Source organism: Lonchura striata, chromosome 1, assembly GCF_046129695.1.
Source record: "Lonchura striata isolate bLonStr1 chromosome 1, bLonStr1.mat, whole genome shotgun sequence".
Classification (NCBI taxonomy): domain Eukaryota; kingdom Metazoa; phylum Chordata; class Aves; order Passeriformes; family Estrildidae; genus Lonchura; species Lonchura striata.
The window spans coordinates 152478581-152761818 of NC_134603.1; the positions used below are offsets into that span (position 1 = coordinate 152478581).

The window sequence follows — 283238 nt, forward strand, 5'->3', positions numbered from 1 at the left end:
GCTGGGAGCACCGTCCCCGCCCTCAGGCACAGGGCGGGAGCGGGTGTCTGTTTAAGAGGAGTGAGGGCAGCGATTGGCTGCCCGCTGCGGATCCGCTGCTCCTATTGGTCGAGCGGCTGTCAATCATGTGCTGGCGTTTCCCGGGTCCCTGTGCCCGAGGGGCCGGGCCCCGCTCCTGCCGTGAGGGGATCCAGAGCGGGGCCCGGCCCGGGCGCTGCAGGGATGCACATTCCGTGTTTAAAAATAGCGTGTGGGTGTGGGGGATCTGGAGGCCTGGTATGCTCGCAGCCCCCGAGGATGGGCAATTCTCTGCTCCACACCGCAGTTCCAGCGTTCGTGGATATGTCCGACACTCTGATGGAGATGTCCTGCACGCTCATCCTATGGTTTAAGGCTCCACACCCGGAGCTTTTTTATCTGGATGCACTCAGGAGTACATCTGGTCATCGAGGAAAAGAAATTAAAATTTAAGAGTGAGGAATACAAGGCTGAGTGGCACCATGCACTCAGGAAGGCTGATGTCGCTCTCTAATATATATACATTTAAATGGTTCATAGTTTGAGGATTATTTGCATTCCCCAACATGAAAAGAAATAAAAGAGCATCTCACTATTGCAATGCAGGACTGTAACCATCAGGAGAACTGACTTGGAATCTGAGTATCAGGTTTCATCCTTTGCTGGTCACTGTTCTTCTTGTGGCTTGATGTCAGGCCCTTCTGTGGGTCAAAGAACATCAGTTACATGTATTTTTAGTTTATTAGGACAAATTCCTGAGATGCCTCTGGTGAACCAGGCTTTGTGGAGGGCCACTGCCAAAGGCAGGGTCTGACCACAGTGCTTTCACTCGTGCTCTAATGGAGGACACCAGCTCCTTCCTTCACTCTTTTTTGTCTTTACAAAAGCCCCCAGCCCCATCTCGCTCACTGCTGTATGGGCACTCCACAGCTCTGTCATAAGGCAGAAGCTCCAAGTGAAAAGCTGTTTGTTTTCCTGCTTGTCTGTGTTAAACATTCCCCTGCTGAGCCGTTTTTAATATTTGCTAAATATGCCTTAATTACTGCTCGGAACTGTCTCTGTGATCTTTTAACCATGTTATAGAAGGAGTTTATATAGCAATTAAAAACAGGTTTTACCCCAGAGCAGGCACCCGGGTAGCCAGTGTCATATTTCTGATAGCTAACAGCATGTTAAAAATGGATCTGAGCCAGGCACCAACTACAAAAAGAGGCTTTTACACTTAATTTTACCACATGCATTTAAATTCAGAACCATCTTTTGGATTCTCTTATTCTGGGCTGAAAATCCTCTCCCTGAAGGCAATGCTAAAACTCTTACTGCTTTAGACCACTGGGGTAGGATTAGGTCCACAATGTGCCTTGTTCTTTAAGAATAACCACAGGCTCTGATCAGAATTAAAATTTAACATGTTCACTGGCAAGACCACTAGTGGCCACGTGAGCATAGAGAGAGGAGTACTACATTTTAATTTTCCAGTTCTGCCATGAAAAATGCATTTCCATATTTTTAAACCCAGATCTCTCATTCACTAATAGTCTCCAGGTCTCATAAATTTGGCATTATTTTTTTCTTTTAATGAACTCAGCATTTTGAGTCTCTCAAACGACAGAGATTACTGTTGCACTCATTCATTTGGTGGGTTGTTCCAACCTGAATCTGCTGAGGGATGAAAACATGGAGCTGGATTCCACAAAGCTTTCATTCCTTAGCCAGCTACAGACCTCCAAGCAACTTCTCTTCTTTCATCACTTCTGCTCATCCTCTTTTTCCTGATTTGCTGAATTTTGCCTGTCTCGTGTAGGCTGTGAGCTCCTCAGGGCAGAGGCAATGCATCTATTTATAAAAGAGCTGTGAAGTGGTGCTGCTGAATCAAGTGCTCTTTTGTAATAACAAGAAATTTTAGTGGAAATATGAAGTGGAAAAGCAGCTTCCTGGTGTATCCACCTCTGCTCTGGACCGGGCTTTAGCAGAGATTGAGAAGTGGAAAAACTTCAGACGTCTTTCAGATGGGAAGGCTGCAGCCTGAGAAAAAAAAAATTCCCTGTTGGAAAAAAAAAAATCCAGAGCTGGGTTTCCTGCATTTTTTGACTTCCAGTAAAACACCATGGATCAGGGCAGGCGGGGCCCTCCTCCTCCATCAATTCTGCAGCAGAATGGAGGCTTTCTCCTGGCTCCTGCATTTCACTGATATCCTGGGGCTGGTGTTCCACTGCCAAAGCCTTGGCACACCAGGCACACAACGCATGCTCACACAAAATGCTCCCCTTCTCGTAAGGCACATGGTTTCCTGCCTTTCTGGGCCAATTGCTTATTGTTTCAGTGAAACTTACTGGCACTGTCCAGCTCTTAGCTTGGTTTTTCCATCCATGTAATATTGCAAAAATGATGTTTAATACCCAGGTTGGTTTTTGATGCTCAGCACACAGGCATTGCTACCTTTAGTACCTGGAAGGAGTTCTTGACGGTTTTTCTCAACAGGTCAAGGGAGGTGATTCTGCCCCTCTGCTGCAGTCTGGTGAGACCCCACCTGCAGATCTGCATCCAGCTCCAGGGTCCCAGCACGGGAAGGACATGGAGCTGTTGGAATAAATCCAGAGGAGACCACAAAGATGCTGGAGCACCCCTGCTGTAAGAAAAATGGAACAAACTTTTTAGCAGGGCCTGTTGCATTAGCACAAGGGGCAATGACTTTAAACTGAAGGACTGTCAGTTTGGATGAGATATCAGAAAGAAGTTTTTTACCATAAGGGTGGTGAGGCACTGGCACAGGTTGCCCAGAGAGGTGGTGACACCCTATTCCTGCAAATATTAAAGGTCAGGTTGGATGGGGCTCTGAGCAACCTGGCCTGGTTGAAGGTGTCATTGCAGAGGGGTTGGGCTGGATTGCCTTTAAAAGTCCCTTCCAACCCAAACTATTTTATGATTCTATGGTCATCATCACAACTGTGAACATAAACTAACTTCATTTATGCGTGGGTCGCAGAAAACCAATTTAAACTCCAGTTTGTGTATTGAAATCTGTCCTGCAGATTTAATCTTTCTAGCCATGTAGCCTCTCAGATATATAATTTCCTTCTTGTTAGAGTTTAAGCCGAAGTAGCTCTTTCAGCATGGCCATGCAGAGACATTTGCTGTCACAGTTCAGCGGTGTTTGGGCCGTGGCATTTGTTGCTGTGTTTATGGTTTAAGGCTCTTTAAGGCACCATAAACCTCTGTGTGTGAGTGCAGTGGCCCCCAGGGCTGGTGCAAACAATGGCAGTTCATGTGCCTGTGGAGCTGCCTGGTACAGGCCTGGGCTGAGGGAAGCCCATCAATGCCTGTTTTATTGCCTTCGGAGCTGGACAAACCCATGTCCTCGAGCAGAATGCCTGACCTTGTTCCCTGCAGAATTTGCCTGCTGTTCTCTCTTCATGGAAACACTTCCAGGTTTATTGAAGGGACCTTACTCTATCAAACTGCAGCTGATTACTTAACTAAGTGCAAGGCAGTTTCCTCTCCAACAAACAAAGGCAGGCACTGCACTTGATCTCCAGGGGTTTCTCCTGGCAGCTTTGCTTTGGAGAAATGATATGAAGACCCTGCAGCGGAGGAAGGAGCAGTGATTTCAAGCCCTCCAACTGGAGCAAGCTTTTAATAATAGTTGTTTTTAAACCACAAGCTAAATTCCAGTCTAAACCACACCAGCAGGTTTTCCTAAGTGATCTTGTGTGCTACCCTGTATCTCCACCCCGTCACAGAGCCATTTTAAATTCAGCTCTGAGGTCACTTTGAAGTCAAGTAGCTGAAGGCCCAGTTTTAACAGGTGAATTCTGGTTCTCACAGGGTGTTTACTGAAAACAGCTTTTGCTCTGCAAACACACTTCTCATCCCAGCACCCTGCCTCTCAACAGAAACTCTGTACTGCTCTCTAACTTTCTTCACGGATAATATCCCCAGATTGTAAGCTCCAGAAAACAAGAGTTTATCTCCAAGACAAGTTTTTTTCTTCTTACTCGTTTCTTCTAAGTTTATGATTTTTTTTTTTAATATATAAATTGAAAGCCATTTAACCCTCTCTGTAACAAATTAAAGCTTTGCTGCCTCCTTCCAATCTAATCTAAAATCAATGCTGGGCTTGAGAAATAATTATAACAAGATCTTGATGAGCACATACCTGAACCACTATTTAATCATCAGCCCTTGCTCTGCTCTGGTTTACAATAATGCTGTCTTAATACTTCTTTGTCTTTAGAGAAGCCAGTGAAAGACACTTCACATGCCTGTACCTCTTTTCACCCTGGGAATGTCACAGCTTCTGAGGACAGAAAGGTTTTCCCACCAGCCTCTTCTGTGGAGGGTAAATCTCCATCATAAAGAATTTTTTAAGCAGCTGACCAGGACAGGGATGAGAATGTGTTTCAGAGCTTTTTCCCTGGTTCCTAAAAGTGAAAAATAAGCCTGGTGGAAGCAGCCAGACCCTGATGGACAAGTGGATACATCTGGCCTGACCCTTCTGCAGCTGATGAAGGGTGGCCAAGGACTTAAATACACTGTGTGTATTTAAGACCATTCTGACATATTCAGCAAAACTCTACTGGAAAAAAGTCAGTCTGGACATAACCTCTGACAGACCCTCAGAAGGAGATTGAAATACCCAGGGACACCTGGGCCTTGTATGCTGCAACAGCAAGTGGCAGGGAGGGTTGGCCATGGCAGGACTGAGCACAGAAAGCAGCTTTTGGAAGTGCTCCCAGGTGGTACAGCATGGATATTCTCTCAGCTGGGAGTGCTTGGACCCAATTTACAGTTGGCAGACTTGGAAGAAATCAAATAAAACTTCTTTTGTAATGTTACAGTGAAGTTAAGAGAAGTTCTCTTAAAAGGCAATGAGAAAAGAAACCCTAGGAAAGAAAGATAGGATTGAATAAGATTTCATTCATTTCTTGCCATCTGGGAATAAAATTTGTGAGGGAATACTGTTCTTATCATTATAAATGGCTAATATCTTCTCAAACCCAGCAACGTGGAGGGTAGGCAAGGTTTATGGTTCACATTAGCAGATTCTAGTGACATGAGTTTACCATAATGGTCTAATAGTTCAGTGTAACAGTGACTCATGGCTTATTACTGTGGTGATAGGAATGTAAAGAGATCTCATTTAAAAAAAATATATATTTGGATAGTTCACATCCTTTCCTCCCTACTCATGAATTCCTGTGCCATTGACTGCTAGCTGCTAAAAATAGGATCCTTTTTGTGTATCTAAAGGAAAACCTAGAATCAGAGAGACAGTGGGAGGGGACCAAGGTCCTTCCACACAAGGCCTTCAGAAAACATTTGCAATGAAATCCCTCTGAGAGTACAGGAATGTTTTTAAAAGATGGGAACAATCTCAGAAGGTATCTGGAAAGAAGAAGGAGAGGAATTAATTAATCACAGCAGTTCCCAGCTTTGGTATTTTGCACCATAGGAGTGGGACGTACAGGACCAAGCTGCAGCTTTGTCTTGGAGAAGCTGTTCCACTTCAGCAGCAGGAAACTCCAGGGAACAGCCCAGGAACAGCCCTGTGGGCTGATGAGGAGCCACAAGAGGAGACTCACTAGTAGTCATTTGAAGTTGTACAGGAAAGAGGATCTGGGAAGACATGAGTAAGGTATCTGCAAACAAAATGGATTATCACCACCACCCCTTCAAAAAAGAAAAAAACCCACGTGGCACCTCAGAAACAAACTGCTGAAGTGTGAAATCATACAGCAGAGAAAGCTGCCACAGAGAATCAGAAATTTATTTAATAGGCACAAATTGAGTGCTGCATGATTTGTACAGATTGCTGCTTGCTGAGAGGGAGAGAGATCCACAGCTCTGGAGAGCTGAGTGCAGGCAATGCCTGGCAAAAGGTGTGGAAAGCAAAAATTTTGTCATTGGTAATTGTACGTGTACTGAATGCTTTCTCTTCAGTAGGGAACAATTAAAATCGATGGCAGGATGCAAGGTAACAAAAGGAAATGACTGATCAATATGCATGTCTTGGAGCTGAAGACAAGCCCGTCTGCCAAGAGCAGCATGCTGATGAGGCGAGATTCTGAGAGGGAAAAGCTTCCACTCCTGATGCTCAAAAACACAACACAGCTGAGCAGATGCCAGGAGAGAGGTGAGGGCACCAAGGAGGCTAGAGAATAACTGTTAGGAAAAGCAGGCAATATTAATTTTAAGACTAAATAGATTTAAAGTAAAAAATGTGATGCTTCTCTTCTTTGCCTTTCTAAAAATCTCAAAAGCCCTTTACTGATATTGAAAAATTATAGTCTTTACATACCTGTGCAAGGTTTTAGAGCTACTGAGACAGTGATATTTTAAGGCCAATGTCCAGTTTATTCCTTGGCTCAAAGCACTTGAAATCTCATTTCCCTGTATATTCACTGGGTAGGTCTCTATCAAGTGCTACCAAAAATCAAACACTAAATCTTCTATGAATTGGTAGTTTTAAATCTGTCACCCAGATTTCTGAATACTTTAGAAAATTTTGCTGTAAAGCTGACTGGAGGCTCTACCATGGCCCCAGTGGGACAGGGAAGAGCACATGGAACTCCAAGTTTGCTTTCCCAGTTCTTCCCCTCCTGACTGTTATTTGTTTCTGAGTCAACAGCCTCAGAAATGACACATGAGCAGTTAAACACCTCAGGTCTTGCAGCTCACAGATCTCATTCTGCTGACACAGACAGAAGGTGGACAGAGCTGAAGATCAGAGCCAGAAAAATGCTGCAAAAACTTTGTGAAATTTCACTTCAAGGTAACCCCACATTTGCCTGAACATATTCCCCATTAATTCCTCACTAACATCCTAAACAGTGGATAAAGACCTATTTTATCACCTCATGACTTTGATTTCATTGGGAAACCACAGAAGATTGGTAGCATTGAGCCTTCATGTTCTCGCTGGGCTTGAAGCAAAGGTTCTCCTCGTGGTCCTACATCATGTCACCCACTGCCTCCTCTGCAAAACCCTCCTGTTCACCCTCAGGTGAATAAGCAGCAACTCCCCTGAGGAGCCAGCAGGACCCAGTGCATCTTTCCCTGGAGGCTGGCACCCAGCCAGACACTCCTTTACTCTTTCCTTGTGGGAATGCATGGAAGGACTGAGAGCTGTGCAAAATCTGTCTGGTCAGGCACAGTTTGGACTGTTGAGAAAATGCTGGCATTTTCCTCCCAGTGCCTCTGTGCTCCAAGCCATCTGCCACCTGCCTCCTCACTGGGGGTTCTCTGTGTTTGCTGGGAAGGGGATGCTTGGAAGCACAGGATGGAACAGCTGTGCTGTCCTTGGGCTCAGCTGCACACGCTGCACATTGTCCTGCTCTCCAAGGCAGTGGGAAAATGTGTGGAAGCAGGAGGAAAAAGTTCCAAGTAACCTTTTATAGAGAGCCACAGTTAAGTTTAAGATACGTTCATTTTGCCTTCCAGTCCAGCCCTGCCAAAACCTACCCTAAGCAAGACTAGGAACTGGGGAAATGGGAATCAAAACCCCTCCACTGGCTGTGAGGCAGGAGAAACTCCATGAGCAACTGATACAAACTTCATGATCTGAACTGCAGGGATGCATCCCCTGCCTTTGTGGAAACAATCTACCCAGCTGAGATAGAAGGATCAGGGTGGGCAAGGACAGCCCCAAGCTCTGCCATGGCATGAGCAGCTTTATAATGGCAACAGGATGAGGAAAAGGCACTGCTAAGCTGGATTCCGATGCAGAACAGAAAATGCATTGTTAGTAAATCAGACTTTGGAACTGCTTAAAACTTAAACACAGCTTCAATTAATTAACCTTTCACAGTGCAACGCAGCCCCAGAGTGAATACAACACTATTCAGTCCCCTGACTGCAGATTTTGTTGCAAAATAAACAAGTTTTTCCAGGGCTGGGCTTGATAGTGCTGATCAAGAGGTTGGGCTGGGTTCAAAGTCATCTCAAAGTCCTAGTGGGGATACGAAAATGGTTGTAACACCTAGAGAAAATTACCTTTAGCGAAATATTTGTACACAGCACATGTTGTAAAGCCCCAAATGGTGTGACAGAGGTGCTCTTGAATAAATTCTATGAGCATGTTTCCCAGCAGTGTGAACCTTGTGGGATTTGGTTTTTATTGCCTTATTAAAATCTGTTTCCAGGATGCTCAAGTAACATTTTTCCAGCTATTTTTTATGCATAATTACTCTTTCTTCCCTATGCTAATTTTATTCCTGTAAATGTGCCCTCTGGACCAAGCAGTGCCTCCCCCATGGTAACACAACTCTTGACACATTGGTGAAAATGAAGGATGGAATTTGATCCAGCGAGGTCAATACTTGACCTCTCACCCTTTCTTTCTGAAGCTGAGAACATTCTGCAGCAGTTTCACCAGGTAAATGCTGTCCCCTCCAGTAAATGAGGAAATGGCAGCAACATTTTTGCACCAAAGTAAATCAGAGGATTGGGAATAGTTATTCAGCACAAGGGGAGTGACAGCTGGAAAAGAGCCACTGCTGCTGGACTCCTCAACCTGCCCTAAATCAGAGCTCAGGCTGAAATACAGACAAAAATCATTAACTGCTCCACACCACAGAACAGGGCAGTGCATGAAGCTGCACTGGGAATGATGGGATACCAGCACTTCCAGGGAATGGGACCCTCCTGGCAGGCTGCTCTTGCCAGCAGTGTCCATCTAGAATAATCCATGCAGGGATGGTTTCCATACTGCTGTCCATATGTTCATAGTAGCCATAGCAGAGACACAACCTCATATGCTTTATATGGCCCTGCAAGTGGCTTAGGGTATGGCCCCTCCCAAGGGGAAAAGGAGCTCAGCCTCGACCTCCAGGAATTCCTTCACTTCTGTGATGCAGTGATCCTTCATCTTCCCCTGTGGCAGGGCCTTGGCCTGACAGCTGCTGGGTTTCTGAATTACTTCTCTGGCTTGGACTGACTGCAAGCCAAAGGAAATAAAACTGGCAGAATCCCCCGGATCACTGCCCTGTCATAATCCCTGTTGAAAGGGTGTGGACCAGGAGCAGCATCCCAACAGAGCCCTGGCTCCATCCCTTCCAGCCTGATGGACACCAGGGCTGAAGAAATCCAGCATGGCAACACAGATAGCTAAACAAAAAAATGAGACCTGGAGAGAAACCACATGTCTGAAGTATAATTCCTTGACGCATTTTCCTCCTAACAGGGCATAACTCTATTTCTCTCTCTCCCAGGCACAGCCAATTATCCCCTCTGATGAAGTTACTTAGCCAAAATATGAAAAGAAAATAACTATCCCATATCATTCCTCACTTAAAACTTTATTTTGAGACACAGTTTTGTTCTTGGATGCCCACAAAGCAGATTCAGCCTGCTGGGTTTTCATCCTTTATTTTAAAAGGTTTTCACAAGTAGCAAAAGTTTGGATTTTTGAGGAGAAAAACAGAAACATTTTCTATTTTCAGAATGCCTATAAAAACAGATGCTTCCCCCCTTTGTATCAGGACACAAAATTATTATAAATATAAATGTCTGTATATAAAAATAAATGATTTGGCACTAACAGACTCAACTAAGACAATTTCAATGAGGGACAGAGACAAAATAAACCCTGTAACAACACAGTTTTATAAATCCCTTTTTTAAACATGCTCAAAAATTTTCCCCTTCCACTGAACATGAGGGGAGGAACACCCAAAATGCCACTGAAATGGGCAAATGGTTCACAACAACTACATTTTGTATCATTCAAAATGTCACACTTCAAGTTATTGTGACAAGGCAGATATATATGGAAGTGTCAGAAGTGCATAATCTCTGGGGTTTACATAGAAAAGGATAGATATTTAAGGCATATTTTATGTTTCTTTACCCCAAAATAATTGTTTTATGTTTCTTTACCCCAAAATCATTATTTTAGCCTATGACATAAGTAGTAACTTGTAATAAAGCAACAGCCCCGTAACAGTAAGACCTTCCCAGCATCCAAGCCAAGCAGAGAAGAGCCAGGGCACCACAAGCAGGGTGGTAACAAGATCCCAACATCTTTCACCACTAACTGGAATATGGTATTTATCTATTTGAACTCAAAAAATTTAGAAAGTCAGCTCCACTGTTTGCTTTCCCTTCCAGAACCAGTACTTTCCCTGTTGGGTGATCACCAAATGATCTATTACAAAACTCCTAATTTTTCCTGCTCATATGCAACACCAAGTCCCAAACCATCAGGACTCTGAAGACACCGCACAAGGTTCAAACTGCCGAAATTCTCGCTGGTTTTGGTATCCCTTGCTCAGAAGAGGGAGGAAGGGGAAGAGGAGGAGAACCCACTTGTGGTTCTTCATGTCGGTGGTGCTGGCCCATCCCGGCCGTGTCTCCCCATCCCTCCCGCATTCCCTCGCAGGGTGCAGCGTGGGCCATGGCCTCCCTCTAGCGTCCACAGCACGGGCTCCCCTCTGATGGAGCCACCGCAGCCCTTCCAGCTCTGCAGGCAGGAGGAATCTGCGAGTAATGACCCATAATTGATGTTTATAGGCTCTCCAGGGTATGAGAATTCACTGAGTCCCCGGAGCGCCTGGGGATCAAGCAGCCTCCTGAACCTCTTCTGTAATTAACATTTCACGATTATGCAGAAAGCCCGAGGCAAGCAGCTGTCTCCACTTCTGCAGGAGAGGCCCCCAAGGCAATAAAACAAACTATTCAGAAACCCCTCATCTGCTTAACTTTCCTCCTCCCGTGCCCACAGACTTCTCACTTGTTCTAGCAAGACAGGAAGGTGCAAAAGTCACCTTGGCACGATGGCAGCAGTTACTTTTGCAGAAGAAACACCCAGCTCTTGGGTCTATCCAAAAATGGCTCCTGATGCCAACATGATGTGTGTGAATGAACTTCACCATGCTCAGGCCAAGGGCTGCTGCTGTCAGCCGGGAGGAACCAGCAGCAGCACCTGGACAGGATTTGGCAGCATCCCTGCTAAGGGTTCGTTCACTGACAGCGAGTGTGCAGGAGCCCATTTCTGCCTCAGCCCTGGTAATGCTTTAAAACAAAGCTGAAATTGAAAAAATAAAATCACATCCAGATGCAACCTTAAAAATGTAAACTAGTCAAACATTAAGCTGTAAAATCAACATTAGTCAGTGGCTGAAGTAATGAACAAGGGGGCAGAGTTCAAGCAACTGTAGACACATAAGCAAGATTCCTCTCTTCCCCAATTTAAAAAGTCAATATTTACTGTAAATCTGTTTAATACACCAATGGATTGCTTTAAACACTCCTTTGGGTAGAACTCCTGACCTCCACCCTGGAGCACTGATGAGATCCAGTAGTCACAGGCAGGATTCAAGGCCAAGTCTAACAAGCAGAGCAGTTTTGACATTGCTCCGAGCCTTAGTCACAGAAATACAGTAATTATTGTGGCAGTTAATTAAATTAGACTCTTTCCTATTGTAACATTCGCTTCCATGTTTTAAACAGCCCAAATGTCAATTTAGTACACTCATTCAGTGTTTAGCCCTGTGCCTTTGAGACATCCCAAAAGCTGCTGTGTTTTAGAAGGTTTTTAAAGGTGAAAGAATTTGAGATCTGGACCCACTGATATGCAGACCTTGGTCAAGTCAATGAGCAACAGCAGCCCCTGATTTGTGCAGTAAAGTCTGTCACTGAAAAGATGTATTTTAAGACTCTGAATTTCTCCTGAAGGAGAAGTAAAAATGTAGTAGTATCTGGGAATATTAAATGCTGGTATAAGGTCACTGAATGAAATGTGACCTGAATAGAGAGAGACCTGTCCAATATGGTAAAACTCTCACAAGCCTCGATGTTACTGTAGCTTTAAAACATTGACAAAACCTGTAGTTTGAGGCTCTGAGGTCTTGCTAATTCTTACAACAGAGTCTTCCTGTATCAGACACTCTTTAGATGTGTATTTTCAGTAGTTTTAGTGAAAGTGCTTACTCAACAAATGCTGGATGCTGCTGCTCGCTGACTTAACCCAGAACACCCACACAGTTGCTTTATTTCCTCTCATAGTTGTGAAGAAGTGCTGGACAGAGTTCTTTGTTCCCAATCTCAGGCTCCAAGCAAGGATCCAGGTTCTGAAGTGGTGGAAGAGCCTGTGTCAAGGACACCCCTGGTCCGAAGGCACAGCCAGGACAGGTTACAAGGGCACCCAGCTCTCAGGACTTTGCATCAGGGCAGCATGAGGGATTTTGCCAGTCTCGTCCAGAACCATTTTTTGGTGCAAGGATTGGTGTAGTCACAAATGGTAATGAACCGTAAGATACTCGGAAACTCGTTCTTCATGGATTTGTACTTGACTGGAATCAGCCGTTTGTGACGAGCACCTAAAGAGAGGTCACACAGAGAGGGTTACAGAGCCCACATCCATCCCTCCCCACCACAGCACAAACATCACAAGATCCAGGTGTGCTCCTGATTGAGCATCATCTGAATATACTGCAACCTGCTCTCACTCTGGAGAGCAAGTCTCTGAGTCCTGATTTACTCAGGCTGCAGATGTTCCCCAGTGAATCCCTCTGCTAACATGGACTGCTGGTTTTGAGACACCATGAGGTGAAAGCACCCTCCCTGTGACTGCTGCTGCTTGAAGGAGCAGCTCTTCCACAGAGGAGCTTGTCCCCTTGTAACTCTCCACAGGGACACCTGCCACCACCTGCACTGTGCACCACAGCACAAGTGATGACACTGAGACCAGGATGAGGCAAATAACCAAGATTTCATAACTGCAGCAGATGCTGGAGTAATCCCAGAGCCTGCCACCAAACCCTTTTGTGCATTACTAACACTCCAAACAAACAGGTAAACACTGTGACTTTTCTAAGCCTGTTACTTTCACCTGTGTTCTCACTGGCAGAGCTCAGGGCATTCCATACAGATGGAACTTCTTTTCTTCTTCTAATGTAAGGTGTGATGCCCACAAAAAACTGGTGAAGAACTAAAAGGACTTTTCTACAAATCTTGATGACTGAGGGCTGATACAAAGTGCTGGGAGTGTTCAATGGATTAACTGATACCATATGAAATTAATGTGTCAAGGAAGATGAAGTGAATTCCTGACTCTGCCACCAGCTTCCAGTTGAACCTCTGGCATGTCCTTTATACTAGCATGTCAGATGCCTCATCTAGAAAAAAAACTTTATATGCAGATACTCTTACCAGTTCTACATATCCTCAATACTATTAGGCTGGGCTGCACTTATTCCCCAGCAACACACACAACTGTAGAATGACTACTGGCTAGAAAAGAGCAATCACAATAGACTTGGCAGAAGTAAATTGGTGGCTTTTCAATTCGGAACAAAATATGTAAAAAATTTCCCGACCTAAATTTTTGAACATTCATTCCATATTTTGTTTACCTATCCACAATACTCAAGGATCCCTGCAAGAATCATAAAATGGAAGGGGTTGGATTGGAGATCCAATGATGATTGAAGATCATCCAGTTCCAACCTCCCTGCTATGGGCAGGGACACCTTCTAGACCAGGTTACTCAGAGCCCCACCTAGCCTGGCCCTGAAATCTGCATGTTCATTACCTGTCACCTAGTTCCCAGCTTTACTCACATCCTGGATTTATTATACTACTTGTCTCTTTAGCAGCAATTTTTCCTGTGGATCTGGAAGCCCTTCACAAGCCTGACATGCAGCTCTGACATTTCTGGAGCAGGCAGCATTATCCCACTGACAGCTGGAGCAGTGCAGCACAGGCAGCTTCTTGCTCGTGGGGAAGGTAAAGAGCAGGGCAAGGGACCCAGCCCAAGCCTCTGCCTGCACAACCAAATTATTGAAGCCCTTGTTAGTTCCAGTGGTACAGTGCCCACTGACCTCAGCTGAGGGTTTGGATGTCACTGTAATAAAAGGATAATGTGCAGTTGTAAATGGGATATTTGTGTGATCTTACCCGGGGAAAGACTAAGAGCAAATTTGGTCTGGAAATCACATTCATCACTTTCCAGGTAGTCATCTGAAACAACAACCACCATCCTTCGACACCTGGAGATTAAACAGGGGAGATAACAAATAAAATGTCAAATGAGATGGTTTTCATTCCCACAAGCAGAAGCATGTACTGCTCTGAATTGCTCCGGTGGAGAAGGACCTGTCTGTGTTCCAGCAGGAATTAACTGCAGAGCAGGAACGACTGACAGACACATACAGAAAAACTTGATTAGCGATACACACATACCAAAAAATGAGTCCAGAGTGTCTGTGCAACCTTTATGTGATCTTGTATCTATATATGACACACAAGGCAAAGAAAAGAGATTGAACATAAGCAGCATCACCACGGTGGCACCTTCCTCATGAACACAATGAAATGACACACTGGGGAAAGCCCGAATCATCCTTCTTGAGCCAAGAGCATAAAGCAAACCCCATTAAGACATTCTTGTGGATTTGTGCTGTTTCACTGGCACCACACTGCAGACATCACTGTAAAATGAATGTGATGTTCCACTCCTCACAGCTGGCCCCAACAGCCATGGTTCACTTACCTCCTCTCTATAAGTTCTCCGCTGATGGACCACACACAGGCTCCTGGCAAGACATCCCGATCAAATACACAGAGCTTCAGTTTGAACTCTGTCTGCTCCAGCTCCCTGATCATCTCCTGGACAAACTGGAGGTCTTTCTGACAGTAGCAGATGAAGGCATCAAATATCTCTGTTCCACTCCCTGAAACCATTAAAAATGTAGCTGTCATCTTCTACTATAAATGAAGTTCACTCCTGTAGTGAACTTTCAAGAGCTCCCACAGACTTTAACTCAGAGAATCATGAGTCTGACAAAAAAGCTTTGGCCAAACTTGCGAAGGTAATTTAGCCTTTTATTAGATGAGCTGCCCTTCAGCCCAGACTCCTGTCCTTAACAGGGCTGGCAGGAGGTAACACTCATCAGTGCCCTGACTGCTTTCACTGGCCAGGCTGTTCATACACAACCATATTGCCTGGCAGGGGTCAGGGAAAGGAGCTGCAGACAGGCAAAAACTGCAGAGGCGGTAACATCCAGCTACAGGGAGTCTAAGTGGAGCTGGAGGGAGCAGAGTACCCCAAGGGATGCAACTCAGAGCCCTGACACTCTGGGATTTCCCTGAGAGTTTCACATCTATAACATCCTTGTGGCTCTGAGTTCTTTTTTCCTAGATCAGGTCACAGAGATTCAAACTTCCCAAGCAAAACAGCATTCAGCAATGTCCTGCCATCTGCTGTCGATGGAGCTGTGGGGTGAGCCTTGAAATTTGGAACCTGTCATTTTTATGGCTAAGATGTCAAACCTGGGTACCTGAAGTCATATCTAATGGGCCTGTTTTGCAATTACATTAATGGCTGGCAACTCTTGTTTGTTCAGCAGTTATCCAAATATTAAAGTGCTGCATTTTAAGGACAATGTTTCTCATAATTAAGTGCCTTAATACTGCTGGATAGTTTCCAACTGTGTTAGTTTTTTTTTCATATCAATGTCACTACAGATATATTCAATTTTTTAATGCCAGTTAAAGCCTACCACAGCGAAAAAAATAGGTCAGGCTCTAAAAGATGCTGAGGAAAGTATCAACCCAGCAGGCAGATTCAGCCCAAGAAGCATGCAGTGAAGCAGAAGGGGAATGTCTGCCAGGTCAGTCAAACTGAGGGTACTGCTGCAGGGGCACAGTGCTAACCTGGGGGTCACGTCAGGCAAAGCTGCCGTGTACAAACGCCAGAATATTGCTCTGTGGACATTTGGGGATGGTTAGTGATGCCCACACATGCAGCAAAGGTGGCCACTCAAACTCTGGCCAGCACACACATGTGCACACACCTGGCTGCACATGCAGGGCTGCACACACAGCAGTGCACACACACAGAACCCATTTCCTCTCTCCACCCACTGCACACCCAGTCCTACTTCAAACCCACTTCCTTTTCATTCAAGGTGGTTCCACCCGCCAAAGACAGGCAGGGAAATCACCTCTGTCACCATTCCCCCTGGGCTCCAACCCCTTGAGCTTTCAGCAGCTGCTGCTCTGGGCCAGGCTGGGCTAAGGGACATATTTCTGTGAAGTCTCCTGCCATGTGTGTCCACTGGCTCTGTGCCAGCCTGCTCCTGGGCGAAGTGTTTCCCAGGGCTGCTTTCCCTCTCTGCTCTAAGAAACAGGAAAAATGAAGGAAGCATTCTGGCCTGGGGTATGCAGAGTTGTGGGAATGATGAAAGCAAACAGTTTTTCTGCACTTCCCATGGGGAAAGTGATTCCAACAGGAGGTACCAGGCAGCAGTGGAAGCAGGGGCTCTTACCATATGGGTCATCCCTGATGGTGATGCCCATCAGTTCCGACGTCTTCGGCACACTGCTGTCCACTGCTGGCACTTGGAGAGGCTGGTTGGCCTCTTCCTGCTTCCTCTGCAAATACTTCTTACAGTCCTCCTCTGCAAAAACACACAACCAGGGCAAGAGGCTCCTGTGACATGGGTTTACACTGCTGGAGTTCATTAGAACAGGAATAGTTATTTCATGGATCAGGGATGCTGGAGGGAAACCCCCTGTGTGGTTTTTTCAGTATGTAGAATTTCTCTCACCTCTTTCTGAACATCTTGATGCTGCCTTCACCACCTCCTCTAGCAATTAATTCCTGAAAATCACTCTTGATGTTTTAAGTACTTTCTTTTACTTGCTTTATTCTTCCTCCTCCCCTTAGCTCTACTATGTCCCAGTACACCTTCAATACCAGGAATAAGGTACAGAGCAAGCCCCAAGTCTGCTATCTGCTCTCACTGTTCTGCACTTTGGAGTATTTGAAATCACAAAATAGCTGGGGAGGTTTTCATGGTGTCAGTCTTTCTGCCCATGTAAAAAGCCACAAGACAAGACAAAATGGCCTCCAGTTGTACCGGGGGGGGCTTATATTGGATATTAGGGAACATATTAGGATTAATTTTTGTCTGAAAGGTGGTCAGGCATAGGAACAGGCTGCCCAGGGCAGTGGTGGAGTCAGCATCCCTGGAGGGATCTAAAAGATGTGGAGATGTGGCCCTTATGGACAGGGTTTAGAGGTGGCCTTGGCAGTGCTGAGTTAATGATCCTGTAGGTCTTTTCTAACCTTAGAAATTCTCTGCAGACACACAAGAGCTGATTCACACCCCAGCCTTGGCCAGCCAGGACAACTGCAGGTGACAATGAGTATCCACACTCACCACATACAGCAGGACCATGTAAAATTTTTAGGAGCCCCTGAAGCAGCTTTTATGTTTTGCAACAGGAACAGGGATCCTCTTATCCCAATCAGAGTAGACATGAACCCCACTCTGAAATAACTGAGGGGCAAAGACCTGTCATAGTCACTGCTGTGAACTTCCCAATCAGGTCAGTGATGGGCACAGATCTATTATAAACAGATTTTGTTTAAAACTAAATCATAAATCTAAATGGAAGGCCTTTGGAGAACCAGCAAGAAACTCTGCAGCCTCTGCTACTCTGTAATTGCAGAAGAAATGAAAGTAAAAGGAGATTTGAAAACAGGAATTATGGAAAATATGAAACTCGCTAGAGACTCTGCCTTTACTTAAAATTTAAAAAAAAAATCCAGCAAGTGTTAATCAATACTGATCAGCTGGCACAGCTGACTTATCCAAGAGCAGAGTAAAAGATCCCTTGGAAGTGCAGGATGCTGTTGGGAGCCCAATGAGTCCTCCTGTACCACAACCTAGCACAAGCAGGTCTGCAGGAGCCCCAGCTTGAGCCCCCATCCCCTGCTTCTATCTCAGTTTTGCATCTTGTTACTGGATTATCTCTAATCTAATGAGGCTCAGGTCTGATCAAAGCTTTTCCTGAGGCTGAGGCATTCCCAATCTGCCTTTCTCTTCCCCTCAGCCTCCCTAGTCCTGCAGAGGGGAGAATCAGCCACATTCTTTACCAGCCAGAAGGTTCAGATTTCACGTCTCTCCTCACTAAAGCCCTAACTCAGGTCCCACCTCTCTGCCAGCTGCCTGTTGGGCGAGGTGTGTCAGCTAAGTCAGTATCTTTGAAATCATGATTAAAGTCACTTTGAAGTTGCCAGCGGGTTCAGCAGTCTCAGAGGAAGGACTGGCACACAGCCACCACCTCAAGTGTGCCTTGCTTCCCTTGGGAGCTGGTTTCACAATCCAAAATACTGCTGAATAGGCAAGAAGAGGCAATTATTTAACAGCATTGCATAGTGCTCAATACAGAAATGTTCATTTTTGGTGTATTTGCTCTAAGTCTTCACTCCTTTCCTCTGATTTGGGATGGATCAGTCCCCATCTGGAAACAGCACCTGATTGTGCAGGTTAATGAGAGTGAAAAAAGATCATAGATGACTTTGGGACCATAAAGTGAAACTCCTCCAAGCTGTCTTCTTCCACCAAGCACCTAACGAGGCTTTACGTTCCTCTGGCAGTCAAACAGGAATTGGAAAAAAAAAAAGAATAGAAACATGAAATCTAAAGCACAAAATCAGTAGCATGATGAGAACACAGAGAAGACAGATCCAGGAACTTTCAGGCAGGAAAGGTAGCACTTTTGTAACAGGTCATGGAAGAAACAAAAATCTGTGTGTTTCAGCAGGAAAGAGCACAAATGTATCAAAGCAAAAAGCTTCACCTCCCTGAAGATGATTCTACAGAGAAATAAACTGCTGAGGAAGTTCACAGTTAGAGCAAAGCTGCTGGGACATCAATACTGGTATTTTCTGATTCTGATATGGATCCATCTGAAGAAATTCCAGTGGTATATAAAGACACCCCTGGCATCAGGAAATACCATGCACAGGAGTACATGAAACCTCTTCCTTTTTCTCCTCTCCTTTCTTTTCCTTTGAAATATCCACCTCTGTAAATATCTCTGATCTGCAAGAGCTCCCAGCAACAGGTCACAGCCTCTCAGTGCAGTTCTCAGCCAAAAATCATAAAAGAGGAACAGTTACACTGCTCAGGCCCCAAGCTTCATCCTGTTTCAAGCACTGCACAAAGCCAGGTGTCCATGGGGGAACCTAAGAATAAAATAAGCTTACAGATATATTTCCTTAATATATATGTATGCATTTCCCTACAATCTATCTTTTAATCTACAATCTATTTTTATAATCTATCTTTTGGACTATTCAGAGTTAAGGAATTTCCTGAGCCATGGAGAGAATTTTTGTTGAACAGCCCTTAGTGGGCCCCTCTTCCAAGAATTTACCTGTCTCCTCTTATCAGCACAACCCAACTCTGGGTAAAACTTGTGATTTTCCTGCAGCCCAGGCTCTTCCCACTCTTTCTGCTGGAGTCTATTCCAGTTCTGACAAAGCCCATCCACAGCATTCCCTTCCAGTGGGACAGACAGATCCTGAGCTCAGGGCTAGAACCAGCCTGGGTGATCCCAACATTTTTGTGAAGCCCCCCAGATTTGTTAGGAACCTCTGATAAGCAGATCACAAAGCACAGTGATGCTTTTGTCTTTCCCAAAACCTGGCCTCCTTCAGACTGTGATCTTAAGTAGGAAGAACCACAGGATCCTCCACTGCTTTTTGGTCCGGTTCTCAAGAGAGATGGATTTCTACATCTTCCTTTATCTCCATGAGTAACAGGAAGTGACATTTATTACTTCCTCATTGCTAACTCGGTAAGCTCTATTATACAACACAGACCTTCTGGGAATTCTCTGGCTTTGGAAATACTTCGGCAAAATATTTCACCTTCTGATGACAGTTGGGTTCCCTGAACTTCTCTGATCACAAAGAAAACAAAGAGCCCAGAAAGAAGATATCAGAACAGTACAAGTACCTTCATTCTTCTCAATGACCTCCCTTGATTTTTTTCAGTATACATGGAATTTTTTTCCATGACATTATCCAGTCCCACACATCCCTCATCTCCCCCAGCAAACATCTTCCTATCACACTATACCCACAAATCACAGTTTTCACACTGTCTCCTGGCTGACCTGGCTAAGAGCATCTTCTGACACACAAACTTTTTAATTGTGATGAGACAGGGCTCCAGGTTACTAAGCTCATGCTTAGCAGAAACACATCACACATCTCTCCTGGAAGCCAGGTCAGCCTTCTGTGAATCACTGAATGGTTTGGGTTGGAAGGGACCTTACAGGTCCCCTCATTCCACCCCCTGCCATGGGCAGGGACACCTTCCACTGCCCCAGGTTGCTCAAAGCTGCATCCAACCTGGCCTTGGGCACTTCCAGGGATGGAGGAGCCACAGCTTCTCTGGAAACCTGTGCCAGGGCCTCACCACACTTACAGGGAATAATTTCTTCCTAATAGCTAATGTAATATTATATATTCTAATATCTAATCTAAATCTCTGTTCTTTTAGTTCAAAACCATTCTCTCTCATCCTCTCACCCTTCACCCACGAAGCAAGTCCCTCTGTCTCCTTTATGAGCCCCTTTAGGCGCTGGAAGGGGCTCTGAGCTCTCCCCGGAGCCTCCTCTTGTCCAGCTCTCCCAGCACAGGTGCTCCGACAACAGAGAGGATGTCACTCCATCATCTGTAAAATACTTTTCCTCTCGAGCGGGAATTTTCTTTTTTTTAACCTCACCTCCGCGGACAGAGCAGCGAAGAGCGACACGAACATCAAAGATCAAGGACCGACAGGAGCAGAAAGCCCAACGCGAAGAGCATCCCCTCCCTCCCAGGCATCAAGCAGAGGATTCCCTTCCGTTCCCCGGCATTCCCCAGCGCCTCACCCACGCTGCCGGCCAGGTCGCTCAGCACATCGTCGCGGCCCAGGCGGCGCAGCACAGCGAGCAGCCGCCCCACGGTGGCCCCGCCGGGGCAGCGCCCCGGCCACTCCTCCAGCAGCGCGGCCGTGGGGTCGGGCAGCCTCTCCAGCCGCCGGATCTCCAGGAAGCTGCAGCCCAGCGCCTCGGCCAGCGCCGTCCAGTCCGCGGCCGCGGCCGCCCGCGGGTTGAGGTAGAGGCCGAGGCGGCGGCGGACGCCGTAGTTGAGCGCTACCATGGGCACGGCCTGCAGGTCGGGCGGCGGGCCGGGGCTGGCAGCGGGCTGCGACGGGGCCGCGGCCATCGTGCGCGCTGCGGCTTCCCCTTCCCGGCGCTTTCGCTGCCGCCCGCCTCGGCTCCGCCCCGCAGGGCCGCTCCGCCCTCACCGCCGGCGGGGCGCGGGAGGATGTCCCCAACAGCCCTCGGTGGGACCCTGCTCCAGGGACTCACCTGCCTCCTCTCATCAGCGTGGCACAGCTCTGCGTAAAACCTGTGATTTCCCGCAGCCCAGGCTCCCTCTGGGTAAAACCTGTGATCTCCGGCAGCCCAGGCTCCCTCTGGGTAAAACCTGCGATTTCCCACAGTTCAGGCTCTTTCTGGGTAAAACCTGTGATTTCCCGCAGCCCAGGCTCTCTCTGCGTAAAACCTGTGATTTCCCGCAGCCCAGGCTCTCTCTGGGTAAAACCTGCGATTTCCCACAGTTCAGGCTCTTTCTGGGTAAAACCTGCGATTTCCCGCAGCCCAGGCTCCCTCTGGGTAAAATTTGTGATCTCCTGCAGCCCAGGCTCTCTCTGGGTAAAACCTGTGATCTCCTGCAGCCCAGGCTCTCTCTGGGTAAAACCTGCGATTTCCCACAGTTCAGGCTCTCTCTGGGTAAAACTTGTGATCTCCCGCAGCCCAGGCTCTCTCTGGGTAAAACCTGCGATCTCCCGCAGCCCAGGCTCTCTCTGGGTAAAATTTGTGATTTCCCACAGTTCAGGCTCTCTCTGGGTAAAATTTGTGATTTCCCGCAGCCCAGGCTCTCTCTGGGTAAAACCTGCGATTTCCCGCAGCCCAGGCTCTCTCTGGGTAAAATTTGTGATTTCCCGCAGCCCAGGCTATCTCTGGGTAAAACCTGTGATCTCCCACAGCCCAGGCTCTCTCTGGGTAAAACCTGTGATCTCCTGCAGCCCAGGCTCTCTCTGGGTAAAATTTGTGATCTCCTGCAGCCCAGGCTCCCTCTGGGTAAAATTTGTGATCTCCCACAGCTCAGGCTCTTTCTGGTTAAAACCTGCGATCTCCCACAGCCCAAGCTCTCTCTGGTTAAAATTTGTGATCTCCCGCAGCCCAGGCTCTCTCTGGGTAAAACTTGTGATCTCCTGCAGCCCAGGCCCTCTCTGGGTAAAATTTGTGATTTCCCGCAGCCCAGGCTCTCTCTGGGTAAAACCTGTGATTTCCCACAGTTCAGGCTCTCTCTGGGTAGAATTTGTGATTTCCCGCAGCCCAGGCTCTCTCTGGGTAGAATTTGTGATCTCCTGCAGCCCAGGTTCATCCCACTCTCCCTGCTGGAGCTCTGACCAAGCCCATCCCCAACACTCACTGCCAGTGGGACACACAGGTCCCACCTCCAGTGCTGGGCCCGGCTCCGGGCTCCAGTCAGGAAGGGCATTCAGGGACTGGAGAGGGTCCAGAGCAGGGAATGGAGCTGGAGAATCCCAGCTGAAGCACACACCCTACACGGAGCGGCCGAGGGAGCTGAGGGTGTTTGATCTGGAGAAAAAGAAGCCAGGGGATACATTATCTCTCTCTAAAACTCCCTCCTGACAGGAGGTTGTAGGCAGGTGTGGTCTGGTCTCTTGTCCAAGGCAATAAATGATAGGGCAAGATGACAAACTCATAAACTGTGCTGGGAACATCTAGGTTGGACATCAGGAAGAATTTTTTTTCACAGAAAGGATGATTACATTGGAATGGGCTTCCCCAGAGAGGTGGTGGAATCACCATTCCTGGAGCTGTTTAAAGAAAGACTGGATGTGGCACTCAGTTGAGATGGTGATGTTGGGTGACAGGTTGGACTCGATGATCTCAGAGGACTTTTCCAACCTAACTGATTCTGTGATTCTCCTGCTGGGCTTTGTCCAAATGTAGTGCCCTGCCCTCTGGAGTGGCCTGGACAGGGATCTGCTGTGTGACAGGAGACACTTATGCCAGAGAGAACAGTGCTGTCACTAAATCTGTTTCATTCTGTTCCTCACAAATCACCCCCTGATGGCTACATTCCTGCCCAGGTCCCTAATACAACAAATGGTAGAATTGTTCATGTGGCCCTGACAGGGCTTATCTTCAAAATCACTTGTTTTTTCTACTTTTGGCAGAACAACTTGCTCTTGTGTTCAGTGTCTGTTTATTTCTCATCCAGACTTGAACCCATCAACCCAATCACAGAGTGTTCAAATACTTTACAGTATTGCAGTTATTCTTTACAGAGCAGGCTCAGTGGGTCTCTAGTAGCAATAAATCCAGAACTACATCCCATCTTTGGTGGTCAAAGTGTTCAGATCTGGGCTCCCCTCAGATGACAATACTCCATGACAGCACAAATATGGCCATCTCCAAATTCCCAAACTTGTCCAGCAAGTACAAAATTCTGAATAAAAATAAAATCCTAAAACTTAAGGGATCCATTTTGAACTGCTTTTGATGCTGAGTACAAAACACAATTCTTGGCTATGAACTGAACATTTTTCAGCTTCCAGGACGGTACCCAAAACAACAGGGTACTGCAAGGAAATTTTCAGGAGGAACACACTGCTTCTCCAAAATACTGCAAGATACACAGTAAAAGAACATCCTCTGCAGTCTCTATCTGTGGAGCTCTGTAAAAGCGAGGAAGATAAAATATTCCAGTAGCAAAACTTTTAATTGCACAACGATTGGTGGGTTTGAAACTTTAAAAAATAAGCATAAGAAGTTTCAGTTCTGACTGAAAACACCTGCCACATAAACCACTGGCTCCAGATAGTAAGGAGAGGTGCTAATACACAACCTCCAAACACCCACATCCAGCGACTGTCCCTGGGAACACCAGCCAGGCAGATCCCCTGTTATTTTACCATGCCCAAAGTGTATCTTTGGCTTGTTCAAGGTGGTTAACCGTTATCCAGGCACCATCAGCAGCAAAACCTCCTGCTGAGCACTCCTTCAGCCTTCAGCAAGCATCCTTCTTGTGAGAGAAGTAAAAATCTATCCCTCTGTCCTTGCGCTGCGCTGGTCCCCTCCTGCCCCTGGGATGGGGACTTCCTCCCTGTGGCAAATGACAAGGAACAGTGAGATATTTACTGATGCTGCAGAGTGGGTTTGGTCACAAAGCAGTGCTGACATCCAGGAGAATGTGCACATGAAACTTCTGACTCCCAAGTTCACTCAAAAAGGCAGGAAGGCCTGACAGGCACTGATGTAGGCTGGGATTTAGGAAATCAGGGTTTCTGGTAAGGTGAGCTGGGAAAGTTGATCAAAATTGATCTTTTGCCTGATTGAGAAGCTTTTTGGCTTCAAGACTCATCACTGCCTCAAACTAGTGTCTCACTAATGTGCTCCTGTGCAGTCCTTTCTCTCATCTCAGGTACTAATCCAGGCCCTCCAACAACACAGGTGAAGCAGAAGGCTTTGCTTCCACAAAACTTTCCACTCATGGCAAAGGAATCTGGCCTAAAAACTTGGCACTCTACCTTGGGATTAAAACCTGAAATGGGGACATGCTTCATTCTCCACTGTCTTGGTGCAATACCTAAATTTGAGCCTCCACAAAGTATCTTCACTCAGGAGAAGGCAGGGTAGATGAATGGGGGAAAGGCAAAATGCTGAACACTCTTATAATACACAACCCTTGGTTACATCCATTTCCTTCCATACCCATCTCCTCCAAGAACAGCATCCCAGGCAGCAGATAAAAGCCTTGACATGTTGCATGATCAAGAACTCATTCTGCCCTTATTTTAAAGGGAAGATACACTCAAAAAGCAAAGTGCAAGGAGCAGTCTCATATTTTCAGGTCTTGCTGACTCCAGTTTGGATGCACTCAAGCAGGAAGTTGGTTGCTTTTACTTCCACCTCTTGAACAGAAAGGACACTGGGTTGTTTCTTTTCTGTCCACCTGTATTGGGAGGTGGTCCTGGAGAAACCCCATCCCTCTGGTGGGGCTGCCAGGGCATGGAAGGATGCTCAGAAGGATATGCTGTGGCTAAGCCTTCCTGACTATACAAGGGACAGAGAAGCAGCAAAAATTTACATCCTTCACCACTATGGGTAGGACAGACAGCTAAATAATCCTGGCTGCACAGTCCCTGTTGTGATGTAATGTGAGCTTGCATTAAAACAACTTTTTTTTTTCCCTTTACACCTGGGAAAGAAGAGCAGAACTCACAGAGACTGAGGTAGAGCAGCCCCTGGAGCCCTCCCACCCCCATCCCAGCCCTCCCAGTACTCACAGGCCTCTGGTGGATGTGGCGGCTCCACTCTGGGGCTGTCACCACTGGCTGTGGGTAGGTCTCACCTAGAGTTACTCCTGCCTGGGAGAGAGCAGCACTGCTCAGTGCCCAGGGGGTGTGGATGTCTGCTCCCTTTATGCCCTGCAGTTCTGGCACCCACAGCCGGACATAATCCCCCTGCAAACAGAACCAATGGACAGGATCCATTCAGTGACAATCTCTAAGTGCTTCCAAGCAAGGCTTTTTCTCAATGGGAAAGAGAAGAGCCAGATTTCCAGGTAGAAAAGCTGGTGCTGTACAGCATCAGTTTCCTCTAACAAGCCTTAGCCCCTCTTGCTAAATCCTCCACCCAGAATTAGTGCCTAAAGAGAGAGCTGGATGCTGGAGCTCTTCTCCCATGCTCACACTGCAGGCACAGGAGGGAGGCAGAGGTGCATTTTCAGCACTGCTCACCTGTCCTGTTTAGGACATCCTGAAATGAAGTCACCCCCAAGAAGTTTCCCATGACTGAAGGAAAAAAGGATGGCTAACTCATCTGCACACTTGTGTTCCTGAATCTCTCCTATTAACTCTACTGCTGCATCCTCTACTAGGATTAATTTCTGATTTCTTGTTAAATCCTGCCAGCTACAGTGCCAAAAGGCAACAGCACAGCCTGACGTGAAGCTAAGGAATAGTATGGAAACAGGTATGTCAGTACTGGCTAAGCACAGGGAAAGGGCAATTTATCTGCTCCTACCATTTCACAGAGAGTCAGAGGAGTCACAGGTTTAACCTACTCTTCAGCACCTCTCAAGGAATGGTTCTCTCTCTCAGGTAACTCCTGAGTTCTCCAAGAAGCTGCTCTGTGCTCAGGGAAGCATCTGACGTTCTGATGGGATGTGGCTGTGACTTGGAAGAAATGGTGACAAAACACTGACCAGGGAGTGTGTGGGGACATCCCTGGGGACAGCAGCAGGTTGTTAAATTACATTGTTCTGTACACACCAAGGAACCTGCCCGACTGCTGGCCAGGAAACACAAGAACTGGTTTTGATCTCCTCTGCTCCCTGAAAACACATGTCCTTCATGCACTCATCCCTGTAAAACAGCCACACAAGACTTACATTCCCATCATAATCCAGGCCTTGTTTGATCATGTTAAACTTCCTGTTCTCCCGTGGGTCGTTGCCAATGCCAGCACTGTACAACCAGTTGCCATAATTGCTACAAACATCATAATCCACCTTGAGAACAGAGGGAGAAAACTGTCAGAAGAGCTGGGCTGGCCCTTGGTCAATCTTCTCATCCATTCTTTAGCTCAGAGGGAAATTTCCTTGAATGGGATTCACTCCAGCCAGACTGGGGTGGTCAGAGCTCCCCCATGTTGGTACAGGCATCTAGCTCAGAAAAGGACCTGCATGGCTGCTTTTTAGTCTGGCATCAGCTTCCCAGACTACTTCAGTTCATGATCTTTATGTCAGAAAACAGGTAAAAGTCCAACCAAAGCCCTTCTCAGTTTCCTTCCTTTTAAAGGAAAATCCTTCTCTTTCTGCCATCATTTAGCAGACTTCACAAGTCTGCTAAATGAGCATTTGAATGATCATATCCCAAAATAAAGTATTCAAATATGAGAGAAAATTCTTTCTGACCAGTTACCCAGACACCACACACTGGCAAAATCATCTCTGCAGATCCTACTAGGCAGTTTGGAGAGAAGTCTAACTCAGACTGTGCAGAAAAACCACACCGTGTATATGAGGATGCAAACAATACAAACACTGCAGTTTTTTCCCATTGTCAAGTTATTCCTTCTCTAAACAAACAAAAAGCTCTCAAGGATGCTTATATACAATGGAGCAGGGCTTTTGGAACAAGCACAACTGAGAGCAGAACATGATCCCATCTGAGTGCTCTTCAGCTGGGCAAGGTGGCCTAAATCCAACACCAGAAGTTTTCCAGTTGTAGGACAATTCAAACCCTGCTCAGGAGGGAAGTGGAAGTGATAGCAAGGAGGGTTTGTGATCAGGGAGCATTCCTAGGGATGTCTGTGCTGCAAAAGCAGCAGCTGTGGCAGAAAGAGCTGGTTCAGTGCTGTTCTCTTCTTTTACTGCAGCCACAGCAGCAACCAGTCCACAAAGGGATGTTTCCAAGATCTCAGCCACTCCTGGCAGTGAGGAGCTCAATGCTCCAGGATGGCAGAAGACTCAAGGAATGGGCTCTGTCAGGCTGCCCTTTCTCTGCAGAGCCAGTGAGTGCTGGGGTCGGGTGAGCAGCAGCCAGCTCTGCTCCCTGTGCACCAGGCTTCCCCTTCCCAGCTCACTTCCTCCAGCTGGTGAGATAAGGAGGGAAGAAAGATGCCACTGGAGGCCTGACTGTGTGATTAACATGCAGGAAAGCACGTGTGGGAGGTGAGGGCAAATCCAAGGGGGCCTGGAGGAGGCAGGCTCATTTCCCCCCCAGCCTTGCCCCTTCCTGGCATTCTCTTCTGTTTGTTTCTCTGCCTTTCCCTGGGGCCTGACCCTGGGAATGAAATCAGTGAAGTCACAGCTGAGATATTCTCAGTTCAGGACACCAGTGGTCGCTGGACTTTCCCCTGGCTCCAGCGGGTTGCAGAGAGCTTGTGCCTCAGTTTCCCTGCCTGTCTGGTGTGGATGGCACACACAAACACTTGGTGGGCCTTTGCTGGCAGTACTGGAGATGAAATGGGCATTGCTTTCCTTTTTTTAGAGGCAAGTGAGATCAGTTTCAGTTCTGTACTGGCCTCTACACTTCTACAGCCACGTCTTCCCCACCAAGCTGATGTCTCCTGTGTTCTGCAGAGCTGTGTGACACAAGATGGGACCACAGGGCACAAGGATCAGCCTGTGCCACACCAACCTACAGTGGCCATCAGCATCTGGGTCTTCCCGAGGTGAAAGGGACAGTGCTAAGTTCTGCTTCCAGCAAGGCTGGTATTCATATTCCTTAGGAATAAATGTAGATAACACAGGCAGCATCTTTCTAGTGTGAGACTTTCCAGGTCTTCCTCACTTGTGGAACAGGACACACTTGTGGCAGGCTCTTGCTCTTATTTGTAAAAGCATCACTTTATGGAGCTCCCCAAACCCCTTTCTGAGGTATCCTGATGTCCTGCACTGTGTTGTTGTCCAAGCCCACTGCTGCTCCCAGCACTGGCATGGGAGAGCACCCAGATTTTCTTCCTGCAGCCAAAGCCATATCAGAGCCCAGCTCCAAAGAAGTTAAAAAAAATTACATTAAAAAAAAAGTCTCTTTTAATTGCAGATATTGGCAAGGCAACTGACCTTCTCTGCCCATCCAGCATTCCAAGTGAGTGGAAAGTTTTCTGATTGTCAGTAGACTCCTGTATCCCACAGATAAGACCTTTAATGTGAGGTTGATGTGAGTATTTGGCTTTTTTTAGTCAGTACCATGAGAATCCATGGGGACTGAGGTCAGAAATGTGACGCACCTATTTAACAGAGCTCACACAGCTGCTGATTGATATATGAGAGAGGAATTGGTGCTCCAGTTGGCAGGGAGGCCTGTAGCAGCCCCGAATGAAGAAGGATGCCTCCAGCCAGGGTGGAGCTCTGTGGAAGCTGATCCAGCCATTGTCCCTACTTGCCTGTGCTTGACTAGCTGGCTTCCCAGTCCACAGCCATCAATGCACAGACACTGTGCCAGCACACACTTCTTTTTATATTCTGTTTCTGGGCTGCCCTCCTCCCCAACCTCTGGGGTAAGCAAATCAGAGCATTGGCAGCATAATTCATGTTTCAAAGTTTTGTCAAGTGCAACAGATCTCTGGCTAAAACCCTGCACAGAGGATCTAAGTTTCCTGCAAACTTCCTAGCTGCATCTTTGTTGGTGGCAGCTCCACTGTGGCAAAATTCCTTTTACTTGTGTGAACTTTGAGAAGCTCACACACTGCAAAAAGTATCTACACAGTCTTGCAGCAACCTGAAAATTACTGATCATCACCTGTACCCTTTCTTATAAAGGGCTGTCCTCCTGCCTGTCATCAAACTTCAGGCACACAAAGGGCCCAGTCTTACCAGCAGGTATTCAAACCATTCTGCCCCCATCCTCCAGTCCAGCCCCAGGTCCTTGGTGAGGAAGCTGGCGACGTTCTGCCGCCCTCTGTTCGACATGAAGCCCGTGGCACTCAGCTCCCTCATGTTGGCATCCACAAAAGGAACCCCAGTTTTGCCCTCTGCAGAGACAAAACACAACACTGGAGTATCAGGATGCTTTTGGGCACTCATAAAACCAGCCTGTGGTCATGTATTCACAGCCATTTCCCAGGCAGTGCCAGTGCACAGCAGCAGGGAGAGATTTTGGTGTGGTTTAGCTGGAGTGCAGCCACTAAGATCCACTGGAAATTAAGCTGGGGAGAAGTTTTGGCAAGAAGTAAATATATTAAAAAAAAAAAAGTACAGAAAAATCTCAGACTGGAAAAACAATCAGGTGGGTTGCAGGGAATTTTGCAGAGTAAAATAAATATGCAGACTACAGTGAGATGGGCCAGGAACAGAAAGATTCTTGACAGGTGACTAACAGAGGGATGTACTGGACAAATCCCCCCATGGTTAGTACCTGAAAAGTAGCGTTTGTCTATTGTTAAGGAAAAGATTTACTGTGCCTGGATGATTTGTTTTATCCTGTGTGCAAATGGGTACACGTGGCATTAACACACACACACACACAAAAAAAAAAAACATACAGGGGTGTGTATTACACTGATTATAATACTTTAATCTGTTAGTCCCTCCAAGTTTTGAGATATTATGCTTGCTATTCATGTTACAACAAAGTTAAAACAGCTTAAGAAAAGGCTGTGGGATTACAAAAGATGTGATTTAGTCTAAATCTGTTGTAACCTTGTAACCAAAAGCAAACAGAACCAAATACAGCAGGCATGGAAATCTAATATTGATAAGAAGGGCTGGTCAGCCTCTGTGTGACTAAACACAAGGGACCAGCAGGTCACAAACCCTCCCTCCTGGGCAGGAAAATCTGCCTGCAGTGCACCTCAGAAAGCAGGTAACCCTGTGGGCTGCTCCTGGATGGCCTCAGGCTGGGAAGGGCAGCCACACACACTCTTACCCTGCTGATGCCAGTTTAAATGCCAGCCCTCACCATGCTGGCAGCTCCCCTCCAGAGACTGAGTCAGTGTTGGGCACATGTGAGCCCCAGCGGGCACGTGGGGAACAAAACACAGCCAGCCAAACCTGCAGCTCCTACTGACCTTTCCAACAGCTGAAGAGCTGAAGGTCCTTTTTCCAGGGGATGTCTTTACTTTGAAGCCCTGTGGAGGAAAATAATGACCTGCTGATGAAGAAATACTGACAGAGGCATTTACTCAAACCACAACACAGCCAGGGGAGCTTGGTTGACACAAGGAGTAAGGGTGAAACTTGGCCTCTCAGGGCCATTACAAACAAACCTTATGCACAGGTTTAGAGATGATCCATTCCTCCCCTCAACTGTTGCAAAAGGGTGTCTTTTGCACACAGAGGGTGCTCAAGCCCTAATGGATTTTGTCTATTTGTTTTGCTGATGTTTTCTCTTATTTTTTTTCCTTTTTTAATTAAAAATGACTCAGACCTCACAAGTAGACAGAGGCCCACGCTGGTATTTTCTTTTTCAGTTTACTCCAGTACAAAGTTTATGTGAAATGTGTTTCTGTAGCAGGTACTACACCCAGAATTACCTGGCAGAAGCCCTGGGCAACACTTTGCCCCTGCAAATGGGATAGAAACAGATGAGGGGGATGATTTAATGTTTGCAGGATCCATTGGCAATTACAGCCTTCTGTGCAATGGAGCAGAGGCAGCAGGGACAACTCAGCTCTAGCTGCAAACATTCAAGATCAGGCCCACCACTGGCATCCAGTGCCATCAGAGCAGCCACACAGGCCTGGCAGATGTGACACAGGGCCTGAAGGAGACGTGTCCCTCTGCAGCCACAGCTGGATGCCAGGTAGGCTGTCCTGGAGCATCTAAGCCAGTGCTGCTTCGCCTGCAGAGCAGCTCACCCAGCACAGGCATCACCTGCAGGGCCTCCTGACACATGGACTGGGTATTTGTTGTTGCACTGAGTGCTCAGACCCCCATTTCACAGGCACATTCCTGTCACTGGGGCTGGAGCCAAATTTTTCTCTATTCCTACATAGTGCAGTATCTGGTTTCTTGGGATTCACCCTGCTGGGTCAGTTCCTGCTCTGTCCCAGGTTCTCTGGAGAACTCAGGCAAGCTTGAAGCCTGGATTCTGCTGAAAGGTGGAATGTCTCTGGGAACACGACCTCCACTCTTCTTGTGCTGCTGTTTCCCACAGAAATGTGTCAATATATACTATATATATTATATATTATATATTGACACATATATATATGTGTGTCAATAATACTCCCTGTATCTAATCAGACTTGGGGATCACTGTCCAGCACCGTGGTGCTGAGGCACTTCTGTTCTATCAGAGTTCCCAGCAGCATCCCAGGGTGGTGACACAAGCACCATTTGTATAACTTAATACAACTTAATGCCAACAGCCTCTTCTCTTACTTTCCCTGTTGTAAGAGAGTCCCTTTCCCCTCTAAATGTGGTGATCCATACACACCTCTTAATGAGAAAATCCTTCTGCCATACTTCAGGGCCACAAACCGAAAATAATCCCTCCACAGCAGTTCAAACAGGACCCTGAAACACAAAGGCATCTCAGCATTCCACTGTGGCTCACTTATGATTACTGAACAAGGATTTTGCTTCCCTACAACCCACCATTACCACTGTGAAGTTTATTCACAACCAGCCATTTCAGGCACCTTCCCCATGACAGCAGTTCTTTCCCCAGGCCTGCTTACCTGTCTTACAGGAAAAGCAAACTCTGCATCAATCACCTGGGAAGCTTTCCTTAGCTCACATGCAGGAGCAGAGTTTCAGGAAACATGTTCCTCCTCCATCCCTGCTGGGATGTAATTCTCCACAGAGCAGGGCAAGGCCCTGACTGAGCTTCACACTTTGGCAGGAGCGAGCACATCAGCACATTCCTGAGAGCTTTCTGTTGATTTATTTGTGTTGATTTAAGCAATAACCTTTGCAAGGGACTCTAAGACACCTTTCAAAACTGATTTACAGTGCTCCAACCCATTAGATCAGGTGCTAGGCCCACCAAAAAAAAAAAAAAAGGACAGTTTTATATTAAAAACATATATAAAAAGAGTTTCTTCTAAAATTATGGCACATCAGCCTCAGAGACCTGCTTCAACTCTATGCCATATGTGAAGCACTCTACTCAGCTGATTTTTAGGCTGACAAGATCCTTCTAGATAATCTGGTTATGGAACAAAATCACAGAATTAGGGAATCAGATTGGTTAGAAAAGACTTCTGAGACCATCCAGGCCCATCTATGACCAAACACCACGGTGTCAACCAGACCATGGCACCTTTCTTTAAATACCTTCAAGGACAGTGACTCCACCATGTCCCTGGGAAATCCACTCCCATGTCTAATCACCCCTCCAGTGAAGAAATTCCTCCTAATGTCCAACCTGAACAGGACACTGTCCACATCCTAAAAAGTAGTGTCATAACACTGAGGTTCAATGAGTCTCTCATGTGCAGCCACCATGACCTGTACTTCATTGTACAAGAGCTTGACAGCTTATCTTTTATAATTACTGAACACTTTAAAATGCTAAAATCACCATGGCATGCCAGCTGCCAGCAGGCTGTCTGACTGTTAGATGGAAAACAGGATATGTTCATTTCTTGAAATCTTTCCTCTCTTAACTGTCTTTGAAGTAAAAAAAACTCCAAACATACACTTCATGGGTGTTGATATTTTATCTGTCTTTTGAATTTTAATGAAACTGAGCATTTTGGCCAGAATGGTTGGCAATGTTCTGCCTGTTCCTCACCAACCACTGTGCTGTTTGACATGTTGCAAATGTAACAAACCAAAATGAATATTTAGTTCTAGCATTTGGACAGACGTTACGGTTTGGGATTTTTCCCATCCAGGTCTAGTGTTAGGCCAGGCTCTAACATGAACCTGTTTCTCTATCAGAACTCCAGGTTCTGATTGACAGTGTCTGGGCAGAGCTGAACAAGTTCAAGGCCAGCCCAGGGATGGATAAACTGATGGATGCATTAAACCCAATTCCCAGTGCCCTCTTCCCCTCTGCTCTGACATAGTGGGCATGGCCAGGCAGCTGAGCAAACACAGAGCCACTTGCTGGACTTGTGGCCATGGGACCCTCAAACACAATGAGATTTGCACGAGTCACACAGTCACTGAGACTTCTGGGCTCATATCCTCAGTCTGAGAAACCCTTTGGCTTTTATTTGTAAACTATTCCTCCTTCTCATTAAGCCCATAAGAACACAGAGATGGATGGTGCTGATTTGCTGAGATTGTTTTCAAAAATCATGAGCCACACTTTCCCAGCAATTATAATGACAACTGGCATTGATAATCTTTACTTACAAAGTGCCTAAAGCCCCTGGGTGTCAAAGACAGACTAATAAATCTGTGCTGAAAGAGAACTACAGTGCAAGCCAGAGGAACAGCAGGCAGGCACAGGAAAAACAAACATTAATTACAAAGAGAGTTAACAAATCACTCTCCTGTGCATGAAATGCCAGGTTCCTTTTCAGAGGAAATAAGCCATGCTGATGGTGCAAAGACATACCAGTATGTGCTCTCATTTGCTGTTCTCTCCCTCTCATACTTCTGGATCTGCTCATAGATGTATCGAGGTGAGATGCAGCCCAGTGCCAGCCTGAAAGCAGAGCAATAATGTCCTGAATGCCACGCAGGACTGACAGCTTCATGTCAGCTCAGGGGGAGGAGAAGGGCAGTTTTGTGGCTAGAGTTGTTGTATAAAAATTTTAGTTGGCTTCCAGTTCTCACCCTGACTTCCTAAATGGCTTTAGTCGGGTTGTAACTTCTCTGCAACTCTTCAAGAGTGAAAATTCTCTTCCAAGAATCAAGATCCCCTCCCTCCTGGGGTATGATTGTTACAGGAGTCTCCAAGCTATAGAGACAAATCATTTTACTCAAGTTGAACAAGTTTTGTCTAAATGATTTAACAAAGCAAATGACACACCCAGAAAAGAATCTCAAATGTCAACCTCTGCATCACATGTCCTACCTGTCCTTTTACCACAAACCTCCTTATCCTATGCCCAGGGCTCCTTTTCCTGCAGAGCCTCAGTGGCTCCTTTGAGCAACCACAGAGGCAAGTGACTGCTGAAAATCTGAGCCCTGGCAGGAAAACTAGGGAATCAAACCATGCTCTGGCATTTCAACCCACTGGGCTCCTTCCATTTTTTCCAAATCAGTGCTGTTGCAAGACAGGAAAGAACTTGCAGACTCCAACCCTATCATACAGAGTAATAAAGAACAACTTTTACTTTGCTTTCCCTAGAAATGCATTTTACAATTCCACTACAGCTTGTGGAAACACTGGATGTTTTAATGAATTGTGGAAAACAGAAAGAACTACTTTGAAGAGTTTTTCCTTAATTCCTGATGAGCTCTAAAGGCCAGTATGAGATGGGAATGACTGGCTGCAACATGAACTGCTCTGATTTTGATTATGTGACAGGGGAACATTTTGGGGCAGATAGATCAGGACTGCTTGCTCTGAGCAAATGGTCAGCTTGGAAAAACTCAAGTGGAGGCCACAAATAACAAACTTCCACAGAGCCAGCAGTCCTGGGATCCCAAAGTGCCACCAGATGGAGCCAACCCACTGCAACCATCACAGCACAAAGCTCGCTGGAAACAAATCCTGACCTGCAACAGCCTCAGAAATTTGGTTCTCATTGCAATTCTGTTGGGAGAATCCAGATGCTCTCAGCTTAGGCTGAACTGGGTTCTGCTGCTGCTTCAGTTCCAGTCTGGAATTAACTCTGCCTCTTCCAGCACCAGGAACTAAAGCCCCTAATTAAAAACCAAAATATTTAGCTGGACAAAAGATCTTTCCCAACAGGAATAATCAGAAGTGTCTCTTCACCCCGCAGAATGGCAGTGAGGTGGGGTGACCTGCCCCAGACTATGCAGGAAACCAGGATTAGGCTGAGTTCTGCTACAGCCCTACCAACACACTGAAGCTGTGTTGCTTCCCTGCCTTTCCCTTCCCACACAAAGCAGCACGAAGCCAAAGGCAAATGGTGAGTCCCTCCTGCTCCCTGTCAACACTTGGCACAGTTCTGCCTCACTGCAGCAGTTCCAGGGAAGTTCAGCCTCAGAGCTGCTCTACCACAATAAAAAGGGCCAAAGGAAGCACACCTAGACCCCTACCCATGCCCACCAGCACTCAGCAGACAGGTAACACCTCTTTGGGATGGAAGCAGAAAAGGATTTTCAAGTCTCAACAAAAATCTTTACCATGGTGCGAATTTCGTTGAGTAATCCATTCCCACCAGCCCATTCCGAGTCTCCTTGTAAGAAGCAACCAGATTCTGTGAGAGCAAAAGAAAAAGTTTCAATACTTTACAAGCAACCTGCTAAATGTTCTTTCCTTCTGGAGCCAGAGCAACCTGGCAGGGCTGGGTTCCCTCTCATGGCTGCCTGCAAGGATTGCACAGCTGCCCAATTCCTGCCTCCAGCACACAGGCATGAATCAGGCCAGCAGTTTCATTATAGCTCTGGGGTGTGTCACAAGCTGTGCTCCCTGCTTCAGCCTACAGCTCCTTTCTCTCTACAAGCACTGTGCACCTGGCCGTGCTGCTCCCTGCCCGTTCCCATCTGATCCTGGATCAAAAACCCACTGAAAAGCACCAGTGGAACTGGTTGCATGGGGGTTATAGAATCAGTGTGACAGCCCCCAATGCTCAGCTGCAGGAACTCTGACCACCGTTGCTTCTGTGCCCCACACATTTACAGCAGCAGGCAGATCTTCCATATTCTGAGCATTCCATGGACAATGCAAATGTCATAGGGAAGACAAGTCTCTCCTTGATCACCTTCACTGCACAGGTTACAATTGCTAAAGGGTTGTTGTAGGTCACTGGGAAAGACAGTATTTGCATGACAATAAAAGAAGGAACAGGTTTTCCAGCTCTGGTTATATTAATGCTTCACCAAGATCAAAAGCTACACACACTTGTACTCATTTTGGTTGGGATGGAGTTAATTTTCTTCACTGCAGCTAATCTGGGGTTGTTTTGGATTTGTGCTGAAAACAGTGCAGAGAGCACACCAGTGTTTTCCTTACTGCTGAGCAGAGCTCAAACAGCCTCAAGGCCTTTTCTGCTTCTCTCACCACCCCACCCTGAGTAGGCTGGGGGTACACGAGGATTTGGAAGAGGACACAGCTGGGACAGCTGACCCCAACGGTATTCTAGACCACATGATGTCATGCTCAGCATATAAAGCTGGAAGTCAGGATGTTTGGAGTGATGCCATTTGTATTCCCAAGTAACTGTGATGGAGCCCTGCTTTCCTGGGGATGGCTGAACACCTACCCACTGGTGGGAAGAATTAAGTGAATCCTTACCTTGCTTTGCCTGGGCAAACAGCTTTTGCTTTCCCCATTAAATGGTCTTTAACTCAACACGTGACTTTTCTCACTTTAATCCTTCTGAATCTCTCCTCCATCTCACTGGCAGGAACTGAGGGAGCAGCTGCTGTAGGGCTGAGCTGCCTTATGGGGTTAAACCAGGACAACGCTACCCAAAAGCAAAGCAATGCAGGAAGTTGGGAAATACAGCTGAAAGGATGCCCTGGGGGCTGCCCCAGTGAGGCACTGGGAACATCACACTTTTAACCCATCTCAGCTGGAGAGGTGCTCCTTCCTTACCCAGAAAACTGCTTGGGGTCTGATGCTGCTGGAAATCAGCACATGTACCCTTGAATTCAGACATGGCAAATTGAAGACAGTTCCTCAAACTAGACCATAAAAAAGTTCAAAAACTGTGTGACAAAATGCAGTCAGCGGGAGCTTCACTCCACCAAAGCAAGGAAACAAATAGTTGCTGTCATTATTGGCTGCAAGATTCTAAACCAGACTACAGAAACCTCCTACTATTTATAACTGCAGGCAGAACTTGGGTTGGTTGCTCCTCACCCCAGTAGCAATTCCAGCCCTTTAGGCCACTTTTCACTCCTCCAAAACAGAGGAGCTACATTGCTGATGATGTGGGACATGAGCATAGAAGGAGCAAATCAAGGTAAAGCAGCTAAAAAGTTTTGTCCCAAGTCCCAGAAGTTAATGGAAAAAAATACTTCAGAGAGATGGCCAGTAAACTAGGTTCCTAAGTATTTGGCTTACATTTCCCAGACCCAGAGGACTTCTTTTTGGTCTAGTTTGTCTCTCTGAAAAACTGAAATAATGCTAATTCCCTCATTTGTGAAATTTTATATGGGAGCTAAGGAAATATTATTAGGAAGTGAAATTCCAGCCTCACCCACTTGCACGGCCATGTGTACAAGGGAGAGGATGTAGGCGAGGAAATGTACGAGTTACCGTGTCCCAAAAATAATATTGCAGCCTCATTAAAGCCTGGGTCTCTCCTCCACTGCACGGGAAGGCAGTTCTGGGGTCAGCCACGGGATCTGCCACAGAAAACACCAACACCTTGTTACCCCTGGGAAAGCACCTCAAAGGCAGGGAGCTTAAAATCTAGGCATGCTCAGCAGTGGGGATGTCTGCTCTGGGGGCATAAAAGATTATGTGGTCTTCCTTTAAAATAAGGGTCATTTGAAACATATTAAAAATCACTAAGGATGTTTCCTACCTGGGTGCAGGGTAGGAAATTCCCATACAAGGATTTTACCTGCATTTGCAGGGTGAGTGAACTGAGGCTTAATGACAGCTTGAAGGATAACCACTGCTTCTGTGTTTTGACTCTCAGCAAGAGATGTATCATAGAATCACAGAATGGTTTGGGTTGGAAGGGACATTAAAGATCATCCAGATCCAACCTCCTGCCATGGGCAGGGACACCTTCCTCTATCCCAAGTTGCTCCAAGCCCTGTTCAGCCTGGACTTGAACACTTCCAGGGATACCACATCCACAATTTTTCTGGGCAGCTTGTGCCAGGGCCTCACCAGCCTCACAGGGAAGAATTTCTTTCTCACATCTAATCTAAATCTACTCTCTTTAATTTGAAGGCAAATATCTGCCTATTCCTGCAACTAAAGACAGATGCTTCTACAGCACCTCCCAGACTGAAAGAGCCATGATAATCCAGTCATCCTTAGGGACATTTTATGTATCTCTCAAGCACTAGTTGCCTCTGCATTTTTACAGAACAATATTTTTTTCTGTGACAATATAATAAGCCCTGCAAGATGTTTGGTTTGTATTAACCATCAGAGCTCAAGTGCAACCAGTACAGGTGCCTGAATCAGCCTGGCTGAACATCTGTGAATCTGGAGCAGCGGGAAATTATTTACTTTGTAAACCACATTTTTTCCAAACAGACCTAAGTAGGATATTTTGAAGAACAGAATCTAAGCAGGATTTCAGTAGAGCAACTTCCAAATTAAGTTTCCTTACCCTTCTGCCCAAAATCCTCCATTGTAGGGATGCTCCCTTCTTCCAGCCCTGGAGCCAGGGGCTTTAGCTGAGCTGCCATCCGCAGGGTGGGCCGGACCTTGGCCCCGGATTCGAGCCCTTTTCTGAAGTGGGTGTAGACATCAGGTAACCTGCACAGAGGGGAGCAGCCAGGTCACTGCCCCAGCCCTCCACACACCACTCACCCCTTCCTCAGGAGCAGGATTAGCATTCCAGGCTGTCCTCTCACCCTGTTTGAACACTGCCAGGCACAACAGGGGCAGATGCCCCCGGGGATAACAGCCACCAGAAGCTCAGCCCTTTGCCCAATTTCTTTTTACTTCTGATGCAAATTGTGCCTTTTCAATTTGAGGTGTGCCCTGGTGGGGAAATCCATGAGAGCCAGGTTTATCTCACCTAATTTCTGATTAGCACAGCTGATGTCAGTGTAAAAATCTACATCCTCCAGGTGCCTTTTCAGTCAAAGGAGAAAAACAGGCATTTTCATGGCCTGACTTGTCTGCCCTTATTATACACATTTTCTACAGAACACCATGAATCACTCAACTCCATCAACCACACTTCAGGTGACTGCTGAGGGAGCAGTGCAGAGTACACACACCAAAGAGGGGCTGGAAATAAATAATCTCAAATCCCCTCCAACCCAAACCATTTAGTGGTTCTATAAAGTTGCTTCAGGTGAAGTTTAGATTGGATATGATATCAAGAATATCTTCTTCAGAGAAAGGATGGTCAGGCTGGAACAAGCTGTCCAGCTGTCCAGGGAAGGGGCGGAGTCACTGTCCCTGGTGGATGTAATAGATGTGCAGATGTGGCATTAAAGGATGTGGTTTACTAGTGGGGTTGGATTAGTTAATGGCTTGATTTTATGATCTTAGAGGTCTTTTCCAGTTCTTTAATGAATGGTCAAATACACACCTTGGCTTTATACACAGAGAAGCATAAATCCTACTAATGCAGAGGGCTGAATGTGCCGCTTCCCCTTCGTGTGCCTGAGCATGATGGCACTGCTCCATAAAAGCACAAACAGATTAAATAATAGCTCCTTTCCCTGTGGGACCAGGGCACTGGGAGCCCTCCTGAGTGAGAAACACATGGCACAGTGGAGGGGTGACACCACGGAGCAGCCCACCTGTCAATAGGCCTGAAGGGAAGATCATCCCGATGATAGAGCGTGGAGCCCCAAAATGTCTGAATCTTCACCCCGTGCTGCCTGCACACCTGGCACAGCCCCTTCTCCACATCCAGCTCCTCCTGCGTGGCCTAAGGAGAACACAAAAGTGAGGCCAGGGCTGCACAAATGCAGCTCCCACATGCACAAAAACCCTGGTCCCTGGTTTTGCCCTCCTCATGATTCTCCACATTGCCTTCCTCCCACTCAGGGAGTCCCCATCCCAGGAACTACCCAGTTCCCCCAAGGTTAACAACACCACAGCCAAGAAAGGCTCTGAACACACAGGATCTGCATCACCACTTGGTCGTGGAAGAAACCTTCACAGCATGATTTTACTTTTTAACTGTGTCACTCGAGTATTTCCCTTACCTCTTCATGGAAAACCACAGCAGTGACAGAGCCCAGCTGAGTAATCAGATCACAGACCACATCTTCTGGCTTCCCCTTCCTCACAACCAGAGTACTAAAATACAAAATATTAGCCTGAAACAGGTTTTTTTATTGTTATTTATGTGCACAAGAGGCCATCATCCCAGCCCAGGCAGGCACTCGTGTCCTAGTTTTCTATGGAGCACAAACAGTGTGTGGAGGCAGGCAGACAGGATTTGACCAGCCTGCATTTTTTAGGAGCCCCTGAACAGAGTTTGTAAGCCTCTGGGGCTTAGTTTGTGTCAAACACATTTCTGCCACTCTGGATGCCTTAGAAAGGATGCCTGGGCACAACGCCAGGCTGTTACCTAAAAGTGAATCTGTTCATCCTCACACACTAAAGAGATTCAAGAGCTGGCTGATCCACCTTGTCCACGTTTCTCAGAGAGGTCGTCCCATCCCTGGAAATATTCAAAGTCAGACTGAACAGGCCTCTGAACCTGATCTGGTTGAAGATGTCCCCTACTCATTGCAGGGGGACTGGACTAGATGGCCCTTAAAGTTCCCTTCCAAGCCAATCTATTCTATGACTCCATGCTCTTTTGCTCTGCAAAGTCAGATATTATCTGGTAGTAGATTCTTCAGGCCATGGTCTACCCCAATGATGTTTCTAAAAGCATCGTAAACAAGGATATCTGAGTTCAGAGCCTGGTTTAGTGGGACAGGGCATAAGGAAATGTTACTCTCCAGTCTCAGAAGCCAGGCTCCTTGTTGGTCTGTCTCCAGCCAGTTCCCAGGGAAAGCTCTCCAGGAAGGCTCCTGGCCACAGTGGCTACTGTAATTGCCCACATCTCAAAATTCTGCCGTTCACGTTTCCCACTGTCAGCACTCTGGGCAAAGCACTCAAGGCTGACACTCATCTGAGTTACCTGAGACAGCAAAATCCACGGCACAGAGCCTGGATGGCTCTTTGTCCCCCTGCAGGTGACCACAGCAGGGGCTACCCACGGGACCCCGCTGTGGCTCTCTGAAATCAGCCACCACCGGAGCCCAGAGCACCCGACACGGGTATGTGCTGAAAGGGATTAGGAAAATAGGAATGTATGTGGTGTTTACATGGTGCTTCCTCAACTACCTTCCTTTTTTCTTGAGCGTTTCCCTCAGATCCTTCACACTTTCCAGCAAAAACCTGAGCCTGTGGGGCCCCGTCTTCGGCAGGCGGTAGCAGTGGGTGCCCAGGTAGTGCCGCGGGTCGAAGCAGTAGAGGGGAATCACGAAATCTGCGTTGTGCTGAGCCCAGTGGAGCACCTGGAAACACGGAGCGGGCCGTGAGAGCTGCCGGGGCGGGATGCAGGAGAATCCCTCCCCATCCTGCCCACCAGCAGGGCTGTCCCTGCACAACCCGCGGCGGTCCCTACCTGGTTGTCGTGGGCGCGCAGGTCGCAGCGCAGCAGGCAGATGGCCGTGCCCGCTGTCCCCGACATTCTCACTCGCTGTGGCCTCTCCCAGCTCGCCCGGGCCGGCTCCGTGCCCCTCTGCCCGGCCTCTCATCCCGCCCCGCCGGGGAGGAGCCGTCCTGCCCCGGATCCCCGCGTCCGCCCCCAGCGCATCCCGTGGTTCGGGCGCGCCCGTCCCGCATCCCGGGAGGGACCGCGGGGAGTTCGCTTCCCTCGCTCCGCGGTCCCCCTGGTCCCCCTGCCTCTTACTGCTGCGTGGTTTTTTAACCTCTTTCTCTTTTAAGATCTCTTTATCTTTCACAGCGCCAGCGAATCGCCTCGCTCCGCGCTGCTGAGGTGACAGCGACCCTGTGCTGAGGTCGGTGACATGCTTGGACAGTGCTGATGCTTTAAATGCCACCGCTGCGATGTGATGGCCACTAGCGCAGGAACCAGCTTTGCAGAGAGCTTGTCACCTGCCGGCCGACAGAAGGCAAACTGTGGATGAGCAATATTTAATGTACTTGGTTCTCAGCGCTGACAAAAGTGGCTGAAATGAAAAGGCTTGGCCTCATCCTATTGCTTCCATCAGCTGACATTGGGCACCAGTGGTCACACATCCCTTACTCACTGAATTGTCCCTCAGGATTCTTTTAGTTTTTCATTCAGCTACTCTTGTAAGAGGAAACCAAGCACAGGAACTGCCTGCTCAAGGAAGCAGTGGAGTCACCATCCTTAGGAACACAGCTTAGTGGCGGATGTGGCAGCGCTGGGTTAATGGTTTTACTCTAAGTCTTTTCCAACTTGAACGATTCTGTGATTCTATGAAATGCTTGGTTTATGAGTTCTCCAGCCACCTGTTTCCCTTGTGTAACTCCACTGATTGTCCTGGGATGGGAGAGAAATGGAGAAGGGGTTAACATGTTGCAGCAAGGAGCTGGTGATGATTCAGGATCCAGGTTTGCAGCAATGAGTTGCTGCAGCTCATTTAAGTACCTGAATTGCTGAAGTGGAGTTTTTGGTGAAGCCACATGGACTCTGACCAGCTGACTAGAGATTAAATGTGGGTCCTGGGGAGTCCTGGCTTCGTGTCCATCTCCTCCAAGCCTGGTGCATGCAGCCTGGCTGTGGGAAGTGATGTGGTTCCCTGTGTAACCCCCATGACACATCATCTCCAGATCCCTTTCTCTGTGCACCAAGGGCTCCTCTTCCTGGCTCAGCAGCTGCAGCCCATTGAGAACCAGTGACTCATCCCAGAGGGCTCATGTTTGGTAAAAGAAAAGAGGAGCCAAAACTTTGGCTCATGCCCAAGGAAAACACTGCTGTGGGATTGCAGTGCTTAGAAGACAACATGTCTCTTTATCATATTAGAAATAATGGAAAAAACACAGTTTATAAATCTTCCCTGTTTGCCTTTGCCTTCATTTGGATGAGGACAAACAGTGCAGTTGGCTTTGCTTTTGTTTGCAGTCAGGCTTCCCCCACAGTGTCTTGGTTGACATGAAGCTGGGCCAAGTCTGGCAGTGCTGACATCCTCTTGCAGCTTACTCAGAGCTGCGGGAGAGCCACCCACGTGCACTGCAACACCAAGAGCCTCATCAAAAGGGTGTGCAAGAAAGGGGTGCCCTGCTGCCTGCAAAGGGGGTACTTCCCACTGGCAAGGCAGGCTGGTTTCCACTAAACACACACCTCTGCAACATAACACTAAGAGAAGATTTGAAACTCTTGGTGTGACAGCGAGGAAAAAAAAGTGAGTTTAACAGCGAGTCTCTGCCAGCTTTGGATTTGTGTTGGTAGAAAAGGTGTGAGGTGTCCAACACTGGCAGCAAGAGCAGCACAACAGACTCTGCAACCACACAGATCTTGGATGTGGTGATCACAGCAAGAGTGGGCAGGAAAAACAGATGCCTGTGACAGTCACATTCTCTGGACAGAGAGACATAATTCTGTCTCTCAGGATTTCTTCGAGAAGCACAGAGAGAAGAGAAAGCAATCTTTATCTCTGCTCCTTTGTTCTCCCCATGTGGAATGTGGTGTGGAGATTGTTTACCTGCAGTGATTTCTGGGTTGGGTTCTGGTGAAGGTTCTGGGTTCAGTGACCAATGGATCCAGCTGTGGCTTGGGGTCTCAGCAGAGAGTCACAAGTTTGTTTGTTAGATTGGTAAGTAAGAAGTAATTATGTAGAATAGTATAGTATCTCTTTAAATAGTATATTAATATAATATAGTATAGTTTTAATAAAGCTATCCTTCAGCCTGCTGATCTGGAGCCAGACATCATCATTTCTTCCTGGACCAGGGTTCACTGCATTTTACTATAGATGCCCATAAGGGATAGGCAGTTTGCTCAGGCTCAGAACCCAGATTTGTACCCAAAACCATACTCTTTCTGTCACATGGCTGGAGGTTTGTTTCATGTCTTTTGCACTCTTATAGAAGAGTACAAATCCTGTTGCACACTTAAGCCTATGCTTCCTAAAACAGTGCTGATCACACCCACTCTGGATTCTACCCTGAGAAAAAGGATAGGTTTTTTTTACTTACACAGTTTCTTCTCTTCACATTCTGCAAGTACATCTGCCTAATCCCTGCTTCTGTGAGACCTTATGAAATCATCCTCTGAAAATAAGTGTAACAGGGGTGTTTGGGAAAGGCAGTGTGGGCAGGAGTACTTTGCTCTAAAATTAGAAACCAGGAGACCTGGCATTGTGAACTGCAGGCCTGCCAGTCTCCTTGCCTGGATTTTCCATTCAGATGAACACAGTCAATGAGAACAAAAGCTTTCTTTTTTTCCCTACTGACACCTGTCTCTTTACTCCAGGATGGTGTTCCAGCTTTCCATTCTCCCTTTGGGAAGCAGGGAAGCATTAATTGCTTGCAATTCCAGCAATCTCTATGTCAATATGAGGGAACAAGCTGTCCACTGTCATTTTTGTTCTTCTAAGCATCCACCAAGAACCAGTTCCTTTCCTGGTGTCCTTAAGTTAGGCACTTCATGGGGCTTGGGAGGAAGTCTGTGAGCTTTGACAAAGTTACACAAGGGACCTATAATAGAAGAATTGGATATCAATGTGAACAGCAGCATGTGAGCTCTTTGTTTCTCAGAGAAAACCCTCTGGGATAACAGGTCATGGACAGACCCCAACTTCCAAGTCAATAATCATTCATTAGTCCTTTTCCCCTGGCTTCTTTTGGTGTCATTTTTCACTCATTAAAACCATTTATGGTCTCTTGTTTATTCCTGGTGTTAAGTGTGACAATCAGAACTGCCTGTCATACCCATCCTGGCTAACAGAGTCAGAGCATTGTACCTCATCACCCCTGCAGTAAGGTCACCTTTTATGGCTTTTGTTGAACAAATACAGAAATATCTTAGAAATATAGCCAGTTTTGTCACGTTTCTCTTTTCCTTTCCTCTCCTTCCCTCCCCTCCCATGTTCACAAGCAACTGTGCCCAATTTCATTCACAATATGTACCCACCATCTTAATTCAGATGGTGTTTCACCTGTCAAAAGCACAAATTGGCCTAAAAATTTTCCTTTTTCATTTTGGAAGCAAATCCCAACTGTTGATCCTTTCAAGTCTCTGCGGGAACGACGCTTTTGCATTTAGCTGGTCGTGCATGAGAAGTCTGACATCGTTATTTGATGTTTTACTGATTCTCCCTCCGAGCCCTTCACACAATCTTGAATCGTGTCATCGTTAGCTGTGTTCATAAAAGCATAAAAGCTCTAGGATCAACACAGAGTGCAGGGACAGAGCAGAGATTCTGTTACCAGTCCTGTTGCATCCAAGCGTGTGCTCCAAAGGCTCCTTGACTATGACAAGCACAGTTTGAGGAGCATGATAAATCCTATCTACCAAACACCTCTCTCTTTTCATGCATGCCTGATACTGCACCTAGATCTATCTTTCAGCTTTTGGAACAATTAGTAACAGTGACAATCTGCTTTTAATGCCAGTTTCCTTCCAGAGACAATGCTTTGATGTTAGGACTGCAAAAGGCTTGGCACTCTCTTCCCTGGTGGAAGCAGAAGGACATTGCCCTGCTCCAAGGGTTCAGTTCTCTGCCTGCAGAAATGCAGCCACTCTTTCTAAGGGTCAAAGGCTTTTCCCTGATGCCATTTGTCATTCTGGTTTGGAGGGGTCTTGCAGGGACTGTCTGGCCTTGGTTCTGCTATGATTGTCCTTGTAGGAAAACATAGACACCAACTGCTCTTTGTAGTGCAGCTTGTGACCACTACTCATTAAATCTGTCATTTCCTCTTCTGCCTTTCAGCAGTGTTTCCTCCATCAGGAACCTAATGACCCTCTGCAAGCTCTCATCCACCTACAATGACTGGACCTGTGTAAGCTTTGCCAAGTGGCTTAAATACTGTTTAGTCTCGGGTGTCAGCTGCTGCTCATAGCTGGCACACAGGTTTGCAACACACTCTCACCTGGCTTTTATTATATCCTCAAAATACCAAAAAAAAATATCTACCCAGGCAAAGGATCAGACATTTCCCACTGCAGCTGAAGGAGCTTAATATCAGTGGAGTGTACTCACATCCTTGGCTGATGGAATTCAATGGAGCTAACCAAGGATTTACTTCAACCCTCAGCTGACAAAAAAAAAAGAAAATAAATCTCTGTTCAAGAGGCTTTTAAAGTTAAAAAAAAAAAAAAAAAAAAAGCAGCTGTGGTTTTTGTGGTCACAACTAGACCTGGGAACATAGGATGTCTGTGTTGTTTTCTGTTCCATGCTTCTCCCTGTGTTCTTGGAATGGATCATTTCAACCCTGTGCCTACAGAATAATTACTTCTGCTGTAAAATGGATGTAACATCACTTCCCTATTGCACAGGGCAGTTTGAGTGGTGACTGTCTTCAGGTCAGATACCCAACCCTAGTGGTGCTATTAAAAGCACAGAAAAATCTAAGAAAATATATATATATATATATAGGGTTACAGTAAAATCACCTTAGATATTTAAAAACATCCAAATGTTCCTGTCCACTGGGTTGAAAATCAAGAGTCACCAGGCAATTTCAAACATGCAGGCTGTGACACAAGGACAAGGACTGCAGCTCTGTGTCTGCCCAGCTCAGTGGGATATCTACAGCAGAAAATGGGCATTACCAGGGACAGAGGAAGAGGTTACAGTCCTGCCATGGGTGCTGAGGATCTGCTGTCCTACACACCCCTTTCTTCTTCACACCCCCACTGGACAGAGGGTTCATGTTGAGTTTTGTTTAAAGTGGGCAGTAGTTCAGTAGACAATAATTCTGGGGATCACATAAACACTTGTGCAGGGTAACCATTATTAGAAGGAAATGCTATTTTAAGGTGTCACACCTATTGGAATTTTCTCTTGGAGACAAACCCCAAGGGGAGCAGGGTCCTGCAGCCATGTCCTGCAGAAAGTGAGGCTCCTTGCTGGAGATGGGAAAAGCCAACATTGACCAGGGATGTCAATCACTGGCCTGCAGGCTCAGTATGGAGAGCTTAGTGGTGCTCCTGCAGGTGACACTGGAATTATGGCTTAGTTGAGGAGAAGAATGGCAAAGGAATGGAAACAAATTTAAAAAAGACTTGAAAAGAAAGCCCTCACTTTCTCCACTCCTCCCCAGTTCATATTTTCTGTAGTCCCCACCAAACTACACCTAAAATAGCTTTTGTCAGTTGCTATTTAGCCATTTAGGTTGGATCTACCAGCTGCATGAGCTTGCCTCTATTGTACTACTGCAGTTGGACTGTTGCCATCCTCCCCCCATGGGTTTGCTACAGATCTATATTTCAAAGTTATGGCTCTTGCAAAACTCTGCTCTGTGAGTTCAGACAAGCTAAAAAAAAATTAGTCATGTTTCCTCTAGTCGTGCTGCTTTACTAGGCTTCCTATTTGCAATCAAATTATTTTTAATTTTGACCACATTCCTATTGTTTGCCAGGAAGATAATCATCTTATCTCGCCACTGGGATATTTCTCTCCTTTCTCATGTAGTTTCAGATGGATTAAATAAATACCCCTTACACAAAGCACACCAAGCTGGGCAAAAGGGCATTTCACCATTGCTGGCTGATCTGAAATTTAGGAAATGTCTCTTTTTTGAGGGAGCAAAAAAAAAAAAAAGTTTGGAAGGACTCAGACATGCCATAACAGCAGCTGTGCTAATTCTATACTCTCAGTTAATTTTTATCCATCTCAAGAGTGGCTTTTTGAAAATTTGTGGTGAAGTTAAAAGTTAGTGAGTGATACCGGCTTGTTTTACCACTGTCAACAAGGGTCACAGGTACAGTCATCTTCAGTTTTTGGTCTGGAAAAAGCCAAAAAACTCTGCTCTGTGTGGTCCTCTGGGACCTTTCTGTTCCTTCTTTCCAGATGAAACTGTATTTTGTCCATGCAAGGAACAAGGAATCTCCCATCTGTCCATCCAAGGAGAAGGATTTTTCCAGGAATTCCAGGAAGGATTTCTCAGTGGGTGCTTTTCTCCCCCTCTCCCCACCTGGAGATCCCATCAAAGGCACTGAAATGGGTTCAGTTCACCGCCGTTTGAGCTCTGACCCGGAGTCCTTTACAAGGGAAGGATTTCTGCCCAGCAAAGGCCAGCAAGCAGGCTGCCAGCTCAGAGCAAACCAAGTGGGGATGACCAGGCACCCTCAGACCCTCCCAGTGCTCCCAGTATCCCCTCCGTGGAGGAACTGGTTTGCCAACACGTGAGCGACGGGCACGCGATGGAAAAGTTGCGCGGACGAGCGGCACGGCTCGAACCCAAACTCTTCTGCTTTGTGTTTTGCAACCTTCACCCACATCCACTTTCCTCCTGCTGGATGCTGAGTGCTTTTTACCTCCAGCTTCCTAATTATCGGCGCGCCACCGCTTGTGTTTCGCCGCAGATGAGGAAATGAGGACATATGGCTTTTGTGATAAGAGATTTATGTGAGCTGTCTGTGCAGAAGGCCTGCAACTTTCTATACAAGTCCATTTGTAAAACAAAACATGTGTAAACAGCCAGGTTTGGATTGTTTCGGCGATTTCTTCCCCCTCGTGACAGATGTAAAGGAAAAATTGGAGGTTTCCACTTGGTGCGTGCAGATAATTCTGTGGCGAACGGCAGAGATCCCACTTGCAGTAAATTGCTCAATCCTTCCTTTGATTTCTGTCACCTAAAATCCAGCTCCACGTGGGTAAATGGGAAGAAATACTAAGAAACTGGGGCTCGATGGCTGCTCATACATGATCCCCTTTCAGCTGCAGGAGCACAGATATTCCTGAAAAGCTCCTGGCAAGAGTACAGTAAATAGTGCAAAATACCAATAGAAAAGGCAGCCAAAATCCAGTGATTATAATGGGTGGCTTTGATTACACCCCTGTAGATTGGTTATCTTTCAAATCAAGAGACAGATTAGAGAAATAGAGTCATATTCTCAAGGAACAAAATCCTATTATCAGTGGGGACAAAGAGCAGGACAGTCTGGAGAAAAAAACCTTTATCCATGTCTGGGCCATGCTCTTTCACTCCTGCTCTTGTCCCTTACACCCCAGAAAAGCCACTTGCAGGGTGGACAGTCTTGGTTCTTTTCAGGGAAAGTCTCAAGGTTTTCTCTGAAGTTTCTGGGAAAGTGAGATGGAAATGCAGGATGTCCATGGCAATTTTTTTTGCTTTCCTGCAGTCTCAGCTGCAAATGCCACAAGGATAATATTTCTTGTGCAATTTTCAACAATATTCAGGTGCCAGATGAACCCATAAATATTCTGGAATAGTTCTGACCTTACCTGAGAAAGTTTAAACTGAGCCTGTTTGCAGACTAGCAGGGTAATTTTCCAGGGCTTCCAGGTTCACACTTCTCAGCAGTGTGACAGAGGCACCTTGCAAACACAGTTTGGTTTGGTTTGGTTGACATAAGTTCCAAGCAAGATCCACATGTGAAAAATCTTCACAGAAAAATGCCCTCCAACGACATTTCCTTAACAACCCACCCAGAAATCAGAACCTCTTCACTTTCACTCTGCCAGTTTTGGAGATGTTTTTCCCTCTGTTTGGGCAGAGAAGGTGAGTCATGGAACAGAGGCAGTGTGGAAATTTACATTCAGCTATGAAAGTGCATGTTATGATTACCATGAAAGAAAAAAGTCATCCACACAACTCAATCTCTGTGTAAGTCACACCCAGTTTTGAAGAAATATGAGTTTAAACCTGTTCTTTTTGGTTGATTGACACTGCTGGCTGCTGCAAGCTGCTTCCTCTGCGTGTCACATGTAGCCTTCAGCCTTTGCTCTGTCAGATCTGAAATCCTTCTCCTGGCAGCTGTGTCCAGCCAGGTGGATGGACACAAATGCTGCTCAGAGAGGGCTGGGGGTCATCTATTTCCTCTGACCCCCCCCCATGGAACAACTTCCCAACTCCTCAAGATGGGGCATTGCAATATTCCCAAGTTTTTGATGGGTGGCAGTGCATGGAGAGTGGCTCCCTGCTCTTGGGTTTTCATGCCCTGAACCTTCTCCTCCAGGATGGGCACTGAGCATTTTGGCTTCAAGTGCTGGACTCACCCTTTCTTTTAAAATATGGTGCCTGCTGCTGCCACCTACCTTTTGTGCTGGAGTGGATCCTAAAAATATTCCATATATTGAGTCTGGGATTTGAGGATTTCCTCCTCATCCCAAAAGCTAAACCCAAGCTACAAACCACGAGGTTAATTTGTTGTGTGGACAGGAGGCTTTATCTGAAAAACATTTCCTGCCTGGGAAGAGGAAAGGTTTCAAAACTCATGGAGAGATCACTTTTTGCTCTTGCCTGGTTGTGAGGGCTTTCACACAGCAGATTTTGGCATCTGCCCTGCAGAACAGGTTGTCATATGATGCAGGGAGCATTTCATGCAACTGGAGGTGCAGAGGAAGGTGGCTGGGAAGAGTGTGGCCCCACAGCAACTGAGATCTGAACCCAACTCTTATCCTTCTCAACCACTCCACAACATTGTGACAGTAAAACAGAAGCAGAGGTAGAGATGAAATGCAGGCCCCAAATATTTGTCCCCAGAAAACCTCTGCATACTTGTAGGCATTTCTGAGGAGGAGCACAAAGCCCTTAGGAATGCTGCCATGTATGGTTTGTGCTACCTTTGCCTATCAGGCAGCCTCCAGTTCGCTCAGAACATGTGGGGAATATTTAAGCAAAATAAATGTGGCTTTTCTATCAGTCCTAACAGTAAGAGGGACATAGAAGAGTTCTAAGTGTCCTTTTCCACCTGCTTTTCTGCAGCAAACAGCAGACCTGCAATTCATTTTTGGTGAGGAGGAGCTGCAGCCAATGCAGATCTGCCAAGCCCAGGTGCTGCCATGCAGAGGTTTTGGCATCACAAGCTTGGATTTATGTGCTCACATCTCTTCAGACCCATCCCCAGCTCCAGCCTTCAGCTGAGGAGCAGCTCACAATCTCTGAGTAAGTAATTGGTTCTTTTTCTTTACCCCGAGACAGCATCACTCCTGTACAGTTTGGAAACTAAGTATAGGAATGATTTCAACCACCATTCTCAGCCATCTTGATGGGAGAGGAGGCCTGGCAGACAACAGCTTTCTGCTGCAGCTCAGGGCAGGAAGCAAGAAAGGATATTATATCAAACAGAAGGCATGGGAGAATTTCGGGTTAGACGGAGCATACTTAGTCACAGAAGAATTGGGTCAGTGCTCTGGGACCTGTGTTCACTTCCTGCAGGAACCCTAACACAGCTCAAAATAGTAGCAGTTAGGTAAAAGCCAAATATCTTCCCATTTTTCTCCCCACAGCAAATAATAATGCTTACGTCATTAAAGGAGAAGCATAAATAGAACAAGTCTGGGGCTGTGATTTGCAAAGTTCTTGATCTGTGGATGAACCATCAGCTTTTCTTATAGCTCACTATTACCCACTTGTGCCATCAAACTTTTCACTGAAGATGCTATCAGGATGAAATAGGCCTTCATATCCACCTAACATCCACACCAGTCAGCCAAGAACCAGAGCATCCATCTATAGGTTTTATGTGTGATGTGGTTTTCATCTTGCTGACTGGGGCAGCACGGGACAGCATGCACCAAGGAAAGTGTCCTAGTGGCAGTTTGGGAAGTGTTTTGGAAAAGAAGGGAGAGTTTGGCTCTGTGGGTACAAGGTGTGCCACACCTGTTGTCCTCAGGGGCACAGAACAGCCCATGCCTGTTTAATGTCACTGTACAGAGCCACTGGGCTTGGCCACTGCTCTCCACCGTGGCCTGTACCCCAGGTGCTCACTCCTCCCCAGAAAGTGGCAGCCAGCATCTGTAGAACAGCTGGAACTCTGCACAGAGTCACACACCTCTGCCCATCCTCCAGGCTTTGGAAATGTTCCCAAGAGCGACTCGAGCCGGCAGAATCCAGGGGCAGGTCCTCAGCACGCCCATCAGCAGAGAGCTGTTGGAATCAGTGGAAACAGCCTTGACACACATCAGGATCCTTGTATTGTTCAGGGACACCCTAGAATTGAAATCCACCTAGCAGGATTCCTGGGCCACCAGACACATTCAGGGAAGAAGAGATGCTTGGAAGAATTTTGGCTTTGAGCAGTAATTGGTGGGTGCAGAATCAATTCCCATTAAAACCAGGTGCTTTGAAAGGAGCTGCTTGTCGCTTTAGTGCCTTGTAATACTTGAACCTCAAGTCCTGGGGTCCTGTGCCTGGTTCCCAAGGTAAACACATGTAATTTATTTCAGAAAGGCATTTGCAGCACAAGAATTCATGACACACATCGCTGATGGGCAGCAGCCAACTTTTCAAATGTGCCAAGTTGCCAGAATTTTATTAAAAGCTGTTAAGAGTTAGAGAGAAGGTGCAGAGAAAAGCACCCTCCTTCCCAAAGCCAGGTGGCTTAGGCTCGACTCACGCTGCTTCCCGAATGGATGAGGCAAGCTGGAGTCAGAGGTTCCTTCCAGCAACAGCTCAGTCCCCCTGGACGTGTCTCTGTAAGCTGCACAAATATTCTGGGGAGGGGGAGGGAGAGAGAAAAGAGTGAAACCTATTCAATTACACCAAGATCACGACTGGCCCAAGTAAAATCATTTATGGGGTGAGGGAAGCCGGAGCGGTTTGGGCTGGAGCCATCTGCAGTTATTTGGTATATACAGAATCGGTTTCTATGGATTTTATTAATAGGTCACGCGATTGTATACGAGGATGTGAGATCTGAATCTCTCAGGAGGGGTCCCTGGTTGGGGTTTCTATTGCCTTTACAGGCAATGGCTCAAACTTTCTTGCAGCAGTAACTCCTTAAAAACTTGAGGGGAATGGGGCTGGCTTTAGCATCCAGCCCATTTTTTTTTTTCTGCCCCACCAAAATCTTGAATTTACTTTGTTCCTCTTCCTCTCCATAACACATTTACTAAATGGGGAAACAAGGAAATAATCAGAGAAATATTCTTACTTACTTTTTCCATTGTCTGCATTAATTTTCTCTCTTTCCCACCAGTCTGAGGGATATCTGGTACATAACTCAGCTCCCGCTTCCATCTGTTTTTCAGCCTCTCGTTGGCCCTTTTTAGGGGTAATTTTGCTTCTATGCCATTGTTGGCTCCTTCCACACAGAGAGTCGAGCCCAAAGGAACTTGGACACACAAAAGAGATTTGGGACAGTGGGTGTAGATCAGAACAGCCCAGAGGCTTCTCTGCCTTCCCAGGGAACTGCCCAGGGAGCCCTGGGCTGTTCTGGAGAGCAAGCTGTGACTCAGGAACAGCCTAAAGCTCTTTGGTCTTAACTATAGCTCAGTTTGACTTTAATTGCCCTTAAGCGGCAAACCCAAACCAAGTTATCAGAGCAATTCCTGCACATCCCAGCTGTGTGGAGAAAGCTGGGCCCTGCAGAAGGCTACCCTACTGCAGCAAGAAACCACCACCTTCACCAGCATTCCAGCTGATGAAGCCTCATCCCAGAATCAAAGGGTTTCACCCCTTTTCTCATCATCTCCCGATTTTTTGTGCCAGCCCTAGGTAGGGCAGCTCTCATCTAGCCTCGTTTTTCCAGAAGGTAGGAGAACCTCAGCTGGAGCGCACAGGTCACATTCCATCCTTCTTGAAAGCGCAGCCGGGGATCCCACGGTGTCTCACCAGGGCTGATATGACCTGCGGGAGCACGGGAAACTGCACCTGGATCCAGCGGGGCTGAGGGATTGGGCATCATCCGGGCTGGGGGTCAGCCTGGGGATCGGAGCTGCCCAGTGGGTCAGACCTGGAGTCTCACCGGGGCTAACCCCACCTGCGGGGCCAGGGGAGCACCACCGGCACCAGCGGGGCTGCGGGATGGGCATCCGGGCTGAGAACCTGCCCGGGGGCCGCAACTGCACCGTGGATCAGAACCTGCCCCAGGTCCGGAACCACCGCGGGGCTCGGAACCACGCCGGGGCTCGGAACCGCCGCGGGGCTCGGAACCACGCCGAGGCTCGGAACCACCGCGGGGCTCGGAAACGCCGCGGGGCTCGGAACCGCCGCGGGGCTTGGAACCCCGCTGGGGCTCGGAGTTGCCCCAGGGTTTCAGAGTTGCCCCAGGGTCTCGGAGTTGCCCCAGGGTTTCGGGGTTGCCCCAGGGTTTCGGATTTACCGCAGGGTTTTGGAGTTGCCCCAGGATTTTGGAGTTGCCCCAGGGTTTTGGATTTGCCGCACAGGGTTTCAGAAGTGTCTCGAGGCTTGGAGTTGCCCCAGGGCTCAGAGTTGCCCCAGAGTCTCGGAGGTGCCCCAGGGTCTCAGATTTGCCCCACAGGGTTTCGGAGGTGCCCCGGGGCTCGAAGTTGCCCCAGGGTCTCTGAGTTCCCCCAGGGTTTCGGAGTTGCCCCAGGACTCAGAGTTTCTCCAGGGTTTTGGAAGTGCCCCAGGGTTTCGGATTTGCCCCACAGAGTTTCGGAGGTGCCCCGGGCTCGGAGTTGCCCTAGGGTCTCTGAGTTCCCCCAGAGTTTCGGAGTTGCCCCAGGGCTCGGAGTTGCCCCAGGGTTTCACAGGTGTCCCAGGATTTCAGAGTTGCCCCAGGGTTTCGGAGTTCCCCCGGGGTCTCGGAGCTGCCCCAGGGTCTCGGAGTTCCCCCGGGGTCTCTGAGTTGCCCCAGGGTCTCGGAGCTGCCCCAGAGTCTCTGAGTTGCCCCAGGGTCTCGGAGCTCCCCCGGGGTCTCGGAGGTGCCCCAGGGTCTCGGAGTTCCCCCGGGGTCTCGGATTTGCCCCACAGGGTCTCTGAGTTCCCCCAGGGTCTCGGAGCTGCCCCAGGGTCTCGGAGTTGCCCCGGGGTCTCGGAGCTGCCCGGCTCGGAGCCGCCGCGGTGTCGCCCCCCTCAGGCGGGGCCCGGCCCGGCCCGGCCCGGCCCGCTGCTCGCTCGGTCTCGGGCCCGCCCCCGTGCCGTGCCCGTCCCATTGGCCGCGGCGGCTCCGCGCGTCACCGCTTCCTCCCGCTTTTGTGCGCCGCCCCAGCCGAGCTCCGGGCGAGCGGTGCCGAGCCGAGCCGTTCGGAGCCGCGCCAGGCGCTGGGACCCGAGCTGGTGACACCAGCCCCGGGTGGCCGCGCATGTCCCTCCGCGGGTGAGCCCGGTAAGTCCGTCCTGAGCTCCCCCTTCCTGCGGGTCCTCGCCTCCGTGAATAGTTTCGTTCTTTTAATTTTGCTGTCTGCAGCGGTGACCGGGAGTTTTGCAGCCGGGTCTGGCTTCCGTGGGATTTTCTTCCTTCCTTTCTAGTGCTGCGGGTGGCAGCTTGTCCCTGCGGCTGTGTTTGGGGAGCGGTGGCGGGGGAAGCGGGGGGTCCCCAGGTGTGCCCCCGGGAGGAGGGCGCGGCTTGCCGTGTCCGTGGGTGCGGAGCGGATTGATGGACTGACCTTCCCCGGGGCTCCCCGCACACCCCTGCCTTGTGCTGGTGCTCTCGGCTCGCCGTTTTGCCCAGGTTGTTGCCCGGGTGCGCGTCCCAGCTGCAGCTGCTGACAGCGAGCGCCGGGATTAGGCTCCAATACCCGTTTTGGGATGCACTGGCGTCTGGAGCCAGCGGTTCCTGCATGTGGTCACTTGTGGTCCTGGGTCACTTGTGGTCCTGGCTCCCTGGAAAGCATCCAGGGAGGTGCAGGGGTACTTGGCCATCCCTCAGCCTCCTGCAGAGCTCTCCCCGCACCGGAGCGGTGAGGATGGGATGGGCGCGGGGTGAAGGCTCCGCGGCGGGCACGGCCCCGAATCCCGGCCCCGAATCCCGGCCCGAATCCCGGCCCCGCGCGGTGCGAGCGCCCGGCGGAGCTGGCAAAGCTGGATTTGCACCGGGACGGAGCGAGCGGCTGCCGTGGGGCTGTGCCACGAGCCGGGATGATGCTCAGGAAGGATCTGTGCTGCCGGCACCGAAACCTCTGCCCTCCGCGGCTGTGCGGGAGGAGCGGAGCAGAGGTGGGAGCCGTGGAGCAGCCGGGCAGGTCGTGCACGGTGGCCAGGTGCAGCTCTTGCTGGCCCTGACACAGCTCGGAGAGAGGCTTCTCCCTCCACTGCTGCTTTAATCCTCCTCAATTCCTGTCTTGTAATCCAGTAGTTTCTAAGAGTCGACCTGCTCCTGGTTTGGGGAAGGGTCTTGCATGTATTGCTGATGCATGAACCAAAAAAACAGGATTCACTTGGAATCCGGAGGCTTCGGATTTTTGCACGGTTTAAGTGATCCCAGAGATTTCCAGGGTCAAGCTATTTCACTTCTTTGGTGAGAGTGAATGGTTGGGGGGAATTTCTTTCTCTGACACTTTCTGGATTTATTTCCAGTCTGGTATGTACAGTTTGACGTAGCTCTGTGCAGGAATTGTGCATGGAGTGCAGCTATTGGGAGCAGCTCCTCAGGTGTGCATGAGATCAGTTGCATTTGGGGCTTTGCTCTGCCTGTGTCTCGATACCTGTGTTAGATGGTCCAATTTCCAGGACCCCTAATTTAACATTAATTATAAACAGAGATTCAAGGTTTCCCAGGGCTCCTGCAGATCAGAGCATACCTCCACAGCTGGGCACAGCCTTTGCCCTGGGAAGGTTTTGCAGCTTGTAAAAGCTCCTCTGTCGAGGCAGGACGTGAGGCTGGATGGGCTGCCAGCCTGGTGGGATGTGGATGTAAAGGACCTTTTATACCTTCCTCGTGTGAACGGGTTTTGGTGCCGCAGTTTTTTCCACGGCTCCTTAATCTCCACCAGAAGCCTGCAGCTCTGCCATGTCAACGTGTGCTGATGGGCAACGCATTTATTTTTTTGGAGGCTGTCAGAGCCTGTGAGGGAAGTGTGCTCACGCAGAGAGATGTGGTCTGGATTTTCACCCAGACTAAGCGACTCCAGCGACTGTGGCGGCCAGAGGAGCGGCTCCATCCCGTCCAGAACGTTCCTGTTGCTCGGCGATGCTTCGTGATTTTAGCCTGCAGCTTGGACTCGATGCTCTGTGAATTTTCCCGTCGGGAAGACGCCGGCGAGGCTCCCACGGTGTGTCTGGCTCCCTGGCAGAGCCGTGGGATGGAGAGTGCTGCTGCAGCATGGAAAGTGATGTGCTTCCAGCCCCGCTCTCCCCAGATGGACGTGGGAACCAGTGCGAGGGCTGGCAGCATCTTCTCTTCTGCTGGATCTGGCCCTGCTGTCGGAGACCTGCTGGTCGAGGCTAGAGGGAAGTGAGTCAGGGTTTGCTGTTAGAAGGGATATCTTTTATTAGACTGCTCCGAGAAGTCAGGCTGGCTTTGGAGTGCACAAGCCTGTCTACACGTAGAAGAAAAGAGGGAGTGATTACTTGGAGTCTGCTCCGGCTCTCCAGACTGAGGGAATAATCTGAAAGAAAACGAGGAAAAAAAAAAAAAAAAAAAAAGACAGATTCAACTGCAGTTTAACCTGCAGGAAGCACGTTTCATCCCTCTGCAAATCTCTGGACCCCTCAGATCCTGAGATGCAGCAGAGGACAGGGACATGCATCCCACATGCCAGCCCTTCACAGGAGGTGGCTGAGCATTTTCCAGCCTGGCTCCCACAGCGAGGAGCTGTGTGAGACAGGGATGGTGCTCGCTGATGCCTGACGATAGCAAGAGGCTGCTGGGCTCAGTCCCTTCCACTCCCCTCTTTGCACAGAGCACAGGCCAAGCACAGTGTGCACAGAAATGTGCAGAATGTCAGCTGTGCACTGGGGAGGTGGAAAATACAGTATGAAGCCATGGGAAGTGGAATATGGATTTAAATTTTTTTATTTTTATTATTTCCCCAGACAGGGGGGAAAAGCTATAGATGGCCCACTGATACTGAACCTGGCAGGTTCACCCTCAATCCCCAGGCTTTATTTATTTAGGTATTTAACCTCCTCAAGGGGAAATGGGGGACCGGGTGTTTTTGGTGAGTCCCTCCAAGGAGCAGGTCCCCTTTCCCACTGCCCAGGGCAGTTCAGCATTTCTTTCTGGCACCTTTTCTGCCTTTCCTGAGTGCAGTGTGAGATGCAGAGGTGATGAATGTCATCTCAGTTGTGCCTGAACCACGCTGTCTTCGCAGGCTGGCCCCATATCCTCTGTGGCATGAGCCTTCATCTGATGTGGTCAGTGCTGTGGTGAGCTTCAGACAGGCAAGATAAGAGGTTTTCTGTCTGTGAAGGTGCAGGTGAGCATGCAGGAGTGTGGATATGTGGGCATTTTTGTTTGTTTTCTGTCTGTCCCTACAGGTTTGATCTGGTCTAGCCAACTAATTTTCCATTGGTCATTAAAATACTGCTGGTGCCCAAATCAAAAGGGTGGTCAGGCATTGGCACAGGCTGCCCAGGGAAGTGGTGGATTCACCATCCCTGAATGTGTTCAAGAACAGTGTGGATGTGGCACTTGGGGACATGGTTTAGAGGTGCACTTGGCAGTGCTGAGTTAATGATTGGACTCAGTGATGTCAGAGGTCTTTTCCTGCCTTAACGATTCCCAGTCAGTCTGTCTCAGTTCATCTTCAATGACACAAGAAATTAAAAGCTAAGATCTCCTTTAAAAACCAATACCTTGCTCTTCAAAGGCCCTGGGGAGCTGTTCCCTGCAGCAGACTTGTTGCATGGGCCTGAGGAACACGGGAAGAACACTCCAGAGGGGTTGCACATGGGGGGGTTACCTGGCTCTCTGCTTTGTTTTGGCAGTGGGATGTTCCAGGATCTTTCCCTGGAGCCACAGGTCTTGGGGCCAGGCTGAGAGCAGGATGGTGGAAGAAGCAGCATCAGCCTGGCCCGAGATGGGGACTCTTGCAGCTCTACATCCCTGTCTCTGTGACCAGGGCTGGGGACACAGCATTGCATGTCATCGCTGTGTCTGGCCTCAGGTGCCAGCTTCTGTTCCCAGGGCACTTGGAATGTCTATGAAGGGAGCCCAGAGGGTTTGACCTGAGCTTTCTGAGGCTTTTAGAGGTCAAAAGTGAAATTTATACCTGTACCCTCTAGAAGAGGGGGTTCAGCTCCCAAATGCCTTCCCCAAGCACCTTTTTTCTATGCTGGAAAATCCTAATAAAAATGTTAGTGGCGATGAAATGGCTCAGAATTTAAGGAGAACCTGTGGCTGGTTCTGCTCTCCTGAGTTAAAGACTGGCCACCATTTTATGCAGAACTAATTGTCACTTCTGCAAGAGCCTCTGTGATGTTATTCTCTCCACTCTGGGACATGGTTGGGTGCAGCCCAGAGAGAAGGAGCTGTAGCAGCAGGGTGGAGCTGGGGCAGGCTTTGGCTCGGAACTGCCTGGGACGAAGTCCGGCTGGCAGAGCGCCCCGTGCCAGATCCTGGAAGGAGCTGGCCAAGCTCCTGCGTGGGTGCTGTGCAAACAGCACGTGTTCAGGCCAGGTCCTGGGGGGGTGGGAGGATGGCTCAAGCGTTCAGGTAGGGATTAAACACCAAATTGCTTGAAAAAAATTAGCCCTGGTGGGTGGGTGAGAGGCGCTCTGCAACGCTCCTGTGGCCAAGTGACAGAAAGTCATCTGATTGACAGCGGGGTGATTCAGATGGAGGGAAAGACTTTGTACCATTTTGTGAGATAGGAAGTCTTTGTGATGGAGGTAGGAATGCCTTAAATCCAGGGTGCAGTGTGGCCCTGCAGTGCTCCTGTTTTGGCATGGGTATGTTTGTCTCACCCACATGCAATGTGTCGTGCACACTGGCTTTCAGGTGTTCCCAAATTCCCAAGGGAATATTGAAAACTTTGCACATGACTGTCCTTAGCACAGATATGGTGTGTTGACCCTGCAGAGGGTCAGAGGAAGATGCTGCTGCTTTGGCACATCTGGTGAGGTCTGTCCTTGCTGAGGTTGTCCTTGTCCTGCAGTCCTGAAGTGGTCAGGCCTGGATGATCACTGCAGATCCCTTTCAATTGGACTGTTCTGTTCTGTGGATGTGCATGGCAGTCCCTTGTGATGAGGATGGTGGATTACGCAGATTGCTTAGTACTTCTGTGCATCAGCCTCTTGTTTTTGGGACTTTTGTACTGAGCAGGAGTCAAATCATCACACTCTAGCTGTGAAGTGGAAATAGCGCAGTGCCATCCATGGTAAATAAGAACCCTGAAGAATTCAGCAGATCCTTAATTCTTCACAGTGGGCTGTCTGCACCTTTTACTGTGCAAGGTGGCAACAGGGATGCTCTATCCCAAGCCATGAGGATTCTGCAGAAGGGTGGTGGACACAGGGTGATGGGCACATCTGGCTCTCACCAGCTCCTGTAACAGTGGTATCTTGCCCAGATACAAATTTAAGGCTTGGGGCATCCCCTGCATGGGGCAGTGATTTGATAAGGAAGGGTTATTTGGGTTGAATGGCTTGGGGAGGAGGTGTGAGGGCGAGACTTGTTATCACAGGTGGTGAAGGTGAATGGCAGAACAAGTGAGAGTGCATGCAGAGAAACTCTCCCTTAAATACCCTCTTCCTTTCAGCTTTTCTTCCTCTCTTGTCACTCCCTGGGGGGAACTGTCCCTCTTTTGCAGGGTCAGTGCAGTGTCATTGCAGAGTACAGCTGATAACACTTATCTATAGCTGGGTGATGCAGATGGGGGCTGATGATAATAGTGTTATCTGCAGAGGGGTGATCACCCTGAAGTCACTATGCTGTGGGAGTATGTGCCTGGAGGGAGGTGTGTGGATCTGTGGGACAGAGAGGTTTGGGAGTGTGTAAGTGATGAATAGCCAGTACCTCAGGTCAGAGATTTGGGCTTCCTTTTGTTGGGATTGATCTGTGCATTGGTGTAGTGTGGAGCTGTGGAGCAGGGCTTGTTTGATGAAGCATCCTTCAATTAAAGTACTAGATTGGGCCAAGCTCCCGGAGAGCTTTCTTTGGAAAAAGCTTCAATGCCTTCTGTTTGCCTTTCAGAACAAAACTACAGCTTTGGTCCCTCTACTAGAATCCTTCTGTTGATTTCCTCTTGGAAAGTGGCTTGTGGGAAACCTCAGCACCTCGTGGTTAATAAACCACTGGTTTGCTGTTCCTTGGTCTTTAGTCCCTCGTGCTGGTGCAAACAAAATAGCAAGAGTCATTAGAGAAATATGCAAGATATTCCAGTTATTTCTCTTTGGATGGTGCTGGTAGCAAGTAAAAGAGATAAACAGAATTGTGCTTAGCTTATTACATCATTGGTTTTACTGAAAGGGTCAAGGTCCAGCTCTGGATGTTGTTGCAGGATGCATTTGAACTGCTCCTGAGCTGTGCTGTGCCAGAGGGTAAATGTCTGGGAAAGGCATAATTTTAGTGCTCTCTCCATGAGTTTCTTCTGAATGGTGGCCGTGGCTGAAGTGCCTTGGTAGAGTTCATGATGGGACAAGTCCTGTCAGATTAATTTCTTGGCTTTGCACTGGAAAACTCTGCACTTGGCTCCTGATAAGCCCCAGGAGCTGCTCCTCTTCTGGAGGAAAGCAAAGGGAAGCCCTGCTGGCATCTGGCAGCCTGGTGCTGTTGGGGCTGGCAGGGGACCGTCCCTGGGTGTTCAGCCACAGGGCACAGAGTGGTGCTCTGTGCCACTCCCGTCCTCCTCAGCTTTCTGCTAGGAGGGCTTCTGGTGGCTTTGTTGCCTGTTGCTTCACTGGTGGCCTAGGCTGATGTGTGCTTGCTCCTCTTGTGACATGGCTAAAAAGAAGGATTTGAGGAACCATGCCAGTTCTTGCCTGTTTTTGTTTGGATTGGTGATGCTTACTGAGACTCTCCACAGTGCTCTTCCTGAGAAGCTGAAATGTTAAAGACGTGCACAACTCACATTGTGGCTGATGACACAAGAGAAAGAGAGAAAATGCTTGTTTCATCATTCCAATATTTCAGCAACTTCAGCATTACAGGTGTGAATAAAATCTGGTGTGAGCCTGTAAGGGATGAGGATGCATTTTCACAATTGGCTTTTGGACTTATCACAAATGGTGCTGAAGATTGTAACTGACTTCATCTCTGGATGAGAATGAGCTAGTTCTAGTTTTAGTCTGTGTCCAGGAAATCCTGTGCTGGAGAGCTTCCCTTTCAGGAATCCAGTGGGGCTGTCCCAGGGAGGTGGTGTGATGCACTGAGGTTTGATGAGATGAAGCAAGGCTTCCTGCACCCACTTCATCATCACCTGGGAAGCTGATTTGCCTTTCAGGCCAGGTGTTGCCAGATAGGTGTAGTTTCCTGTCTCCCCAGGCAGCAGTGGCTGTGTGATTGCTGTGGGAGTCACCAGGAGGTGATGAAAGGGGGAAATGTTTGCGGAAGAACATGGGATGTGTCAAGCAGGATCTCCCCTTGGTGCATGGCAATCCTGCCACCTCCCTGACCTGTCTCGGGCTGGATTTCCAAAACCTTGGACAGGTATGGTTGGACGGCTCTAGGCTGCATCACAGGACATCACCACCTTCATGGCCACGTTCAGGAGTGTCACCAGGGTCTTGGAGTGGTGCCCCTGCAGGAGTGTCTCCAACCTGTTATAAATGAGAATTTATTCAGCCCAAAGAGGATTCTTGCTAATCCCTGCCCCTATGGCTTCCCTCTCCACGTGCTGCCTGTAGCAGGCAGCTCTGGGGGATCCTGGCTGCTGAAGGGATGAATGCTTTCATGGGACACAATTGTGGCATCTCCCATAAAACCTCCTGCAAGGTACCTTGCTGCAGAGCTCTGTTTTGGGGCTGTCTCTGACGTAATCTGTCAAGACACAGGCTGCTCTTTGACTTACTGCTGAAGGTCTGGTTGGGGATGGATGACCAGTTGCTTACCTGGCATTACCAAAGCAACGAGTTGTTGCTTTCCATGACTCATGAAAATGCACTGTAGGCTCGCTTAAGAATGGCTGAGATCATTTTTTGGCTGGCTTTGGGCATCTGGTTTCCTTAGCAAATAGCAGTGGGGGTGGAGGGAGGGGGATTTCCAAACTTGTTTCTTTGTATGTGTGATCTGGTTTTTAGAGCTCGTCTCAGAAAGTACTGACTTTGTTTTAAAAAGGGGATGAAAAAAAAGGAAAAAAGGACCTGTAACTTCCATGTCTGTTTAGTTTCTGTAGCATGTTTCATTTAGTCGTGGTTTGGTGTAAAAAGGGGAAAGGTGCTAATAATATTACAGAGCTGTAGACTGTGGTTCTCCACTTAAATAAGCAAGGATAGAAACATGATGAGTGGTATTTTCCTTTTAGAGCAAGTCTTTCTGGGGAAGGAGGAGGAAGTACAGAGGAAATTCTGCAAACAAAAATGTAATTTCATATTTCTTTCTTTTTTTTGGACCATGTTTGCTCAAATAGGGCACTTTGATGCAGCAGAGCAGAGTCTTAGCAAGAGGTGTTTTAGTGTTTGGCTAATCCGATTATTATTTTAAAAATATTTATTTATTTATGTGTAGACCCTGGATTCACTTTCTGGTTTTTCTTCCTGTGTGGTTCAAAGGCAGCAGCACAGACATCCTTGGATAAGCATTAACCAGAAGAGAATCAGAGCCCTGTAACAGCTTCAGAGAGCAGGAGGTCCCCAGGTGTTCTGACACCTCTGCAGCAAGGCTCCAGCTCCTCTGTGGTAATTCTTCCCAAGTCCAGCCACCTGAGAGCAGGCAGAGGGAAGGGAGAGAAATCCTGGGCAGGCAGAAGGTCATTGTTTGGATAGGGAGATTTGTGGTGCTGTGGCTTTGGTGTGCCTGTGTTTGGTGTGCTTGGATTTTTGGTGTGCCATGGGTTTTTGGTGTGCCTGGGTTTGGTGCTGTGGGTTTTTAGTGCTATGGGATTTTGGTGTGCCTGGGTTTGCTGTGCCCATCCTTTGCAGGGCTGGCAGGAGCCAGGGTTTTTGGTGTATTCCACACTGTGCAGCCACTTCAGGAATGGATAGCTGTGAAGCAGCCCCTAATGCTGGGCACGGTCTGTGCTGGAGCTTGGCTGGGGTTGGTTCTGCAGCCAGGGCAGGCAGAAGCGTGTCCTGGTGTGCTGAGGGACAGGGCTGGAGCTGCAGATGTGTGCTGGGAACAGCACAGCAGCTCCAGGGCCGGCGCTGGGCCAGGGCTCAGCGGGAACCATGTGGCTGAACAGGTTTGTGCTCGCTGGGATAATGCAGAAACCTGGGGGCTCTGCCAGCAGAGCAGTGAGGTTTCCTCTCCCTGTGCCCGGCGAGCAGAGGAGCTGACTGCTGCTGTCTCTGTGAAAAGCCTTGGAGCTTGAGGAATGGCACGGCTGAGCTCCAGGGAGGGTGGTGGATGCCATCCCAGGCCTTGGCTTGGCACTGCTGCCTGCACAAGCACCCTGTGAGCTCCACAACTCCTCATGCCCTTCATCTTCTCCCCCACCTCTCTGCATCTTTGCTAGGTAGCTTGGACAGAATGGGTAAAGATCGCTGATTTAACCACAAGTGCAGTCTTCACCCTCTCATCTCCATGGATATAATGTGTTTAATGCATGGCCTAGCACACCACAGATCTTCTAGGTCTTAATGGTTTTGTTCCATGCAAAAATAGGAAATAAATGTGACCTGAGGTCTTCTGCTCTTTGTGGGGCTTGTGAGTATTTGAACATGTGGCCAAAGTTTATTTTTCTGGACTGGTGGGCAGCTGCAGCTCAGGTGCCTGTAGTGCCATGGTCATGCTGCCCCAGGCTTAGCAAGACCACGAAATGAGCTCTCTGAGAGCCAACACAGGCTTTTTCAGAAATCTTATTTATAGACTAATTTTTACCATCAGGTAAATTTCTGCTGGGCAAGCTCCACCAGTAGCTGTGAATATTGTGGTTTGGTGAGCAGGGAATGCCAGCAGGTGAGCTGGCATAGCTGAATTCCATGGCTTTTCCCTGATTAATGCTGGATGAAAGAAGTGGGAACAAAATTTGGAAAGATGTTCTGCTGCTTATTATTTTTATTTTTTTTTTTAAACTGCAGTGCCTTGATATTGTACCCCAGTGCATAATGTTCTTTTGGCTAGGAAAGCCAGTATCAAGGTACCCCAAAAGGGGCTGCTTAATTTCTAGGCAGGTGTTGCTAGGAAAGCTGGATTTTTTGATCCTAGCTTGTAGATGGACATGTTGAAGGAACCCACCTCTCCCCAAAATTAAGTCACTCCCTGTCCAGTCTATAGGTTTCCAGTGTGTAGTATTGGTGAAAAGGATCACATTCTTTCTGTCAGAAAATACAGATTTATTTCTTTTAAAGTAAATGTCTCTATTCCTTCTTGTTTGAGCATTTCAGACATTACTTCAACTTTTGACATCTGCAAATACTTCTTTTTAACAAAAAAAAAGGGGAAGTGTGTATTCTGATGTAATCATGTGACTCCAGGAACAACGTTCTTACGAAAAACACAGAATCCTGTGAGAATTTGCAATGCTCAGGGTTATCCCATTGTTAGCAGAAAATGAAGTAAAACCTTCTACTCCCAGCTGCCCCATCCCTTGGTGTTCGTCTTGTTGCAAGAGATTTTTAGGCTGTGTGGCTTTTGGTGGTTTTGTTTTGTTTGGTGTTTTTTTTTTGTTTGTTTTTGTTGTTGTGTTGTGGGGTTTTTTTTGTGATTTTTTTTTTTTTATGGTATGGGATCTTTTTTGTGATTTATATGGTAAAATTTTTTCTCCTTTCATGGTGAAATTTGCAGACCTGTGTCCTTGAGGCTCTCAGGTGCTCTCTGGCTTATGTGTGAGGATGGTCTCTTGTGGAAGCCTTGCACTCTTCAGGCATTTTAAAACCAAGAGAGAGCCTTGCTGCTGTTGTGTCATGAATCAATGCCAATGGAAATTGCCATGTAAACATTAACACCTAAGCTGCATTGGAGCCTCTTCTTCCCAGACCCTTTGGTTCCTTGCATTTCCATTTCTGGGGTGGTTGGTCATTGGAGCTTTTTGATATTTTTTCTGACAGGAGGCTTGACCTGGATGTTTGCTGTCTGTGCTCTTACCAACCTGCATTTTGCAAAAGTAAATGAAGTGCTTTTGGTGCCTTTCCATCTTGGACAGCAGCAGGCTTGAGAGCTTGGAGAAGTATTCTAATGGTACAAAAATGAGGTTCCTGTGCTGCTCGTGGCTGTGGGACAGGAATTAGGGGACCTGTTTGGGTGCTTCAGAGCACACTGAAGCTGAAAACCAGGCTAATGCAAGTCCTCTGTTGTGTAACTTCCTTTGTGTGGGAACCCAGGGCATCCCTCTGGCTGCCCTGGAAGGTCTGGGACCCTGGCAGGGGTCAGGAACCCCCCTGGACAGAGCCCCCAGAGACACTGTCTGTTATCTCTGCCCATGGAAAAGAGTTTTCAATCTTACAGGATGAATTACCAGCTCTGAGTGTTTGAGATAAGTAATAATTAAGTGTGGCACAGGTGCAAAAGTAAAATTTTAGGATTCTAGATGGGGGTCCAAAGGGGACAAGATGGAGGAAATTGGGTGTGTCTTGTCCTTTTTCTCCTTCTTCATGCCCTCCATGTTTCACTGTGGTGTTGGCATTTTTCTGTTGGTTCAGGCTGGGGACACACTGTCCAACGTAGGTGACAGATATTGGCACGTTATTGTAAATCCAGCCCAGGGAGTTTCTGGTATTTAATGTTTGTAACATCCCACTGAGGGCAGAGCCCCACACGCTGCCCTGCAGGACAGAGCTGGGCAGGGCAGCAGAACATGTGAGAGATAAACAGAATAAACAACCTGGAAACCAGCACAGACCAATTATGGCTTCTGCTTTGGCAATGGGGCTGAAAGACGAGACTTTCTACAATCTCAGAATCATCAATGCCACAGATTCCAACACCCTTAGGCAAGCTCTGTTGGCTGTCTCTGGAGGTATCCAAAACCTGGCTGGATGTAATCCTGTGCAACCTGCTCTAGGTGAGCCTCCTTCAGCAGTAGGGTTGGACTGGGAGATTCTCCAGAGCTCCCTTCCCACCACAGCCACTCTGTGATTCTGTTCACTCTGTGAACATCTGGAAAACAAAACCTCTTCAGAGGGAACTCTCCCAGCACAGGCAGGCGAGCAGAGGCAGCGTGTTCCTCTACAACGTGGGAGATATTTCTCCTGTGACTAAGCAGAAAAGTTAAGAGATGGAAAAGGTCCTATTAGATCATCTCGTCCACCTCCCTTCTGGCGAGCAGCTTTTCTCCCTGGTGTATATTTATTTATTAATAGGCTGCTGGGCAGACAGGAGGGGTTTGCCCAGGGCACTGAGGAGGAGCAGCAGGCAGCCTGTGCAGGTGAGGGACTCTGCACGCACGTGACTCAACCTGCACATGCACAAGTTGCTTGCAACAATAGGGTTTTGTAGTAAAAGGGTGCCAAAAGCTCTTGACTTGATGTTCTTGGCGTGTTTGGACCCTTCCCCTTAACTTGCTGTCAGTTTGTGCAGGCATGAGCTTGTCTTTTTATAGCATTCTAGGAATAAGCTAATTTTACTTTATGATGGAGTAGGTGGCTTGAAAACTAATAATAATAAGGGGGGGCAAAAATAGAAGCCTTTTGGAAAGGAGAGGTCAGCCAGCTGGACCTCTGCACAGCTGGCCTGGGCTCTGCTGGCCATGATCTACAACAGCAGTGTGCAAAGGCTCCCAGAGGAGATGTCAGAGAGGTGCAGGTGGAAATGCTATTGCCATGACAAACAGAGCAGTGCTGGAGTGTCAGGCCAGAGCTTGGGGACCATCAGCATTGCTTGGTTTATCACTGCTAGTAACCACAGCATGGTTACTAAGCTGGTTTGGTTTTTATTTCACATTCCCCAACTGCAGCTCAGAGCACTTAGGTTGAAATTGCCAAGTGTTGAGAATAAAGGGACAAATCCTGCCCTTCACTAGATCAGGGAAGGACTAGAGCATGTACTCCTGTAGGAAATGGGAGCAGGAATTTCCTACCCAGGCATGTGCTGAACTGCCTTCTCCTACTGAGACTGTGTTGCGTTTTGCACTTAGGATCACTTTGCTGGATCCAGAGGTGTCTCCTGGTCAAACACCAGTGTGAGATCAATATTTAGGGTTAAGGATGAGAACTGTTCTGTGGTGCAGGTGAGCAGCCAACCTTCCTCTGCACCTGTGACATCTTTTTGCTGGTGGTGGCACTTGGTTGGGTGCCAGGGGCCGTTCTGCAGGGTCTGATGAGCCATTTCCTGACATGACGGTACATTCTGTGTGGTTTTTGGAAGTGTTGTGGGACATCTCTTGGCTGAGCAGATGCTCTGTTGCATGGGGAGAAGCTCTCCCAGATCCATGGAGGGTGTTTCATGGTACAGGCAGTGTCCCTGGCACCACTGGTCTTTCTCTTGGCTTGTCCTGTGGAAGTGACAGTATCACAGATGACGTTTTCCAGGAAAGCTTCCAACATTTGTAAAGAGCTCTGACATGGCTTTGCCTCCCTTCCCTCCACCAGACATCTTCTAGGGAGGAGGGAGCTGGAGCAGGGCACAGTGCACACAGGGAACAAATCTGCCTTATTACTATTTAATTTAGAGAGAACTTGGCCTAAAGATGTAAAAAGGAATTGCAAGCACTGTCTGGACACCACTTCTCTTCATCAATTAGCAGCATTAAACTCTCAGCAGGGAGGATTAATTAGAAAACTGAAATCTTTCTATCATGACAGCCTTCTGGTTTCCATTGAAATGCAGCCGGAGGACTGGAAAGGCTTCTGTATTTTGTTTTGATACGCAGGCATATGTTTCTTTCCATCCTGGAAATTAATTCTGTCTGTCTGTAACGGAGCCGTGGGAATCAATATTGAGCTGAACTGTATTTCTCCAGAGCTTTCTTCTAAAAGTAGTTGACTGCTTCCCCACTGTGCCTAATAAGTGACCTGATTTTGGAGCAGATGAGCAGCTGGTCTGCCAGTTCAGAGGTGTTGTACAGCTGCCTTGATTGTTCATGGTCTCTCAAGGGTGATGGGCTTCTCTTTTCTGAAAGTCTCCAGGTCAGACTTTCTCTGAGCTGGACAAAATGCCCACAGAGACTTTCCATTGCTCCACACCAGGCTGGACATGGTAGGAGAGGAAATTACTCATCCCACTGCCTCCCCTGCAGACTGCTCTTGGCCTTGGTGAGCTGTCATGCTCTCCATCTCCAGTTCTGCAATGCCCTGAGCTGGGTTTAGAGGCAAGATACGCCTTTTCCTCAGTGTCATCATCTTTCCTTCTGTCCACTGGGCTTGGGGGATAAAGCAGAGTGAGTGCAGCAGCAGGGAGCTGCTGCCTGGCACGGGGGAGCACTGGGTGATGGCACAGCTTGGGCAACTCCTCTAGAGAAGAAGCTGCCTTGTGTGCACTGCAGCAAGCAACAGGCTGTGCTCAGGCTCTGCAGAGCCACAGCTTTGGGAAAATTGGGTGGGGAAGGGCAGGCAGGAGAGGCAGGGCAGGCCTGGGAGGCCCTGAGTGCTCTGGGTTTCGGGCAGTGTGTGCTCTGCAGCCTGCGAGGCTCTGTGGGTGCGTGGCTGTGTGCTGCACTGGTTCCCGCTCTGTTGATGGCTCGTTTGTTTCTGTGAAGGCAAGTGCACTTGAGTTCATGTGATTCTGCAAGAGGACAAAGGAAACAAAGCCTCCATGCGAGCTGCCCCACATGCGTGTTTCGTAACCCTATCACCACCCCACTGATGGCAGGCATGAGCCAGCAGCTCGTGGACACAGCACCAAACTGGGGCTGTGCAGAAACCTGGTCCTTCTGCCCAAAAACCACTGCTGGCTTTTAATCTTTGCTTGCCACTGAGCTCTCACTGAGCTCTGCCATCTCCCACTGGAGAAATCTCAATCCAGAGCTGCGCGGCAGAAGTGGCACGAGCAAGGAAAGGACCTGCCCAAATTTGTGGCGGCTGTGGTGATCCTGATCTGCCCGGGTGCTGTGGAGGTTGTGCTGCTTGCCCACAGAGAAGGAGCAAATCAAGCAGGCAGCTGCTGAGAGAGCAGAGAGTGGTCAATTAGTGGCGAGGCCTGGGCTTTGCAGTCGATCAGAAAGTCGGGTTGGGATCAATAGAAGGCGGGCAGGCTGCAGGGGGGAGGCTGTGGCTCGTTACAGAGGAAGCTGTGCAGGGGATGCTGCAGGGACTATCGATCCTGAGGGGACATGCTGCCCTACAGGGCTGCTGGCATGGCCCCCGGGAGCTGCACCTCTGTCTCCTCTCAGGGAGAGAAAGTGGCTCAGAGATGAGCTGGGGTGAGCGTGGGAGCTGGCACAGCAGCTTGCCCTGATCCTGCCACGATGTCACTCCAAAGCCATGGGATGGATCTCCCTCCTTCCCAGTCCAGAGCTTGGTCACTTAGTGTTGAAATCCATATTGGGTCAGCCATGAGGTGGGTTGTGCAGTTGATACTTGTGGTAAACACATTTCTCTCCTTCTCAGGATTTTTATAGAGGTACACAGAGAGAAATGAAAGAGAAAACAATTTATGTTCCTTGTTTTTTCTGTGTAGAATGTGTTTGGAGAATTGTTTACTTGGAGTGATTGCTTGATTGGATTCTAGTGAGAATTGTTTGAACCTGATGGCCAATCCAACCCACCTGGGGCTGGACTCTCAGAGAGGGTCCCAAGTTGTGTTAGAGTCAGGGAAAGTAATATGTAGTTTTAGTATCCTCCTTTTATATAGTATATTGATATTATTGATATATAGTATTTTAGCATAGTTATAATAAAGAAATAATTCAGCCTTCTGAATTGAGTCAGGCATCGTCATTTCTTCCCATTGGATTCACCTGCATTTACAATAGATACTCAGATGTTGAAGCTGCAGAGACAGGGTTGGTTTCTGCCTCTCACCCCAGTGCCTGGTGCAGATTCCAGCTCTCAGGCCAGGCTCTCCATGGCACAACGTTGGCTTTGCAGCTCTCTGTGTAAAGCTCCATTCATGGAGACTCTTTGTTTCTGATACCAGATAATTTTCTCCCAGTTGCTTTTCCCAGGAAAGATTTTTTTTTCTGAGACAAACACTTTTCTCATAGCTTATTTCACCTGAGGGTTTTACTATCTATTTTTCCTTTTTGGTTTCTGCTCATTCTCCTTCCTGTTTTTCCCAGTAACATGGAAGAAGGAGGCCTGAAGCTTCACTTTTCCAGATACATGGTTTTGCTTTAATTTCCCTCCCACAAAATCTTTGGTCATTTGAGGAGAAAGACAAAAATAAGGCAATGAAAACCTGCAGGAGGAAGAAATGACAATGTTCTTCTGCATTGTTTTTTATATTGTATTTAGAAATGCCTTCTCTATGCTGTGTTCACTTAGAGGGGAATGTTCATTGGAATCAAAGGGTTTCAGTAGGTGTAACTGGCATCAGGGTTTTCCTCTGATTCATATGTGCACAGAAAACTACCAGGGGCAACTGTGGAGCCATAATGAAGTTGAACCACTCTGTCTGCAAAGTTCAGGCAAATCAAAACTGATAAACAATAAATTATAATAATATTATTATGATGATAATTCAGTAATTGCTATATTATTATTATTATATTAATTATTATAATGTTAATTCAATTATTATAATTTTTGCCCTGTGGAAGGGAAAATCATGCAGGACAGTGCTCTCCCCTAGCTGCAGGTCTTCATCCTCACAGGCAGGGCTGTGTGTAAAGAATCCTGGCTCAGCTTCGTCTGGGGAGGTGAATGTTCAGGCCTGCAGGAGATGAGGATCTTTTAGACTTGGTCACTTCAGTGCCTAATGTGAAAACTTGGATTTAGGCCCAGTGGGACTGAGGTGGGCTTTGGGGTGTAATCAGGGTGTCTGCAAATTGGGATCTCCACCAGTTGCTGGGGGAGGTGGTTTCTCTGTAAAAAATGTGAGTTCAGGAGACACAATTCTGTGCAGTGCAGACCCTGATAAAAATAAAAACCAAAAGAGGTGGGGAACATTTGTACTCTCTGGACACTTACTTTCCTTGACCTGTCTGTTACATGTAAAATAGATTAACTCTGACCTGATGGGGCTGTGCTGTCTGACCTTTTCTGCTAGAAGAGTCCTTTCTAATCCTTTTAATTTTATTATTTTTTTTTTTAATTTTTCCAGAAGTCTGAGATCTGTATGGAAAATCAAAGCTATTTAATTTGCCAGTATACATTACTGATTACTGCACTGTCTTTAGTAAAAGGAATATTACTGCAAAGCAAGAAAAGGGAGTGAGACAAATACCAGTATCTAAAGGGGGCTACAAGAGAGCTGAAGAGGGACTTTTTACATGGACATGGAGTAATAGGACAAGGGGGAATGGTTGTAAACTGAAGGAGGAGAGATTTAAATTGGGTATTAGGAAGAAATTCTTCCTTGTGAGGGTGGGGAGGCCCTGGCACAGGTTCCCAGAGAAGTTGTGGCTGCTCCATCCCTGGAAGTGTCCAAGGCCAAGTTGGACAGAGCTTGGAGGAATCTGGGATAGTGGAAAGTGACAGGGGGCTGAACTAGAAGATCTTTAAGATCCTTTCCTACCCAAACCTCTCTATGATAACTTACTGTAGTGTGCTCTCTGGAACATTTTGTTTATAAAAAGTCATTTCTGAGAAGAGGATTTGTTTTAAGATCTCAGTGGCTTCTTTAGAGGGTTGTCATGGATGTTAACAGCAGGACTCGGGCAGGTTCTAAACCTCTTGTTCTCAGTACACGTCATGCTAGAGTGAACAGGATGGCTCAGGAGATTTTTCTCCAGAAGCAGCTGTCAAGTGCAGCTGCCCTGGCTGGGTCACTGACTGAAGGAATCCTCCACTGAGCACGATGGCTTTTAAACACAGATCTGATCTCTTTTCCCAGCAGCAGATGTGGTGAGAAAGGTTCTTAAGCAGTTTTGGGGTGTCATGCCCAAAACTGGGGAGAAGAAGCCTCAGCTGATGGGTACTGATACAGAATTGCTTGTTGGGTTCCATGGGTTGTAGTTCCCTGGGTACAGGCTGGCTCCTTCCCTGAGCTCTGCTGGTCTGTGCATGTCACCTCCAGCTTAGCAGCCTGGTCAGGAGAGGTTTTATTCTCCTCATCTTGGCTCATGAACTTTGTCCCTTGAGCTGTCTGGGGAGACACACCTGCAAACCTGGCCTGGTTACACACGTGTCTGCAGAACGTTCATCCCAGCTGCATGCTCATAAACATGGAATCACAGAATCATTTAGGCTGGAAAAGAACTTTAAACATCACAGAGTGCAACATTAACCCAGAACTGCCAAGTCCATGACTAAATCATGTCCTTAAGTGCTACATCTACAAAGATGCACAGTCTTAAATTGCTATTTTTTTACTTCCCTTGCATGGTATATCCTTTGGGTAACCTGGGTGGAAAATGCCATGAGGGCAGGGTCTTCTGTGTCCGAAGTGGCACCAAAATTTAGCTGTTTTTCTGTGTATCCCAGAGTATGCATCCAAGTTCCAGGGCAATTCTAAGTACAGCAGGTTGAATGTTCTGTAGTGTTTAGAGAAAACTTTAAGGATGAGGTTGGGATGTTCAGAGCAAACCTGTAATATTTCAACCACTCTCCCTTTGCCTTTGAATCCCTCTTTGCCAAGCCTGCAGGCTGCCTGAGCTATCAGCACACATCCACTTGTGTTCTCACCATTAAAACAATCTCATTTGCTTTGCTGTTGTTTTTTGCACTACCCCAGCGCTGGCCTCTGAAACCTTTTGAAAATAACATTTACAATAATATTTTTAACAGTTCCGTAGTATACAAAACTCCAGTGCTCTGGCAGGACTCCCGGAAACTTGCTGAAAGTTAATGTGGTCAACTCTTAAAAAGGAGAGATTTTTTCCGCCTGACTCTTGCTTGTTAAACTCTCTGAGCCCAACATGTTCCCTGCTGCTTGAAAAAACAAGGAAAGTCCCAATTTTAGCAATGCTAGTTTGAGTAGCTTTCCAGCCGAGCCCTATTTCAGGGGCAACTGTGGCTTATTATTATTATTTTTTACAGTGGTGTGTCCCCTGCACATCCAAACCAAAGCTAAGTGGTGCTCAGGCAGGAATAAGCTTTCCCTGGAAGCCTGGGGATGATAAACTGCAGAGGGAGATGCTATTTGCTTGTGCTGCAGTAGTGGCAAGACATGCTGACATGAAGTCTGTGTTTTGTGGTGGAAGCTGAGCCTCTGTGGGGTAAGAACAACTCTTTTTGGGGTAGGTGATGCTGTAAATCCCATTTATCAATAGCAGACTGCAGGTGACTCCAGCTCTCACTGCTGGACTGCACTCTTCCTGCTTTCCTAACCTTCATCCTACATAATTCCTCACAGTAAATCTCCTGGTCACTGTGCTTTATCTCCCCTTACACCCAGGAGAAAATCACACTTCTCCATCCTCTCCTCCCCTGCTGTAACTTAGTTCCATAGAGGCAGGAGTCATGGATGCACTGGCATGTCACAGCTGAACTGTTGTCTCCCCTGACCTCAGTCTTGCTTAATCCCTTCCCAGCCAGGAGTATGGGAAGAAAAAGAGAAAAGCAGGGATTAATTTTCAAAGTGGCTGAATAACCTTGCATCCATCTCTCAGGTAGATACTCATACCCTGCACTCATGGAGCCATAATGAATTTGAACCACTCTGTCTGCAAAGTTCAGGCAAATCAAAACTGATAAACAATCAATTATTAGATTATTATGATGATAATTCAATCATTGCTATATTATTATTATTATAATATTAATCAGATTATTACAATATTATTATTGTTTTCCCCTGGATCAGAGCATCTGTACTGGGCTTTCCTGCAGGTGAAGTAACTTCCAGCAGTTTTCTGAGCAGACTGGAGCAGACAGAGTCTGTTGCATGCACAATACAAACCTGGAACACATTGCCCCAGCACTCCTGGGAGCCAACACCTTGCTGAGCTCCCTCACTGCTTACCAGGGAGATTTTTAATAGATTTACAGAGCTCTGTGGGCTGTGGGAGTGGTGCAGTGCCAGTGGGAGCCCAGTTTCAGATGCTCACTGGTTTTGTGTCCCAAACTGCCAGCACTGATCAGGGAGCTTAGGGGGAAGAGAAGCTGCTTCAAACAGCATCTGTAGGAAAAGGATTTTTCCCTTTTAGTGCCCTCTTATTTTTTCCCCTTCCCTGTTTTTTAAGGGACATAATAATAGGACAGAACTTGTACTAGAAACAGGAATTTGTCCTTCTCTAGCAGGAAGCTGCTGGTATGTATTTTTGGGAAGCCACGGAAATGGCCAATGTTTGTAATCCAGTTTGAAGGCTGGCTGTCCTCAGCATTGGAGAGATCTGCTCCAACAGAAAACCTTTATTTGTCTTGTGTATCGTGGAGATTTCCTGCCTGTGTGCAGGGGCTGGTTTGCTCACGAGGGCTGGGCTGGGGGGTCTCAGGGGTTTGCTGTGGCAGAGGTGATGGAGAACAGCACAGGGGAGGGCTCTGCTGATGGAAATGTCACCTGTTTTTTCCAGGGCTCTTTTACACAGTTCCTGTAGGTGCTTGTTTTTGTGACTAGATATGGTTTGGAAAGGTCTGGAAGGTCTCCAGAAAGACATTAGAAAAATCTGTTACTCTGATAGGAGAGCTAACCTGGGCTGTCCCAGGAATTTACAGTTGATCCAGGCTATCTGCCTGTGGCCCTCAGTGCAATTGAGGCACACAGCTTAATTCCTGGAAGTGTCACAGCAGTTTTGAAAGCAAAAGTGAAGGTTTGGGCTGTTTCCTGCTCTTGTTATAATCAGATGGAATTTTTACTCCGCTTTCTTGCTGGTTTTCTGCTCCCTCTTGATTCAGTGCTGCATAGACTGACCAGTTTGTTCTCAAGGGAGGATTTTTAACCATTCAAGCTGTTTGGTAACTTCCTTGCCTCGTCCTTGGTGTTGGAAATGGACGAAGCAGAGTTCCTGGTGGCCCTGGGCTCCCAGGCTGATGGTGCTGTTCTGGGAAGGAGCTGCAGGAGAAGGAACAAGGCTCTCAGGGGCACTTGGATATCTCTGCCTCTGCTGCTCTCTTACCACCTTCCCTTCCTGCTCGTCTCTCTCAAAATAGGTTGGATAAATATCCCTGTACTCCCAGCACCGAGGCACCAGAGCTGCAGAAAATCATTTTAATCCATGCTTGGGACCATTCCTGGTCTTCTTCAGATTCAAATCTTCAGATTTGTTGCTGTGTTTGAACTGATTTGACCAAGCCAGGAGGTTTTTAAAGTGTCTTTTCCTACCACTTCTGACCAGTTGCTCATATTTAACACTCCAGGATCCATCTCAGTGTCCTGGAGCACGTGGCTCTCATTGACTCCAGGGCAACCTGCAGTGACTGCAGGACAGGAATGTCTTACTCCCTGTGCAAGTCTGATCAAGTTCTTGAGGCGTTTCTCCCTTTTCTTGTGCTGTCACACAGGTTTATGACCAAGAAATCTGAGGGCTTATCAGGCACTTAAAGTGGAATTTGATGTTGTGTTCTATCACCTTCAAAAGGTGCCCATCTTTAGGTGGATTTTTGCCTTTGTTCAGTCTAAAATGAGGCTTTTCATTAGTGAGCAGGAAAGGCTGCAGCAGGCTCAGGACTGCTTTCATTTCTTGGTGGCCAAAAAACCCCAAAAAACCTTACTGGGTGCAGGAGTTTGGCTGAATGCAGGATGGCAGGTCACTGAGCCCACTGCTGTGCTGGTGTTGAGGGCAGATTGAAGGCAGAAACTCTGGGAGGGCTCCTAGGGACATCCCGCCCCTGAGGGATGTACAGGCTGATGCCACTGCTGCTGAGAGCTGCCTGCACTCAGCTTTTTCCCCATGCAGTCAGAGGAAAGCTGGTCTAGCCTTGGGGAACCTTGGCTGCCATTTGGAAGGCCTAAATTTAGGTTTCTGCTTTGATTCAGGACTGCTTTTCCATGTCCTGCTGTCAGTCTGTTCCCCAAGTGAGTGTTACCCCACAGGGATGCTGTGGAATCTGAAGTGTTAAAGATGGTATTGCTTTAGGGTTACATTAATCACGTAAAAACACATTAAAAAATATCATGTAATTAAAATGTTCTGCTCTTAAGGAAGTGCAAGTTGGTCACGCCAAGATTTTAAAACCATTAAGGTCCCAGGTTTGTGGGGTGTTACCTTTGGTGTGTGCAGAGGAAGGCAGACTCCTGCTCTCCATTCCTAAATAAGGCTCTCCTCTTTCCCAGGTGATGGTGGGCAGAGGCTTTGTGAAAAGTGGTCCATGACCCTGTTGTCATGTCAAAATTAATCTGTAACCTCTGTGTATGTTTGTTGCAGGGTGGATGCTTGAGAGAGGAGGATAAGGCACAAGAGTTTGGGACCGGTGGAATGGAGGCCTGATGTAGATGGAAAGATGGGTAAGAACTGGATTCCCCTGGAGAATGAATTTTCTGCAGCCTGATAATTTTGGTTGGGACTACCAAGCATGGGAACAGATTGGGGGAAATTGCTAAGATGCTCTGACTATTACATTGCTTTCTAATTTATGTTGAGCATTTTAGTGGTGCCAAGATTGGACAAATTTTCTTCTTACTCTGAGCATGATCTGGTGGTCATATTCTAGGTGGAGTCTTTTCCCAAGTGTGTCTTGTATTTCTCTGCAGAGCATCTTCATTCCTTGTAGATCTTTTCCCAAATAATTTTCTGTTTCAAACAGTTTGAATATATTACTTTTCTAAGTGGTGACCTGGGTTACTTCCACCTTCTCCCTCTTCTGCTGGAATAGTTGTGTATCAGATGCTCTGTGATGCTGAGGGAATTATTTATTGGAGGTACATAATGATGTTGATCTTATCTCTATAGATAAGAACTTTCTCCTAAAGAAAATTCATTATGTCAGGAATTGGGACCACTTGGAAGTGCTTAAATGGCTTCCTGACCTGGTGACCCAAGAAAGAAGAAGAGATCTTGGAGGAGTCCTGGTTGAAGCTGGGCACTTCACTTGCAGATTTGCAGCATTTACACAAGCTCACCCCAAACTGTCCAGGGATGGCTGAAATTATGCTTTAAAGAAGAACAAGAAGAAAACAGGAGATACGTGTTAAATTTAGGGTTTGCTCTTGCAGATATGTAGAATCACGCAATCACAGAATGGTTTGGGCTGGAAGGGGCATTAAAGATTGGAAGGGACCTCATTCCAAACCTCTGCCATGGGCAGTGAAACTTTCCACCATCCCAGGTTGCTCCAAACCCTTTCCAGCCTGGCCTTGGGCACTTCCAGGGATCCAGGGGCAGCCACAGCTCCTCTGGGCACCTGTGCCAGGCCTCAGCACCCTCACAGGGAAGAATTTCTTCCTAATACCTAGTGTAAATCTTCTCTCTGTCAGTTTGAACCATCCCCCATTGTCCTGTCACTAACTACCCTCCTAAAAAGCCTTGTACAAATGTGATTCAGAGTTTGGTAGTGGTCTGAATTTAGAAAATGAAAAGTGTGGAGCCACTGCCACACCTTAAGTATTTATTCTCCCCTATGAAGAAAGCAGAAGAGTGGTATTTACCCCATCCTGGCTTTATATGTTGTTTTTGCTCTTTTCTCTGTTATCTAGAAGAGAGATTTTGTGGGAAGAGAACTAATTTAAAGCCAGGTTAAAAAAGGAAAAAAAAAAAAGGGGGAAAGTCCAGATCTGCATCTTCAATTTGAAGAATGACAAATTTCAGTTTAAAGTCTCTGGTGACTAACCCCAAAAATTTTTAGAAACATTTTCACTTTGAAGCCAAAAGCCACTGCTTTGTCAAGGAGATGTGGGTTATTTTAACAAGGAAAGCTCAGACCTGCCCTGAGCATCAGCAGGGGAGGAGTTGCTGGCTCTAGCCCAGTTCTCAGGAGATGTTCAGTTTGGTGATTTCTTGTACAGAGAGTGGTTAATAGAACCTGCTCAAGGTGCCTTCAGCCTGCCAGCTGCAGATGTAATATGGGTGCACCAGGGCAGCATTAAATGTGGGAATTCTCTAATGAAGAGAGGCTCTGTGGCTGTTCCTGGGAATTTTTGGAATGTTTTTGTGCAGGTTTGGAGTTCTGCTTGCATTTGTGCATGTCCCCTCACCAAGGTGTCATTGCTGTGGCTCAGCACCAGCAGCATCCACACCTGTGTGGGGTTAGATGTGCCAGGATGTGACCAGATGGGAGCATGTTGAGATCCTGGGTCTGGTCTGTGGGGATCAGATGGGTGAGGGGCTGTGTGTCCCCATCAGTGTCACTGAGTGATCCTTGTCAGTTAAAGAATTGCTGCAGTAGCTTTGCTGATGCAAAGGAATTTGGGCTAAATTTTGAGGCTTTCTTAGTTTCACTTCTCTCTCTCTTCCTTGTATATGTGTTTACTCCATGCGTTGGGGTGAGGGAACATTTTAAAGAGAAGTGCAGGGAATTTGCAGTCACGTCATTGATTTCCTCCTGGAAATTTCCTTCCTCCTTTCCTTCAGAGGAGATGTGTTGGATGAGGTGACCTATGACAGTCTCTTCCAGGTCTATTTTTATTTTATTTTTTTTTCTTTTTTTCAGGATCCTATTTATAATCTTCTCAGTGTCTCAGAGTTCAGCACAGGACTGTTCACTCCTAGACAGGTTCTAGGGAAGTTGCATGACCTTGCAGGGAAACCACAAGACGGGAAGTGGGGACTTCAGGCGTCTCTGTGTCATGCAGTGCTTGGAGCAGCCCTGAGCAGCTGTGGCATCCCAGGGCTGTTGCTGTATCTCTGCATGTGCCAGCTTGGCACCAGCCTAAGTCCTTGGCATTGAGTCTTTTTATTCATATAAAAACACTCAATAATAATATTCAAAAAATTCAAAATTAATATAATAATTTTTATTATATTTTATTATACAGTTCATTTCCATCTGCAGCCTCTCCTCAAGAGTCCAAGACTCTTGCTTATGACAGGTGCTTATGACACTTTTAAAGGTGTCTGTATCTTCAGTGCAACACAGTGGAAAAACCTTGCCCAAAAAGTATTAAAAATTGCTGTGTTTAAACATGACATCACAGTAAAAGTAATATTAAGAAAACTGCAGAACTTGGTGCAAAAAGCACCAGCTTGTTTGCTGCTCAAGTTTTATTCTTTTAGTTTTAAAAATGGTTTAAGTATTCTCAGTTGTGGTTATGAAATGTTGTGTGTGTCCATGTGTGATTGTGATGATAAAAACTCCAGGAAGGCTGATCTGTTCTGCTCAGTGCACATCCATACAGCTCAAAGGTTTAGGTCTTTAGTGCTTTGCTGGAGTGAGTGTGACTTTTGCTTCAGCAGAAAGGTCACCTGAGGTGTGGGAGATGGGAGAATGATCTTGTTTACAGTATTGACAGAGTGTGTGTGATTGCAGGCTGGGCTGGCAGAAGGCACAGCAGCTTGCTCAGGGCTTGTTTGAACAGCCATGGCATGGCCATTCAGTTCCTTGGGTTTTTTGGGGGCTGCTGAAGCAGAGAGAACTGTTAGAGCTGGTGGGGGCAGAGCAGAGCCTGTCCCATGGATGTCTCAGCCCTCCCATGCTGTGTTTTCCTCATTCCTCAGCAGTCAACACTTTCACTCGTCCTTATTGCTCTTAGCTTTCTCTTTGTATGCTGAGAGCTATTAAGGAAAAATTAATTCATGTTGAATTGCAGCACTTTATATTATAATAAGACACATCAGGCTTTCTAGCTCAGGTGTTGTTCTTTTTGAGAGGTGTCTGAGATAAAAAGTGCCCATGGTCTCCTTCTCCCTTTCCTGGCACTGCACCCGTTGTGCCCAGGGATCAGATTTAGGGTGCTCTGGGCACCTGGGGAATGTGGGATTGGACCTGCATCACATCTGGGATGTTGCAGCTGTTGCTGCAGCAACAGGATAGGAGTTCATGGGCTCTGGGCTGAGGCTTTGAGCAGTGGAAGTCGCTGGGCTGGGATGGAGAATGAGTTCTTTATGATCCCTCAAATAACCTTCAAATGTACCAGAGTCAGTCAGGGGAAATAACTTGCTAGTTACATTTCTTTGCTGGGTAAACATTTCTCTCCTTTCAAGTGTGCTCAAGAGAGAGGTACAGGTTGTGAGGAGAGGTAATATCTTTTATTAGACCTAATGACAGAGGTGGAAAAAGCCAGACTGCCTTTTAGGCACATAAGCCCTCCTTCAGAAGGAGCAAATTTTAAGCTTAGCAGGGAAACTGCTGGAATAACTGGCCCAAGTTTAATTCAATTATGTTAATCCATTAGAGGAAAAAGTGTTTGTGGAGCGAAGGGCAGAGTTAGTAAAAAAAGCTGTGAAAGTTTCTTGTGGGATGAGAAACCTGGTACCTTTGAAGTGGTGAGGAGTAGCAGAGCTACAGGCATGCAAAAATTTTCTTAAATGTGGTTAGTTTTGCTTTTTAAGATTCTAGCCCCCACTTGCAGCTCTCCTAGGCTAACTTTAATTCACAAAAGCAAAGGAGAAACAAGGGGTTTGTCTCGAGCAGTGTTGGGTTTGTGGCTGGGCTCAAAGATCCAGTCACTGCCTGGATGTGAGGGGCAGCAGCTGCTTCTGAAACGTAAACTTTGAGGAATTTAGAGATTTTAGAGGAGCTAAAATTTTAGTTAGAAATGAGCCTTACTAGAGTTAATTAATATAATAATAATAAATGAGTAGGCCTTGATGAAGTTAGGAGTTAGTAGTTAACTAATAATTGATTGCTTGTCAGCACAGTGTTTAGTTAGCTGGGTTTATAATGAAGAATACAAAACTGACAAAGAGCTTTTAGGAACATAAGACAATTGTGGGCCTCCTCTGTTCTGAAACCAATTGAAGACAAGGAATGGGAGTTCTACCAACAGTTTAGTTGTCATATTTGCATTGAAAATGTAGAAAGGTCAGAACAAGGAAGACTTCATTTACATCCTCATTTTGGGACCCCTCCCCATGGAAGGGACACCGACCCATTTCAAGGGACAAACTACACATGCTTAATAGCTTTTGGAGTGATTAGCATACGAAGCGGGGAATGGGATGTACCAAAATTATGAATATGTATTTGTATTTTGGGTATTTAATACTTGTATAGATAAAAAGCCTCTGTAATCACCTGGAAGGTGCGGTGTGTATCTGGGAGCGATCCCACACACAATAAACACACACTTGCTAAATTTAAACTGTTAGAGAGTTTTTGTCCGTCACAGTTGGATATCGGTACTAGATCAATATCCATATTTTTTAAATAAATTACTTCCCCAAACTCTGCCCTCTCCAGCAAATATTCCCCCACCAAATTCCACCTAATTCCAACCCAAACCCGTTAGCCAAGAAGGGGTGAGGGCTCTGGGGTGGCTGCACCTCCGTGGGTTTGCTGCTGAGCTGCGGGAGGCGAGGAGCTCAGAGGAGGAAGGAGAACGACTGTCAGGATGGCGCATGGGCTGGACCTGGGGGAAAAGGGGAAAATTGGCTTCTTAGCTGGGCTTTGCCACCCTCCAGGTGTGTGGGGATGTAGAGGGGACTCGTGGTGACAAGCCCAGGGACGGGGCTGTGTGAGCAGAGCCTGGGGAAGCTCTGCCGTGGCTCCGTTCCCGTGGAATTTTACTGCGCGCGGCGCTGTCAGGGATGGCTATTTCGGGAGTGGAGGCTTGTGGTGAACCACAGACAGGACCTTGCTTTCCCTCCCCGCTGAGCTAAACCAAACACCTTCTGCATCCCAAGTCCTTTTCCATTGCAAAAGTCCCTGGTAAGCTTCTGGGGCTTCTGAGGGAACCATGGGCATTGAGCCACGGCGCCTCGCCGCTCGTTGGGAGAAATTTCTTGTATGATTTTATGGCTGGTTTGGGGGGCTGTGTATAAATTACAAACACGATGGGATTGCTGAGGAATGTGTTTTGTGTTGTTTTATTTTTTAGTATTAGTTTTATTACAGTGGGAAGATGTTAGTAGTTTACATCTTTGGCAGTAGAGGAAGAACTTAACATTACAACTCACTTTAAAAGCTTTTTGGCCAATCACACAAAGCAAAAGCATATTGACAGTAGTTCTATCCAACCACTATAAGCACACGTACTTTTGGTTAAAACAATGCTTGTTTATTTAGAATACAATACTTGTTTGTAAGCTTTAAAATACAATGCACAGAGCTCTATTATTAAGCGTAAAACTTCCTAATATCTCACTAGATAAACTTTTCTGTAACTTAGGGAGTTATTCTAGCCAAGCATTAATACACTGACCATTGTTTTATTTGTCCTTACTTTCTACTTCTATAATTTTTCTGCTGATAAATTCTATGGCTACTGCTTGCTTTTTGCAGCTTTCTCAAAACTCTCTGATTTTAAGGATTCCCACATTATTTGTGGCCTGGCCACTGAAACTTTTACGTGATAAAACTTGCCATCCCAAATGGGTTTGGTGTTTGCAAGGTACTGATCACTCAGGGTTTTAAGGGCATCTCTCTCACCCCTCCTAAACTGAGGTGCAGTCCCAGTAGCTTTGCCTTTGCTTTTGGTTTTTCCTGGGGAAATTCAGAGGGCATTGAAGTTCTTCATGATCTCACTCTGGCTCTGAAATGGGTTATGCCATAATACACAAATTTACGTGCCAGTTTAGTCTCTTTTGCTGTTTTCTCAATGCTCTCATTAATTGGTTGGAGTTTTAGCATGTCTGTATTACATTGGGGGTGTTTGCTTGTTTGTGTGCACGAGTATTTTGGAGACTGATTGGGTCCTGTCATTGGGGATTTGATTTCGTTATATATGTGATACATATTTATCATTTTAAAAATAACTGGTTGAGCTTTTTTAAAACAGATTTTTGCCTTCCCCTCCAAGCCCACACCTGAGCTCTGATTTCGCTACCATTTTGCAAGGGGATGTAAAAGGAAGGGTTATTTTTGATCTAAACACAGTCTCCAGTACAGCTGTGCAATTTTTCCAGTAGCTGTATGGATCACCTGAGGGCTAGCATGGGGTAGAGGGGGAATAGGAGGCAGGAACTCAGTTTTACCCCCCAGAAAAGGGGTGTGTGGGATAGTGTAACTGTGCCCTAAACCCACAAATGTTCTTTTGGGCACTTGGTGTGATGGACCTCTGCAGCTATCAAAAGCCTCTGATGGGTTTGGTTTTGTTTCTTCTCAAAAAAAGTTACTGATAGTGCTATAGAAGTGAAATCAAAAACTCAAACCAGTGTCTTTTCTGGAGAGCAAGAGCTGAGCATCGATTTGTCAGGTTGAGAATTAATAATTTCCTCCACCTGCTGCCCCCTTTAGCATCATAATTCTCTGAGGAGAAGAAGAAATGTGCTTACAAGAACCCCCAGCACATCACAGCACTGGTTTTCTACATGAGTTTGTGTGTCCTGAGCTCAAGGCAACAGTGAGCAAACTCCTGCCAAGAAGTCCAGCATTTTAGGAGGGTCTTTCCTCACTTCCTCCTGTCTAATTGCTCTGCTCGACCTGCTGGGCTGTGCCCTGCCCTTCAGTCCTGCCCAGGGGTGACCTTGGCATCCCTTGGGTGGGGTTGCAGGAAGATCCAGCTGCTGGTGAGCCTTTGCTGACTTGCAAAGGGAACGTGCTCCACTGGTGTGTCTGCTGCACTGCAGTCTGCTCTGGAGGAGGATAATTGGGTCATTTTTCTCTTTATCAGGCTCTGGACACAGCTCCAGACAGTGGCAAAATGCTCTGTGCATGTGGGTTGAACTTCTGGGGAGGTTTGTCTGGATCTCACTATGTGGGTGCAGGCAGTGCTCTGCTTGCCTCAGATCATTCACAGACAGCCCTTCCAAGGGGGGTGGATTGCACAACAATACTTGCAGCTGCCTGTCAGAGTGTCTGGGTCCCTTTGCTTGCTTGGGGGCTTTTGTCAGTGTCCAAGTCAGGCCCCTGAGCCTCTGGCTCACTGGGCTCCTTCCTAGTATTGACTGGGACAATCAGTGATGGTATTTAGTTACTAATTGATCCCTTCTGTTAAGAATCAGAATAATTTCATTTAGAAAAGACCCTTAAGATCATCAAGTGTGTGCTGGCTTGGTACCTTGGCCCCTGGTGTCTTGTGGATGGCCTGGATGCTGGTGGCTGTACCTGCCTGTTCATGGTGTTTGCAAGTACTGAAGAAACCCCAGGTCTGGCTTTTTGTCTCCAAGCTTTTTCCCCCTCTGGCTTTTGGAGAAAAGGCAGCATCTATCTTCAAGCAAGATCTTGGACAAGTGCTCTCACATGGGTGAGTGTTGTCCTGTTCCCTGGGCCAGAAAAGACCTGGGCTGGTCTGGCTCTGACCTTTTGGGAAGGCAGTGGGCAGCCGAGCTGGCTGCTGCCCTGATAGATGAGGACTTCCACTGGAACACATGGGCCAAGTTTGCTGTTAGCCCCTGCTCACACAGCAAACGGGCATGAAAAAGGTGCTTTGGCCACTGAACATTATGTGCTTCTTTGCTATTTCCTCTTGATAAAAAAACAAAACAAAACAAAAAAGCAAACAAAGAAAAAAGACCAAAACAAAACAACCCCCCCAAAACAAAACAAAAAAAAAACCTGGAAAGAACTGAAGAAATGAATGAAGTGTTACTCTAGTGGCAAAAGCTGTATTCTGTATTAAGTATTAATTAAGTATTTCCATTTACTTAAATGAAGAAGGGTTAAAAGGAGATGAAATCACAGTCTGTGAGTACCTGGAGAAGATGGGGAGTGTCTGTAAATAAAGAGGTGTCTAAGATACAGGGGTATCAAGATCTAATGAACAGAATACAAAGTGAGCTGTATTCTCAGACTGGAATTGAGATGTTTGTTGCAGAGAGGGGTTACTGGAGTAAGTGCATGAGCTCTTCCAGCTGAGGCTTTCTGAAGAGACTGTTCTGTGTGATTCCAGGTCAAGGTTGGGATGTGGAGGCTGCTAAATGAGTTGCTGTGCCCTTTGTATACAGCCAGGAAGGCCAGATCAAGTTAAGTCCTCTCTGAATTTAAGCTCCCTTAATGTGTTTAGCTCTGGCTGCAGACTTGTGTGGTCTTGAGCAAGGCTTTTGTCTGTCTCTGATTTCTGTCCATCAAATGAGACATAAACCCCAGCCCATCTCCCTTTCTGGCAGTGTAGCTGGAATTCCATCAGGACAGGGGCTGCTCCTTGCAGGAGCTGAGTGATGCCAGGGGAGTGAGTCTTGTCTTTCAGTTCAGGATCCCTTTGCTAAGTGATAAATGTTGTACACCAGTCAATCCAAAATTGTGTATTTTCAAAAAACCCAGCAAAAATGAAAGGCTTATGTCTCTTCTTCAGTATTGTCACTGTCATCATCATGTGGCTCCATATTTATTTTCACTGTGTTTTATTACATTTCAGTGTTTTTGTCACTATATATTCAAAGTCTAGCCCATGAACAAGCTTTTCCTGAAGGTGACAATGTTTATTTGTGGCTCCCCATCCTCTCTTCACCCCCCTCTCAGCTTTCACAGAGCTCTCCCCTCTGCCTTGGGACATCCCCAGTGGCTGCATCACCTTCTGGAGAGGTGGATGCTGGTGCTGGAGGGTGCTGCTGGAGTTTACACAGGCAAATGCACCATCAGCACCACGGCTGTGAAAGCACAGTGGGATCCTCAGTGACCACGAGTGGTCACATCTGTGGTTCTTTTCTGGATCCAAGTGCCTGCAGGGCCCTGGAGCTGCATGCTCCAGCCTTGTTCAGGAATGACTCATGGGACAATATTCTTCCCTCCTGCAACACCCAGGGCTTTTCCCCCATTTTTCCCAGCCCTGATTCTGCCTGGTGTGTGTGTGAGGCCCAAATCAGAGCTCACCATGTTTTACAGGACTCTGCTGTGCTTCTGCAGGCTTTCCTGTGGGCTTCATCCAGCTGCTGCGTTTTTTTTTTTGTTTGTTTGTTTTTTTTTTTCTTTTTTTTTTTTTTTTTCAGTGTTGAAGGAAGCAGCTTCATGGAACTGCCATAAACTGCCTCTTAGCAATGACCTATTAGTGAAGCCAACAATAACAGTAGTGTCTAGACCATCTGAACACAGCTAAATTATTCCTTTGTCCCTTCTTCATTTGCTTTCTCTCCTGACTCTTGAATTGTTTCGGGTGGTCTGTGTTGACCTTCAGGCTTTCTGTTTCTCCCTTTTGAAAAATTGTTTTCCATCTCTTGGAGCAGTGAACTTGCTGTACTAAGACTGAAAGTCCAGGTTCCTCTCTCCCCCACGCAGGCTGGAACCAAGGCCACGTAGCAGCACTGAAAATGTCTCTGAAGGGCAGAGAGATGTGTCATCTGCTGGCTTTTTGGTGTCATTCCCTGGTTGATTTTGCCAAGTAGCCAAATGCCTCGGATTCACAGGATTCACAGAATTCCCAGAATGACCAATTTAGAAGAGTCCTTCAAGATCACTGAGTCCAACCCAGCCCCAACACCTCAACTCAACCCTGGCACCCAGTGCCACATCCAGGCTTTGTAAAACACACCCAGGGGTGGGGACTCCAGCACCTCCCCAGGCAGCCATTCCAGAAGTTTATCACCTTTCTGTGAAAAACTTTTTCCTGATACCCAACCTAAATTTCCCTTGGTGCAGCTTAGGGCTGTGTCCTCTGGTTCTGTCAGTACCAGATTCACTGGGAGTGCCTGGGGCTTGCAAGTCTTAACATCTTGCAGAACTGAAAACCTGATGAGAGAAGGAGGCATTCTGGTTTTGATATAGGATCCTGCCAAAATGGATGAGTGTATTTTAATAAAAATATAAACCCTGTCTGCTGGAGCTCCACTGGCCATTGCTTCCTGGGAGTGCTCTTGGCTTTCTGCTCCTGTATGTTCCTCTCTTCTGTGTGGCTGTGGATATTTCCCCCCAACCCCAAACCCCTGGGAAATTAATCTTTTGAAACATCTATTATTTTTGGTTGGAAGTGATCCTTGGTTGGATGGGCTGGCAGTGTGATCAAACAAGCTTTGTCACAGGAAGCTGATTTAAAAAGCACAAAATTAAGTGTGTTGGTGGAAAGTAGAGAAGAAAGAAATGAGTTTCCTATTAAGGGAAACAGCTGAAAGCTGAGGATGGAAAAAGACGTTGGGGACATTGGGACAGTACTAAACACAGTTTATTTTTATGTTTCATTTTTGCTGTCTCTATAATCAGCTTTTCTCTGTCCTGCTTTTCCACGGTAGAAATAATCCTGTTTTCATGTTGTGTTGGAGATCAAGTGGGATTTGTTGTACAATTCATCCTGTCAACCCACAGTACCTTAAGTGAATTTGTGCAAAACGATGCCAGAGTGGAGCTGGGCCAGGAGGTTGTTCAGGAGCAGGAACCTGCTCACATTGCACAAAGATTTCTAGGAGTCTCCCAAGTCCATAGAGCTCCAAGGATACTTCATCAGTGTTGTGCAACTCACAGATGTTTTGTTCTGGAGCCATGGCAGAGCCTGGGGAGGTATTTGCTGTGCAGCCTCAATGCTGCCTTCTCACAAGGCTGAAGAATATTTGGGATCAGAACAGGATTTTTCCTGTCCCTTGGGCACGGGATTCCCGACAATTGGCATTTTGTCCCTGGGAGAACCATCCATCCTTCCCCTCTCCCCACTCAAACCCAGCCAAACAGAGGAGGAACAGCCTGTGACACCCCTTTTGCTGGAAAGGCTTGGGAGTGGCATTTGGATTTAATTATCCCGTTAGCTTCAGTGCTTGTTTGAATTTTGACTGCACTGGCTGAGCTGGCTGCGTATTTCCATGGAACAAAGTCCTCCACCCTTCTTGGGAGTCAGCTGGGGGACCCCAAGAGCAGGAATTAGGATGGGCAAGAGGTTCAGTCTGGAAAGCATCAGTGCCTGTGCAGAGCTGTCCCAGAGAGGACTGGGAAGTGTCGGTTTTGCAAGCGATGATGCAAATCATGCTGCTGCTCAGAAGTTGCTTCACAGCCTGGTGTGGGGGGTTTTGTTTTGAACAGTTGAGGCTTTGGTCATTGCCTCCCTGAAATCACAGCTCTCTTGGAGTGAAAACACACTGTTAAAAGCAGCTGGAAAACACTTCAGCACGTAGAAATACATTAGGTGAAGGAAATGTTGTATTTGTGCTTGTGCTTAAGTTGTCTTTCACCTTCCAGCAGCAGAAAGCAACATTTCCTTTGATATCCAACCTTCCATTGGACAGGAAGAAGTTTTCTTATCTTGCTTTGCAACAGTGATGTCATGGATGTGGATTTTAGTTTTTTGACAATCAACACTCATATTTTGTAATTGAAAATCGTCAGATGCTTTTCAGAATGCTCTTTTGCATTGGTTTCTTAGTAGATAAAGGAAGGAAAATGCTGATTTGACAGTCAAATACAAGAAATAGCTTCTCTTTTCTTTTTTTTTTCCTTCAGTACCTGATTCAGGACAGCTGGAGCTCAGTTTTATGCCACTTATTCTAAGGCCTATTCAGTTGATGTTTGGGTATTTCTGGAAACCAGCTGAATTTAAGCAGCTACTGAAAGTCAGTGGATTCTCCTTGCATTGCTATGTTTGGAGAGATGCAAAAAGTCACTTCTAGCAAAGGTTTTTAGCCTGACCTCCTAAGAAATGTGACTTATCATGAACTGAGTTTGCAGCACCAGGAATTTTTAAACATTTGTTTGGTGGGCTGGGAAGTCTGTTACAAAAAAGTTTTGGCAAGATTGATGTGTAGCTAGAGGAGGAAGACAATGTGATATAAACCAGGGCTCTGGTGGGTTAACCAGAGATTCCTCTCCTGGAAGGTGTTGCCAGCGAGGTTTGGAGGTGGGAGAGGGATGGGGAATTGGGTGGTTGGACTCTGCCTGCTGGCCCTGTTGGCCATGACATTACAGATTGTGTTTTGTATCAGGCTGTTCAGGAAACTTTTGTTGTCACTTGCTGGAAAAGAAAAAAAAAGGGGGTGAGGGGCACTGTAGAGATTAAAGCTTTGGTGGAAAATTCCTAGAGGGTGGTGTAAGGGGGTTTTGTTTTTGTGGGTTTGTTTTAGCTCATCCCTCCCCCTGTTCCCTTACCCCTCCATAAAAATAAAAAAAAAGCCTTTTTTCCTTTTTTTTTTTTTTTTTTGTGTTGGATATTTTCCTACTACAAAATCTGTGTGGAAAACTATGCTTGTCCCAGAGGTCCTTTTAAAAAAAACCAAACCAAACCAACAACAACAAAAGAAAAACACCCCAAACCTAGACTTTGGGGACATTCTTGATGTGTTTCTTTCTTCTTGTTTGGGGTTTTGTGGGTTTTGTTTTTTTTTTTTTTTTTTTTTTTTTTTTGGTTTGGTTTTTTTTTATCCTGAACTTGAACTGAAAATTATATTTTTCTTCAGTTTTTCCTGTAGCACTTAAGGTTGTGCTCCCTGCTACCCCTCTGGAAAAAAATATCTGTGCTTTTAGTAAATAGGGAAATGTGGGAGGCAAAAGGGATTACATTTTAACATACTTATGTATGAATTTTATTATTTTATCAGTTATATTTTTGTATTAATGTACAGTTTATATATTAAATATGTATACACAAATTGCCTAAAAAAAAATGTAGGCTTTTTCCTAAGAGTTTGATGTAGGCATTGGAGCTCATTTCTGAGCTCTGAAATGTGAGACTGGATTTTAAACATTTTGCCCCAGTTTTTCCCCTTATTTCTTCAGTATACTCTGGGAGCAGAGCATGCACAAGAAGTCTTTTTCTCACATATCTGGGGTTTTTTTATAGTTTCATTGCTCACAGAACCCAGCAGGAGGAGCAGAACAAGAGGAGATGGTGTTATATCTGAGCACAAGGATCCAGGACATACACCTCCCTGGGGAAAGATCCTTGGTATTTGGGTCCAGTCCTGTCTGATTTCATATGTTTGTTGTCATTTTTCACATATTTGTGGACTTTGAGTTAAATCTGCAGGCTGGCCTGGCGTAGGGGTGGTTCTGTCCCTGGAGACACTCATTTTTAGACAAGATTTGTAGCTGTATTTGTATTTTTTGTATTTTTTGCACGTGCCTATCATTTGCCTTGACTGTGTCACGAGCATGGAGTGTGCAGTGGTTTTTCACACCCTCCTAACAGTGTGCCCTGCCCTAGCTCTTGACAGGGTTCTTGCTTCTTGTGGTTGGTACTTTTCCTTTAACACTTCATAGCTGCTTTAAGAGCCCATAACCACAGATGCTGAAGTGTTGAAGAAGAGGAGATTGGTTTCAGATCCAATGGTCCCTCAAAGTTCTCCTGTTACTGCAGAAATCAGACATCCTCTGAGGGCTGTCAGTGTCTTCTATCCAGCACTGCTTTCTTGTGGATTCCCTGCCCTCTCCCCTGGTTTCTCACTGTTTGTGGTTTTGATGGTCAGTTGTGGCTCTTGAGCACCTTTAGTGAAGAGGGAGGAAAGGCAAGGACACCTTTCACCAGCCCAGGTTGCTCCAAGCCCCATCCAACCTGCCCTTGTACATGTCCAGGAATAATGGGGCAGCCACAACTTCTCTGGGCAACTGTGCCAAGGCCTCAGCACCCTCACAGAAGAAAACTTCTTTCTAATATCTAATCTAAACCTGCCCTTTTGCATTTTAATGGCATTTTCTTGTGTCCTGTCACTGCATGTCCTTATTGGGAATCCTTCTGCAGCTTTCTTGCAGGCCCTTTCGGGTGGGGACAATGAGATCTCATTATCTGTCTCACCTGTGATGAAGGAATCTGTGTTTTCAAGACAGACTGGGCTGGGAGAGAGTGTGGTGTAGTCTTGGAATACCTCTCTTAATAGGAAGGCTTGACATTGTGTCTTTTGATCCACTTGTGATGAAAGTTTGTATTTGCAGTGCTGTATTTTCACTCTGTGCATCCGAGGGCAAAGTTGCTTTCCACACTTCAGTTGTCTCTTCTTTTCTTGCAGATGAAGAAGAAGCTCTGAACTCTATTATGAAGGATTTGGCAGCGTTGGGCAAGTGTGGGGGGCTGCTGGACAACAACAGGAATAAAAACAGTGTCCACTCCAACAAACAGGTATGGCATTGCTCCTTCAGGCCACCCCAAACTCCAGCAGACCACAAAGGTGGGTGTGGTCTTGCCAAGCTGGCAGAGCAGAGTTTAAGTGGTAGAGCTGAAGTTACAAGTGCTCAGCACATCAGAAATATGATAATTTTACCAAGCTACGAGGTTTATGACCTCTTTTTGAAGAGCTAAAAGGAAGTTACAGGCATCCCTATATCACAGAGGAGCAGAGAAGGGTAATTATTCTCAAACAATAGGTCCTGAAACTGGGTTTAAATCTCAAGTCTCACCTCAAGGCACTTTTAACTGTTGTTTAGCTCTGAAAGTAGCAGAACTCGTTTCAGGCTGTGCAGCTTTAGGACTTGGATAAGTCAATTGTTTTCTATTGACAGCGTTAATGAAATACAATATTTATTACGTGCACATTTTGCTTCAGATATTTGAAAGACGGACTTCCAATTCTGAGCTGTAGACACCCAGGCTCTTTGGGGAGGAATAATGTCATTCTTATATAAAGTGCTTAATTATGAATTACTGCTGTTTATCTTTATGCTCCTAAACCCAAATGTTTTGGCCTTGTTGCATGTTCAGAGTTGTTTTGGTGAGCAAAAAACATTGTCCCTTGAGCAATGTTAGAAATTATTTGCTGACATTGATACAATAGCTGGATAGTGGATTTAATAGCATGGTTGTGTATGGAGTAAATAATAAGAGAACATGAAAATTGTGAAGAAAGAATTCAGTTGTCAAAATAGCAAGAAAAAAAGGGAGGAAAAGATAAAGACAACTGGGGAGCTGCTGGAGGAGCATGGCAGCAAATCCGGGTGGAATTCCACGTCTAGTACTACGGTTTAGAATGAGCTTGCAGTCAACCCTGCAACTGCTAGATGCCTAGCAAGGAGGAAAACAAATTGTCATTTACTGTCGTCATGCATTTCTTAATGTCACTTGTGCTACAGACAAAGAAGTCTGGGTGCAGAGAGGAAAAATCCCTTCCCGAATCCCTCTGGACTTCCCAGCCACATGCAGACGAAAACACGTGCGCACGTCTGGTTTCAAAGCGTGTCCTGGCGGTAGCAGCTGGCCAAGTTGAATCACTGGGTTTGTGTTCAGCTCATGCTGAAAGAAATCCAAGACGTTTACAGAACTGACCAGCAAAACTCAGGGCTGGCTCCCTGCAGCTGCAGGAGAAGCAGAAAACCCCAGAGCATTTTGGATGGCTGCAGGGGCAGCATCTTGTGCACAGTGATGGGTGGGGACCATGTGGAGCCAGCTCGAGTTGCTTTCAGGGTAGCAAAGATTTCAGGCTCCTCTTACAACACTTGTTTTGTGCAATGGGGGAAAATCCCTGCTGTTGTTTTTGAGACCTGGGCTGCTAATGTAGCACATACACAGTTAACAAGATAATTAGTCAAAAGTAAGGAAAATTATAGCTTTCATTGATTGAATTCTTATCTGCGTAATGTTGGCATCTAGCAATCAAATCCATCCCACAGCCCATCCACTCTGCATCTTTATATATTACCCATGGAGGTATGCCGTGCTCTGATACCAGTTTTAGAACAGTTGGCTGCTGGTTGTGTTAATTTTATTACAGGAATTTGATTATATTTTCTTATATATGAATCAAACTTTCCTTATTAGAGCACCGATGCTTGGAAAAACACTTCCTCCTTTAGGCTTTTTCTTTCTATCCACAAGCAGAGTGTACGTAGCTGTGTGCTCAGGGTTGCTCAGAGCTCCCTGATGGAGGAGATGTGGATGGTGAGGATCCTGCTCTCCTCACACGTGTGGAGCTGAGGGGGCAGACCAGCAGGTTCCAGGAGATGAAGGGCGTTGGAGGATGTTGAATTGGACTAGCTGGGACACGTCTGGCTCGTGGCACGGCGGGAGGCGAGTTTGGGAGGAGGGGAGCAGCCAGAGGATGTGGAATTAATGGGAACTTGGTTCATGTTTGTAGCTCAGTTTAATCAGCTTGTTTGGGTCACTTTTAGGGTAGTTTTGTTGTTGTTTTTTAGGACAAAAATTGATGTGGAGAAGAGATTGCTTTGGAAGTGCTGTTTTCGTGCCTGTGATTTTGTTGTTCCTTTGGTATTTGGTTTTCCCTTTTTATTGTTTACTTTTCCCTGTGATTAGGTTGGCCTGTTGGGATGAAGGATGCCCTGCACAGTTCCTTTCTTGGGGGGAGAATGAGGCACATTTTGGTGATAAAATGTCCTCTTGGTCATCTAATTGCTGGTGCCTCTCATGAGGCCCTGCAGCAGTATGCTCACATTGAACTACTTTGGTTTGGGAGTTCAGTTAATAGATTAATAAAATAATATTTCTTTTTCTGTGGAAAAATGTTTTTTCTGAGGCATGGGAATCCTTTAGTCAGTGTTCCAAATTTCCACTGAAAGACAGAGTTCACAACAAGAATGTGTTGGCTAACTAGCCAGTTCTCTGTGGCTTGCAGCAGTTTTTTGGTACACAGAGAAGCACAACTGAAGTGCTATCTCATTCCTGTCTCCTGGAGGGCTTCCTCAGTGCTCTCTTGACACAAGCTGAAAATTGAATCCTGCCAGATTGTGTTCCTCGTAGGCCTGGGCCACACAAGGAAACAGCCTGTGGTTGTGTGTGCTCCAAAGTATTTCTTTCCCAAAATATTGATAATTTTGTTTCAGTTCATCTTTAGAAATTAACATCCTTTGGCAAATCTCATAAAAGTCTTTCTTTTCTTAGTTTTCTTCCCTCACAAATGAGTTTAGGGCGAAGGCTGAGTTTCTGGATGTGCAATGCCTGGTGGCAGAACAGGCTGGAAGTTAGAACAGGAATTTTCCTCCCTTGAATTGCCCAGGCAGCTGGCAGCAGATGTGATGGCTGTGCTGGAATCTCCTGAGTCCTGGTCAGGTGTGGCAGCCACTCCACTGTCCTGCCTCTCTGCCTTGTGGGAAGTATGGGGACAGACATGGACACCCTTTTCTTCCTCATGTGAGGTAAAGCAGAGCTGTTCTTTGGGAGCAGAGGGATTGTTCTGACATTATTCCTAGTGCAGCTTCTGCACTGGTATTCCTCTGTTACTCCTTTAATCACTCTGTTTTTTCCTTGTGCATCCTCTGGCATGGCTGAAAAGAGCCTTTTCAGGCTATCCCTTGGATTGAGCAAGGGAGTTTGTTCATAGAAATGTCTCTGAAGAGGGGAAGAAGGAGAAGGAGAATGAAGATCTGCGTTGTGTTCATTAAGGAAAAAGATGAGTGGAATAAGAAGGGAAACCCCGAATAATTAGGAAACCCTGAACAAAAGGATGGAGGGAGAAAAGAGCAATTAAATTAGCATTTATTTTCTATCTATTTATGTGCACATCCATTCATTTCTATAAATAGCACTTGGCAACTGGCAGTATGAAGTTGCTTGTCAGTGGGCCTCTGTCACAGCCAGTGACAGCCAGCAGTTCCTCTGCCACCTTAATCACGATGGCAAATTCTCCCACGGCAATTAAATGTTTGTAGGAAATGTTTCTTCATGTGCATCAAATGTGAGACTGTCCTAAAAGTCGTTATTTTAGTAAATTATCTCTGGACTCTTCTCTTTGGCAAGCTGGATGCAAGACAAGGCTTGCTTGCAACTCCAGTAAAATACAGCTCATTTTGTAGGGCTCTCTGTAGGTCTTTGAGCAGCCTAAAAAGGAGTTTGGCTTTATCACCTGGAGGATATGGTGTGGATGGGGGAAGATGGGAGTCTCCCTGAGGGGATCTGCAGGGATTTCCCCACCTGGGGAGCAGAAACAAGGGGGCAAATGACTGACTGGGAAAGCCTTGGCTGGAGATGGCAGAGGCAGTGGAGTCCCAGGGGTTTAAGAGGCTTCCCCATGTCTGTGTGTGGAGCTGACTTGGGTGCAAAGAGGGTGATACCAGTGAGAAATCCAGCTGGAGAAAAGCTATTCCCTGCCAGGTGGGTGGTTTTAGATAAACATTTTGAAGCCTGTGATTTCTACCGCTGTCTGAAACAGAAATGTCTGTAACAGGAAGCAGTGACCCTTCTACACATCATCTTTCCACTGTCCTCTGAGCTGCTCAGGTGCTTTCAGCGGAAAAAAAAGCTGCAAGGATCCGGAGGGACTGGGATATATTGTGCTTTCTGCCCCTGCGATGACAAAGGGGCAATGCCAGACAAACTCCTTTCTGTCTGATGGCTGAATAACCCGGCATGCGTGGGGGTTCTGTGCAGATAATTCCCAGTGACGTGCATTCGTCATCTCCTCTCGCGGTCTGGGGCCGTGCTCCAGCTGTCTGGCGTGTGGGGAACGTCCCGCTGCTGAGGGCAGGGGCTGATGCAAACCACCTGCACCGTGGGGAAGTGTTGGAGTCCCCTCAGCCTGGCCCTGTGGTGCTGATTCCTCTTAGCCAGAGCCAGGAGTTGAGGAGGAATCCCACCGCTTTGCGGCTTTGCGCGAAGGGAGTGACTCGAGCGCGGCTCCGCAGGGTTTTCTCATCGGTTCCTAATCCAGTGAATAGAAAAATGAGAGAAGTAAAAACAATCCCTCTGATTATCCTGTGGTGTGCAAAAGTGAGTGAGTTTCATTGCCCATGTGTTACCCAGAGGGGAAACTGAGGCAAAATAAGTGCCTAAAATCTTGTGGGTCGATATGAGCAAGGCTGGAATGAGCAGCACCAAAGGGAATAGGAGGCCCCTTGTGATGATTTTTCCTGCCTTTCTTGACACGGAAGGGTTAATGCAGATGTCAGAGGCTTTGTCCCAGTTGGTTTGGGATGCAGCTGTGGATTTGGGTGGAAGAAGTGCTTTAAAGGCCCCATCCTTGTGATGTTTCATCATGGGCAAAGCTGTCCTCTGGTTAGATTTGACAGGAGCAGATCTAAAGCAAGCCACAGAAGTGGGGTCTGGACAGAGCACAGTTTCTGATGGCAACAGACTTTAGGAGGAGGAGTGGACATGACGGGGGGAATGTTTGAATTTGTGCTAGTCTGGGATTTTCCAGAGTGGCAGTTTTAGTTGTTTCAGCAATGCTGAGAGGCATGGAGGTGCAGGGCTGGCTCCCCTGACTGCCTCTGCCATTAGACAGCTTTCTCCACAGGCTCAGCTTGGACCTGTACCCCAATTTAAGCAACCCCCTGGCTGTTCAGCAGCGAGGGTGCTCAGCATCTTCTGCTCCTCCAGAGCCGCTTCCATTTTAGGACTAACTGCTTGTTTTCCTGCTCTCCGTGTGTGCTTTTATTACAAACAGCAGTCAGCTCTTCAGGGATCTCTGTATAAGATCATGATTCACCTCGTTTGGAAACACTTTTTCTGTTTTTTTCCAACGTTTTCCTTAATCTAAACCAGCACACAGGGCTGTTGCTCCAGCTCTGAGGGCCAAGCTTGGCCAAGCCTGCCGGGGTACATGGACAATAGCCAAAAGGCAAGAGCAGTTGCCCCTTTTCTCCCCAAATTCACATCTGAATTCCCTCTCTGACGCTTGGCAGTTATGGTATTTTCTCTGTGAAATCCAAAGATTTTAGGAAAGAGCCAAAAATACCTCAAGGAAAGCCTGGAAAGATGGTGATGGGTTTGTGTCCACAGCAGCAGCTTTGCTTTTTCCTTTCGGAGGAATATGGCAAGAACGAGTAAAATACCATTTGTTTGTGGGGCTGGAGGAAATGCCGGTACAAGTATTTTGGAGAAGAAATTATTGTAGAAACGAAGGGAATGACTGTGGTATTTCCTGTCAGGGCTGTTGCTGGGTTTGTTTGTGTCGCAGCAGGGTCTGCAGGCGCCAGCCGGGCCACGGGCTCCGCCATGCCCCGCACGGAAACGCACGCGGAGAGGGAAAACTCAGTGCACACAGCCCAGGAGACCAAACACCTTCACTCTGTGCTCTCTCCACCACCCTTCTGCTGCTTCAGAGAGTGAATCACACAATGGTTTGAGCTGGGGAGGGTTTTAAAGGCCAGACTGTCTGCTGTGGGCAGGGACATGTCACTAGACCAGGTTGCTCAATCCAGCCTGGCCTTGAACATGTCCAGGGATGGAGCATCCACAGCTCTTCTGGGCAACCTGTTCCAGTGCCTCAGCAACCCAATGGTAGAAAATGTCCTCCTTATATCCAGCCTCAGTCTAGCCTCTTGCTGTTGAAAACTTGCCCTCATCCTGGTAAAAAGTCTCTCTCCATCTTATAAAACCCCTTTTATATATTGCAGTATTGCAAGAAGGTCTCCATGGAGCCTCCTCCTCCTCAGGCTGGGCTTTCTCTTCATACCCTTAGCCAAAACCCTTCCTGCCGTCGTGCCTCAGTTTCCCCTGCTTGCTCCATTCCCTGCCTGAGCTCTCACGCTGCTGATAAAAATATTGTTTAAATGCTCTGCCAGAGCTCAGGGTTTAAGGCTGGTGCCCGTGGCTGTCCTTACCCCTCTCCTGCACTGTATTTGGCACAAGGCTTTGGATGTCTCAGCTTGTTCTTTACACCCACTAAGGACCTCTTAATTGAAGAACAGGGCTGCCCTTGATCTCATGTGACACCTGATGGCAGGGACAGTGACTAGTACAACCTGGGTTGGGCAAGGGGAGTCACATTCCTCACAAAATTGTAAAAGTGAGTAAGACCCAGCAGCCTTCACCACCCACACCTCTTCCACCTCAGTGTTTGGACACTGTGTTGAGTTCCTGATGGGGAAGGTGCTGGCCCTGCATTCCCCCTGATATTGTTCATTTGAGATGCTGGGTGCAGACACATGAGGTTCTGCTCAGGCACTTGGCAATGCCCCAGGCTCCCTGTGTAATCTTAAACCAGTTGCTGCAAACCAGACTTCCATGGGTGTAAAAAATCACAGCCTGCTCCAGCATTTAGGAAGTGCTTTGCATCCCCTGAGATTTCCTAGTACTTTGGGCACTGCCCACTCTTTTTTTTTTTTTTTTCTTTTCAAAAAAGGAAAAAAGTATTTGTTGCTGATAGCAGTGATGAATTCAGCTGGAGCTGTGGGTCAAAAACATGAGTAAGCCAAGGGAAGCCTGAAAAATTAAACTGTAATCAACTTCTCAGACTGATAAATATGAATTTATCCCTCTTCCAAATGCTTGCAAGCTAAAGGTCTTGGTTTCTTGGAGGGAGGCAAGAGGTTAGTGTGTTTTGTATTAAAGAAAAATGTTATCTAATTAAGAAATGAAGTGGGTTTTCATTTCCCTGTTGCAGCCAATGTGTTTGTAGCTCTTCTCAGAAGCAGAGCAGTGTGGGGCAGCTGGCGTCCTTCTGCTGGCATCGGGCCATGGCACATCAGCTTTGTTGTTGATGTAGAAGAAAAGGATGCAGCGGGGTCGTGGCCCGTTTTTTTTTTTTTCATTTTCTTCTCTCTCTGGAGCTTTAGACAAGTGTTCTGACATTTTCCAGCCACAAACTGTTTTTCAAAACTTGTTTGTCTGTGAAATTTGTGCTGCTCAGCACAACCAGGCAGCGTGTGCTATGTCCCAGCTCAGTGCAAGGTTCGGGGCTGTGCTGAAAGTGAAACCTGTGTTTTGAAAGGTTTCCTGCAGGGAGGCCAGAGCTGTGTGAGCTCTTCCCCTTCCATGTCCTGCTCCTTTGTAAGGAGAAACCTCGAAAGTTCCTTGCCCTGATTGTTTTTCCTTCTTTTTCTTTAGAGAAAGGTTTTGTGGTGTTACAGTCAGTGAACCCACACTGGCCAATTTATTGCCAGCATCCAGGAGGAATAAAGCAGTCAGGCCTGCTCAGAGAGGCATGTGCAAATAAAAATTGGCATGAAAGAGCCTGTATCATTTATTTTCCAGCACAGATAACCCAAGGTGGCAATTCCACCTGTATTTGCCTGTCTCTCCAGAATGATTTGAACCTCCAGCACTAGGTCGGCTCTGGTTGTCTCTTCTCCTTTGGAATTTTGGACCAGTTTAGAATTAATCTGGTATTTTTACAAGTTGGGCCTGGTTCTGGAAATGAACCTGGAGACTCTCCAGACTTTGTGGGTCTGGAGAACTGGCTTTAGCCACCGAGGTGATGTAAGTGCCTGTTTAGCACAGGCCTGTATCACTGCTGGAGTGCCCCACTTGGTGACTGTCCCAGCACTGGTTCCTCCCAGCCCTTCCGGAAACACAGAAAATGCCACGAGCAGAGATAACAAGGATGCATTTTGGGTGATGCACCGTGTTTACCCTGAATCTGTTTAAGCTTTTCAACAGAACTGCCTCCAGCCTCGACTTCCTGAATTTCGGTGGGTGTTTGCAGAACTTGGGGAGCTCGGTTGAAAAACAAACCCGAGGGCGCCGGTCCAGCTCGTTTTTCTCATTAGGAACAAAGCTGTTTCACTGCAGCTCTGCTTTCCCTCTGAGAGGATGGAAAGTGTGCCTTCACATGCTGGCAGCCCAGGCCCAGAGATAAGTCCTGTGCTCAGGAAGGGCTGTCACCCACCCAGCTGGGAGTTATCCCTGCGAGACGCCGGCGGCGTGGGACCGAGCCCTCCCCGGGGTTACACCTCGGAGGGAGGCGGCCAGCACTTCTCTCTGCATGGGAAGAGAGCTGTTTGAGGAGGCTGGTGGGACTGTGGGGAGGAAAATGCTGGTTAAGTGGGGTGACTAGACCTGGTCTGAGGACTAAAGAGGGTTTTGATCTGCGTTGGAGACCATAGGAAAGTCCTGGAATGATCTGAGGGATGCCAGAAGGATGCTTGGCTCAGGCTTGGCCTGAGAAGCTGAAGGAATGAAAAAGCTCCTTGTGGTCTTGATTGCTGCTAAATGTGCACAAATATCTCCCATCCTCTGATGGGAGAAGTGGTTTTTACTGGTCCTTGCACAGCTGTGTGCCTGTGATTCCGCTGGCTCTTCTTTGAGCAAATTTTGTGGTTTCTCTTGAGGTGAGCAATGGGTCAGTTCAGGGTGGACATTTGCTGTGCATTGTGTATTGGGCCTGATACACTTGGCATTCTGTAGGTCCTAACAAAATAGCAACCAGCCCTTCAACCAGCCTAGCACTGTTGGCTTTAAAATTTTAGACTGTCTCCACTTCCATTAGAGAATGCTTGCTTTTATTTCTTAATTCTTCACCCCAAATATTCCTGTGTTCTAGTCAACATCCTCTGAGCTTGGGTTTTTGGATTTCCAACAGAAATGTACTGGGGTGAAATCATGGGAAGCACTGAAGGTGGACAGGCATCAGACATTTGCCATATTGGCCTCTTTGATAATAGTGCCTTGCTCCCAAGAGTTCAGAACAATTTTCAGCTTTATGAATTAATTTTGTTAAAACTAACAGTTATAGAGGTGAGTGTTTTCTTGCTTACAGAAGAACTTACGTTTTGACAAGCACATTCCTCAGCAATGTGGCGTGTCCCCAAAGGCTGCAAGTCCACCAGGCAGCTTGGCTTAAATAAACCAGATGCCTTACAGAGTTAGGAGAGTCTCCCTGAGAACTCCTGTTAGCTTTGGGTCTATGGGTCAATCCAGGATGCAGTTTGGGACCTCACCATTCTTTGCTTTTTCTTTCAGCAGCGAAGTGTCAGGATCAAGTTTGAGTATGAAGGAGAGAAAAGGTAGGTACCTACTTCCGTCCCCTGTGAATACAGAAACAAATTACCTTTTCCACCCAACACTGTCCTGCTGACTTCAGCCAGCTGCAGCTGAGCTCACAGCAGAATTAATTCCCCTAAAATCAGCTGCACTTTTATATACAAGATCCCTGCCTCATTATCCCATTTGCCACAAGAAGCTCCTGGGATTTGCACGCAGGGAAAATGGTTCCAAGCTGGAAGTCATTAAATGCCTTTTTTACCAGGGACATTGGGTGCACACTGGGATCCTTTTCTCTTGTTAATTCTTGAGCCCTGCTGAACCACAGTGGAGCTGGAACTCTACAGAAATGTGTCCTTTGATTAGCAGTCCATGACACTTACTTAAGATAACCAGATTTTGGGCATGGGTCCCATAAAAATAGGGCTGGGAGTTAAAGCTTGTCCGCCCTTCCCTGCTTGACATTTTCATGGAATCACCTCTGCTTGGTGACTGTGACAGGGCAGGGCACAGGCTGATGGTCCAAGGTGCATGTTAAAGCCAAAGAAAATTTAAGTAGTGTTATTTTAGGGTTAGACTGTACCTGCTGTAAGTACCTCTAGAGGTGCTGTGTGTGATGCTACAGGAGAGTCACAGGATGCCAAACTGCATCATCCCCATTTCAGCCCTCCTCCCTGTTCAGAGCCTCTTGCTGAAAACTGTGATAATACATCACTGACCATTGCCTGATCTGGGCTTTCTCCAGTGGAGGGCTGCTGGACTTCCTTTTTTTCCACCTGTACTCACACTGGAGGGAGGAGAAGAGGAGCTGCACAAAGATTTTTGGTAGATATTTTTGCAGGGTAGTCAAGTCCCCTCTTGGGCACAGCAGAGGAGCAGCATTTCTGTGAGTGTAAAGGCAAGGAGCTTTGTGATGGAATACAAGTCCTTTTTTCTGTACTGTCAGTCAAATCCCAAATTCCAGTATGCTCCTGCTAAACTGAGACTGTTGTTGTGTTTGTTTGTGTACACAGGATTATCCAGTTTCCAAGACCAGTCAAATTCAAGGAAGTGGTGCAGAAGGTCACGGACGCTTTTGGGCAGACGATGGACTTGGTCTGTGTGAACAATGAGGTACTCTTCTCCTCACTGCTGAGGGGCAGCTTTGGGCTGCCTGCTGCCAACTTCAGAATTGAGCAGTGGCTTGTTCTGAAGGCCCTGATTTTGTGTTTTACTTGGATGTGAAGAAAAACAACCTTATTTTATGGTTCCCACCTAGTGAATGCATAAGGGCTGTTGTCCTGACACAGCTCAGATGGATTCTCAGCCTCCAAGCCAGGATTTTCCTTTGTCAAAATTATTTCAAGTAAAGCCTGTTACACAGGAACGTTGTCTTTTCCCCAGAACAAAAGATCCCCCTCACTCCATCGGGATGTGAAGTCTTCCCACCTCGGGGGCAGTTGCAGGAGCGTGAAGTGCAGAGCAGGAGGGACAGTGGTGCTCACACAGTGTTCTTTTATCTAGCACTGACTTTGTCTCATCCAAACCCCCAGCACGACCTGCACGTTCTTGTGGCTGGGTCTGCAGTGAAATGTGCATCACTGAACGTTCCTCCAGCAGCCCCTGTGGCCACATAAAAGCAGCCAAGAAAACCTCCCTCTGCAATCCTTGCATTTTAGGGCTAGGAGGTCTTTCTCCTCCATCATTCATCACATTGGCCTCTGTGGTTTTCCCACTTTTGAGCCCAGTACTGTGTGTGAAAGGAGGGTCCTGCTCAGGGCTGTTAGCAGAAGGGGGAAATCCTTGGCATCTCTTTTGGTGTTTTCTTGTGAGGCATCTGCAGCCACTGGACTCTCAGGGTGGGTTTGGCTTTGGGAAGGAGGAGAGAGCCAAATGGTAAAGAGGTGGGCTTTGAAACACAGATCCTTTTGGATCTGTCCTGATAGGTGGCTTGTTCAAGTATTAATTGCAGATGACCTGCAGCCTTTGATTAAAGTATGAATGGAGAGAGAGGTCCTGAAGAGACCTTTCTTCTATTTTTTCCCCCCATTTATTATTTTCTCCCTTCTGTTTCAATAGAGATTTGCTCCACAAAGAAAGTTCCTATTCTTTTACAATAGGTACCTCATGATACCAAAGTGTCCACTGGGTTTTGTCTTTGAATGCAGTCAGGTTTCTAATCTTGGGCATTCTTTGACAGCCCTCTTGGGAAAAGCCTGCCATTGAATTCTCCAGGAATGACTCATTTCATTCCAGGTTTCTTCCCACTGGAAGAGGATTTATTTCCAACAACAGCAAACAGAAGCTTAAATAATTCATTTTATCCCATGTTAGAGACTGTCTTTCTGGGCATGTGCACAGCACATAGCAGGGCCATGAGCAGGCCTTTGGGTACTCCTGATTTCTTAGGCCAGTGCTTTGTTTTTCCTACACTTAAAAGTTCCACTTTGTGAGAACCCACAGCTTTGGGAAGATGTCTGAAGAGCAGTAATTCAGGGTTGTTGTTCTGGAAACGCTATAAACAGACAAGAGGAATCTTTGGGGTCATAGCCTGCACACACATGTGGCGACACTGCAGCATCTGGCTCCTGGGTCAGGGTTTTGGGTGTTGTGACTGCAAGTTTCAGAGGGGACATGGCCACAGAGTCATTGCAGTTAAATATTTCACCCTGTCTTTATGCCCCAGGGGAGCTGTGCAGTAATTCTTCGCTGCCATCAGACACCTCTCTTGCAGTGGCACCTTGTAGACCAAATATAGACTGAGGTCAGCAGGCCCTGCAAAATCTCACTGAGTGGCAGCCCCTGTCCTGGTGGAGGAGGCGTCCTGAAGGCAGGATCAGTGAGATGAGCATGCCAGCTGGGTGGAGCAGGGGCACACATGAATCACATCCTGGTGGGACCATGGAATCAGCAGCCTGGGGCTGGTGTAGATAAGAGCAGGGCCGTGCCATGGGTGTCCCCCATGGGGCATGTCTGTGTTAGTTCTAGGCTGGACTCATCTTTCTGAGGAGTGGGACAGCAAAGCTCAGCCTGGCCAGGGCAGCACAGACACCAGCTTGTGATGTGACCTTGGGCAGAAGTTCACTGAACCTCCATGTGCCACAGCTTCCCTTCTGACCTGCTGCTGTCTCCTCCAAGGCTGCCCCTCAGCATCATTCGGGGAGCTGAGGGAGAGTTAAAGCCTGGGGAAATGGCAGAGGCACCATTATGGAGAGGGAGGGAGGAGATAAAAGCAAATCTAACAAACATTTGTCGAGAATTGTTGATGCCAGTTGGTCCTGCATTGGGCAGGAAGATGAACTAATTGACCTCTCCGATTTTTCCCCAACCCTGTTTCCTACAATTCTTTGGCTTTCTGCAGTGTCTTACAGAGTGAGGTCTGACAGAGCTGCTGTAGTTGGTGAAACCTCACCCTTTGCCCTTACTTTTTCAACCTGCAGAGAGACCTTCAATTCCCCCACTAAAACATCAAGCTCCAGGGGAGGATACTATTTAAAAGCAAGGAAAAAAAATCCAATAAGCTCTGTTTGTGCAACTTCTGTGTAGGTAAACTTTGCTGTTAATCACAGCTACTCAGTCTTTAGATCAAATAAACCCAGTTTCTGGAAATCCACCCTGGCAATTAATTCCAGGGTTTTGCATGAGTCTGTTTTGAGTTTCATGCCTAGCAGATACCTGTTCTTGATAATCATATGTGCCACAGTCTGGCAGCCAAATGGAGCAGCATTTTCTTGCCAGATGTGGGTAATAGGTAAAGCCAAGCTAAATACTGGCTCCAGTCCCTTTTACAAGAGGGCAATTTCTCCCTGATGTTTTTGGCTCCTCTGAAGGAGGCATGCAAACATGTTCATGTTGTGATGTTGGAGAGAGATGGAATGACCTACAGAACATTCTGTTCAGAGCAGCAGCTGGGGGATTGCTCTGAACACTTGTCAAGAGCTCAGTGAAGGGATGGGTGAGCAGTGGGGTTGAGCTTAGAGTTGAGACTCAGATTCTGCTTGGTGGTGAAACTAGGGAGAGCAGCTCTCCACCATTGTCAATTCTCTCTGGGGGTGTGTAGAGGAGGAGCTTTGTCTGCTTGAGGCAGAGCCTTTGTTAACCTCAAAAGGGTTAAGCAGTGTCCCAGGGGAATCTCTCCACCTCTACTGCTTAAGGGAGCAGGCTGAGCACTGCATTTAGGAGACATACTCAGTACCATCTTTGTCTGATGTCTATGGGGAATACAGGTTGTTCACTCAGATAGGATGAGAGGAAATCACAGGATCACAGAATGAGTCAGGTTGGAAGGCACCACAGAGAGTAATCCGGTCCAACCTCCCTTCTTAAGCAGGGTCAAGAAGAGAGAGAAGCACAGGACTGTGTCCAGATGGTTCTGGAATATCCCCAGTAAGGGAGACTCCACAGCCTCTCTGGATAATCCTGAGAGCTCAGTCACTGCACAGAGAAGTTCTGCCTCATGTCTGGGGGGAACTTCCTGGGATCATTCCTGCCCATTCCTCCTGTGCCATTGCTGGACCCCACAGAGCAGGGCTTGGTCCCTGCTCTGAGCCCTTCCTGCAGACAGGCACAGACAGGGATGGGGTCCCCTCTCAGCATCTCCTCTTGAGCCTGAGCAGCTCCAGCTCCTTCAGCCTTCCCTCATGAGGCAGCTGCTCCAATCCCTTCATCTTCCCTGTAGCCTCCGCTGGCCCTGCTGCAGGAGCTCCCTGTGTCTCCTGAGCCAGAGCTGGGCACAACACTCCAGCTGTGGCTCACAGGGCTGGGCAGAGGGGCAGCATCCCTTCCCTGACCTGCTGCACGTGCTCCCAGTGCAGCCCAGGATATCACTGGCCTTCTTGGCCACAAGGTCAGGAGCACACAGCCTGAGGTGTGTTTGCCTACAGGCCAGCAGCCAAACCCTTGGCAACACCCTGGGATCAAAAAGGTTGTCCCAGTTGGCTTGTGAGCATCACCTTGTGTGGCAGCTGCTCCAAGGTGGGTTTGCTGTGGCTGGTGGCAGGAGCTCTGATCACCCAGAGGGCTGAGCCACCTTTCAGGAGTTCTGGGAAGCTGTGGCTCCCAGGGAGAGCCTGCTGGGAGCTGTGGCTGCTCGGTGCCTTTGGTCAGTGGAGTTACAGTGTACTTTGGCACAGGCATGAGAATAACATGTGCTGTGTTGGCCGGATTCGGTGCCCGAGGCAACCTGCAGAGGCTGGGGCCTGTTTGGTATGAGATTAGGCAGAATATCCCGGAATGAGGGGCAAGAAGTTGTGCTTTTAATCTTAGCCCGGGGTGGCAGAAGGCCACAGAGCTCCTCTGAAGTGCAGCTGTGTCTGGCGTTGGAGGCTTTGCAGGCTGTCTGCAGGACATGGTACACCACACAGCAAGGTTGGGAGGGTCAAATTCCCCGTGGAGGTGTGAGGGCAATAGTCTGCCATTTCCCAGGAAAGCATCAGGATTTTTTGCTGCCTGACAGACAGGGTACTGTGTAGTTCTCTGTTCTTATAAAGAGCAGAAGCTGAATTTGTTCTGCTGAGAGTGAAAGAAGTGGTTCTTGGAAGGAGAGCAATGCACACTTTTCACATCAGAAGGGACAATACTTTTATTTGTGGGATGTTCCCGGGTTTCACCTGATGGCCAGGCACTAGGGAGCTGTGACAGTGTGCAGGAACACCGGCTGCAGCAGTAGGGAAGGGCACAAAGCATCTGCCAGAGTTAATCCTTGGGTGCAACTCACTGGTGTCTTGGAGCACCACTGCATGACCATCAACCCAGCAAGAAGTGTGGGGTTATTTTGGGTAGCAGCAGGTCCTGCCTGCAGAATCAGAGCAGCCCCAGAGTAGCGGGCAGCAAACCCGCTGGGTTTATCCCAGCCCTCTCCTTTTCCCACTAGCTGGATTGCTGGTGTGACCTTTAAGCTTTCTCCTTGCAGATGTTGTTTGTTGTGACTTTTTTTTGCATCTGTTCCTCGGTAAATGAGGTCTTGGAAGAAAATATTAGAGCTGGAGGGCACGGGGGCCCCGTTTTCCATTGATTCCTTGGGTTCCTCCCTCACCCCCTGGTTCCCAAGCTGCTCCCTGGAACAATCTGGCTCCTGTTTACCCAAAAGTGTGACATTGCCATCCTCTGGTGCTTGTTTAATCCCTTCCAGCTCCTGATCCCACTGAAATCCCAGGAAGATTTGGACAAAGCCATGGAACAGTTGGAGCTGAGCCCTTCCCTGAAGAGCCTGCGGATCCTTGTGAGCGCTCCAAAGAAAGCGAATGTGAGCCCTTCACCTTCTCTGCTCTTTTGTGTCCGGCTTGTTATTGTGTTGGGGAGTGGAAAAGAGTCTCCTGATGGTGTAGAGCAGAGGGCAGGCTGGTTATGAGGGAGGTCAGCCCTGCTCTGGCTCAGCTGCTCAGAAATCTTCCTGTGATAGTAGCCCAGAGGCTGAGCTCAGCTCCCTCTGGCTCCTGCATCCTGTGAAGGGTTAAATACCAGGCTGACCCTCAAACAAGGTTAAACACTGAGAGGACTCCTTGTGCTTTCTTTCCTAGAGATGCTGCCACCATTCCTTTTCACCTCCCCTCTGTATTCAGGGCAATGCCCTGGCCCTTGCCATGCTGGGTGGCAGCGTGGGGGCTGTTCCCTCCACGTGCTGCAGCAGTGCTAAAGGCTGGGAAGAGCAAACTGGAGAATCCTTCGGTCTCATGCAGATATGTCTGGGTTTTTTCCATCTTTATTTATTTATTAGTTTTTCCTGAGCTCAGTGGTTTTGCAGTTAAGCCTGTTAGCTTGACCTCGCTTGCACAGAGTGTCTTGCCAAAGCACATGTCGTGCTGCCCCGAGCACGGGCTGTAAAGCAAGGGATTTGTAGATGTTGCAACTCTTGTTTCGTCTTTTTATTTCCTAGAAGTACTGGAGAGACTGGGAGTCTTGAAACTCACTTATCCCCATTCTACTGCGGGTGCTCACAGCCCTTGGAGCTTCTCCACTCCTTTTGAGAGGCTTGGGAAGTGCAGGGAGCAGAGTCCCAGGGGAAACTGAGCCTTGAGTTGGGGTTTCCTAAACCCTGGGTGGAAGGGGGGCAATTTGTGGGAGCACAGCAGTACTGCAAGTCAGCTGCTGAGAGCAGAGGAGCCAGGTGGATTCCTGCCTGCCTTTGAGAGCAGCTCCATTTCTTCCTGAAACATGTGGCCATGGTCCTGTGTGTGAGAGCACACAGTTCTGAGGTCATACAGAAAATTATTTCATAAAATCACTGTGCACTGTAACATGTGGTCTTAGAATCTTAGTAAAACCTGGCCACTACCAGGTTACCAGCTGGCTATGCTTTTCTTTGCTCTTCTCTTACCTGTCTTCCTTGACATTCCCCTCTCTGTTCCTCTGCCCTGTTGCAGAGGAACCTGTGCAATGCCTCAGCTGCCACTGGAGTCTAGGGGGCACAGAGGGGTGCTGATTTTGGGATTGCAAGTGTTTTCAGTCCAGTGATCAGTCTCTGCACCTATCTGGAGATAACAGAGTGCAGGAATAGTCTTTTATGTCAAATATCTGTATTTGCCATTATCTGTGAGAGCTTTATCTTATTAGACTGTTTTATTAGCAGATGTGAGTTGTTTGTGAATGGTTTTTGGATCACTCTAGATTACGTGCATGTCTCCTTTCTTTCTCTCTCTTTTTTTTTTTTTTAATAGTTCTTGGGTAATAGGGTCACAGGGAGCCAAATACAGGGTTTCACATGGTGTGTCCACAGGGCTCTGGCCAGTTCTGATCATTCCCTTTGTCTGATTACCAGCTCCTGCAGCCCAACAACAGCAAGCAGCATGAGATGAGGATCTCCAGATCCATGGGTGATATCATGGGATCCCTGTACAAAGACTCCGAGAGGACGCGCAAGTATTCCACAGGTCAGTGAAACACAACCCTGTGTGCTGTTCTGTGCCATTTCAACCTGGCCACCAGCCTCTCCCTCCTTTGTTGCCACAACCCCGTGGGTGTTGCAGTCTGGATGGCCACCCTGCTGTCCCCCAGAGTGACTCAGTGCTGCTCATCCTCAGGCTGAGGAAGAGAGGCTCTGCAGGTTGGGCGAGGCTGTGCTGAGCAGTCACTTTGAGCACAGAAATGAAGAGAATGGGGAGCCTGGGTGTAATTTGGGGGCGGGAAATGCTGTGATAAAAATTTCCAGTTAATTTGATTCCACTGAGGCTTATCAAAGTGAAGAGTGATAATCTGTAGAAAGCCAAAGCTGTTTGAGACTTTTGGTTATTCCTTTAAGTGTGTGCTGTTGTTCTCTGAGTACCTGTCCCCCTTTCTCAGGTGGCAGGATAATGTAGCTGAGTGGGCTCAGGCTCCTTAGCTCCTGGTCTGGGGCCAGCTTTACCACGTAAAGATCAAATAAGAGTCTGTCTGCCACCAGTCTGTTTTTGTGGATGAAATTACACCTGTGGTAGCTGATTCTGGGATTTCTCAGGGGTGTGTGTGCAGTGGTGACATTGCAGAGGAAGGAGAGCATCCCTTTCCTTCAGAGATGCTGGAAGTAGGTACCTGCAACCCCTGAAACCAGGCTGGCAAACTCCTGATCTGCTCTTGCAGCCCTGCAGGGACTAGAGTTGGTTTGTAGCCTTGTGTTGTTTTCCATTTAGTTTTCTGAGCTTGAGTTTATGCTTTCCTTGCTTTCTAAAATTCTCTGAGCTTTTTGAAATCCTGTTGGTCAGCTGTCTGTAGGAGCTTTTGCATTAAGAACTTCAGAGGATTTTGTAGAGAGCAGGGTGCCTTTGTGCAGAGCTGGTAAAGCAGTATAGCAGGAGTGTAATTATTCATATTCCAGCCTGCAGGCAGGATGAATTACTTTTTTCACACAGGGAGTGTTCTCTGCTGTGTCTGTGGGTGCAGGTTATAGGGTAATTTCTACAGATCTTTTTCATTTTCATGCCAGTACTTGCCAGCTGTAGAACTGACAGCCTTGAATAAAGTGGGGCCCTTCTTCAGAAATACACATGGAGAAATACTTAATCCTCTAAAGATCCTCTGTACTTATATGGCAGTAAATACTTCCAAACTCTTCTCTGTGCAACAAATGAGTGTTTTTCTCCAAGGACTTGTCCCTTGTCTGTTTCATAGCTTGTGCTGATAACATATCCTGTGCTTTGCTGCATCTCAGACAAGATGTATAGAAAATGTTCTTCTAGGCCATGCCCAGCTCTCATTGATGCCAGGGGTGGATGGCACATGTGCAAGGGCTCTCCTTGAGCCTGGTGTTTGGATGTACCAGGCTTGTCTTTTTCCTTTTTTCCCTAGTCCAATGGTTTCTGAGAGCTTGGCAGAGTCACTAGATGATCCTGAATGAAATGCACACATAAAGCAGTCTCAGCAGAAAATGCTTGAGCAAAACTTCTCTGCTGCCTTTTTTTTTTTTTTTTTTTTTTGTACATGTTAGGCTGTTAAAGAGCAAAGAGCTGTGGCACTGGGAGCTGTCACTGATGTGTGAGCCTGAGCAGGATGGGCAGGATTGATTCCATGTGTAGCTTTGCTAGTGGGAAGATGGGTTCTTGCAAAGTTAAGCTTTTCCTACCAACTTTTATTGCCATGCTTTGGCCTGTCCTTCCTGTTTTGGAGCTGCTGGTTCCTCACCAGCTCTGCACCACTGACTGTGAGGTGTCACTGCCTTAAGAATGCCCTGAGCCAAGGCAAGGATGACAAAGGGTGAGATTTCAGCTCTGCAAGGGTGAGAACCTGAGGTACAAATGGATTTTGAGGGAATGCTTGAAGAGCAGAGTGGAGGAATGGACATAATGTGCTGCTTCAGTCAGGTAACGGAGGAGGAGCACTAGGCAGCACCAGCTGTGGGATGCAGAGTGTGCTAATGTTGGGATTTTCAGGTGCTAATGTGCCCAACTCTGAGTTCTTGGCACTTTTATGTGGTCAGGTGGCAAAAGTAACCAGCCCAAGCATCAATCATATCTGTTTCTTTTTCCATGTAAGCCATCATTCTTGCCAAGAGGTTTCAGCAAACCCTCAGCATGACAGCAGAAGGTCGCTCCTCTCTTTGGGTTATCTGGGGTCTGTAAGAAGCTGCTGCAGCTTTGTTTAGGGGGCTCACAATCCAGCAGATGCATTTTTGACCTCCTGAGTCAGAACTGGGCAATCCAGCAGCTGGGCAGAAACTCCAGCAAGCTGAAAGGCAGAGCAGCATCTCAAATGGAGCATAAAACCCAGCGTCAGGGAACAGACAGACAGACATGATGCTGTGTTTTGTTTTCCTGCAGTGGGGATTTCACTGAACTTGGTGCACAGTCAAAAGGCATCCTAAGAGGCTGGGAATTCTGTAGGAGAAACTCTCCTTCCCTTCCAGTCACAGGGCATTTCACAGTGTTTTCCTTCTGCTGTCATCAAAGTGTTTGCTATCAAAAGAGGATCTTAATTCAGTTCAGCTTTTCTCTTGAAACCACATATAAAAGGAGATTTAAAGTGCATTTATAATAAAAGGTAGTTCAGGGTCATGTTCTCCATGTTTCTGAGATGTCTCATGTTTTTCTGCTGACTCTGCCATGTAAACAGCAGTGGAAAATAATAAGACTGTATGTAATTGGCACAAGCACATTGGAAGGGAGGTAGATGTTCTGGGGAAGATTTAGCTATTTTTGCTTCTGCTGGGCAGAAAATGTCTTCATGCCGTGTCCCTGAAAAACCTTATGCAAAGTCAATATTTTCTTCTTTTTTTTTTTTCCCATAAACTTTTTCAGTGGAAATCCCCTTCCAGTTTTTTTTGGTGGCCAGCAAAAGTACAGGGGAGCTTGGACTGAAAAAATAAAACTTTTTGGGTTCTGGATTTTCAGATAGCCGAGGATTGTTTTTATTTACTTTGAAGAAATGCATGTTTCAGAACAGTATCCAAAAATTATTTAACAGACCTATTCCAGTATCACCATTTCAATAGAAACATTTACTAGATGTTTTATTTTACTGTTTTTTCATTAAAAGCCAGGCTGCTGAACCATGGTTTTATGTGCCTGCCAGCTCTCTCCAGACCAGGAGTATTGCAGGAGTTAGGATGGGTGACACCTGCTCTGTTTTGAGAAGAGGAGGAAAATTTATCTATGTGCATCATGCCAGCTGCTTTAAAACTAGAAAGTAGGTTCTGTCTTGCTTATTAATTTAAAAGCACCCTAAATTTGCCTCAAATCAAAATGTAGAAATCCATGCTCAGAAGGATCAGCAAGGAGAGGAGGGAGGCTTGTAGGGATCCCACTGGAAAAGAAGTTAAGGAAGATTTGATCCATCTGCTCACAGCTCCCTGTGACAATCCCAGAGACAGAAATTTCCAGCAGGTTTCTCTCCTTCTCCCGTGCAGCCCTGTCCTGATCCTGGTGTTTCTGCCAGGGCTCAGAGGAGCAGCACATCTTGACGTTGTGTCCCTTGTTCAGGAACGTCATCCCAGGGCTGGGCTCCCTGTGGCTGCAGCTGTGAGTGGTGGCAGCTGCCAGCAAACCCTCCCCAGCTCTGTCTGTGCAGGGGCTTCTCTCCCCTGCTGGATGCTGGTCAGTAGTGGGTGAAGTTTTGGGAAGAGCAGGGGAAGATGAAGCCAGGGAATGCGGGGGCGGAGGGAAGCCAAGCCTGGCACAGGGGAGCTGGCTGTACGTGCAGCACCACGAGCTCTGCACATACTGCATGAAAGGCACTTCTTAAATAAAAATATCAGAAGGGAACATGAAAGGCCCCAGTGGGTGCCAGCAGTGACTCTGAGTCTCCGTGCTGTCCTGGTTCTCTGTCCTGAGGACACGCTGTGCTCTCAAGTCAAATCTATGGCTTTACATTCGTGTGTGTAACGTGGAGCAGGAATCCCTCCCCAGAGCACCTTGCTGCAGAGGGTAACTCAGGTCAGCTGCTCAGCCAGGGCCAGCTCTGAGTGCAGGAATCCCAAACAGAGCTGCTGAGATCTGACCAGCACTCTACCTGTACAGAAGTGCCTCCCAGCCAACCCTGTCCCCACTGGAGCTGACATGTTGTCCCACAGACCCCAGGACAGTCCCCTGGGGGCCTCCTCTCCCTGCCTGGTGCTGCTGATGTTTCTTGAGTATTAGGTCAAGTGTGAAGAGCATCTGTGGTGTGTCAAATGGGCACATCTGGGCTTTTCTGTCTGTTTCTTCCTCTGCCTCAGGATGGATTAATCAGCATTATCCAATACATCCAATGTGTTTCCCCACCATGAATTAAGCCTGCCATGAAGTACCAACCACTGTTGCTCTCTTTCTCTGTCCCTTGTTTTCCATTCCTCCTCTCCTCCAGGGATTGTCTGAGGTTTTGTTAACAGAGCAGGATAGGGCTGGAGTGAGGAATCAACCCTGAGCTCCAGAGTTCTGCTACCAGCACTTCCCCATGTTTCTCCCAGGTGGAAGAACAGGCATGGATGCAAAGCAGCAGCAACCAGTGCTCCTGGAGGTGTGAAGCTGCAGAAATTACTTTGGGCAGCATTTCTACCCAAACAGCCTGGCTGAAAAGGGATCTGTTTCACTTCCACATTTTCCAAGCATGCAAAAGCCTAAGCACTTTGTTTAATTTCCTTACCTGCTGGGAAATAGCTGGTGTCTTATCCCCTTTTAAAGTTTTTGGCAGGAAATGTGGCTCTGGAAGGTCAAATACAGCTGATCTGTTGCTGGGAGTAGTTGCTGCAGGCAAAGGCTTAATGGGAGATCATGGGAAGTCTTTGTGCTTGTGAGAAATCTGGTTTAACTCCCTGGGTTCAGAGTCAAACAGGCCATGTACAGATCTTTGTAAAATCATAGCCAGAGGTTTTCTGGATAGCAAGTGGGTTGTTGGAGCAAGATATTGCAATAGTGCATGAGCAGATCCACACCTCATTGCAGCAGTAACAGAAATGCTCAGCAGAGCTAAGATGCAGCAGTTACACCTCACTAAATCCTGCAGCAGCTTTTTGGGGCAAGAGCCACCCAAATGTCCTTGTGCTGCATTCCAGATTGACATCTGCTAAGCAAAGCAGGGGCTGCTGATGCAGTGATTTATTCAGGGTGTCTGAACTTCTCAACAGTTAAAAGTTTATTTATTTATCTTCAAAGAGAGGATGCTGTACTTCCCAACTGGTTTTGTTTTAGGGCTGGTGGAAAGCCAGTTCGTTATGAGTGCTGCAGCACTCAAGAGTTTCTCTCCTCTTGATCTTGGCATTACTTCAGTTGGAGTTTTTTCACTGTGTTCTTATCCTGCAGGAAATCTATGAAGGAGAAAATAGGAAGAAGAAAAAAAAAGTAACTCAAAGCCATATGACTTTTATTTTTAAAGTCTAAGCAAGGAGTTAGAAAGAAGATGCAGCATGGGACAGACAAATCTGTGTTTGGTGTAAATCCAGCAAAAAGGCCTGGTGTGACACTGTTAACATGCACAGCTCCTGATATGTATCTGGTTAAGTGAAAGGTGGGAACTGGGGCTGGTAGTGTTGATCATGCAGATGGATTTATTCCAGAGATCCATCTGGCACAGTAGCTGCCATGCAGAAGAGGCAGAAGTGCTGTGCTGATAGATCAGTGTTGAGTTTCCATGATGGGATAGGCCCCCTCCCAGTACCCCTCTCTTGTGCTCAGCCCTGGGCATGTTGCTAGCAAATGGTGGGAATGAACCACAAAAGAGTGACACAAAATGTGAGGAAACACTTCTGCACTTCTGCATGTGCTTTCTATCTCCTCAAGGATGTGTGCTTTTCAGAAGTCTGCATGAAAACAAGTTGTTGTGTTGTGTGAAGGCTCACACTGTACGATGCCAGCTGAAGCTCCAGCACGGATCACACGGATCTCTGTCAGCAATTCCTTGCCATGGAGTGGTGACAGCCCAGGGATGGAGGGGAGGGACTGCAGGCAGTCAAACAGAGCCAAGGCTGTGCAGCTGGGCCAGACCAGGGCTGGAAAAGGCACAAGGTTAGAGTGGATTTGGGGGAATAAACAGAAGGAATGTAACAACTTCATAAAGAAGCTGTGGGGTTCTCTCCCAGGTGCAAAATGGAAATCACCTTCTGCTAAATGAGCCCTGTAAGGGATCCAGTGGAAACTTTGCTGTCTGTGCATCCTATGCACAGGATAGAGGCTCTGGGGTTATAGACAGGAGAGACAATTCCCTTGGCCCAAAATGGGACAAATGAATCCAATAGGTCATTCCTGCCCTGGAGGTTTTGGATTTGAGGGCTGGTTTTCCTTTGTCTTTTCTTTCTTGTAGGGAAAAGGGGTATTTGAGTGCAAGTTCTTTTCCATATAACAAGTGTTGCAGTGATGTTGCACTGACCAAAGCTGGGCTGTTTCCCACATGCCTGGACAAGGCAGTGACCTGCCCAAGAGGTCAAAGAGGAGATGGGTTTGTGGTTAGCTTTGAGACTGACTGATGGTATCACAGCAGAACTCCCAGAGCTCTTTCCTTTCTAGCATCACACCTGGATACAGTGACAGCTCTTAGGATCCAGGGTGTGTTGGAGGTCTAGTCTGTCCCACAGTAACAAACCCTCCCTGTTGCTAAAGCTTTGCAGGATGCCCATAAACAGCATCACACCTCTAACTCCATTCCCATCCTCATGAATTCAAGCCCAGCAGCATCTCCAGGAGCTCTGTTGTGACGTTCACATTCTCTGGACAGAGAGACATAATTTTGTTTCTCAGGAGAAGCACAAAGAGAAGAAGAGAAAACAATCTTTACTCCATGTAGAATTTAGTATGGTGATTGTTTACCTGAAGTGATTACTTTATTAAATTCTAGTAAAAGTTATTTAAGTTCAATAAGCAATCAGATCCAACTGTGTTTCAGACTCTCAACAAAAAATCAGGAGTTTTGTTAGAGTTAGTTAAAAAAAATAGTTTGTTAGAGTTAGTTAGATATAGTAAGTTAAAAAGTAAGTCTGTAGAATAGGATAGTATCTGTTTAAATAGTATATTGATGTAATATAGTATAGTTTTAATAAAGCTATCCTTCAGCCCCCTGATCTGGAGCCAGACATCATCAATTTTTCCCGTCGAGGGTCGCTTGAGTTCGGATCCTGTGTGATCACTGGAACAGCGTTTCTGGAGGGATCTGGAGTGGTGGGTCCCCCCTGAGCCGTGTCTGTCCCTGTCTCAGGCTCCCTGCACACCGGCCGCAGCTCTCCGCCGCCGGGCAGCGTTCCCGAGGAGCAGCAGCAGATCGCCCGCCAGGGATCCTACACCAGCATCAACAGCGAGGGCGAGTTCATCCCCGAGACCATGGACCAGAACGTGAGTGGGGCTGGGGCGTGGCTGGGAGGGGACAGCTCTGCTGGGTGCGAGGAGGCTGCCCTGGGAGAGCTGTTCCCACCACTGCATTCTGGCAGTGTCTGTGCTTGGCGCTCAGGCCAGCTCTTTCCAGGAATGGGTGCCCCCGTGCTTGACATGCCTGGGAAAGTCTGATTTCCAGGAACCCTGAGAGCCAGTGGGAATGGCAGATGTACCCTGGCACCTCAGGTGGCTCTGGAGCAGCAGGGATCTGGGGCACACATGTGCACCAGCTGCCAGGCCCTTGTGGCCACAGCATTCCCAGATCCCAGGACCATGAGGGAATGTGCCAAGCAACCGATTGCCAGCGGTTGCAGCAGCCTGGGGACATCAGCAGCTCTGGCTGCTTCCCATGTGGTGTTTCTGCCTGAGCTCCACTTACAGTTCTTGGCTCTGCCCAAGCCTCTGTGCTTTTGTGTTTCTATCCCTCCCCCATTTATATTTTTTTAAACTCTCTTAATAAGGAAATTGTATATTCCAGTGCCTCAGTAATAGAAGAGCAGCAAATTCCTCAGTGCTGAGCAGTACCTCATCTTCCAGTCAATTTGGTACCCACAGTGAGGGAAACTCTGCAGTGTCAAGGGACCACAGTGGGAGCAGCTTATACTTCCCTCTCTGTTTGCATTTTTGCTCAGCCTATAGCTCTGAGGAGCTTTGTATAGATCCTGTGAAGTCAGCTAGGCTGTCTGAACACATGTCATTCTTACAAAGCTCTTGGAAACGCAGGACCAAGATCCAGAGTTTGCAGGAGGGGCATGGAGGGACATCTGGAAGGCACTAAACTCAATCCATCAGGCTGCTATGCTGGCCCCCAAGGATGTTCCTGGGGAGATGTGTATTTCCTACACTCAAAAGCACCCACTAGCTCCACATTTGCATGCAGGCTGTGGCACTGTTTCCATGGCAAAGTTGTGTTTTCAACAGTTTATTATACAGCCATTAATAAGAAGTCACTCCGGGTGAGTCTTGGCAGCATCAGAGTGCAGATGTATCGTGTGCTCCTTGCAGCCAAAAGTTGGCTCTCTATTGTTGTCACATGCCTCCAAAACATGTTGGGGAGGATTAAGACAAAGTGTGTGTGTGTGCAGGGGGAGGGTTCCTGTGACCCCCTTGGGTGTAAATCGGCCCAGCTCCACTGGCTGTTCGTGGGGCTCCATTAATTCAGAGCCCTGAGCCTGCTCTGGATGAAGGTTCCCAGATGCTCTCCTTGCTTTTCCCCAGCATCACGCTGTGGGTGGCCCACAGCCCTTTGCTGGAGAAGTAAAAGGAGGGAAAAGGGATTTGGGGAATTGTTTGGGGTTTATTGTCTTCCCTCATTGAGCAGCTATGCTTTTCCCTATATGGGCTTTGCCTTAAGAATGTTCTTGTACTGCTGCTTCCAGATGTGCCTCATGCAAGACCACTCAGGAGCTGGAGCTCGCTGCCTTTTGGGGAATGTCCCTGTGCAAGCCTGTGATGTAACTGTGGTCTTGAGACCAGCCTGGCAGATGAACAGAGGCTGAATATGGAGCATGCTCCAATTCCCAATTTTATGCCTTTGAGAAATGAGTCTGTTTCAGCTTTAAGTGCTGGAAGAGGCCTGGCATGGCTGGCAGAGGTGGGGAGTGGCTTCTGTCAGAGTGCTTGCTCCTCTTTGGCCTAGTGCATTTTGAAGGAGGCTTTAGGGTAAAAACTAGGAAGCAGAGAAGAATTGCACTTTGCAGCTGGGCCTGCCTGGCCAAAACAGCACAAGCTGTGCCGACAGCTGGCTGGAGAGGGCTGATGGGAGCAGCCTGTGGAAAGGGAGCCTGGTGGGGAAGGAGGAGCGATGTGGGGAGCAGCAAAGTGTGGCTGCACATGGCATTTAACCCTCATTGCTCAGCTTTCCCAGCAGTGAGCTGTGGAGCAGGGGTTAGTGAATGTCCACAGCCAGGAGGGAGCATGGCACTGCTGTGGCGCTGCCAGCAGCACAGTGTGGCCCAGAGCAGGCTCTGCTCCTCGTGGAAGTGCACACAGCTCCGGGTTTACCACTCCATACAAAACCCTCTATTGTTAATAACCAGCTATAAATAACCCTGGCCAGTACAATGTCTCATCCAGGAAGCGACACAAATGCAGCTTTTGACTCACTGAGCTGGTGAGTGCCAAGCCCGTTCTTCCAGCCAAAAACCCTGATGATGCTGCGCTTATCAGCAGAGAGGAAGGCTGGACTCGTGTGCCAGGGCAGCTCGGGAAGTCAGGAGCCCAGGGCTGCAGTCCTGGCTGTGGTACACAATATCCACTTGGCCTTGGGCACATCATTGGTGTCCTGATACATATTTTCCTTTAGGAGTAATATTAGCATTTCTCACAAATGCTTTGAGCGCTTTGAATCTCCTTGACTTCTCGGCACGCTTTGAACATCAGAGTGCTGATGATCTTTGCTTCAGTTTCCCTACCAGCAAGTAGCAGTTAGAAAGAGCAGTAATGCAGAGAAGGCATCATAAATGGATGACCCTGCAGAGGTCTGCTAGTTCTGGAACTTGGAGAGCTACACTGCATGGTTTTATTGTTTCCCCTTTCTTTTCTCCGTCAGATGCTTGAAGCTTTCATCAGCCCTGATGACTCGCTGTCTGGGAGCTGCCAGTCACTGGACAGGTCTGTGGACAGGTGAGTTGTTGTGTGCTTCTCCATGCTCACAAGCAGAACTGCAGCCTCTGCTCCATAGCAAGAAAGCAACAGGATCACTGATAACCCCTGAGGTTTCTGTTGGGATGAGGATGCATCTGAGCAAAACAAATTTGTCTTTATTGCTGAAAACCAGATATCTGTGCAATTGTATGATTTGAACTGCAGTAATCTGAGCTGAATAAAAACAGCCTAGCTTTGTGAGACCAGGTTTTCTTTTTTGCCTTTTGAGATGAAAATTCTCAGAGAATCACACAATGGTTTGCGTTGGAAGGGACTTTAAAGATCATCCAGTTCAATCTGCCATGGGAAGGGACAGCTTCCACTAGACCAGGTTACTCAGTGCTCCATTTAGCCTGGCCTTGAACTCTTCCAGGGTTGGGCATCCACAGTTTCTCTGGGCAGCCTGTTCCAGTGCTTCACCACCCTCACAGCACCTCCTTCCCCTCTGGCTCTCTGCAGTCACCAGGTCAATATTCCATCAGCCTCTCCGTGCCTCCTCCTCCCCGGGCATGCTGTCTGCTCTCCACTGACCACTGGCAAGCTCAGCAGCCCCTGTGCAGTGCCAGCAGCCACAGACATGTCAGTCAAGGTGCTGAGGACACCAGATGAGCAGTAACTAAGTTTAGCTACTCAGCAGGAAGCAACTGGGACACGTTGTACTAACCCAGGCTGCGATTCAGTGCCTGGTGCCATTGAGCTGGATCCCAGCTCACACGTGCACAGAATCCCTGTGTTTGCTGCTGTGCAGGGTGAGCTGTGGATAAGACACAGTGTCCTTTTGGGAAGCAGTCTATTTTTTTTTCCATCTGCATCAAAGGTTGTCTATTTTTTTCCGCTGCTGCTGTTGCCATACAGCCCCAAGGCTGCGTTCCAGCAGGCCTGCCTTGGGTAGATTGTGCTCCGGGTTTGCAACTCCGTGTGCTTTGGACCTGTCTCAGCATCAAGGTCCATTTCCTTTTTGTGGCTTTTAATAATTTCCTGTGATGTATTTGCTCATTGTTAGGGCTGTATCGAAGCTGGATTCCTTGTGTTCCCAACCTCTCTGCCCCAGCTTTGCTTTTGCACAGATTTTGCCAAGAAGAACAGCAGAAGGAGCACAGGCTGTTCATAACACTCTGCTGTGAACTCAGAGGAGAGCTTTAGGCTTTTAGCTCTCTGTCTGTGAGAGGGTGGCATGGCCTTTCATGTCCAATGCAGGCAGATGTGTCCAGTCATGGGTCTAGGAGCTGGAAAAGGCACAAGGAGGGCTGTATTGTTACAAGGAAGAGGAGTAAGTGGGACTATTCCTGCAAGGAGGTGGCAGAGACCTTGCAGCCAGTTGTTTGGGATGGCATCAGCCCAAGAGGACAGAGCAATTTACAGGCTCAGTGACCAGGCTGAGGGTTTAGGAACAGCACCACAAACTGCTCTTTGCCACAGCAGTGATCAGCTTTGACGTGAGTAGGTTTCAGAGCACCGTACAAAGCTGATTTCTACTCTGTGCCCATATTGTTAAAAGAGTGAGTGGAAAACTCACATGCCCAACTCACTCTTGAAGAGCCTGGGGTGAAATTGGGCTTGCAGAAACCCCCTTGCAGTGCTTTTCCATCCTCTCACTGTAGTTTAAAGACCTTGAGCCTTGAGTCACCAATGCCACACTGTCCCTCCTGGTCCTGTGGGAGGCTGCATGTCCCAGTGGTGGTGCAGTCTGGGTGGGAGGTGATGTTGGGCAGGAGGGAAACCTGCATGAACTGAGCATGGCTGAAGGACTCTGGTGTGTGCACCTGCAGCAGCTGAGCAGTGTTCAGGGAGAGCAGAGGTGTGTGGTTGAACACTTGGTGTTGAGGGAGCAGAAGCCTGTGGCCCTCCTGTGCTGCCTCCTGCACAGGGGTGATGATCCTTGGCTGCTTCATTTCAGCCTGGTGACTGTGGGTTTTGCAGCATCCCTTTTGTTTGCCACAGGAACAAGCTGTGATCCAGCCAAAAAACCATTCTTCATTCTTGTGCAGGAGGAGGATGGGAGCTCAGTGGTCAGTGCAGCTTGTAGTTTATCCTGTCCTTTCCTTAGTGTATTAGTTCCATAGCTGTTCTGATGTAATAAATAAATCTTTTTTTTTTTCTTTCCCATCCCTTTGCAGCCCTCCCTTTCCCCAAACCCCTGTTCCTGGAAGGAAGAGCCATCCCAAAGACAGTCTTGATTGCATGGGTAAGTACTCTTGGTGGTTTATATTTACTGAAATGTATAAAAAGCATATAGTAAAGAGGCTGGGTAAAGACTATTTAGAGAGATGGCACTGCATGAAAAGTAATTAAAAGCAATCAAGCAAGACAACTCCATGGCTTGGGTAACCCTTCAGAACTGACCCTGCAATGACCAAACATGAATATTTTCTAAAATCAAAAGGCCCAGAGCATCAAACATAGGCAGGGCTGCTCTTGTCTTCATTAACCCTTTGTGATCCTGCAGCAATACCTTTGGGACTGGTTTGGGAATCAATTGACAGCAACCACAGTCCAAACTGGGCAGCTGGGGCCCTGAGGTGGATGGATGCAAGCAAGGAAAGATGTTGAGAGATCTGTGTTTGAAGATATTGCTCTTGTGTTTGCAGATAACTGCAAGGTGCTGACAAGCTGGGAACAGCCTTGTAGGATCAGCTTTTGTCTCTCTTTTCTCATCTCTGAGTTGCTCTTCAGGACCTCCACTTCCTACACAGCAAACCCCAACTCTCTAGGGAGTTACACCTCTTCCACTTGCATGAATAATAATCTGCAATAGTGCAAACGCTGTGAGAGAAACTGTAGTGGGGCTTGCACAGATCATAGGTTACTGCTTAATCACTCAGAAATAACCAGCTGGTTAAATAATGGAAACTCTGTAATATTGTAATGACTTGCACTATTAAAAATGAGCAAATGGCAGCCAGCCTGTGGCAGGATAACTCATTGCTGGCCTGAGGCAGGATTTCTGATTGAGCTGCAGAGATGAAGCTGCAGTCAGCCCTCCTTGCTGAAGGTTTTAATGCTCCCCCCGTGGCATTTTGCTTTGAGACACCTCTGGGCACTGTTGTTCACACGTGGCTCACCAAGAACCTCTTGCCCTGTCCTTGTTGCTCCTCTTGCTGACCATATTTCAGCCATTATGTGCTCTTTTTGGCAATCACACCTAAATACAGCAGAGGCCAGCAGTGGCCTCTGAGGAGCGGCTGCTGGCCCCGGGCTAAGACAAACAAACAGTCAGAAGGGGCTGTGTCATTAGAATTGGATGGAGGAAAAACAGCAGGTGAAAGAAGGGGGTGGAATGACAGATATTTTAATCTCAAGTTATTTGGTGCTACCAGCAATGGCTTCCTGTGCTGTGGTCTTTATTAAAAAAATATGTCCTTATCTTGCATGTCCATCCATCTCTCTCATCACCCAGTGTCTAAACGCTGATGGTCTTTAATCCCTTCTGTATATTCTATCTTTCTAGCATTTAATCAAATAAATATAAAAGTTTGGAGCTCTGGAGGTTTAAATTGGTTTTCAGAGGGGAGTAGTCACATCTGAGAAGAAAGAGGAGAGATATTATCTGGTGTTAGTCAAGTGCTGGATTTTTTTACATTTCCCTGGAAATAGCTGATATCAGAGCAAAGGTTTTGGAGTGGATGTGTCTAGGCCTAATCCTGCCTGACAGTTCTGTTTCATTTTTTTGCATTTTCCAAGTGCAAATAAGATGTTTTAGTGCCCTACCTTGGAAACCAAGCCTGGTCTGTGTTAATCCTCTGCCTTGCACTTGAACAATGTGGGCCAGGGTCCATAAGTTCAGCAGTTAAACCTCTGCTTTAGGGGCAGTAAGGGCAGTGTGCTTAACCCTGATTTTCCACTGAAGGGTTTGTGACTGTGGGCAGATTTCACAGGGAGCCTTGGGGTGTGTAGGGTTGTGTAAATGAACACCTTGTCACCTCCTTCTCAGCTCTAACTCAGTGTTTCCCATAAGAAACACTCTGGGCACTTGAAACTGATCTGATCTGAGAAATATCTGTGTCTTCTTCCCTCCTGCCAGATTTTGACATCCCATTCTGTGAGAGGTTTGGGAAAGGTGGGACCTTCCCGAGGCAGTACCATCTGTCCCAGAGTCGCAAGGACTACAGTGATGGTAAGGACATGATGGGGGCTCAGGGAGGGAGGTGATCAGTCCTTGCTGGCTTCTGACAGTGCCTGGGACTGGAAACACTTGGGAAGGAGAGGTTTCTGATAAAGGGAGAGCCACCAAGTGCTTTGGGATTCACTTGTGTGTTCAGAAGGGTGTTCTCTGTGAGACTGTGTTGGGAAATGCTGAGCCTGTCCTCTGCTTACACCTTCTGTTTTAATTTAGCCATGGAGATGATTGGCATTTCTCATCCCTGGCAGTATCAACCTTCCTATTCCCCTAAATTGCTTGCTTTTGAGGATGATTTTTGTGACCTTTACAGCAGGTTTCTCACTGAGCCATAGGAAATCCCCAAGCAATTTCAGGGTAGCAGTATCTGTTTGCTTCCCTGTTTCAAGCTGGTGAGCTCTGAGCTTTGGGGCCAACTCCATCATCTTTTTCCTGCTCATTCTGTCACTGTATGAGACAGCAAGTAGTGGGAGGCAGAAATTCCCTTGGGAAAAATGTACTGAGGACGTGCAGAGAGCATATGGATCTTTCCAGAATGAGTTTCATCTCTCACTGACACCCCTGTGAAAGCAGGTCTGGCCCTGCTGTGTGGTCATTTGCATGTGGACTTAGGGGATGGCAGGGATAATTTTCAATGTAAATTTCTGCCTGTTCAGTGTTTAATTGTGATTAACAACCAACCAACCCCCTGATGTAATTAAACTGTTGCAAAACCCTCTGGAAACATCTACATTAGATGTAATGCCTGCTGTTATCAACCCTTAAATTGAATTTAAAATCTTCACAGGCCTTTGCTTCAGTTTCGTTATACTTGCTTTGCTTAATTTGAAGAGGTGAGGATCTGGGCAGTGATGTGAGAAGGTGGTGACAGGTGGGTCCAAGGTGGTGTGTGTGCTCTGGCTGTAATTTTACCCCTTTTTCCCTGCAGGCCGGAGGACTTTCCCCAGGAGTTACTTCCCACAGGAGAACCTGTTTCAGCTGGTTCCTTCCAGCAGAACCAAGAGCTTTACTGGGGACAGCAAGCTCAGCACCTTGCAGTATGATGAGTACAGACCCAAGTGTTGGAACAATTGTGAAAAGGGTCTGCAGGCATTCAGCACCTCCCCGACAAAAGCCAGGAACTGTGAGTGAACCAAACCCCTGGGTGCCTGAGAGCAGAGCTGGGATTTGACACAAAATTGAGTTATTGTCACCTGCTGAGTCACTGGACATCAGCTAAGCCAGCCATGGGTAAACTTTGATTGCATCCCCACCATGAGGCACACTGCAGCAGCTTCTGTGCCACGAGAAGGTTTAATCCAGCACCCTGTGTCTTACCTTGGCCTTTGGCTGAGAGCTGAGTGGGGTCAGCTGGTGTTCTCCACTTGCAGGTGATTGCTTGTGTGTTGGACTGTCAGTGTAGGCTGTGTCAGCTTCCCAAATTTGGGATGTGGGAGCAAATGCATCCAGAGTTTCTGTTCCTTGGCTTGCATTGCACACAAAGATGGTCTTGCACGCTCCTCTGCTATTGCAACACTGCCCATGATATAAAAATTGGTGCATTTTGGGTGTGTTTAGTGATGGATAACATCCTAGAAATTACCAGTGAGATAAACCTGCTCACTGGTCTCTGCCTGGGTTGTTGCTCAGCCATCCTCTGTTCTGCTAAACACTCCCACAGCAGAAGGGAAATTCCAGCATTGGGAGGAAAGACTCTTAATGAAATAGGACTTTTCTGGATTTGTTTGTGCTTTATGCTAATGCAGACTGGGAGACATTCCCCTCACACCAACAGCACCAGTGTAGTTAAAACTGGTTTGTCCTGGTGCACCTGGGAGAGAGAAGCTCACTGACTGCCCTGTAGGGTCAGGTGGACCCTGATGCTGAAGGGTGCTGTGCAGGTTCTCCCTCTCTTCTCTGAACCCTCTCCTCTCCCCTGTAGCCCTGCAGGCACCTGTGAACTGGAGGCTGGGGAAGCTGCTGGGAAGAGGAGCTTTTGGGGAAGTTTATCTCTGCTATGATGCTGACACTGGGAGGGAGCTGTCAGTGAAGCAGGTGCCTTTCGACCCTGACAGCCAGGAGACAAGTAAAGTGAGTACAAGGGCAGGGCTGTTCTGCAGCACCCTGGGGAGCTGTGGGCTGGGGGTGGAGGTGTCCATGTCCCTGGAAGGCAGTTTGTGGAGACAGGGTGTTGCTTTCCCTCTCTGGAGTAGTCCTGAGAGGCTCATGGCACCAGTCACAGTGCTCTGGTGACTGCTGTGCCTCCCAGTTCCTTGGTTACATTGGCCTGCTCTGTATCCTTTATCATCTCTTGCAGGTCTGTCTGATCTTCCTTATTTTGTCCTTCTTGCTCCCTTTACCTTCTCCCCGTTCTCAGTGAATTTGTTGAAATATTTCCAGAAAAACTCCTTAAACACAAGTAATAACAATAATGATAATGATAATAATTATAATAAAACCTGTCTCAAAGCCAAGTCCTGTCTTTCTCCTTGCTTTTCCCTTAGGGCAGTGCTCCTTATTTCTGAGCCTCGTGTGGCCAATATCTTTGTGGACAGCTTCACAGCTGCTACAAAAACTGCTCAGCATGGAGCAGTATTTGTATCATGTTCCCTTTCACCAGGAAGCCTGTGTGGTTTGTTACAGGAGGTGAATGCTTTGGAATGTGAGATCCAGCTGTTGAAGACTCTCCGTCACGACAGGATCGTGCAGTACTACGGGTGCCTGCGGGATCCTGAGGAGAAGAAACTGTCTATCTTTGTGGAATACATGCCAGGGGTAAGTGTGCTTCCTGCCAAACATTGTCCTGAGTGGCAGAAAACAGATTTAGAGTCTCCTGGACTTTGGTGAAATTTGTATCTGTCCAGCTGAGCTGTTTTATGGCTAATTAACCCAACCAAAGCAGCGGATGCATCCTTAAGGCTTGGGAGAGCTCAGGATGTGAGTCAGATGTCATGGTGCAGCCCCTCAGCAAGCACTGGGTGAAATGAAAAGCCCTGCAAGCAGGTTTTAGGTTTGAATCCTGAAGCAGGGTGTGTTCACAGTCTGCAGTCTGAGCTTGGTGAATGTGGGACATGATCCAGATCCTGCTCCAAACACTGTGGCCTGAGCCCATCCTTAAGTATTTACTGCAAATCCCTGCAGGACAAGCTAATAGTACAACTGTCCACCCACAGCTGTCACCAATTACTTGTGGCTTTCAGCACGTGTGTATTGGAAACAGTGGTGTTCACTTAGAGTCTTCTGTTGAGGACACAGCTTTCTGTGGGCAGCATTATCTTGTGCAGGATTGACTTCAGTTTGTGGCTTTGCTGATACAGGATGAAATAGTCACGGGGAAAAAGATCAGAATGCTTTGAGGGAGTTTAAGCAGGGACTGGAGATTGTGCAGGGGTGAGTTGAGCATCTCTTTCTTTGGGAGCTTGTGAATTACATCAGCCATTAAGCTGATGGTGTAAAACAGCAAAATGCTATTTACATTGCTGGAGGATGTGTTCTCCTAAGACCCTTCTGTCCAGCTGGATTTGTTCCCCAGAGTGTGGGAGAATAAACCCTTGTTTATACAGAGACTTGTAAGGTCAGAAGGGACAATTTAGTCATTTGGTTGCAAATAATTTTAGTCATTAAGTAAATGTGCTAGAGGCTCTCTGTATGCATCTTGCATGTGAGTGATCAGGTGGACTTCCATGCCTCTGAGTCCCCTCCAAGCCCTGTCCTCCCTCTGTCCCTGTGGGCATCTTGCCTTCAGGCCCTGCCTGTGGACCCAGAGGAGTAAATCCCAGGAATTCTAGCAGTTCCCTTGCTGCTTATTCCACAGCGTGCTGATGTTTGTTAGCAGCCAGGAAACCAGCATTTGATGCTGGGGCAGTGTCCAGCAGGGCTGGAAATTCAGTGTTTGTTATTTTAAATGATAAAGTTGAGTTCTGACCAAACACAGATTGACTTTGCTGCTGCAACAACCCCTCATTTGACAACAGCAGCTCGGGGCTCTGGTTTCAAGGGCCAGTGGAAATGAGGAAGTTCCCAAACCTTGCAGGACAGCAGCTCTGCAAAGCTGGGTCTGGCCAAGCTTCCAGTTTGAGACACTCAGCTTGGCAAAATGTTCACAGGGCCAAGTTTGGGTGCACCCTGAGGCTGCTGTTCTGCTGACTCTATAGTTTCTGTCCTGCCCATAAACTGTTTTTTAAATTATGCTTGGAAAACAGAATGGTCCAATTGACCAAGGCCTCAAAGAACCAGTTTCCCCTCTTTGTTTGATATCCCCTCATCAGGTGAGGGAGGGCAGGATAAGAAATCTATTTTGGTTGTGGTGAGGGAACGTACCCTTCATACAGGTTATATTGAGGGGGTAATTTAGAGCATCTCAGGTTGCTTCAGCAGTGCTGAGAAAGGAAAAGGAGAGGCCCATCCACAGGATCAGCACCAGCCTCAAAAGAAGCCAAAACAGTAGCTGGGCAGAGCAGCAGCAGAGATGGGTGGATGTGGAAAAGCTAATAGAGTTTGATGGGCTGGCTTGGAGCAGAGCAGCTGCTGTTCCCAGAACAGGACTGGCAATCTTGGATCAACCCCAGAGCTGAAGGACAGGCAGAAACAGGATGAGTTTCCCCTCCCACCTCCCAGTTGACCTGAATACCAGAAGTAGAGCTGAGTATGAACCCCAAATCTGCCTCTGGTTCATCCCTGCTAAAACCCAGCTCTCTGGCACAGTGAAACACATCAATTTCCAAGTGGCCTAAAAATGCAGCTAAAACCAAGGGGATCAGCCTGCTGAAGATGATAAATATCTGCACCTCTGCTCCCTTTCCTCTTTGATTAATATCATCAAACCAGTTCAAGCCTGCATGCCTGGGTCAGAAATTCAAGGATTTGCAAATTATTTACTCTGGGTGGTCTTGTTGGAGCAGTCCCTTTTGGGGCTGGCTGTCCCTCATGGCTGTGGGTGTTCCTTGCTGTGAAAAATTCTGGGAGGAGAATTTAAAAGACTGATTCATTATCTTGGCCCTAAAGAACTGGCTCTCTACAACTCCCTGAAAGGAGATTGTATACAGGTGGGAGTTGTTCTTTTCTCACAGGTAAGAAGTGAAAGGAAAAGAGGATATGGAGATTTAGATTGGGTGTTAGGAACAATTTCTTCACTGAAAGGGTTGTCAAGCATCAGAATAGGCTGCCCAGGGAAGTGATGGAATCACAATCACTGGAAATGCTCAGAAGAACAGGTAGTTTAGTGGTGGACCTGGCACTGCTGGGTTAATGATTGGAATGGATGGTGTCAGAGGTTTTTTCCAACATTAAAGATTTTATAAATCTAATTAATCGAGTTGATCTTCTCATTTGAGTTGTAAATCCTCATCGGTTTGGTCCTTCTCAGTGAACTGTTAGTGACCCCCCTGCAGCCACTAGAGGGGGAAGAAGGTCTGTGGTGGTGGCAGGAGGAAGCTGTGCCAGGCACCAAACCACACTCCATCTCCCCAGGGCTCTGGGACACCAGGACAAGTCTTTGCTTTGTTCCCCACTTAGTGGATTTCTGGGGTTTTTTTCTGCTAATAGGGTTTTGTGGTTTTTATTGATCTGGAAGACAGAGTGGTCAGGGAGGTTTAAGAAGTTGTTGTGATGTGATGTGATGTGATGGCTTCTCTGGTCCTTACAGTTGGTGTGTGTTGTTTCTTTGCAACAGGGCTCAATAAAGGACCAGCTAAAAGCTTACGGTGCTCTGACTGAGAACGTCACACGCAAGTACACCAGGCAGATCCTGCAGGGAGTCTTCTACCTTCACAGCAATATGATTGTCCACAGGGATATTAAAGGTGAGTGGATAATAGAGAGACTTCTTGCTTGCTTGGGTTTGTTCAGCCCAGCCTCCCCCTGCCCCAGTGCAAATCCTTGTGCACAGCATAGTGCTGGGATCTGCCCTTTGAAGTGTTGTTGTCCCTGCCCTTCACCAGATTGAACCATGAAAATCTTGAGCAAGCAGCTGAAACCAAAAACGTGGGCTGTTTTCTCTCTCAAGGGATTATTGTTGACTGCCCTTACATGTCTGAAAATCTGGTGTAACACCCAAGAACTGAGGTGCTCTGGCATTTGGAGAGATCTGATGCTGCTTTCTGCTCTCTCTGGGTGGGAGGATAATCTGTTGGCCCCCATGCACTGCTCATTTTTGGGAAACCTGCTGAATGAGGGGATGCTGGTGGGATCAACCCTCTTGGAGAGCAGCTGCCTTAGGAGAGAAGGATTTGAAATGATGCTGAGTCCAGCCCCACCACAGCCCTTTGGGCTCCTCCCTGCCTGGCTCTCTGCCTGTGCCACTTCAGGTTCCTGCTTCATTTCTTGGGGGTCTTGTCTTTGCTTCTCACCCCAGGTGCCAATATTCTGAGAGATTCTGCTGGAAATGTGAAACTTGGAGATTTTGGGGCCAGCAAACGCATCCAGACCATCTGCATGTCTGGGACTGGGATTAAATCTGTCACGGGAACACCATACTGGATGAGCCCAGAGGTTATCAGTGGAGAGGGCTATGGAAGGAAAGCTGATGTGTGGTAAGGAAAGCAATAAAAACCCCACCATTGCTACTTAAATCAAACAATCCTTTTGGGAAGCTGTAATGGGGGCAACAGGTATAGCTAGTAGCTGGAGGCAGTGCAAAGGATGGAAAATAGGAGATACATGTTAGGATCAACTGTGCAGATATCCAGAGGAAACCTGTTGTAGCTAAGTTCCCAAAACAAGACCACTCAGAATCACAACTTGCTTTCAGAAACTTTTGTCTTGTGTGATTCTCACATCCAGCTCATCCCCATAACTGCTTTTTCATTCTGGAAAACAGGTTGATAACAAAGCTCACTAAAAGACCTGTTGAGTTTTGGTGGCCCTGATTTTGGGTTTACTAAGCCCAACTCAGAGGCTATGGGGATCTTCATGGTCTTCCCAAATCTGCTGCTGGACGTTTGCATGTGGCTAAGGCACAAAGACAACCAAAATCATGGGCTGCTTGTGAATTTTATCCTCTGGAGGATGACAGATGGGACCTGGAAGAGTTGGGGTGGCACTACTAATCTTCCCAGTATATGAGGAGGAAGCAATGTCTTCCCAGTGTGCTTCCTGTTGGATGCCCAAGCAAAGAGAGCCAACAAAAAATAATCCTTCCAAGAGACCCCTAATTGGGTGGGAAAACCTAGAAAGTCCTTAGCAGGTGTCCATGTGCCCTGCACCACCTGCACTGGCTGATGTGAGGCAAATGTTTAATTTTTTTAGGATCAATAGGATAGGTTTAATTCTTTTTAGGATCATTCATGAATAGAGGTGGCAGAGTATCTCTGCTGAGACCAGGATTCTTGAGCAAAGCAAGGGAGACCTCTCAGGCTCTTTGCTGCTCATCTCACCTGTTCCCTCTCAGACGGCACACCTCAGAGATGAAGTTGGATGTAGGCAAATATGTTTTTTTCTGGTTCAGCTTCCTTGGGAACTACATGCTGTTGTTGAAACTGTGCTGTCTGAAGCTGTGCATGGGTTTCCCTTCAGGGGATGCTCCAGTGAGCTTTTATGAGACTCAGTATCTGCAAGGTAACTTAGTGTTCCCCTGAGTTTTTACAAAACATAGTACCTGCCAGTTAAAGCGGGCAGAAAAGCCACCAGCTTTAAGGCAAGGCTCATGCACTCACTCCTGCCATGGGAGTAGAGAGTTGAGTGCCAAGGACCTGTGTGACCAGGGAGCTTCAGGAGACCAGACATTCCAGGGGTATGTGCCCATCTTCCGCAGGTTTGCTCCCTGCCCAGTTCCCTTTGGGCAGGTGCAATCCCAGAGCTGGTTAGACTCGAGCTGCGGGGCCACTGCCGCAGTCCCTTGACGCTGTTGAGGCAGGATGGTATGAAATGACTCCAGAAGGAGAGAGTAGAACTCTGATTTGTTTCAAATACACTGCTCTTTTTATAGAGAGTTTCATCCAGACCAATTCTATTGAAACATCTCACACCATTGGTGTGCAGTGAATGATACAGAGTGGCAGAACTTATCTATAAACAATGTGAACAACAGGAGAGATAAAACATTATTTACATTCTTTCCCAACTGTTTCCCAGGCTTCTGCCTGGTTAGAAACCTTCATTTTCTCTCTTAGTAAACTGAGAATACCCACAGTCTCTCACCCTGTGCTCGCCGTTGTTGCAGGAGCGTGGCCTGCACCGTGGTGGAGATGTTAACGGAGAAGCCGCCCTGGGCAGAGTTCGAGGCCATGGCGGCAATTTTTAAAATCGCCACGCAGCCGACCAACCCCCAGCTCCCCGACGGCGTCTCCAGCTCCTGCCGCAACTTCCTCAAGCAGATCTTCGTGGAGGAGAAGCGGAGGCCGACGGCCGAGGACCTGCTGAGACACCCTTTTGTCAACTGCGGGCTCTGAGCGCCGGCAGCGGGGATGGGAAGCGCCGGCGGGAGGTCGGACCTCACCCGGGGCTGTCCTGACAGTCCCTTCTCACTCGCTGCTGCCTCGGCCCCGCTGCGCCCTTGGATTTTCAAGCTGCTCTCGGGACTGTCGGGGATTCAGAGCGAGGGATTTCCCGGCCTGTGTGGGTGCTGGACCACGTAACCTCCCTGCTGCCAGCGGTACCGGGGTCAGCCCCTGTCGCTCAGTAACTGCTCTCCTGGGGGAAGTGTGGCAAGCGGGAAATGTCCCCGCAGCAAGGGGGAAATGTCCCCGCAACAAGGGGGAAATGTCCCCACAGCAAGTGGGAAATGTCCCCGCAGCAACTGGGAAATGTCCCCTCAGCAAATGGGAAATGTCCCCTCAGCAAGCAGGAAATGTCCCCTCGGCAAATGGGAAATGTCCCCTGCAGCAACTGGGAAATGTCCCCCTCGGCAAGCGGGAAATGTCCCCTGCAGCAACTGGGAAATGTCCCCCTCGGCAAGCGGGAAATGTCCCCTGCAGCAACTGGGAAATGTCCCCCTCAGCAAGCGGGAAATGTCCCTGCAGCAACTGGGAAATGTCCCCTCGGCAAGCGGGAAATGTCCCTGCAGCAACTGGGAAATGTCCCCTCGGCAAGCGGGAAATGTCCCTGCAGCAACTGGGAAATGTCCCCTCGGCAAGCGGGAAATGTCCCTGCAGCAACTGGGAAATGTCCCCTGCAGCAAGCAGGAAATGTCCCTGCAGCAACTGGGAAATGTCCCCTCGGCAAGCGGGAAATGTGCCCCCAGCACAGCGGCAGTGCTGGCGGCATCGCCAGGACTGGTGGGGGAGTCGGATGCTCAGTGGCCATCACCACCTTTCGCAGAGGAGCAGACAGGGCCTTCAGCCAAGCCGGAGGAGATGATCCTCAGACCACAGAGTCGGGGGGACCTGGGCGTCCCCGCTGACGAGGGGCCCAAGCCCCCGGAGCAGCGGGCGCCGTGGCGGGCGGCGTTTCACACTGTCCTGTGCCTTACGCGGTTACAATCCAGGAGTGACGCTCGGCTCGGATCTGGCGCGAGGCTGCAGCAGCCGTGTTGACTTTGCCTTGGCGCGTGTGTGTGTGCGTGTGTGAGTCTGGGAAGCAGGGGGTCCTCTCGGGGTGCAGGAGGTCTCTGCCGGGTACGCCCGCGGACGGATGCCCAGGACCCCTGCCGTGGGCTGAGGGATGGGTAAATGATGGTGGTGGTGTTTAAATAAGCGGGCAGGGCTGAGCAGCAGCCAGATTGTGCTGGGAGCCATCAGGATTCGGGTGGGAGCCAAAGGGAATCTTAGCACGGATGGCTCTGCTCGCAGCCACAGTTCTGCTGAGCCCTGCCCGTGCTGGAGGGATGCCATCGTGTTCTGGAAGTGGAGCTGCAGGGAGAGCCCAGTGGATCTCTGTAAAATCCAAGAGAGTGCCTAAAATTAGGCAGAGAGGAGTGATGTCTGTGAATCTGGGTGTGTCCTCCTCTGGGCACCTCCTCCTCTGTGCCTTGTGGACCATCCCCAGGTACAGGGAAGGGGAGCATCACTTCCGTGGTAGTGCCCAAGAGGGCAGCTGCAGGACAGTGGAGCCTCAGACTGGGAAAGTGGAGCTGCAGCAGTGGAGGGCAGCTGGAAGCTGATTCTTTCCCACAGTAGGTTTGAAGTTGTATGAGAAAATGGGCCAGTCAAAAGCAGAGCTGGGCTACGGCCTCTGACCAGCGCTACCCTGCTGGGAAAACTGGGCAGGAAGCACACACAGAGTCCCTGGAATCAAGTTAATTAATCAATCAATCAGCTCTTGGGGGTTTTGGGATAAATTAATTGCACCATCCCATCTCCCCCTTCTCTGCTGCCTTAGCTGTTTCCATTGACTCAGCAAAGGGTCCAAAAAGCAGTTACCAGGGGGCTCCATCCTCAGGCCAGTGTGTCAGACACAGGTTTATTTTAATGCTGGTTCTCAGTGAAAATGAAAAGTGTTGCTTAGACTTAAGAGGAAAGTGATAAATTGGTTGTTTGTGTGAGCACATCATTGAATACTTCCATGTGGAAGAGATCAAGGCTTTGCATCGCTGGTGTGGTGGTGAGAGCATGTCCATGTCCTCAGCTCTGAACAGAGAAGCAAGATTTAGGAGGTTGCCCAGTGTAGCTGTGGATATCCCATTTCTGGAAACATCCAGGCACAGGGTTGGATATGGCTCAGAGCAACCTGGTCTAGTGAAAAAGTGTCCCTGCCCCATGGCAAGGGGTTGGAATGAGATGAGCTCTAAGGTCCCTTCCAACCCAAACCTTCAAAGATTTTATGATTTTAAGAATTATTTCCATTTTTAAAAACAAAACACTGTGTATTAGGGCAAATTAAAAGAAATACCTAAAAGAATTCCCTATAAATCTGTCTGAAAGCTATTGAGGCCATTTATTCCAGGCCAGGTTCCAGGGAAGCTGGAGGGCTGGAGCAGCACCAGGGGTTGTGTCAGTCAGCCATGGGGCTGATGGGCAGCTCCCCACAGGGAGGAGGAAAAGTCTCTTTTTGCTGAGGGGAATGAAGAATTTTATTCTGTGAATAGGACCAAATCCATCAGTCTGGTCAGTAATATGGGATGGATGGAAACAAACACAGCGGGGAAAAAAAATCAGCATTATCTGGGAACGGGTTTGACAGAAGAGGGTAACAAAGTGTGTGTTCACCAAAGCTAAAAAAAAAATCAAAACCTTTTTTAAGCTGTTTTCTCTTCTTTCATTAAATCTGTTTGGTTTGGGTTTTCTCAGCCCTTCAGTGGTGGGAGGGTTTCCCTTCTTTCCAAAGATTTGAGAGCCAAAGGGGGTTCCTGGCTGTCCCAAAATGCTCCCAGGGCCCTCAAACCACCTAAATCCTCCCATGGATGGATGTGGCTCATGTGAGTGTGTGTGTGAGTGTGAGTGTGAGACACTCCTCAGGTGCCTTTGCCTTTCTGGTTTGTAAAACCCTTGCAGTGTTCTGATGTACAGAATGGAACTAGGAAAAGCAAATGGAATTATTATACCATGTAAAGTCGTTTTCTGTTTGTTTGGTTTTATTTTGCCCGTAGCGAGCCCTGCGGCTTTCCCTGCGCACTGCTGCGCGTCCGTGGAGAAATTAATTCCTTTTGGGGGGTGGACTGGGGCAGCACATGGCTGGCCAGGAGAGTGGTGGAATCACCATCCCTGGAAGTGTGGATGTGGCATTTGGGATGTGGTTTGGTGCTGAGCATGGTTGGATTCGATGATCTTGGAGGTCTTTTCTGACCTTCATGGCTCCACCAGCCTGCATTCCTCTTGCCTGTGCCCTGCTCACCAACAGGGCAGCTCCCAGGGAGGCTGGGGGCACAGGGGGCATTGCTGTGACCATCCCGGGGACAGTGGAGGCAGAGGGTGACAAAGATCGGATGGTTCCTGGCTTTTCTGGAACAGATGGACCTGTGCAGCGCTCCCAGCCGACGGTTCTGCGTGTCCCTTTGTCCTGACATTCCCCCTTGGACTCCCAATACACAGGATTTTGTGCTTCTAAACTTAATTTGCATTTATTTTAAATTTATTTCTTTTTATTTGAAATTTCTGAGTATTTTTCTTTATTTCTATTTCATCTTCATTTTCCCACTCCTCCCCTCATTCCCGCATTTTCTCTGCCCTATTCTTTTTGCCTCGCCTTTCCCTCCCTTCTCCCCCCTTCCCCCCTTTCTCTCCCTTTCTCCCCCTTATTTTCCCTCTTTCCCCCCCTTTTCTCCCTTTTGTCCTTTTTTTCTCCTCCCCCCCCCCTTTTTCCTATTTTCCTCCTTTTGCCCCCCTTTTTTCCTCTTTGCCTCCTTTTTCCCCCTTTTCCCACTTTTTTGTTATTTTTTTCCACCTTTTTCCCCATCCTTTTTCCACCTTTTCCCTCGTCCTTTTTCCTCTTTTTTTCTCCTTTTCCTCTTTTCCTTCTTTTTTTTCCCTTTCCCATTTTTTTCCTTTTCACCATTTTTCCCCTCTTTTTTGTTCTTTTTTCCTACCTTTTCCCCGTGTCCTTTTTCCTCCTTTTTTCCCCTTTCCACTTTTCTCCTTTTCCCCCCCATTTTTTTGTTTTCCTCCTTTTTTTCCCCTTTTCCAACTTTTTTCTTTTACCTTCTTTCCCCTCTCTTTTGTTCTTTTCCCCCACCTTTTTTCCTATTTTTCCACCTTTTTTTTTCCCCTTTTACCTTCTTTCCTTCTTTTTTTGGGTTTTTTATTCACCTTTCCCCCCGTTCTTTTTCCTCCTTTCTCCTTTTTCCACCTTTTTTTCCCTTTTTCTTTGTTATTTTTTCCACCTTTTTTCCCCATCCTTTTTTTTTCCCCTTCTCGTTTTTCTTGTTTCCTTTTTTTTTTCCTTCCCCCTCCTTTTTTCCTTTCTTTTCCCCCTTTTTATTTTTTATTTATCTTGCTCCGTTGGCTCTGGGGACGGAGCGCGGTTTGGCACGGGGGCGTGTCCATGCAAATGAGATGGGCGGGGATATGCAAATTGAGCCCACACGGCTCCGCTGTATGCAAATGAGGGGGCGGGCCCACGCGAGGCGGCGAGCCGCCGCCGTGACAAGATGGCGGCGGCGCGGCGGGCGCAGCTGGTGCTGGGGCACTTGGCCGGGGCCGCGCCGGGCCCGGGGGCCGCCCCCAGGGCCGTGCCCTGCTCCGGCGGCTCGCCGCGGGCCGGCAGCCCCGACGATGTGGTGGTGGTGCACGGCCGCAGGACCGCCATCGCCCGCGCCCGCCGCGGCGGCTTCAAGGTACGGCCCGGGGGCTGCTGCCCGCCGGTGCTCGGCATCCCCTTCCCCGCCTCCCCTCCCTGCGCGCCGGGTGCTGGGGCCCTGCTGGACCCCAGCCACCAGCGCTGTGCGCTGGGAGGGTCTAAATCGCAGCGCTGTGTGATGGTTTAGTGCTGGGGCAGTCGGGCTTTGTGCGCCCACGGAGCGATCGCATTCGCTGTCACCCGCACGGCTCACTGACCTGCCTCCCTTCGGGACCTGCTTCTCCCGGGTGGCATCCGCAGAGCCCTGGGAAACATCACGCTGCCAGCACGATCCCAGAGGGTGCTCGTTGCTTGTCATCCCTCCAAGCTGGTCCGCTCAGGCTGGGGTGGGACAGGGTCACCCGTTTTTCTCACAGAACAAATGGAGGGGCTCCATTCGCTGGGTCTTGTCACGTAAATCTCTGTAGTTGTGTGATTTTGAAGGCCCTGCAGAGCATGTTCCTATAAATCCAAGGAAGGTGAGAAAGCAGCATGTGTGTTGCAGTGCCTGAAGGAAACCTGGGGTAAAACCAGGTAATTCTGCTGTGGTAGGACAACAACCAGCACAGTTAGCTGAGAAGTGGTGTAAGGCTGCTTTAGCACCACTGGCCAGCCCTCTGAAGTGGTCTGAGCTGAACTGGTGACAGGACACTTACTGCTGTTCACTGGTGCTGCTGATCCCCTGTGCTTTTAGGACACAACACCTGATGAGCTGCTGGCTGCTGTGATGACAGCTGTCCTTCAGGATGTCAACCTCTGTCCTGAGATACTGGGAGACATCTGTGTGGGTGAGTGACAGACAGGCTCTGCCTGGTGAAACTCCTGCTCTGGACAGCTCTGTGGGACAGGCTCCCCGTGTGGGTACTCACAGCTCTCGTGGGGCTGGAATGGGTTAATGTGTAGCATTAGGTTTTCACTCCTGTCCTGTTGGTGATGGGGCTCTGATCTGGTGCTGTGGTCATGGGAACATCCCTTCAATGCCTGTGAGGGGAGTGCAGCCAATTGACTGGAATTGTGTCTTTGCTCAGGGAATGTGCTGCAGCCTGGAGCTGGTGCCTTGATTGCAAGAGTTGCACAATTTCTAAGGTAAGCTCTCAGCTAGACTGAGGTTCTTCCTCTCCTCCGTGGGCCGTGAGTAGCACAAGGGTCAGAGATTGCAGTGAGGCTCTTGCACTCCTAGGAATTACAGCAAATCACCTTTTGCCTAGAAACTGGACTTTGATTTAGTGCTCAGAGAACGCCAGTGGCAAAGAGACAGGGAGGCAGGTGAAGCTGTTTAATCTGTTTGTGCTGCCTGTGTTGGGCCACTGAAAGAGACATGATGTTCTGTGGGCTCCCAGCTGCACTCTCTGAGGCTGCTCCTCTCTCTGCTGTGTCTGGTCCCAAAACCATGGATGGGCTCAGATTTTTCTGTCATTGCTCAGTGTTGGTCAATGGCTCATACTGAGCTGGATCCCGTATTCCAGATATTTTTGTTGAATCCCAGATTACAAATATTTCAGTCAGTTTCTGTCGCCATTGTTTGCTTCTGTCAGTCACTGCACAATTACCACTTTAGAGAGGTGCAGGCACATCAGACTTATGAATATGGTTTTTATCACTGAATCTTTGCCAACACTGTCTTGTTTTCCAGTGGCATTCCAGAAACAGTGCCGTGCTCCAGTGTGAACCGGCAGTGCTCCTCCGGGCTGCAAGCCATTATCAACATAGCTGGTAGGTGTTGTGGGCACTGGCATCAGAGTTGATGCCTGTCCCACCCCAAGGGGTCATTCCTCCTGTCCTCCAGTCTCTCTGAGCAGTAAAACAGTGATAATGTCTTGTGCTATAGGGAATTTGCAGTGTGATGTTAGCTAAATACTTTTATATCCTTGAGTGGCCAAGTTTATCCCTAGAGAAGTAATTTGGTTTTCTGGGGATAAGTTCTACCATCACCTCCATATCGGGCAGCTTCCAGAAGGGCTCTTCCAGTTCTCTCTGGCCCCACATTTGCCTTCAGCCCCATCAGCTCCTTGGCCTGGCTCTCCCTCTGGCAAGCAGGAGGGTGAGGAAAAGCCCATTTGGCTGTACTGGTGCTCAGGTGTTTGGAATCTGCAGCTGGGCTGGAAATGCTTTTGCTCCTGATGACAGTAAGAATATTTGTGCACTGCTGTTACAGGTGGCATCCGAAATGGATCGTATGACATTGGCTTGGCCTGTGGGTAAGGAAGTCTTTTCATAGTGCTTGCTTAGGCTTCCTGAAGGTAACACTCTGTTCCTGTGCAGTAGCCTGCCATAATTAGCTTTTTAGATAATCCCCAATTAACTAGCCTCTTGAAAGACCAGCAGCTCTCTTGGATGAAGAAATTTATATTCTATGTGTGCTAATGAGCGTTCTGCAGGCTTACAGGATCTGTTCTGTGTGCTTCAGTCCTAATATCAGAAGCAGTGTTTATATTTTTGGAGGATTATATAAACATTAGGTTAGTTTTGGGGAAATATTAGTGACCACATACACACTGACCTCAGAAGAAGGAGTGAAAAAAAAAACCTATTCAGTAATCCTGGGGCCAAAATACTGGGTTTCTGTTTTTTAATAGCTTGATGACTCTATCTCTGATGAATTATTACTGCACACAGTGATGTCCACCAAGATGTTGTGCTTAAAGGGACTGTTGGGCTTTGCACCCCTGGCTGTGCCAGACACTGGGTTTTGCTGTGGGAAGCTGTCTGGCCTCTGCCCTGCAGAAGGCATACAATCCAGAAGTTACAAATAGCTTTTGGGAGCTGGGTTTATCCTAAGTCTTACTGTTCCACAGAGTGGAGAAACCCTGGATTCAAACACAAAAGACAACAGTAGCTGGGGTTTCACTTACTTAAAACCCAGTCCTGTGCCTTCCTTCAGGAGCAGATGCAGCTGAAGTCAATGCTGGAGTGTCCCATCTTAGAGCTAGTTTAAATTGCTGATAGCACTTACTACCAGCTGCCTTACTTTCTGCTTGCCTTTTCATTTTCCAGGAGTAATTTCTTTGTTATTTTTCCTTCACAAAGATACTTTTGTGGTACAGAGTAGAATTCAAACCCTCTTCCCATTGTAGGCTTCATAATCTAGATTTACCTTACAAAAGCTCATGAGTCTTAACTGATGGCTTTGTATTTCTGCAAAAAATTTGAATATCTTCAATGTGTTAATTCATTTGTGATCAAAGATTGCACCCTGTGGGATCCATGTCTGAAATTATTTGTATTGCAAAACACAAATGGTGCAACTCACTGAAATCTCTTTGCCATGGTTTGCTCAATACTTCTTTTTCTACTGCCAACCTGTTCTTAAGATCCGAGTGGTATTTTTATGTCTGTTGGCAATCTCACTGAAAACTCCAATCCTTGAACCTCATTATGTTTGAGGACAAATGTGCCAGAATTATAGCAATTCCTTCCTAGCTGTGGAAACACAAGAAATTAACTGCTGACATTGGTATCCTGTTCTAGCGAAGCAAGAACCAATCGAATCTCACAGTCTGTTTTCATTTCATAATAATTCTGAAATTGATGATTAAAGAGCTTCTGCCTCAGCCAGTTCCTAATTAGCAGCTGTGTTTCTGTGGGATAATGGGAAAGCATGTTGACAGGATACTGAGTTTTGATCAGTCTTAATGGAGCAATTCAAATTTTTCTTGTGTTTAGAGTGGAAACAATGTCCCTCAGAAGTGCAAATAACCCTGGTGATATAAGTTCCAACATGATGGATAACCCCAAAGCTCGAGATTGCCTTATTCCTATGGGGTAAGTGTTTCCCCTTCCCACACTTTAAGGGTTTCATAGATGCTCTGTCTCCTCAGTGACCATAGTTACAAATCAACCTGAATGTGGTGAGCTTGGAGCTGTGGATGTTGGCATCCTTGTTTGTGGTGGGAGATTAATGACGTGAAATGGGGGGAAATCAACAACTCTGATCAAAGGTTTTCTTAAGATCAATGGCTTGTTGAGCAAGGATAACAGATTTGAACCTTGTTCTGGTCCTAGATTTAATTCAGGATTAGCTTCTGCCAGCAGTTCAAAGCTGAGAAGGCAGTAGTTGGCTTTCAGACTAAAGCCATTGCTCATACCTCGTGTGATTTTAGTAGAAGCCAACTGCAGCTCCATTAGATGTGTCCTTGGATTAATTCTGTGATGTTTTTTCCCCAGAATAACCTCAGAAAATGTGGCAGAGAAGTTTGGAGTTTCTCGGACAAAGCAAGATGCCTTTGCCTTGGCTTCCCAACAAAAGTAAATGCTTTATTTTTTACTCTTTTTGGGGTTTTTAACCTTCTAGTTAAGAAAAAAGAACAGCTAGAAAACACACTGCTACTTCCTGGTGAAGTGCAGCCTTTGTATTGCCTTCCAATCCTTAATGTTGAGCAGAGAAGCTTGAGGGGGTCAGACCGAAATGCAGTGCCTGTGCAGGGTTGTGCATGATGGGCAACTGGAGTCCAGAGCTGTACTGGATTGTGTGACTGATCTCACACAGGTATCACTGGCCACACAGACCCTGAGCCCATGGCAATGGGGTTGGAACTGGATGATCTTTAAGGTCCATTCCAACCCAAACCATTCTGTTTCTGTGACAGAACCTCAGGGAGGTTTCTGGAACAAGTGCCTGGTGAGGTATTTTCATAGTGGCTTTGGCTCAGGATCACTGGAACCTGAACGTGGGAGCAGCAGCAGAAGGAGCCTTTCCCATGAGGGAATAATTGAGTGTTAGTAGAGAACTGCTGAGCTTGTGAGAAGAGTGGCTTGTCCTTGCTGCAGGTGTTTGGCTCTGAGTGAGTCCAGTCCTACCTCTGATAACCTTCCTCTTGGGTTAAATCACTGCCAAAGTCAACTGACCCCAGAATCCATGGGGCTGTGCTGCCAGAGCAGTGGCAGGTAATAGGGTAAAGGTTCTGTCACCAAAGTGTTAAACTTGCTTTCAGAGCTCTGTTTAAGCATCAGCCTGGTCCAATTATTTATCTAACACAGGAAGCCACTGCACAGGGTAGTTAACCTTTGAATTCCGGCCCTGCTGCTCAGGGAACTTGGCATGCCAGCCTTTCTCACTGCCATGGAACTGATAACCACAAGGGTATGTGAATGTGATCCTCACACTCACAAGGGGTGACTTTCTGGCCTTGGTCTCAGGATATCAGGCTATCTGTGCAGTCACTGACCTGTCCTTCAGCACTTTGCTCCAATTCTCGCTTACCTGAGAGCATTGAAAATTTTCATTTTATGGGTGAAAGTGCAAAGTGATGAAGGTGTAAAACGAGCTTTTGGTTTCCAATTTATATTCTCTGTGAAGGATTTACCTCTGGAAGGTAAATCTAAATAAACTCTGCTTTGAAGGCTTTTAAAATATCTTGCTGATAGGAAAGATTAAATCTACGTGGCTTGAGCTAATTCTGGTTTAGTTAATTGTATTCTGCTTGGTTATGACAGTTGTTGATTGCTGATAGTTCAGGGTTCATTTATTTTCTTACAGTTGTGATGTGGCTATACCTATGAAATAAATAAAGCTTCATGTTGGGGTCCGGTGGTGGTCAGTCAGGCAAAGAGGTGTTGATGGGAACAGAATGGGGATATTGCTCTGAAATGAGTGATCCTGTGGCCCAGATTTGGGGATAATGGCCATACTGTTAATGTAGAAGTAAAAAGTTTGTCTTTCCATGAATGGAAGTAAGATTTTGCCTGTTGTCTTGACCACCACTCAGCGATGATGTACCAAATCCCACCTTAGTTCATTTTCTAACTGCTTTCTTTCACTTTAGTTCTCCTGTACTTCACCTCCAAAATATTTTAACCTTTCATACTCTTGTTTTACCAGAGCAGCAAAAGCTCAGCAGATGGGGCTGTTTAAAACAGAGATTGTTCCAGTGAAGACCACTGTTGCAGATAATGAGGGCAACAAAAAAACAATCACTGTGCACCAAGATGAAGGGATCAGGCCTTCCACAACGCTGGAAGGCTTGGCAAAGCTGAAACCTGCCTTCAAAGAGGATGGAAGCACTACAGCAGGTCAGCTCAGCTGTTAGGTTTGTGCTGTTCCTGTGGTTTACCTGCCTTTACTAGAGCAAAAAGAATGTTAATAGGTCTCTTCCAACAGGGAATGCCAGCCAGGTCAGCGATGGAGCAGCTGCTGTTCTCCTGGCAAAACGCTCCAAGGCAGCACAGCTGGGACTGCCAGTGCTGGGGGTGCTGAGGTCCTTTGCTGTGGTGGGGGTCCCACCTGATGTGATGGGCATAGGGCCAGCCTATGCCATCCCTGTTGCTGTGGAAAAGGCAGGTGAGAACAACTTGTCGTTTAGGCAGTGCTGGGCACAAGCAGATCAGACTCCTTGGACTGAGATTTAAGGTTATATTATTCAAGCATGTGCAGCTGTTTGCCCCAGGAACAGTGAAGTTAAATCTGAAACCTTAAAAGAGGTCCTGCCTCAGATTGTTGCAGTGTTTTTCCCATGTATTGGTGTGTAAATTGTCATTCACTCACCTTTGAGAAGCTCAGGAGTAAATCCCTGCACAGACTCAACAAGAATTGACAGGTGGCAAGTGATAAAGTGTTCACATAGTGGTGTTTTCCCTTCTTTATTATGACCAGTGTGTAGGTGGTGGTTTTGTGTTTGGTTTTTGGTGTTTTTTTTCTCTTTACAATTTTGTCATCTTACTTAGGTTACTTACACACTCATTGGGTTACCCAGCTTTTGTAGCTGATGAGCTGATTTAGCCTGGCCTGGCTACATGCTCACCTGTAGCTTTTATTCTCCAAACACCCTTCAATCCTTAATCCCTCTGCAGAGAAACCACACTTAAATCTGAGGAAACTTGGCAGACTCAGTGACAGAATGCCACAAACTGTGACATTTTGTAGTCTTTAGACACTGCTGTACATAAACGTGTTCAAGTGTAGATACCCCACAGAGAGCTTCCTCTCGTAGATGGAATAGAACTGGAATTCGTAGAGGGAGGCTGTCAGGCAATTACTCTCTTTGATATAGTCATGAGGCAAAAATATCTCCTTTTAACTCCTGACCTTTCTGGCCCATAGGTCTGACTCTGAATGACATTGATATATATGAAATTAATGAAGCCTTTGCAAGCCAGGTGAGTGAGCATCATGTTTGTGTTGTTTCATTGCTTGGCAACTGAGTGTGTTTCAGCTTGGTCTCCAGGTTGAGATTTTTAACTTGTTCCACATATTACATCTTCAGCCAAATGTTAATAACATGTGCAAACTCTTTTCCTTTTCCTTCAAATAAAAATGACCAGGGCATTGCTTATACAGCTTAATAATAGGAAAAAAAAGTCCACCAAATAAGAATTGTCTATTGTACTCTCCTACCAACTTGCAACATCTGTTTCACTGGGGCTGTGATTTTTTGTCAGGTTGCCTGAATGTGTGTGGGCTCAGTTTGAGATAGACAGTTGTAGCTCACTTCTCTGTGCCTTGGATCAGTTCCACTCCTTTCCCCTGAGAACGATGGTCTAGTTGGAGTCAGGCCTCTGACCTGGAGGAGGAGAGCTGAGAACTAAGGCAAGAGCATCTCCATGAAATCATTCCCTGTGTCTTTGCAGGCTGTGTACTGTGTTGAAAAGCTGGGCATTCCCATGGAGAAGGTGAACCCCCTGGGAGGAGCCATAGCACTGGGACACCCCCTGGGCTGTACAGGTGCTCGGCAGGTCGTCACTTTGCTCAATGAACTGAAGCGCAGAGGGAAGAGGTGAGTGCTGAGCATCAGCACTGGCCTCACACCTGCTGGCTGTGCAGCTCCCACAGGCTCAGGGGTCACCAGTTTGGGTTGAGCTTTCTCCATCCCTTGGATGAGGTAACTGTCCCTTTGGGTTAAGCTTTCTCCATCCTATGGATGGCTTTGAACCTGAATTCCCCGGCGCTCCCCTAGCAAACGGGAGAGCAGCAGACAGCTCAAATTGATTGTAGTCTTTACTTCTTTTTTTTTTTCCCTGAATGATGCAAACCTGAGCTATCTTTTTTTCTTAATTCCACATGTTCTTTGTTTCAGAGCCTATGGAGTCGTGTCCATGTGCATTGGAACTGGCATGGGCGCTGCAGCCGTGTTCGAGTACCCGGGGAAGTAAGCTCCAGTGCTGGCAGAACCACCACAGCTCTCTCTGCCTCCCCTAGCAGTGATTGCCACTGAAATCAAGTGGCTTCTGGGATTTGTTACTAGAGCTACAAATTTTAGGCAGAAATTGTGAAATAGAATTAATGGTGCAGTTCTGTGAAGAAGGTGAACTGGCACATGGCTTCCTGGCATAAGAAATTAACTCAGCTGAAATTCAACTACAGTCCCTGGTATGGTGATTATGAATGAATATTTTTAATTTAATTGATCTCTTTACTCTGTGAATATTACCAGAGGGAAATAGTTCATGGGACAGTATTTTTGTATGACAAATTGGCAGAAAGAGTCACTCAAAATGAAGACATCGGTCCACGTGAAAAGACTTTTCCAGCATTTCCTTAGAAGGTTTCTCCATTTTGTAAGAAGTTTAAAGAGCTTGTTTTGAAGCAAAAACTTGACATCCTTGCCTTTACAACTGTGTCTGTCCTAGCCCAGGCAGAAGTTGTCTGTGTCTTAAATTGTCCCTACACTGGAGGATGGGCTGTAGCTCGCTGCTCGTGGAGCTGCTTTGAAGCCTCTTTGCAGTAGGGGAAAGTGGAAGGACTGGAACATAATTTCCACAGGAAGTGTCTGAATGGAAAGGTTCTGTTGAATTGCTAGAAGCCAGGATTTGGATGTGGCCATTCCTTCTTTTACATGTCTGAGTATCAGTTTGTGTGACTCCAAGGACAATCTGATGCTTAATCATATTTACTTACCTAACATAAAGCAAATAGCAGCATTACATTTACTGCAAGCACTACATGAACATCAGTGACAGCTCAGTCCTTCAGTGCTAATACAAACGTGCTATCCTGTGTCTTTTGTTATCCCTTATTTCTCCTCTTGCCTGAACAGGAAGATCACTGAAACTCAGCTAGAAAAAGAAATTTACTCATTGCTGCTTTGAACTCTTAACAAACTGAAGTTCTTTGTCCTGACTTTTGTTTTTGCACTTAATAATACAATTGGGTTCTTACAATACATTTGTTTCCTTTTTATGATGATTTTTAGTTGAAGGTTATGATGAGTTAGAACTCATTATTTTCATAATCCCATGCTGTAGCCTGTCTCACCCAGCAATCACACAGGCCCCGTCTTAGAGCCAAAAAATTGAATTATTTAGAGGGGATAATGAGACATTTAAAAAAGCCTTTTATTTAATGGGAGTGGAAAATTTAGCAGACTTAGAAGTGGGAATTCCAATGACCTTTAGCTAAAATAATACTAAAATAATTTAAAGAGAAGTGAGATTAAATGGGAACCATGTGAGGCGAAAGAATGAAAAGGAAGAAGGGTTCCTCCCTCTGTTGCTGAAGGGGGTGTTCTCAAGGTCCAAACATGATGAAACACACAGGCTGGTAATTTTCCAAGGAGACCAGGGAAAGTTGACTCTTCCCCTTTTTATGTAAGCCACTGAGAAAACAGCCTGGGAAATGCTGGCCTATTCACCAATTCTTACTTTATTACGTGTCAATGTCCATTTTAATGTCAAACAAATAAATGAGCTAAAACAAAAGCTACTTTAAGGTATGAATAGTCTTTAGCTGTGAGTCAGGGCATGCTGGGCTCTGCAGAGGGCTTTGGCCTGACTTACACAGGTGTTTTGCAATTTAAAACCTTGTTTTGAGCCTAAAGCTAAGCTTATCTCAGCAATGAAAGTACAGAGCGTGACTACAACTGGTTGAAGTGCCATGAGAACTTCTTTCCTCATAACCTATATTTTCATTCTGCTAAAATTCCAGTCCCTACAAAAAACAATAGAAGTAGATGAAAGTACAGGCTCAGCTGATGACACATCTGCATCCAGCCTGTTACCTTGACATTTGTCCCACATTGTCCTGCCTAATGCACCTTCCCACAGTGCACTCCTCGTCCTCTGAGGTGCAGCTTGCAAGGCTTCTCTTCCAGCATTCCAGAAATGGTCACAATAGCTTCATAGTCAGTGTTGCTCCTAAAATGCACAGCAGAAAGTTCAGTTACAGCTACATGCAGTCCTCTGTTCAGGGATGGGAAGAAAAGGGGAGAATGGTGTCCTAAAAATGCTCCAAATCACAAGCACAGGTCACTAATGTTAGTGCCAAGCCCATAGGGCTGGTTCCAGAGATACAATACATGGTGCTTGAAAATAATGTTCAGGTCTGTGCCTGAAGATGCTGGATTCATGTCTGAAAGAATGAGAATATCATCCTACTTGTGAAATTCTGGTTTAGGTGAATAAATGAAATGAAGCTCTGCTGGGAGCAAACAGCTGCACTGCCTTGATGTGAAAACTCCTCCCTGTGACAAAGTTTGAAGGGAAAAGTTTCTGTCACTCCCCTGAGACAAGGGGCAGTCGGTGGAGTCCAGATTGTAAATTAACATCAAAAAGGTTACAACAACTAGTTTTACACCAAGTTGAAGAGCATTATTTGTCCGAGGCTAATGCTACTCAGTGCTCCTGAGATTGTTCCTGTGGAAAGGACTTCTCTGTGTCCAAGTGCCAGCTGTTGTAAGGGCCTGAGGGAAATCCCTGTTCTGCCAGTCTTTGTTTTTCCTTCTTATAAAATAATTCCCCTGCAGAAAGACCACTGATTTGGGGAGGTGAATTATTAAAATCACCTCACACCTTGCATATCATTATCTACTACTGCCACATTCTGCTGTGTTGGGAATTCTTCCTGTGGAGCCCCACAGATGAGCTGGTTGCTATACAGCAACATCTTTGCTTTCTGGTATTTCCAGACATTTTCAGCCCTGCTGATTAGTGTATTTGTCAGACAAAAAGAAGTGCTTCAGGCATATTCTGCAGAATTGCAGAAAAATGTAGGCAGTCAGGAGCCTGAGGAGGCTTCTGATCCACTATCCTCCTCTAAGTAGGGACAGTTCAGTGCAGCTGGTCAAGGCTCCATCCCACTGCAATATCAGTGGCTCCCATGATGGAAATCACTGGATTGTGTTCCAAAGAGATGGGAGTTATGACAATAACTCACCTACAGCTTGCTTGAAATTTCCCTGTCAGCAGTTTTCAGAGCTCACTGAAATCACTAGGATAGACTTATTTTAACTTGCTGCCATCATGTGATAACCTCCAAAAATACTTTGTACTGCAAATGATTTTTTTTTTTACATGAGTTGCATCTCCCTAATCAGAACAAAGAAATTAAAGTCTTTGGGTCATCATAGAATCATAGAATGTTTTGGGTTGGAAGAGACAGTAAAACTCATGGGCAGGAAAAACTTCCACTAGAACAGGTCACTCAAAGCCTCATCCAGCCTTGGCCTTAAACAATTCCAGAGATGGGGTAGCCACAGCTTCTCTGGGCAACCTGTGCCAGGGCTCACCCTGACACCCTCGCAGTGCAAAAGTTCTTTCTAATCTAACTCTGCCCTCTGGCAGTGTGAAGCCATTCCCCCTTGTCCCATCACTCCAGGACATTGTCCCAAGTCCCTCTTCAGCTCTCCTAGAGTCTCTTTAGGCAGTGGAAGGGGCTCTGAGGCTCCCCAGAGCCTTCTCTTCTCCAGCCAACCCCAGCTCTCTGTCAACAGCACAATTTCAGTCCTGTTAACTGTACCTTGCAGCAAAGCTGATCTGCAGAATCTGTCTGGTAGGTGCCTCCCCTTCACGTGCCTCCAAAATGCCTTTAGTTGGGAAGATGGAAAATACTTGCACAGCCTTAGGGCTTTTCTGTTCATCTGCAGTGGAAGGGGCAAATGTCAAATAAAGCCATACAAGACCTTTTGTGTAAGTGTGTACAGCAAGAAGCACTCATGGCAATGCACCTCTTTGCTAAGCAACTAATACATCATGTCCCACACTGTCAGAAGGTTTCTGTGCGAGTGCCCAGACTCTGTTTTCATTTTGTAATCAAGGGCAGTGATCAGTGCTCTCCACATTGTAGTAATAAGGCCCTGATCTTTCCTCTGGAGCCCATCTATTATTAACAGCATTAGGCTCGTGATCAAATTGAGCCCATGAGGAGCTGCTGCTTCTTGTTGCCCCTCAGGACTAATTTATAAATGAGCAGAGCATGTCCAAGAATTATGAGGGCTGGACTCAATCTTTTGATTAGATGTGGAGTAACTGCTGAAATCAATAATGGTACAATGCTATCAAAAAGGGAGGGGAAAGAGAGGAGGGGGGAAGCCCACATAAGTGAGAACAAAAGCAGACCATATCTGTTTGCACCTACAATCATCACATATTGCCCTTATATTGAGGGCATGCAGTCTTAATAAAAACACTGAATAGTGAAACTGGAACAAGGAAATCAATTGCAAAACCAGAATACCCAGGAAAGCGTTCCAGTAGCTTCTGCAGCCACTCCTGTTATACAAGAAGACATGTTCTGTCTTGGTCTGTGCAACAAAGCAAGTCTGGAAATCAACCTTGTCACAGGAGAGCTCCAGGACTGGAACAGTGAGGTAGGCAGTCACTGGGACCAGCTGAAAAAGAGGGGAAAGGGAAAAGAGAATAAAACCCACCTCATTTTTACAGAGCTTTAGTAATTCCTGCTCTAGCTGGAGCATTCTTAACCCCAACCACTGAATCAAGAATCATTACTCTGTGTTCTTTCACAATAAATTCCCATTCTACAGCCCTGAGTGAATTAAGTTGTTGCTTGTGTGTTACTTTTTTGGGAAAGGTTTTCGAACCAGACACTGTGGTCTTAATGAAGTAACACAGAGTAAACTTTCTCATTTGTTTTTAGGGTTTTCTGTGGAGCTGCAGACATTACAGCATCTCCTGGTCCCTGAGGACTGTATATAGCCCACTGTGAGTCATTCAGTTTGTTCAGATTGCCCAAGATTATGATTCACTTGACTGTATCTTAGATATGGTGCTCAGTCTTACACAGGTCATGCCTCAGAAATACCTGATACAAAAACAAAATAGAAGTGCCTGCAGTGTACTGGGATGCTGCAGGCTGGGAAGGGGGTTATGGATTTCTGACTGGAAGGGATCAGTCTTTACGTGCACGTGGTCTTTGACCACACTGCAGGAGCTCAACAGACTCAGGAGCCTTTCCAGAAGCCCTTGGTTGCTGCAGGAGGCATTGCCTGGTGACTCAGGCATGGCTTGTTCCCTGAGACAGCCTGATCCTGTCTCAGAGCCATGCTGTGACTGAGTGTGTGGCCCTTGGAGTGTCACCTGGGCTGCCATGCAGACCTGGGGTACCAGCACCAGGGTGTGACCCCAGCCTGCACAGCCCACCTGGGAATCACCTGCAGTCTCAGCAGGGAGCAACCCCACAGCCATTTACTTTACCTGGATGACCCCATTTACTCCAGAGATGCCTGTAATTCAAGGCTGAGTAAATCCTAATCCAAGCCAGAGGTGCTGCTGAAACAGCCCTTTCCCAGGGCCCAGAGACCCTGTCCTGACCTTACCTGGGTAGTGTAGTTACTGTACTCAATGACCAGATTTTGATTAAACTTCAGCTTTCTCTCTCCACTCTCCAGCTGGAGCACTTGGCATCCAGGAAGCAGCTGGGTCTCTGGCAAATGCTGATACCTGAGTAACTCCAGAGTTGTGTGGAATGACACTTTCACCTGTGGGAAGAGGAATTCCGATAACCATCACATAAGGTGACAACTCTGTGCAGGAAATCCAAAGTACACATTGCACAAAGGCCCAGGCACACATTTTCCCACTGGAACCCAAAGGTGTCATGCCAGCAGCCAAATTCCCACTGGAACAAAGCAATACAATTAAAGAAAGAAAAAAAAAAAAAAACAAAAACAAAAACACAGCTACTTCCTATGAATCCAGTACACAGAGATGGAGTGTAAAGGAGAACAGCTGATCTCTGAACCACAAGGGAGAAACAGTCTCTAGCAAGCCAAAGGTTTTGAGTAACTGAGGGTACAAATGTTCCCAAAGCTGTCTTACACCTCTAAATCCTCTTTTCTTCCCACACATGCAGGATTGAGATGTGTGTTTCTCCATGTTAAAATGAACACAGCAAAATGAGAAGCACACTTCAAAAATGCAATAGTTACTCATTCTTTGCAGGTTACCTAATTCTCTACTCTGGGACTTCATTTCCTTTAATGTAATTTGTACACCCAAAACTAATCAAATTTTCCTCTCCTTGCACTGCCTGCATCTAATTTAAGGAAATGAGGGAAGACTGCAGTCCTTGGAAATCTTTTAATTTGTCCAACATATATATGGCTATTGATTTAAGTGAGCTGCAAACTCACAGGGTTTTCTGCAGGAGTTTGCAACAGGTCAGACTTGATGGGAAAAGCACATCAGGAACAGAAAAAGATTATTTGGAGAAAAAAAAATCTGCACCTGCAACGTAGCAGGCAAAATGGCAGTAATTAGCATTCGATAATACACTACCATTTTCCCTGAAACTGGGAGACTTCTATGCCACTTGTGTTTTTCTGTGGTTCTTCTGGTCCACACTAATACACCAATTACTAAACTCTCATCTGGCACAGGATTATAATTTTTGAGCCTACCAGCATGTTTTGCTGGGGATAAAGTACATGTTGCAGTTGCTGTTCCCTTTCCTCCTTCTTGCTGTAGGATGCTTCAGTGTTCTTTTTGGGATCCGTGCTGGAGAGGCTGAAGGGCATAGAGGGTGTAGACAAAAAGAGCCTGAAGTACAGACAAACCTTGGTACAATTCATGAGTTTCAAACTCTGAGTATTTACTGCATCTGTCAAAACCTGGGAGAGAAATGATTCAGAATTAGTCAGTTTTAACTCCCTGGAGAAGTTTATGTTGCTCTGTCTGGTCATGGAGTACCAGCGGGGATTTGAAAGATTTTACCCCAAAGCAATCCAGTGTTTTCTACCTGTGTTATTCAACATTTCTTGAGTGAAAAACCAAAATAAAAGTAATGCAATAAAGTCTAAGTTTTCAAATGTCAAGGGTCACAGCAGCTGAAGTGACTCATTTTGCTTTTGGACCTTTATATCCAGAAAATTGGTATTTTTCTACTTACAAACTCCCCCTACAATGAAAGAAAAATTTGGATAAAACAGGCATTGTCTGAGCTCAGCTTTTCTTATTCCTGGCTAATAAGTACTTGTAGTGCTTTTTTTTTTTTTTTTGTTCCCTATGTTGTTATGTGCAATATAGAAAATGAGGCTACTGGTGATTAGGATGCATTTTCACAGCCATGTGCACACAGCTCAGAATTCTCCCAGCAGCACAGCAATACAAAGCAGCCAAATTCATCAATGTGGGAAGTACTCACTCCAAAAAAAGGCCTAGCAGGTAGGAGATCACTCGCCACAGAATAAAACACCATTCCTCTGTCGTGATCCATCTCCACTTCCAACCTGAGGGTAAAGAACCAGGGCTGGTCAGATCCCTGTCCCAGGGTGACCCATGCCATGAGGGTGCCAGCTGTGAGCTGTGGGACTTACAGGGGATGCCTCAGGACAGCCTCCATGTGCACTCGTAGTGGTGGAGCTCCGTAGCCGTGACTGCGCCGCACCTTGTTGGGCACCATCCTTGCAGGCTGACAACATGGAAACAGAAATCATGTGGAAAATGGTGGCACTAATCCTGAAATGTTGCTCTGAGCCTGAGAGGCTGTCAGCCAAAACAGGATTCTGCTTGGCAATGCAGTGCCTGTTTGTAAGACATGATGGGACAGCAGAGGACAAGCAGTAGCTGGACTCTGAATGGCTGTAGGTGATACAGATGCAGAGCAGGTTTAGATCAGATTTTGGGATTAAATTCTTCACTTTGAGGGTGGTGAGGCTCTGGCACAGGTTCCCTGGAGAAGCTGTGGATGCCCCATCTCTGGAAGCATTCAAGGCCAGGCTGGATGGAGTGTGGAGCAATTTTTCTGGTTAAAGATGTTGCTGCCCATGGCAGGGTGGTGGAGCTAGATGGTCCTTTCCAACTCATACCATTCCAGGACTCTATTATTCTACAATTCTTTCTTCAGGAATAAGGATTATTAGGGTTTTTATTGAACATTCTATTAGCATTCATTCAGGTAACTTTGCACCTTTGCAACAATTCATGTCAGAGAATCACTAAGCCATTCATAAAACACTGTTCAAGGCTCACATCAGCAGTTGTTGAAGAGGAAGTTTCCCAGAGGAGAGATATGCTGTCCAAATTCACACAGGAAGGTGGATGCAGAGCCAGGAACAGGACTCAGCAGTCCTGAGTCTCGTTTCCATTGTTAACTATTGTTATCAATAAAACCTGATGTTGTGATAGCATTTCAAACCCTGGGCTTTTGTCTGGGGTCTGCTGCCCCAGACAATGCAAGAAGATGGTGACATTCCCAGCCCAGAATGCTTCCAAGCTCAAAGAGAAATACAACAGATTAACAACCCTGGTTAAGGAAGGATGTACAGGATAGCAGGAACAGGACTGTTTACACAGACTGGCCAGGTAACAGCAGCCTGTACATAAATTACAGGAAGGGCAATTCTATTCCCCCGTTACCTTTGGCCTTGCTGTGACAGTCAGTTTACCTTGTTGTCCAGGCTCATGAAGCCCAGCAGCAGCCCCTCACAACGCAGCTCAGCTTCGGTGTCCGGGAGGACGAGCGGGGCGAAGGAGATGTAAATGTCGCTGCTGCCACCTCCTGGAACCACCTGCGGCCGGGAGAGAGTGTTGAGTGCACGGGCCCGCCGGGGTTTGCACAAGAACGTCGGGGCTTAGCTGCCAAAACAGAGTTGCACAAGCATCATGCAATCCCCCGGGCACGGGCTTGCACGAAAATACCGACATGGACAGCCAAACTGACAATTACTTCAACTGCAAATATCAGTGTGGCCACTTTTTAGCATCAGCAGAGTTTAAGCACAGTCACAGACCAACTCTCTAAGTACACAAACATATGTACACATCTGTCTGTTTTTAAAAATACCCAGTTCTGCCCACTCTTACTCCCTAGCTGACTCAGTTGATTATTCCACAACTTACATAGATGAAACATTTTTTGCAGAGTTAAAAGTGAACTAAGAGCATTTTACAATTTTACATTTGTCTTAGCTATTCTTTAATTTTACATGACAGCAGGGAACATAATCACATGCACTAGCCAGCTGCAGTGGATTTTCTGGGATTTACAGGTTGACTAGGTTCTGCTTTCTTTAGGTGAATTGTGCAGGTTATGGCTAAGTCCTGATATTGCTGCTGGCTACACCCCACAAAAGCTGCTTCCACAGTGAGGCACCTGTTTGTCTGACCTTTCTCAGCCAACTCAGAGCTGACTGCAGCTTCATTTCTGTCATCATTTATTTTATGTAATCTTTAGCTTATTTTAACTTGTAACTGAAACCTTTTGGCAAAAAAATACTTTAAAATAAAATTGGCACACTGATGTTTTGGGCAACCCTGTCACTCATAGCTAGATCTTTTCAGTGCTGTCTTTATGATATTCCCAAGGGATTGTGACACTGTGACCTGTATTTGCACAACTCACTTGTGAAGCACTGTGGATTACAATGGTTTATCCATGAGTTATCTACAGAGTACCCCTTTCCCAGCAGCCTGATTTCCAGCTCTGCATGCTTCCAAAGCTTCAGGTTGGATGGCTCTCACATTTCACCATGCCAACCTAAGTGAGAAGACCAGAGATGCAACTCTGGAGTACAACTAACACTAAAGTCCAGTCATCAGGTCACTGCTCAGATGTAGACAGGATACCTTCTGTTGACCTTGCAAACTCTTCTCATGATCATCTCAAAAGCCTTCCAGCCTGATGTTTCACTGTTTAATAGAGTCTACCTCAAACCCAACTCAAAGCTATCTCCTTCTCTGTCTTCTCTGCCCTGCAGAAAATGTGCAAAAGCTTACTATCTGCCTTGGAGCAACAGAGTAGGGGCTGTCTGCAGGCACCCCCTCGTGAGGTCGGATAAGTACAGAGACATTTTTCTCTCCTGCAGACTCCTGACTGCTGATTTCCATCTCTTTGCTGTCAGAACCTGGAGGCTGCAGAGACACAGGGGTGGGGAATGGTTAAAACTGTTACACTGCAAAGCAAGAATGTGAGTGATGTGCACAGGGAACTGGTCAGGAAGCATGGCCAGCTCCAGTTTCTTTCTGGCACAAGGGTTAGACACATGGATGTGTCCTGTAAATCAATTTTCTCATCCACAGAGTAGCTCTCCTGAAATTGCTCCTGAATTTCTTGGAAAATGTGCATGCTTGGGTCCTTTTCTACCTAGAGAAGCACCCAATCATGACACCTCTGGCCCATTATACAAACCAGCACTCTGGGGCAGTACTGTTCCCTTTGTGCACATGAAAGGTTAGTAAAATCATATTTTCTCTGCTTCAGCTCAGCATGCACAGTTGTTTTGAACACAGCACTATCTTTTGTGTGAAGCTTTTGGCAGGCAAATATACAACATGCTGGGGGATACCTTCTCCCTGTCACTCCCAGCCCCTCAAGACACTAATTTGCCACATTAAACATAATGTATAATAGATGTTACCATATTCTAACAGAACCAATCTAATTTTAGCACTGGGATAAATACCTCCATATCATCTGGTGCAATTTGAAATTTACAGGGTAGGTTCTGCTCCCTGACTACAGCACATGTTGACACCAGAAAGCACCCAGAAAAGCAGGCTAAATTAAGGAGTTTTAGTTATTTTAATTCTTTCATGTAATAACAACAATTGTTTGTCAGTGACAGTATTTTAAATAGTATTTATTTAGCTTTTTAAACACTTTTAAAGAGAGCTAATTGCTTATAGATCACTCTGGAAACAGATTGCTGATCCCCATAGCCACCTACCCACACATTGCGTGTTTGACTGGGAGAGGAGGCTGACACTTCTTTTAACAATCCAGCTCTTAGTTACAAGTTCTATCTCCTGTTATTGTTTTCAACCCTTCATGCCAAAAAACCCATCATGTATCTCAGCAGCAGTATAAGAAACAGCCTAAGATCTGACCTCATCTGTGGTTTCCAAAGCTGGATAAATGCTTCCACAGGGAATGGCAGCTGGATCCAGCTTTAACATGACCTCTGACTCTGAGGTGCTACCACTTGATGCAGCCTCCTTTCCAGCCATGTCCACAGGAGGAAAAGGGTGTCCAAAGAACACCAAGAGGTCCACCAGCTTTTCATCATCTGGCTCTTGGTTGTAAACTTCCAAGTCCAGGCGGATGTCTGAATGGAAAAGGAAAAAAGGACAATTACTTCTAATCACTGAGAGGACTCATGGCTTCTGGTACCAACTGGTAGCAGAATGTCAAGTAACAAATTTGTGTCTGGCAACTGGATTTGTATTAAAGTATATATCTTATGCTTCCCATGTTTGCTGTAAATGAAAATTATTTAAGAGCTTGCTATAATTTGGCCATTTCTATGTCCTAATCTATAATCAAAATAAATGATGAGTATTTTGTAAGCAAATGGATTTAGTAGAATAATAATAAAAAAAAAAGTTATTGACTTTGGTCTGAAAAGCTTACAATTTCACTCAAGAGCTAAAAAGACTAAACAGAAGAGCCAGATGATGCCAGTAAAAAGCAGGTAGCATATCTGATTGACCAGGCTTAGTGTTGCAAGAAATTCATAAAAACAGGATGGAAAATCCTGAATTCCCACCATTTCAATGAGGGAAAACCCAGCTACCTCAAGATGGGATGCACAATTGCATAGTGGCAAGACATTGAGTCACTCTAATTTTTTTTACTGGAAACATCTTCATTAGGAAACAAGAATGCCTGTCAATTAATATGTTAATGGGTCCTTCCACTTTCATTTCTATAAGGGACACAATGAAAGCATCAATGTTTGCTGTACAAAAGCCATCCTTACCAAAGGGACTGGGATTGTTGAGCTGGACCCTCCGAAGCAAAGGGGACCCTCCTGAGATTTGAGTGCCAAACCTGGACAGGGAACATTGCTGTCAGTGCATGCAGAGAACAGAAGTGTCTGAAATCACTGAAGAGTTGTTTCAAAGTGGAAACTGATCTGGCTGCACTCGAGTGGCTCTCAGGTAAGGCATGGCCTACACTGTGAAGTACAATATTGGTTTATTTGATCTGTCTCTTTTCTTTTTTCCCCAGTTATTTCAGTTGTCTCAGACATTTCAGAGTAACCATGTGCAGTGCTGGGGCTCCCCAAAAACCAGCCCTTATCCCTCATCCTAAGGTGCAGATGTCATTTGCTGTATGAGAGGGTTTAAACCTTCCTGACCTTAGGGCTGCATTTCTCCTGGTCCAGGTAAAGGGCCAGGGAGAAATGAGCTGTGGGTGATAAGAATTGCCATCCTGTGCCAGTTGCCATCTCCACAGAGTCAGATGAGGCTGCACTGGGTGAAATTCTACAACTGCAAGCCCAAAACAGAGACTGCTGGCAGACTTCAGCAGTCTTGTATTGCAGATTATTTTCTAATTGTGTTGGCAGAGAAAAATGTATTGATGTTCTAGAAGCAGATACTGTACTTTGACTGTCACTTTGCTGAACTTCTCATTATAACACAAGATGGAACAGGTGTGTATGTTGCCTACAGTCCATTGGTATTTAATTCTCTGATTTGTCTGACAGTATTTTGCATGATACCTGATAATGGGTGGCTCTGGTTTTGGTCCTGTCACCTGCAGGAAGATTGGACAGCCTTTCACAGTCATTTTCATAGGAATTAATTTAGGTTGTAAGTCTCCCACCTATTAGAATGAATTTTTGATATTAGAATCAAGATAATCCCTTAGTTCTTTGTGATATATGATTGTTTTGCAAACTGATTGGATTTTCAAATATTTTTGACTAGCTTCCTTTGACAGCCTCTAATATGCTAACAACAACTATTCTCATCAGAATGCAATACCTCATGCATTTATCAGATTTTCTGCTGCTTTTCTACACAACACAATCTATGGTATTGGTAGAGCAGAGCAGTGCATTGGCCAGCTCCCAAATAGATGTTATAAATCAAAACTACTCTAGTCATTTTCAAGGAACATGAAAACCTCCCAAAGAATAAACATGCTCCTCTAAAACCAAACAATTGCTCCTCACATGTCATTGGAAGTAGTGGTACAGCAAGATCCACCCTGAATTTTTACAGAAGTTCTAAAAAACTGAAAAAGTGTTTCTAACAGAAAGGCATCTGGGAAATATAATTGGTGTAAAATCTGCCATGGTAAAACCAAAACCACACCTACCTTACAGACAAGATTATCCTGGTACTCTCCCCACATGTTGTTGTAAGCTGCTATTTCTATGGTGAACTGCTGGAAAGCTTCCAGAGTTCCTGTGGAAGGTTGGATATAGAAAGCTGCTCCCTTCCCCTGAGACAGCAACGCTGCTGCAAACTCTGAAGGAGCATAGCAAAGAAGCATTTCATGAATTCTGAGGAAATTGAACAAAGTTCATCTTTCAAAGAATACATAGGACCACAGTTTTAGTTGCCTTTAATCAGCGTAACCTCACTTAGAAACCCTGGGATCATTTACACAGCTCCCACTTATACCACTTTACCCAATTCCCTACTGCAGTGGGTCTTTGTTTTTTAGACTTAGTGCTTGCCCAGAATATTTTACAGCAGGGCAACCCTTCCAACAGCCTGATCCAGGACTCTTTGGGACATGCAAGGCACAAACTGGTTACCTGAAAAAAATTGAGAGAAATAGGCTGGGATCTGTGTTGACTGTTTCTTGTTCCACTAGCAGCTGCCTGTTTACTTCTGTGTGCTCTTCCATGCAAAGAATTAATTACAAAGAGCAAAGCCTTTCCATATTGGGAGTCACCTAGGCCTGCACGGAATCTGTCAGAACAGCATTTTTCTAATCTTAAGCACTAATTCAACAGCTGAAAAGCTCTGTCTGTGGAACAGATACCAAACTCTATGGCAAGGTACCAATATGTGCGAGTTTTATTTTGGATACAGAAGACACATCCACACTTCACAGCTTTTTGCTCTCATTTCCTCCCTCCCTCAGTCTCATGTGGCTGTAAATATTATCATTTTTCAGTACAACACATCAGAAATGACAGATGGGCTGTGCTGTAGCTTTCCATAGTGGGGAGGGTATAGTAAAGGGTTTGAGGGAGAAAAGCCTGCTGCACTGGTACTGGAAAACTGTGTAGGAGTTCCAAATCAGCAAAACCAGCACAGAAAGAAAGAGCCAAACATTCTGTATGTCATCCATCCCATGTGCTGGGAGTGTTCTTGGAGGGAACTGTCACCAGAGTCACCAACTTTGTTTCATACTGTTGTTTGCAAGAAAAAGATGAAGAAGAGAGAAAAAGAAAGAAAGGAAAAGAGATAAAAGCAGAAGGGGAAGAGAGAGATTGACCTAATGCTTACACAAGGTGGGCTTTCAAACTCAGGAAAGCACTGAGGAATTAAGTAATTTAACAGTTTAGACTTCACCAGATACTCCAACAATGAGATGTGCCTGACTGGCACATTTAGTGCTGAATAAAGCAGTCAGCTGGCTTTCACCTTCTCTGCACTGGAGAGATATTTTCATACCTGACTTTACTCTTCTGGCTGTATGCTCTGTGACAGGTCCCCTTCTTTTCACCGGGTAGCTTGGAGAGCATGGAAAAAAAAAAATCTGATTTCAGGTTTAAGCCAGATGTAAATTAGTATTTGAGTCATTATGCAGAACAGCAAGACTTACGGGCAGGCTCCTTGTTCTGGAGGCAGCAAACAGGCACTAAAATATTCAGCTTCCAGCGTGAATGGAGCACTGATTGCAGTAAGATTTGTAAGAATCAGCTGATGCTTTACAACATCTTTTACTGCAACTTCAGACCCAAAGTCCAAAAGAAGCTCACATGGGCTTTGTGGCATTTGTCCTTCATCACTGCCAGAAAAAATAGACGTAGCATTTAGACACAGGTCTTACTTTCTTATGCCACAGACGATTTCAGGAGATTTAGAAATGTGCAACATGCAGTGTGGTTGCACAGTGTAAAAGGACCATGCTGTCTATGATTTTTGCCACCAGCATTTTCTGCTTTTCATTTTTTCACTTCTACCCATATAAGGATTTATTTGAGGTCAAAATTTTATCCTGTATAACATGCCAGTCTACCAAATTAAAGACATATTTACTTATATTAAAAGATGAACATGTTCCAAAATACAGTCATTGTTCTGTGTATCAGGAAAATGAAATAAAAATCAGTCAGGTATTACCTGTAAATTCCACTGCCAGAAGGTACTGAGTAGGTGACATGTAGTCCCTTCACTTCTCCAGAAATGCTCAGAAAGAGGGGTTCAGCCATGTCTTCTATGCTACAGGAAAGTGTGAGGTCTTTCAGCTCACCCTGAAAAGCAAAGAATCAAGTTTCCTTGTGAATGAAGCATATATCACAAAAGAAAGGTAGACTCTTTAGGGTATTTATTTTTAAAAAATGTGTAAACTTCCCTGGATTAAACCCAGAAAAATAGAATTGTGAGATGTTTTACTAAATTGTTTTCAGTGCATCTTCTGCAATATCAGAGCTGCTTAGAAGGCAGTACTAAAGTAAAAATTTGTGGCCGTTTATTGGCTTTGTACCTGCAGCTGTCTGCGAGCCTAAAACTGCTCCATTACTGATTTCTGACATAATTCCTTTACTCCAAGTATTGAATCATAGAATAATTTAGATTGGAAAAGACTTCTAAGATGACTGAGTCCAAACATTAATCCAGCACAGCCAAGGCCACCACTAAACCATATTCCCAAGTGCCACAGATACATAATTTTAAATACTAACTCTGATAGTACTGAACACCTACCTTTAAGTAAATAAATGAAACCCAAGTTTCCACTGACTGTAATGGGAACTAAGACACCGTATCGAAAGGAAGATCCTGTATTTAGCTGCATTAGCTCAGCTATTTGAATGCCCTTGTAAAGTATTTTTCTGAATTCCTGGAGTTTGTAAGCTCTGATCCTGTATTTTACAGACTCTTTGTCTCATCAGCCCCTTTTAAGTTTTCAAATATCAAAATGTTATGAGCCTAGCTGCATTCAGAAAACCAAATATACACTGTATATGCCACTCTGCTCTATATTATTCCAGATAATCCAAAGTGAGGATCTGTATGCTCCAAGAAGAGTGATAAGCATTAAGAGCAATGGTACAGGACTTTAAGAAAGGAAGAAAACAGGAACAGCTGAGATATAAAGAGGCAGGGTAGGAATTGCACACCATGTGCACTTTTAAAATTCTTGCCTTCAACTATGGTACCTCTAAAGCAAAGCCATTTCAGAGATATTTTATGGGGAAAAGAGCATGTGGTTTTGTACACAGAATTCCTTCTCTTTGCCAGATGGAGGTGCAATGAAAAGCCAGTGTTGCTGTTTTTATAAAAGTGTATCAGTTTGTAAACTTACCACAATGTTAGCTGACAGCTCTATGCAGAATTCCTTCTCTTCATTTGGACCTAAGGTGCCACTGGCAGGGGACACCACGATGGAGCAGGAAGCTGCCTGGCTTCCAAGGAGCTGCCAAACAGAAAGGACATTCAGCTCATGCTCATTCCCTCACATTGCCTCTTCTAAAAAGACCAAGCTATTCTCAGGCTTAGGACACTCTCAGGCAGCAACACCTACAGTTTGTCAAGACTGGCTTTACAGTTCCCCATGGGTTGATAAGATCCTCATGCCCACATTCACTCCAGGTAACTTCAGATGCCCAGCTGAGGCTGCTGGGCTGGGAGTAGAGCCACTGTCACCCCTCTCACAGTCTCAAGCCTTTTCAGGGCGAAGCCAATCTATCTGATATCAGAGCAGGATCCCAGATGTGCCCCACCTCTCTCCACAAGAGGTGAGGGAGACATGATCCTGGTGTTGGCACCTTCCCTAAGTGACCAGTATGGAATGTACCCAGGGCTTCCACTCATTTGCTCACACATCAGCATCACACATCAGGAAAAATGCTCTACATATTCCTCCTAGGCTCCAGATACTCTAAAGTGTTTTCCTGTATATAGGTCCTATACCATGCACATGCTCTGTTAGGATCCCTTGGGCACCTGAGGACACCTTGAGTGGCACTGAGTGCTTTTTATGTAGGCAATTGAGCTGAACTCTGGATGTCAGATGTGATGGATGCCAGATCTCAGTGACCAAGGCACTGACAAATTTCCATTGACTGAAAAGAGAGATCAGATCACAGCTTAAATACTGACATTAAGTTTGGGCTCCTACTCTGTAAGCTGAATCCCAGCCAGAATGTGAAATTTAAGCAGAATTCAGACACAATTCAAAAGTACCATAATTTCTTTGTTTTACTAAATTAAGTGCAAACTTTGTTTAACACCCTGGTGGCTTTACATCCTATGACCTCTCACATCTGCTCATCCATTTTCTCAGGGATCCACAGATAGTAAGAACATAATGACATAAACTGGTAATTAATCTTTTAATAAAGGTTGGTCTAAAGCTGAAGTTCTGCTCCCAAGCCAGTAAAACAGCAACTCAAAAGATACATCAGAAAAGCTTTTAACAATAGTCATTATTTGTATTCTTACTGAAATTGCAGTTTCCATCCCTGCTGTATGCTTCACCCATTAAAAGAGCATTTACCTTTCCCCATAAGTATTTTGCTGGCAGCAGTGTCTGGTTAAAAAGTTTACTGGTTGCTTTGACAGGAACTCCAGTATAAATTTCAGTGAATACTAGATGACTAGATATCAGGCACGCTTGGGGGGTCTGAACTTCAACAAAAACAGGAAGATGACTGGAAATAAACACACAGATGGTCTATTGTTATTGTTAATGAAACGTGCTAGACATAAAACAGCATGCTGGGAAGAATGATGTTTATGTTTATTTAGCAATATTAGAAATTTGATAGTTCATTGATAGGTTACACAACCCCACTGCGAGTTCATATTTTTGCTGTGGGAGAGAAAACTACCTGAAGTGAAAACCAGATGTGAATCTCAGGAAAAACAAAACAAATGCTGTTTTTCCACCTTACCTTCCTTCTCCATTTTCAACCTCCAGTTCCAGCACTGTCTGGAGACGCTGGCACTGCAATGATGTGAAGTGAACTGAAACTGTGCATAGACCCAAAGGAGGAATTTCTCCAGATGATGGCAGGATGGTGAAGGTGGATACCTGGGAGAGGAGAGAGGGAACAGAAACTTTTTGACTTGTGCAAAGCAAGAGTAAAATGTTGAAGCCACACAATCTAGTTAGGGCTTCAAAGTGTCTAATTTTTCCTGAGATGTGTCCTTTAACTCTGCCCCTCGAGTCCCACCTGGGTTGTTGTCAGGAAGCACAGTCCCAGCTTTGTGAAAGCCTGGCTACACAAGGAGGCAGGGCTTTGCTTCTGAGAGAAGGGCAGTCAGAGCCAAGGGCACAGCAGGGTCAGCTGTGCATGGACTGACAGGGAACGTGAAGGAGAAGCAATCAGTCTCAGCAGCAGCACCTGTTCCCAGGCAGCAGCAAGGTGCCATGAGTGGGAGAGGTTCTTGGGCAGAAGGGTGAGGAAGAAGGGTTGGGAAAGTGGACACAGGAAGAGCATCAGCGAGGAGTGGGGACTCAGATTATTGTCCAAGATGCTGATGTGGGTGTGTGGGAAGGGTGTTCAGCAGTCTCAGCTCTCCTAAAGCCATGAATTCTTACTTATAGCAGCAGCAGCTGAAGTAACTGTCATTCAGGAAATATTCTGTGTCTCTTTGGATCAGGCTGCCAGGGGATTTGTAACAAAGAGAAATAGAGAAGAACTGTAAAGAAGCATTAAATCTCAAAAGAACTCATGCACTTATGAAACTGTGCAGGACTAGTTTCATAAGAAGTCATAAAAATTAAAACTTCAGATAGCTGGAATGAATAATACAACTCCTAAGCAGAAGAAATAAAATAGCTAAGGAGGGAATGCAGCCAGCTGTAGCAGAGACTTACCTCTTCATTCCTTTGAGCTAGGAAAACCTGGCTTTCTTGCATCCTCCACAGTGCTGGCACCTGAGAGAGATTTTTAATTTCAAAGGTTCTTGACACAGTCTCACCCTGCTTAGTCAAACCAAACCGGAGTGATGGAACATCAATACAAAGAAATGGACCCTAGGACAGCAGGAAACAGACATCAGAATGGACACCTCTGCCAAAACTGCCACATTAAGAAACATGTATTATCTAGCATTAGCATTTTATTTCACAGAGAATATCAGAAAGCAAAAGCACTGTGTAATGCAGCAAAATTGTGTATCATGGGAATATCAACATTGACTTAACAGTCACTACAGCAAAAATAACTCCTGTTTGTAACCACTTAAGATTTCTCAAGCCATTGAGAGGCAAAAAATCTTTATTTGGACAATGGCCAGGCCACACAGCTCATCCTGCAAGACTGAACTCCTCCTACCTTAAAAGCAGCCTCAACATGCAGCACAACTGGCTCTGGACAGTGCTCAATGTGACACAGCAGGTTACGGCTGATGACCCCAGGTTTGCTTCCAGAAATTGCCAGGACAAATTCACAGCATTCATTCACGTCTAGAAGAGAAAATACCAGGCTCCTGTCTTACTTCTTTAAAGAAACCACCTGTTTCAAGAGTGTTACTAAAGCTTCTGGAATCAAATTAAGTCTCCTGCTGGCTCCAGTGGGCTAATTTTTCAGTTTGCATTATAATGCTCTGTGACTGTGATAAATTAATATAATAAATTACTGTCATGTCTTTCATTAATTACTGCTTGCAAGTCACAGAAACTTTACCTATGACACCAGTACGAGGCTCAACTTCGAGGATCTCACAGTCTGCAATTATCTCCCATGTGTACTTGATCAATGTTTTGCTGTTGTTCCACAGCTGAAACAATTAAAATCAATGAGACAATTAATGCACTTTAAGTTTTCAGAGCAGCAAGTCATTTTGCTGAGAGCACTGATACACTGCAAACTAGGTTTTGAGAGTCATCATTTAAGTGTCTCCTTTGCATGGGTGAAAGTGTTCCCTCAAACCTGAAGAGAATCCATTAATAATTCATTCCAAGAACATTCTCATACTTGAGACTCCTAAATTTCCCCCCATTTTCCAAAAATGTAATGGAATTTCTAAACATAAACTGAAAATCTTTTGAGTACAGTTTTTTGTTGTTGTTGTTTTCTTTTTGTTTTTTTTTTTTTTTTTGTTTGTTTGGTTTTTTTTGCCAAACGCTCTGTTTGTGAGGGAGATGCAAGCTCTTGAAATGTTTGGCCTCCTCTTCAGATCTAGTCAAAACATTATTTCTTAACTACAGAAAATAAATTTGTTCTCTGAAGTACAATTATCTCTAAGTACAGTTCAAATTCTTGTACTTCTAAAACTAAAAATAAAAAACAATTGGAAACTGCAAAGGATGTTGTTATATCATCAGTAAGTGGCTTAATTACCTCTATGACATGTGTAGTTATACTGGGTTACTGGGAAGTATGAGATGGCTGCCTTAAATTGAAAAAAAGTAAGTTCTAGGGAGAGAAATCTTAACACCAAAGGCTGATTAGCAGGATCTCTAAGAAAAAGTGGGAAAAGCATTAACTGGGAAATGTCTTCCTGCCTGGCTCTTGCTAACAGGCCTGTTTTTCCCAAGTGAGTCTAAAATCAAAAGGATCCTGATCTGTAGTGAAGGGGATGCTGTGTGAGGGGACAATTGCAACAGCATTCTGTCCCAGAATGGCCAAAGAGAAATTACCAGAACATGCAGGAAAGAATAACATCTAGTAAAATCCAGCATAAGTGTTTTTTTAGCTCTTCTGTGCTTCCTGTAGTTCTTTGCATGAACAGTGCCTCGGTTATGAACTAATTTAACATCCATTGACTATTCATCCCAGCTGGAAAACTTTTTACACTACAGGGATGACAAAGTGATAAGCAACAGGCTAGTGACCCAGAAAAACATTGAGGAGGGTCAGACTCTGTGGTATCAAACTGGAGAGATTAAAAAGGAGCAAAGGCTGCTGCCTGGAGGCTAGGGCTGAGCAGGCTGGGTAGGGCATTTCAGTGCAGACCCTTCTGGATTCATGGCCTCCTTTAAAAATATTTCAGGAAAACTAAAATAACACTGACCGTCTGATATCTTCTAATAACACCTATGACATCCAGTGACACAAACCACATGACAACAGTGAAGTCAAAAGCACACAAACCTTAAATGTTTTCTTGATATTTACACCAATGAAATTTTCTCCAGGTATGATAACAGCATATGGTTCCAGAAGAAGATGAAATGGTTCTGTTGAGCCTTTAACTTCTATTTCCAGTGCTATTACATCCTCTACTCTGCATTTTGGGATGTTTTGAAGCATCCTCTCTTCTATCAAACTTTGGGAGGAAATATGGTAGAATCATTAACTATGTCAAACCTGTGTTAAATTTGATCCTGTCTTTTAATTGCCAGATCAAAACTGACAACCATCACAAGTTTCTCAAGTACAGAGTGCCTGTGGGCAATTAGCTTAGCCAATTAAAAACTTCATTATACTTTAAAGTATTTTAGTTGTTCCAGTCTGTCCATGAACAAGTATCTAAGTCACATACAGCTGTGGCAAAGAGTAATAGCAGGGAACGCTGGAAAATAAGCAGAAAAAAATGACAGTATTATCTTTTTCCAAGAGGGGAAAAGCCAGGGCCAGGCATGTGTCTGGACATGGGGGAGGATATCAGAGATGTTCTTTGTACCACAACTACTTCTACAGGTAATATTCTTTATACTTGTCAATTCATCATCACCAGAAAGAAGACAAATCCCACTAACTTAAAGTAATAGAACAGATAAATTGTGGCTACATATCTTACTGGGGAATGTTTCTCAGCTTACCAAGGTGATTCTAGAATGTCCCTCACTACCATCTGCAGCACACTATGATAACTCTTCAGCTGCACAGATGAAGGAGAAAAGGATTTTAGTATCAAGTAATCATTTATGTTGAAGATCAAAAAAAGATGGAAAAGTGATTTACATGTAAAGGATAAATGATCATCATCAGAGTACTAAACTCTGATAAACAATATTCAAACTCTGGAGTTACTAAAAGAAAACATGTTTGACTGCAAAATATTAAGCCAGATTCTGATCTCATGGTGTATGGTTCCAAGAAAAATACTCATTTTTGACATGCCTGTTATTATTTCCCCTGTATATTACATACTACATACAAGCATCTGTAAAGGCTCCCCAAATTAAGCTCAGTACTGCTGTACTAATTGAGAAGTTTCTTCTAACTGCTCAAGAGTATTCAGCTTAATTGATCATCAATCTAATCTTAAGTAAGAAACATGACTTTTCCATCATGGGAAGAGAATGCCTTCTGTATTCTAATGGAGTGGGGGGAAAGAAACACAGAAGCAGGCCTTAAATCTGAAGGACTATGCAAAAGCTTCATTTGTTTGTAGACAAATACTAATTTTAATGTATATTTTAATTCAATATATATTCTATGAACAAATTATTTTTAAATAGCCGGGTAGTTTCTGTTCCATACTTATCTGAGGTATTTCTTATGTCTGTCAATCAACACTGCATGGGACATTCCCACTCTTGAACTTTCTTTGTATCAGGTTTCTCTAAATACAGTGAGCTCATGCTCCTTATTTACAGGGACAGGGGAGCAGAAACTGAGAGAACAGTCCCTGGGATAACTGCATCCCAACATCCTTGCACCCTTCTTACCCACAGCTGCACACAGCATTTCTCTGCTAAAGGCTCCTACTAGCCCCTTAATTCACCACTCAGCTGTTCATAGGACCCATTGCAGGCCAAAAAAACTACAGCTGGAAACAGTTTAAATAATCAGTGTTTGTTAACTAACTTATTTAGACTGGAGTAGGTACAAGGCACATCCCCAAGGAGAGGGGCAAGGGTCAGGAGCTCGTGGAGGAGCTGATAGAGGGGTGAAGGTGGTAACTTCACCAGCCAGCACAGCTGCAGAATGAGGATGTGTCCACAATTTCAGTGTAAAATTAACTGCATCCAGTCAGTCCCCAAAATTATATGAGATCAGAAACTGTCTCACATTTTGCAGTCAAAACATGTTTTCTTTCAGTAACTTTTTACATTTTGAACACTGTTTATCAGAGCATGGTACCAGCTAATTAATTTAATTTAGAAAAGTTCCACAGCAAGGATTTTATGACTTGAATAAAAATACACAGCTGGATTTGTAGATAGGAAGTAATCACAAGCCATACCTCCTGTGGAGCATAAGTGAGAATAAACTCATGATCTGCACAGGGAAGCAAAACTCCCTGCTCAGGATTTAGGGAGAAGGCTGATTCTGGATCTTGATTTTTTTTGACCTCTGTAAAGTCTGCAGTTTCTTCTGGTATTAATGGTTTCAGATTAGGCTTTGTTATCTGCCAGAAGAAGGGAAGCTCTTGATGGCTGCAAACAAGTCAATAAACAACAGAAAATATATGATTTTAAAAAATTGTATTTTTTGAGTAAAATACATTAAGATATTTTTGAGTAAAAATACATTAAGAAAATGTTCAGATCCTTTTTTCAGGTAGGAAATTCCTCTCTTTACAGATTACAGGGGTTTGACTTCCCAGTTTTTGTGAGTTGCAAAGCTGCTGAGGCATCAGAGTCAGAGTATATAAATCATACAAAGAACATGCTAATACGTGTAGCAGCCCAAACTGCTGCTACTAAATTCCAGGGTAATATGTGAAAGTAAATTCTATAAGTGTGTAAGATATTGTAACACTTTCTTGCCTTATTTGAACTTTTCATGTAATCCAAGTTTTAGAAACTCTGCGATTATTTTTTTCAAAGATCTGGGATGAACAGGTCCATTCCTGCTGACACCAGTACATTTGCTTTGGATCAGTGCTGATGACCTAAATCACATTCTGAATTTAATCCAAGTGCAAGATGTGGTCTTTAACATGTCAGCAAAGCACAATGGCTCAATCTAAAATTATAGCCATGGCTCTGCCTCACTCTCTGCAATCCAGAAAAGGTTGCTTAACTAGGTTGTTTCAGCAGAAGTGTATTCCATGGAATGTCTTCATGGGTTTGAGAATCTTGCTCGTGCTGACCTCAAAAATTCTGCCTTAGGGGGAAGAAGGACACTAGAATTTGAAAGTATCACTGATAAAACTGGACATTTACAATTTTTTGTTTCACTTTCTGTAGCAGAAAGAATGTTTATTTTTCCTGCTTCTATGGAGTTTACTCTCAGCCTGGACAGCTTTGTTTTATTCAAATACTGACACCAGATGTGCAGGGAGTGCTGTGGTGATTATAGCACAGAGAAAATGTGGAAACTGGCACAGTCACATCCGTTGTCAGTTTACAATGTCCAGTTCACCAATCACACTTTCTCTATTCAAACATCAGCCTGTTCTGGCATTATGCATGTGTGATTTCCAGGCCACAAAACAAACTGCCAGATATTCACTGCTTGGAAACAGCAATTTAGATTAATGGTCCTAAACCCAGCATTGACCTTCTCACTGCTTTGATGGTCTACAGCCTCTATCTGCTGCAATCATGCACAAGTGTATTCCTGTTAAAGTCTGATTGATTCTGAACAAAATCAGGATGCCGCTATGTTCAGTACGATGTAATTGTCCATAAGGACACATTTGTTGACTTCAAATTGAATTTATATTTAACTCTTTAAGGACTCAGTTGTAGGAACCATCTGAGAGTTTTAACGTGAGTTAATTACACGGGGCTCCCATTCTGATTCTGTGGAGTCCAGAATGTACTATGAGTTTTCAATGGGACATGTCTACAATCAGAATTGTATGTTTGGAAGCATCTATTCCCTGCAATATGAAAGGAAAAGAGTGCTTATCTCAGTTGCAAAAGTATATGTAGTAGATATTTAAAGTTACATAAATTTCACCTGGATCACCCTGTAAGTATTTCCTGCAAACATGTATATTTATGAATTTTTTGTAGATTTACCTCTATTGAAGCAAAGATATTGACCTTGGCTAATGGTTGCCATAATGCTTGAACAATGTACAACATTCCTTCAACCTTAATTACCAAACAGAAAGGAGCAAAAAGAAGCAAAGCTACTGCAAAAGGTTTGTCAAAGGCACAAAGGTTTCTCCAGCTTGAGAGAGCAGAGATGACAAATAAGATCCCTACCAGTATGGCCACACTGCAGAGCATTACTCTAATAGCAGCTACCTACGTGGAGTTCTTTATAAGCAGTCTCTTCTCCTTAGTGCTCTGTGGGTTTTGGGGCTCGAATCGTATGAGGTGCTGTGCTGTTGCATCAGTGACTTCACCCAGCTGAGCTTTGCTTTCTCCACCCGTGACAAACAAAAGCTCCAGAGCAATCACCTCTCCAAGCCCTGGAAGAAATAATTACGTATTACTGTTCACTATCTGACTATTAACATAGCTCACATCATCAATAGTAAATGTCATCAATCTTCATTGTTGATAATATCTGGTGTTTCCTCACGTTTCAAAACTCCAATGTGTTAATTGTACAATCCTGATGTTGTGTCTATCAACATCTGTTAACAGAGACCTTCTGTTCCTGAATTTCATTGACAGGGATGTCAGCTCACTTACATCAGCATGGTTTCACTGAAGTGAGCAGGGTGTTTACAGTGGTTGACAATGTGGCTCCCAGATGTTTTGAGCAGTATATTAGAATTAAAATAAGCAGCAAATGAATTTTAAAAATCCAAAGTAAATACATGTGATAAAGTGATTCAATAGATGACAAACCAAGCCTCATGTTATAGCAGTTATATTACAATACTAGCACCAACACTTACAAGAATTTGAATTGATTTCATTAGTTAATCCAAAGACTGCCTACCTCAAAAGGTCCAAATGTGGTTCATTTCTGCCCTGTTACACCTCATGATTCATAGTTTGTCAAGTTATCTTATTAACAGAAAAGTAAAAGAGATGAGTTGCACCTGTCAGCTGGTTTTCTTTCCTGTGACTTGGTGACATTTTACATTTGGATTTTTGCCTACCAAATGTTAAGAGCTCGATGTTTTCTGAATCCAGTGTATCCATGCACTGGGAAGGAGCAGTAACAACAATACAAAAAGAAAATGCCAGTATTTGCTTAAGCCAATGACCCAAAATGTTACCATCACTTCACACCAACAATCACCACTCACATTATCTGAATATCTATGGAATTAGAAAGGTGCTAGAAACAAACCTGTGAGTGTAATATAATTGATTGGATAATTGTCACACAAAATGGTGAATGTTTGCTGTGAGGCTTCTGGCAAAGAAGGGAAAAACACTACCTGAAAGAGAGAAGGGAAATAGCAAGGTCTGTGACTGTTTTCTCTCCCCTAACTAATACACTTCAATTTGTAAATATTCCCTGAAGGACAGTTTTAGTAATTAGTAATTAAAAGTAACAGTTACAAGAAACAGAGTCATTTTTTGCTCACATAAACCCAAACTTGCAAGGTTGAGCCAGGTCTTCTAAAATGATCTTGCTTGTTAATTTATTTGGTGAATTAAAAAACCTTTCTCGAGCAGTTGGCACTAACCTCTACTGTTGCATTCTGCCCTGGAGATAGCTCCAAAACAGCAGGCTGGATCCCAAAAGGATCTTGTATCACAAAATCAGCAGTGGCAGCCACCTAAAGCATTTAAACAAAAACAAAACAAAACAAAATTTAAATTGATCAGATTGCTGTGTTTAAAACACAGATTTACCTGAAACAGGCAGTATACTACATGACTGTTTTACCTCTTACCATAAATTTTTTTTCACACATCTCAAAAGAGTGTGGCTAATAAATATGGCTTAATTTAAAAAAATGCTCCCTGCTTTATAATGAACTTGGTGAAAGCAGAAGGGAAAGTGCAGTTCTCTGAAGACAAATGACAGTGTCAGAAGCCCTAATATTCATAATCACAGGAGAACAGCTCTGCCTGAGAGAGGGGCTCTGTCTGTTTCTGCATGCTTAAAACTCACTTTGAGTTGGAACTGTAAAGTCTCTGGAGAGACAACTTGGCCCACCTGCTCTTTCTCCAAAACCAATAATGCCAGTCTACCTGTCCCATTTTATCTCCTTTGCCCATCCTACTTAGGCCCTGGTTTGTGATGGGGACAGAGCAGAACTGGATTGGATTGCTGTGTCTACAGGTGCAGCAAGGTCAGTAAAGGATGTTTTTTGTTGAGGAGGGAGAGTAAATTACCTCAAGCAATGCTAGAACTGATAGCATTTCTATTTGCTTCAAGGGTAAGGTTAAAGCTTGAGCCAGTTTTCCTTTCCCTCATTTATGCCTCAGTTTACTTCTCCCCTGAGCAAGACAAGCTCTCCCACAGGAAAACCAGAGCACAAGAAGGAGGTACAGGCATCCAGGGAGACTGCTTTTCAGGATAAAGGAATGGCACAATGCAGATATCTCCAGCAAGGCCTTATGACTTCTGTGCTAATACAACATGAGTGGCTCAAAAGGCCTCCATACCAGGGCACCCACACCATGCTGGGTCCAGTATTTCCCTTCTAATCACTCACCCCCGAATCAGGAGCTGGCCAGGCTTTCTCTGGCATTATAGCGAACTTCCCAGTCCTAACTCCCTCATTTCTGCACAAAACTGCTGTTGTTTTTATTCTTCCAACAAGGCAGGGACCACAGTCTATAAAGTCAGGCACTGCAAGGAGTAACGCAGAAAATCAGACTCCAGAGACAGTGACGGCTGCTGATTAAATAACTCTTTACAGACATTACTGCATGAGACCACACCAAGTTTTGCAATCCTAAACCCCCTCAAATTCTTTCCGTTTCAAAGTTGGACAGTGTGAGATGTATATTTCTACATTCATCTTACATTTTAATGATGTAAGATGTTCTTTTCCTCCTTAAAGATTATTGAATGATAAAAAGTAAGATGATTTTTTTTTAGAAAAACTCAGTATAACAGGAGAAGTGAATTTACAAAAAAATCAAAGCAAATTTTTGCAAAAGTAATCCTGTTTATTATAGTTGAGCTTAGATATCTGAGAGGTTCAGGTATACCATAACCATTTATAATTAATTTCACATTCCATGAACATCAATGAATAGCATCAAATAATTATAACTAAAAAATAATTCCATAATATTTAGAATTAGCAATTACAATTGGGAGTTAAGGAATCGACAAAACACAAACCTAGAAATGTGGCCCCTACTCACTTGTCTAATATAGTGAACAAGAAGAGCCTAAGATGACAAGAAGAAACAATTGAGGTAAAATCCAACAGGATTACATTTTAATAACTAATAAATCTATGATAAATGAAAATGAGATAGATATCAAAATGTAGAAACTGCACTGACAATTTTTTCCACATATGTTTTGTGACACAAAATTGAAGACAGTCAAATTAAAAAAAGAAGTCTGCTTTAACTTTAGAGAAATTTAGTACTTGGACACCACTGACATGTTAATACTGGAAGTGATACTTTAGCTTGGATTGGGATGACAAAAGATTCTGATCCTTGACTCTCCACTAATAGATAATCTTCATAATCTCCCAGATATTCAGGAATAAACTGGACTGTATACTGGCATGCCATCCCAGGAGCAATCATTCCTCCCTTTCCTGGATATTTTCCTTGGGGGAAAAAATAAAAACAGAAAAAAAGGCATAAAATTTAAAAAAAAAAAAAAAAATTACAACCTCCCCAAATTGGCAGTAGTATTTATGATCACATCTTCCTCTGGAATGATGCCTGTAAATTCCCCCCAGTTATTGCCTAATTCAAGCTGATAAAAAGGGCACAAGAGGCCTAGCAGTGCAATCTAGGAATGTGCACATGTTCCAGGAAGCTCAAAGATTGCTTTGTCTGAAATATACTCCTCATAAACACAGAAAATAGCGAGGAGAAACTTAGAGACGTTACCCAGAATTGCCTTACCACAAGACAAAAGGGCTTCCATGGAGGCACCTAACTTCATATTTAATATTCCTCCAATTCTTGGGGTATCACAATCTCCTTAGGCAATCTATCCCAATGCCTGGCTATCCTACTGTAGGAAAGGTAATTTTCTTGTTTTTCCTCTAACCTGTCCTTTATTGCAGTGTGTTATTTCTTTCCATCTCCTTATAATGTTTTCTGTGGAAACTACCTCGGTTCCTAGATGAATTTTGGATAAGATGTCATCTAGGCATTCCACAGACACATTTCAATCTAACATCAAACATTTAATTTAGTCTTCTTGAATTCCTCATTAGAAAATTTCAATCTGCTTATGAGTTGCATGTGAATGGGCCTAAATCAGATGTCAGCTTCTAAAGAACTGAGCACTATGGCTAACAGAACCAAACACAACTTCTCTGGAAAATCTTTGTTAGAGCAGGTAAATTAGATTTTGTATGTGTTAACATTTTAAAGACAGAAAAAGAGCTTTTACCTGGCCAAATGAAAAATACTGAAGTAGAGGGGGGGATAAGTCTGACGTGTTGACCTGTTGAAGTAATGTTCTGTAGCTCTACAGTCATCTTCATTAAAAAAAAAAAAAAAAAAAAAAGCTCCATTGTATTTATCACCACTCATTAAAATATTTGCAATTGCCCGGTACTACTGCTAGGAGTAACTACTTCATCATCACAACCATCCCCAAAATCCCAGTTTATTCAACAGAGGCTGAATCAGACACTATCAAAACAAAGAGACTGAGAAGAGCCCATTTAGTCTTCACTGGTTTGTGTGTCAGTGGCAGGTGTGATAGAGTATCTTCAAGGAAGTTAGAGGGTCATAAACTCAATATACAGAAGAAACTCAGACTTTTATTAAAATTCAGAACGGCGAAACATCGGGTGAAATATGTAGATCATGATAGGATATAGTTCTTCAGGGAGGCAGAATTAACTCTCTACAAAGAACCTTCTCACCTCATAAACCTGCCCAGCTTTATCATATGAAAACAGCACAGAAGGTGGACTGGCAAGAAACACGGGAACAAATGAGGTATCACTGAAAGATAAAAAAAAAGGAGAGATTATCTTACTTCCTGGTTCTCTAAATACTGATAAAATAAGAAATTGCAAAATGTCTCCTTTGGCAAAACTAAAATATCATACAGACATACTTTGTTATTAAGAGACTATATAAGAAATTTAGCTCAAAATATCTCTGAGTAAATCCACAGCAATTCTATAGAGGAGCTCTGTGCATTCCAGCCCAGAATTCAGAAACTGTACACACTGCATACCCTTTGGTATCTTCTGCTTTTCTTCTGGCTATGATTTCTTCCACTTTTTCTTGAGAAATTAGAAGAGATTTGCCTCCATCCAGAGTATTTGGTGGAAAAAAGCGTGGATTCTTCAAGAAATTCTGACTTTTCTCAAGTCTGGAGAGGTACTCACTTAATTCCTCTGCTTTCCAGGACCTCTTCTCTTTCGTGGCTGTTTTTTGTAAGGCTTTAGTTTTCTTTGAAAAACAAGAGTGCATGGTGCAACATGAAACAAAGTGATTTTGAGGATGAGGAAAAAGCAAGATACACATGTGTATTTAAAGCTACACAGCAATGACAATGATGTGGAAAATACAGTATTTCTCTTTTTTTAACAGAATAAATATAAATACTGGTGTCAAATCAACAATGGGTTGATATTTACCCTTTGTTGCAGAAAGAGCAACAGGTCTTACAGATCAAACCTAACTTGTTAGTTTTGTGAGACTAAAACTAACTTGTAAAATGTACCTTATTGATGGTTTTAGCCTCAAGGCTGTAGTCTGGAGTCGAGGACAGAGCTGAAGACACACTTGTCACACTGTCAGATAAGTAGACACTCTCATCCAGTGAAAAAGCACGTTGTTTACGTGCCCCTTTCAGGTATCCAGGTTCTGATTCTCCTGCAATTCAAAGAAAAAAATAATTCTGTAAGAGGAAAACATGAACAACAAATATTTAGTCTAAGCACAGCTGTATGAGTTTATTTTGAAGTTTGTTGCTGGCAAAAATCCTCTAGAATTTAATGTACTTTTAGAACTTATTTTGTACAAACAAAGCTTAGTACTTTAAAAATAAAACGTTTAGAAGCACTAATTAAACAGGCTGTATACACTTATATTACTCCCATATTTTAACCTTATAAGGCATGCGAGATTTTTCACTTTGTTTGGAATTATAATGGAAAAAAACAAAGTACAAATCTTGAAATCTGACTAAGCTGATTACTCTGAAATGTTTGTTTTGGCTTGACTGAAAAACTTCATTTCAATGATCCTAAAACCTTTAATCTTGGCTCACACATGAATAAAAGAAGTAGTCTTGACATTGTCCAAAATATTTTCGTTACTGATCTTCATGTGCAAATAGAACAAATATATTTCCAGAACTGGAAAACTTTAAACCCTAAATAAAGAATACAATTTCATTTCACTGAAAATAGCTTTTACTTTAATGTAACTATTTCCCTTCTCTATATACAAGATGTTGTTGCAGCTTTTGTGCTAATGAAATTGGATGGAGAGAGAACACTAATGCAGTTTTTGTGTGAGATGGGAAGAACTGTAAACAAATGTGCAATAATGATCAAATACTATATCTAAGAACATCCAAACTCAGTAGTTTTGAATTTATCAATTACACTTTGAAAATGTGTTCAATGTGTTCTTAGTGGAATCTTACTCTTAAAATACTTGAGTCCCTTCTGCTTTGGCCGAAAACTATAAAAACATACTCAGATCTGCTACATCCTCCAATACTTCAATTATAGAATGTTCTAAAAAGTCTAAATTACTTTCTGCTTCAAAAATTACCTTTTGGTGCTTTAGCAAGAGGTAATTTCTCAGTGATGTAATCCTCAGGACAGATTAAATTATTTTTTATTATTTGTTCATTATCCACAATCCACTGAAAAGAGGATGCCACTGCAACAGTAAAGTCAACAAACAAACATAAAAAACCCAAAAGCAAAATCAACAACAACAACAAAAAAAACCCCAAGACAAAACAAAACAAAAAAAAGCAAAATAATAGCCTCTTAAAACATATGGTCTTGATCAATCCACAGTAATGTTGTTTTTACACCTCATCCTTTTCAGGTAATATTTTTAAATATAAAATAATATTTTATGTATTATATATATTTTATATGAAATATATTATATATATTTTATATGAAATAATATTATAGAAACAAATATGGTATTTTAATGCCAAGATTTGGATATGCATCTCTACAATTCTAAATTCAGTTCAAACCCAGCTAAGCACCCATTGGAGAAATATTTAATTTATTTGTTGCTGCTACATATCAAATTTTGTATACTTGTAATATTTAGGTGGTAACCCCTCCATCCAAATTTAATACCATGAACATGACATGGTTGTTTAGTTTCTCAATGTTAAACAGACGTTATTCAACTTGAACCTCTGCACAAAATCTTTCAAAGTTGCTCTGTTGACGTAAAGCCAACTCCAAGTTAGTGTCCAGGTACTGTAAGAATGTACTGGGGAGCAACATTCAGAATTCTCACCTGGTGGCAGCCCCAGTTTATGGAAATCTTCCCCTGCATCAATCTTCATCTGGTTTAGAACCCTTTTCTCTTCACGTTTTGCTCGGGCCTGGGCCTGAATGATCTCCTTTTCTGCTTTGTCAGCTTCTGTCAGCCGGCTCTGACATTCAGCCAGAAGCTGCCACAGGCATGGGTGAACAAAGAGAAATTTGAGCTGTCACAGGCAGATGTCTTCTATTTGTTTTTGAGAGGTAAACATATACATATTAGTAAACATCACCACTTTACAAGCCTGCTAAAACACTGTCATTCCACAGTGACACAAAACAGAACAAAACACCTGTGGCTCACATCATCCAGCATCTTATACAGTGACAACAGCTATTGGAGTGATGACAAGGTAAGAAACCTGAGCCACTGATCAGCAGGTACAGGGAAAAGTTTTCAGTCAGTAAAACAGGCATTTAAAGGGCTACTGCTTTTACTGGTTGTACTCTGTGTCTGAAAAGCCAACTAGAGATAACAATACCATGAAGGATCATGTGAATATTAACTTACTTGAAAGGTTCCGTGGTAAACTGTGCTCAAGTAAATTTTCGTTAAAATAACAATTGTAGGATCAACACCTGCCTTTAAATTTTATTTTACAGAAGATCTAAGTAAAGACTAAAGAGCTCCAAACTCTGACTTGGTTTGGACTTGTACCTTCTCTAGCTCATCTGTGTAACTGTCTTGATAAACATTGTCTCCTTCTTGGGACTTAATACAGTTTGTTGTCATGTCCACCTCAAAAACATTTCCACTGTACAGGTCCTTAAAAGCGACAGCCAACACGTGGGAGATATCCTGGGGAAAAAAAAAAAAAGATGGGAAGAGATCACTGGGTGCATACAAACGGCTGTAAATGGGAAAAGGTACCTGAAAAGGGGATGTGTGTGCACAGGAGCACTGAGGTGTGGATGTCTGTGTGTTTGTGCTGTCTGGCTGTGTAGGTGATGGTGATGGACACAGTTCTCTGTGTGCAAGTGTGTGTGATGGATTGTGCAGGGATAGGGCTGTGTGAGTGGGGAGAGTGTGTGCGAGTGAGATATAAGTGTTGAACAGAGGATGGGTTGTGTGTGTGTGTTAGTCCTTGTGCAGGGCGTGTGTTTGTATCCCAGGGTGTATGCAGGGATGTGTGGGGCTGTTTGTATGGGGGGGTTTGTGTGTCCAGGGCTCTGTGTGTGTGAGGCTGTTTATATGGGGGGTTTTGTGTGCAGTGCTCTGTGTGTGAGGCTGTTTGTATGGGGGTTTTGGTGTGCAGTGCTCTGTGTGTGAGGCTGTTTGTATGGGGGTTTTGGTGTGCAGGGCTCTGTGTGTGAGGCTGTTTGTATGGGGACTTGTGTGTGAGACTGTTTGTATGAGGGTTTTGGTGTGCAGGGCTCTGTGTGAGGCTGTTTATATGGGGGTTTTTGTGTGTAGGGCTCTGTGTGTGTGAGGCTTGTTTGTATGGGGGTTTTGGTGTGCAGTGCTGTGTGAGGCTGTTTATATGCGGGTTTTTGTGTCCAGGGCTTTGTGTGTGAGGCTGTTTATATAGGGGTTTTTGTGTGTAGGGCTCTGTGTGTGTGAGGCTTGTTTGTATGGGGGTTTTGGTGTGCAGTGCTCTGTGTGAGGCTGTTTATATGGGGGTTTTTGTGTCCAGGGCTCTGTGTGTGAGGCTGTTTATATGGGGGTTTTTGTGTGCAGTGCTCTGTGTGTGTGAGGCTGTTTATATGGGGGTTTTTGTGTCCAGGGCTCTGTGTATGCGAGGCTGTTTGTATGGGGCTCTGTGTGTGTGAGGCTGTTTGTATGGGGGATCTGTATGTGCAGGGATGCGAGAGGCTCTTTGCAGCAGGGTCTGTGTGAGACTGTGGGTGCGTGTTTGTGAGGCTGTTGATGGCGGGGTCTGTGAGTGAAGCCGATTGCAGGGAGCTCTGTGTGTGATGCTGTTTACAGGGTGTGTGTGCAGGGTGTATGCAGCGGGGATCTCCGTGGATGAAGCAGATAGCAGGGGCGGTGTCTCTGTGTGCAGGAGGTCTGTGAATGTGGGTGTCCGTGCGTCCCAAGGATAAGTGCAACTCTCTGTGCGTGGCTGTTTTCAGGGTCTGTGTACAGGCTTAGTCGCAACTATGGGCTACACTATTTGTGCCCGAGCTGCCCAGCCTGCTGCGTTACCTGAGGGTCGCGGCTGGGGCTCCTTTCAGCCATGTCCAGCCCGGCTCCGGAATCCTGCGTGTCGGGGGTGGGCTCCCCTCAGCCGTGCCCAGCCCGGCTCTGCGATCCCTGTGCCGATATTCGGGCTCCCTCAGCCGTGCCCAGCCCGGCTCTGCGATCCCTGTGCCGATGTTCGGGCTCCCTCAGCCGTGCCCAGCCCGGCCCCTGCTCAGCCTGCCGCCGTTGCCGAGTGACGGTGCGGGCGGGCAGGGCTCGGCCAGCCGGGTAATGGCGGTGTCCCCTTCCCCGGGGCCAGCCGGGGTAATGGCGGTGTCCCCTTCCCCGGGGCCAGCCGGGGTAATGGCCGTGTCCCCTTCCCCGGGGCCAGCCGGGGTAATGGCGGTGTCCCCTTCCCCGGGGCCAGCCGGGGTAATGGCCGTGCCCCCTTCCCCGGGGCCAGCCGGGGTAATGGCCGTGCCCCCTTCCCCGGGGCCAGCCGGGTAATGGCGGTGTCCCCTTCCCCGGGCCCAGCCGGGTAATGGCGGTGTCCCCTTCCCCGGGGCCAGCCGGGGTAATGGCCGTGTCCCCTTCCCCGGGGCCAGCCGGGGTAATGGCCGTGCCCCCTTCCCCTTCCCCGGGGCCAGCCGGGGTAATGGCGGTGTCCCCTTCCCCTTCCCCGGGGCCAGCCGGGGTAATGGCGGTGTCCCCTTCCCCGGGGCCAGCCGGGGTAATGGCCGTGCCCCCTTCCCCGGGGCCAGCCGGGGTAATGGCCGTGTCCCCTTCCCCGGGGCCAGCCGGGGTAATGGCCGTGTCCCCTTCCCCGGGGCCAGCCGGGGTAATGGCCGTGTCCCCTTCCCCGGCGCCATCGCCCCTCACAGCCCCGCCGGCTCTCGTGGTGGCCGAGTGCGGCACCCCGAGGCTCTAAGAGGCTCGCAGCCCGTCTCTTCCCTGCCACGTACTTGAGATCTTTTAAGGACCAGTAGCCTTGTGACTTAATAAATAAAACGCTGACTTGAAAGCTGCGAAGGGGATCTGGTTTTTAGCAACCAGTGCATACAGCCAGGGCGCTGCTGTGCAGGTGGCGGGTTGGAGCTGAGGTGAGAGGCGCAATCCTCTCCTGATTTCCCGTACGTGGGATGAGGAGGCTGGGCTCATCCCCGCCGCTGGAACCCGGCTGGGAGATGGGAATATTCATCATCAGCCCCAGCTCATCCATCGCCCCCTCGGCTGCGGCGCCCTGGCTGTATGCACTGGTTGCTAACAACAGATTCCGCTGAATCCCGGCGATATTTTCCATAGAAACCATCCCGGTGTAGATTTTCTCCTTGTCCTGCTGCCTTTTTATTATTTTCTTCTTTTTCCTCCCCCTCCTCCACTCTTTTTGCTCAGAGTGAAGGAACCTGACCGTGGCTCTTGGGCTTCTTCGTCACTTTGGCTCTATTGGACGAATCGGGAAATGTTACACCCCGAAAATAACTATGGCAAAAATAATTAGAATTTACCAGCAGATAAGCCAAAGGCTGTGGGTGTAAACTCTACGGCAACCATAGGGGTGGTTGAAATTCAACTTTTTTTTTTTTTAGGTATGTGGCACATGGGCTTGCATCTACAGGGTGTCACAAGCTTTAGGTCCTCAGCTCACCAAAGTCTGCATTTGGAATAAAATACCAAATGAAAGCCAGAGGCACTGCTGTGGTTTTAATTTCCCTGTGAAAAAGGGAAGCTTGCCCAAGAGAAAGCTCAGCAAATATGCAATATCCTGTTCTAAGGATTAAGGCAGAGAAATCACAGATGTATGACAGGGATAGGACCAGGTATCTGTTTTCCAGCAAAAAAAGTTCACAGCTTTCATAGAATCACAGAATCACTAAGATTGAAAAGGATCTCTTAAGATCATTGAGTCCTACCATTACTCCACCACTGCTGAGATCACCACTAAACCCTGTCACCAAGTGCCACATCCACACACTTTTTGAAGTGGCTTTTGAAGTCTTCAACTCCCCCACTGGCTTGATCAGCCTATTCCAGTGCTTGATAAACCCTTCAGCAGAGGCATTTTCCCTGATATTCAACCTAAAACTTCTCTGGTGCAAATCAAGACCATTTCCTTTGGTCCTGCCCTTATTTCCTGGCAGCAGAGCCTGACCCCGCGGCTGTCCCCTCTTGTCAGGAGTTGTGCAGAGCCAGAAGGTTCCCCCTGATCCCCGTTTTCTCCAGGCTGAGCCCCCCCAGCTCCCTCAGTTGCTCCTTATTCCAACTTGTGTTCTCTAACAATTTTGGTTTTGTGCAGGTTTGTAGGTTCTCGCCTTTAAGATTCACTGTATGCACATTGTAACACGTTTCCATATTAGAAGTCCAGCTTTTCTCATCACGTGCTACTACAATTGATTTTAACATCTGTTTGCTAACTGAAACATTAGTAAAATCCAGCATTTTAAAAAAGAATTCTTTCCCAGCCTTTAAAATGGTGACAGTAAAGCAGATGTTTTTGTTTAAAACAGTATATAGAAGCACATGAAAACTGACTCTGGAAAAAACTTTCTGTACTTTCATCTTTACTGTCTTTCAGTAACTTGCCAAGCACATCATCTCAGCTTAGAAGCTGGATTTTGGTTTTCAAACTCAGTCCATAAAATCTGGAAGTGAAGGTGAGATCCATCTGCTCAGAAGCCAACTGTAGGATCAGAAGGAGGGGTGTGAACCACTGTTCCAGAGCAATACACTATTGTTTCCCATATGACAATGGGATATTTTCCTTAGATTTCCATTTTTATGCCATCATCATTTACTCAGATAAACTTAAAAAATAAATGACACAGTTCCTAGTGTAAAACTGTTTAATTCACATATCTATATGTCACAGACACACATTTTCATAAAAATATGATGAACATTAAGAACAATTTGCATCTATATCAATCTATATCATCATTATAAAATGTTTAAGTTCCAAAGGCTGAAGAGAGACTCATGCATGTAGGGAACGGAAAAAAAACCAAAAACAAAACCAAAAACAAAACCCAAAACCTAAACAAGCAACTTTATCCTACATTTATAGGCATAAATATACAGGTATAAATATTTATATTTGTGTAAATGTACACACTTTCTGTAACTACCATGTATAACTTCTGCCAGGTGTTTTACCTTGGATTTCCCCTCTGTGCCATGTAAGGCTGAATTTTATGGTGGGTTTTAGGTTTGGATTTGGTGTGTGCATCTGGACAGATCCCAAGGGCCCCACCTTGATGCTTGTTGCAGTGTGGAGCATGGGGGGATTTTTCTTGGAGGAAACAAATCTGGAACTGAACTCTCCAGGGCCACCTGATCTGGAGAGAATCAGGAACAGGACCAGGAACAAGCTAATTTGAAATAAAATATGCCCAAATACCTGTCACAGACCTTAGAAGAATAATAAATTCTGGTAAAATACAGATTATTCCACTTTCTAAAGCAGTCTCCATGTCTTATCAGGATCATATTGCTTTTCTATATTTGTTTTAGTCACGCTCCCCAGGTGGTCCCCACAAATTCTTTGTTATCCCATGGGAACTGTTTAAAGTTCTGCTGTTGTCCAAACCCCTTCTTTCTTCTGGTAGCCACATGATCAGAAAATGTCCTTTCCATTGCAATCTAACAAAATCAGAATTCTGGAGGTGATTTGTTCCAGCATCTAGGTATCAAATGACACTATGATAGGACAAGCCCAGCTTGTTCTTTCTCCTTGTTCTAAGGCTGAAAATAACAGAACATTTTTGCATGTAAAATAGCTGGATGTGATTTAAATAAAAACAGGGAGCTCAGTTACTGAGCAAGAGGTTATGTGTATATAGCAGAATTGCAGAGTGGAACTGTAGCTTACATATTTTACAAAAATATCAAGCTCCATACCAGCTTTATTTACCTCACTCCTCTTTTTTTCAAAAATATAGATAGATGCTATTTCCTGGGTCTGTAGTCAGCCAGTACTTTTCTTATTATTTCTATATAATCAATGGAGTACTGTGTCTGACTAACTAGAATCTTCTAATTTTTGTGAACATGTATTCCTTAAATGTGTAAACACTAATAATATCATTCTTTCAATACTTGGGGAAAAGTTAATACATTTATTTTCCTAGTAATCCCAAAATCTTTACTAATGTCAGTGGACTTCTTTGGAGAGGGAGCACTCATTATACTGATTCTACTCACTTGGTGTTTGAAAGGCTTCTTTGAAATGATGAAATTTACTACACTCTTAAAAATAAAAATCACAGGTTTGCCCCTTTGTGTTAATACAACAGTTTGGATTAATTTAGAATTGTGTACCTATCTCAAATGTAAACATAATTCAAATATATATATACACAAAGATATACAAAATAGCCTTTGCTTGTATATTGACTTTTTTAAAAAAACTACAAATTCTTGGGGTTCAGAATGCATCAAGACTCCACTTTTTGGGGTTTTTGTTTGTTTGTTTGGTTGGTTGGTTTGGTTTGTTTTTTTATTTATTTTTAGCAATTTCTTGCAACAAGACAAGTCCTGAAGGCTTCAGGTGGCATTCTTTAGTAGTGGAAAATCAAAGGAACTGACACTGCAGTGATGCCTTTTGCTCTGGAGGCATTGCCCCGATTTTCATGCTTGCATCTGGGCAGCAGCAAATGATTTATATTTATATTTTCTTGCTAAGTTTTTTTTTTTTTTTTGGTTTTTTTTTTTTTTTGTTTGTTTGTTTTTGGGAGGTTGGTTCACGAAGTAATTCCCAAAAGTGCAGTGACGAATGATTCACTTTGACATTGCTGCCCTCCAGTGGTCCTGTTAAGGTTTCCATGTTTTCAGGAAAGTCTTTAAATACAAACATTGCATTCAATCTTTGTTTTGCTCAGTCATTAATAATTCCATCTATGCAATCTGGCATATTCTCTTACCAGTGTATTGGTTAAAATGCTTTTCACTGGCGAAACTATCTATTAACTTGTAATTACTGCAAATGCAGCCAAACAGGTATCCCTGGAATGCACTTCTCCTTTGCATGTTACCATGGAAGTCGCTCCTTCTTCCTTCTTCTTGAAGAGGAGCTAATGCCAGCATCCAGAGAATGACTTTAAAACCTAAGTAAAATTTGCAGATAAGGAAAATGGAGAAATAACCTTTCACTTTCAGGTGAAAAGTGCCAAAGAGCTCAGTTTCCAAAACCTGGCTTCTCCCAATGCACTGCTTTCCTGTCCTGCCAAAGCTGTTTTTTTCTTCAAATGTCCTGGTTTGGAGACAGTCCTTATCTTAGAGGTGTGACCTTGCTAGATGTGGAGAACTGGGTAATTTCCAGTTCTTCTGGAGGCAGTCTGAAATAACCTGCAACTCGAAGTTCCCCTTGGATATTTTTCATTATTTTGTCACTCTTTCCTGACATGAGTCAACCAGATCACTTGCTTCCAGTTTACATTTCCTGATTTTAAGCATTTCTGTGTTTCCTGAACTTCTTTCCTGTACCTAGAAGTCTGTCCCTCTCTAAAACATGTCAGTGAGGTATTGCTGTGCTTCTGCTGAAATACTTACGCTGTAATTTCAGTCAGGCCACATGGGACTTACAAACCAGACACACCCAACAAGTAGGAGAAGCATGTGGAAAATGCATACACAAAGGGGCCAGTCATCCCTTTTTGGCAGTGTCTGGGCAGATACATCACTCTGATTAAACTGGAAATGGGCTACGCCTCCACACAGAGATCCTGGGATCCTTCAGGAAACCACTCCATGAGAGATCCTGGGATCCTCCATGATCCACACCATGAGAGATCCTGGGATCCTCCATGAAACCACACCACGAGAGATCCTGGGATCCTCCATGAAACCACTCCATGAGAGATCCTGGGATCCTCATGAAACCACTCCACACAGAGATCCTGGGATCCTCCATGAAACCACTCCATAAGAGATCCTGGCATCTTCATGAAACCACTCCATGAGAGATTCTGGGATCCTTCATGAAACCACTCCATGAGAGATTCTGGGATCCTCATGAAACCACTCCATGCAGAGATCCTGGGATCCTCATGAAACCACTCTATGAGAGATCCTGGGATCCTCCATGAAACCACTCCACACAGAGATCCTGGGATCCTCCATGAAACCACTCCACGCAGAGATCCTGGGATCCTCCATGAAACCACTGCACACAAAGGTCCCAGGATCCTAGAAAAATGTTTAACTGATGCTTAACAGTATTCATCCACCCTTTAGGGGCATCACTGGGGAGATGTCTGCACCCAGATTCCAGTTCTGCATATATATATATGTATGCATGTATGTATGTATGTATGTACACACACACACATACATGGATTAGGTTTGTATGAACCTCTTCTGTCCTCGAAGCAATCTGGCATGCCATGGCAGAACTCCACAACAGCTAATTTATGCTGCTGGGAATAACCCAGTGATTGACAGTTTTTAGTAAGAAATATGGTTCTTTCTTCCCTTCTGTGTTTCAGTTCTTTTGGATGTTCTTGCTACACAGCAGCCAGGATTTCTATAAATGCAAAAATAAACCTTGGAAGAGGAGAAACTTGCAGTCTGTTCCTTCTGCTTTTCTCATCACCCTTGGGAGCTGCTGTCTGAAATCACCCTACTACTTACTTTTTATCCTCTTGTGATTTTTCTGTCTGGGCTTATTCATCCAAACAATGGCTGTCAAAAAACCATGGCTTGGGTCTGTCTTGTGCTGTCCCAGTCATCTTGTGCACAAAGAATTAAACTTCTTTTTTCTTACCTTTATCTGGCAAGTGTTTTCTTAGCAAACTGTCAGACACAACTGATTTGCAGATATTCCCCTGCTCTCCTGGTTTGGGTAAGTGAATCAGGTGAATTAGTTAGAGAGAAAAATGCAAATCATTCTTCCATGCCTGTCTGTGGTCCAGGTGTCTGTAATGTGAGGATGTGCTGAGCTAGGCCCTCAGCTGATAAAGGATGGGGTGAGGTCTGAATATTTGGAGTAGAAGACGACTCAAAATCTTCTTCCTGTAAAGTGCAGAGCAATGAGGAACTGCCCTCTAACTCAGAAGGAAAAGGAATCCCAACCCCTCTAAGAACATCTGGAAAAAAGCTTTCTACATTTTGCCTTGAGTTATTTTCAACTCCCAGAAAACCGTTAATTTAGGCCAAGCTCCAAACAATATCTTTCCCGGTGATGTTGTTTCAGGGTGATGAATAGGGTAGGTTTAAATGGATTTTTATCCCTTTATCCCCAGGAACTTGGGCACAGATGAATGACCCAGAAGGCAAACTGAGTTAAGGCTGCACAACTGACCAAGAACATCTTGCTCTAGTTTCAAAACATCATCTCAAGGAGGCTATTTATTCACTTTGGGACAACATGAGTATGGCTTGCTAGATGTATCTAAAAGCCCTTGCAGATGTAGTTTGAGACAGAAGTAAATTAATCCCAGGAAGGATAATGTCATCTGTGCAAAGAGTTGTAGTGCAAGGAGAGGACAAGGAGAAGGCATGAAGCTGTAGCAACCTGGAATTGGTGACAGGAATGAAAAGGAAGAGATTTGGGTTTACTAAAGAGGCCTGATCCCATTTTTAATTTCTCCAAACCATCCCCTTAGTTCCTGTGGAGGAATGTCACTTGAAATAGTGGAATCTCACTTGAAATTGGGAGGATTCTCACTTGAAATAGTGTTTGTAGCAGTCAAGATAACTCAGTATGAGAGAAAGAAAATCCATCCCACTGGGATGGGAGAGAGTGAGAGGTGGTGATGTCCAGAGGGCATGCAGAGTCTGTCATCAGCAAAATGCACAGCTGTGTTATCACCTTGCTTTCCCAGTGTATTATTTAATTTTTGCTGGTAGGGAAAGATAAGGCTGGCTCAGCCAAACCATCAGGCTTGTATGTGCTTTTCCATGTGAGCTCTGCAGTGGATCAAAGGCAGTGAGTTCACCAGCCAGAGGAACTGGGACCTGCCTAGAAAATCAGCATCTTCTTTCCTGCCCAAGATAGCAGGACACAATCACTGGTACCCTTTCACCATGCCCAGGAAATCATGAAGCAAGGTATATGTATATGTCATTTACCTTCATTTATTGCCATCTAACTGGCCCTCACTGCAGGCACTGGGACAAGGAACAGCACCAGTGTGGAAGTCCCAAAATGACTGGTTTTCTCCATTATGCCCTGCAGTGAACCACACCTAACAACCCATCTATTCAGCTGATTGTATTTGTATCATAACATATCTCTGGGCAGGCTTTTCTAGGAGCTACTTACATTATATTTTAACATTTTAGGGCTTATTTCTAACACAGGAGTTCCCTTAAGGCTCTTAGTAAGGAAAGGTCTCTCAAGGGAAGGTTTTGCTCTTAGGACATTGCTGCTTACAGTTGCCCCCATGTCATGTAAAATGCCCAAGGACACATGGACATGTGCTAGGGTCTGGCAGGTTGCATACACTGATCCAGGGTCTGTAGGGACTGGCAGCCTTGAGGAATAAAAACAGGTGGGGAGACAACCTGCAGCACTTGAAATGACACAGAGACTTCTGTGTTTACACAGCCAAGTACTGTTTTTACAGTTGTTAAGTTCAAAGAGCAGCAATTTTTCCCCTTCCAGGAGCACCCAGAAACTGGCAGCAACCAACTAAAAATTGAAGTATGGCCTAAAGTTCTGCACTTTCACATGACATCCACTACAATGTTGATTTTGACCTGGAAATAGCCAGTTACCTAATACAAGAAGAAATTTTTGCATTTGAGGGCTCCTCCATTTTTTTTTTGTATTCAGTAGAATGGGCGAATTCTTCTTTGATACCACTTGGCCTTGAAAATACACACTCCTGCATTCCCCCAGCAACACAGAATTATCCTTGATTCATCAGAAAGTGTGAAAAACCTTTCAAAAGCTTATTTTAACTCGAACTTGCAGCTGGTACCTTGGAATGAAATGCATCAGGTCTTCATCGTGATTGGAGTTGAAGAATACAAGGCATAAACCAGTGAGAGCATGTCCCATCACATCCTCCTGGCATGGCTGTGTGCTGAAACTCCACAGGCTTTCAACACTTTAAAGTGAAACTGTTCATTAAGCAGACAAAGCTGGTTTGTTGGGTTGTCTTAGGTTTTGGCAGAGCAGCCCTTTTTACCTTTCATCCAAAGGAGATCCAACACCAATAAAAAGCAGGAGTCTGTCCGCTATTTCTGTAGAAAAATAGATGTCTGATGGGAATTCTCCCCTTCTGCTCCACCAAGCAAATGGTCAGAGACAGCAAGGAGGGTGAAGTTTTCATAATTCAAGTATCACATGGCACAAGGATAGGTGACAGCATAATTCAGACTAGGTGGATGAGGGAAGCCCTGAGGAGCTTAGGGAGGTGCCTGAGGTGCCAAAAATTCAAAGGCAAAGCCCAGATGGCAGTTCCAGAGTTGTATTCTTGTTCAGCCCACGGGCTCGGAGCTGGGATCCCACCAGCAGTGCTCAGAGCAGGGCACAGCTCTGTGTGACTTTCCGGGAATTGTTCCCAAGGCACGTCCTCGTGCAGTTGCACAAACCAGGACTCCTCCAGCCAGAGGGGGGACGTGTCTGAGGGAAGGCTTTGATGGTTGAGGTGCCTGACAACAGGAGCAGGAAGGAAATGAGTCATTCAACCTTTCTGCTTTGGCTGCACCGGGCTTGCAAAACTGATGAGGAGGCACCTGAACCCAATAAAATACTTCCTCAGTGGGCAACCTGTGTGGTTCTTTCTACATCCTGATATCCCCTTGGTGTTTTCTTTTCCAAAACCCAAATAACACCAGTGGCCAGAGAAATGAGGCTGTATTTCACTCTAGCAGGTGTATAAATGCGTGATTTTGGAAGTGGCAGTTGTACTTTTATATATAAACTTGAGTTCTACTTTGCACTTAAAGCAAAGGTTCCTTATTCCCTTTGTAAGAAAGAGACAGTGTGTGATCTCAGACTTAAATCACCACCTCTCTGAAGGGTATTTACTCTATTTTGAGATACTTCAGCATCTTAATTTGGTCTGCTTCATCCTTTTCAAAGGTTCCTCTCTCTTCAGTGACAGTTTATTGAACTGTGCTCCTAACTTTCATCTTATGAAATAAAACTAGACACAATAAGAAGCTAAATCAGAGATGATGAATACTCCTTTTGAATACACTTGATGAGATTTTACAAGTTCATCATTTTATTCATTTAGGAAATATCTTAATCTAAAAATTAATCTAGTAATAAAATGCCATCTAGTCTGGGTTGTTGGGTTTTTTTGGCTAAAGTTTTAGTTTGTGTCATTCTCCTCATCTCATATTTGGCTGTTCAAAGAGCATGGCTGATTATAAATTAACACCAAAAATGCTGGCTGTCAATTAGGACCAGGAAGACACAGGAATTCCTGGCATACCTTTTGCATAAGCATCTGCTCTGGAGATGTTAGGAGTTCAAGAACATTTTTGGATTCTGCATGACTTGTTCAGATGGAGGTGGGGAAGTCTGATGTCACTGTGTTTATGTGAAGCACAGTTTTAACTCTTTGGAACCAGAAATAAAAGTGCATTACTTGTAACATCCCTGATTCCCCATGTTGAATGCTCTGCAATCACAAGATCCTCATGTGCAATTTAAACTTGTGGGGCATTCTTATATCTCATAGAATTTTCTATAATATAGGTGTAATTCAGACTTTCCATCTTTTCTGCACATTTAAAAGTCACGTGAACCGGCTACAGTGAAAAAATCTGCAATTAGGTAATGATCTGAACAATTGCATCTAATTACTGTGATTATCCCAGTTGCAGGGAATTAAGCTGACAGATGAAGTATATTAAAAGGAGCCATTATGACATTAATCATCAACCTTCCCCCATACTTAACCTGTATACCCCAGTGCTGTGGGCTGGAAAGAGGCCATGGTGCAAGAAAGAAGAGACACATGTCAAGCATTCCTGACAGCAGATGTTTGGCCTAAGCACTGTGGTCTTTTAAGGTTAGAAATGAGTTTGCTGACTGGACATCACTGGTTGTGAAGCTTGGGGTCTGTGCTCAGCTGTAACCTGGGATCAGAGAATCAAAGAATCACTAAGGGTGGAAAAGCTTCCAAAGCCCTGGAGTCCAACACTGTGCCCACCACTAAACCCTGTCCCAGCCCCCTGCTGCCACATCCACATGGCTTTTGAACACTTCCAGGAATGCTGATTCCACAACTTCCCTGGGGAGTCTGCTCCAATGCCTGACCACCCTTTAAGTGAAGGATTTTTTCCTAATATCTAATCTTAACCTCCCTCGGTGGAACTTGAGGCCATTTCCTCTCATCCTGTCAAATATCAGAGTGAGCCATTAATGGATAAAAGTGGCAAGACCCTGGGACCAATCTCCTGCTGTTCTTTCCAAACAAGAGATAAGCACTCCATGTCATGTTTTCATTGCAGCAAGTCTAGTACATCATTAGTTTCCCCAATTAGGTTATTGTTTCTCATTCATGCAACAGTAACTTCATGTTAATGGTCAGATTCACAAACTCATTCACACAGTTATAAATGATAGCATTGTGGGGCTGATTCCTGGTGTTTACTGATGCACTGAACTGAGAGGCTGATGAAGTAAATGCACCATGTTTGCTTTGAGCTTCTCATTCCCTGTTAATAGATGAGCTTTTCAGAGCTTTAAAAGGAGTGTCTAGGGTCCCCTTCCCCCAAAAAATCTTCCTATAAGTGTTTTAGACTAAATGTACTTTTCTGTACAACTCTCTGGTAAAGACATTTTCATTCTCCCAGAATCAAAATATTTAAAGTCAGGGAATTTAACATAAGAGGGTCTACTTAAAACTACATTTGTTAAAGCATGGATATGCATAACAATTACTCTCAGAGACTCATAAAATATGTCCTGTAGTGGGAGAAATGAGGTAAACAAATGTGAAATAAATCATTCAGCTAAAACTAACAAAATTAGTCTGAAGACAAAATTGGTGAGATGTCCAAATACCAAGCACTGTCAAATTGATGTAAAATTATTTAACTGTCTCCTTTCTATTGAAATTCCAAGAGTTATAATGAACTCCTTGGAATAAACAGGGGAACCTAGGACTTTAATTTGTAAATCTAATGCATAATCTTGCTTTTAATTATATTTTCTTATAATTTTTCAGCTTGAAATCAATGTGAGATTTGTTGAACTGGCAACTCTCTAAGTCTTTAATTGTGACCATACAGTAATAAATGACTCCTTTGATTGTTTTATTGCTTTATTTGGTGGTTAGAACTGCTCTTGATTACTTAGTCTAAGTGGAGGGAAAACCCTTCGAGATACTTGAGATAAAGTAAATCAGGTAGGCGTATTTCTGGCTTAGCAAGCCAAATTTATCTTCTGCTCGAGCAGAAATACCTCATTAATTTTAATGGGACTCATACAGGATTCTGCCAGCAGCAGGTTTAGCTTTGCACATCCCAGCATCTGTTGCTTCCTTTTCCTGTGGCCATGTACAGCTCCTAAATGGGAGTAACTGCTGCAATAAATGGTTTAAATGCAGATGTATACATCAATATAGTTTACTCTGAAGGTACTTTGGCACAGCAGTCCATGGTGATAAACAAAGTGTCTGGCTGCCCTTCCCATTCCCTGAGCTGCATGATTCTGGTGTTAATTCCATTCCAGCTTAGTTTATAAACTGCAGTGAATTAACCTGTCCAGCGACTTGTCCATAAACCAAATAATCTCACTGTTCTTACAGTCATAAATCCCATTCATAAGCTTTTTTCCGTTTATTTCCTAAGGGAAGCTGATTTCCAAAGGTGCTGATCTCCACCAGCTCCTGCAGATCCACGATGCTGCTCTTCCCCACAGCTCTATGTGTGCCTTGTAAGTGAGGGACCTGCAGCTGCTGCAAACCTGGGCGTGCTGGGAAAATTTGCAGGTAGGTAAATATTGGGTGGAGCAGACTCAGGGGCAGGATCAGTCCTAGGAACCCCAGGTCTTGCACGGGCAGGGAAGTGTTAGCAACAGAGCTGTCCACCTAATGAAAGGCCTGATAACCAAAGAGTAATGATTGCCTCTGTGGCAGGTGAGTCACTGGGGCACTGGAGCTGGCCTCCCACAGGGATGTTCAGGCTCTTTTGTGAGAGTTCTGGCAGTTCCCAAAATGTAAAAGGCAACTGGCAGTTTGATATGTGGCTGTCCATCAGCTATAGACTTATTTATTTAGCCTAGTGGAAGGTGTCCCTGCCCATGACCAGGGGTTGGAACAAGATGAGCTTTAAGGTCTCTTCCAACCCAAACTACTCTGTGATTCTGTTAATCTATTTATGTGAGAGTAGGATTTAGAGAGGTCTGATGATCTGGGGATAGTAGCACACCCCATCTAAACCAGTAAACAGACTGGGAAAAGGTATAAAAACCCCACTTCAGTGAACAGCCAGACCATAAGTAAAGTGTTTGAGAATTCCTGTCCCACTTCTGCATTTACATGAACTCTATTTAATATGACATTTTCTTTTGTGTTGGCTTTTGTAATTCTCCTGCTGACAAAAACAGCCCCATGTGGCTGCCAAAGCTCCGTGCTGGCCATGTAACCCCCAAATGCTGTGTAACCACTGTGTAAATGTGGCAGGAATCCTGAGTCCTTTATGCAAAACAAAAAAAGACCTTTGCTGTTATCCTTTGGAGAGGTGGCTGGGAACATTTCAGTGGGGTGAGGAGGGTGTGTGTGAGATTCTGAAGGGCAGAGGGAGCCAGGAGGCATCTTCTCCATTGGAAACACTCGGTGTTGGGGCGGTGTAGCATTCCTCAGAGATGAAAAGCTGCTCCTTCCACTGTGTGCAATTAAGTCAACACTTGAGTCATGCTTTCAGAGTGGAGACAGGTAAACTGCTTTGCTTTAGTTTTGCTGTGATTTGTGGTTCGCCATGGAATTGAACCCTGCAAACATTTTTGCCACTGAGCTCTGCAACTGCTCTTTGCTGCCTGGGCTAGGCTGTGTGTGCAAAACAAAGGAGGAGAATGCAAAAGGGTGCAGGAGTGAGAGAAATAGGAGAGCTCTTTGACTTTTCAGGGATCCAGTTCAGCTGAGAATCCTGGCACCTTTGCATAGGGTCATCTGTGTTGGAGGGTGTTACAGAGGCTCCTCACCCAGCCTGCCTGACATTTAACTCCTTCCAGCCTCACCTCTGTGGCTGGAGAGCAGAGGGGATAGTCAAGATGTGTCCTGGCTTTAGGTCTTGTCCCTCAGTAAAATATCACAGCTCTGACCTTGTATTTTTCCCAAAAGCAAAGATGCAAAGGTGGCAGCTTTGCTTTGGGAAGGCAGTGCCAACTCCCAGCCCTTCTCCAGGCCTAGAAATGCCTTGACTTCACTTCTCTGTGAGCACAGTAGTTATGGTGTGGACAAGAAAAAATGTATATTCATATGACATTCTTAAATTACTATATTATTCCTAGCACATTTTTTATTAGTAGGATTTCTGCAGCTCACAGAAGCTCACATCCCTTTGGTTTTATTGTTATTCTGGATGTATATTGTTTTCAGCAATGCAAAAGAAAGGGAAATCAAGCACATGCAGAAATACAACTCAAAGGACTGTAGCCTTCTGAAACAAAGCTGTGATGAGACCTGTGCTGTAAAATCTCCAGTTCTGGATGTCTACTGCAGCATATCAGCACTCTGATGGTGACTGCTGGACTTTCTGATGAATGCAAGAAATGCAAGACTGTGTGTTACTGCCTGGCTTGCTCTGAGTACACACACATGTCCAGGCCATCAAGGATTTAGAGATGGTTATGACTTAGGGTGGCAGAAAGGTCCCCAGGTGCTCCCAGCAAGTGATGATGCTTCTGGATGTGCACAGAAGCAGGGAGAGTAAATGGAACTGCAAAAAGTGAAAAGTACGACAAGGTTTTGTGAGACCTCCTGTCAGGCATCATTTGGATATGGCACCTGGGGATATGGTTTAGTGGTGAGCATGGTGGTACTGGGTTAATGCTGAACTTGATGATCTTGGGAGGTGTTGTCCACCCTGAGTGATTCTATGGTTCCAGCTTCTACTTCAGCTATGACCATGGAAAAAGCAGCATGGCAAGAAGATAGAGATACAGTGGGCTCTCATGAAGGAGTAAATGCAGGGGATGGTCTTCAGGTCTCAAAGGATGATGGCAGAGCAGCTCAGTTGTGTTTTCTTGGTGAAGCCCTATCCAGCCTGAGGTAATAATGGCTGTGTTCACAGCAGTGATGGTGCCATTGTACCCCATGCTGCTGTGAGAGGTTCTAACCACAAGATGGTCCATGTCATTTCTGGGAGTGCTGGAGCTCTCTTACAGTGCTCCCTTTGCCACAGAGGGCACAGGGACACTGGCCAGTCCACCTCTAATGAGGACTTGTGCCAGGCAGTGTGTAGGCACAGTGGGGTGTGACACAGGGAACAGGGAAGGAGTTACTACAATGCCATTTTGTGTCACCATTTTCGAGCTGCCATTCTCTTCTTTTCCTCTATTGTGAAAACCATAATGCCCTCAGCTTTACTGGAGTTTCCAGTCTGGCTGGCTCCTCCAGCAGCCTTCCTGTACACTCCCTCCAGTACTCTTCCCCATCAGCTGAAAGGGTGACAGGTTGTGAAATGTCTTCCCAAAATCCCCCTGCTTTGAGACTTTTAGAGCCCTACTAGGAATCTTCTGGGTGCTTCCAGCTGCTATCCTGCCTGCCAGCAGCTGCCTGTTTGGCCCATCTGAATCAATGTCTGTGGGTTTAAAAAAAAGGAATGTTCCTTCCTGGGTCCTTTGGAAAGTGTCTAGCAGGAGATGAGCCCTCCCCATGCCATGCTGGTGACTGTGAGGTAGAAGAGTGGACTTGGGAGGAGTCATGGAGTGAAATCTCTGTTCTTTTATTGCTCCACTTGTTTGGCTTTGTTAATTTTGTCCTAGCATGAGGAGTTTTGCTATATTAGGGCTGTTTTCCTTGGGTGGTGGCAGCAGCCTTGTATTTGTGGGCTGTAAAACTCTTGGAGAGCAAGGTCTGGTTTCTCAGAGGAGCAGCCCAGTTCCTGGCAGGGAGGGACAAACTGTCCTAAAGTATTTTTCAACACATGTTTTCTAGATCTGTCACCATCAGGAGGAGACTTCTCTCTTCTGTCAGTGGAGCTGCTGAGGAGAGAGGGCTTTGAATCTGCCAATAACTCCATCAAGTGTTTGCATCAGGATAACCTAAATAACCAGAAACATACATGAAAAATAACAAACCAATTGCTAAAAAACATTTGAGTAACTTTATTTTCCCACACTGGCTTCCTTTCCTTTTCCTCTCCCTCTTTGCCATCAACATCTTTCTACCCTTCAAAGATAACTAATTCAGGAGGAGGGAACAGAGTGGAAGAAATCAGTTCCACGAAGAAATCAGTTCCACTCACTAAAAGCCTCAGGACAGTGCAGTTTTTTCTGTCTCGCTGTCTCAAATGCAAAGCTAGACTTTTTTCTGCCCTAAACTCATGCCTTTGCGAGCGTTTGTGGTTACAGTTTCTATTTCTACACTGGCAAGTTCTGACTGGGGTTTTTTTTTTTTTGTTTTTCTTTTTTTTTTTTTAACTTGTGAAAAGAGTCACATAAAAGTGACAAAGGCCACACTCTGACCTGTGGCACCTGCTGAAGACCCTTTCCTTGATTTGCGGACCACCGAGGATGCATTCAGAGCACGCAGAAGTGGCAAGCACAGGAAAAGGAGCATCGCCGGGCGGAGGCCGGGCCAGAAGCGAGCGGGGAGGAGCCAGAGCCGGAGCGGCGCTGGCCGCGGCCGGGGCGCGGGGCAGGCGGCGGCGTGCGGCTGCGGGAGAGATAAATGAGGAGTCACAGCGAGGAGGCGATTGCAGCCAAGGGCACGGAGCAGCCCCTGCCGAGGGAGCTGCCGGCGGGGAGCAGGGCGAGTCCGGCGGCTCGGGCCGCCGCCCCGCAGCAGCGCTGACTCCGGGGCGCAGCTGCTGCTGCTGCTGGCTCCTTCTGCAGCCATGGCATCCAATGGCACATTCCTCGCCTGCAACAGTAAGTCTGGGGAAGTGTTCTTGTGCTTCAGCTCTCTTATCTTGTCCAAGAGCTTTGTTTTTCCCTCCTCTCTTCTCCTCCCTTCTCCACTTCCCCATTCTCTCTCATCTGGATGTAATGGGGCTGTAAGTCAGCGCTGTTGGAGGGAGAGAGGAGGGGTTTTTCCTCTGGTTGGTAAGAAGGGTGCCTTGGCTGGGGAAGCATCTGCAAGTTTAGAAAAGTGGAATCCAGATCTCCTCCCCTTTATGGGAAACTGAGAGTGGGATGGGTGCTCTGCTGAATAAACTCTGCGGGCTCTGGTGGAGCCAGCAGAGCCTGGATAAACACCTGGGCTCAGGGGCTGTCCCCGAGACACTGCAAGTATTAAGTACAAAATAAGTAATGTTTCTAAAAAAAGAAGCTCTCTCTGCCCTTACAGCATGTGAGATTTAGGATTAGTTTTGATGGTGCCAAGCCTAGGAGGCTTGTCTAATAGAGTAATAAACTATCCCTCCCTTATTCCCTCACCTGACTTTATGTACTGCTTTGTTACCACTTCGTTGTATTTACTTTGAGGAGCAGAAACAACTCAGGGCTGTGACAGCTGCCGGTTGAAATGGAATATTTTGATCCACAAGAAATGGTAAAAGCCTCCAGTATTTATTTTATTTCATGAGATGGGTGCTTTCTTACTACAAATAAGCTATAAACAAAAATGAACTGATAGAGCAATAAGTGATTACCCATGAACATAATCATTGTAGTGTTACCAGCAGAAATGTGAAAAGACTCCCCCAGGCTGATGAAATCTCCACTCTGATTTTCCCAGATGGTAGAAATATGACAGGAGGGTGAACCAGAGGTTAATGCTATACTTTTTGTAGGTATCTCATTCATTATGCAGCCACTGGGGAAAGAAAGCTAAGAAACACATCTGGAACTGTTAAAACATTTCCCATTTTGGCCTGTGGGTTATTTTTCAGTGAATATTATTTAGTCCTCTGGGTTTAGGAACCAAGAAAAATTCAGTGGCTGGTGATCTACTGTTTTGTATGAAGCAGAAAAATGAACAAATGTTGAATGAGCCAAGAATTTTAAAAAGTGTTTATTGAAATTCCTTGACACATAACACACATATACACAAATGCCAAGGTCACTCCAAATGCCAGACTACTTAGACAAGAGGAGTTGTTCACATGTGGAATTCTTAGCAGGATCAGATAGTTTGTCAGAAAGTTCTGATACTGTGAGTTGTGGATATACTTTGTCCCTGGCTCTATGTTGAAACTCAGGTTCTTTCTTTCAGGTCCTCTCTTTTTTCCCCTCCAAAATACATAGAACAACAACTGTATTTACCATGTCAGAATTAATGTGGGCTATTAATACTCTTTCTCCTGCCTCATGAAGTTGGTTTGTTTCTGAACTGACAGTCCTTGTGCTCACACATTGTATAATAGCTAATTTGTACTATGCCTTATTTTTATACACTGACTTTTCACCCGAAACATTGCGTACATTGTGAGGGGAATGCCCTCTGCCACAGTCCAAGGGGAGCATCAGCTTGTAAAATCCTACAAGACAGGCCATTTCCTTGTTTTTTCTGCCAGCAAGTCCTCAGGATTAACATCTATATTGAAATTTCTCAATGAATCATCTCCACCCGCCCTTGTGAGCTGGGAGCACTGAGGAGGCTCCTTCTGCACTTCAGGCTAGGAGGTAATGCAGCTTGGGATCAGCTGGGATCTGCTCTGGAGCAGTTGGTGACTTTGATCTCCTTTCCTAGCAACAAAATGCTCCCAGCACACACCTTTGATTCAGGTTGTGCTTGATCCACCACATGGGAGTTTTGTGAGCTGTAGTTCCTCATAGTCCAGGGGAATTTGGGATACTGACACATCCCATTACATTAAACAGTCAACACGTCCCTATCTCAGAAAGGACAAGTAAAATTCACTTTGGGTCATTTTTATTTTGACACAAAAGCTGCTAAATTTTCCACCTGAGCAATGTCTTTTGGTAAAACTAAAGCACACAGTTGGTTCTGAGATTGTTGCCAGTGTGTAAATCCCTGTCAGGCCCAAAAGTAGCTAAGACAGGGCCAGAGGATGCTTGAGGAAAAACAGATTTTAATGGGGAATGAGAAAGAAAGAAAGAAGAGGGAAATGGAGCCACTTGGAAAAGTGCTGCAGGTAGCAGAGATGAAAGGATACAGGGAAAAGCAAGAGAGATCTGTATGGGGAAGAGATGGTTTCTGTAGGAATGGAAGCTCAGCTGTCTGGATAGGCAGTACTGGGAGCCAAAGGTGTCAATGATTCGGGAGCAAAATTGATGTTCCTGTACAGGGACTTCAATTTAAAAAGGTATTTTGGAAGGAAAGCTGCAGATAAACACTTGGTGATCACGCAGGGTGGGATTCAGCTGGGTCACTGCCAGTATCTCTAAGAAATTTTAGGCTTATAGGGATCTAGGCAGGAGGATTTATCCTGTCTTCTCCTGGCTCCTTGTTGGCATTGTAGATAATTAAATCCTGCAGACTGACCCTCAGCCATGTGTCTCTGAGGTGCTTCCCGTGGGTGGAAGTTCTCAGTCCTCACTCAGCCCAGCCACCAGACCAGAAGGCTGCAGACCTTGCTTAGACATAGAGGTTTCTTTTTTTCCTTTGTGCAGGCAGAGAAGATTTTGACACAGTTTCTTCTAAACTAAAATACTTGCACACCTTAAACGAACCAGCCTAAACACTGTGTGGGGAAATTCTCACACCTCAGGCTTTCCTTCACATGGTACATTTTAAAGCCCTGTATTGAGGTACCACACAAGTCTCAATGGCTGGTTTTGGCTAGAGTTACAGAAAATCCAGATAAATCTTTTTTTTTTTTTTGAGGGGGGGGGAATACCCTAGTTTTGCATAATTCAGTTGTGCAAATTAATTATTGCAGAAATTTTGCCCTGCTGCAGAACGTTGAGAATGACCTGTGTTTTGTCTATTAAAGAAATTTCAGCTCCTGAAGAAAATGTGGAGAAAAGCTGTTAAGTGGCCTTTAGAAAATGAGGCTGGGAGCCACCTACAACTGTCTTTGGGTTTATGAAGAGAACATTTTCATCAGCATGTTCCCAGAAATGTGACTTGGGAGTTGGGCAGTTGAGCTGCTCAAGTGCTCTTGGCTGCTGATCCTGGTCTTATCCATCAAGTTGATACCCTTCTTTTCAATTACTTTCTTTCCACACCAGCTACTGGAAAAGCTGTAATTTATTGCAAGCCAGTATTTTTTTTTACACTTTCTTTGCAGCCAGATCTCTGTGTGCACTGTGATGAAGGGACCAGTGGAAGCAGCAAACCAAACCTTCAGTCTGGTTTTGGGTTCCCAAGCACGATGAGCTTTAGCTGAGTGTTTACCTGGATTTCATCAAGAGCTCAGGGCAGTAGCTTTTGATGGGTCACAGCTTGTTCCCTGCACTGATCCAAGCTCCCTGGGAGGGACCTGGACTGGCAGGAAGATGTATGAAGGTTTTCACAAATAAAAGTCTTGATTTGTCTGTCTGTGAAATGTCTGAGCAGGCAGCCTGGCTTTGTTTACACCAAGCAGGGCCAGGGCTCTGCACTGTTTAATTTCCAGCACATTCCCCAGCCTGGTTTTGAGCCACAGCAAGCTGGCAGATGGCATGGTCTGGGTGATGGGCTTGCAGCCCTTCCCAGTGGGTGCTGTGGATATAACCAGCCTGTTTTGGGGAAGGATGGACTTGTCAGAGCTGGAGGAGGGACCATTCTCCTGCCAGAGACCATTCAGACAGGGTGAGACATCCAGAGAGAAAGTGGGGCTGAGAAATGCTGGGCAGTGCTGATCCCATCACACGGCTCCTGGCCAGTGGGCAGGCAGAGGGAGGCTTTAGTCAGGGATCTGGAGGGCAACACAACACAAAACTTGGGAGAATTCCTCCTGTATGTATTTTTAAGGTTTAATCTATTTAGTTTCTGCCCCAGCTCAGCTGGACCTCTCAAGCATTCAGGAAAGGGAGAGGGCCAGAAAAGCCAATGTGAGGTTTGCCGCTGGAGAAGCCCGTTCTCAGTGTGACCACAAGGTGGAACTTGGTACACACCACATGCTCCGGAGAGGCACCCACTGGGAGCAAGCATCAGCATCCCTGGCCAGGGATGCACCCATGAATCTGGGCTCAGCACCCACTCCCTGATCCCCACTTCCCCACGGGGAGAAAGAGGGAAAGTGCTGGTATAGAGGATGCACAGGCATTTTCTGCTGGAGTTGAGAAGCTGTGCCAACAGCAAGGCGTGCTTCTCAGAGGATGTGAAGTGTCACTGGGGAGAATAAGCTAAGAGCAGTGAGTGATGTCCTGGAGGTAGCAGAGAAAGAGGAAAGAGGGTTTCTGCAGGTGGAATATGGCAGGGCACGGATGAAGTGAGGAACGGACTCCAGAGGGAAGGACAGGGCAGGTGGCACCCTGCAGATATGGAAGGCACCTTTCTGTTACATTCTTTAGTAATAGAAGACTTGGGTTTTTTTCTTCTTGGTAACAAACACCAAGCAAGGAACAACCTTTGGCTTCTTTAGGGGGAAAATCTCCCCTGAACGTGACATTTATTATTTGATATGTAGTTCCCATAGGCATTACTAGTTCTAATTTGCATCATGTGCATGACATGGTGGGGAAGTGGTGAAGTCATCACCAGCACAGGTATTTTTACTCTGTTGCTAAATTATCACAAGTCTGGGCAAATCAGCAGCTGAATTTTGTCATGTCATTTTTGTTAATGTGCTCTAAAGAGACTGTGATCACAATTTGGGTTGTACCACTTTTGGTATTGCCTAAATATGATGGTAGTCGGAGAACAAGTGCAGCCCTAATGAAGAACTCAAAAGCCAACCTGCTTATCCCAGTGTGAAGTGGTAATAGTGCTTCCTTAGCTCTCTTGTGGAAGGATGTGAATGAGATTAATTAATTTTGAAAAATCATCTGAAGAGCAGCCTGTGGATTGTAGTGTTCTCACATAGCCCATTTCCTACCAGACACTGCAGCTACTCCATCTGCTAGTGCCTGTTTCCTGGATATTCAAGCACTTTGCTAACTTTGGGACCATGTTCTGCCATCCTCATTCCCATCGATTTCTATTTGCTCTGTGAGTAATCCAGCTGGAATCAATAGGGTGATGAGCACAGCCCCAATCCTGGGCACAGGGATGTGGATAACTTCACTCATGTGACCAGGGCCATTTATTTAATTGGGATGGGTCACATGGGTAAAATTGCACGACCCACTGAGGTGCAGTTACCTGCAGTGAATAAGGCTTGAAGAATTTTTCCACAAGCCATTTGCAGGAATCACTTCCTCCCGTGCTGGAGTGTGACAGCAGCATCGTGTAACATCAGTAGCCATGTCACACCCATCAGGCTTCTTCTGTGCCTTGTGACATTGTCATTAAATGACCTCAAGACCACAATAAATCCAGCTCAGTCATTTCCCAAAGGAGGGAATTTCTGTCCAGATTTATCTCTTTAATCTTCATGTTAAAAACAAACTGATTTGAACTGCTTTACATCTCCGAAGCCCTCACAACAGCAGAGCTTGCACACTGCTGTTCTGGAGAGCTATCTAAACTCATTGAATGCTGACCCTGTGCTTAGTGTGTGAGCAAACTTCAGGGCTAAGTACAGTAAAATATTCTCCAAGGGCATGGAAAGCTTTGAGCAGAGCTGTCACTGGCACTGCTATTAGGAATTAATGAGAAAGTGAAGCACAGGGGCTGTGCGTGTTCCCAGATCAATCCCTATGGGATGCTGGTTGCTGCTGGACAGGAGAGCTGGTGTGTAGAAGCAAATTGTTTTGCTAAGGCAATTACAGGAGACTTCCCCACTCCTTTCATTACATCAATCCTCTCCAGCACAATGTGAAATATGGGAAGTGCTCAGAGACTGATAGCTAATAAATATCATCTAGCCATTACATCATGGTGCTTGCCTCCTTGCCAGGGCAAAAACAAAGCTCCCAGGGGAGTGCTGTGAAGATTACAGCTCTGACATCCAGCCCCTGTCTGTGCAGGGGGCCCAGAAAGGCTGGAGGTGTTTCCCAAACACACTGACAGTCTGGCTAACACGTTCAGCAACATCCCATCCAGAAATTGCCTTTATTCTCCTTTGCTGTCTGTGTTCTGCAATGGCTGTGTATAAATAAAGAGTTATTAGATGTACTGCTGTTCAAGGCCAGGCAATGGCTCTGTCTTGTCCCCAGAGAGTTTCTCACCCGTGGTGTATGGCAGTGATTAATGACTGACCCTGTCCTTGTGCTGGTCAAAGAACCCAGTGCTCTGTGCTTCCCCGTGAGGGCTGGCAGGGCTTCCTTCAAACTGCTGAGAAAGAAGGGGAAGAGATCTGGATTGACAGACACCAGAAACAGAGATAATGTTTATAAAACCTGTATTGACTATGATGAGGGACTGGTGATGGAGAGCCTTCATTTAGGTTGAAAACAGTGGCTAAAACAGTGCAGTTTGATATTAATTTTCTTGGGTATATGCTGATTCTGCAGTAAGGGACATCCACCCCTGTTTGATCTGTGTCCCTGCAGTACCTTCACCCTTACAGCAGCAGCTGGCAAAAGCAATGACAAAATAGGAAAAAAAAACAAAACTTCTGTGACAAGGTGTGTGTATAGCTGCTGTTTTTCCCTTCAGAAAAGGTCATGGCTAGGGAAGCAATGGATTTAGTCCCAGCCATTGCCAGGACAATGGGGAATGGCTGTGAGTTTCAGCAAAGGAAATTTATACTGGTCATCACATAGAAATTCTTCTGAGAACATCTGAGCTTTTGTATGGGTATCTAAATTGGTTTTGGAGTCTCTGTCCCTAGAGATAGCCAAACTTACCTGGACAAGGCTGCAAGCAACCAGATCTACCTTTGAAGGTGACTCTTCACTTTGAATGGGTGGTTGAACAAGAGAGCCCCAGAGGGTCATTCCAACCTGAATTATTCCGTGATTCTGTGTAATCGGTGACTTGTTAAATCCCTGAGGAGGCTTATTCCTATACCAGAGTGAAGGGTAAATCTACATTACAAGAATAAACCCAAAGCTATGCAGAAATGTGGGGTCAGTGACTCACCCAAGTCACACAGGAAATCGGCGGCAGAGAAGGCGCTCTCCGCACCCTTAGGAAAAGGAAGAGAATTAAAACTGAGTTTCCGAGCATCTTTTGGGTCACATCTGCCCTGGCTAGGAGGTGTTCAGCGCCTGTCAGTGGGAACAGCAGCTCGGCACAGAAGAGAAAGGGTGGAGCTGGGATCCAGGCGCTCGTGGGCAGGACAAGCTGACGAGCCCAAGGCAGCGATTAGGAGCCACAAACAATATCTGCGACTCCTCCAGCCTCTGGAAACGATGCGTAAAATCCCACTGGTGGAAAACTTGTTCCTTCTACCTGGGCAGCTGCCGGCAGGCTCCTCGGTTTAATTTTGCATCCGGCGTGTGAAGCAGGAGGAGAGACTTGCCACAGTCCCACCCCCGGCCGGACTCTGCCCTCCCCTGCCCGGCTGTGCTGCCGCTGTCCCGCTCCCGGCGCTCGCTCCTTGGAGCCCCGTGGGACAGCGCCGGAGCTCCTGGATGAGCAGGGATCCCTGCGGGGGTGGCACGGCCCCCCAGCCCTCCCCGAGCCCCACGCTGGATCATGCAGTGCATCCGGAGGCAGCCCAAGCGCACCGTGTCCCAGGAGAACATCCTGCTGGAGCAGAGCCGTAGAGTGGCCGCGTTGAATGGCATCAGGCTGGGTAAGGGACGGCTTTGGGCACACCCGGCAGCGCTGCCTTTCTCTTTTCCCCGCGCAGAGGCAGCGCTCCACCCTAAGGACCGGGCTTACTTTGAAATTCCCAAGGTTTCCTTTGCTTTCGTTTGCCTGTAACCACGCGCCAGATGTGTGAACAGCTTCGTTGGAGGCATCAAAGAATGTGGGCAAAGGCTCGGTTCCCAAATCTCTTGCTGGGCTTTCTGAACTGCCTCTGATTGAGGGTTTTTGAAGGGGCAGTGCCCTTCTCCTGCCCAGTTTTAGCCCCGCTCGGTGGTGTGTTGCCTGTTGCTGTAAGAGCCCAGGGAAGCAGGCAGAGGCTGCCGATGAAAGAGGAAACCCAGGGAGTTTCATAACTTGTGTGCCTGGCTCTGAACTCACTGCTGGTTCCAGCTCCCTGGAGGCACAGCCCCAGTGGATGCCAGTGGGACACGCAGGGTGCTTGGAAGTGGGAAATAGCCATTTACTCACTCGCGTTCCTTTATCAGAAGGGCTTTCTGCCTTTTTCAACCAGGAAACCTGAGTTAAACCTGGTCTTTAAGCAGGTGGGAGGGGGAAAGTGGGCAGGAGGAGACTTGTTTTATAGTGACTGTAATTGAGTTCTGTCAGATCAGCAGATTTGTGAAAACAGTGCAACAATACAGATTATTGCTGTCATCCTAACCAGCTCCTCAGTGAACTCAAAGCCCCTCTCCTGCCATGACAGCTATTGTTTTATTGGGCTTCCTGCTTGCTGTAAACCTGAGCTAGATAAGCCAAAGGTTAACATTTCTGATGTCTCAGTGTGTGAAACTTCCTAGTGGGGTGCATTAACACGATGGTTATGGTGGTGCTGTGTGTGCTCAAGGCACTCCTACCTTGGCCAAACATGATTTTCACTCTGAACATCACTGTGTACTCAATATATTCTGCTCAGAAAGTGTGTGATTGATGTTTTGCAAGTAGGAGCATCCTGACCCTTGAAAGGCACTCTGGAATTTTGTATGCTAAGTGTGTATTTGGTATTTTACAGAGGATGCTAAGCAAGACACAGTCTTGCCACATGCTTCAGGCAGGATTTGCACATCTATTTCAGTGCAGTGCTTCAGATTGTGCTTCTCATGCTAAATGTTGTTATAGAGTTGGGAGTCAATATCCTTGTCCTGCTGCACAGCATTTTTTAACTTTTACATGATGTATGTGTACAGTGATTCTTGTTTCTCAGATGTGTGTTTTCATTGTGGTGAGATGGAGCTTGGGATCACAAACCTCCTCAGCTTCAGGCTTTGAGCAGTCTGATCTAGTGGAAGTGTCCCCCCCATGGCAGGGGGGTGGAATGGGATGACATGTAAGGTTCCTTCCAACCCAAACCATTCCATTATTCTCCATGGGGTTGTTAGGAAGAAATATTCAGGTTTCTGCTAGAAAAAGGTGGTGAGGTTTTTTGTCTGTTTTTTTTTTTTTTTTTTTTTTTTTGTTTGGTTTTTTTTGTTTTGTTATGTTTTGTTTTTTACTGGAAAGCAGTTCAAATAACCAGCTGAGGGTAATGTCCCACTGACACATCGGGGTGTGCTTGTGGTTCCTGTGTCAGGAGATCAGAGTGTTTTATGCTGCACTGTGACCTAACAAAAAGCAGGTAGGAACACAGAAGTGACTCACCCAAGAGAAGAGTGTGCCAGTGCTTGCTTGGGCAGAGAAGGCAGAGCCTGAAGCACTGGGGATGAAGAAGGGGAGTTTTGACCATGCTGTTACACTGACTGGGCTGTGCTGGTGGACAGGATGAAGGGCTCTGAGCTCCAGCTTGTGTCTGAACTCTGTGGTTCAAGCCTGGAGGAGAGGAATGTGCCCTTGGCCACCACCTGTGCCCATTCAGATTTATTACATTGGTGCAGCTTTTTGGGATGTCTTGCTAGCAGGACACTTTACAGATGCTGCACATAGGGTCTGTGGAACAAAACATGCCCTGGTTAAATGGATTTCTCATTCTACACTTACAAACATCAGCATCCAAAAGATTTGATGGGTTTCCTGCTCTCCTTGTCATGTCACCCCAGGATGACTTGTCCTCCTCCTAGTCCTGTAATGATTGAGAGTGGGTGGGAACTGAAGAAAAAGAAGGAATTGAGCTGGGAGCCAGGATAGAAATGTGGGTGAATAGGGAGAAGGGAGGAGTTGGTTTCCTCTCCAGGAACCTTGAGGGGAGCCCCAGGGATGTTAGTGAGGCTGCAGTCTGTGCACTTGGAGGACCTTTCCCTTAGAGAAGAGGCCAGCTCACGAGACAAGAACCTGTGAAGCTGTGGTGGTGTTTGTCCTTCCTCCAGATGGTCTGGCCTCTCATCAACCCCTGGGAATGCTGTCCCAGGTCCCATAGCTGGCCTCAACTTGTCACCCCTCTGTGCTTTGCAGGAGACAGCTTTTTTCCTTCTCTCCATGAACTTTTTTCTGAGGCTTTCCGTGGGGGAATCATTCAAATTCCCCTCTTAGGAACCTCCAGAACACTCATGAGCTGGGGAGCCAAGCAGTGCTGTAGCAGGAAAGACAATTAATGAGATACCTCGTTTAACTTTGGGGAAAGAGAGAAGCAAAGACACCTTTGCAGGATCTCCAGCTTGTGCTCTGATGCTTTCAAGTCTGGATGTTTCAGCCTGGCTCAGCTCTGGGCTTGAGCTCTGTAAAATGAGTAAATGGTGTGAGCTGCTCACAAAGTGGACACTGGACACCCTTAATATTTATCTCTGATGTAAATCTCAGGCTTTGGCAGCCTAAAATGCTCTCTTTAGGCCAGTGCATCCCAGTTACAAACTCACAGTGCTGGTTTTTTGCTGCTGCCACCGAGACCCACACTGGTGCTTTGAAGCACCTGGCGCTTCAGTTTCCTGTGTGGAATGTCAGGAGACTGGGAATTTGGCCACTTGGATCTCAGGGTTTTGTTTTTCAAGCAGGCCTGGTAGTTTATTGTCTTGCCTTGTTTAAAAGCCAGTGATTCAAAGCAGCTGTGTGTCCCAGAGAAGAACTAACCCAATGTCACAGGGGACACTGCAGTGAAAAAATGTTATTTGGGAGACTCCACATTATGTTTGTATAATACTGAGGAATTTCCCTGGAACTGAGTGCCAGGTGGCTGCAGGTAGCCAAGTGGCTAGCTGCACTGGCAAGGTAAGGTTAGAAAAGTTTCCTCTGAGTTGGGATGTGCATGGTCAGCACTGCAGAGTTAAATGCTGCTTCACCAGCTCTCAAACAACCTTTCATGCAGAGTCACAGAGTCACAAGGTGCCTATTACAGAAAGCCCAGGATGTGTTTCTTGTGCTTCATGCTCTCTTCCTTCTCAGTATGCATGTTTCAGATCTGTAATTAATGGCTGGTTTGAGGGACAGATTCTCCAAGGTATTTAGGTATGTGGAAGTCATGCACTGCTGAGACACTCAGAGCCAGGTAAGAGTGCCAAATCTGTTTTCAGAGTCTCAGTAGGTGCCTGTTTCCTCTCTAGATGTCTTAAGTGCATTCCTGAATCTAGGCTAAGTTGTGAAATCTGAAGTTCCCACAACCAGAAGGTTTGGTTGTTATTACTTGACATTACATTTGCTTTGTAGTGTAAGAAAGACAAAGCCCCTTTGGATGGTTGAGCAATGAGGAGATCGTGGCTGTTCCTTACTGCTGTCTTAGTGATCTCTTGCTGCCTGTCACCAAACTTCTTTCTCCTAAGCTTCATCTGATCTGCAAAATTCCCACGTGGATAGGAAGGCACTGTTTGCCAGAGGAGGATGAGAGATATCTTTGTGTATTCCTGTTTCCACAAAGGAAATTTTGTTGCAGAAGAGATTTGAAATAATTTGAAAGTTCCTGACAGCATTCCAGATACAAGTTATGCAATTTTCCTTTTTCTGGTTTTACTTCTCTGTTGTTGGTTTTGTTGTAGCTTTTGCATCCTAACAGTATTTGCTGGGAAGGAAGTATTTTATCTTTGTAAAACACCTGAGAATTATAACACAAAGTGTTCAGACTCAATCTGAGAAGCACACAAGGCTTCAGCCTCTTTTGTGACCATAAAGCAGTGTGGAGGATTTCTGGGTCTCTCTGCTCTGCTCTCCAGACCTGGCTGCCCCTGTGTAAGGGAAAACTCTTTGAGCAACATTTCCTGAGCTGTCTCTTAAAGCACTACCACTTCTGTTTCTCCACAGGCCTCAAAGATGACAAGGACCTGAAGTTCCTCCTGAAAGGCAGCCAGCTGCTGAAAGTGAAGTCAAGCTCCTGGAGAAAGGAGAGGTTCTATAAGCTCCAGGAGGACTGCAAAACCATATGGCAGGAGTCAAAGAAGGTGCTGAGATCCCCAGAGTCACAGATCTGTGAGTAAAGTTTGCTTTGTCAGGGGTGCCTGGGGTGAACCAGGACCATTAGGGAGGGTTTGGAGCAATGAGAGCTGGTCCTTCATTCCTCCTGTGACACACACACCGAGTGATGCTGGCGCCTCTGGGACAGCCACGAGGAATCTGTGGTGTCAGGAATGGTCACGTTGCCCAAGCTCACGAGCTGCTGCCTCACATGGTTGTGGGGTGGGCTGTGCTGGTCTCAGCAGCCTTGCCTGGTTTGTTTCCTCCCCAAATTGTGCAGGTCACTCAGGTGTTCGAGTTCAAATGCTCAGTGTGAGACGTGGTATGAACACTTGTGGTGTGGCATGTGGCTGTTGCTCCTTTCCTGCCTGCAGCCCCAGGGAAAAGTGGCATTTCAGCCTCACAAGGGAACTGCAGAGATGTGGAAACCCAAGGGCTGATAGGAGATGTCTCTGGGAAGGACAGCCTATTCTCATCCTTATCTTACGAACCCAGGATCTGCCCTATTGTAAAAAGTCCAGATACTACAATCACCATTATATGGCACAGGAAAAACCATTCTGTTCCAGCAGCACCCAGCTTGGCACCGTAATTGGGACCCCAATTGAACCCAATTGTGCAGTCAAAATGGAATCAAGCAGGGTGTGTCTGTTTATATATTTTTTTTTTCTTCTCATTCCATATTTTTCTGACACATTTCTTCATGTTTTTTGACATTTTTTTTCTCTCTTATTTCACTAATCATTTGGTTTTGCATATCCAGGAGATAAATAAGTAACATGGAAGATGTTTTATGGCATGTTGAAATGTGTTAATTACACAGGTTTTTTTGGTAATGATCACAATTAATTAAATGAAGGGTGGGTCTTTCAAATTACTTCCCTTCCTCCCACAAGCAGTGATAAGATTTCCAGTAGGAGGAGTAAAGTAGCAGGGTAAAATATGTTTGGTTTGCAACCCTGATGACCAGTTTTCTCACATGATCTTGGCACCTCATTTATTCTGTGCATCCTTCTCCACACATTTTCTTTCTCTTCCCTCTAAGTGTAAAAGGCTTTGAATCGTAGAATCACAAAGGTTTGGGCTGAAAGGGACATTAAAGATCATGGATCAGGGAGTTCCAACTCCCTGCCATGGGCAAGGACACCTGGACCAGGTTGCTCCAAGCCCCATCCAGCCTGGCCATGGACATTTCCAGGAATGGGGCACCCACAGCTTCCTTGAGCAACCTGTGCCAGTGTCTTGTCACACTCTGGATAAAGAATTTCATTCTAACATCTCATCTAAATCTCCTTTTTTAGTTTAAAACTGTTCCCCCTTGTCCATCACTACCTGCCCTTGTAAAAAGTCCCTGTGGCTCCTTTTTTTTACAAAAGGGGAAGGCTGCAGTGAGACCTGCCCTGAGGCTTTGGGCTGGAGGCTGTCCCCTCCTGGGTGTTTGGATGTCCAGCCTGGCAGGGTCCTGAGCTCAGCTGGGTTCTTCAGCTCTCCCAGGGCAATAACCCATCATAGCAACAGCAAACAGAAAGTCCTCAGTGAATGTTTGCTCCCTGGGGATGCCTGCTCTGCTGAGCTCTGTCCCATATAAAACCAAAGTCCTTTCCCACATAATAGATATATTTCTTTATATAATTTATCTTGCTAATATATCTCGCTCTAAATCAAATAAGGGTGTGAGATGAGAAGAATGACTTTCAAAGCTCCCTTTCCTGTGCTCTGAGCCAGCAGTTTCCAAAATATGGGGTCTGAGAACACTTACAGCAACAGTCCTGACCCCACCTAGTCCTTGGAAGTAAATGGGAAGCATCCTTGTGCTGTGGCTCCAGGTGCCCTGATGTTTGCCTGGAGAATCCCTGGTGGATCCATGGCTGTGGACCTGGCATGGAGAAGGGCTGGAACTGGGACTATTTTATAAAGAAGAGTGAGAGAAATCCTTTCAGCTGGGCTCTGAGCACAGGTTGGGAGTGTGTCTGTGTGGGTGTGGATTTACAGCCCTCCTGGGCCACTTTGGTAACTGAGCACAGCCAGCATTGCCACATTGCAGTGCCACTGTGGGCAGGAGAACCTGCGGTGCCCTGGCAGTGCCCCCAGTGACACATGGAGGTGCAGGAATGTGGCCTGCTGGCTCACAGCACGTGCCTGCTCCTTGACACCCCGTGCAGGCACACCTTTCCCAGGGAAAGATTTATTTAGGTTTTTTGTCATCAGGATAACAGCAGTGGGCACAAGTCAGCAGAGGCAGAGCTTGTCCTTGCAGCTCTGTGGAGGCAGGCTAGCCCAGGCTCTGCCCAGCCTGGCTTTTGATCCCATCTGGCTGTGGGAGCTGGACAGGCTGTATCCCACAGGATGTGAACCCGTGCCTGTACTTGTGGTGCCAAGCTCTTGGGAGGGTTGGAGGGACACCTGTAGGTGCTCTGGACACATCTGAGCCTGCAAATCAAGGAGAGAGATGAGTACTGACTCCTACAAAGTCCTAAGCTGTAACATCAAGGAGGTCCATTTTCATAAAATCATAGAATGGTTTGGGTTGGGAGGGACTTGAACATTTCCAGGGATGGGGCAGCCACAGCTTCTGTGCCAGGGCCTCACCACCCTCACTGTAAGGAGTCACTGGCTAATCTAAACCTGCCTTCCTGCAGTGGGAAACCATTCCCCTTTGTCCCATCACTCCAGGCCCTTTGACAAAAGTCCTTCCCCAGATCTCTTGAAGCTCCTGTAGGTATTGAGAAGAGCTCTGATGTCTCCCTGGAGCTTCTCTTCAGGTTGAACACCCCCAGCTCTCCCAGCCTGTCCCCAGAGCAGAGGGCTCAGCCCTTGGAGCAGCTTTGTGGTCTCCTCTGGGCTTGCTCCAGCAGATTCACATCCTTGGAGGCCCTGGAGCTGCAGTCCTGCAGGTGCTGTATCATGAGAGCAGAGGAGAGGGACAAAATCACTTCCCTCAAACTTCTGGTCGTGTTTCTCCTTGCCTTTCTCTTTTACTGATCCTGTGATACCTTCCATTATGAGTTTTCTGAGTGAGCATTGTGTTTTGAGTTTCATTCTGGAGCTTTTGACTTCACCAGGCTGCTCTGGGTCCAGGAGCAGAGTGGATCAGCCCTGACTCGTGTTGTGGCCTCTGGCAAGCTCTGTCACCATGTCTGCCTTCTCACTTGGTCCAGTGTGAGGGCTGTCACAGCCCAGGAGGAGTGCAGGGTCATGATTTGAGACCCAAAATCAGGGACTTCAGGGTGAGTCTCTGCAGAGGGTCACCCTTCCTTGCTAACAAACACTGATTTTGCTCTCCAGGACAAAGCCTTTCTAAAGCTGCAGATAAACTCCCTTTTCAGGATGGAAAAAAGGATGAGCAGAATGGAAACTGGGAGGTTGAGCAGCAGGTCTAATCTCATCTGCAGCATTGCTGGCAGCGATGGATCCACCTCAGAGGAGGGAAGTCTGGATAGTCTAAGGGTCATGTTTTTCTTTGGATAGTTTCTTGTTATTCCCGTTGGTATTCCTATGACCACATGGAAAAGCTATTTGTAAACCATTGTGTGATGGAGTCCAGTAGATAAAACTGGGGACTGCCAAGGTTAGACAGGAGAATCTCAGATATTTGAAGTTCAAAAAACCCCACTTATCAGGGTTGTGACAGGAACAGATGTTGCCTGGATCAGATACATGGGCTATAAGCAGTACCTTCCTCTGTTGTCTTTATTTTAAACAACTATGAATTTAAATTAGATGCTGTCTTCATAGCTGCATTACCCAAACGTGGCTTTGGGGATAAGCTGTCCTCCCAGAATAGTTTCTGATTTGGTATAATAATCTTTTTTTTTTCCCTTATTGTCAATAATTCCTTATTTTTCAGTATATTCCATTTAGGCCCTAGGACATTTTTTTCCTCCCCCAAAAGCCCTTGAAGCATCTTAAGCCAGTTTTCCAGCAATCATGTTCTGCCCTGTGTGTACTCTCTGCTTGCCTCCAGCAGAAACACAGGAGTGCTGGGCACCAAGGGCTGCTCAAAAGCACCTTTAAGAATCCATTTTTCACCACTGCTCCTTCTTGTGGCTGAGCTACAACCAGATCCACAAACACACTGCTGCTCTTGTTATCCTGATGTGGGGCCATGGGAGGGTGGATGCTTTTTTGGCCCATGAGGCTTTTGCAGTGCTTTCTCCCTGGCCTCCAGAACCAGAGTTAAAGTGGATTAACAGTTTTGGGGTGAAGAAAAGATTTGTGTGAAGGTGTCAGAATCTGAGGTATTGATGATTCTGAGATTGTAGAAAGTCTCTGTCTGTCAGCCCCGCTGCCAAAGCAGAAGCCATAATTGGTCTGTGCTGGTTTCCAGGTTGTTTATTCTGTTTATCTCTCACATGTTCTGCTGCCCTGCCCAGCTCTGTCCTGCAGGGCAGCGTGTGGGGCTCTGCCCTCAGTGGGATGTTACAAACATTAAATACCAGAAACTCCCTGGGCTGCATTTACAATAACGTGCCAATATCTGTCACCTACGTTGGACAGTGTGTCCCCAGCCTGAACCAACAGAAAAATGCCAACACCACAGTGACACATGGAGGGCATGAAGAAGGAGAAAAAGGACAAGACACACCCAATTTCCTCCATCTTGTCCCCTTTGAACCCCTAATCTAGAATCCTAAAATTTTACTTTTACACCTGTGCCACACTTAATTATTACTGATATCAAACACTCAGAGCTGGTAATTCATCCTGTAAGATTGAAAACTCTTTTCCATGGACAGAGATCACAGCCAGTGTCTCTGGGGGCTCTGTCCAGGGGGATTCCTGGCCCCTGCCAGGGTCCCAGACCTGCCAGGGCAGCCAGAGGGAAGCCCTGGGTTCCCACATGAAGGAGGTGGAAAGCAGTTAATTCTGAGGCAGTTCCCAGCTGAGCATCACTGTGCTGTGAGGGATGAGAGCCAAAGGGGCAGAGCAGCAGCACTGTCTCGTTCAGCTGTGGTCAAATATCAGATCTCATTAGAAAGAAAAAAAAAAAAAAAAGAGCAAAAAGGCATTTGCTGCTTTCAGTGAAATTGATTTTTGAAAGTATTTTCTTAAACCAGCTGTAATCCCTAGTGTGAGCTCACTTAAGCCAGACTCAATCCCTTTAAAAACTCTCTCAACTTGGGGATTTGTGGGAATGGTTGAAAACTTTCAAATGAATCATCCTTTTGAGCAGCTGATGGAGAAACAGGGTTTTCAAAGGCAGAAGGAAAAAGCTGAATGAGTCAGTTAAGTTTAGGGGTGCTCCAGTGGGGCCCCAGAGGTGGTGCTTTGGTACCTCCTGCACTGTGTCTCTCCTGGAGGCTCAGGGGGGTGATGTTTTCCATGAGCCATGAAAAGCTTCACACACTGAACCAGGGATGATTCACTGGGGCTGCATCATTGAGTCACGAGCAGTGAAGTCAAGAGAGAACGTCAGGAGTTGTAGCTGAAATGTTTCTATTTCTGGCCAAAAGCTTTACCTAAGAACTTCTATTGTTGGATTTTTTTTCTTTTTCTGTTTTTTGATTAAAATAATCAGTTTTTGGAAGTGAGCTAAACTGTTGAGTGTTGCAAGTGATGACTGTATTATTACTTAAAGTCATGAAATTGGTCTTTTGATCTGATGATTAGTTATTCTCCCTGTTAAAAATGCACAGAATTTGTTTCTGTTCTTCTGATTTCTGGCACAGTTACGGGATATTTTTTGCTTGGTTTATGTTTATCGCCTAGTACCAGTGTTCAGCAAAAAACTTTTTCCTTTGCTTTTGGCTTGCTGTGAAATTTATGAATATTCTTAAAATACCATGCAGTGAACATATCATACCACTTTTGTAGAAGAATAAATTATTGTCTCCATTGAATTAACGTCCTGAACTCGCTTGCAGAAGAACAGGAAGGATGTAATATTGCTTTGTGTTTGCTGGAGTCACAAAGAGAAAGCTTGAAATTGTTCCTGATAAGTGTCTAAAGTCAACAGAAATTCTCAGCAACCTGTGTGCCCACAGCAGGTAGCTGGCTGCACCAACAGCTTCCTCCTGCAGTTCCTTGAGGAATCACTGCTTTCGTGGTCAGACGTGTATTTACCCCAGGAAAAACATTTGCTGATGCACATGCGTTATGCAAGGCGGCCGTCAGCTGTGAAAACAGAACTGTCTGTGGGTCTCATCAGTCTTTATCAAAGTCACTGAAGCCATCAAACACGTCATTTCAGATGCAGAGCTGCCTGTGTCTTCGATTGAGTTTTGAATCAGGCCACCGCGGGCGTCGCTGGGACAGTTTTCATCACAGGCAGCACGCTGACAAATATTGACCTTGTTCTCCGTAGCATATGTTAAATGCAAAGGCAGAAGTGCTGAGAGCCTCAGATCCAAATTTAGCGGTGCTGTGATGGCAGGGGAAGTAGGAAGCAGTGGCCAGAATAGTTTGCAGGGCCTTGGTTGTGTGGAAGGAATGTGAATAGAGATCACTCTTTGCTTTCTACCCATGATGGGTAGACTGAAAGACTGGGTAAAGACCTTATATGAAAGGATATTTCCAAACAACCTGTAGAATTGCATGTGCAGTTGTTGTCAGCTGGTAAACACACGCCAGCAGTGAGGGCAGATAGCTGTGCAGCAGATCTTGAGTCAGAACAACCTGCTGAGCACGTCGGTGGAGGGGGAGTGGAAAAGAGAATGGATGAGGAATCAGCAGCTGGGACCTGCCATAATTCACACACAGGGAGATGAAAGAGCAATGTAGGCAGGGCAGGGAGGGCACGCACTGCAGGGCTCATGCTGAACCCACCCGTGAGCCCTTGTGTTGAAGCATCCCTCAGGGATGAGTGTGATGGATAGCTTTGGTATTCCCAGCCCTGGAGGCTCACAGTGCTCCACTCCTGCTGCTTGCAAAGGTCCAGATCCCAGCTGTGTTTGGCCATTAGCATCAGCCACCCCTGGTGAGACCAAAATCAGCTGAACGGGGTGAAACCAAAGCGAGGAGCAGCACACGGGGCACGCTCAGCAAGATGTGAAATCCCTGCAGTGGCTCTGCAGGATGGTCCTGGGGCCAGGGAGCAGCTTTCATCTGCTCCTCACAGGATGCTGAGCTGAGGTGCAGCTGGTGAGGGTCTGGCCTCTCTGCAGATGTGCAGGATGGTGTGTGGGCTCTGTATGGCTGAGCACGTTTCCCATCTGCATTTCTTGACAGTAAACAGAAGTGACTTCCTGAGCCAATTAGAGTGGGATGCAGTAATTCAGTGTGACTGAGTGCCACATTGCACAGATCTCCTGTTACTGACAGGGAGTGGGATAAGGAAGGGACATGAGGAGTTCTTGGACTAACTCAGGGAAGGCTGTTTTGGCAGTACCCATACAGTGACCCTCTCGGGGGTCTGTGGTCGAGATGTCCCTGAGATTGTAAAAAGTCTTTTTCTCCCAACCCGCTGGGCCAAAGACGAAGTCAGAATGCATAGGATCAGCTTTTCAAGGTTGTTTATTTTCTCTTCTCTATAACATGCTTTCTCAAGGAGCTGTGGTCTGTCTAGCAGGTCAGTCTGCAGCAGACTCCCACCCTCTTGGGGAGGTGTTACCATTTTATACTAAAAACTATGTGTACTATGTTTACAATAACATGCCAGTATCTTAGACAGTGTGTATTTACCTTAAACCAATAGAAAAGTGTCGCCATCACAGCAAGACATGGAGGGCAAGAAGAAAGAGAAGAAGGTCAGGACACACCCAAATCCCTCCATCTTGTCCCCTTGAACACCTTATTTTAAAACCCTAAAATTCTACTTTTCCACTTTGTGTTAATTCAGCTACTACACTACTCAAACCTTTGTGGCTTGTAATTCCTCATACAAAGTGAGCAGTTTTTTCCACAGGCTAAAATTGAAGTCACAGGTGTTTTTGACTTCATGCCAAGGTCTCCAAGCCCCCTGCCAGGGTCTCGAGACAGCAGGGCAGCCAGAGGGATGTCCTGGGTTCCCACAGTCCCTCCTCCCATTTCATCAGCCAAGGCACAAGAAAGGACAAACACCTGCCAGTCCTTGTCCTTCATGTGCTCAGTAGTTTGCAGGAGGTGCAGGTTCAGTTTCTTATTTTCTCTCTTGACAAATACTCTTGACAAAATGTCGCATCTCAAAGGGCTGCCTGTCAAGCAGGAGGAAAACACAGGGATTGTTGCCTGCCTTTGTTCCTCCTTTCCCTCTATTCCTTGGGATTAGCAAAGAGTTTACTGCTCGTGCTCCCAGCACAGTCTGGACATTTCAATTGTGGAGCAGTGATGAGAGAAGAGATGGAGAGGCCAGGGCTCCTCTCTGACAAGTGCTTTTATCATTAGGAATGTTGTCAGGCTCATCCTTCTGGCTCTTCTACACCAGAATCATAGAGTTGCTTGGGTTGGAAGGGATCTTAAAGATCACCCATCTGATTTCCTTTAAGAGGTGTTTCTTCTGCATGAGGAGCTGAGTTTGCAAATGTAACACCAAGCTCCTTGAAAGCCATGAAGAGAGAAATCCAAATCAAGAGACATACCCAAAATTTACATGTTGGTTCCTTGAAAATACCACGGGCTGTCAAAAGAATCCTGAGGGCCTGAGTCATCCCTGTCTGCTGATGCCAGGGGTAAAAGAGGAGAAGGGTGCTGGGCTGAAAATCAGCAAGGGAGAAGCACAAGAGCAGGAGCCAGTGATGAAAAGTGAAAAGAGGGCTAGCAAGGAAGTTCTCAACATCTCCCTGAGAGTAGTTCAGAGAGGAGGAATTCCACTGGCTCCAGGGAAGGCTGCTGTGTGTCCATGTCAGTGGGAGCCTTTGGCTGTCTGAGCAGCACCCAGAGCAGCCAGGAAGGCTGACCAGGATGTAACCTGTGTGAGTTGGTGTCTGGAGGTCAGGAGGAACACAGCCTTCCTTGTGCTGCACGTCATGTTTTGGGCTCTCTACAAAGCACCTCTTCAGCAGACGCAAGCACTCAGAAGTCGATGCAAACTTTCCAGATTCTCTTCTGCTTGTGGTTATCTCCCCGCTGTGGCGTGATGGGGAAGGAGCAGGGAGGCTGCAGGGAGCTGTGATTGATGGCTGTTTGCTGCGAGTGTTCCTCTGCTGTGAAACATCTCTGTGCCCCAGTTATTTTTGATTTCTCCTTGCAGATAGCTCAGCTGAACACACAGTTTGGGACTCCTAATAGAGTGCAGCCACTGCCTGGGAGCAGCTGATAAAGTACTCATGCTGGGTTAAGATTTTCCAGAAAAGAGATAACTTTAGCAGATGGCTTGGGCTGAGTCCTTTGGCTTCAGTTGTTTTATTGATAGATGAAAACAGTACACACAACCAAGCTATGGAAATCTATAAAAAGTGTCCTTCCTTACCCCACATTTTAACAGTTCCTGTGGTGATAGTTTCTCTCCTTCTCTCTTGTGTGACTACAATAGACATCAGTCATGCTCTTCAGCCTTCCTTGGACCCTTTGTGTATTGAGGAGCTCTTTTATCTCCATCATCCTCTTAGCACACCCTGAAAAGATCAAGACAGCCCTTCCAGACACAGGTTTTCAATCTTTTTTTTTCCTCCCACACAGCTCTTTTCCAGTGGATTCATGCAGCCACGTAATGGTTTCCAAAGAATCCATTCTAATTTCCAATATTTAACATCAGATTTTCTGGTCTTGGAAACACGAGGCCATTGCCAACCCGAAGTTTAGGGATTGATTGCACAAGCAGACTAAGGAGCCATTCTGCAGGACAATAACTTTTGTGAGCCAAGCAGTGGTGAGCAGCTGGCAGGTGAAGAGGAATAACAGGATGATCCTTCCACTTCACTGCCATAAGCAGAAGAGATCTGGAGAGGAGGAGAATTCCATACTTAAGGACACTCTGCATATGAGGTACCCAGCTTGCACTTCCTTACTGGTCAAAAGTCCACTGTAGCCATGGATTAAAGATATAACTTATCTTACCCTGAAATTTTTTGTTTCACTAGGACAGAAGAGCTGTGTTTTAAAAGCTGCTTTATTTCCCACTGGCTATAAAAGAAACCTAAATAAACTTTAGACTTCTTGATTGAACTGAATCTGGCCAAACATAATAAGATGCTTTACATTAAAGATGAAGTTCCACCTTAGGCACAACCACTGTAATTTGATTAATGTCCTGGTTAAAAGGCAAGATCACCAGGAAGGCCCAGCTGTGGGGGAATTTCAGCCCTTTTTTTATTTTAAACTGGTTTCAGTACTGAAACTCATAAACTTTCTCTTGAAGGTGAATTGGCCAGATAACATAATTCCACAGCAGCCCATCCCAACCCAACCTTTTCCTCCCCTCCCCTCAGCTGATCAACTGTTGGCCTTTACAAAGGGATAATCAAAGACCACACAGAGATAACAGCTCATAATTGTCAGGGAAAAGCTTTCCCAGCTCCTGGGAGCTCCTCATAGTGTGTTCTTGTATAGGAACCAAACCAGCAAAGTGCTGTGGAAGGTGTTTAACCACCCCAGCAGCTGGTGAGAGCTTGAAGCAAATGTTAAGTGTTGCTTTTGGAAAGTCACTGATTTTTGAACTGAAATTTTGGATGGTTTGTTGCAGGTTTTTTTTTTTCCCCAGCAGCTGATTATCATGGCTGCTGTGGGAAAACAAGGAAAGTTTTCAAACCTCTAATGAGCATCTGATGAATTTTGGATAATCCCAAAGCAGCCATGCAAAAAATGTGCAGGTGGATACTGAGTTGGGTCTTTCTACAGTGTTGACTTTGAATGAACTGAGCATTTTAATGGTGAAATGGATGTTTAAAGGCAAGTTTTTCCTATTCAACTAAACTTTGGAGGTATTTTGTACTCATGCACTGTTTTTTAACAAAGCTCCAGGCCAGGTTGCTCCAAGCCCCATCTAACAGGGCCTTGAACACTTCCAGGGATGGGGCATCCACAATTCAGAGCAACCTGTGCCAGTGTTTTGTAGAAGTATGAAGTGACCCATGAAAGACAGAAAGAGGCTGTGGTGGGTGCTGCTGGGAGCTCGCCTGATTTCAGCACAGTTTGAGGGCACTGACTGCTCCAAAAGAGCATTTTAGGGTTGTCTCTGTTACTTGTATTTGTTTAATAAAGGTCTCTTCATGCATTGCTACTTCTGGATTCCCTTGTGTGTGCATTTTTCAAACTTGGAGCAACTTCAGGGTTCATTTCCACCAGCTGAAGAGCAGAGATGGAAGTGGGGAAGGATGATCTTGAAAACAAGGTTTTGATTTCTTACAGCAAGGAGGATAAATTCTACCCTTTACAGGATTTAGGATGGAGTATGGGTCACACCAGACTGCTCAGAAGCTTTGGTCTTTTCCTCCTTAATTTGCACTACTGTGACTGACAGGAACAGATGGGATCTTAAATTTTACCTTCTTAGTATTTTTGCAACCTAAAGAAGGAGAGTTTTGTTCCTTACCCTCCTCTTATTGAAGTCCCCTCTTACTTTTCCCAGAGAGACTGTGGACTTCTCAGCCCTGGAATTGTTCTGGGCCAGCTGGATGGGGCTTGGAGCAACCTGATCTAGTGGAAGGTGTCCCTGTCCATTTCAGGGCTTTGGAACTGGATGATCTGTAAGGTCCCTCCCAACCCAAACCATTCAGTGCTTTTAGGATTTTCCTGTGGGGTGATGTTCACAGGGAGGCAGAGCTCCCCATGCTCAGGGGGAATGAGTAAAGGGGTGCTCAAGTCAGGGATGCTCCAAAGACTTGGAACCAAACTCCTGGCTGTGATTTGTGTCTCATGAATGGGACATCACAGTACCTATGGCATATTCTGTTTCTTTATTAAAGAAAGAACATGGAAAAAGAGGTTTTCTTTTTAAGATTTCTTGCTCTTTCTGGTCCTTTAGAGTTGAGTTTTCTTCAGTACCAAAGCTTGGGGAAGGGGGGAAAGGGAAGGGAATCCTCCAGAGGCTTCAGGAAAAGGAGAAAGTGTAATTTTTTAATATCCCTCACCAAGCAGAGATAAGGCTGACTGAACCCCTGCTGACAGCAGGCTCTGCTTTCTTTCCACAGTCTCCATTGAAGATATCCGGGATGTGAGGTCAGGCCATAAAACAGAAGGTATGGAAAAATACGCCAAGGATGTCCCAGAGTATCGCTGCTTTTCCATCATCTTCAAAGACCAGCGGAAAAACCTGGACCTCATTGCGAGTTCAGAGGATGATGCCAACCACTGGATTGCTGGCCTTGGGAAAATCATAGCCCACAGCAACTCCATGAACCAGAAACAGAAACTCCAACAGTATCCTTTGCCTTATAAAGTGATTAATCTCGGACAAAGATGCACTTGTCTTTCCATGTGGGTGGGGACAGTAGACTAACCTCCTTTTTTCCCTATTGGCCCTGGGCACTGGGTTTTCTCTTGCATTGATTTTGCACCCAGGCAAGCTCCCTGGTTTCCAATGCTTTTCCCCCCTGTTTTACAATGATACCAAGCAAGAGTGGAGTCAGGCTTAATGTGGCTCCTTAAGTGAAGAATTCCCTCTTTCATGGAGCTCCAGATAAAACAGTAATTTATTTTGTTGTGTTCTTCAGGGGTCTGTTTCACTTGCATTACAGTAAACTCCAGGACAGGCACTTCTTGGCAAGGCATGAAAAGCCCGCACTGTTTACCGTGTTTCTCGGTAATACAAGGAGAGGGAACTGATTCTCCTCTTCTCACTGCCAAATTTACTCCAGGGTAGCTCCACTGACTTGAGTGAAATTACTCCTTATTAGCCTCAGCATGGGAGGAAGTTTTGCCCTGAAAAAAATCTGCAGTTGCTCTAGCGACAATGCAGAGATCAGAAAGGAAAAGGCACAGAGCAGGAAAGGAGAGCGAATTCGTTATGAAATGGAGAGGGGTTGGTTATTGGGTGAAATCCTGGCTCTGCTGAATTCACAGGGAATTTTCCCTGAGGCTGCATTTCATCAATAAATTGCTTTGCAAACAGAGGTCTCACGTACAAAAAGAGAGGATATACGTGGGTGCAGTTTTGGATGGATTTGAACTATGACCATGACATCTGAAGCTGTTTGCTGATTCCACTTTGATTTGACAGAGCCACAGTAATTGTAAAATATTAGGGTCCTTTAAGCATCCCAAAGGTAGATATTCAGCTGTCAGAGAGGCAAACAGATAGTACTCTTGGAGAGAGAAGGCTGGGTGGGCTTCATGACTTGTTTGACACCAAACATCGGAGAGGAGGGGAGGTGCAAAATCCTCAGCTGGGAAAAATCACAAAGCTGGAGCTCACCAGGAAGGCACCAGGAGGTCTTGCCCTCAGTTAAGTCTTCATTCCATGTGGGTTCTCTGCTGGGTAATAATGTACTGATGGAGAAGGAGATGGTGCATAAGTGCTGAGCTTTCATCAGGCTTTATTCTTCTGTGGATTCTCTGAAGTCTGAGAAGCATTTTCACAGGCACAGTGCTGTTCACTTAAAGGAATCAGACTCCATTAGTTCTGATGTGCCTGGGATGTCCTGTTTGTCTCTTGCATTATGAGTGTCTTTTTTGGATGGCTTTTCAAGCCCTTCAGGGCTGTAAGGTCACCCCACAGTGTGTAGGGGAAAATCTGGGCTACAGAAAGTTGTCCCTGGAGCATATCAAGTTAAATATATTGCTGAAAAACTTGCCTGTAAGAAGAGACAAGAGTTTTAAGGGGGGAAAAATAACAATGACATTTGCAAAGGAAGAAGGCTGTAAATTTCCAGCATGGAAAAGTGCCTTTCTGTCTTTGGAAAGCAGAATTGAAGCTAAATAGGGTGGGTAGGCAAACCATATTTCTGGAAGAGTAATTACTGTGCAGTGCTGGCTTCCAATCTGGGCTTGTCTCAGGCCATTTAACGTAACCTGGAATTACAGAACAGCATGATTTCTCATTTGAAATTTGATGATGTTTAATTAAAGCCTGGGATTTTAAATTTAGTCTGCTTTCCCTGGGTTTGCTTGGCAGCGTGGGCTTGCTCAGATCTCCCTTAAACCTCAGGAGTGTTCTCAGCATCTGTGAGCACAGGAGGGGAAGAGTCAGGACATGAGATGTGCTGTGTCCCCTGCCTGTCCCCCATGACTGGAGAATTGCTTTGCAGGGTATCTTTTTCAGCCTCCCAAAGCCTTGCAAAACAAGTAAGGAATGTGCAAGTTTTTGAAATCAAGGACTGAAAGCACAAACTCTGATACTTTCAGATGGGGCTCGGTCAGTTTGGAATTCAGTGGAGTTGCCTGTAGTAGAAAGGGACTGGAATCAGTATCTTATGTATTCCTCCAGTCCTATATTCCTACACAGATAAAACTCCCACATGATTCATGATGTTCTTATACACAAAGCTCTGTTTTAATAAGCCTCAGATTCAACCTTGCAGCATGCTGGCATAGGTTGTTTAGCAAATATTGTGGGTATGTGTGCAGGGAAGACTTTAGACCAGAAAATACAGAGGGACTTTTCATTTGAGCAGGGTGGCACTGTCTGCTTTGCTTCTGGGGTTTATGTGTGAGTTTTTCTTCTGGTTTGAAAGCACTTACCAGAAGTTCTGCAGCATTTCTACTCTGAGCACATTCATGGGATATCTGCCAGATAGAAACCAAAGAGGGGTGACTGAAACTCATCCCTGGAGCTGGCATAGCCTTTAAAACCAAGAGGCAGGAGGCAGGCTCTCCCTGGATGCTACAGAAATGGGAGCAGCTGCTTCCTAGTGCACTCAGGCCACAGAGGGACAGGAGGTGAAAGGAAGACCCACAACCAGGACTGAAAACTGGTGTTTGTGCCACATGAGAGGACTTTCAGTTGAAGTGTTTTGTTCCTCCAGCTCCTCTAAGCTCTCCCAAAGCTGAGGGGATCCAGATGGATGGGGAGTCTGGGTATTTTGGGGCCATAATGCTGCTGTTTACTGAGATCTCAGTTATCTGTCTGTCCTTTTTCTCTCTTTGCTGCTTGTCCTTGCAGCAAGAGGACTCACTGTGTGTGCCTGGGCTCTTCTTGAGCTCTCTCATTTCCCTCCTGCATTTCTCAGCCTCCTGGGAAGGGCTCTTAAGAGAAAAGCATCCTCCATTAACAGGTAGGACCTGGGCATACTCTTTTGCAGATGCATTTGCTGCCCACATTTTGCCTTCCACAGAGGACTCTGAGTATATGCATGACCTCTGGGTGCTCATTATTGGAGGAAATTTTAAAAAAATGTGGGTTTTTTGCAGTGGTTAGCACAAACCCAGTAGTTTCTATGCACAAAAGAGTGGTTTCTCTCCACCCCTACTGCTCACCTCCGGCTGTGGCAGACTGGATTTCCTCTTGGCTCACCAGAGTTGGGTGTTTCTCCTGCCTGTTGCTTTTAGGGAAGGCTGGGAAGGGGACACAAGGTGCAGGGTTAGGTGTGAGTGGGTGACACCAGGGTGACAGTCTGACACATCCTCTGTGGAGCAGAGCTGGTGGAGGGGGTGTTCTGCACCCTGGGGTGGGTGTGGTGTGCTCCCAGCACAGCATCCTCTGCTCTTGGGAGCTTCATGACTCAAACTGGATTTTCTGGGAAGAATCAGTCCAAGCCAGACCCTGGTTCAGGGCTCTGGAGCATCCTTGGGAAGTGCAGCCTCTCTTTATTTTGGTTTCCATGTCTAAAGAAGGGGAATATTAATATTACCAGGCTAGGACGGATGTGGGGTGAGGTCATTGCTTAGCACCTGCCAAGATTTTTAAAGTCAGAAAGTTCAACTTTCCATGAGACAAACAATACTCACTAACAGTTTACACATATCTCCATCACTAGGAAATACTTCAGTGCAGGGGTAGCTCTGGTAAACACAGTTTCAGGGTTATGTTTAACAGCCCCTAAGGCTGTTAATGCCCTTTTCTGGGGTCATTTTGAAAGGCCCAGTTCAAATGGTACAGCACCATATGCCTCAGCTGGTATTTGCTGATTCTGAGCTTTACTCTGATTAGCATTCAGATTGGGCTTTTTTTTTTTTTTTTTTGAAGTTTTTCTGGAATGAGTTTGAAGCATTGTTTCCTACGTGAGACATGGAAAGTTATTATTGGAGATCAAATTCTTACTTTGGTCATTTTATTTTCCTGTTGAAAAACAGATATTTTTCTGGATGACCTTTCTTATTTAACAGTAAAGCAGATTAGACAGACATTTCCGTGATGCAAAAAGCATGGGGTTTTTTTGGTGTTTAAAACTGCAATGTGTCTCAACTTTTAGAGATTTTAGAGACTGGAAGAAAATGGAAGTCCCAGTTCAATTGTCTGACATCACATTTAGGAGATCATTCTTACAGCAGTTACTCCTGATCCATAGATACACCAAAGTGATTAAAACCCAAGCTCTTATGAAATATTATCACAGTACAGCACAGTAACAGACCCTGTGCATTTCTTCAGGGGAAGAAGGCAAGACCCACAAAGCTTGGTTTGATTCCACTCACAACAAAATTCTTAGGAGATATAGGTAGAAATCCCTAAAAATATGCTGAAGGTGAGTTCAAAAATTATTATTGATACTTCTTCTGGAGTTCAGTGTTCACCAGTGCACACTGAATATTGAACAAATCCATGACAATTGAGTTTACCAAGCTTCTCTTGGGAGCTCTTTTCATTCTTTCCTTTATGCCCTTTTAACTGCCTGGAGCAGAATGTACTTTCTGTCATAAAAGAGAAATCAAACTGTTTCTGGCTGCAGCCAGAAACTCCTACAGGGTAAAGAGAGGCTGCTCCAGCCTTGGCCAGATGGTGAAAAGCTTCTCCCAGGTCATGATCAGTTGTATCACAGCACATTTTCCTTCTGCTACGGCTCTGTGGGAGCAGGAGGTGAGGTGGTGTCAGCTGCTCAGGGAGCCCACGCTGGTTTACAGCAGCTGGAGAGGTGGCTCAGAGCCTTGAGAAGAGGATTTCCCCCCTGCTATGTGCAGCAGAAGGTATTTAGGTGTTCAGGCTAGGCACTGACCTGGAAAGATTTCCTTACATCCTCCTGCAGCTGGATTCACACCTGCCTGAGGAAAGCTGACAAAAACAAAGACAACAAGATGAGCCTGAAAGAGCTCAAAGACTTCCTGAAAGAAGTGAACATTGAAGTCGATGACTACCATGCCAAGAAGATTTTCCAGGTAATGGGAGCAAGCAGAAGAAGGCTTTGCTGTTGGCTGAGGTCAAGGTGTCCCACAGCTTTCAGCTTGGGTTGGAGACCTCACCTAAAGTGAATTCGTGGCTTCTTTTCTTGTACCAAGGAAGGACTCTCAGGTTTTGGTGCTCAGTAATTTATTGCTCAGAATAATTGATTCCCACTAAGTTAGGCCAGCACGATGCTTTGGATGTGTTAAGATCTCTCTTCATAATTGATGGCTACTTTTGCCACGAAGCAGAAGATAAGATGCAAACACAGATAATAAAAGAAAAAGGGTAACAAAGTTGAAGTCCCAGGGGTTTTGGGAGTTTTGTGAGCCACAGCTGCATGTCAATGCCTAAGTCTGGCTGAATTTTGTTTGATTACAATTGTGAACCCAGATCCTCACCTTCTCAAAGGGGGTACAAAGTGACAGATATAAACAAACAAACAAAAAAATTGAAGTGCCAATTAAGAAAAAAACTTTTCCAGATTCATGATAGATCCACAACATTGCACCCAAGCCTGGACTAATCTGATTGATTTAATACTCCCAAGGCATATTTAACCCGGACAAGGATGTACACTTCTAAATTCTCAAGATTCAGCTTGCTGGCTGAGCCTATCAGAAGATAAGAAAGGGATGAAAATTTCTCAGTTGTTAAGCTTTGGGTTTCTCTCTAGAGAATCCATCCTGCTGAGGTGAGATTAAACATCTGGATAACTTCCAGACTTCCATTCTGACTGAATTAATGTGTGTGCAGTTTCATGAATGTTTTTTTCTGATCAGTGGTAAACACATGGGTGGTTTTGGGCACTGAGCAGGAGTTCTGCTCCTCTGTGTGAGCAGCCTTCCCCCAAAGGTGGTCCAGGTTTTCTTGTCTTTGCTTTATAGACATATCTCTTTGTAGACAGCTCCTTAGGAATCTGGGGGAAGGTAATCAGCACATCTTAAAGAATTTCAGCTCACAGAATACTCCAGGTGTACTGCCCACTCTGGCTGGTGGATCCCATCCTTTATTCCCTGCCCAGGAAGGTCCTGGAAGAGTGGAAATAAGGCTGGGAATGCACAGATTGAGGTGCACGTCTCCACTGGAAGTAGTTGCCAACACTTCCTCTGCAGACTGTGCAGGTGAAGCCAGTAGGGACCAGAATCTCCTCATCCCAAAGGATACATCTCACATACAGGAGATGAATCGCTTCCACATCTTCACACATCAACAACCTGAAAAAAAATCACCCTTGGTTTGGTTTTGGTTTTAAATTTTACTTTCTTTTTATTTTAGAGTCACAGTCTCCTCTTATTTAATGGAGCTTTTCTACTGTCCCAATAGTTCCAAGGGAGCTCTAGGAGAGGAAGCTTGATGAAATGAATCCTTTTTGCTTAAAGACTCCGAGTAATTGCTAAACTTTGATTCAACCCATGGAAATGCAGGGAGTTAGTTGAAGTACCATCATTAAGCAAGCAATTGTTAAGTTTCCTGTATAGCCACTGGAGAGAGAGGCTCTTTGGAGGTTAATTCAGATCTCCTGAGGGCTGGTTTGCCTCCAGGAAGGGTCTGTGTTGCTTTTAAAGCAATTACATTTTCAGTTTGCATCCTGCCTCAGCTTCGATGGACTAGGGCATTACAGCCTATTAAAGGGTGATCTTTTCTGCCTCAGAGAGTTTTTCTTCATTTAGTCACAGGAAGGAAGGGTGATCAGGGGCTCAAGTGGGGGCTGCAGGGCATGTTCTCACATTATTTTTGCCTCTCGTCACATATCCCTGTGTCCACACTTAGGTTTGAGACACTGGAGTAAAACGTGTTGCAAAGCAACCAGAAATTATGCAAAGCTCCTGTCATTGCTCACTTCATTTCAAGCTGAATATTCATTCTGATGCATCAGAAAGGTGTTTTTGCTGGCAGGCCAAGGGTCATTGAGAACTCATGGCTTGTGATGCACCCATGGGAGGTAAAACACAGCATTTTGGGTTGAGATTCTCTTTCTAATTTGGTCCTCCTGCAGCCAAAGCAGAAGGAACCCACTTTTTTACCATGCATCTGAGCTGTCCTGGATGTCTTGATTCTGGTGCCAGTGCTACTGCCCTGTTTTCATCACAGCCTTTAATGGCAACTAATGAATAAACTTCCCCAGGCACACCACTTAAAATGCCAGTTTTCTAGGAGGAATATCTTGTCATTTTCCCTGTCATGTCTTAAAGAAAAGAACATTTGTAATTCACAACATCCCTGCTGTCTCCACCAGCTGCTTTCCCTCTTTATATTCCTTTTGCAGTTGCTAAGCATCATGCTCAGCTCGGCTTGAGGGATCTGCCAGAGCCCCAGCACAGGATCACAGACATGGAAGGCAGGGAGGAAAAGACAATTCTTGAGCTCTCACACCTATTTTGGAGTTGTCTGTAGTACTGAAGCATGTCACAGGTTGTCCCATCCCTGAGATGAGCCTGTAGCTTCTACCCAGCAGGTTCTGAAGTCAGGACAAGTTGAACTCTTTTTTTTTTTCTGTCACTTTAGTTTGTGAAATGCTAGGCATCATGATAATGTTCTTTGGTTTTTTATGTGCTCCTTAAACAGATAGTGAAAGATTTGCAGGGGATGAAAGTCCCTCCTTATCATCTTGGGACACTGCCAGAGCCACCATGGCCATTGCTGAGATCACTGGCAGAGCTAGGCTGAGATTAGTGTGATTGCTGGTTATACTAAGACAGGCATTTTCATCATAAAAATCAGGAAAATAGCTCTGCCACAGGGGATCAAAGATGGAAAGCAATTTAATTCCTCTGGTTTGACAAGTTGAAGAATTCTGCTAGGAACAAACAACAAATTAATATCAGGATTTGCCAAAGGGAAAAAAAAAATGTTGTTTCTGATGAAATATTGAACCTGGGAGTATTTAAAATAAACTAGAAAAACTTGTTATTGGAAAAGCTGTGTCCTTGATGGAGACATTAATATGTATATCTCAAGCTCCCCATCTTTCATGGTCAATCAAGTCCTTGGCTGGGGTGTTCTGTCACAGATGGTATCTACTGGAAAAGTTCAAACCCCAGAAGAAAATGGAGAATCTGAATTACAGTTCCTTGTGGGAAGATTATATCTGATTTGAAATCTGTGGGGATTTTGTTATGTGGCAGGTTTTGGATAAGAATGGAAAATTTCCATGGAGAGATGGATTTTTTCATACCTAAACATGCACATGTTTAGCAGGTGTGGGGGTTTAAAGTTATTTTTGATGCCATTTTTGCACAATCCCATTGTGAATCTTGACAGCCTCTTGAGGTCTGAGCCACTAAGGTCAAAGGGAGGGTTCTTTTCACTTAACTTCCTGGATTTTTGGCTATACTCTCTATCATTATTTAATAGAGTCAATTGTTTCCCTTTATTCCCCTGGAGATTAAGCATTACATTTCTTCTGACCCTTGATTTGTGCTTGGATTATTTTGAGCTGTCCTGACTGAAGCACACCAAGTGCTGGAACTCAAGGCTGGTGCTTTTGGGCACACTGATAATGTAGAAATACTAATATCTGGCACTGTTTTATGACTGTTGGCCTTGTCAATGAGAACCATTGTCACTGACCCCGTGCTCCTCACTGGCTGGCCAGTAACTCTTTGCAATTATTTTGTGTTCTGCGTTGTGTAGCCCTGGTGCAGATTACGGCTGGCCTATGCCAGAAGGAAAGAAGGTTTTCACTCCTTCTCCCCTCTACGTTTACAGCACTGTGACAAGTCCAAAACAGAGGCTCTGGAGGATGATGAGATAGAGGAATTTTACAAGATACTGACAGAAAGGAAGGAAATAGACAGCATCTTCCAAATGTACTCGAACCCAGAAGGGTTCATGTCCTGCCAGAACCTGGTGAGGTTTCTCTATGAGGTGCAGCAGGAAGAAGATGCTGTTGTTGCTGCCCCTGCCTTAATTCAGAGATACGAGCCCAACGAAAGAGGTAGGTTGAAAACCCTGGCTGGTTTGCTTTAAAATTTTGGTTTTTTTTTTTGATGAACTATGAATTGCATTGCTGCTGCTTTTATTCCTGCAGCCGTGTGCATTATTTTCTCCCCACAGCTGCCTCTAAAACACCACTCTCCTAGGGGAACATTAGAGAGGAGAGGAGAGGGGCTGGGAAATCTCCCTCTTCAATTTTATTTTGGGTGCACTGAACAGCAGGAGAGGGATTGATGCAGGTTTGACTGCAGGATGATGAAAATCTTGAGGGAAAGACTCAGATGGGTTATTCTGATACCAAGACCTCATGTGGCTTTTGAAGGCTGATAATGTAGCAATATTTGTGTTCTCCAGAAGCTGGAGTGGAGGCAGAAGTCCTTGATGGTGGGCACCTGTAAAGCCATCTGCAGATGAGATCTCTGAGTAGAGGCCAAGGAGGTGGCAGCTGTTTAGGAGGCAGACACTGAATGTCTGATTAGAAACATTCTCTCATTCAGAGACTGAGACTGAATCATCAGCCTGGAGCACCTTGGAGGATGTGCTCCAGGAGCCAACTCAGAATCATGGCTGGTTCCTACTATCCTGCTATTCCTGCAGGAGAGGGACAAGGCTTTGCAACTGTCAGGCTTTAGGATTAGGCTGAGATTGAGTTCAGTCCCTCAAAATGGGGAGTAATTTTGTATTTCCTCTTTGCAAATCCTGTCTTTCATTGGATAATCTAGACAGGATTTTTCTGGCTGTGTTTAGACATCTGACAGCTTCTCTGGGTTGGCGCAAAGAAACCTTGAAATGCTCAAACAGAGATTTTGTGCTGTAAATCTCTAGAGACAGATGAGGTAAGGTCTGTCTTTGACACTTTTAAGATGTTATCAAGGACAAGTGTAATAAAAAGCCACGTAAGTGCCATAAAAAGCTGTACTTGGGAAGGGGCTTTAAAAGCATTTTCAGGCAGCTGAAAGTGTCATCCTTGTCTGGAGAGCATTGATGCCTTTGCTTTTACTGACTGCCTGGGGAGCACATTTTGCCTCTGGGATCTCCTGGAGAGCAGAGGCACCGTGGTGAAGGTGGTGGCACGACCTGGTGGCATCTCAATTTCAGTGTGGTGTTTTCTGTCTGTTTACCTGGCAGCCAAGAGGGGCAACGCCATGACCAAGGATGGTTTCCTGATGTACCTGCTGTCAGACGAGGGGAACATATTCAACCCCTCCCACCGGAAAGTTTACCAGGACATGACCCAACCTCTCAGTCACTACTTGGTGTCATCCTCACACAACACCTATCTCATGGAAGACCAGATCACAGGGCCAAGCAGCACAGAGGCCTATATCAGGTAAGGAATGTGTGTGTTTGGGAGGTTAACCTCTTTTTTTCAGAAGACATGAGTGTCTGTGCTGATGGATGCAAGGGATCAAGAAGCAATCTTCCACCAGACCAGGTAATATGGGCTGGCCCATGTTTCCAGAGTGAACTCCTTCCAAACCAGGTTGGCTGTGCCCTCCTTTTCACAGCTCTTTGACCTGAGTCTCATCTGGTGTCCACTTGAGTGTAGGATGTATAATTACTACATGTGGAAGCAGTATAAAATATCTGCAGTCACATGGAGGCTGGATTACAGCCCTCTGGCCTGGTGTTTTCAAAGCATGATGCTGAGGGGGTGTTGTATTCCCCAAAATATGGCACAGGAGAGTGCAAGGAGCTTACAAGATGGAAAGATTCCTGGGACAGAGCTGCAGGTCTGGGAGGAGCCAAAACAATTCATGGTGTCATGGTGCTTATGCTCTGTACTGCCTTTGGGAGAGGCCTGTGGCAGGGACTGTCCCCACACCATGATGGGGTTTATTTTGGAGAGTCTTAGTTGGAGCAATCAGAAAAAAAAAAAAAAAAAAAGTTGGGATATGAACAGGGTGAGAGATCAGGAGAACTTACACCTGGTGCCTTTTTAGCATCTCAGATATTCCCGCAGCACCCCTGCACAGAGCTTTGGGTGTTGCCTTTAACAACATCTCATGGCCAGGTGGGTGCAGTGACCTTCAGTAATTGCACACCCACCTTGCACTACTCCTTGTTTTTATCAGGTGAGATGGTGTTTCCTTGTGAGCCAGTCAATGGCTGCAATTCTGCCTTTGTTTATGACTTGCCTCATTCTCAGGAGCAACGGCTGACTGGAGTCACAAGGTCAAAAGTGTTGAGAGTGAAATCTGGCACAAGTTATTTCTCAGCAGCTCTTTGAATTCATCTTACAGAGACTTAAAATTATAGATGTATGTTTGGGATGCACAAAAAAAAATAAATCCCATGATTCTGGAGCAGGTTTCCCAGAGATGCTGTGGATGCTCCATCCCTGGAAGTGTTCAAGGCCAGGTTGGACAGGGCTCTGAGTGACCTGGTCTAGTGGAAGCTGTCCCTTCCCATGGCAGGGGTGGAACTGGGTGATCTTTAAGGTCCCTTCCAACTCAAACCATTCTGTGATTTTATTGCAATGAGTTAAAGGAATTGTGTGATCTGAAATATTTAGGGAATTACAGCAAAAGAGACGAGATCACCTCCTAGATAGATGGGGGAAAATCTGCACTTGAAAATAGATTGAAATGGGAGCATGGCTATGTAGAGGTAGGAATTTCACATGGAAATTTGGTTTGTAGACTTGATTTAAGAAACTGGCTCTCAGCAGTCTCCTCAGCTATGGTGAGGAGCTCCCTCCCTCCCTTTCTCCCAGCTCTGAAGATTCATCCCTCATGTCATATCAGTTCTAGATGAAGAACTCATGTAATCTAAGCTTTGTGACCTAGCTTCTAAGGCTGATTGTCATCCTTCTACTGCCACTCTTGATTTTCTCTTCACCATCTTTGGGGAAAGACTTGGGGCACAGTCATCAGTGTCCTTTCTCATCTGACACTCACTATGTCTTATTCTTTGGATAATTCTACCTTGGACTTTCACTACCTTATTTCTCAGATCCTTCTGTGCTTTCCTTGCTCAACCTTGAGCTCTCTTTGCTGACACTGATTTTACCTGATCCCATCCTTTATCTGATCTCCTGTTTTTTCCAAGCTCCTTTCTTTTCCCTTGCTCCTGAACTTCCTTCCACTCTTCCCAGGCAGTGCCTGTGCCTGATGTACTCTCACTTGGAGATGGAGCAGAAGATGTAGAACCCAACCAGGTCCCTTCTTTGTTTCCAGAGCCCTGACCAAAGGCTGTCGCTGTGTGGAGCTGGATTGCTGGGATGGCCCCAACTCAGAGCCCGTCATTTATCATGGCTACACTCTCACCTCCAAGATCCTCTTCAGCGATGTCATTAAGGCCATCAAGAACTATGCATTCAAAGTAAGGATGAGGGACTTTTTCTCAAGCTGCACAACCCAGGACTGGCAGTAGAGCTCTTCGCTCCCAGCAGAGAGCAGAAGCAATGACAGCTTCACCTCATGGGGACAAGATGTGTCCTTCTGTCTGAGCATCCATATTCTGCTTCCTCCAGAGATCCATCCCTGGGGGTTGCTGCACAGGGAGAGCACCATCTGAGGATGAGTCTGAACCTGTGCCAGCACAGCTGCATCTTGGACCCTACTACAATGAAAATGATGCTCATAATCTTGAGCACACCTGGTGGGAAATGCCAGCAAGCTCATAATAGGTGTAGCTTTGATGCCTCTTGTTTAGAGGAACCAATGTGCTTGTTTTGGATGTGAAGGGCTGTTTTTATTCTGCTTTAAAAGAGATGAACAGGGCTGGAGTCTTGTATGGCACCAGGCTTCCGAAAATCTTAGGTCTGTCCAGACTCACTGGACTCTGCTGCTTTCCTTCAGTGCACTTGGGAGCTGGTGCCAAGTTTTGATTGGGGCCATAAAGGAGTGGCAATGACAATAATGACAATGCCTTCAGCACACAAAATGACCTGGGGGACACAGGGAAGCAGATCAGGGCTATGAAGGAGTGGAGGAAAGATTAATATCACTCAAGGGCTTGAGCAAACCCTGTGATTTCAAAGCTCCCTTCCCAGTCCTTCCTCTGAAGGTGGGTAGGAAGGTGCTCTGGCCCACAGTGCAAGCGGAGAATGGAGGCACAGGGAGTGCCCCAGAAGGTCTGTGAGAGGCAGTCCTGACCTATCCTGGTGCCTTCTCCATTGGACCATCATCTCTGGAAGGCATCAGCACAGATCTGAGTAACTACTGCACAGTCAAATTTTTTAAAAATCACATTTTTAACAAATCCTTGCTTTAGGAGAACATCAGCCCCTCCTGTTGACATGCTCATTCCCAGAGAAATGGAGTTCATACCAATTGCTGCAGAGTTCACTGATGGTGTGTGTTGCTGTCTTGTTCCAGACCTCACCATACCCTGTCATCATCTCCCTGGAGAACCACTGCAGCGTGGAGCAGCAGAAGGTCATGGCCCAGCACATGACCACCATCCTGCAGGACATGCTCTTGGTTGCCCCAGTCGATGGAAACAAATCCCAGTTCCCCTCCCCAGAGGTAAGCAAGGCCACTCCAGCACTTCCAGCCTTCTGAGGGTTAGACAAGAGGGAAGTTTCTCTTCTTACTGAGTGCAAAGCTCAAAACTCAAGGGGAAAACCACTGCAAGTAGCCTGAAGGTGTATGAAACACAAAATGTCCTGCCATTGAGAGTGTCCTGGGGGAGCCACTGGGAATGCCCTGGGATGGTGAGGATGGAGATGTCCATGGAGGAAAAAGGGAAGCAGGAGGCTGCCTAGAGATGCCCCTTTTATTCCCAGGAATCAGGGCAGCTGACAGGCTAGGAGCTGAGCCCTGGCCTTGCCAGAGGAAAGAGATACACAGCACTCAACAGTGGTTCACCACTACAAATCATTAGCTGACAGCAAAAACTGGAAATGGAATCTTGATATGAAAAATATGTCTCCAAAACAGGAGCCGAAAGGAAACATCAATCTATTTCCACCAATGTGGTTTGTGCTTGCTTTCTGACTTTCTTTCTGTTTTTCTTAGCACTTTGAAGGAACAGACTCCTGTACGGTTAGCTGCAGTTCCCTTTAAATTTCATTTCTTTGCTCATTCTCCAAAAATTAGATTAACATGCCTAGTCAGAGCTGGGAGGAGTTTGTGGGTGAGATAAAGCTGGCAGTCAGCAGAGGAGAAAGAAGAGGAAAACAATCCACCCAGAATATCTTCTATATTAGTTGTCCCTCTTCATTAGCTGCCTTCCCTTTCCTTATTCTGTTTCCCCTTTTGTTTGGGAATGTCATGCCTCATTTGATACAATGCCTGGCACAAAGGGAAGCTGCTCTGGGCTGGTCCCTAAGCACCAGGGCAATAAATTAGGATGAATTGTAAATTTACTGCTGCTGCTTCAGCAGGACCTTGGCTCTGGCACAGACAAGGTGCCTCCACTGGGAGAAGTGACTCTCCCCGGGTGAGGACACTCCCAGCACAGAGATCAATCTTTGCAGGCAGTTACTGAGTTGGAAAAACACGTCTTCAGTGTCCCTTCCTGACTTGTTATTTATCCTGGTGCAGGATCAGGAAAACTGCTGATGGCTTTTCAGCTGATGGCAATAATATGATGAAAGAAAGGAGAAACACCAAGCAAAGCAATGTGTGATTTGTGAGTGGAAGGGGATGACCCCAACTTCCCAAAGATGTTTTTTCCATGCCTGTGCTCATCTAACCTCCTGATTTTGATTGCCAAAAAGACACTTGGCCCCTGCTGAACACAATGCCCAGATCTACCCTGGGGAATGGATTTGGGCTGATGTGCTCTGTTGCAGGGATTGATCCATTTAGTTTAAACACAGAAAAATTGCCAATGTTGCAACACCTATCCTTTTCCTTCTGGTACTTTTCCTCTGCCTTCCTGCTTTTTGAAGTAGGACAGTGCAAAGGGATGAAATGTTGATTTTTTTTTTTTTTTTGAGTGTAAAATACATTGAAACTGAAACATGAGGGAAAAACAAACAAACAAACAAACCAGGAACCTCTTGGCTTCTGCCTCCCTTGTTGACATGAGGAAACCAGGAACAACAAGGTATTTTTTATATTAGGAAAAGGGTGGGATCTGCCACTGGGCAAAGGGCTGGAGGCTGTAAACACAGTGGAAGGATTGCTGCCGATTGTGTCAGCAGGGCAGGGTTAGTAATTAAAGGAAGATTGACACGGTTTGAATTTGTGCTAACGATTCACTCCACAGCCCAGGGCAGGAATCTGATTTATTCAGCTCCATTCAGGAGCAGTGTTGGGCTACACAGATTATCTAAATATCTCCCCCAAGCTGCTATCTTTAGGTCCCAATAGTGAATTAAAGGCTTTTGGATGAAAGGCCAAAACACACATAAAGGCTCCAGGCAGCACCAGGGTTGTAGGGAGGAGCTGATCCAGTCTCTGCTCCTGGTGGGTTCTTACCCTTCAATCCCATCCCTGCCAGGGCTCTGCCAGGGCCCTTGGCCCTGTCCCTACATCCCAGCTAGAAATGCTGCAAAGTCACAGTCCTAGAATGAGACAAAAACTGTTCTCATTGTTGGAACAATTCAGTGAGACCCCTACAGTTCTTTGTTCTGGAATTCCTTGTTTATGAGGACAGTGGCTTTGGGCATTACCCACACATTTTGTGTCAATGTGGCCTCAGATCCATCTGCACATCTCTGTTTCTCCAGCCTTAGCCCAGCTTGTGTCAGTCTTGTCTGCAGTGCATCTTCTTGCCTGAAGTTCTTGAGCTGAGTCTCCTTCAATCCTCCAAAACCTCTTTCAGTAAAGTGTTTCTTCCCCTTTCCTGGAGACTCTCTTCATCCTCTGGTGCCACTCATTGCTGGTGCAACTCTTCAGTTTGCAGCTGAAGGATGTGCACAGATGGAGATGTGATGCCAGTTAGTGCAGCTGATCTGCACATCTCCTCGTGGATGGGAACATGTTATTCCTCACAGCTTCCAGAAGTCTGCAGAGAGGGATATCCTCATCCTGAGAGTGGGATGTGTGTCAGGAGGCAGTGCTCAGCCCCTGTGTATCATGTACCTGAGCACTTAAATTAGGTCTCCTTTGGAGAAACAGTCAGAGGAGTTGGAGGTGTGGTCCACCTCCTCCTCAGTGTTTGTCCAAACAGAGCAGGAATCACACCCTGGGAGTGTTTGGTTTTCTCTGTTGACTCTAAAGGAGGTGTTGAAGCCACAGAAAGTTTGTTGAGATGGATCACTTCACAAATCTTCCATTCCCACTGAGATGAACGCTGGAGTTCAGACCTTGCCGTGGCTCTCAGGTTGCTCCTAGGGGCAGGAAGCTTTCAGATAGGATAAACCTGTGTGTGCAGATCTTTTAAAATCCTCTGCTCATTACAGCTCTGCTGCTTCTGATAAAGTCAGTGCTTTCCTTTAAGATGGTTTCCATATCCCAATGTCAGAACCATTTCATCTGCACGGCTGAGCTTGTTCAGTGTGCAGTGGAAAAGGTGGGAGAGCAGATGAGCTCCACTTCAGGGGGACTAAGAAATGCCATTTTCAGGGCATGTGAAGAAGGACAAGAGTTACATCTGTTCCAGCAGCCACTCCGCTGTGTGTTCTCAGTGGAGTCCAATGTCCTTGTAGCCTTTCCTGAGGTTGTACTCCACCTTGAGCTTCTCACAGGCAGCTGGAATGGCTTTATGGTCTACTTGGAGAACATTTATTATTTCAGCTATTGCTTCCTCCTAAGACAAGGGATCTGCTCAACAGAGCTGAACTGATGAGCTGAGTGTCTTTTGCCTCAGGCTAGAAATATCTAATATCACATGAAGGGGAGCCAGGAGAGATGGTGCAAGGGCACGTGTGTGTTTGTGACTGTCTATATCAGTTTATTTCATACCTCAGTAAAAAAGATAAACTCTCAGGTTTAGGACTTTGCTTCCTCTTCAGGGGGCATTCACTGGAATGCTACTACAGGGTAGCACCTTTTGCAGGAAATGGGGATGAAAATGCCTCTCTTTGGGGTGAGTCTCACCCTTTCTTCTGACAAATAAGCAAATGGATCTCCTCTGAGTTAGGTGGCACATAGGCTGCTCTCCCTTGTAGGCATAGGAGCAGTGTCCTGTGCCCATAGGGAGCATCTGTTCCATATCTAAGATTTCCCAGAGGAACCACAGGCTAGATAGGATAGCAGCAGCACTGAGGACCTGCTGCTGGCAGCTCTGGAATAGATTGTGGTGAGGAGACACAGTGGGGGCTGTGTTGCTTCCCTCATGATGTTCTTCAGCCGTGTGGGATTGGTCTGGGCCAGGAACTGCACCTCCCATGTGCTGAATGGGAGTGATGCTTTGAGAAGGCTGACATGGAGCAGAGGCTGGACAGAGCTAAAGAATAAAGCAGGGATTTATTAAAAGGCCTCCATGGATCCACCTTGGGCAGCACAAGAGCCCAGCCAGGGCTGCACCCAAGATGAACCAAAATGGTGACAAAAAATGGACACTCCATCATGGGGTCTCACACTTTTAAAGTTCTGATCCATTTGCACATTGGAGTTCATTGTTCAATTACAGCTCCAGCCCATGAAGTCCCACCCTTGTTTTTCTCTCTTCAGTCCATGTTGTTTATTCTCTGGGGCCTGAAACTTGTGTTGGTTGTCCTTAGTCCCAGGCTAGAAAATTAATTGTTTTGTCTCCCTACTCTGTGAAGAGAGCTTACCAACACTTAATTTGAAGCTCAGAACTATACCCCTAGGCAGCTCAGAATCTGAAAAATATGAAAGCTAAAACTTAAGGCATCATTTCCTCCCTTTAGAGGCTTGACAAGGCTTAAAAAGCATAATTACCTGCTGGTAATTAAGAATCAAGTGGGCTGCCCCAAATACCTTATCCTTAGTGAGGGGAGGCAGTACCATTTCTTGTGGGGCATTGGAAAGCAGAGGCAGATGATATATTAAATACCAGGATGGTATCTGCAGCCTGCAGGGGACTAGAGGGGCTGCTCTCAGCCTCTCCTGATGCCTTGAGAGGCTGACCTAGAACAGAGGCTGGACAGAGCTAAAGAATAAAGTAGGGATCTATTAAAATACCTCCATGATGCACCTTGGGCAGCACCAGAGCCCAGCCAGGGCTGCACCCAAGATGACCCAAAATGGTCCCAAAATGCACGAGCGCTCCCGGGGCTCTCCCTGGGATCAGTTCTGCTCCATTGGCACCTTGGAGTTCATTGTCCCATTCCAGCTCCAGCCCAGGCAGTCCCATCCTGCTTGTTTTTCTCTCTCCAGCCCACGCTGTTTGTGCTCCTGGGCTGAGATTTGGATCATTTGTCCTTGGTTCCCAGCTGGAGCAGGAATTGTTTTGTCTCCCTGCTCTGTGCACAGAGCTCAGCATCCCCTAAAATGAAGCTCAGAAATACACACTAAAGCAGCACAGACTCTGAAAAATATAAAAGCTAAAACCTGAGGCATCACTCCTTATTGTCCCCAGTGCAATCCTTCCAGGCTTGTCCATCCCAAGTGCTGAGCAGAGCCTGAAAGCTGCACAGAACTGGATTTTGTGGTGGAAGAACAGTGTAGAGCTGGGAGTTGAGGCAGGAGGGTGGGAAGGGACATGGGAGCAGCAGGCTGAAGTCAGGCTCTGAAGATGAGCCAACTCATCTCCCAGCCATGGATGTGAAGAACAGAGCACAGCCCTGCCTGGAAGGCTGGGAGGGTGGTCTGGGGATGGGGGGGAAGATATTGCTGTGCTCTGGCTGCTCCTTTGAGTGCAGCTTTTGAGTGACAGGGAAGGTGCACCAGTGTGAGCAGCTCTTTTGTGGTAGCTGAATTAAAATGCTCTTGGCTGCTGCCTCAGGTGCCAGTGTTGGATTTCTGCTCAAATCCAGCTTCATCCACAGCTTTGCCAGGTGGTGAGGAGTGGGGTTGGTCTCTGTAAAGATGTGATGCAATTTGCTTGAACCCACAAAGGGTGCAAAGGGGGAATGGCGTCCTTTGAAAGCGCCTGTGTTGTTTTATAAAAGATTCTTGGTTTTTCACAGTCCTGTCATTTGATTGTGGTGGGGTTTTGTTGCTTTTGCTGTTGCAGAAAAGGTAAATATAGGGTGTTTCTGAGGAAAGGGGAACGTGCTACACAGATTGAGGGGCTGTGCTGGCTAATTCCAATATAGCATTTTTTTTTAATAACTCATACCCTCCAAAGCCAGGACCACCAAACACATCCAGGTGGCAGCAAATCTCCTGTTCCTGGGGATTCCACTAAGCTGCCAAGCCTAGTGGTGCTCTTGATTTTAAGGCATAACCCAGACACCTGGAGATCACCACCAGTCACCTTTCCCAATACTTCTCCCTGTCCCAAGCATTTCTGCTGCCTTGTTTGGGCTCTAAGTCATCCCTGTCCAGGCTCCAGCCTTCCCCCCACAGCCAGGGCTTGTGCAAAGGATGTATCAGTGGTGAGGGGTTGAGGATTCTTTGCTTTTTTTTTGCCAAGGTCAGGATTTTATGTGTGAGACAGTATTTCTTGTCCAGACTCAGATATTTGTTTTTATCTCTGTCACAGTCTCACAAACCCTGAGCTCTACAGCACTTCACTCTGACAAACTAAACATGGAGCCCCATCTCTACAAGGCCTTTCAAGGATAGACTGTCCAATTAAGAAATGACACCTCAATTATTTTTACTTTTAACCCAATAACCAACCACCCGTGGCTGCAATGTGGACTTTGTTATCCAATTACACAAAACCATGGAGAAGGAGGTGAAGAAGAAGGATTAGTCTCTGCCCTAAAACCTCCATCTTACTTTATATCTATTATTATTTTCTAAACCCTCAAACTCTGAGTTTCCCAGCCTGTGATATCACACATTTCTATCCAAACTCCACACCCACAATCCCAGTTCTGCCATTCCATTTTGGAAGCTTCTCCGTGGCCTCAGGTCAATGCAGTGTTCTCCTGGGGGTCAGTGCCTGGCAGCACAGAAAGTCTGAAATTCTCAGTGTCCAGGGCTCCAACCAGGGGTTTCATGTGACCCTTGAAAGAGGCTGGAGAGAACTGGTTCAGCACAGGGAAGGTGCTCCCTGGACTCCCTCTGCAGCCAGCTGTGATGCTGTGTCACACGCTGCTGGCTGTGCTCAGTGTTGTGCCACCACAGCAGTGGCAGGAGAAGCTGTTCCCTCAAGAGGAGGTGGCTTTGCAAAGGGAAATCCTCCTGAGGCTCTCAGCACCCCAAGGCTTCACCTGCAAAATGCCAAATTATTAAAATTCCTTGTCTGCTGTGCATGAGGAACCTGTCCAGAGCCTGCTGGAGCTCTCTGCCCATTAAAATGTCAGTGGAGCAGAGGCTGCACTGCCTCAGTCCTGCTTGGATCTCAGACAGTCTCCAGAGTTGTGCACAGGTTTAGAGCCACACACTGCAGAGCGAGGGCTGCATTAAATCACAGGCCACACAGAGGGGCAAAAATGGTGCTACAAATTTCTTCCAGCAGCCCAGACCTCCAGGCTCAGCCTTGTTTGCTGAGCAATATTTCAGACTTGGGGGAAAAAAGAGTATATTTTAATTGCCTTTAACAGCACAACTCTTTAAGTTGTCTGGTTGAGGGGATGGTCAGCTCTATGACAGAGGGGAATCACTGGGCTCTCTGGGGTTTTCAGACTCATGGCTTTGGTCTCAGAGGCTGGGCAGGGCCCCAGTGTAAAAACAGATTTATTTTTACCTGTGTCTGGGAAATAACCAGTCACTGATGCAACTGTAAAAGCACTGGTTACAGCTGAGGGGCTTTTTCAGGGTGGGCCACCAGGTATTTTGTCCACTTTTCCTTGTCTAACCACCAGGTATTTTGTCCACTTTTCCTTGTGCAGCAATTGAAAGGGAAGATCCTGGTGAAAGGCAAGAAGCTGAGCAGGCAGGAGGACCCCATCAATGGGAACAACAACCTGGAGGCTGAGGATGTCTCTGATGAAGATGAAGCTGCTGAAATTGAAGATGAATCTGTGAAAACCAAGGTAGAGCAGAAGGGAAAGGTAAGTGAAAGAAGAAATCACTGAGAAATCACTTTTTAGGTGGGTTTTATAGCACACCTAAAGAAATAAAGAGAGAAAAGCAGTTGAAATACAATTTTTCATGTGTTCCCAGGCAAGACAGGTCTTAGTGTGGCTTCAGCTACTCAGCTGGGTTGAAAGAGTAAATTGTTGAAATTGCTGGGGCTGAGGATCGTGATGCTTGCCCAGCTTAATGATCTCTGTCCCAAGCACAGAGATCTTGCAGAGCCAGCCAAGCAAAAAGGTTGGCTTCCTTCTCTAAAATGAGACTGGAGGACCTTGCAGCAAGGACAGACCATGTAGCAATTATGGAAGCAGTGGAAGGACACATGTTCAATCTCTGTCTTATTTCCAGAAAGCTGTTGGTCATGGGACAGTCATGATTTTGGCTTTTCCAGTCACATTTTGGGATATGCCTGCAGCCTCACTGGCTGTTTCTTTCTGACCTGGAGGAGGGAGGGAGGGAAGATCTATGGGGAAGGGGTAGCCAGTTCCTAAAGCAATTAGTATGATTATTTCTGTAAGGAAAAGGCTGGCCTTTTCAATAGTGTTTTGCCCCATCATGTAAGAAATGGATTTTTACAGTGTGCAGGTCCTTCTGAAGCCCATATCCCTCACAGGGTGGCTCCATAGGTGACACAGACACGTTCAGCCCCACTGATGGCAAAGCTCTTGGTGTTACCTCTGTATCAGGACTGATCTATATTTCTCTTTAATGAGCTGCTCACTCTTTGCAGGTCTTACTTATTTCTCTGCTCTCTAGTCAATAATGTGTACATTATTTTGACATTCTGACATCTTTTGACTTTCTTTTCTTGCCCCTGATGGGAGTGGGGACTCTCACTTGCACCAATAAATGTGGCTGTGGAGTTGGACTCAACAAAGCATTGTGACAGCTTCCTGGTTCATGGGGGAAAAAGCCCAAGCTCTGTGGAGGCTTCACAGCCTTCTCTTCCCTTTATTTCCAGGTTTGCATGCCTGGGACCAGGACAGCATGGAAAAGTCATTGCTAAGGCTTTGCTGTAAAGTTTAGCACCTGGAGACAGACGTGGGTGCTGATATACAGATGATCCTGCAGAGAGCAGCAGGGAAGGGTATCCCACCAACAAAGAGGAAATCCTTTTCCAGCCTTTCCTGCACAGGGTGACACACAGGGCACACCACCAGCCACTGACTGAGAGTGTGCATCTTATCCTGGTGGAAGTGGTGGAGAAGAAAAGCCCTGGGGTCCTATAGAAAAAACACAACTACCACTTTTGAGCACGACAACAAAACCTCCCCACAAACCTCTTGTCTCCTGTTTTTAGAGTGACACCTTGAAGCTGGCCAAGGAGCTGTCAGACACAGTTGTCTACTGCAAGAGTGTCCACTTTGAAGGCTTTGATGACCCCAACCATCCTCGGGCTTTCTACGAGATGTCGTCGTTCTCGGAGAGCAAAGCTCTGAAACTGGCCCAGGAGTCTGGTATGTGTGTTCTGCCCTCCTCTGTCCCTGCTCCCCAGAAAGGGACAGCTGCTGCTGGAAAAGGCATCCCAGAGACACGGGTTAGGATCTCTTTGGTCAAGCATGTCACTGAGAAAAGTGGAGTCTTAGTTTGAAAAGACAGGAGTCTGTGAAGGCAGGCAAGAGCCTCCTGTGAAATGGAAAAGGTAAACCCCCTCCTTTCGAATTACCACAATTAAAATTAAAAGGCTCTCAGGCAAAGATGCGGGAATGGGAATAACAGTTCTTTACTAGGAAAAAACCTAAAAAAAAAATGTAATTAGTACAAACAAAACTACTGATAGAGTCATAAACCTGACACCCTGAGGAGTCAGGGTGTTGGTAGCAGTCCAGTTAAATGGTGGCTGCTCCTCCTGGGGTGGCAGATGAAATGCTGCTGAAGTGGAGATCTGAAGAAGGGTGGAGTTTTCTCTGAATGTTTGGTGATGGAGTAGATGGGCCTGGTCTTCCTCTGGGGATCCAGCAGAGAAGAAGCTGCTCCTCTGGGAATCCAGCAAAGGGCTGCCCTGGTGTCCCAAAAAGTGCTGATTTTATGCAGGTAGGAATGCTTGGCTCCTCCCTCTGGGTGGAGCATCTCACCATGGGCTGATGGAACTTTACCAGTCATGCAGTCAGTCGTTCAATAGTCCATTAACAGAAGATATCTCCCCAGAGGGAGACATTGTTCTTGGAAGAGATAAGAAAACATCCCAACCTCCAACAGATGGCAATAGAATCCATGCTTATCTTACAAGCCAGGACAAGTGGGAAGAACTTAATATCCTCTAGGCTGTTAGCAAGAACGACATTTTTGCAGGTGGTTCCCACTCAGCCAGACTTGCCAGGCACAGGGGAGCACACAGCAGCAGCAAGAAGAGATAAAACTGAAAGGGATGTTTCCACCACTGAAATAGATGTTTTCTTCTTTTTTTTCCCTTTCTCTGTAGGAACCAGTTTTATTCACCACAACATCAGGCACCTGAGCCGTATCTACCCTGCAGGCTGGAGGACGGATTCTTCCAACTACAGCCCCGTGGAGCTGTGGAACGTCGGCTGCCAGATCGGTGGGTGTCACTGGGGGCTGGAGGGGGTCACCTGCCTGGGTCACCCGTGACCTGGCTGTGGAGGGGCTCCAGCTGAGCCACAATCTCAAGCCCTTTGCAGCCAGAGGCTTAGCAGTCAGTGATAGAGACCAGCTTTCCAAACAATGCCCAGTGACTTTCCATGGACTATTTTCTGTCTCACAAATCCATTAGGAGAGGCTTTTCTGCACATTAATGTGCAAATCCCTGCAATTTCACCATTTAACAAAGGAGAAGGGAGCATGAGCTCTGTGGGTCCTGCAGCCCCCATGGGGACACAGGTAGCACCCCTTACCCTGTCTGGCTTAAGGACAATCCTTGGGAGGCACCATCAGTTCCCTTGGGGTACAGGAAGGCCAGACATGAATACAGTATTTGGGCATGCAAAACAAGATTTTTTACAAGCCCTGAGTACTTTCAGCTCCCAGGAAAACTAGTGTCCTGCAGTTATCAAAGTCTTGCTGCAGGTGGAAAAATAGGGGAGTACCTTAAAATGCTCTCAGCCTTCAAGTATGACCAGGTATGAAGGACGTGCAGCCAGAATAAATTTCTATGTCTTAAGAGATGTCTTAGATGTTGCTGAAGAGTTTAAAATCATCCTTGAGGAAATCAAGGGAGCACTGAGGAGCTGCTGGGGTCCATGTGCACTCCCTGTGCTATCAGTGAGGCTGTTCACAGAGATTGTTCCAGGTTTTACATCAATACCTTTTAAAAGGTATCGACAAATTGGGAAAAATACAAGGAATGTGCCTGATATTAGGACACCAGTGAGGTTTAGTCTGTTTTGGGGAGTAGAGAGTAAAAAGGTGATTTGATCAGCTCTTATGAGCTTGTGTGCTGCCACCTGAGGAGTTCAGACAATGAGGAGCTCTCTAGTCCAGAGGCATCAATGCCCCTCGGGATGGCAAATGAAAACAGGCAGATCTGGGCTGAAAAGGAGATTTTATAATGAGGCTAAGTAGCCAGAGAAATTATCTGAGATGGATTTGCTGGCTTCACTGCAGGAGAGGATCCCTTCAGCATAGAAATTAAGAGGTTTATCTAAAAGATGCACTTGTTCTAGCTAGCATAAATTCCTTGCAGGACAATTTTTGATCCTAGGGAAGGCAGAATGGCTGTAATTGCTCCTGCCTATCTTTGTCATCTCTGAATGCAAGAAATCCTCATGGCTAGCAGGCTGTGAGGGTCAGAGTTTACTACTGCTCTTTGAAGCGTGGAAAAGCCAATGTTTATGTCCATGAAGTGCAGTTTTATGTGAACAGAATTAGCATGAAAATATTGCTATTGATTTATCTGAGTGACTGAAGTTATTTATTTATGTTGCAGTTGCCCTAAATTTCCAGACAGCAGGCACAGAAATGGATGTGTACCAGGGTCGGTTCCAGGACAATGGGTTTTCTGGGTATGTCTTAAAGCCGGAATTCCTCCGGGATGAACAAACCAAATTCAATCCAAAATCCATCACAGAAGGAACATGGGGGACAAAGAAGAAGCTGCTGCTTAAAGTAAGAACAGAAGTTGGAAAACATCTCAGTAACATCCACTTTTTTTGGGGGGGTGTATAGGTTGTACCTTCTCCTTCTGGTCCTACCTTCAATGTTGTCTAACCCTACTGATTTCCCACATCTGGGGGCTCTCATGGACTTGGATCCCCCAGGGATCTACTCACGTGTTTGATGTTGGGCAATAAGTTAATGACAACATTTGCTGTCGTTCCAGAGCTGTGCAGGCAGACATGCAATCAGCAGCCACCTCTGGTGTTCCCAAGGACCAGCTGAGCACTGGGGACACTCAGAAAAGTTGCCTGTCCCAAAGCCAGCTGGCTGGGCTGGAGCAAGGTTCCTTAGGTGCTTTAAGCTCATGACAGCTTCCTCTGAAGGATGTCACAGCACCAGCACCAAAAGGGCAGCACCAGCCTTCACAGCAGATCCTGCACTCCTGAGGAAGGAGAGGGAATCCTCCAGGGAGCCCCCTCTCCTAATGATGTCCTGACCTCTTCCCCTGTTTCCTCCACAGATAATCTCTGGTCAGCAGCTGCCAAAGGTGAACAAAAGCAAAAACTCCATTGTGGATCCCAAGGTAACAATAGAGATCCATGGTGTCCAGCAGGACAACAGCAAGAAGCAGACCAAAGTCATCGAAAACAATGGTGAGGAGATTTCCTCCAAGCTCTGCTCCCATGAGCAGGAACCTTTTCTGTCCCTTGGCAAGACTGCTGCCCTGTGAGCAGACCTGCCTGGGGCACCCAATCCTGCCCACACCAAGCAGATACTTGAGGTGTTGTTGTTCTGTTTGAAGACAGAAATTCCCTGTGAAACAACAGCAACCATGTGAATGGTTTGGGGCTGGCTGCCAGATTTGCAGAGCTAGAGCTCTGGAAGTGCTCTTTACCTCCATGCAGCTGGATTTGACCTGGTGTGCAGGAGTTCTCATCAGGATCTTCCCAGAGGAAGCTTCTTGTGGGGCTGATTGTACCCCAAAAGTGTCACAAACTCACAAAAGATTGTCAGATTGTCACAAGGAATGTCAGAGGTGTCTGTTCCAGCCTCTGCCTAAAGTAGGGCCATACAAAATTTACTCAAGCTCCTCAGGGTATTGCCTAGATTAATTCTGAATATCTCAGAAGCTGGAGGACCATTTCTTACCAGTCAGACATGGCTGTGGCTTCCCTCTGTGCACTGAGGGTTTGATATTATTCATGGATATTCTGCACAAACACACAGACTCTGCTTTTCTGTGTGGGGTAAGAGCCAAGCACTGGAAAGCTGGTGCATATTTTCCTGCCTGCTAACAATGTTTCCCTTTTCCTCTTTCCTGTTTGAGTAAATCTGGCCTGGCTCCTAAATCTCGTGGCCATTTCCGTCACCTACAATAATTTTTACATCCTGTCAAGTGAAAGTTGTGTAGGGAACACTTCAGACCTGCCAGCCTGTTCCTCAGGGCTGCTGAGCACTCCCAGCCCCATGGCCAGCCCTTCTCTAGCTGGAACAATACTGGAATTACTAGAATGATGTTGGAATGATAAGTGCTGCCTTGTGGAAAGCAGATCAAACAATAAAGACACCCCAGGCCCATCTCAGCACCTTCAGGACAGATGAAAGATCCCTGTCTCCTGCAGAATCACTGACAAACCCTGCATGACCAGCAGGCTCCAGGTGACATTTTGCTGTCCTTGGTCCCTGCTCTGCACAGGCAGTAGGGTTTCCAACAGGATGTCCTCTCCTGTTTGCTCCTGGGGAGTGGTTTATTGACTCTGCAGCTGCCATGGCCTGGAGAGAGGGCACTGAGCTTGTTCTACATTTCATGTGTAGGTCTCAGTTTTGTGTGCTTTGTGATTCTGGACCATGTGACCCTTATCCAGACTTGATTATGCTTTTTGTAGTCAGACACTCCTCATTAACGTTTCTTGCAGACGGGGAAATTGGGGCACAGACTGGTGCTTACATGGATTATCTCAAGCAGTTGCAGAGGCTTAAGGCCCCAGAAGTCTGTCTCAACACAAAAGCACAGCTTTCCTCTCTTCCCTCCCCTGGTTTAGGGCTATAAAAGTTTACGTCTGGTCCAATGGCAACCAAAGACATCCATGTACCATCCAGCAAGAGCCTGTGGAGCAGAGCTGAGTTCCTCCCTTCTCCTGCTCCTCACTCTTTGCAAGGACCAAGGTCTGCAGTGAACAGCCCAAGCTGGAGGATTTATTAGTTCCAGGTAGCAAATCACAGTATGAAAACAGGGAACAAGGCTCTTGGCACCTCTTAGAGCCTTGGTCTAGGTCAGATTAGGCTGACAGTCAGGAAAAGTCTCCATCCATTTGCAAACACCTCAGACCACCATTACTGCTGACATCTCTGACCTCCATCCTTGTCTGTGTTGCCCAGGCTTTAACCCAAACTGGAATGAGGAGTTTACATTTGACATAGAGATCCCTGCACTCGCCTTGGTCCGGTTTGTGGTGGAAGATTTTGACATGTCGACCAAGAATGACTTCATCGGGCAGTACACCCTTCCCTTCACGAGTCTGAAGCAAGGTGAGGCCCTGCTGCCTGCTCCTCACAGCCACTGAGCCCTCTGAGAAGCTCCAGGGTCCTGGATGAGTGGTCCAGATCCATCACAGTCAGAGTGGATTTTTGGGGTACCAAAACATTGTCTCTTGCCACCAGAGGCCTTGGGCACATTGTGTTACCTAAGCTCAGGGCTGTGCCTCTGGGGACCTGCCTGTTCAGGATCCTGTGGGAAACTGGGAACAAAATGCTCTGAGACAGGGAGATGTTTGTGCAGGGTCTTGGCAAACATTAGCAAATACTTTTCCAAATGGACTAAAGGCTGTTTTCCATCTGTGTCTCTGCTTCCAGGTTATCGCCACATCCATCTCCTGACCAAGAACGGAGACCCTTACTCCTCCTCCACCCTCTTTGTCTATGTCAATATCCAGGACTGTGATTAGCAGCCTGGCTCCTCCAGGCCACCGTGGGCCTCCTCACAGACCTGAAAGGAATTCAGTGTGTGAGCCCTGCCAGTGCCAGGGTCAGTCCCCAGCACCTCCCCTGGAGCAGCACTCGGTGCTCCGTTAGGACTCCGATGTGAAACAGCCATCGACCTTCTCCCTGCTGCTGGAAACATCCTAATGCTGCTGTTGAGATTAATCCTTTTGTACCTGTTCAACCAATCCAGCTGTGGTTTTAGTTCACTTTATTTTTTTTTTTTTTTTAATGTTGCTTTTAGCGAGAGGATAGGGACTCCTTTTTTTAGTGAACTCTTGGGTTGGGCTTGGTCAGGCATCTGGGCAAAGCACCCAACATCTGTGCAAGGAAAAGTCTCCCTCAGCACTGCAATCAGTGGCCAGGTGCCAGGTGGCTTCTTGCAACTGCAGGTGTCAGCCATCCTTCACCACATGAAGTCCTAAACGGGGACACGATTCCCCTCCTTTCTGTTACAGATTAAAAAAGAAAGCTGCACTACAAAGCCCCGTGTTATGTAACCCGAGTTTCCTTTTGTGTTGCAATAAAAAATACATGAGCACTACTCTGCCTGTGTGCCTGGCTCTCAGCCAGGCCACTTTGCATTCAAAGCCTAGCTCTCATCCTTGTGGAGGAGAAAGAAGCTGCTGAACAGCAGATTTCCCTCTGCCCCAAAGTGAAACCCACTCAAAGGGACCTCAGAGAAGGTCTTTTGCCAAAGACAGTGGGAACATGCTCAACACCCAGCAGGGCTTTTTTTTTTTTTTTTTTTTTAATACAGTAAAACTTTCTTTGTGTTTTTACAGAAAAATGTCATTTTTTAACAGAGAGGAAGTAGATGTTTTAAGTGCTAGCAGGTCCCAGTTGCACTGGAGAAGTAACCCAGCATGAGAGTGTTTTAAGAACAACACAGTATTTATGGCAACGAGTGATTTGTCTTCTAGTAGAACTACAGAGTTAAGGGAATATTGTTGAAATAAAATAATATATATTTTGAAGTGCCAACTGTGTTGCTAACAGTATGTTAGGCTATTAAAAGTTTAAAACAAATTCTGGAAGCGTTCAATTACTTGTCGCTATTTGCCTCTTTGTCCTACTTGAATGCAACATGCATAAATTTGGAGATAAACCTGCTTGATTTCTTAAATTATCAGAATCCCTGGTGGTGAATATGAGGGGCTGATAGCAAAGATGTTAATGTCCTTTTAAACATACTTTGGTCATCTTATTTTTTTAGTCCAAAATAGCCTGGATGTAATGGTTCTTATGCCCACTGGAAAGCCGGGTTTCTTTTAACCATCCCTGGAGTTTGTTATGCTGCAGTAAACAATATTGTGTGATGTTGTAAACCATTGCCAGATTAAATGTGAATTAAACACACACCTCAAGGGCTGATACTGTATTAACAACCAGCCAGGTGGAAGAGCTCAAGAGTGGCCAGCGAGGCAGAGCAGGGGGCCCTGCAGTGGCACGAGCTCTCCCAGGTCACCTCTAGGATGGGGCACATTGGTGAGACACATTTGAAAGGCCAAGGATGGAACGTGCTTGACTCCCACCCAGGGACAGCCTGAGTTTGGTCCCTGCTCCCTGTGTGCTCTCAGCACTTTGTTTTAGGGAGCCATGGCATGAAAAGCATAGGTGAAGGGGGTAAGAAGTGTTCCTGCCTCCTCACTTGTACCAACTCTTGTGGGGCAAGTTAGAAATTCTTCCCTGTGAGGGCAGTGAGGCACTGAAAGAGTTTTCCCAGAGAAACTGTGGATGCCCCATCACTGGGAATGTTCAAGGCCCCTTTGGTTGGGGCTCTGAGCAACCTGGGATAGTGGAAGGTGTCCCTGTCCATGGCAGGAGACTGGAACTGGATGATCTTTAAGGTCCCTCCCAGTGCAAGCCATTGTGTGATTCTGTTCCTCTGTGAGGTCAGATCAGCCCACTGGGTTGGCTGTGAACTTACTACTTGCATTTTTGGGTGGCATGATTAGATTTCAGTTGGATTATTGAGCTAAAGCCCTCACCTGCCTGCTGTGGTGAGAAGTGGGGGACCAGGTGGTCAGGGCTTGGATGGATTGCACAGAGAGGCCAAGTTTTCGTCTGCCTATTATGCCCTTAGAGGTAGGCAAGATCCATGGGAAGAAAAAACATCCCTTATGAGGTAGGAACAGCTGGGGAAAGCTACTATAGCCAGGTGGAAAAGGAACTGAGATGGAGATGGGATGGGCAGAGCACGATGACAATGCTGCAAGATGTCTCTCCCCAAAGGAAGTGACGTGGTCCATGTTGTTATCAAGTGAGCAATTCATTAATCTGGGAGCTGGCAGCACACTCTTCAGTGAGGCAAGGCAAATATTGCTGATACCAGCAGTGCCAGCGGAGGTTGAAACGTGGGCAATGTGCACTGATTGCATCTCTTGTGAACACAAGAGGAGCAATCACAGGTAATTCAGCTGATTTGTGTCTCTCTTGATGCTTACTCTGCACAGGGGATTCCAGTGGATCCTGGGCTGGACCCTCAAGCAGAGATGGGATGAAGTGGCAGTAGGAACAGGGACATAACAACGGGGTTGGGGGTTATTTTAAGTTAACTACCAGTTCTTAAACACAAAGATCTATCCAGGAGACCCCATCACCTGGAGGTCCCTGCTCCAGCCCAGCCAGATGGTGACACTTCAGCACAATGATGAGTCCTGGATGTCGAGTGAGAGCTCTTTGTCAACAGCCTGGAGCTCCCAGCTCCATGCCCACATCCCTGCAGCAGGGCTGGGCAGTCAGGCCAGCTGCTGAAGTGCCAGGTACTGCTGCTCACTGCCAATGAGGGCTTCAGGAGCAGCGTCCATGGGCACTGGGGGACAAATGGCCTGAACTACATGGAGTTTGAGAACAGAAGGGACCCCACCTCCTCAGTTTGTTCTTTTCAAAAAATCCAAAATTCCATTGAGGACCAGGTGTTTGAAGGATCTGTGGCCCTGGAGAGCTTTTATCTGCTGTCATCCTACCGCCCATGCTGATCAAGGACACTTAGAGTGCTGCTGCTGGATGTTTATTTGGAATCACCGATCAGGTTGGAAATGGAGTAATGCTGCAAACCCATATTGTCTGAGTTTTAAGGCAGTGTTTCTACCTTTAGTTTACAGTTTTATCCCATAATCACTGGTTGCTTACATTTCCCACTGCCCTCCCCAGCCAGACTGATCCTACAGTGTGGAACCAGCACTCTCAGCCCCAAGGACATCACAGGGATGGAGCCCTGATAAAAGCTTCAGTAGGACACCCTCTGCCTCAGGTCATACCCAAAACCCTCCTGGCTTCCTCAAGCCTCTGGTCTGTGGGCAGGTGGACTCTGACATTCCCTGGCCACAGTCAGGGAGGCCAGGTGAGATTGCAGATGCTGTCTCAATGAGAAAAAAAGAGAAAAAAAAGTAGAGTCTTGTCTGGCAGTCAAAAATCAATACTTGTGTCTAGCCTTTAGTGTCATCATCCTCTGGAAACATCAGCTAATAAATATGCTCATAATAAGTGCTTTTTTCCCCCAAACCAGGTTCTCATGTCCTTTACCTGCCCTGGGCTATTCATGTTAATCTGGACCTGATTCTTGCTGGTTTTTGGTGAGTAGCTTTTCTACAAGGTGAGAAGGGGCAGAACTGTCTGGTGTCACTCCACAGACTACTTCATCAGGCATCTGGCTTGTTCCTGACCTCAAGGCTCCCCCTCCATCCTCTTAGAGCTTCCCCCTCCTCTCCCCACCCAGAATTCACACAGCAGCTGCAAATGGCCTTTGTCTTGACTAACTTTAAACTTCTACAAATGAAGGAAGATCATGGCCTCAGCATGTGGCAATTGGCAAAAGGGAGAGGAAAGATGAAGCTACAATGCAGTTGTTGTGTGGCTCACACTTGTCTTCATGGCTATCAGCAATAAAGTGTCAGGAAGAGGCAAAAACATCCTGTCAGGCTGTTCCTGAAAAAGGTTTTTCCTCCTGGGGTTCTGGGTTTGCAGGGAGAAAGGAGCCATGAACAGTGGCTGCTGGAATAACTGTTCTGGACTGGGGTGCCGGGTTGGGATCACTGAGGAAATGCCTGCATGTCTTTCCTGCAGCTCCTAAGGGAGCAGGGGCTGGTCCCAGAGTCATCAGATGCCCCATCAGATGTCTCAGAAGAGTCCAAATTGTTTCTTCTCATTCTGCTGCTTCCATTTGGGCATCTGGTAGAACTCGTCCTTGGACTTCCCAAAGATATCGTGGAAATCAGCATCAGAGAGATAGCACTGCAGTGAGGAGAGAGAAGGACAGGTCAGCTTTGGTTTCTGCAGAGCCTGGGACACCCCCACAGCTGCATCCCCTCCCCACCATGCCACTGCTGACCTCTGACTCCAGACCAACAGCTCCTGTTCAGCTCCCTGTCCTCGTGGTGGGAAATGCAACATCCCAGCCGACTGTTCCTCATCCCACTTCCCGAAGCACCAGGGGAATAAAAAACCCACCAGCCCAAAGAGGTGTTCCAGTTTTGAGGATTTAACATGCTCTGTCTGGAATTTACCCCCTGTTGATCATACTGTAGCCAGGACAATTTATGGTCCACCAGGGAAGCTCTGCTGGCCAGAGTTTTAGGCAGTGATTCACAGTGAAAGCCTCTCCCCCAGCTCAGTCCCCTCCCCTAAAATATTCACTGGAAATATTCACTCCCATTGCTGGAAAGACAGGGTTTGCAGAAAGAAGGAATGCTGACAAAGGCCCTGTGGGAATGGGAGGTTGAGCTTTTTCCTGGTATTTTGGGTAGAAGAACCCATGTAGAGCCCAGCTGTGGACCATGGCTCTGGCTGTGGGTGTTGGCCTTTGCCAGATCTGTTGGGCAAGACATTGGTCAAACAAGGATTACAGGGAATAGAGGAAATCAATCCTCTGTCCCCCCCCCCATCAGCTTGCTTGGATTCAGCTTCAGACACTGCCAAAATCCTTGGTCTGACTGGAAATCTAGCATGTGTAATTTTTTCTGAAATTGAAAATTGCTGAAATGCAAGCTTTCTGACAATTAAAAAAAAAAAAAAAAACAAAAAAAAAACCAAACCATTCCTTCTAGGAGGAGTTTCAAATGAAAACATTCACCTACAGCTTAAGTAAAATGCAAATTCTGGCTTAGTCCTCAGCTGTGTCACCTCCTGTCCCTCTGAGGACAGAAGTTGAATGGCAGAGCAAAACAATTCTACCAGAAGAAAGTATTTTTTAAAAATTACTACTTGAAATTATATTTTTCTGCCACAGAAACCCCATAATTACTTCAACTAGGCTAAAACCACCACAAGTTGTCCCTGTCCACAGCAGAGGGCTGGAACTAGACCATCTTTAAGGTCCCTTCCAACCCAACCATTCTAAGTTCCTATGAACTTCCTCACACAAAGCTCCTGCTTTTGGTGACACCTGTGTGTCTTGCCAGTGTCCCCCTGAGTCTGAGCAGGACTTGGTGGTCTGAAGTACACTTAGCCAGCTGCAGGTTAAGTTAGGAAGGGATCAAACCAGCAATGCTGTCACCTCTTTTTTAGTGGGATCCACGCCTTCGGGAAGTTCATCCACCGTCCTGTGCATCAGCACCTCTCGGGAGTAAATCCCTTCCCCGTTGGGCACCATGGCAGGGCTGTGGCTGTGGCTGTTGCTGTTGTAGCTGTTGCTGTTGCTGTCACTGTGGTTGAAGTGAGATTTGTACTCTGAGGAGGCATTTGCTGTAGCTGAACCAGCCAGGTTGGTTGTGCTGAAGGTTCTCTTGTTCAGGCTGAGGTTGTTCAGGTCCTGCCAAATGGAGGAAAACAGGTCATGATGAGATGCTCTGGCAGAGCAAGGTGGGGATGATCCCAGGATCTTTCTGCTGGGGTTGTGGGGGGCTATTTCTGGCACAGACTATCTGTAGCTCCAAAGCAGCAAGGGGAAATCCCAACTGAAGTGTTAGTGCAGTGCCTTCGTAAATGCTACACCTTGGTGTTAGGACTGCTAAAAGCACACACTAATGAGAGCTCTTACAAAGAACTGAGGATACTTACAGCAGTCTCATTCTTCTCAAGATAACATCAGGGGAAGGCACATGTGGGATGACAGAAGGTGAGGTTAGATGTCTACCATGTCTAAAATATCTAAATTACCTGCACACCCCTCCCTGATGAGCCATCTCTCCTCATCTAAACCTGCCACTTCCTTCCAGCCTTCATCCTGACCCTGCCCAGGGCAGAACTGACTGACCCATGTGACAATGGCATTTGGGACTGCTGGGACCTCATTTATTTGGGAGGATCCCCCACTGGGCTATGCCCCTCTTGACCAGAGGAACCTTGTTTGAGGTCTCAGGGGCTCCACCACTGTAAACTATTCAAAAAACACTTAACTACACCCTCTTAGAGCTGCACACACCTTAATTTGTTCTGCAATAGAGCAGCTGGACCATGTCCTGCTCACAGATAACTCTGGGCAGCACTGGAAAAGGCCCAGGAGGTCTGGGTGTATTTACGGGTTATTTATCACATCTCCCTCTGCTTCCCACAGAGGAGCACAGCCCTGATGCTGGCCATCCCTGCCCTGATCCTGGTGTCCCCTCCTTGGTGCAAAGAGGATGTGGTGTTGTGTGCACCCAGGGGTTTCCTACTTGTACGGCCCAGACACAACTCACCACTTTGATCTCGGATATGGCCGACACGTCTCCCAAGCTGTTCTTCATCTCCTCGTAGGATTTGCCATCCTAAAGGGAAAGAGAGAGTTGTGAGAACCATGGGCTGCTCCTAACCCACACTGCTGGGTCAGGAGATCCTGCATTTTAAAGCCCAGTGATGGCCACTGATGTGGCAGCTCCTGAAAACATCAGCCCCTGCAATCAGAAGAATCTGAGCTTTCACTTGGAAACAAAGGAAAAAAAATGGACTTCAGCCTTTGCAGTTGTACAACAACAGGGGAAACCAGGAAATTTAAAGACTTTGGAGCAGAAGGCAAATGAAGAGAAATAATATTTACTGCTTGTTGGATTTAAATATTTTACATTTTTGATGAATCTTGCAGTGCTCGAAAGTATTCTTTTTTTTCCAACTTTCCTGGTTCATTTATCTAAAACAACATATTTTTTCAAAGCTTCAAGTCCTGACTTCTTGTAATTAGGTGCCATGTATTACCAGATATCTCTTATTTTCTATTTAAAAAAATGGAATAGGCTAGATAAACTGGCAAACCTCATGACTGTGTTTTCCTAAGCAGCCAGGAGATGTCAGTTCTTAACAGAATCATCCAACCAAGTTTCCCAACAAGAACAAGCAACATAAACACATGGACTGTAGAAAAAAACAGATTTAGACCCAAAATTGAGCAAAGAACACACACCAGATGTTTCTGGGATGTCAACAGTTTAGATGGCTTGTCTGTAGTTGCTGAAGCTGCCTACAGGGGATATTTTTAGAGGCACATATTTTATGAGCTGTATCCTTGTTTTTCAGCAATTCTCGGGGAAAAAAAATAAAACAAGCCCACAAGTTTTGACCTTTGTTCTAAGCAGCAACATATTTTAAGGGTCACTGTGAGTTGCTGCCTTATCTCTCCAGGTCCAGCTGTCAAGATTGGATCCACCACCACATGGATTGGGAAGAAAGACAATGCAAACTCAGATACAGGAAATAAAGTATCCCTGTAAGAGTTTTCCTGCAGTGTGGAGTTCTGGGGAAAGAAGGGAGAAAGGAATTTTTTTCATTCCCAGTCATCTCTTGGAGCATGTTTCCATTTCTACCTAGGGAGGAGCTGGTATTTGTAACTCTGCTTTTGAAGGCTGGTGTGCAGGGACCAAGGGTGACCTTGCTCAGGAGGTCCTGATGGGCTTTCCACAAACCTGAACATAAGACCTATCTGCTCACATCTTTCATTTCACCAGTTTGCCTTTAAAGCTGGGTCATAAACTTGCCTCTGTGGCTGCACTTTCAACAATGAACTTCTGTTGTTGCTTTGGCCTGTTTTTTGTTTTTTTTTTTCCTTTATGATGTGGGTGGGTCTGTTTTCCATCTGAACCTAAGTTTACTACTCATAGTTCCCACCTCTTTTTGGCTGAAATCAAAACCTTGATTTGGAACCTAATATTTAGGAAAATATTAATATTGTGAATTCAAGCACATTTGCAAAAGCCTCTGTTTCACCACACAGCTTTTTTATTGGTGAAGGAGCAGAAGCTGCTCAGACAGCACCAGGAACTCATGTCCCTGCACATGGAAGGGGGCTGGAACTGAACGATCTTTAAGGCCCCTTCCAACCCAAGCCATTCCATGATTTTGTGAAGCCCAGGACATTTCCCAGTGAGGTTTCACTCCATGCATCCTATATTCACTGAGAACAACCCCCTCCAGGCTCCGCTGAGAACACCACAGGGTGTTGGAGTCCAGGACATCCCTCTGGCTGCCCTGGCTGTCTCGAGACCCTGGCAGGGGTCTTGGAGACCTTGGCAAGAAGTCAAAAACACCTCTGGCTTCGATTTTAGCCCATGGAAAACACTGCAAATTTTATATGAGGAATTAAAAGCCACAAGGGTATGAGTATTGTGATATTTGAATTAACACAAAGTGGAAAAGTAGAATTTTGGTGGTTTTAGAATATAGTTCAGGAGGTAAAGATGGAGGAATTTGGGTGTGTCCTGGCCTTCTTGTCCTTCTTCTTGTCCTCCATGTCTTGGTGTGATGATGACACTTTTCTATTGGATTAAGGTAGAGACACACTGTCTAACATAGATGGTAGGTATTGGCACAGTATTGTAAATATAGTACATGTAGTTTTGAGTATAAAATGTAAACTCCACCTGAGGTGAGAGGCAGATCGCCATGTCCTCCTTGCTAGACAGAGCTCAGCAGGTCAGAGAAAGAATGTTACAGATAAGGAAAAATAAACAACCTTGAGAACCTGATCCTACACATTCCAGACTCCTTTGGCTGCACGGGCTAGGAAACAAAGACTTCTACAATTTTGGGGTCATCCCAGCACAGCAGACCCCAAGAACAGGGCTTTTCCATCAACTTACACTCCATTTGTATGGGTCCCAAGCATTGAACCATCCTGTGAAGTTGAGGGGTTCATAGCCCTGCTTCACCAGGATGATGGGAGTTGCCAAGTCCCTCCCAGCTGGATGGGTCTTGAGATACTCCTTAGCCGAGGCAACGGCCTCGTTCCTCTCCTGTGCGTTGGAGGCTTTGCCAACCCAAAGGAAAATCTGCAAGGGGAGAAGGTGCTGAAGGTCAGTGAGGCATTAGAACCTGTGCAGGCACAGCTGCTTGCTCTCCCCTGCCAGTGGGAGCAGAGACAAGATTATAGAAAGTAGTACAGTATGTCACTTAGGTGAGAAATTTAATTTTAGGATTTTTAGTATGTTGTAGATGGGAATAAGATAGAGGGTATAGGGTGTTGTCTTAAGTTCCTTTCTCTTCCTTCTTCTTCCTTCTTAAGTTTAGGTAGTATCTTGTAAATAAGTAGAAAAACCCACATTACAAGGTCAGAGGTCAGAAAGGTCAGAAAGAAAAAAATTCAAGTGTCACTTCTTAATTGGGCAACTTAGTTTTCGATTAGGCTTAGAAGACCTTGTAACACAGAACTGCTCCAAGAAAGTTTCCCCCATCAAGGGAGCCCCCAGGGAGTGGCCCCACTTGGGGCCAGTAAAGCCATAAAAATGTGTTTTCCCAATAGTCACATGATTCTGAGCCCAAATTTACCCCCAGCCAAGGAAAATTTTGCTTTTGAGACAGGCATGGATCATAAATATTTCAGGTACAGCTCTGGTACGTTTCAAGGTAGCTGAACACAGTCACAGGCCAAGATCCAACTCAATAAACACCAACTAAAGCCATAACCTGTTTGAAAATATGTCTGAGGAGAAGGGGAGGAGGCTTTTTCTGACCTCTTCCCATGTGTCCAGCAGCATGACATCATCTTCATCCAGGTCCTCCTGGCAGAACCCGACCACCTCCGTCATGATGAACCGACCCGTCTGGTTGGAGCACTCAAAGAGGCGAGGCTGGTAGTGTGTGATCTGCTCCTGGAACCTGCCTCGTGCATGGCAGGGAAGAAAAAAGCAAGAAAGGTGGAAATCTTTCCCTCCTGGCTTACTGCAGGGCCCTGAAGCTATTTGTTGTGGCCTTGGAGGAAGTGGTGGAACATGGCAATACTCATCGAAAGGCCTGAAAGTCAGCAAAATATCAGGGGATTCTCTGACCATTTTAATGATTTTCAAAGGTCCTTTTTTTCTCCATCCAAAAAAGGCAAAAGTAGAACCCTTCCCTCATTGTGGCAACGAGTTTGATGTCAGGTGAAAGCCACACCAGATCACTTTTTGCAAAGGAAACCATCAGCAGCCCAGAGGGATGGAGAAATCCATGTTGTCCAAAAGCAGATCTAGTCTCATGATTCTCCTGGGACTGCTGCTGCTAATGGCTGGAAATGGAGCATGTGGTTCCTGCAGCCCTCAGGACAGGATATGGGATAAGTTTACTGGGGAGAAAGTAGGATGTAGCACACCCTTGTCTGCAGGCTTTGGACCTGTAGCTTCCACTTCAGGAGAACTCTTTGGCCCAAAAGCCAGGAAAGAAACAGCTTGGTGTGGTTTCTGACCAAGGTCTTGATGATATTCTGACCTCATGCTCCCTTTATTGAGGACACAGTACCAAAGTATTCACTTTCCTGAAAAGTTTTAATCCCTTGGTTAATGTCCCCTGGCCAGGCCCAGAGGAACAAGAGGTCACTATTACCTCTTTTCACTGGCATAAGGTGCTTTGCCTCCCAGAGCTTCCCAGAACTCTGCTGGCTCCTGTCCTTCCAGAATGGTGTGCTTGTCCCGTCTGGAAACTATGTCAGCCACCATTTTTGCCATCTCCCGCTCATCTCCGCTGCATCCCTGTGCTCAGGATAAAAGATGGAGGTGCAGTTAGGGGCAGACTGGAAAAATTTATCCCTGGGGAAAAACTGGCTTGGTCCTCTGGAGAGCTTCAGACCTGCTTGAATGCTCTTGAGCTGATCACTCAGAATCCATTTCTAGTTCTTGAAGGGACATTTTGTGCAGCCAGTGGCACCTAGAGCAAAACTCACAGAGCGACAGAATGATTTGGGTTAGGAGGGACTTTAGAGATTATCAGGAACAACTTCCACTCAAACAAGATGCTCCAAGCCATATGCAACATGGCTTTGAACACTTCCAGGGATGGGACATTGACAACTTCTCTGCTGTGGTCTACCATGTCATCTTGACACACGACTGAAACAAGAGAAATGCATTTGCTCTCATCCCAGATGATTTCTTACAGCTGGAAAATCTGGGATTATTTATTTATCTGAATGAAAGCTGCATGAACACCTACAATCAGGTGAGGTGAACCCCAACATGGGTTACTTTTGTAGAGAAGGCTTTTACTGCTGACCCTCTACAGACAGAGCCCTTTCCTGGGTTCACTTTCCTCACACAATCATTGAATCATTAAGGTTGAAAAAGACCTTTAAGATCATGAAGTCCAACCATCAGCTCAGCACCATTAAATCATGTCATCAAGTGCCACATCCACACATTTTTGAATACTTTTGACTCCACCATTGCCCTGGGCGGCCTGTTCCAGTGTTTGGCATTCCTTTCTGTGAAGAAATGTTTTTTAATATGTAGTATTAACCTCCCCTGGCATGACTTGAAGCCGTTTCTCCACTGAATTAATGGGCCACCTGCCCAAGGATTCACCTCCATGACCTCGTAGAGGCAGAAGACTCAAGCCCCACCTCAGCAATTTCAGATCCCTTTGGCTGCCTCCCCATGTCTCGCTGCAGACTCACCTTCCCACACCACAGGTAGCACACCTGGCTGGTGGTCAGCAGGAAGACATCGTTGGAGTTGAGGGAGGAGGCTCGGGCGGGCACCTCCGTGGCCTTTGTGTTCACCTCATCCGTGCCCCTCACCTGGAAGAGGCGGATGGCCGGCTCGGGGCTGCTCTTCTGAGCCCGGCTCGTGCCGCCCTGCAAGGACAGAGAGAAGGGTGGCACTGGGAGGTGAGGAGGACACACAGATCCAGGGTGTGACTGATTTGAGGAAGGCTTTGGGCTTTGGGCTCGCAGCTCTGCCCTCTGTTGCAATGATGGATGACAGTTCTGCACTGAGCAGGCCAGGAAATCCAAGTATCTTCTGATTCCAGGTCAGAATGAAACCTACATGGCACAACTCCCACATTTCTCCCTGATTACAGAGTCTTGGCCAGCTCCCATCAAGACCCTCAAGGTCCATGTGACCAGATCTTGGTGTCTGTAGAGGGTTTGCCATGCAAACTGGCAAGGCATCTGTGCCCTGATTTCCAGCTGTGCTCATCTTAACTGAACATCTGTCATGGAAACCACATAGTGGGACCAACAGTGAGGGCAGAGGGCAATCCCCCTTGTGGGAACCCAGGGCAAGAGGAATATCCCCCTGTCTGCCCTGGGGTGCTATAACTCCCAGGAAAACACTGACTTTGACCCTCATTCATGGAGAAGGCTTCCTAAGCCTCAAAGTAAGCTAGAGACCACAAAAGTGTGAAATAGATTGTAGGGATTGTAAAGAGTAGTTTAGTATCCCACATGGGTGAGAAATTTAGGTTTTAGGATTTTTAGCATATTGTAGATGGGTACAAGATGGAGGATATAGGGTATTGTCTCAAGTTCCTTTTTTCTTCTTCCTTCTTGGGTTTGGGTGGTATCATGTAATTGGGTAGAAAAATCTGCCTTGCGGGTCTTTAGGGGTCAGTTATTGGGTTAGAAAGGGAAATAATCTAGGTGTCACTTCTTAATTGGGTAGTTTAGTTTTTGATTAGACTTAAAAAGACCTTGAAGCACAAGATTGTTGGCCATTTTTGTGCTGTTTTTCTGCATGCAAGGACTGGGCACAGACAGTGTACTGAAGTCATGATAAGATAACAATAAAACAAAAACTTGAAGACCGAAAAAGTCCTGTGTGTCTGCTTTTCCTGACAAAGAACTGCTTCAGGAGGGTTTCCCCCTGCCAGGGGAGCCCTCAGGGAGTTGCTCAGAGTGGGGCCCACAAACTCACAACCCTCTCCCACAGCCACAGGTGGAATTTCTCCACCACATACATCAGCAGCCAAGGCAACAAGTGAAGTGGGTTGGTAGTTCTGTGATGTAATTCAGGCAAGGACAATGCAAATCATGTTTGTAGGATATTTTGCAGGGCCCTCTCTGGGTAGCAGCATTGGTAATTCACAGGCTGACTGCCTTATTCTAACTCTGCAAAATATTTTGGGACAGAGTCGGAATGGACCTCACACATCACTGCTGGAGCTCAGGGGTGGGGAGTTGAGTTGAGTCAGTCCAGGACTGTGTTTATCCAACAGTGTTCAGACTGCTCGAGGAGTACCAGAAATGTCCCCTCTGCCAACCTGTGCAGGGCTGGCAGGCTCCTTTCCTGAATATCTGCGCATTTTTATGGGACTATTTCCACTGCAGCTGCCAAGCCATGGCTGCTGCTCCACCCCCCAAAGCCACGTTACCTCGTAGATGACCAGCTTGCCCTTGAAGATGGCCAGGAAGTGCCTGGGCTCCTTGCCCATTGTCACTCGCACCTGCACGGCCTCGTCCCCGTATTTCCTGTCCAGCTCGATGGCATTGAGGGCACAGGCAGTGATTTCATCCACGGAGGCGTGGCGGCCCTGGGGGACAGGGAGGTGACACACAAAGTGTGATGACAGCAAGGGTACAAGCCTCTTCACAATTCAACACTTGCCAATCCCAAAATGTGTAATATCATGAGAACGGAGTTAAAACTTCCAGATATTTAAATTTCACTGGCATTCTGTATTTGTAGACTTTGGAGTTCCATTTTGAAGCTTCTCTCTGCTGAAAATATACTTCAAAAAGGAAAGCAGAGATGTCCATATACACATAGATCTCTAGGAACTGAGGCTTTAAGGGACAATCTGACTCCGAATTTTGACCTCAGCACTGTAAGCCCCATCATTCTTCAGTCTCTTTGTCTGATTTTGCTGGTGCTCAGTCTGATGCCAGTTTGGGATCAGTGTCCCTACTACCTACAAAGGACAGCTTGGGATATTTGAAACTGGTGAGCAAAGTGTATCTGAGTTCTTCTGGGTGCTTGGGCTGGGATTTTTGTGTGCAATTGCTCCCTTCAGCTTTAGGCTCATACAGCAGGCACAGCACAGTGCCCTTTGCTCTTCTTTTCTTTGACCTACCTGCCACATATAGAGGATGTAGTGGGGTCTGCCTGACCTCAGGTAGGTGTACAGGACCAGGTAGCAATCACCCCCGTAAAACTGCCCGTATGTCTTGGGATTCACTGGCTGCATTTGCAAGTCCTCAATCCTCCACACCTAAGGACAAAAAACATCTTGGTCAGCAGCAGCGGAGTCAAGGTGAGGACAGAGCACAACCCTTTGGCTACCACACCACTGAAGATCCAGGTGCTCCCTCAGGTTCCATCACTGGAGGGAAGAGATCAGTGCCTGCCCCTCGTGAGGAAGCTGTGAACTGACATCAGGTCTATTCTCAGTCTCCAAGCTGAACAAAGTAATGCTTGGAAACAGGCTGATTATTGTATTCTCTGTCAGCCAAAGGAGCTCTCTCACCTCGATCTCCCCGGAGGCATCATCAACCATCCTCTGCTCAGCTGCGAGCTCAGGTCTGGCGTGGAGCTGGGTGGTGTCAAACTTCACCTGCTCCACCTTGGCTGCGTGCACCAGCAGAACAAAAACAAGAACTCAGTGAATGCACAAACCCTTCCCACAACCCTCACCCACAACCACTGCACAGCAAGGAAAACCCAGTCCAGGTTTGCAAAAAGCCACTCTTGCCCCCAGTAAACCAACACTGATTTTTGGAATGGGCAAGAGCTCACTCACTTCAGCATTGACCTGTGACAGGCTGGAAATGGCCACACAGCATGTTCCCGTGAGGGCTAGCTGGTAAAAATATTAGTAGTCTCCTGACTGAAAGTTCTTAATTTTTCTCCTAATCTATAAATATTTCCCTCCTTTTAAAAAGCTGATTTCAGAAATAAAATGCCTACATTTCTCCAGCACATGACAAAGAAAGAGAGTATTTATGGACAGCACAGAGAGAAACAGAGATGGAGAGAAAAGAGAGAACTTGCAAAGGAAAGAGATTTGTGGCTCTCAAGCTGTTATTGATGGAGACGTTCAGCATCTCTGTCACCTTCCCATCATTCATCAACAAGTTCTCTCTTTTTGGAATTGTTTCGTCTTGGGGGTTAATGCATTGTGATATTCCCTTCAGCAGTGTGATAAATACACCATTTACACCCAGTGTAAATACAGAACCATTCTACTGACGTCAGGAAGGAACTGGATGGATGCCAGTGTAAATGAAAGCAGAACTCCATATCAGGCTCAGCATTAGCCCTTTATAAAGGAAATTCAGAAGTTCTGCAAGTGGGAAATTTTGCATACAATTCTTCAGAGGAGTGACTCTCTGCCAACACTTACATTCAGAGTAAGTGGCAATTTGGTTCATGTAAGAAAATTCAGAGAGCTGAATGTCATTCAGTTCATGAATCCTTTCCATCTACTGAAGAAGATGGAAAATAGAAGACACTAGGAGAGTGTACATTAGATTTTCGAGATCCTGAAGGCAGGAGACAGTTGATGTGAATGATGTTCCCTCAGCTATTGCTTAGCACAGGTAGGAAAGACAAATCCAGGACCAATGTGCTCACCAATTTTGCCTGTAGTGTAGACCTTGCCCAGCCCTTGTGTTTCGTTCTTTTCTGTCCACCTCTGGAACAGCTGTTTGAACATGGCTGACTCTGCTCCATCATTGATCACCTCAACGTTGGTGGATGAAGGATAGCCTTTGGCTTGGATAAAACCCTGGTGGGGTTCAGAAAGGTTATAAGCGAGCTTTTTACTTTTTACAGACATGAGAAAAGGGGTGTGGACCTGAATCAGCTTGAAGAGTGTCCCTCACTGAACACAGGGTGGAATTCAGTCCAAGATTTGCATTTGAACTAATCAGAAGTAACTGAAGACTTTTGCTGTAGTATCCATGTTTACTTCTGCCTTTAGGAGACTGAGCCCTACCCCTACCCCTTTTCTCCAAACTTTTTATCCCTCTCTAAGCCTGGAAAACTCTTTTACCTGTAACCTGGTAGTGAGGATGGGAGTGAAGGGGTGGAGGCAGCTCAGCACCCCCAGAGCATGAAGTCTGTTCTGCAGGGACAAAACTCTCACACTAAATCCTCACAAATATTTTTTCTTCTTTTTTCTATTCTTTTCCCTAAACCCATATTATTTCTTTGCAATAATGCTACCATTGGGTTAAAAGACTATTTCAACAGAGGTGTTTGATACAATATGAGTGGGAAGAAAATGTTCTGTGTGCTGCCACAATGCCAAAATCCTTGTTCAGTTTTGGGAACCGCTCCTGTGTTTATCTCAGAAGGCTCCAGGATGACCCGAGGTGCAGTGCTGGCAGCTGTGGGAAGGAGCCTGATTGTGGCTTTCTGAGCATCCAACTTCTGCTGTAGAAACTGCAGTCACACACTGCCCTCAGGGAAAAGCAGAGCAGATGGTTCTCCCATCCCTCCCACCTGCCACACTGAAAGACAGACATATCTTTTGTTCTACATGTGTAGCTCAGGGCCAGAATTTGCAGAGATGATTGCCTACTAAAATGAGTCTGAGTCAAGCTCTTGAAAGGAGCACAGAGGACAGTGAGATAGGTTTTAAGGCATTTTTAAGCTTTTCTTCTCTGAGACAATAGAAGCAATCCTATTGAGGCTGGGTGTCTCCAGGTAGGACCTTACTGAAGGTGAACCCACTGAAGTTCAGTATCTCCTAGTTAGATCTCATGGAAGATGAAGCCATTTACGCCTTCCCATAAGTAAATGTCTAATTAAGAGCCATGTTCCCTCATAGTCTTCACTTCAAAATGCTAACTTGTAAAAAAATACCAAATACCTCACTTGCTCAGGCTCCCTTGAGGTAATCTTTTTCTGAGAGGAAGAGCTGATGAATGCTCTGACAGAAAATAACACATGGATGTCAGAGCCCCTTTACTATCTGTTTATGCACCTTTTTTGGCCAAATTTTTGACCCTGCTGATCCTCTCTGACTCCACCATCCTTGAACCAACAGTTCCCAGAAGTTCACTATTTACCATGTAGAAAAGTATTTTCTTTTATACTTGATTTTCTTTAACCATTTTTTCCTTAGTTTTAGTGGCAGGTGTTAGTCCTAGCACAATTTGATGACTAACAATTTTGTATTTATGTCATCATGCTTCCCCTAGACATTTAGCTTCTCTCTCTGTTATTACACAGGCCAGCTCCCCAAGACCTACACTTAATTGTAATTAGTGGTCAGATCTAGATCAGCACATATCAACCGCCCACAACATTGTTTGCACTCTATTACAACTCACCACAGCTCGAGTGAATGCTGCTTTTTTCTCCTCTGGGCTAGAGGCCTTTCCTCTCCAGACATAAATTTTGAAGCCGCCTTGGTCTAAAATATAGCAGTCCTGATGTTAAAGTGAAAAAACAGGAAACAGAAAAAAACAAATGTGAAAAACTCTGTGCAGGAAAAGCTCATCATTTGTAGCCCAATCAGGTGGCTCCTTGTTGAAGATTTAAGTTAAATGCATATCCAACTCATTTCTCTGCCTTGCAGAGCTCTAACCCTGGTGCAGCCATTATCAGAGGTGATGGAGAATGAATTTCTTATGATTTAAAAATGGAGTACAACTACCAGCAACCCCACAGGGTAGGGGTTCACAGGTATGGGCACACCTGGCCCAGGCTGCTGATTTATAATTGTAACTAGTTGGAGTATGTATTTTTATTAGGAATTGCTCAAAACTGTCTATTACCACTGCACAGGAAGTGTTCTCAAACCAAAAACCCCACCAGCTCTGAAAGGGGCCAGGAGAAGGATATGCTGAAATATCTACCCTAGCCTGCTGCTGCCTGCATTTATGCCCAAATCTGCTACTAAAGGAGCAGGAAGGGTCCAAGTCAGACATTTTCTGCATGAATATTTTGTCCTCACTGAGATCCCTGATCTGGAGTTCACTGTTGCATTGCTGTGAGCACAGTGGGATCCCGAACCCAAAGGGGATGAGTGATGTGCTGAGCCCATCCCCACTACAGACAGCTGGTGCTCCAAACACACTGTAGGACCAAAGGCTGCTCCTTTTTCAAACTGAACTATGAAAGAAGAAAAAGGGTTTCCTATGTCTGCAAAGGGAGCTGAGGTTTTAACAAGGCTGACATCAGGATGAAAAGGGGAGTCAGAGCCTTGCGGCACAGTGCTGCGTTGGAACAGGCTGGTCTGCACTGCAGAGAATTAAGGATGAGCAATTCTCTGCCAAATTTTAGTCAGAGGAAAAGCCTCTGTTTTCTGAAAAACTCTGCACAGAGGGTCTGTCAGGAAATCTTCCACGGTGGGTCATTGAGACCAGCCACTTGCTACGGCAGGAAAACAAATCTCCCTGGTTTTGTGAGCAGAGTATTTATTTGCTCTGGAGTCAGCAGAGGGAAGGCTCTCCTTGAACATCAGGTATTAAGAAGCCTTCATTCCATCTGGAATTTTTTCCTGGTATGCAGCTCTCCCTCACTGTGATTGCCAAGCTAATATAATCCTTGGCTGAGAGCATCAATTTGCCATCTCTTCTTGGAACAGCTTCAACACACCACCTACCTCCGGCTGCTGAGACTGTAGCAGGGCTAAGCTGTCCTAATCTAACAGCAGGGCTAAGTTCTCCTAGTGATGGAAAGCCTGATAATTTTCAGGAAACAGGTGCTCAGCTGAAAACAAAGTGAACCACAGCCTCCTTTTCTTGCTGGAAAGGCCACCCTGGCTTTGTCTCACCTCGTGCTGGAGCAGATCCTGCGTCAGGGGCCGGGTGGCGATCTCCTGCACCACCAGGTCATTGTCCTTCTCATAGACACTGCAAGACAGAGCCCCTGAGCTGAGTTACAGCCCAGAGAGCCCTCTGTGAGAAGGGATGGGGTTTGGGGCACAGCCCAGCACTCACTGGTAGAGCCGGACGTTGGCTTTCTGCAGCTCGTCGGCTTTGGCGTCGGGGATGGCGTCGCGGAGCTCCCCGCGCCTCTCGCCCAGCACCATCCTCATGATCTGCATCAGGTCTGGGGAGTCCCGCTCGTTGTCAATGATGCCAATCTGAGCACGGCCACCCCTCTCGCTGTCCCTGATGCTCCGAGCCAGAGCAAGACCCTGCACAAGGGGAGTAAGGCCTGAGACACACCCCAAACCAGCCTGAGACACACCCCAAACCAGCCTGAGACACACCCCAAACACAGTCTGAGACACACCCCAAACACAGTCTGAGACAAACCCCAAACCCAGTCTGAGACACACCCCAAACCAGCCTGAGACACACCCCAAACCCAGCCTGAGACACACCCCAAACCCAGTCTGAGACACACCCCAAACACAGTCTGAGACACACCCCAAACCCAGTCTGAGACACACCCCAAACACAGTCTGAGACACACCCCAAACCAGCCTGAGACACACCCCAAACACAGTCTGAGACACACCCCAAACCAGCCTGAGACACACCCCAAACCAGCCTGAGACACACCCCAAACACAGTCTGAGACACACCCCAAACACAGTCTGAGACAAACCCCAAACCCAGTCTGAGACACACCCCAAACCAGCCTGAGACACACCCCAAACCCAGCCTGAGACACACCCCAAACCCAGTCTGAGACACACCCCAAACCCAGTCTGAGACACACCCCAAACACAGTCTGAGACACACCCCAAACCAGCCTGAGACACACCCCAAACACAGTCTGAGACACACCCCAAACCAGCCTGAGACACACCCCAAACACAGTCTGAGACACACCCCAAACCAGCCTGAGACACACCCCAAACACAGCCTGAGACACACCCCAAACCCAGTCTGAGACACAGCCCAAACCAGCCTGAGACACACCCCAAACCCAGCCTGAGACACACCCCAAACCCAGCCTGAAACACACCCCAAACCAGCCTGAGACATATCATAAACCCAGTCTGAGACACACCCCAAACCAGCCTGAGACACACCCCAAACCCAGCCTGAGACACACCCCAAACCCAGTCTGAGACACACCCCAAACCAGCCTGAGACACACCCCAAACCCAGCCTGAGACACACCCCAAACCCAGTCTGAGACACACCCCAAACCCATTCTGAGACACACCCCAAACCCATTTTGAGGCACACCCCAAACCAGCCTGAGACACACCCCAAACCCATTCTGAGACACACCCCAAACCCATTCTGAGACACACCCCAAACCAGCCTGAGACACACCCCAACCCATTCTGAGACGCACCCCAAACCAGCCTGAGACACACCCCAAACCAGCCTGAGACACACCCCAAACCCAGTGAGCCCCAGACCCCAAGCAGTGACTGAGAACCAGCAGCCCAAGCCAGATTAAAAAAGCTCTCTCTGAAGCTCCTAGTGCCCTCCCAATTCAGCTGTTAAAGAAGCAGATATGTCTGTAATGCCTGATTATTAACTAACTCATAGGAAAATATTGCTAATTGCAGTTGCTGCTGATGCTGCTCCTGCAGGGCACAGGCATGTGGGAGCCACAACAGGCACTGCCTGTGTGTGACTGTGCACCAGCAGGTCCAGTGGTCCTGTGGGATGGTCTGGGGGAGAGATGAACACGTGCTGAGGCCAACGAGGCAGGATGCTGCAGAGCTGCAAGACCCAGCCACCCCACTGCGACGTTTTACATTTAAATGTTTCTAGTGTTCAAAAAACATGGATGTCTTCTGTGAAAAAAGCTGCATGAAATGTCAAGCAGCTAATTAGGCTGAAATCTCCATCTTCAGTTGATTTTTTTTGGTTCCCCTGACTCTTACTGCAATAGCTTTGAAAGACTCCTCTCGATCAGACATAGGGGATGACCTGCTTGAGGCCCGAGGTGAACCCAGCAGCCACGAACCTGCTCCCCCTCCTGTGCTGAGGATTGCTTTGTATCTTCTTCAACATCCACAGGATCTCCACTGTGCCCCAAAAATGGCATTCCTGTGGAGATTCCCCATCTCCCAGTTCATCAGGGATCACCACACAAAGAGCAGACCCATCTGCCTTTTAATATTATAATGACCACAAGCTTGGCCACCAGCTTTGCTGATGACCTGTTCCTGTATCTTGCTTTATTAAATCTGTGTATCTTGGTTCCTGTATCAGTAAAATAAGGGTAATGATCCCTTTGCAAAGTGCCTTAAGGGCTATAGATCTGACCTATCAACACCTGGGTTATGTATTCCTGCTTGTCTCATACTGACCTAGCCATAATTCCCTGTTGATTATGTAAACAAAAAATTAAAATTAATCTACCTTGGGGTGGTTACTACAGCTAAAACTACTTTAGTTTCTGACTTTCTAATCCTATGCCATGCAAACAACAGGGCACAGAGGGATGGAAAGGAGCTCCAGAGGGAGCTGGATGACTTTCTGGGGCTGGAACTAGTGATGTGCCCTTGGCTGCCTGCGAAATGCAACCTGAGGTGAAGTCTGAAGTGGAGAAAAGCAATTTCATGGGCATCTAAAACCAGCAGATGGGCAAGTAGAAAGTTTATGATTATTTACCTTGGTCATATCTATGTTGTTGCTCTTAAGATTTTCACTGCAAATTTTTTTTTTTCCCCCCTAGGCATCAAAAAATGCCACCTTAAGCCAAGTGGCTTTCACCTGTACTCACCCTGGATTTCTCAGCAATGCTGCAGCTGGGTCCATTCCACTGGATCAGCACTTTACCAAGGTCCAGCAAGAAAACATCTCCCTTGTTGAAACTGTCCCAGGAGAGCGCTACCTGTCACAGGGAAATAAGAGAGTTTGGCAAAGTGGGGAGGAAAAGGAGAGCTGCAGGTGACAAGTCACAGCCATGGCAAACCTGTCCCTGGGGATGTCAGAACAGGATTGCAGTGACTGCTCATTCTGCTGGCACTCAGCTCTTCACTGAGCACTCTTGTGGTAACACCAAACCCTCAAGTGAGGACTTGAAAACTGTCCTGAAATGGAAGTTCTTGAGCAGAAATGAGATACCCACCAGGCAACTCTGCTCAAAAATGAGTGTAGAAGGAGAGGGAAAGAGAAATTATCCATAGGAAGAGCAGGGTCTTCTTCTTACCTCTGTGGCTGACACGTGCTTCTTGCCCTTGACGTGAAGAAGACGCTTGATGTTGTACATGTTGGTCTCCACGTGCTTAAATCCTGAAGCCACTCCTCCCTTCTTGTAGCTGTTGTGTAGCAGAGATTAAAGAGTTAGTGCTGGCTAGAAAATACTTTCCCCTCTATCCTCGGAGAACATCCCAAGATTTTGGTGGCAACTACAAAAATCTAGAGCAAAATAATCTCAAAGTCCTAAAATTGCCGTGGCAAATGCTGTGCTGTCTCACTGCTGTTTGTGGGCCTTATCGAGGTGTCTGTCTGCCTCTTATGGGTGTTGTGTTTCTGCTTTGCACACAATCACAGAATCATAGAATCATTTAGGATGGACAAGAATTTCAAGATCATAATTTCCAAGCATTAAACATCCTGGGAGAAGATGAACAGTCAGGTCAGGGATGGCAATGGAATTGTAACACAACCAAACTGAAAATCCCATTGACCATGGCAGTGGCATCGAAATATTCCATAAGCATTCAATTAAAATATGAAACAGACTTTTTGATAAAATTTTGTTTTCTTCAAAATAGTTATTTTATTAAAAGCAGCTTAGACAGGAAACTGTGGCCAGAAGCAGAACAAAACCATAAGCAGGTACAGGACTCTGTCTTTCTCTCAGATTTTACCTCCCAATTCTTTTTTCTTCCATCCTTGAACACACACTTTGCAGTACCCACTCTCAGCACTATTATCACCTTATGCCACAATGCCATCCCCTCTCTTGTGGCAACCTTGCACAATCATGAGAGGGCACAACCCCCACAGAAGTCCCACAGCCCTTTTCATGTTTTTCATGTGAGTCTAATCCACTCTTATGTATCCTAGACCATTTTAGAAAATAAATCCATTGTTCATACAGCAATAACTGACACAATGCAATTGCCATTTAGGGGGAAAAAGGGACAATTGTTGATTGCAGTTTTTGCCATGTGGGTAACAGATGTATTTTATTGTAAGGTATTTTATTGAAAGGTACTGGCTAATGTGGTCAGAAATGTGACTCACAGCACCCTAGACTTGTTTGGCCCAGCTTAAGATACCCACAGAAGGATGCTGTGGTGATTAGTCCACCTGCCAAGATGTGGAAAGATCTTCCTTTAATTTCTCATTCTGCGTCAAACTTCCTCACTGACCACAGGGATGTGGTTTAGACCCAGATGAATTATAATTCATGCTGATTTCAGAGGCAGATAACTTTCCAAACAGATTGGTTTTGAGGGCCTGATTTTCAGTCCTTCATTGTCCCCTCCTCATCTTCAAGATGAGGCTTTTCTCTCTCAGAAAGGCTCTGAGGAGATTCATGAGAGGTTGTCGAGATTCACAAGACAGAGATATCCAGCCAGACTGGGATGGAGGATATTGACCCAGGATCACTGAGTTTCCTTCAGCTCTTTGAAACCAAAGTAAGGCTGTTTATTGCCAAAGCAGATCTTCCTTGGAGGACAGTAACTGGAGTCCTTCCAAAAACCCCAGAGTGAGCAAAGACCCTGGGATTGGATTCAATATATCAACATATCATATATTCAACAGTGTCTTTTAGATGACAGAAGTTCAGTCACTTTTTCCTTCCATTACAGGAATATTTCACCCAGTATGAGCCAAATCAGCACTTCACTGTAAGGTGGATATTAGCCTGAAGTGCTCTGAATGTGCACTTGAAAGTGTGTGGAGGAGAGAACAGGGAGGTTAAGGGTGAGGTGAAGGGAGGTTATGATACAATTACTGCAAATATCTGGGAAAATGACCAGATATGCCACACCTCCAGACTGAATAAGTAATTCATTCAAAATGGAAATTCTTTACTCTCAATTCTAACCAGCATCAGTACTGACCCAGGGAGGTCATTCTGCCCCTGTGCCGGGCACTGGTGAGGGCACACCTCGAGGGCTGTGCCCAGCTCTGGCCCCTCAGCTTGGGAATGACCTTGGGATGCATCCAGAGGGGACAACGAGGCTGGAGAGGGGCTGGGAACACAAACCCTGTGAGGAACCCCTGAGGGAGCTGGGGGTGCTCAGCCTGGAGAAAAGGAGACTCAGGGCTGACCTCAGCACTCCCCACAGCTCCTGAAAGGTGGCTGTGCTCAGCTGGGGCTGGGCTCTTCCTCCAGGAACTGACAGAACCAGAGCACACAGCCTCGAGCTGCACCAAGGGAAACTCAGGTTGGATATCAGGAAAAAGTTTTTCACAGAAAGGTGATAAAGTTCTGGAATGGCTGCCCAGGGAGGAGGTGGAGTCCCCATCCCTGGGTGTGTTTAACAAAGCCTGGATGTGGCACTGGGTGCCAGGGTTGAGTTGAGGTGTTGGGGCTGGGTTGGACTCAATGACCTTGAAGGTCTCTTCCAACCTGCTCATTCTGGGAATTCTGCATTTTTCACGTTTTTGAGTTATGGATGTCTCTGAGACGTAGAAAGAAGCAGGGGGAGCCCCAGGGGCCACGACCCAGCTCGCAGTGGGTGACTGGGAGCCACTCACATGATCCCGTTGCGGAAGTAGCTCTGGAAGGTCTCGGACTCGTGTCCCTGCACCTCGCGGTGCTGCACGGGGCTGCCCCCGAGCGCCGTGTCCAGCTGGGTGACGTACACGGCCGCGGCGCCCTGCTCGTCCTGCGAGGAGTCCTTGCCAATCCAGTAGTGCAGGTCCACGGCGGAGCCACGGGAGGTCCTTTTGGTCTGCAAGAGGTGGGAAGGACAAGTGTGGATGAAGGCACAGCTCATTTCTGTGTTGGAAAACCAAGTGTTAATTTATTTTAAAAAAATATGGATATTGATCTAGTACCAATATCCAACTGAGACGGACAAAAACTCTCTAACAGTTTAAAGTTAGAAAGAGTGTGTTTATTGTGTTTATTGTGTGTGGGATCGCTCCCAAATCCACACCACACCTTCCAGGTGATTACAGAGTCTTTTTATCCATACAAGTATTAAATACCCAAAATGCAAATACATATTCTAATTTTGGTACATCCCATTCCCTGCTTCGCATGCTAATCACTCCAAAAGCAATTAAGCATGCCTAGTTTGTCCCTTGAAATGGGTCAATGTCCCTTTCATGGGGAGGGGTCCCAAAATGAGGAAGTAAATTTAAGTCTTCCTTGTTTTGACCTTTCTACCTTTTTAAGGCAAATATGACAAATGAACTGTTGGTAGAACTCCCATTCCTTGTCTGCAATTGGTTTCAGAACAGAGGAGGCCCAGAATTGTCTTATGCTCCTAAAAGCTCTTTGTCAGTTTTGTATTCTTCATTATAAACCCAGCTAACTAAACACTGTGCTGACAAGCAATCAATTATTAGTTAACTACTAACTCCTAACTTCATCAAGGCCTACTCATTTATTATTATTTTAATTAACTCTAGTAAGGCTTATTTCTAACTAAAATCTTAGCTCCTCTAAAATCTCTAAATTCCTTAAAGTTTAGGTTTCAGTGTGGATGAAGGCACAGCTCATTTTTGTGTTGGAAAACCAAGTGTGAATGAAGGCACAGCTCATTTTTGTGTTGGATCACAGAGCCCTTTCCCAGTTCTGCCTTTCTCTTGGACAAGGGGAGTGAGGACAGCCTCAGGTATTCTCTGGAAGCTCAGGCTGGCTCTCTCCTTATTCAGCAGATCAATTTATGGATTTTATAAACTGAACTGAAGGATGTTTCTGTTTGATATTCTTTTATAACTCCTATTATCAATGAAAACTGAGCACCCGTGCAATTTATGTGTTCAGCTTGTCCAACTATTATACATTTTGATATTAGGACTTAAAGCAGATTTTTCTCATAGATCACCTTTTGAAATGCAATGCACACTGCTATTTATTTGCCTGGAGATGCTACCCTTTCTTTCCTGTTGTCGTTCTCCTAGCACATGACAGAGCAGCACGAAGTGCCTCAGAATTCCTGCTGACTTGCAAAACAGACATAACTCCAAATGAAGCTGAGCCAGTGTGTGCATGCTGGGATTCATCTTATTACAGAAAACTCCAGCAGCCTAGAAAAAGGAAGCAAGCAGGCTGAGAAGAAGGTGTGCTCAGTGTTATCTGAGTTGTGCCAGTTATTTTTCTGCACCCACTGTGTTAAATCCCATCGTGGACACCTGGGAAAGGCAATAAAAGCTCATTTTATAAGCTGGATTTGACACTAAATTCTGTTTATTTGCTTTGTGCAGTGATACCACAGCGAAACACAGCAGAAGGAGTTGAATAGAACACAGCTCTGTTCCTCAGGCACAGATAATTAATTTGTGGAAAAATCACTCAGTTTAATCCATTGCTATTGGAGATGATCAAAGTCCCATTGTCCCACGGACAATCGTTATTTGGAAAGGCTCCAGTAAAGAGGCAGAATGCAGAGATGAGTGTTTTTACTCTCCTGTCTTCCAGGGAAAAGAACAATAGTGGGCTGATGAAGGGCTCTTCTGCCTGGGGAAGTTGTTGCAACAGAAGCTGAGCCTGTGAGCATCAAAATCCATATTTACACTGCCAGCTCCCTGCAAGGACTCCAGTATTCTGCTCTAAGTGTGTGTTCAAGGGCCTGTAGCTCAGGCTTTCAGCACTCAGAAGGTACCCTGAAGACATGTGTGGGAGGCATTTGAGCAGGAGACACATCCTGTGTTGCTATCCCAGCCTGCTTTCCCATCCTGGCATATGGGGGACGTGCAGTTGGGTATTGTGGGGCACTGGAGGTGCTGCTGCCTCTCCACCAACAGAGATGCTTGCAGGAGGCACACTCAGACCCAGGATGTGGGAAATGCTTCTGGCCTCCACCATGTGGTGGGTTTTGGTTCAATGACCTGGGTTGTTCCATGCAGATTTGGAAGGGATTTTAGGAGGTGAGTGTAACACATCATCCTCCTGCCAAAATCTGAGAACACGAGGCAGTTTGCACAGAGCAGAGCTGGTTCTCAGCAGTCCTTCACAGCCAGCTCAGGTCCAGCTGGTTGCAGGTAGGTCTGGACTAAATTTGGGTGGGGCTGAGGTGTCCTCATGAGGACATGGGATGGGCTGCAGAGCCTCTGCTTACGTGGCACACGACATGGAACATCTTCATGTCTCCCATTACCTGCTAAAAATGAGACCCTCCAGCTGGTCACATCCCACATCCCCCAGGGACTCCCATAAATCATTTAAATGTGGGCCTTGATTGAGTTTTCCAGGAATGTACTGACCATTTCGCCATGCCTGGGCATGACTCAGTTGATTGGAAGATAAACACTTTTAATGAATTACTAAGTTAATGGCTTCTCTGAACTTCTGCTTTAATAAACAGGCAGTGTTGTCACAACAGCCATGTGAAATTCAGATCCATGATTAGATGGTGAGCACACATGCACAACCATTTCAACAGTGCTTTTTCCACAGGACAGGTACCTAGGAACCAAGGCAGATCTAAATAAAAAGGGCTGAACCAGTTGCCCAACAGAGAGCAGTGTTTGCTGTCTTACTTACGTGCAAAATGATGTAACAGTCTCCTTCAAAAAAAGTCCCATAAGCTTTTTCAGGTATAGGAACCATCTTCATGTTCTGTAAGGAAATCAGAGTTGGAGTCATTGCTAAAAGTGAAGAGTCAGAAGTTGGTGTGTATGAAACAGGAGAGGCTGGGCTGCACAAAGCACTGAGGTGACAATCAGGGCTGAGTTTGTGAGCTGGGAAAAGCCATATCTGGAGGGAATATTCAAAATACTAAGAAGTGAGAATGGAAAATGATGATTTCGCTTGGACAGACTGACAAGTATGACAAGTATGTTTTAGTGTCCTTGACCTTGTGCAATCCTATAGATCTGGACCTGGGGCCCAGGCTGAAATGCTTCAGAGCTTGCATTTGTAGGGAATTTCCCAGGAGAGTGAGCACATCTCATCCTAGGTTTAGTTTTGGGCACAGTTTTTTACTCAGTGGCTGTGAGTTCAAGGGTAACTTTCTGCACTTTGTCAGGATCACCTCTGTGCTAGGGGTTCAGGGCAACCAGCTGAGAGAAGACAGAGCTGAGGACACTGATGGACCCTCACCCCTCCAGACTCTAATTGCAGATTTCCTCTGGCACAAGTGCATAATTAACCAGCCATGCCTGCCCAGCACAGTGCCTGGCTGTGCCACCCACCAGTCCACATGCAGCTCCTGGGCTGGAGGTGGCTCTGAGGTTCCCTGAAATTAGAGCCAAGCATTCTTCTGCTGGCCTGACTTGTCTCCCAGCATACCAGCTTGACCCCTGTGAACCCACACAGCTCTAATTACAGATCCTCTGGAAAGCAGCTCAGTGCAGTGCCTTGCAGAGAAATGGAAAGGTGAAGAGCCTGTGGTATTTGGAACATGGATGTGACCTGCTGAATATCACTTGGAGATGTTGGAGCCTCTTCCCACTGCTCCCCTGAGTGGATTCTGCACCTCAGTCTAAACCCACTCTCATTACAGGGGAATGTTCTTGGTGAACTGGGGCAGAAACGGCAGAGTTGAGCACAGCCTGGGTCCAATCCAAAATCAGATACCACCACCAGCAAAAAGGCAACCTCAGAAGCTGCAGGATCTCTCCTTGCAGTGACACAGAGAAGAAAAGCCAAGGAAGAAGTACAAATAGACTCCATGGAATGCCTTTGCTGCAAAAATAGATGTCTTCCCCATGGCAGCTGCTGGCGTGGACAAAGGCTACCTACAGATAACCCACCTTGGTGAAACAGGGAATTTTTGGTGTGTTAAAGCTGCCTTGCATTGATTCCAAAAAGGGGTGAGAAAAGCCTCCAGTACTGGAGGAATTTTTTCAGTCCCACCACATTCCTGTTTCCTTTGTAAATATTATTATCTCCGTTTTACAGAGCAGGAAACCAAAACAATAACATGTTGAACATTTCATGGGGAAATACTGAGTCTGTTTCCCACTGTATCTTATCTGTAGGACCCTCTTTTCCCACACAGATTACTGCAATAATTAATCTTCCTTGAAACATAAACACACAGATGTGCAGAGGACATGTGACAAGACTGTGACAGAGGACATGTGCCATCGCTCTTGTCCTACCTCTATGCCCCATATCTGCAGTCCCAGCTTCCTCTCGATGGTTGGGAGATTTGTGTCGCCCTCTGTCATCCTGCAGTCTGAGCTAGAAGGCAAAGGAAGAAGAAAACCCAAAATAATTATATCATTAGATGCAACAGTGAGTGTGCTGGTCAGCTGCTGGGTTCCTCTTGCCATCAGAGCAGGTTTAATACAGAAAATCCGTATTTTGAAGTGGCTCTGTCTCTCTGCTATTAACAGTTAGGTGGGAGGAACCCCCATTCCCAGGCTATCCATGCTCATGAAGAGCCAAGCAAAGTGTAGGATTCCAGCCTAGCAAACACTAGATAGGACAGTGTTGTGATTTATTAAAAAAATATGGATATTGATCTAGTACTGATATCCAACTGTGACGGACAAAAACTCTCTAACAGTTTAAAGTTAGAAAGTGTGTGTTTATTGTGTTTATTGTGTGTGGGATAGCTCCCAAATACACACTGCACCTTCCAGGTGATTACAGAGTCTTTTTATCCATACAAGTATTGAATACACAAAATACAAACACATATTCATAATTTTGGTACATCCCATTCCCCACTTCATATGCTAATCACTCCAAAAGCTATTAAGCATGCCTAGTTTGTCCCTTGAAATGGGTCAGTGTCCCTTTCATGGGGAGGGGTCCTAAAATGAGGAAGTAAATGAAGTCTTCCTCATTCTGACCTTTCTACCTTTTTAATGCAAATATGACAAATGAACTGTTGGTAGAACTCCCATTCCTTGTCTTCAATTGGTTTCAGAACAGAGGAGGCCCACAATTGCCTGATGTTCCTAAAAGCTATTTGTCAGTTTTGTATTCTTCATTATAAACCCAACTAACTAAACATTGTCCTGACAAGCAATCAATTATTAGTTAACTACTATCTCCTAACTTCATCAAGGCCTACTAATTTATTTTAATTAACTCTAGTAAGTCTCATTTCTAACTAAACTCTTAGCTCCTCTAAAATCTCTGAATTCCTTAAAATTTGTTTCAGTTGTTTGGGAGGGGGGATTATTTCCCCTGGATTTGAGCAGGTGGAAAGGATCCATTGAGCTGTTGGACCTGGCATCAGGACTGGTTTGTTCTCACCATGGAACGAGGGGTGGAGGAGACTCGAGTGGACCTCCAGGAGTCCTGTGCCCTCCTGGGCCAGTCACTGCAGGTCAGCTCAGGTCAGATCTCCTGGCCTTGGAGCACTGGGAGCCCAAGGAATGAAGCCCTTCTACTTCAGGCCAGTATTCAGGTCTACATTGGGACAGATATCCCAAGGCAGGGAACCAGGCCCCCAGCCCCATTCAGGCCCAACAGCACACTGGGTGATCCAATCAATAACCAGAATATCTATTTTACACCAATCCCAGCTTCTCCCTAAGCTCTGCTGCCTCCATGGGGAAGAAGCAGGTTTCAGGTTGCCCACACAAAAGTGTCTGAGAATATTTGAGATGGTTTTTGTGATCTCCCATCCATCCTCTATCATCCCTACCAGCTGTGGAGAAAAAAAGAGCTATCCTTAGCTATGCTCCCTATTCCTCCTGCTGAGGTTTTTGCTCAAGAAACAACTTCAGAACCCAGCTTGTTTACAGGGCAACTTCCAGAATCAAATGAAATCCCAAAGCAATGTCCATAAAAATGTGGAATTAGATCCTATCAGAGCTGGCTCTGCTGCAGCAGCCACGGGACAGGCTGTGTTTGTGCAGGGGCACAACCCACACCAGCCTTTTTGTGAGCCAGTCCTGCTCATAAATCCAGGCTCAGCCTCCAGAGAAAACACATCTCACTGCTCTCCTGCAGGAGGGGAAGAGCAGAGGTGTGAACCTTGCCACAAGCTGTTTATTGCTCGTGTTAGAGCGCTTAGTGTGACACCACGAAGTCCTAACAAGTGTTGGTCACCCTGAAGAGTTTTCACGCTGAGGAAGAGCACAAAAAATGCTGCCACAGACAGGAGCCTGGCTCCTTGCCCAGGTAGTAGGGAGGCGCAGATGTTTCCTGGGGTGCTTTGAGCACAGCCCCAGCACCTTGCTGCTACCTGAGCAGGCACAGCCTGGCAGTGCTCAGCAGCAGGAGGCAGAAAGTGCTCATTCCTTCCTGAACACAGAAGGACTGCTGGAGACTGAGTTCATGTGGCCTCAGGAACACATTCAGCAACCTTCAGCTCCCTCTCAGGTCCTCCAGAAGGCTTCCTGGCAGCAAGGAGGAAAAAAACATTCAATTCCCAGAAAGGTGATTGATACCCACGCAGATTAAAAGCCAGATCCAGGAAGATATTTCAATGTCCACAGAGGACACAGACACTGTTCTAAATGGTGTCCTGACTCAGCTACAGCCCTGGAGTACAGGGCTATCAGGAACTAAATGTAAAAACATGGTCTCAATTCAGATCTTTAGCCAAAGAACTCTTCTTTCTTTTAATGTCACATTCAAAAGGTCCCTATCAAAGAAAAGCCCAAGTGAAGCCTCCTTTCCTCAGCTATATTTTTAATTTATTTAGGGATTTTTCCTTCTAGCATCAAAATAGGAAGAACCTGAAAACAAAGCCAGTAAAGACATTTCTATTAGAGGGCAGTGAAGTTTTTTAGCACCAATGACTCTTCTCCCTGTGGAAGGCAGCAGGTGTCTTGTTCTCCTGCTCACAGCACAGGAAACCAGCAGCTGGCCAGCTGTGAGACACAGCTGGATCCCTGCTTCTCTTAGCATCCCAACCTCTCCTGGAAAAATTAACCCAAGGGATGCTGAGATTCCTCTGGCCACAGGCAGTGGTGTTGGACAGAGCTCACAGATCCCCAGTCAAACCTATCAGACTAAAAATGAGGATCTTGGATCTCCTTCACTCCTGGGGATCCTTTCTCCATCTGAAACCTCACAATTAGTGCTGACTCCCCACTTTTCTGAGAAATGGTGTCCCTCCCTTCCTCCTAAGTGCTTTAGCTGGGGGAGTGTGAATCACAGACAAGGTTGGCTGTTTCTCTGGACTTTCTGCCTTCTTTTGGCCGGCAGCCAAGTTAGAAATAGTAAGAATATTACTTATATAATCAAACAGCTCATTTCATTAATTATTTAATGTGGGGCTTTAATCAGATGATCCCGTAATTCAACTCCTGTCCAGACATGAAATCTGGTATTTATGGAGTGAAATCTTCCCATCTGTGCTGAAATCATGAAGGGCAGAAATTTTTAGAATTTAAAAAAGAAGAATGATAAAAAAGGAATGTTAAGAGTCTTGGGGTTAGAACTGTGGAGTTTCAACAGCAGTGTCTGGGGCAACCCTTATCTCAGTCAAACCAGTTTTGCTCAGCATTTAGGTGAAATGCAAATTGGCTAAAGTGTGAGTCAACGCCTCTGGGGGAGGAATTCACCAGGGAAAATCACTGGTTATGGGGATGGATGTTCCTCCTTGGGCAGACAGAGCTTTACCTGTGAAGGGAGGAGAGAAGCAGCTGTAGCTCATCTCTGCCCCCATATTAATAATATACAACTACTCAGTTTCCACCTCCAGGGCCAGCCTATCCCATTGCCACCATTTCCAGGGAAATCTTCCTCTCTGCACGGGAAGAGGAGAAAAGTTCACCCCTTGAATGTGGGCTGAGAGGAGGCCACTGCACAGCAAGGGCAGCTTCTGGCTTGGAGCTGCTCTGCTGGGTCATCACCACTTGGTTAAGGCGCAATAAATTAAATTGCAAAGATCAAATGCTGCCCTTGACTGAGGGCAGAGAACTGGGAAGCAGAACGTCGGTGGCTGGCCCTTGACTGGATGTTACAGCCGGGGGCACCTGGAGCCTCCAGAGCTAAAAGCAAAGCTTTTCCTGTCACAATCCAGGCAACAAAGCTGGTGGGTGAAGGCCTATGGGTGCCCCTTCCACCCACTGCCCTTCGTGCACTGCCAAAATCACAGCAGCACTCCTGGCAGAAAGGGACCTGGGGGTACTGTTCGACAACCAGTTGGACATGAGCCAGCAGTGTGCCTTGGTGGCCAAGAAGGCCAGTGGCTCCTGGCCTGCATTAGGAATTGTGTGACCAGCAGGGGTAGGGAGGTGATTCTCTCCCTGTACTCGGTGCTGGTGAGACCACACCTCGAGTGCTGTGTCCAGTTCTGGTCCCTCAGTTCAGGAAGGACGTTGAGATGCTTGAGTGCGTCCAGAGGAGGCAACGAGGATGGTGAGGGGCTTGGAGCACAAACCCTGTGAGGAAGGTTTGAGGGAGTTGGGGTTGTTTAGCCTGGAGAAGAGGAGGCTCAGAGGTGACCTTATTGCTCTCTACAGCTCCTGAAGGGAGGTTGTGCACAGGTGGGGTCGATCTCTTCCACCAGGCAGCACTGACAGAACAAGAGGTCACAGTCTCAAGCTACGTTAGGGAAGGTACAGATTGGATATTAGGAAAAATTTTTCACTGAAAGAATAATAAAATACTGGAATTGTCTTCCTAGGGAGGTGGTGGAATCACCATCTCTGGATATGTTTAAAAAAAGACTGGACTTGGCACTCGGTGCTATAGTCTAGTTGAGATGTTAGGGCATAGGTTGGACTTGATGATCTTAGAGGTCTCTTCCAACCTCATCATTCTGTGATTCTCTGATTTTGTAAATCCAACTCTCATCCCCTCTCCAACCAGCAGAGCATGAGGAAAAGCTGCACCTTCAGGAAGGACTACATGACTGATGAAGTGCCAAGGTCACTCCCAAGGCTGGTTAATGATTTAATAGCTGGGGTGGAAGCACCAGCCATCGCTGGGTCAGCTCGGTCCACGCCAGGAACCCAGACCCAGCAGGACGTTTCTCCAGCCAGTCTTGGGCTGTTTGGGTGGGGAGGAAAAGCCAGGACTCAGAAAGGGGACAGGGGAACATTTCAAAGTCCTGAAGCACATTCTGAGTTCAGGCTGCTTTGGCTTGCCTGGGTTTTGGCGCGTGCTCACGGGGCTGTAGTCACGGTAATAAAAAACCCCAGTGAAATGACTAATGCTCTGTACAGCTTTGGGAAAATAGGAAGCAGCTGTGGCTGCAGCCTTTCCAGGCTGAAAGGCCTGATTATTGGGAATACTTGGACTGGCATTAGATGAGGTAAACCAGGGGCTGTTGAATTGCTTTCATTGTCTCCACTGTAGTTGGGCATCTGGGCCCAAGTAGGTGCCATTTTTTGTTTGCAGAGAGGACAGTGGTTAACTCTTGCTTTGCCCAGAGGAATGAAATTCAACACTGGAGTTCCCTCGTGTGGCTCATCAGCTACAGCTCAGGAGCAGTGACTGTCTCTAGTGAATGACTGTCCAGAAGTTCAGCACTCAGCCTGGGTAAGCTGTCCTTTATTTCTCTCTTGCAAGAGGAGAAAAAGCAGCTTTTATACCACAGGAAAATCATGGGCAGGGATGGCCAGCTATGGAGCTTGTCTACTCCCTCATGTTGTGACACAGAGCTGTAAGACCTTCCTCCAAGCCATGCTGGTGAGCCTGGTGGTGAGGGCAAGGAACAGGATATGCATTGTGGGGATGGGAAAAGAGGAAAAAGCACAGCTCTGCTCATCCTCCTGCTCCAAATCCTGTGAGGTCCAGGTTCAGGAGCTCAGTGTGGCCCTCAAGCCAAGGACAGGGCTCTGCCCAGACACGCCTGGGTGACCACAGAGAGCACTTCAGCCTTCTTGGAAAGAGCTGTTGCCTGGCAGCTAAAATTACGTAAAGCAGGCCTTGAAATAAGATGCTATTTCTGATCACGGTGGGCAATTAAACATTGGAACAGCTTATTAGGGAAGCTGGCAAGCTTGGCTTTACTTAATGTCTTTGAAATGAGGTGGGTGAATGGCTGGGCTGTGCTCCCTGGGCTCAGCTCCTCGGGCTCAGGTGCTGCATTTTCAGCAAGCTGCTCCTTCCCATGGCTTTGGCAGCAAGGCAAACACATGGATTGGCACTTCAGCCACCTCCACTGGTCAGAAAACCATGCTACAAAACCATCAGGATGGATATTGAAATGGTTTGAAGGGTTTTTTTAGACTTAAGTAGTGCTGGATCAAAACCTGAGATGGGGCATTGGATGGGAAGAACTGAGATTGTGCTCCCCTCCTCAGGGTCAGTGGCTCTGGAGGTAAGAGGGGATTTCACTGGTTTAAATGGGGCAGGTTTTCCCCTTTTTCCATGAATGGTTGCCAGGGATCACCACACCACGAGCTACCTGACACCACAGGAGACTGGTGTTTTTGTTTTCTGTTC

The 283238-nt window shown here is 46.2% G+C and overlaps 7 protein-coding genes across 8 annotated transcripts in view; 3 read left to right on the plus strand and 4 right to left on the minus strand.

The window, feature by feature from the left end:
- Positions 1-9293: 9293 nt before the first annotated feature.
- On the minus strand, positions 9294-21031 carry MYD88 (MYD88 innate immune signal transduction adaptor). Its single transcript, XM_021555302.1, has 5 exons — positions 20695-21031; positions 16287-16418; positions 14510-14690; positions 13915-14006; positions 9294-12335 (listed from the first exon to the last, which is right to left on the minus strand). Exons 1-5 carry the CDS (start codon positions 21029-21031, stop codon positions 12181-12183), a joined length of 897 nt encoding a protein of 298 aa, XP_021410977.1. The 3' UTR covers positions 9294-12180.
- A 2833-nt stretch (positions 21032-23864) lies between these two features.
- Positions 23865-41760, minus strand: LOC110484556 (cryptochrome DASH). The gene is made up of 14 exons (XM_031504158.2): positions 41668-41760; positions 41385-41557; positions 40250-40343; positions 39839-39969; positions 38689-38837; positions 37653-37741; positions 35573-35646; positions 33870-33959; positions 31794-31873; positions 30424-30483; positions 29231-29388; positions 26300-26419; positions 25194-25370; positions 23865-24010 (listed from the first exon to the last, which is right to left on the minus strand). The coding sequence occupies exons 1-14, from the start codon at positions 41731-41733 to the stop codon at positions 23915-23917; spliced, it is 1557 nt and encodes a 518-aa protein (XP_031360018.1). The 5' UTR covers positions 41734-41760; the 3' UTR covers positions 23865-23914.
- A 13353-nt stretch (positions 41761-55113) lies between these two features.
- LOC110484542 (mitogen-activated protein kinase kinase kinase 3) lies at positions 55114-131823 on the plus strand. The gene is made up of 17 exons (XM_021555283.2): positions 55114-55233; positions 77165-77244; positions 91622-91731; positions 101179-101222; positions 102213-102312; positions 107309-107422; positions 108935-109046; positions 116245-116378; positions 118969-119042; positions 121181-121248; positions 123085-123177; positions 124109-124303; positions 125102-125250; positions 125803-125934; positions 128831-128960; positions 129512-129689; positions 131318-131823. Exons 2-17 carry the CDS (start codon positions 77241-77243, stop codon positions 131544-131546), a joined length of 1866 nt encoding a protein of 621 aa, XP_021410958.1. The 5' UTR covers positions 55114-55233; positions 77165-77240; the 3' UTR covers positions 131547-131823.
- Positions 131824-136117: 4294 nt separating this feature from the next.
- ACAA1 (acetyl-CoA acyltransferase 1) lies at positions 136118-145939 on the plus strand. The gene is made up of 12 exons (XM_021555271.3): positions 136118-136303; positions 137000-137093; positions 137334-137391; positions 137939-138018; positions 138461-138503; positions 139969-140067; positions 140470-140550; positions 142124-142314; positions 142403-142582; positions 143342-143397; positions 143869-144014; positions 144315-145939. Exons 1-12 carry the CDS (start codon positions 136118-136120, stop codon positions 144388-144390), a joined length of 1290 nt encoding a protein of 429 aa, XP_021410946.1. The 3' UTR covers positions 144391-145939.
- Positions 145940-146261: 322 nt separating this feature from the next.
- DLEC1 (DLEC1 cilia and flagella associated protein) lies at positions 146262-178926 on the minus strand. Its single transcript, XM_077783048.1, has 38 exons — positions 178883-178926; positions 177395-177535; positions 176711-176867; positions 175991-176101; positions 174930-175081; positions 174438-174655; positions 174118-174199; positions 173637-173724; positions 172663-172836; positions 171754-171890; positions 170776-170868; positions 170433-170523; positions 169434-169596; positions 167470-167662; positions 166100-166158; positions 165429-165603; positions 164019-164112; positions 163668-163798; positions 163208-163366; positions 162279-162418; positions 161882-162035; positions 160688-160798; positions 159502-159632; positions 158981-159166; positions 158830-158888; positions 157517-157668; positions 156915-157018; positions 156168-156238; positions 155368-155513; positions 154186-154320; positions 152856-152978; positions 151785-151879; positions 151613-151697; positions 150870-151079; positions 149787-149948; positions 148688-148841; positions 147971-148091; positions 146262-146370 (listed from the first exon to the last, which is right to left on the minus strand). Exons 1-38 carry the CDS (start codon positions 178913-178915, stop codon positions 146262-146264), a joined length of 4899 nt encoding a protein of 1632 aa, XP_077639174.1. The 5' UTR covers positions 178916-178926.
- A 16647-nt stretch (positions 178927-195573) lies between these two features.
- Positions 195574-249237, plus strand: PLCD1 (phospholipase C delta 1). Of its 2 annotated transcripts, none has more exons than XM_021555261.3 (15): positions 195574-195854; positions 207772-207936; positions 219906-220134; positions 224835-224964; positions 228680-228908; positions 230036-230237; positions 232087-232231; positions 233230-233379; positions 240660-240821; positions 242147-242303; positions 243269-243385; positions 244730-244908; positions 245420-245552; positions 247279-247428; positions 247753-249237. In XM_021555261.3, the coding sequence occupies exons 1-15, from the start codon at positions 195821-195823 to the stop codon at positions 247842-247844; spliced, it is 2274 nt and encodes a 757-aa protein (XP_021410936.1). In that variant the 5' UTR covers positions 195574-195820; the 3' UTR covers positions 247845-249237. The 2 variants fall into 2 exon arrangements, with proteins under 2 accessions (XP_021410936.1, XP_021410935.1); XM_021555260.3 differs by lacking the exon at positions 195574-195854 and adding an exon at positions 203283-203599.
- Positions 249238-251910: 2673 nt separating this feature from the next.
- VILL (villin like) overlaps positions 251911-283238 on the minus strand; it is a 37541-nt gene continuing 6213 nt past the window's right edge. The window contains exons 2-21 of the mRNA XM_031504157.2: positions 277034-277115; positions 275472-275546; positions 272513-272709; positions 270003-270111; positions 269574-269684; positions 266870-267069; positions 266704-266782; positions 265256-265354; positions 263550-263703; positions 262444-262544; positions 262051-262188; positions 261352-261510; positions 259652-259831; positions 258586-258731; positions 257739-257883; positions 256869-257057; positions 254499-254567; positions 253879-253890; positions 253376-253630; positions 251911-252114 (exon numbers count right to left, since the gene is read on the minus strand). Of these exons, the coding sequence (XP_031360017.2) occupies positions 252001-252114; positions 253376-253630; positions 253879-253890; positions 254499-254567; positions 256869-257057; positions 257739-257883; positions 258586-258731; positions 259652-259831; positions 261352-261510; positions 262051-262188; positions 262444-262544; positions 263550-263703; positions 265256-265354; positions 266704-266782; positions 266870-267069; positions 269574-269684; positions 270003-270111; positions 272513-272709; positions 275472-275546; positions 277034-277102 (2601 nt within the window). The 5' untranslated portion in view covers positions 277103-277115 and the 3' untranslated portion in view covers positions 251911-252000. The remainder of the gene's footprint in view (positions 252115-253375; positions 253631-253878; positions 253891-254498; positions 254568-256868; positions 257058-257738; positions 257884-258585; positions 258732-259651; positions 259832-261351; positions 261511-262050; positions 262189-262443; positions 262545-263549; positions 263704-265255; positions 265355-266703; positions 266783-266869; positions 267070-269573; positions 269685-270002; positions 270112-272512; positions 272710-275471; positions 275547-277033; positions 277116-283238) is intronic.

What these genes read in the sequence shown, in the direction of transcription:
- MYD88 (XM_021555302.1), bottom strand. Translation starts at nt 21,031, where the DNA reads ATGGCCGCGGCCCCGTCGCAGCCCGCTGCCAGCCCCGGCCCGCCGCCC. An exon ending in CGACCTGGCCGGCAGCGTGG is followed by an intron (nt 16,419 to 20,694) that starts GTGAGGCGCTGG and finishes GTGTTTTTGCAG; the next exon opens with AGGAGGACTGTAAGAAGTAT. An exon ending in GGAGAACTTATAGAGAGGAG is followed by an intron (nt 14,007 to 14,509) that starts GTAAGTGAACCA and finishes TTTAATCTCCAG; the next exon opens with GTGTCGAAGGATGGTGGTTG.
- LOC110484556 (XM_031504158.2), bottom strand. Translation starts at nt 41,733, where the DNA reads ATGTCGGGGACAGCGGGCACGGCCATCTGCCTGCTGCGCTGCGACCTG. An exon ending in ACGCTCAAGAAAAAAGGAAG is followed by an intron (nt 40,344 to 41,384) that starts GTAGTTGAGGAA and finishes TTTGTATTTTAG; the next exon opens with TACTCTGGTTGTGAGGAAGG. An exon ending in GGAGGATTTTGGGCAGAAGG is followed by an intron (nt 37,742 to 38,688) that starts GTAAGGAAACTT and finishes TTTCTGTGGCAG; the next exon opens with ATCCCGTGGCTGACCCCAGA.
- LOC110484542 (XM_021555283.2), top strand. An exon ending in AGACAGTCTTGATTGCATGG is followed by an intron (nt 121,249 to 123,084) that starts GTAAGTACTCTT and finishes CCCTCCTGCCAG; the next exon opens with ATTTTGACATCCCATTCTGT. An exon ending in TCGCAAGGACTACAGTGATG is followed by an intron (nt 123,178 to 124,108) that starts GTAAGGACATGA and finishes TTTTCCCTGCAG; the next exon opens with GCCGGAGGACTTTCCCCAGG.
- ACAA1 (XM_021555271.3), top strand. Translation starts at nt 136,118, where the DNA reads ATGGCGGCGGCGCGGCGGGCGCAGCTGGTGCTGGGGCACTTGGCCGGG. An exon ending in GGATGGAAGCACTACAGCAG is followed by an intron (nt 142,315 to 142,402) that starts GTCAGCTCAGCT and finishes CTCTTCCAACAG; the next exon opens with GGAATGCCAGCCAGGTCAGC. An exon ending in ATGAAGCCTTTGCAAGCCAG is followed by an intron (nt 143,398 to 143,868) that starts GTGAGTGAGCAT and finishes GTGTCTTTGCAG; the next exon opens with GCTGTGTACTGTGTTGAAAA.
- DLEC1 (XM_077783048.1), bottom strand. Translation starts at nt 178,915, where the DNA reads ATGGCTGAAAGGAGCCCCAGCCGCGACCCTCAG. An exon ending in GCCTCGTACTGGTGTCATAG is followed by an intron (nt 163,799 to 164,018) that starts GTAAAGTTTCTG and finishes TTTCTCTTCTAG; the next exon opens with ACGTGAATGAATGCTGTGAA. An exon ending in ATCCCCAGCAAAACATGCTG is followed by an intron (nt 149,949 to 150,869) that starts GTAGGCTCAAAA and finishes CTCTTCCCACAG; the next exon opens with GTGAAAGTGTCATTCCACAC.
- PLCD1 (XM_021555260.3), top strand. Translation starts at nt 203,500, where the DNA reads ATGCAGTGCATCCGGAGGCAGCCCAAGCGCACCGTGTCCCAGGAGAAC. An exon ending in ATACGAGCCCAACGAAAGAG is followed by an intron (nt 228,909 to 230,035) that starts GTAGGTTGAAAA and finishes TTTACCTGGCAG; the next exon opens with CCAAGAGGGGCAACGCCATG. An exon ending in CTTCACGAGTCTGAAGCAAG is followed by an intron (nt 247,429 to 247,752) that starts GTGAGGCCCTGC and finishes CTCTGCTTCCAG; the next exon opens with GTTATCGCCACATCCATCTC.